The sequence below is a fragment of the Canis lupus genome, chromosome 23 (genome assembly GCF_011100685.1).
Source record: "Canis lupus familiaris isolate Mischka breed German Shepherd chromosome 23, alternate assembly UU_Cfam_GSD_1.0, whole genome shotgun sequence".
NCBI classification, from domain to species: domain Eukaryota; kingdom Metazoa; phylum Chordata; class Mammalia; order Carnivora; family Canidae; genus Canis; species Canis lupus.
In genome coordinates this window covers 815,151-1,103,508 of record NC_049244.1, presented here as the reverse complement: position 1 = coordinate 1,103,508, position 288,358 = coordinate 815,151, and the positions used below count along the sequence as shown (strand labels likewise).

The following is a 288,358-nucleotide window of genomic DNA, read 5'->3' as shown; positions in this document are numbered from 1 at the left end:
GTGATGAGTTTTGGGAATGAGAACACACAACTTACACATGCACACACACTCTCACACTTTCTCACTTGTACTCACATACACTCTTATACACACTCACACAGGCGTGTTAGATCGCATTCCTTATCTAATTATCCAAAGAACAACATTTCATTGGAGGTAAGGCAGTTATGGGGTAGAGGGGCCAGTGCCACGTGTCTCCACATCACTTTTCTTGGATCTGGCATCCTCAGGGGGCACATAGCTGCAGGTGGTTCTCCAGTCCTGGTAAGGTCTTGCCAGATCTGGATGGCCCAACTCTTTTTTTCTTTCATAGATTTAAGCTTGACCTAATTTCAAAATTACACAAAAGTTTCAGGTTTAGGATAATGAACTCCTATAAAATCCTTTACTGGACCCTTGGGTCAGTGGTTGAGCATCTGACTTTGGCTCAGGTCGTGATCCTAGAGTCCTGGGATTGAGTCCTGCATTGGGCTCCCCACAGGGAGCCTGCTTCTCTTTCTGCCTATGTGTCTGCCTCTCTCTCTCTGTATCACTCATGAATAAATAAATAAAATCTTTAAAAAACCCACAAAAACCCTTTACCCACATTCACCAATTGTTGACACTGGCCAAATCATCATTTTTTGTGTGCATATCTAATGTTATTTTTTTCTGACTCACTTGAGAGAAAGTTGGAATTGTGCTCTTTACCTCTAATATTTTCATATATTTTCCCAAGAGCAAGAGCATACACATTCTTACAGTATGATTATAAAGATCATGAATTAAAATTTTTTATTGAAGTAAAATTAACATATAGTGTTTTATTAGTCTCAGGTGTACAATATAATGATTCAACAGTTCTATACATTACTCAATGCTCATCAAGATAAGTGCACCTTAATTCACCCCACTGGGTGTTGTGCACTAACATGGCCCAGGAAGAGGAGCTGCTGAGGATTGTCAGAAAGCTGGAGGAGATGGTGGCCATAAAGAACATGGAAGGGGCCCTTGACCTTCTGAAGAAACTGAACAGCTGTCAGATGCCCATCCAGCTACTCCAGACAACCAGCATTGGAGTTGCCATTAATGGGGTCTGCAAGAGCTGTTCAGACAAAAAGGTGATGTCCTTGGCCAAAGTCCTCATCAAAAACTGGAAGCAGCTCCTTAATTCACCTGGACTCCCCTCACTTCCCCCCTCCAAGGGAGAAAAAGGAGAGGAAGGAGATAAAACAAAGAAGGAAAAAGAGCTAACTATTCCAACTGGATGGAAGCCAGAGGTAGGCCTTTTCCACTAAGGAAAAAATAAGGGAAGAATCCAAAGACAGGAGAGACTCGATGGACTCCAGCTCTTTAGCCACTTTCTTCCAAAAAGGCCACTGATGGAAAGATCAAACAGCAGCAAATCAACAGCAGGGACTCCCAAAACACCCAAGGGGCTCTTGACCCCATCTTTACCCCCTCTTCTTCTCCTGGTGACCTACTATCTCACATGGGACTCTGTGGGACAAGTATGTGGAGATATTCTTAGTAGCCTTGAAGGTGGATATGTTTACAAGGACTATAGAATCAACTTTGACAAGATGACTTCAGAAATCGAAGATCGTATTCACCAGGAGTTCAAGAGCATGGACATGAAGCACTGGAACTGGGTACATGCTGAATCAGCAATCTCAAGCGCCTAGGGACCCCAGCCTGAGGAGGAATGTGTTCAGTGGAGCCATCTCAGCTGGACTCATTGCCAAAATGATGGCAGAGGGAATGGCCAGGGATGAACTGAGGGAATTGAGGAATGCCATAACTCAGGAGGCTATCTATGAGCTCCAGATGTCTAAGACTGGTGGCACCACCACTGACCTCTTCCAGTGCAGCAAATGCAAGAACTGTACCTAAAACCAGTTGCAGTCACACAGTGCTGATGAGCCTATGACTACCCTTGTCTTATGTAATGAATGTGGCAATCACTGGAATTTCTGCTGATAGAACCACTGGCCAGGATTTCAGTGAACAAAGTGAAGGAGAACAAAGAGAAATCACTAAGGCATTATAGATGGAGAAAAAATTAAAATTAAAATGAAGAAAAAAATTCTCTGTATATTATCCATCCTCCCACCTCCCATCCACTTCCCCTTTGGCAACCACCAATTTGTTCTCTGTATTTAAGAGTCTGTTTTATTATTCATCTCTTTTTTTCTGTTTTCTTTCTTTCTTAAATTCCACATATGAGGGAAATCATGTGCTATTTGTCTTTCTCTGATTGACTTATCTCACTTATTAGTACTATAGCCTGTAGATCCCTCCACATTATTGCAAATGGCAAGATCTCATTCTTTTTATGCTGAATAATATTCCATAATATTTATGTATGCCACATCTTCTTTACCCATTTGTCAGTGGACACACAGGTTTCTTCCATATCTTGGCTATTGCAACTGATGTTAGAGTAAACATAGAGGTGCATATATCTTTTCAAATTAATGTTTTTGTTTTCTTTGAGAAAATGCCCAGTAGTATGGTAATCCTAATTTTAGTTTATAATTTTTTGAGGAACCTCCATATTGTTTTCCATAGTGGCTGCACTAGGTTGTTTCCTACCAAGTATAAGAGGTTTCCTCTTTCTCTACATCCTTGCCAACACTTCGTATTTTTTTGTCTTTTGATGATAGCCATTCTAGCAGGTGTGAAGTGATGTCTCATTGTAGTTTTCATTTGCATCTCCCTGATGATGAGTGATGTTGAGTATCTTTTCATGTGTCTGCTGACCATCCGTATGTCTTCTTGGAAAAATGTCTATTCAGATACTCCATCCATTTTTTTCTTCTGTCCATTTTTAATTGTATTATTTGTTTTTTGGTGTTGAGTTGTATACGTTTTTAAAATAACTTTTGGATATTAACTTCTTATATTGAAAATATAATTTGCATATATCTTCTTTCATGCTTTTTCTTGTTTTGTTGATGGTTTCTTTCTCTGTGCAAAAGCTTTTTATTTTGGTGTAGTCTCCATAGTTTAATTTTGCCTTTGTTTCCCTTGCCTGAGGAGACATATCTAGAAAAATGTTTCTACTGCCAATGTCAAAGAAATTATTGCCTATGTTTTCTTGTAGGAATTTTATGGTTTCCTGTCTCACATTTAGATCTTTAATCTTTTCTGAGTTTATTTTTGTGTCTGGTATAAGAAAATGGCCCAGTTTCATTCTTTTGTATAACTGTCCAGTTTTTTCAGCAATATTTGTTGAGGAGACTTTTTCCCTGTTGCATATTCTTGCCTCTTTTGCCATGGATTGATAGACTAATTGACCATATATGCATGGGTTTACTGACACAAAATAGACACATAGATCAAGGAAAAATAGAAAATTTAATACTATTATCTAGTAAATGTCAACATCTTAGACAATGGTCATTATTATTCTTTCTCCTCCATCTAGATCCAAGCATGAGGGAATATGTTGTGTTCATTTGTCATATTGCTGTCTCCTTTACTCTGGAGCAGTTTCTTAGTCTTTGTCTTTCATCACCATGACATTTTTGAGGGGGAGAGGCAGAGAGAGAGAGAGAGAGAGAGAGAGAGAGAGAGAAGCAGACTCCCTGCTGAACGTGAAGCCCAACTCAGGACTCGCAAACCTGAGATCATGACCTGAGCTGAAATCAAGAGTTAGATGTTTGGGACGTCAGTTATTTGCACAATGTCCCATACATTTAGATCAGGGATGACAAAGACATGATTGAGAAACTGAAGGAGAAGAAGCTGACTCCCATCACCTACCCACAGGGTCTGGCCATGGCTAAGGAGATCAGTGCTGTAAAATACCTGGAGTGCTCTGCTCTCACGCAGCAAGGCCTCAAGACAGTGTTTGATGAAGCTATTCGAGTGGTTCTCTGCCCCCCTCCCATCAAGAAGAGGAAGAGAAAATGCCTGCTGTTGTAAATGTTGGGTTCCCCTGTCCCATCCCCCTCAGAACCTTTGTACGCTTTGCTCAAAAATGGTGGAGCCTTCGCACTCAATGCCAAGGCTAGTTGGCATGATTAGTTTTTCCATAAAACCATTTTGAACCAATCAGTAATTTTTAGGTTTTGTTTAAAGTATAAGATTTCAAACTTTCACATTAAAATTTAGCCCTAAAATGGAAAAAAAAAAAAAAAGCAACTCAGCAAATCACAGAAGGACAGCCTGGGTGCAGCGCCCACCAGGAGACTCTATGCTATGTGGTTATGCATATAAGAGTCAGGAGTTGTTTACCAACTGCTCACCCTCACAGTTCTAGAACCACAGTCAACATCTGGAAGGTCGTATCCAGGGGGAGGGAGGCCTGGGGAGAAAGCATAGCCAGGACACAGGAACCCTGATGACTGTCTCTGCCTCTTGCCTTCCTGGCCCTGAACAAAGCCCATCCCCTCACATTCTACTCAACTCAGACTTCATCCCTCTTCTAAGCAATTCTGATACAGAATTTGCTCCAATCGCTGCCATGAAAATCTGTTCCCATGCATAATCATGGCTGCTCACTTGGGTCTGGTTGCTGCCCTGGGTCAGTCCTGACAAACCAAGAATCTCTTTTCCACCACTGTTCCTGGTTTAGACTGTAAAATGCTGAACCTTCTTCAGTGACCTGTAGAGTTCTAGCTATTCCCACTCCCATTTACTGTTGTGTAAATTCAGACGTGTAGAGACAAAGCTACACTCCATGAACTCTATGAAATCAATTCCCTTTGGAAGGTTAATGACCTTTGCTGGTCATTTCAAAACCTCTCTCTTCTTCATTTGATGTACACTTTTGTCATATCACGTCCTCTTAATGCCAGGGACACAGGAAGATTAAGACCAGGGCACTGCTACCTCAGCAGGTTTCCTGTTTGACCTCTTAATGCCTATTTGTGTTTCTGCCTTTCTTCCTCAAGTCTTGATTTTCTATATTCTAGCTCTGCTTTACTGACTATCTCATTGATACATCATTAGTTTTAAGTGACCTCATTCTTTTGGTAAGGTTGGTACATTTTATAATGTTTTTCACTCATTATGTGCATGGATTTCCTCAGTTCTCCAGTAGACAGATATTCTCACTCTTATTTTCTGGAGAGAAAACAGGTGGGAAAAGACAATATGAGCCCAGTTTTCACAGGGAAGGTTGAAGGGAGAACCAATATTATCCAAAAGTAGAGTTTTTTCCTCATGTAAGTTGTTATCAAGAATGAAGTTAAGAATCTAAGGAAGCAAATAGTAAATTACCTGTAAAGGTTTGATGGCTGGTGTGCTGACTGATCCCCTTTTTGCAGGCTTCCCACTTAGGTCACTGCATCTCAGGGAAACAGTTAGTGCTCCTATTTATTCTTCTGCAGGCCATGACCTTTCTGTCATGCTCACCACAGTATCCTGAGCGCATTACAGTCCAAGGCTGTCAAGTGATGGTACACAAATGTCTGTGATTAGCATTTGTGCTTAGTCACCTGAACTCTTGGCCAAAGATTCTCCATGACATAAACTTATCTATACTGGGGACACTGCCCAAGGCCAGGTGGAGTGGCTCTTTGGGGTCACATGCTTTTTTCTGAATCCATGCACTTCATCACTGTCTGCATTCTGTTGTGATGACCAAGAAACATCATTTTCATGGTACTTCACACATCAGAGTTATGCAAAGGTTCCCACTTGGTGGTGTCTCCTTGTGGTTGGGTCCATTATTAGAGCCTCATTCAAACTTCCAGTGGTTTTAGAACAGGAAGGGATCTGGAAAATCATTTCATCCTGGTTGGAAAATATCTCTCTCAGGTTTTTTTGTGGTGGCCTGGAATGCTAGAGTGTTGTTTGGGTGGTTGCGGCAATGAGTGCTGTGATTGATTAGTGATGTCTGCCCTGAGCAGAAGGAGAGTGGGGGTGGAACCATGACTGTAATATAATTGGCAGTCCTAACCCGATTGCAAACCATAATAAAAATTAGGGAGTTCTCACCTGGAGAAATGCCTTTTTTCCTTTCAGAAGTATTCAACAGACACCTATTGAATGCTAAAGAGACAGCATTGAATAAAGCAAAATCCCTCTTGTCATGATGCTTGCATTGTAGTGGGGTACCCCGTGGTGGTCAACCTCAGGTCTATCCAGGGTTTGTTCCCATGTAGGTATCTGGTCCACACTGCCCAGATATTCTGACCAAGACTGAGCTTGTCTTGGATATGTCCTACCATCTTCACTTTTGCAATAACCTCAGGTGTTCCTCAGACAGCCAGTGGGTCCACACTGTGAGAGGAAGTCTGAGGATTGAATGAGGCCACAGTTGTGGAGGCATTTTTTTTAAAATATTTTTTTTCTTTATTTATTTATGATAGTCACACAGAGAGAGAGAGAGAGAGGCAGAGACACAGGCAGAGGGAGAAGCAGGCTCTATGCCCCGGGAGCCCGACATGGGATTCGATCCAGTGTCTCCAGGATCGCGCCCTGGGCCAAAGGCAGGCGCCAAACCACTGCGCCACCCAGGGATCCTTGAGGCATTTGAGTTCCAGGATAAAGAGCACTGATCTTGCCCCTTGGACCCTGACTAGCAGACACTCTCATGAGGGTACCTCATCCACTCGCAGCCCAGGGATTGCTAATTTATCACTCTATTTCCTCTTACCACACAGCCTGCCCCAGAACCCTTCCCAATAGTGCTCCAGGAAGCTGCTTCCAGTTGGCTGGTATTGGTGTGGTAATGTCATCATGTGCCTGTCCTACTGTCACTCAGGGGGAGCCCTTGTTGGTTTCTCTGCTGAGAAAAAAAAAAAATAGAAAAAGCATCCATGAGCCAAAAATAGAAATTGAAGCCATTAAGCGAATGTCCAATTATCCTTCTTGATGGTGCCTAAATGTGCTGTTTGCCTGTTTATCTGCTGCCTTTCTGAGCAGCAGGCTGCCTGGCTTTGGAGGTTGACTATATGAGGATGGCCAGTACAGAGTACAGGAGGGCTTTGTTTTGCTGTCACGAGTCTTTGGTTTTTAGTAAGTTACAATGAATAAAGGGCACTTGTTCCATGTACAGCCAAATTATCAGGTATCTTTCTTTTCAGGGAAAAAGTCCCAGGAAAGTCCCCATGCTTCATTGCATCCCAGCCCCTCCAGGCTGAATGTCACTGTGACATGATCTGGCAGCAGAGCTGGGTAGAATTCTACCTGAAATGCCCAGAAACTGCCCAGTGACGCATCCTCTTCCAGCTGTGATGGCTACTTCACTCCTTTAGACACAGCCATTAAATGGACATTTTGCAATTTGAGGACAGTGTCTCTCAGGAAGATTGTCAGCAGAAATAGGCAGCATTATCCTCACTACATTTGGGAGATGAAAGATGATGGGACAGCATAGGCAGGTGCAGGCAAGAGGGAACAGCCTTGCAGGGACTCAGGGAAATCAGTGCATTTCATTAAATGACAAAGGCACTCAGGTCCTGGCCTGTGGCTGGCCTTGCAGCATCCATCAGTGACTTGGGTTTCAGTGTCCTCATTGTTAGGGTCATCCATGCTGGCTATGCAATGTCCTCACAAGCTCAGGCCTGCCTTGGCCTTCATACCACCGTGGCCATTGCCAGTGACAACAGATAGTCACCTGGCAGCACTGGCCACCTTGAGGAATGTGGATATTCTGCTGTGCTCCTTATGCAAACACTGGCACATATCCTACAGGGGAGTTTTATGTCATTTCAAGACAGTTCATAGGCCTTTCTGAAAGATGATATTTGGGTCTTAAAGTATTGGGTTAAAATTTCTGGGACAGCAGAAGGGAATATTTGATGTGCCGTACATTTTAAAAAGTCTGATCCGATTGCTGCTCTAGATGCATGATCCTTGTCAATTTTGTTGCTACAGACAATTGGTCAACTGAACAGCCAGTTCTTATGAGGCATGCATGGACCAGCCAGGGTCACATAACTGGCTAAGGTGACCTCATCTGGCTTCACCACGTGGCTCTCTGAGCAAAGTGTGTTACTCCTATTGCATAGATGGTGAGGCCAAGGCTCAGAGATATCAAGCTGTGATTCAAGTTCAAGCAGATGGAAGAGGACCACGTAGAATTGAAAGGTCTTTGGGGACACCAAGCTGGCTCAGTCAGTAGAGCACACAACTCTTGATTAAGCATTGTGAGTTCAAGTCCCACACTGAGTATGGTGGAGGCTACTTAAAAAAAGTTTGAAACAAGCTCAGGCTCCCATTCCTGACTCTTAGTCACAGCATTGTATAACTCCCCTTCCCTTGCAAGAGTTAACTGCCTACTAGCTTCTTTATCTCTGGCTTTTCCTTTTTTTTTTTTTTTTATTCAGTTTTAGAGCAAACAGAGCTTTGTTTTGCTTTGCATTTGTAAATAATTTGATTGAAAAATAACCAGTGCATGCCAGAGCCAGCTGTATCAATTCCTGAGGCTTGAAAGTTAAATTTTCAGGAATCTTGGGACTGGTTCTTAACACAGCCATTATTAAAAATTAAATTATCTAAAACTTACAATTAAATTTTATATTAAAAACAATGGTAATAAACACTCAAAACTTGTCACTTCCTGTTTTTTTTCACTTCTTTTTTTTTTTTTTACTACATTTCATAATATCTATGCTCTTAAGGGTATTTACATCTATTATATCTTTCTAATTGTGTTCATGGACATCCCATTGGGAACTTGAAAGTGGTCTTAGTTGGGAATACCACAGAATTTGGCAAATACTGAAGAGCAGAGCTTTTCTGCTCAGACAGCTAGTTGTTAAACATTTGCCAGCACACCATGGAGCATGACAAACATGAAGTGTGCAAAACTTGAGTGTTGTATCCCCATGTGACGACCAGCCAGCTCAAGGTATAGAATGTTTGCAGATCCCAGGAGAATCCCTCATGCCCCTTCCTGGCCTACTTCCCACAAGGCAGATCCTGCTCTGATGTTTCTCACCATTGTGTAGGTTTTCTGGCTTTGATCTTCATGTAAATAGCATAGTACAATAGATCTTTAGTGTACGACTTATTTTGCTCTACAAATATTGGTGAGATTCATCATGTTGCAGTGTGTACAGTGGCTTATTCCTTTTTAGTGATGGACAGTATTCCATTGCATAAATATCCCATAATGTGTTTGTCCAATCCCCTGTAGATGGACATTTGAGTTGGCTCCAGTTCATAGTGCTTACAACTACAACTTCTATGAAATTCTTGTCCATGACTTTTGGCAAGCAAAAGGCCCTCATTTCACATGGGCACACATTTAGGAGCAGGGTGGCCCAGGTTTTAGGGTGATGTACATTTATCTGCTACAGCGTGAGCAGGCAGTTCTTGAATGTCTACTATATTAAGGCCCTGGGATTGAGACTGCAGATGTTAGAAGAATAATTTAGAGACATACCATGTCCTCAAGGCCCACCCCTCTCTGGGAAGATAGATGTGTGTGTGTGTGTGTGTGTGTGTGTGCGCGCGCGTGCGCCCGTGTGTGTGTACATGATTCATAGCCTAATAGCATTTTGAGAGTTCAGTAAAGAAAGAAAATGCTTCTTTTAGGGGGCTGGAGGGTGGGAAGGGGAGGGGGGAAGATTGAGAAAGGGTACCAGAATAGAGATTACGAGGAGGTGCACTTGAGCAGGTCTTTGTATGATGAGACAGGCTACGATTGGAGAACATGGGGCCCCATGACTGAAGCTGCAGGGCCTGTGGGTGTGGCATCACAGTGAACTTTATATCTGGTCACACTTGGTATCTGTGTCTGTGCTAATGTGCTCTGGTCACTATCACTTAGAAAAGAAAGGAGATGATGTTTCTCAGGACAGTGGACAGCATGTTTTGATTGCTATGCAAGGGCCACCAACTGAAATTCTAATTCAAAAATTGCTTCACTGAAAGATTCTTTAGCCAAAGCTAATGCACAATTTGACAAACTTAAGTGACAACAAGCTAGACTTATTTCCCTAGTAAATCCTCCTCTCCTGATCCTCTAGTTGCCTCCCTAAATCCAGTTCCCTTTCTACCTCACATCCTTCTAATATCTGTCCCTCTGCATTTCCACTGCTGGTTCCTCTACTTCCTTTGCCCAGACTCCCTACTTCTTCTTGGCAACTCTCCTAAGACCTCAGAATGCCTATTGTTTCTAAATATCCATCTCTCCCATAAGCCAGGTATGCAGGCAACTTGGAGTTTAAAATTTGGACCCACGCTGAATTAAGAACTATAATTAAGGATTTCCATAAACCCAGGCAAGGCTAGTTTTTCATAGAAGAATTTAGGATTCTTTTGTGCGCATATGACCCAGGGTACTGTGATTTTATGTGTCAACCTGACTGGCTTGAGTTGTCCAGATATGTGGTTAAACATTATTCTGGATGTGTCTATGAGGGTGTTTATGGGTGAGATTAATATTTAAATTGGTGGACTTTGAATAAAAAGCTAGTTGCTGATTGCCTCTCATAATGAGCCTCGCACAATAGTTGAAGGCCTGACTAGAATGCAAAATCTACCCACTCCCAGTAAGAGGGAATGCTACAGCGGTGGCCTTGAAGTGCAACAGTGGTTCTTCTTGGGCTCTCCAGCTTACTGGCCCACCCTGCATATTTTTGGACTTGCCAGTCTCCGTTAGTGTATGAGCCAATTCCTTAAGATAAATTTCTTTACATACATGCACACACACACACACACACATACATGATGATTCTGTTTTCCTAAAAAACACTGATAAATACAGTTACTTGACTGATACAAATGTGTACACATATTAATCAGAACCTCAGACCCTAAACCCTGGATGACAAAAACTGATTGGATTAACCTGGAAAGAGACCCACAAAAATCCCTCTTTCCATAGTAAACCAGAAGGACAACAAAAAACTTATAAATTAGAGCAAATCCTCCTAAAGCCATGACTGAAACATTTTCAGTAAAAATCTATTGGATTATAACTGTATAATACAGAGAAAAATAAAAGTGCAAGAAATTTTAAGGATAGATTAGAAAACACATTGCATCAACATATGAGAGTTAAAGAAGGTGCCAATGTTTATGGGTGAATCTTTCACCTCATTTTTGTCAGAGGAGTAAAACTGAAAGTGGAGGCCTAATTCAAAAACAGAAAATAGAATAGGAAGCAGCCCTTTACCTGAACTCCAGCACCTGGCAGAGCTTGTAGGAAGGGCTTCAGAACAAACACAACAGAACCCAGAATAGTGTATGCCACTAGGACCTAACTAGCTGGCCCAGTTCCCAACCAACCACCTGCGGACGAGCACCCTCTAGACATTGTAAACAGAAGGTGCACTAGAATTAATGTTGTGCCCAAGATTGAGAATCCGAGAAACCACCGAGGAGCCGACACCGATGCAAACACAGGAGGGTTTATTTACAAGCTCAAGCTTGGGTCCAAGTGCACCTGACACAACGGAGCAGGGACTCGGACCCCGGAAGTGGGTTAAGGAATAGGTAAATAATACAAATTTGGGTTTGTAGGGGCCGGGTTTTTTATAGGCTGGTCTAGGGGATTTTCAGGAGGGGTGGAGGAATTTCTCAAGTTCTGTTTACATTTTGATATGGGGCTTAAGGGCATTGAGCTCTGTTCTTATTCTAATATGGGGCTTTCTAGGACATTAAGCTGTAAGCTGTTTTCTTCGTGTAACTGAAGTAAGGTAAAGTTCAGCTCTTATTCACAGGGGCCTGGGATGGCTGTACTTGTGCTAACGCTGAACTTAAAGTGGAATGGCCTTAATTTTCTCGGCCTCCACAGGAATGATTGTCCCTTTTTACAAAAGAAGTGCTGAGACAAAGAAAATCATAAAATTCAAAGCATCGATATCTTGCCACACCCTTAAATATGCAAGGTGAATAACTGCATGTAGATGGCCTACCTCATCCTTCCTGGTAGAATGCCATTCCTTCTGCATTCAACCCTGCCACCTTTGTTCACCCTCCTTCTCAGAGTAAACATAACACAAGGTAGTTACAGATCTTCCCCATTTCCCAGTCCTTAACTGTAACCCTTTGGCATCTGACTGACAAAGGTTTCTTCCCGCTCCATGGCAACTTTCACTCCTGGTAACTTAACAGGGAGAGACTTACTCTGCTACGGAATTGTAATATTAAATGCTTACCAGAGGGACTACTTCTTGTGGTCCCAGAGGAACCCTTTTATTCATAGTCAGGAGGTGTCTTCTCTGGATATGATGTTGCCTCCTCTATCGTGTTTGGTTCATGACCCTGGTAAAGATCTGGTCACTGTTCATGGTACTCTATGGGCTATAAGTTCCACTGACAGAGATAAATTGAGTAGCACCTATCAAAATTCAGATGTATTCTACAGAATGGTTACACAAATTTACCCAATATGACAGGAGTGTTAAGGGCCAGTCAGGGTATGAGAAGACTATGTATAAGGCTTTCAATATAGGTTTCAGCCTTTTCTTTGTTTCTTGCTTCATGTGGCATGTGACCAGGAAATAAACCAAATGGATTAGGATATCAATTTGTTCAAGATGTCAGGGCCATCAACAAAGCTGTTATCCTGGTTCCCCTGTGGTATCTAACCAAATAACCATCCTTCCATCAATTCCTCCTGAAGCCACTTGCTTCACTGAAGTGGATCTTTGCTCTACCTTTTTTAGTTGCTTCAAGGCTGGGCTGCAAAGGACAACAGTGCCCTATAGCCATGCCCCAGGGGCTCAGTGAAGCCCCTCTTGACTTCTTGAGGATCTGCCTCAATCAAGACTTGATCTAAATTTTCTTTGTAATTTAGTTCTGTTACAATATGTAGATGATATCCTGTTTTGTTCAGAGAAAGAAAAAGAAGAGAAGCCTATAAAATTTGATTTACTTGCTCTAGCCATGGCAGAAAAAGGCATAAAGTTCCAAAAGATAAATTACAATTTTGCCAGAACACAGTCCATTATTTAGGGCATGACCTATCTCAAGAAGGAAAAGCACTTTATGATAGACAAAAGGCTATCCAAACTTATCTGAGACCTGTCACAAAATGACAGTTGGGAGGATTTCTAGTTTAACTGGACATTACAGGCAATGGAAGACAAGTTGTTATGAGATAGTGACAATCCTTATCAATTGACTAAGTCCCCCATGAGAGACCCTCTGCTCAGGGACCCGAAACATGAACAGACTCTGGAACCTGAAGAGGGCTCCTCAACAGCCTCCTTCCCCAGGTATCCTCAACTACAAAACACCATTTTATCTGTTTGTGCATGAGCCATCTGGACAAACCCCTTGTGGCTGGCAATTCTGTGAGCTTCTTAGGTGGAATCTGAAACTGGCCCCCAAAGGGCAGGGAGAAGTGGACAAAAGAGGCAGGCAATTTGTGTTGGGAGTGTCTGCTCTAATAAACAAGAGAACTTACATATGAGGGTCATCTTGGGTGGTAGCAAGACAAGTAGACCTCTCCACCTTCCTACCATAATCTTAAAAGTTTATATTAAAACCTCATGTGGTTTAGTCATATATACTGTCCTGATGGTCTCAATACCACATTGCTATCTCAAGGCTATGTCCTTTAAACAGCCCCCCGTTGTGGAATAAAAACTGGTGCAGCCACTGTGGAAAGCAGCATGGAAGTTCTTCAACAAATTAAAAGTAGGGTTACCCTATGATCCAGTAATTCCACTACTCAGTATTTACCCAAAGAATTAAAAACACTAATTCAAAAAGATAAGCGCATCCATATGCTTACTACAGCATTATTTATAATAGCAAAGACATGGAAACAGCCCAAGTGTCCACTGATAGGTGAATGGATAAAGAAGTGGTGATATATGTGTGTGTGTGTGTGTGTGTGTATTGGAATATTAATCATAAGAAGAATGAAATTTTGCCATTTGCAACAACATGGATGGATTATCTAGAAGATATAATGCTAAGCAAAGTAAGTCAGAGAAAGACAGATACCATATGATTTCACTCATATGTGGAATTTAAGAAATAAAACAAATAGACTCTTAAATATAGGGAACAAACTGATTTTTTCAGAAGGTACGTGGATGGGAGGATGTGTGAAATATGTGAAGGGGATGGAACGCAGAACATATATTCCACAGACAGAAGAGGGGGTGGCTGGGGCCAGCTCTCAGGAAGAAGTCATGGAAGTCATGGCTTATGGTGACTCCTTTCAACATCCCACCCCTTATGACCTAATAATCTTTTTTTTTTTTTTTTAAATAGGATTTATTTGAATGTACGGGCTTCGTTTCTTCTTCTTCTTTTTATTTTTATAAATTTATTTTTTTATTGGTGTTCAATTTGCCAACATATAGAATAACACCCAGTGGTCATCCCGTCAAGTGCCCACCTCAGTGCCCATCACCCAGTCACCCTCACCCCCCGCCCACCTCCCCTTCCACCACCCCTAGTTCGTTTCCCAGAGTTAGGAGTCTAATAATCTTATATGACTTGCTCATCCCCACTGAGCCTGGAGTGGTCGGCAGGGGATTTCATGAACATGGAAGTGGCTCCTTTGGCAGCTATCCAGCTTCATCGAATACCACAGCAATAGTATAGGTATATGGAAAAGGAAAACAAAGATTTAGATAATGATCCCAAAATAATTAATAATTTTTTTCCCACCAAGAGCCCCATAATCCAAACCACTGATTTCCGACCTAGAGGTCAGATCACTCAGTGTATTCAATTGTGTCCTCATGTGATTTCATAAAGATGACACATTATCAGACTCATCAAGTATGAATACACAACATTTGATTGATAATGGCGCAGGTGCCTCTCTGTGAGTCAGTAATAATGTTAAAGTCCATTCTATTCTGGAGTATGACTTATCTCCTTAGAGGCATTTTAGTGTTCAATTAAGACACACTTTATCGGCTTATTGGCTTTAAGGCTTGCTGGGTGAACTGAGGAAGAGCTTTTCTTTGTGCTATACTGTCCTCCAAGCCAATGGAGTGGACAAACGTGGTGGTCAGATGACTGTACCAGTGGAAAACAGAACGTACCATCTGGTTTTGAGGAAAGGGAGGTTGTGACATCAGCAACCTAACCTGGTTGTAATGCCATGCATGTTGGCTGAGGAAGTTTGAGGAGTGGAGTGGAGGCAGGATATACTAGACCAGGATCTCCACTGTCTCCCCTCTTTCAGTGATGCAAGTTCCAATCCAAGAGTAGTGCCATTGCAGCAGGTTTGGCTTGCAGCAGGATGATGGGCTCTCTGGAGGTCGAGTAGTTCCCCTTCAGGGTGCAAAGTAACTTACCATCTGGGTGGGAAGTCCCATTGCAAATTCCAATAGATAATTAATTCCCCAGGTGGATGGGGCTCAGTGTTCTCAGCAGCTTAGCACACTGACCCCTAGTGAGAGTTGGGGCAATGGCTGTTTCCCATGATTTCCAAACCTTGTGCATTGGGTATTTCAGCAGGGGTCCCTAGCCTGGCATGTGGGGCTACATATCATTGAAATGTGTTATCATTGAATATCATTGATATGTTGTCGATCATTGAAATGTGTTAAAGCCTGGGACAGTTCTGTAGTCCACTGACTTAAGGTGCTTTTACCTGTTAGTAATTTAATCAGCTGCTTTAATCTTCCATTTTTCCTTTCCACTAATCCTGCTGATTGTGGATTAGAGAGGGGATGGGACCTCCATTAAACATCATGTTCTTTTGCTTAGTCTCACACATCATGACCCATGACATGTAACCTCCACTCACTATTTGGCTAGGATATCTGTACATAGTTCTCAGCTTCTCTACTCTAATTGTGGAGCTGTTTTGCTTGAAAAACTTGGTTTAGGACAGCTGCCATGTCCACACAAACCAAGACATATTTAGAATTCTCACTTGGAGGGAGGAGGCCAATATGAGCAATTTGCCAATCCCTCCTAATTGGGAACTCCAGTAGATGTGCCCAGATTTCTTTGGCAGAGTTCTTGAGCATTGTATAAAACGCACAGGACATGCTGTTACTGCATTCGCCGCGTCACTGTATTTCAAGAGCAATCCAGCATCCTTGTCAGTAGGCCATCCCACCTGGGAAGTCAATCTGCTGTCTCTACTGCTGGGTAAGTTACAAGGGCTTATACCTGAGCTGGAGCATTCAGCTTCTGATTGCCAGAGGGATGTCAGCACATTATGAACAATTATGTGGAAAACAGTGGGAATTTCCTCAGGCTTTTGCAGGTAAGCCCGAATGTCTTCCCACCTATCCTGACCCCATGAGGGTTTCTTTATGATTATCTACCCCTCAGTTTCTTATTATCTAAGTTGTCAGAACAAAGGGTTGATGGTCAAGGCTCATGAGTAGTCACCAACCAAACTTTCCCAAGTTCAGTCTACTAGCTGCTATGGTTCCTTCCTGTTTCCAGGCATCTGCATGCCATACACCAGTGAGAATTTCCTCTACTCTCTCCCTACAGGCCACTGGGGTCACCATGGGAATAGGGGCAGATATATTTGGAGGATCTATATGCTCTATAGGGTATAGTAGCACCTGCATTTCTAGAGACAGTGAGCTGGTAGACAGGATGCTTCTCTGCTACAAATAGGCATGCCACTTAATCAAAATGGGAAAACTGCACCAATAAGGGGCCTCTAACCAAAGATTCTCAGAGATTTTCCAGAAGCAGTTGAGTTTTGGAAGCAGGCAGCAGACCAGCTGATGACCTCAGATAATAGAAGGCTTCTGGCCAAGACATCAGACCAGGGCCATTGTCTAATTCCTTTTTTGTTTTTTTATCTTCTTGCTTATAATCATTCTCATTTTTTTAGATTCCTGGCTGTCAGCCATTGATAGTGGCCTCTTTTGATTTTCTTCCCTTCTTGTTACAATGTTAGGTCAGGACATACTCATTTTAATACCATTCTTAGGTTATTCTAAATAGTAGCACAGCTCCCAATCCTACCTGTTGTTGGATATGCCATCCATCACAGATCCCATGATGAAAACCTTTGGTGATTCTGGCCTCATTCAATAAGACTACAGGGAATACAGCCAGTTTTGCAACTTGTACCTATCTGGAAAAATGACCTTAACCAAATACACCTGTGAATTTGCTGGGATCCCTCTCTCCCTTACAATATATGGATGAGATTCTAGATAATCCTAAGTCTGAATTCAACAACCTTCAAGGGGTTATGGGCAAATTAATACTTGCCACTTGGAGAAGACTTATAGAAATCCAGATATGCAACCAGCTGCTGTGAATAATGGGCCTCTCTTTGGAACCAAAAGATACTGTTTTCTTTTTTGGCCAGGATGCCTATCCTGTTTGTCTCAGGCTTATACCTCATGTGCTTTAGGAGGAGCATTCTGAGACTTGTCTATATATGGAGATTTCATTTTGTAAATTCCCATGACTGGAAATTCCAACTCAGATAAAAGCTGCAAAATCAGGTCTCCTTATTTATTCAGGCACTCTACTCATTGCTTATGAAAAAATCAGAGCAAAGTTCCCAACAGTGGGGATTATACAAATAAAAAAGACTAAACCACTAACTCTGGCAGTTATAAATAGTGCCACCTCTACCTTAATGTGGAATACAGACAGATCAGTCTCAACTTGCAGGCGTGCACTCTAGTAGCAATCACAATCACATTGTTCTAGATTCTTGTTGGCTATAATGAGATGGTTGCTACTGCTAATACTTCTTTCTGTTCTTGAATCAGTAAACAAGCATGATGGAACAACTATATTGCTTTAAATAAAAAGCACTTGGCTTTGTAAAGTTGAACCTCATGTCCTATTATGGGATTTGTTTGTTTGGCCTGAGTTGGGCAGTTGGGGTGTATTGACACACAGTTTAGCTCCTGTAAACTTGATGCTTTAGCAACTGCCCTGCATGTATACACTGGGTACTTCTTGTTCTGAAAACCCCATGATTTACCTTAATCACCTTGTCTTGGCCTCCTGGTTGCTCCCCACCCCGACTCTGTGAGTATTTTCCTCTTAGGGGTATACTTTTCAAATACAAACCAACCAACACAGAGTCTACATGCTCCCCCCGCAACAACTAATAAAGGCCATTTCTCCTCTCCTACGCTACCTGCAGAAACCATAATGAAGGCTTGGGCCCACACGTCTTCTATCTCTGGCCCTCTGACTCTGTGGCCTCACACTTGGTAATCCCCTTTGTGGGTACTTGTGGTGTGATGTGTGTTTCATGTAATGGAAACTGAATATAATAAACATATTTTCAATAGCAGTCATCTTCTGGTCTGTGGCCTTGCCGTACCTAAATAATAATAGGATATTTTAAAATACCTGGTTCTTAAGCATTTTTACAGGGACTATTAATTGTTCTTGGTTTTGTATTAGTGGTCACAGTGCTGACTCATTGTTTTCTACTCTGAGTATTAAGAGCTTATGCAGAGTCCAGCTCTCATTAGACGATGGCCATTATTATACAGCAAACAAAAGGTCTTGAAATGTGATTTACTATGGAGATGACTGGACATCTCTGAGCAGCACAGCTCAGGATCCCCAGCATTCCAGAATTAGTCAAGCACTGGCAAGTGAGAGAATTGCCCAAGGGGGAGACTTAGGAGCTGATTATATAAATGGACAATGGCTAGACAATCCATGACAATGGAACCTGACTCATATTTTGTAGCAACCATCTGGGAAGCCAGTGCACAATCTGGGGCAGCAATCAGCCTGATTCTTCAGAGCTTGGTAAATGACTGCCAGCTTCTTTCTTGTACCTCCATCCTGCACTGCCTGCCTTTAAGTCTCTGCCAAATGTAAGTGATACCAAACTCCTGACATTAGAAAGGAGAGATATTATTTGAAGTGATTATTTCATGGAAACTATTGTCATAGGGGGAGAAGGACCATGGTAATAGGGGCAGGCAAAGGATGACTGCCATAGGGACAGTGCTATGACCTGAGGTCTGCAGGTGTCGAGAGTTAGCCACTAAAGGTCTTTCTTTCACAGGGAGGGTTGGACGAGGCTGAGAAGAACCAGTCGTGCAGGTGGAGGTGGCATACTGTGACCTGATGGAGAGCTGAGAATGCGTCACCCCAACATCCCTCTGTTCTTAGGAAGGGCCGTGCGCGGAGGGCTGTGTGCTGGCTCAGGCTGGGGGTAGGCCACGTTCAGGGCCCAAGGAAGGAGAGACTGCTAACTTGAGTTTGACTGAAGAGCATTTAGTTCAGATTGGTTAGTAGGTGTAACACAGTTTAGCTAACAAGTGAAGAGGCAAAGAATGGGGTCTGGAGGGCCTGTGCTGGCCTTGTCACAGGTACACAGGGGGCAGAAACTTACCAAAGTTGTACAGGGAAGTAGTCCTTTGTAGTAAGTCCATTCCACAAAGGGTGGGGGAATTTCTTACCTTCCCTGTTTTCCAGGAGCACTGGGCTCAGGTAAAGGTGAACACCATCAGTGCTACATAGCAAGTTCAGGGTAAATCACTTGCTTCTTCTCCTCTTCTTTTACTTCCACAGTTAGGAGAGTTCAGGACCCAGGACATGCCCTTGGTTTCTTCTTCACCTTTTGTTTGCTTCCTCTCAATGCTTCCTCTGTCTTGGTTCACCTACTCATTTTCCTGAAGGCTATGTTCCAGTAACCTCCTTAGAAACATCATCTAGGAAACTGGCATTTTGAGCCTTTGTATGTCACACGTGATTTTATTTTTCTTTGATAATTTTTAATGGTCTCCATGAGGTGGAATTCTAGATTAGATATAATTTCCCCTCTAGTTTCTCAGTCTTTGCTCCTGGTTTTCTCACCTTCTAGAGGAGGCTGCTGAGATTCTAATGACATTTGAGCATGGTCTTCTGTATGGACCTGGGATTTTTAAATTCCTCTTTGAAGCTGCTAAGATCTTTCTTTATACCTGAATTATGAAACATAATAAGTATTCATGAGACTCATGTAAAAGGTTATCCTTTACTCATTTAATTATTAGTCTCTGAGTTCATGTTGGTGGCTTTCCACCAATGTCTGGTGACCCTAGCTATGTTTTCATGATAAAACTTGAGGCAAAAGATCTAAAGAGAAGTGCTGTTGGCTTGTGTTAGCTTTGCATTGGTGGCCTCCTGAGGGCAGGTGGGGTAGGCAGAGGCCTTTGCCTGAGGTCCCAACTCTGCATCCACAAACTGCTTTCTTCAGCCAGCTTCCCCAGGGACTAAACCCATGTTTCTCCTATTAGTAGGGAGTTTATGTATATGCAGTCTCTTAATATCACTTACTGTACTTTGGGAAGAGAGTAGAGATAAACTCTGTATTCAGTTCATTATTTTTACTTGGATGATCAATTAGCAATTGAAAAAATGAGTATTCTGCTGTCCTGACCAAAGCATGCTTTAAAAAACCCACCTTCCATATGATGAACATTGGGGAAGGAAGGAAAAATAAAATAATAACAGATAGAAAAGCAAACCATAAGAGACTCTTAATATAGGGAACAAACTGAAGATTGCTGCAGGGAAGGTGGATGGGGGTAGGGAGTACCTGGGTGACAGGCATTAAGGAGGGCTCTTGATGTAATCAGCATGCAATTATGCAATTATGAATGTTACATGCAATTATGAATCACTAAATTGTGCCCCTAAAACTAATAAACACTGTATGTTAAGTAACTTGAATTTAAATTTAAATTTAAAAAAATTAAAAAAAATTTAAATTTAAAAAATTTAAATGTCAGAATCTTGGGAGGTAAAGCCCATAATCTGCAGTTAAATGAGAGCCCACTACATGAGGGAGGTGGTGAGTGTTTATTAAGTCTGGATGGATCTTTATCTTTGGGGTAAATCCCCAGCAGTGCAACTGCTGGGTCATAGGGCAGATCTATTTTTAACTCTTTGAGGAACCTCCACACAGTACAGATGCAGTGAAACGCCGGGACACCTGCACCCCAATGTTTATAGCAACAATGTACACAATAGCCAAACTGTGGAAGGAGCCTCAGTGTCCATCGAAAGATGATGGATAAAGAAGATGTGGTCTATGTATACAATGGAATATTACTCAGCCATTAGAAATGACAAATACCCACCATTTGCTTCGACGTGGATGGAACTGGAGGGTATTATGCTGAGTGAAGTAAGTCAATCGGAGAAGGACGAACATTATATGGTCTCATTCATTTGGGGAATATAAAAAATAGTGAAAGGGAATAAAGGGGAAAGGAGAAAAATGAGTGGGAAATATCAGAAAGGGAAACAGAACATGAGAGACTCCTAACTCTGGGAAACGAACTAGGGGTGGTGGAAGGGGAGGTGGGCGGGGAGTGGGGGTGACTGGGTGACGGGCACTAAGGGGGGCACTTGATGGGATGAGCACTGGGTGTTATTCTATATGTTGGCAAATTGAACACCAATAAAAAATAAATTTATAAAAAAAAGTCTGGATGCAGGGAGCAGGGCTGATACTGCCTTCTCTGAGACGGAGTCTTAGATCTAAGCAGCAGTCCTGAGAGGTGGGAACTCTTTGATTTAGTGTACAAGTTCATGCTTTAAGGCATGAAACAAATAGCACAATGTGGAACTAATTCATATAGAAGGCTTCAGGGCTTTTTGGTTCTTTTTTTTAAAATAATATATTTATTGTTTATTGGTGTTCAAATTACCAATATACAGAATAACACCCAGTGCTCATCCCGTCAAGTAACCCCCTCAGTGCCCGACACCCAGGCACCCCCACCCCCCGCCTTCCTCCCCTTCCACCACCCCTAGTTCGTTTCCCAGAGTTAGAGGTCTTTACGTTCTGTCTCCCTTTCTGGTATTTCCCACCCATTTCTTCTCCCTTCCCTTATATTCCCTTTCACTATTATTTATATTCCCCAAATGAATGAGAACATACAATGTTTGTCCTCCTCCGATTGACTTATTTCACTCAGCAAAATACCCTCCAGTTCCATCCATGTTGAAGCAAATGGTGGGTATTTGTCGTTTCTAATAGCTGAGTAATATTCCATTGTATACATAGACCACATCTTCTTTATCCATTCATCTTTCGAGGGACACCGAGGCTCCTTCCACAGTTTGGCTGTTGTGGACATTGCTGCTAGAAACATCGGGGTGCAGGTGTCCCGGCGTTTCATTGCATCTGTATCTTTGGGGTAAATCCCCAGCAGTGCAATTGCTGGGTCGTAGGGCAGGTCTATTTTTAACTCTTTGAGGAACCTCCACACAGTTTTCCAGAGTGGCTGCACCAGTTCACATTCCCACCAACAGTGTAAGAGGGTTCCCTTTTCTCCACATCCTCTCCAACATTTGTGGTTCCCTGCCTTGTTAATTTTCCCCATTTTCACTGGTGTGAGGTGGTATCTCATTGTGGTTTTGATTTGTATTTCCCTGATGGCAAGTGATGCAGAGCATTTTCTCATGTGCGTGTTGGCCATGTCTATGTCTTCCTCTGTGAGATTTCTCTTCATGTCTTTTGCCCATTTCATGATTGGATTGTTTGTTTCTTGGGTGTTGAGTTTAATAAGTTCTTTATAGATCTTGGAAACTAGCCCTTTATCTGATACCTCATTTGCAAATATCTTCTCCCATTCTGTAGGTTGTCTTTTAGTTTTGTTGACTGTATCCTTTGCTGTGCAAAAGCTTCTTATCTTGATGAAGTCCCAATAGTTCATTTTTGCATTTGTTTCTTTTGCCTTCGTGGATGTATCTTACAAGAAGTTACTGTGGCCGAGTTCAAAAAGGGTGTTGCCTGTGTTCTCCTCCAGGATTTTGATGGAATCTTGTCTCACATTTAGATCTTTCATCCATTTTGAGTTTATCTTTGTGTATGGTGCAAGAGAGTGGTCTAGTTTCATTCTTCTGCATGTGGATGTCCAATTTTCCCAGCACCATTTATTGAAGAGACTCTTTCTTCCAGTGGATAGTCTTTCCTCCTTATCGAATATTAGTTGACCATAAAGTTCAGGGTCCACTTCTGGGTTCTCTATTCTGTTCCACTGATCTATGTGTCTGTTTTTGTGCCAGTACCACACTGTCTTGATGACCACAGCTTTGTAGCACAACCTGAAATCTGGCATTGTGATGCCCCCAAATATGGTTTTCTTTTTTAAAATTCCCCTGGCTATTCGGGGTCTTTTCTGATTCCACACAAATCTTAAAATAATTTGTTCCAACTCTCTGAAGAAAGTCCATGGTATTTTGATAGGGATTGCATTAAACGTGTAAATTGCCCTGGGTAACATTGACATTTTCACAATATTAATTCTGCCAATCCATGGGCATGGAATATTTTTCCATCTCTTTGTGTCTTCCTCAATTTCTTTCAGAAGTGTTCTATAGTTTTTAGGGTACATATCCTTTACCTCTTTGGTTAGGTTTATTCCTAGGTATCATGCTTTTGGGTGCAATTGTAAATGGGACTGACTCCTTAATTTCTCTTTCTTCAGTCTCATTGTTAGTGTAGAGAAATGCCATTGATTACTGGGCATTGATTCTGATTCCTGCCATGCCACCAAATTGCTGTATGAGTTCAAGCAATCTTGGGGTGGAGGATTTTGGGTTTTCTAGGTAGAGTATCATGCCATCGGCGAAGAGGGAGAGTTTGACTTCTTCTTTGCCAATCTGAATGCCTTTTATGTCTTTTTGTTGTCTGATTGCTGAGGCTAGGACTTCCAGTACTATGTTGAATAGCAGTGGTGAGAGTGGACATCCCTGTCTTGTTCCTGATCTTAGGGGAAAGGCTCCTAGTGCCTCCCCATTGAGAATGATATTTGCTGTGGGCTTTTCCTAGATGGCTTTTAAGATGTCGAGGAATGTTCCCTCTAGCCCTAAACTCTCAAGAGTTTTGATCAGGAATGGATGCTGTATTCTGTCAAATGCTTTCTCTGCATATAATGAGAGGATCATATGGTTCTTGGTTTTTCTCTTGCTGATATGATGAATCACATTGATTGTTTTACGAGTGTTGAACCAGCCTTGTGTCCCGGGGATAAATCCTACTTGGTCATGGTGAATAATTTTCTTAATGTATTGTTTGATCCTATTGGCTAGTATCTTGTTGAGAATTTTTGCATCCATGTTCATCAGGGATATTGGTCTGGAATTCTCCTTTTTGGTGGGGTCTTTGTCTGGTTTTGGAATTAAGGTGATGCTGGCCTCATAAAATGAATTTGGAAGTACTCCATCTGTTTCTATCTTTCTGAACAGCTTTAGTAGGATAGGTATGGTTTCTTCTTTAAACGTTTGATAGAATTCCCCTGGGAAGCCATCTGGCCCTGGACTTTTGTGTCTTGGGAGGTTTTTGATTTGATGACTGCTTCAATTTCCTCCCTGGTTATTGGCCTGTTCAGGTTTTCTATTTCTTCCTGTTCCAGTTTTGGTAGTTTGTGGCTTTCCAGGAATGCGTCCATTTCTCCTAGATTGCCTAATTTATTGGCGTATAGCTGTTCATAATATGTTTTTAAAATCGCTTGTATTTCCTTGGTGTTGGTAGTGATCTCTCCTTTCTCATTCATGATTTTATTAATTTGAGTCTTCTCTCTCTTCTTTTTAATAATGCTGGCTAATGGTTTATCTATCTTATTAATTCTTTCAAAGAACCAACTCCTGGTTCTGTTGATCTGTTCCACAATTCTTCTGGTCTAGATTTCGTTGAGTTCTGCTTGAATCTTTATTAACTCTCTTCTTCTGCTGGATGTAGGATCTATTTGCTGTTTTTTCTCTAGCTCCTTTAGGTGTAAGGTTAGCTTTTGTATTTGAGTTCTTTCCATTTTTTGGATGGATGCTTGTATTGCGATGTATTTCCCCCTCAGGACTGCTTTTGCTGCATCCCAAGGATTTTGAACGGTTGTATCTTCATTCTCATTAGTTTCCATGAATCTTTTTAATTCTTCCTTAATTTCCTGGTTGACCCTTTCATCTTATAGCAGGATGGTCCTTAACCTCCACGTGTTTGAGGTCCTTCCAAACTTCTTGTTGTGATTTAGTTCTAATTTCAAGGCATTATGGTCTGAGAATGTGCAGGGGACGATCCCAATCTTTTGGTATCTGTTCAGACCTGATTTGTGACCCAGTATGTGGTCTATTCTGGAGAAAGTTCCATGTGCACTTGAGAAGAATGTGTATTCAGTTGAGTTTGGATGTAAAGTTCTGTAGATATCTTTGAAATCCATCTGGTCCAGTGTATCATTTAAAGCTCTTGTTTCTTTGGAGATGTTGTGCTTAGAAGACCTATCGAGTATAGAAAGAGCTAGATTGAAGTCACCAAGTATAAGTGTATTAATATCTAAGTATTTCTTCACTTTGGTTATTAATTGATTGATATATTTGGCAGCTCCCACATTCGGGGCATATATATTGAGGATTGTTAAGTCCTCTTGTTGGATAGATCCTTTAAGTATGATATAGTGTCCCTCTTCATCTCTCACTATAGTCTTCGGCGTAAATTTTAGTTTATCTGATATCAGGATGGCTACCCCTGCTTTCTTTTGAGGACCATTTGAATGGTAAATGGTTCTCCAACCTTTTATTTTCAGGCTGTAGGTGTCCTTCTGTCTAAAATGAGTCTCTTGTAGACAGCAAATAGATGGGTCCTGCTTTTTTATCCAGTCTGACACCCTGCACCTTTGATGGGGTCATTAAGCCCATTCATGTTCAGAGTTACTATTGAGAGATATGAGTTTAGTTTCACCATGATATCTATTCAGTCCTTGTTTTTGTGGATTGTTCCACTGAACTTCTTCTTAAAGGGGAATTTTAAGAGTCCCCCTTAAAATTTCTTGCAGAGCTGGTTTGGAGGTCACATATTTTTTCAGTTCCTGCCTGTCTTGGAAGCTCTTTATCTCTCCTTCCATTTTGAGTGAGAGCCTTGCTGGATAAATTATTCTTGGTTGCATGTTCTTCTCATTTAGGACCCTGAATATATCCTGCCAGCCCTTTCTGGCCTGCCAGGTCTCTGTGGAGAGGTCTGCTGTTACCCTCCTATTCCTCCCCATAAAAGTCAGGGATTTCTTGTCTCTTGCTGCTTTATGGATCTTCTCTTTATCTTTGGAATTTGCAAGCTTCACTATTAAATGTCAAGGTGTTGAACAGTTTTTATTGATTTTATGGGGGGATCTCTCTATTTCCTGGATCTGAATGACTGTTTCCCTTCCCAGATTAGGAAGGTTTTCAGCTAGGATTTGTTCAAATATATATTCTGGCCCTCTGTCCCTTTCGGTGCCCTCGGGAACCCCAATTAAACGTAGGTTTTCTTCTTCAGGCTGTCGTTTATTTCCCTTAATCTATCTTCATGGTCTTTTAATTGTTTGTCTCTTTTTTCCTCAGTTTCCCTCTTTGCCATCAACTTGTCTTCTATGTCACTCACCTGTTCTTCCATCTCGTTAAGCCTCGTCGTTAGGACTCCTAGATTGGATTGCATCTCATTCAATTGATTTTTAATTTCTGCCTGATTAGATCTAAATTCTGCAGTCATGAAGTCTCTTGAGTCCTTTATGCTTTTTTTCTAGAGCCACCAGTAGCTGTATAATAGTGCTTCTGAATTGACTTTCTGACATTGAATTGTAATCCAGATTTTGTAACTCTGTGGGAGAGAGGACTGTTTCTGATTCTTTCTTTTGAGGTGAGGTTTTCCTTCTAGTCATTTTGCTCAGTGCAGAGTGGCCAAAAGCAAGTTGTATTGGGAAAAGGAGAAAAAGAGAGAGAAAGAAGGAGAGAAAAGAGAAAAAGAAAAAAGAAAAAAGGAAGAAAATAGAAAAAAAGAGAAGAAAAAGAGAAAGAAAAAGAAAGGAAAAAAAAGGGTGGGGGAAGCCAACAGAAATCAAGAAGAAAAAAAAAGAAAAGAAAAGCAAAAACCACGGGGGAGTATCTTCTGATTCTGTATACTTTAAGTCCCTTGACTTTCCCTGGAACTTGTCCGTCTAGCTGGTCTCCTGGGGGAGGGGCCTGCTGTGCTGATTTTCAGGTGTGAGCACTTGGGGGAGCTGCTCTGCCCCTGCCTGGTGCAGGGCTCAGTGGGGTTGTTTACCCCGTGAGGCCCCAGGAGGAACAACCGCAGTGGCAGGGCCAGCTCTGGAGCCCTGGAGTCAGCTCCCGCAGTAATCACAGAGCTCTCCGTCTGCAGGGCCTGGAGGCTCCGGGCGGAGCTGCTGATCTGCTCATCTCGGGGCAGGAGCGTCCTCCCTGTCCTGGGCCCTCCCGGCTTCTGCCTGTCCCGGGGGAGGCCGGATCCTGGGCTGTGTCCCGGCACCTTGTGCCCCGGTCTGTGCTGTTGGATTCGCTCCCGCCCCGCAGCCCCCTCCGCGGAGCCGCCCCCGAGCCCCCCGAGCTGCTCCCGCCCCGCAGCCCCCTCCGCGGAGCCGCCCCCGGAGCCCCCCGAGCTGCTCCCGCCCCGCAGCCCCCTCCGCGGAGCCGCCCCCGAGCCCCCCGAGCTGCTCCCGCCCCGCAGCCCCCTCCGCGGAGCCGCCCCCGAGCCCCCCGAGCTGCTCCGGGTCCCGCCGTGCGCGCTGCAGCCCTTAGGGAGCTCGGCGCACTCTCCCGGGGCGCAGGTGTCTGTTAGTGTCCCCGGGAGCCCGAGGGCATCCCCGCCAGCCCGAGGGCATCCCCGCCCTCCTGGGTCCTGCTCCACCTCCCCGCGAGCCCCTTTCCGCCCGGGAAGGTCGGTGCAGCTCCTGCTCCTCCGGGACGGGGCTCTCCTGTCCTGGGGACACTCGCCCCGGCCTCAGTCCAGCTCCTCGCGGGCCCCTCCCCCTTGGAGGCCTTTTGCTTCTTTATTTCTTTTTCCCCGTCTTCCTACCTTGATAGAAGCGCGAACTCTTCTCACTGTAGCATTCCAGCTGGTCTCTCTTTAAATCTCAGGCCGAATTCGTAGATTTTCAGGATGATTTGAAGGTTATCTAGGTAATTTGGTGGGGACAGGTGACTTGGGGACCCTACTCTTCCGCCATCGTGCCCCTCCCCCAGCTTTTGTTCTTTTTTTTTTTTTTTTTTTCCAGCTTTTGTTCTTAAAGTTGGTCATCACCCCTCCACCGGCCTCACTCCCAACAGCATCCAGAGACCAGACAGCCTCTACAGTTGTCCCCACAGTCTTCCACACAGAAAAGCGGGCCCTGCTAGGACAAGGCTCTTCTAGGGCAGCTAATGGTACTCAGCCACTGGAGGCCTTTATCTGGTTTCTGATGTAATTAAATTATTTTTTTAATTTCTGAGTCATGATAAATACCATCATAGACCATTTAGAAAGCATCAAAAGTAGAAGACAGAACACCGAAAATCTTGCCACAAAGAAGATTCATCAGGCGTACTCTCTGCCTCTCCTATCCACAGTGAAATGTTTGCCTCCAAGATAGTACTCATCTCTGCTCTCATGCATCCTGCTCTGTATTAAAGACAGAAACCAAAACAAAAAACAAACTTTCAGAACTTGAAGTGGAAGTTTTATGAAGTCTAAATCATAAATGAACAGCTCAGAAAATGTTTATAAGCTGAACTTACCTTGTAAGCAGCATTTAGGTTGAGATGCAGAATGTTTCCAGCCTCCTGAAGCTCTAGCCTAGGAGAGCCACCGGGATGCAGGTCCGACAGCATCCCCGAGTCAGGGCAATGCATGGTGTTTCAGTTCTGCAGAAGCAGGGCAATTGGCCAAGTTACCCATGAAATTTTGTCCATTTTGTTTTTCTCTTTCTTTCCACTTTTTCTATTTGCACTTCTTTGTTGTTGTTCCAGATAAGGTGCTGTCAGCTGAACCTTCTTGATGGACAGAAACATGATTTAATGGGGTTGGGTATAGCTGCAGCCGGCAGGCTTGTGATTCTAGCCTCAGAGGACAGGCAGAGCATTGGTGCTGGCTGATTGCTGAAAGAGCTTTGAGGTCAGCTTTCGTGGTCAGAGCATCCTGATTCTGTTTCTCAGATGTTGCTGAATGCCTTGGCCACTAGCTGCGCTTGGCATTCCCTGCAGCCCAGCCTATGGCCAGGAAGCATCCTGGGGAGGGGGTCTCCAGGGGCACCTTCACTGCCCTCTGTGCATTCTGGCTCTGGCTACATGGCCCAAATCTCACGGGCAGCAGGCACAGTCCTCCCTGGAAGCTCTAGAGAGAGGGCAGTCGGGCAAGCCCAACGTTCCCTGGCCACCCTGAAACAACAGCGGAGAAATAGCACCTCTCAGCTTGGCATAGGCCGGGAGTGCATTCAGTTCTTTAAAACAACAGAAATGATTTCTGAGCAGCCTCAAGTCTCCTCAATGGTATCACAGTGACATAGTCTATCTGGCACACAGGTTCTTTCACAGGCATACTTGATCACAAACCCATAAACCTCAAAGGCTTTAGAAGCTATCCAGGCCCAAGCTCATTCTGAGGGGAACCAAACCCTGAGCACAGAGCAAGCTCCTTGGCTGATGGTGAGCAGAGCAGAGCATGGGAGCAGGTTGCAACCCAAACATCAGAGAACCTCATTCCTGCCACTAACTTAGGCACACTGGAGACACACTTGACCTTTTCCCACAGGTGCCCCAAGTGGTGCCAGTGCACTGGGTCTGTGGAAGTCAAGCGAAGGAGCAGTCTGCATGGGTCAGGCCTTTCAGGGAAGCCTGAGTATGAACTAGGGAGGGAGAGGTCCCAGGGCATATGAATGAGGTCTCCCTCCCAAGCAAGAACAGAAGGTGATGTGAACAAGCCATGCTGTCACTCTGTACCTTGAGGCTCTGTCTGCAGGTGGGACCTGGTGGCCCAGCATGAATGCTGTCAGCAACCCTAGTGACCAGGAGAGGACTTTACCCTGACAACACCTCTAGGACCGCTGGCTACCTCTCCGTGCACCCACCTACCTTTCAGTCTTTTCCCATGGATCAGAAGGCTGTGACACCCTGCTAGTGTCCTTTCAGTGCCCTCTGGAAGTGATCTGCACATTGTTGTTCTGAAAGCCAATGGCCCCTGGCCTATCTGCTTGAAAATGCTTTCTCTCTCCCTGGGTATGCACAAGTAGTCGGGGAGCAGGCAGGAGTAACTGCCATAGGAACTTGTGTATGTGCCTTACTTTACTTTCCGGCTATAGGCATAAAGTTGTGGTCTGCATTGGACCCATTTTCATGTCCCCCACAGTGGCGAGCATGCAGTCCCACATAAGGTAGGTCTTTAGTAAGTGCTAACACACATCAGTGTAGTTATGTGGGAAGTGCTCTCAAATCACCAAATCCCAAGACATCAATGCATTTCCTTATCTGCTTTTCCAGACCCTAGAAACATAGTAAAATTAGTCAGAGGGGCACAGTTCATGCTTCCCCAGCTGACAGGAGAATAACGTACAATTTAAGCATCTGATTCATAGCCAAAAATGTTAACCTCTAATTAACTTATATCCTCCTGACACCTATAATTTAGGATTATGCTAATGCATGAGGTTATTAATCATGTGTAATTATTCAATTAAGGAAGAGCAAATACCAGTGGAGATGTAAGCTTATGAGTGATTTACTAGAAAAGTCCAGTTTGACAAGCCTGGAGCCTGCTGCTTGGTCATAAGGAAGAGGATTTCCAGGGCACTGAGTGGCTTCCAGGGAGGAGTGAGGGATGTTACCATGCCTCCTCAGAGACCAGATTCCATTTGTGCCCTCAGAGTTTGCCCTGCGAGAAAGGGTATGTCTACCATTTTTCCTTAAGCTGAGGCAACTTCCAGCCTCCAGCCCAGACCTCTGCCCATGGCTTGGTGGGGCTGCCTTGGCCTCTTAGCAAGTGGCAACCTGTTGACTACGTATCAACTCAACATAGGTCTTGAGTGTTGGCCTCGTCGTGGGTAAGCTATTTGGACAGTTCTGCCCTGAAGAGATGGTCCTGTCCTGGAGAGAAATGTGGACTCTGCATTAACTTGGAAATAAGCAGGTGATGTGACTTTTCACCTGGGCACTTGAGCCCTGGGGTACATAGACTTCCCATCTGTTCTTGGCAAAGGGGGATAGTTCCAGATCCCCAGAGTCCAGGGGATCTCCTCCCTAAGTCAGATCAGGACACATGCATATTCTTTCTGTCATTCCCCATTAATGATGCCTGTAGATCCCTCATGTCTCCTATTCTGGAAAGTAGGACAATTGGAAGACTGCAGGTGAAGGTGTGATCCAAGCCTAGCAGAGTTTTTCCCCTCATCAAACCTTCACTGGTAGGGTGAAATGTTGGAATGCTTTGAATCCAGAAATATCATAGATTCAGCAGAAGGATTAGTAAATTTTTCATTTAATGTTGATTTAATGACCATGCCCTTTCCTTGCACGGAATGTAGCCAAAGCCTGGAATGCTCTTGATAGGGAGTCCTGTGGGAGCAAAGCAGAGAGAACATCAATAAAAAAAAACATTGAAATCACATTTTTTCCCCCATGAATTTAAAAGTAACAGCTTTCTTCCTAATCTTGGCAATGCTTGTCATCTGGCTATGTCATTTTGCTAGAAAGAAAAAGAGTGCCAAGAGCAGTGTTTCTTACAGTTTAATAAAAATTATGGTTTTAAAATGTAATTTGACTTTGGGAGGAATTTTCACCAATTTTTGTTTTCAAGATACACAAGCTAAAATTTGATTAGAATTTTGTGTGACTTATTGCAAAGGAAGTTAAAACCCATTTTATCAAATCGGAGAGTGAAATATTTATTCAAATTATAGTCGATCCTCATCTTTATCAAAATAAATATTTACTACTTTCTTATTTCCATTAACAAAAAATTATATGCAACCACCATACCCTTACGTTTTTAGCTCTTTTACCATATTTTGTCTAATATATAAGAGAAACTTTGGTCATTATGTCTCATAAACCTGATGAGGCCATTTGTGATTTTAACAGTAGATTTACTGCGTACGATATTACATTATAACAAGTTCAATAATGAGAAACAGCACTTAGAATTATTCTTGTAATCTGTTATAGCAAACTATGGAATTAACAGTATAAATTATAAGCATTCTTCATTTTTAATGTACTTTAAAGTATTATACATTACATTTTAAAATATGCATTCATTTTTTATTGTGGTAAGGTACACATAAAACAAAATGTACCATCTTAAACATTTTCAAAGTGTGCAGCTCAGCGGCATTAAATCCATTCACACTGTTGTACAGCCATCACCACTGTCCATCCCCTAACTTCTTTCATCTTATAAAACTGAAACTCTGTTAAACAATAACTCCCTATTGCCCCTCATCCCAGCCCCTGGAAACCAACCTTTTTATTTCTGTCTCTGTGAATTTGGCTATTTCAAGTGCCTCATAGAAGAAGAATCACACAATATTAATCTTTTTGTGATGGATGTATTTCACTTATGTTATGTCCTCATTAATGCTGTAGCATATCAGAGATTTTCCTTCCTTTTAAAGGCCAAGTGGTATTCCATTGTATGAATATTCCACAGTTTGCTTATGCATTCATCCATTGGTGGACACTTGGGTTGCTTCGACATTTTAGCTGCTGTGAATAATGCAGATTGAAACAGGGGTGTATAGATATCCTTTAGAAAGTCTGCTTTCAATTTGGGGGGGTATATATCCAGAAGGGGAGTTTCTGGATCATATGGTAATTCTATTTTCAATTTTTTGAGGACTGCTTATACTATTTTTCGACAGTGGATGTCCATTTGGCATTCTGACAAGCAGCAGCATTAATTCCCATTTCTCCACATCCTGGCCAAAACTTGTTTCTGCTTTTTGTTTTTTTTAAAGTAGTCATTTTTATGGGTGTGTGGTGGTATTTAATTGTAGTTTTGATATGCATTTCCCCGATGATTAGTGATGTTGAGCATCTTTTCATGTGCTTATTGGCCATTTGTATGTCTTTAGAGAAATATCTATTCAATGTCTTTTGCCCATTTTTGGATTGGGCTGTGTTTTGTGGTTGTTATTGCTGAATTTTAGGAGTTCTCTTTATATTTTGGATATTGATTTTTTATTAGATTAAGGGATTATATCCTTTATTAGATTAAGGTTATCATCATTTTAATCTTGATTGCTTTTAGTAATATTTTTAACAAGATACGTATCACAATTTATTTGTCAGTGATTTTTATACTGTTTCTTATAACACATCTACATGTTTGTTTGAGCTGAGAAATGACATATGCCTTCAATCCAGCAGGAAGTCCCACCTGGCAGTTGACTTGAGCCAGTCAAAGCTGTCATGCCCAGCTTTCTAAGCACACCATCATCAGTGGCTCTCCGTCATTTGGGCTGGCTAAGCCTTAGCCTCAAGGTCCTGAAGAAAATATGTTTAAAATATATGATAAAATAAGATATAATTCTCTCTTCATAGGTTGAACCCAGTGCCTCTGAATGAAATCAGACAGGCCTCTCTGATGCTCCTCTGTGAGTCATGTAATGGGGCCTTTGTGCAGATGTCCCAGACACTGAGTAGTAATTATTTTAATGACTTGGTAACAAAAACCTTTCTAAGGCAGGTGGTTTCTAATTGTTTGCTTTCAACAAAATCAAAAGGAGATCTAATTGCTATAACTGAGAAGGAGTTACGAGATCTGAGTAAGTTGTTGGCTAACAAAATCTTCACCTACTCTCAGATGTGAACAAAGTTTCTCTGTGTTTATAGGTATAAAACAAAAACACAAAACAAAAGAGGACAATAAAATTGATGCTAAATCTGTCTTGCTGAATTGTAGAAATAAGCAAAGTTCATCCATGGCAAGACCTTCATTAAATTTAACCAAAGACGTGTAAGGCTTGTATGCTGAAAACTACAAAAAATTATTGAAAAAAATGAAAAGAATACCTAAGTAAATGAAAAGATACCCCATATTCATGGATTGGATAAATTTGTTAAGATGGCAATACTCTTCAAGTTGATTTGCAGATTCTATGTCCTCCTTGTCAAAAATTTTTTCCCCCAAAATGGGCAAGCTGATCTAAAATATTTATGGAAATGGAACATTGAACAGTGAAAACAGTCTTGAAAAAGAACAAAATTAGAAGACTCACACTTTCTTGATTCAAAACTTACTACAAACCTTTAGTAATCAAGACAATGTGGTACTGTAGATCAGTGGAATAGAATTAAAAGTCCAGCAATAAAACTATGTCTCTATGATCACTTGGTTTTCAACAAAGGTGCCACAACCATTTAATGAAGAAAGAATAATCTTTACCACATCTTTACCACAGATGGTGCTGGCACCATTGGTTGGTTTTAGGCAAAAGAATAAACTTCAAACAATATAGAAAAATTCGCTCAAAATAGATTCAAGATCTTGATGTAAGAGCCAAATCTATAAAACCTTCAGAAGAAAATATAGAATAAATCTTTGTGACCTTAGATTAGATAATAGATATGACAGATAAAAATCATAAAAAACAAAGAAAAATAAATTTGACTTTATAAAAATTAAGAATTATGAGCATCAAGGGACTGTCTAGAAAGTGGAAAGACAACTCACAAAATGGGAGAAAATATTTGCAAATTGTATATCTGATAAGGATCTAGTATCTGAAATATGAAAAGAGCAAGTAAAAATACAACAATTTGAATAATGGACACAGAACCTAAATAGCTATTTCTCCAAAGAAGATCTGCAAATATCCAACAAGTACATGCAAAGATACTCAATAGTCACCAAGGAAATGCAAATCAAAACCACCATGAGATACCACTTCCTACACACTAGAATAACTATAATCAGAAAGACAGAAATAAGTATTGATAAAGATGTAGAGAAAATGGAACCCTTGTACACTGCTGATGGGAATGTAAAATGGTGCAACTGCTGTGGAAGACAGTTTGGCAGTCCCTGAAAAATTTATACATAGAGTTACCAATGAGCCAGGAGTTTTACTTGAAGGTGTCTATCCAAGAGATCTGAAAACACATATTCCCCAAAATACTTTGTAAACAAATGTTTATAACAGCATTATTCACAATATCAAAATGGAAGACAACCCGAATAATAATCAAATGATAATGGATAAACAGTAACAATGAAATATTATTTAGTTACAAAAAGGAAGAAAGTACTGATACATGCTACCATTGATAAACCTTGAAAATACTATGCTAAATTGCAAATGGCTGATACAAAAGGCCACTATTGCATACCCATGCCATTATGTAAAACCTTTGATATCTAAGGCATTTATATAAAATGTACATAATAGGTAGTTCCACAGAGACAGAAAGTAGATGAGTCGTAGCCAGAGACTGGGGGTAAGGGAGAAATAGAAGTGACTGGTAATGGGTAAGTGTTTTGGGAGGATAGGGGATGATGAAAATATTCTGGAATTGGATAGTGGTTATGGTTGCAAAATCTTGTGAATATACTGAAATGACCTGAATTTTACACTTTGAGTGAATTTTATGTGAATTCACATAAAATTTTATGTGAATTTTACCTCCAAAAGAAAATCTCTGCATGTTGTGATGATACCATTTTCCATATCCTGAGTTGCTTTTCCCAGTAAAGATCTTGGTTTGCCTAAGCTCCAGGAGGATATATAATAGACAAATTTATGATTACTTTCCTCTTTGACCATATGTCATTTTCTTCTTAAAGGGCTTTAAGCCCAATGCTGGGAAATCATCCTATGCCTCTGTGAGTAAAACACCTTGCCTAAGCCTGTGAGAATGTTCTTCATTGTGAACAAAGAGGATATGGCCATCTCTACTTCTCCTTCAGGCAGTACCCTGTGTGGTATTTGGCACAGAGTGGTGCTTAATTGCAGGTAACTTCCCAGATGTCTTCACAGCATTCATTCATTTACTTGTTTGCTCTATTCTTCTCTCATCCATACATTTCATGTCTTTAACACACATTATGTGTCAAGCACTGACATTTTAATTCAATTCAGCCAACATTTATTGAAGCACCTACTGTATACCAGATGCCATGTGTGGGGTGTTCAGGAAGTAGAGTGAAAGGAGAAATAAGACCCTCCAGTGGCTCATAAGCAAAGAAGGGTAGGCAGTTACAGACCCAACATAGTTTATACTAAAATTAAGGTGAATAAAGATAATGGTGGACATTAAAACTAGTGCCATGGGACCTGAGAAAGTCTAGCTCGGGCAATTGGGCCAATCGAAGAAGGGATTCCAGAAGAACCTCTGGAATCTCTCTGCTGTTGAAGTATACAAACCAACAGTTACCAATTGGTTACCGAGAACTCAAATCTCCTGAGTTCAATGCTCTGTTGGCTATGACCCCCAGGTAAGGTCTTTCTCTGCTATACATCGAGATGAAGTTTTACATTCAATTTTGAGCTCATGGGCAGGGGCAGGAATGGTGGCATTTTCTAACCTCAGCAAGGGACAGGAAATATATACAAGGACACATCTCCCCATAACATACTATGAGGAAGGTATCATTACTCATCCTCACTCTACAAGTGAGGGGTGGGAGACTCAGGATGACTTGCAGACCTTCACAAGACCATCCAGCCATAGGTTTCAGTCCTAGTGCAGCAAGTGGCACTGGCTAATCCTTGCCAAGCAGAGGAAGGGATGCAAACTGAAGCTCATCAATGTCACTTTCTCTAGCACCTGGCCCGGTTTTCCCCAAAATGCCTAAAACACCACTACTGAGAAACCTCCTAACTAACAATGGGGGACCCTCTTAGAAAAATGGAGCATTTATTCAAAGGCTGCAGCATGATATCCACATCTTAAGTAATTGATCCCATTGAATTTTAAAAATTATCACTTATATATTACCTACTTGCAGACAGGATTTCAAGTGGTTTATAGAAAGAGTTCAAGTAGGTATCTACATCATAAAAACATCAAAAGTAGCATTTTTGAGAGTGAATATAAAAACTAGAGTTACTAAAAAAACCCCTACAGTTACTAAAATTGGCCTTTAAATGTTGTTTTGAGCTTCTTAAAAGCTAAGGGAGTAAAAAGGAAACATAATGAGTTACAGAAGCACAGCAGCCTCTTCTTGTACTCAGATTCAAAGTATTTAATTACAATGGATCCTGAACAACTGTGATGGATAATTGGCTTCAGTACCAATTTAATTGTTTGCACTTGAAAATACCAATATAAAATTATTTTTATTCTATTACTTAGAATAAATGGAGAATGAAAAATGAAAATGAAAAAAAATGGAGAAGAAATCTCTATGTTCAACTAAACTAGAAAAAGAGCCACCAACTCAAACCACACACTGTGAAGAACAGCCATAAAATTGGGACCTAACAAAAATTAAAAAGCACAGAGTAATGATGACTACCCAGGTGGAGTAAAGTGAGAGCATACACAGCCACCAACACATCAGATTAGTTTAAATTAAGTAAAAGTGAAGTGACCACAACATGAAACTATGCTCCTGTGTTAGATTAAGTTTTACCAGCCCAGTTCATGTCCTTTCCCTCCTTGATCTCTATCCCTTCCTTCAGTGGGTAACACTCAGAAAGCACCAGCATCTAATGCAGTGATACTACTTCCAAAAGAGGAAAGAACTTAACAAACAAGGGTAATGAAGGGCACATGTCTGAAGACTTGAGCTATAAAATAGAAGGGAATTTTGGATAAACCCTTGTGAAGTATGTTGGCTACCAAGCTGTTTCCTCTTGGCTGTGTGTCCCTTGCCTTTCTATTGCCTTTTGATGCTAGGGCTGGGACTCTGCAGCCACATTCCTGATCCATCAGTGGCTCCCCATTGGGCTCTGCCAAGAAGGGGGTGTTAGGAAATTTTAAGGCTGTAGGAGGGACAAGGACCTACTCCTCCCCTCCTGGACACTTCCTGGTCTTGTCTGCATCACCCTAGCAAACTTTCTTCACTCCAGCAGTAGCAATTCCTTCCTATAGCAGCAGGTGAATCCTATTAACAGTTTTTTCACATTCACAGAACCAGTCACCTCCTGCCATAGAGATGCAGGTGGCACTCAGCTGACCCCCCTCCTTTGAGTCTGGACCATAGTGCCAGGAAGCCCCCTCCTGGTACCATGAGACCCTGATGTACAAGGACTAGCCAACCACTGTCTCTTCTCTGGTCTTTGGCCTCAGCTCATTGGGCATCTCCCTCTGAGGTTAAAGACATCAGCCTCAGACAGACAGCACCCACTCATCAGGATTCTTGGCCCCAGTACTCTCCTCTCAGTTCCTAATATACTAGCACTGGCCAACCCATCCCACCCAGAGATATCTGGGCCATAGGACCTTAGGAACCTTCCATGGGGCTTGGAGACGCCAGCATAACCAAGCAGCAATACCCCCCCAAAAGTAATCTGTACCCAAAAGATTTTAGGAGACATAGGGCATATGGTAAAGATCTAACATATGTTTAATTGGAGCCTGGAACAGAGAACAAAAAAATAGAGTAGAAATAATATTAAAGAGAATTGCAGAAAACTTTGCAGAAGTGGTTAGACATCCACCACGGATCCAAGAATTACAAACTATGTAAGATATATATGATAAAAACTACATCTAATAAAAAAGAACATTATAGAAAAACTACTGAAAAACAAAAACTAAAACAAAATCTTTAAAGTATTTAAAGAAAAAAGTTATACTTTAATATGACTTCCCAACAGACATAATGAGTCAGAAAACAATGCAACAATAAATGGTTAGGTGCTGAAAAATAATTTCCAATCTAGAGTCCTATGTTTAGTGAAGATATCATTTAATAATTAATATGAAATAAAGATACAATCAGAAACACGCACAATAAGAAAAAAAAGTCAAGTGCAGACCTACAATAAGAAAAATACTGAAGGGAAGAGAAAGATAATCCCTGGAGAACATTTGTAAATTTGGTGAGGAATGAACACAAACTAGGTAAATTTATGAAAATTTAAATAAATATTGACTGCATAAGAATGTCTTTTGGGGTTTAAAGTATATAGTGAATATATACAATGAATCTATTTAGAGGTTGGAGTAAATAGAATTAAAATGTCCAAGTTCCTAGAATTGTCTGGGAAGAAGTAAAAACAACAAAAATATGAGACTTTGATAATGATATGTAATGTAATTTCTATGGCAATCATTAAGCATAGTAAAAGCATGTATAATTATCAAAATAATAAAAATAGGATTGTGAAGTAATAAACATAATCTAAAAAAGGCATGAAATGAACAGAGAACAAATTAGAAATACAGAGACTAGAAATGTGGTAGATCACATCCAAACATATCAATTATTTCATTAAATATAAATGGAAAAAATTCTCCAATAGGCAAATGAATAATTTTAGGTTGCATAAGGAAAGTAAAGCATATGTTGCTTATAATAGACCAACCTTATATATAAAGAAAAATATTAAAAACAAAAGGATAGGAAATATATAAATTAAATCATAACCAGAAGAAATTTTATAGTTAATATTGGTCAATGTGCACTCTAAGGTACAAATTATTTATTAGAGAATCATTTCATAATAATAAGAGAATATGTAATTATTCTAAATTTATATATACCTAATAATAAAGCACCAAGATACAGGGCAAAATTGATAGGACTAAAAGGAGAAAATACAAATCCACAATTTGGTGGGGGAATTCAATATGCCTCTTTCAGTTGTTGATAGAAAAAAAAGACAAAAAGAAAATGCAGTAGGGAAATAGAAGATTTGGACAACATTGAGAACCTGGTTAGACTGATATATTCCAGTGCACGGAGAATATTAACATGGTTTGCTACTGAGGCACATAGATGTCTCCTAAGTTTGAAGGACTGAGATCATTCAAAGTATGTTTTAGCTGAATTAAGATAGAAAACAATAAACAATATGACTAGAGAATCCCCATATATATGGAAGTTAACTTCTAAAATACCCATAGGAACAAGAAGAAAACACAGCAAAAATTTGGATATATTTTGAAATAATTTAAAATGTATAACATATTAAAACTTGTGGAGTAAAGTTAAAATATGATTAGATGGAAATTTATAGCTTTAAGTACATACATTAGGAAAGAAGAAAGGCTAAAATTTGTGATATTAGTATCTACCTAAAGAAATTATTAAAAGAATTGCAAATTAAATTCAAAATAAGTGAAAGGATCAAAATAGTTAAGAAAGCAGCAACTACTAAATAGAAAACATGCATATAATAGAAATAATCAACAAAATCAAAATTGCTTTCTTGAAAGATGAATAAAATTTAATAATCCCAGAATGACTGGTCAAAAGTAAACCAAAATCAGAAATAGTAGAGAATGGAACTTTAGAAATGGCTTTAGAAACTTTATATACTAAAAACAGGTCTTTACTTTCAATTATTTGTGGAGTGCTTACAAAAATTGTCTTAGGAAAATTTAAACTCTTAGGACAAGCACTGTATATATCAAAAGTTCTATTTTTTTAACCTTTACTTTCTCTTCTTTAAAAAACTAACACCACATTCTTTGACCATAGTGCAATAATTTCAACTTTGATGACTATCTAGAAAATAGTAAAAATAATTTCATGTAGCTGAATCTGCCCAGATATATTTTTTTAGCCTTCAATATCTTGTTCCCAAGAGTGAAGAAACCCCCCCCAACAAATTTAGCCTTAGATAAGGCAAGGCAGTGAATTTAGTAGGCAGAGATTGATGAATTAAAAACAGAAAATGAGCAGTAGAAATAATCTCAAGTGCCTATTTGGAAATCATATGCATGCATATTCACAAGCTCCTACATGCACGTGTGGTATACATGGGCACATAAGCCCAGGCACACACAATCAGTGCAGCCAATTAAAATGAGGACAATTCGGGGGATCCCTGGGTGGCTCAGCGGTTTAGTGCCTGCCTTTGGCCCAGGGCACGATCCTGGAGTCCCAGGATCAAGTCCCACGTCGGGCTCCCGGCATGAAGCCTGCTTCTCCCTCTGCCTGTGTCTCTGCCTCTCTCTCTTTCTCTCTCTCTCTCTTTCTCTCTATCATAAATAAATCAATTAATCTTAAAAAAATAAAATAAAATGAGGACAATTCACAAGGAGAAAGTGGAGGAAACCACTTTCCTATATCCAGATACAGATACAAGGTTTCCAATTCCAATTCAAAGGAATACTTCGCTTACTCTACGTAAATAAATTTGAAAATTCATATGGACTGGATTGATTCCAGAAGACCCAAGAAACCTAAAGAGATCAATAGCCAATGGCTATGTCTACAGGTGAGAAATTGCTCAGATTATCTTCAAGAGGCATCATGCATGAAAGGAGAATATGATCAGGAAGAGGGAGTTATATGTGTCGATATGGGAAGGTCTCCAAAGTGTCCTGTCAATTTGAGCCTTCAAGGGCACACAAGTGCACCCCCACATTTAGGGTGGGCTGCCATAAGTGTAAATCGTGAACATTTGCACACAAACATGAGCATTGTTGTGTATGCATGTACATCTTCTGAGTCCTCAGGAACTTGCACTCAGGAATACTGGGGTCTGGCACACAGGCTTGTATGGTGAGAGGAAGCTGATTTTTCATTGCACTTCCTTTCCATTCATCTGGGTCATTTTTACCGTGCTCTTATTACTTTGTAATGAAAAAAATAGGGGCAAATAGAGTCTTACAGAAAATGCCAGAGGAATTTCCCCATGCCTATTCCTTAAAAACAACCCTGGGCACAACTGCAGGAGAACTTTGAAATGTGAGCTGGCAGGATAGTTTCTGAAATGAGGACAGTGATTAATACACACAGCTGTCAGTCTTTAGCAAAAATTTGTCATATTATACAAAGAATTAAATTCATCATCCATTAAAAAATATGACTAAAAGAATTAATTTTTTTGTTTTTTTAAGAATTAATTAATTTTCAATGTAATACCTTAAGCAAGCAAATCTTGCATGACAATGAGAGTTTTTGAACTTCTAATGAACTGTTTAAAACATTTAAATGAAGCTGAATTCAAAAAGCAGCTCTGATGATAATTGTTAAGATCCAATACTCTCCTAAATGAGCTATTTGGTGAGATAATTTCCAAGGGAATTGATTTTGAGATAAAGACTGATGAATAAGGACAAATGAAGAAGGGAATCAGAGTTTGGAGGTGATAGCAGACTATTGTATTTGTGGCCCATGAGCTACCCTTCCTGATGACCTTGCCCTTGTGTGGCCATGGGCTTGGGGCACATTATTTGTTCAGGATGGGTTATTAAGCAAATATGATGCCAGCAGAGGCTTGATAAATACTTGCACATGGGGTTTGTCTTCTTGGAATGCTCCTTCATGGAAGCCAGCTGCCATGTAAAAGGTTCAAGTGGTCTGAAGCCACCACGTTGTCAAGGAATCTAAACTAGTGGGAGGTAAGGTCACTTGGAGAGAGAGCTGTGGCTGATCCGCTCTGAGCTGTTCTAGCTCTCCTAAATGGAGTACCAGATAAGTGAATGTCGAGTGCCACAGCCCTAGCTGTGTCCTACCAGCACGGAGGAACCACCCAGACGAGGCCAGGTGAAATTCATTATTGTTACTTAAGCCGAAAAGTTTTGAGGTGTCTTGTTAAGCAGCAAGAGATGAGTGAAACAGAGAACTAGGGATCTGAGCTGGGACACCTTGAGGAAAAGGCAGCAGGCACCAGAAATTAATATATAAAGAGTGATAGTATGGTCCCCACACTAGCAGCATTGACATGCCCTGGGAGCTTGTTAATTTCAATGAATGAATGAATGAATGAATGAATAGTTCAGGCCCTGCCCCAGACCTGCCAAATCAGAACCTGATTTTTTGTAAGATTTCCAGATGTTTCATGTGCATGTTCAAGTCCGAGACACACCGGTCTGGATAAAAGAGTAGCAGTGTGGGTCTGGATCCCCATCTGAGAGCCCCCAGCGATGCCTAGCTCTGAGCAGCAGGCAGGTGGAAGCCCGCGCGCGCGCACACACACACACACACACACACACACACACACACGGATTTGACATGTCTGTCTCCTTTGGAGGCTTCTGAAAGGGAGTGAGTCATCCACCGAAGGTCTCACTGCCACCTACACATCAAACAATCAGCCTCTTACATTTTAAACTTATAACTGTAACTTACCAGGCCACTGTGGCTGTCCTTAGACATAGTCAGTAAACGGTGCTCTTTGTTAACTGTTTAAGCAGAGACACTATATTGAGCAAGAAAGGGAGGTGAAGGTGGAAGTGACCTCCACTTGAGCGGGGACTTGAGGAGAGTGGGAAGGACAATGGCTGAGGGTTCCACGGTCTCAGCCCCTGCAGGTGTGGGGTGAGACCTGAGAATCTATACGTTAATAGACACATAGTGACTAAAAGTCGATGCGGGTGACTCCAGGACTGTCCTTTCTAATTTAATTTCACAAGTAAAGAAATTTGACCAACCAGGCAGTGGTGTGCTAGTAAACCAGCAATCCAGAGGAGAATAATCCACAAAGAAACCCTGATCTGTAGTGTCTTCTGATCCATGTGGTGTAAACACTCCTACCAAGAGTTTAACAATTGGCTCCCCAAATGGCTGTGTAACAGGTGGCACTCACACTTACCCAATAAACCATGTGTAAGAGTGCTTTTTCTTGTTGCAATATTCATGCCGATAGTAACCCTCATGCTACCAGCCAAGAGTACGCCATAAGTTCACTGTGGGCAGGCAGCCTGCAGATCTCCCTTCCGCTCCCCTGGCCCTGATGACAGCCCACAGGGGGCAGGGAGAATGAAGGAGGTTCAGGCCTCACTCAGGCTCCCAGGATTGGTCCCCTACTAAGTGAAGGAGTCTGGGCCTTGGTTTTCCACTCGGCGGCACTGCTGACCGTCCAGAAGGATCACCTGGTCCTACCTCATCTTTGTAGGCCTCAGAGTGGAGGTCTCTGTCTGCAGCTCCATTGCCCCCTGGTGGCAGGGCTGCAGTGCCCAGTGCTCAGTAGAGGGCACAGATCTGTCTTGGGATTGGATCTGGTCTCCCTCGCAGCTGCCTGGGGCCTCACATCTCACAGATGGTGAAAGGTGGCTCTGATTAGTGGGAGACAGAAGCCAAAGGGTGATTTCTCCTTCTTCTTTCCTCTGTGTCTCTCCCACTTGCCCAAATTTTTCCAACACAGCAGACACATGCCTCCCTGCAGAAGTCAGGAGACCTAGGACTTGTGGCCAGCCCACTAAGGTAGCTCTTTGGTTCTAATTCTCCCTGCCTCACTGTCCACCCTGCTCATGCTGCTTCCCTCAGGTTGTATTTTCCAGGGAGATGTTAGCAGGGATGCCTTTGTCTCAGGTTCTGCTTTACAGGGCACCGAAATTAAGACCAGTCCCAATTCCAAATCAGGTGGTTTTATTGGGAGTATGAACGTGTGCCTGCTGTGCTGCCAGCCTCTCCTCTCCCTGGTAATGATGTGGGGACTTCACGGAGTTAGTGTCCCTGCTCTGGCCAGGCACCCCTTCTCCAGCTGCCAAACCCCACTTCTGGCAGGACTGACCTCAGGAGCCGAGAAAGGAACAGTCCTGCTCACTCCTAAAAGCCCCAGGGTTAGGAAACTGAATGAGGCAAAGAAGTCTTTCTTCCTAAAAGCCTTTTAATAATGTCTCAAAATCTCAACTAGTCAAATATATGTAACATATACATGCATGTAATCATATACAATGTCTAATTTTGTGACATATTAATGTATAATATATAACCTGTTATGTAGTCCCAGGTTCCCAAATATGTACATGAATAATTATACATATGTATTTGGGAAGCTGGAATTTTGAGAAGACATTAAAAGACTTTTAGGAAGAAAAACCTCCCTGCTTAGGGAGAAGAAGTTCCTAAGTTATAAGAAAAATGCTCTCTATAGTTTTGTCCGAGGAGAATCCCACTGGTGGTTCAGTGCATATTTTGCTACAGCTGTTCTCAAGTGATTTATGTATGCCTCTGTATGACAAGGTGCTATGACTTCTGCAGCCTCAGATTGCCTTAACCACCTGCGTCAGCGTGTTTCCAGAGGCACTTGAGCGCCAGCACCATCAAGGGCCCGTGATGTGCCCTTCAGCAAATGCCTGCAACACATTTCGGGTGTGTTTCATCAGCCCCTACTGGGAGGCCCCTGGCGCCACACTTCCCACCCGTACCTACTGTGCTGCTTCCTGAGCAAGCACGTCCCAAACTCAGAAGTCCTGATGGGGACTCAGTAGGAGACCCCAAGCCCCCAGGCTGGCTCCTTGGCACCTCCCAGGCCAGACTGGCATCCCTGACCCCTGGGCAAACCCCACCTTGAGAAGATTGTGAGGTGACATACCCGCGTGCAAGCTAGCTCCCGTTATCTGTTTTAAGCGAGAACACACTGCCATGCATTTCTTGTTCAGTTTTGCACGTCTGTCGTGCTGTTACTGGCCATGGAGGACTCAGTGACGCAAGGAGAAAGCCCCGTCACATTTGGACCCAGAGATACGAAGCAAGGACCAACAGAGCTGCCTGGGAGAGGAGCTGCCGCCCCCCGCCCCCCGGCCTTGTTAGAAGGGACTGTGTCCCCCACCTGGCTCACCACCAGTGCTTCCCCGCAGGCCCCGGGCCACGGGCCACGGGCCAGGGGAAGCTGTCCTCGGAGACACACACATTGCTGAGGAAGCTCTCTCCGCAGAATAGCCGGGGGGCAGCTCCACGCTGCAGCCTCTGCAGACCTCCATCCTCTAGTCCTCGTGTGCCCATCTCGCTGCAGTTATCTGTGGCTTCTTCTTGGGGTTTGGCTTTTCTTCCACCTTCTAGGATGTCACACGTCCTCTTGTGACTAGAAAGGACTCTGAAGCTTGGCACAGTTTGGGTTCAAACAAAGCCGCAACCCTTGCTCCTGATGTAGAAGAGGGAAGGTAGCACCCACATGAGCCTATCAGTGATAGCTTCGTGAGTGAAGTGGTCGGTGCTATGGGTAGAGGGGGCCGGTGGCTCACTGAGAAGGCGGGGTGGCAGCAAGCAGGGAGGCAGCAGCATGTCAACACAAGTGACTGAGAGCCTTGTGCCCCCAGCAGGCAGGAGCCTGGGGAGCAGAGCCAGGATGCTGCCTGCAGGCCCAGCCTCCAGCAACCAACAGCCTTGCCCAGAGCTGAGCCAAATGGTTGGATGGAGGCCCATGAAAGCCATGCCCCTGCCTGGAAGTGGAAATGTTTGTACTCTTAATTAATTTAGCTGTTCCTCAAATGGAGCTGCTGATGGAGTTGCCATGGCCACTGGGCTCTGGCGAGTGAAGAGCCCTTCGGGCTTTGATGCCATCTCTCCACACCCATGCAGAGTTTAGGCAGCTCATGCTTTGAGCACTGCCGCCTACAGCAGGTAGCGTGAGTTACCCAGCACCTGTTCCTTCTGACATCCAGAGAATCACCCTGGTGTCCCATGGCTGGGAATCAGGGACACCAGGGAGCTGTGGTGCATTTGTAGCCAGCTTCTGTGTATCCTATGTTCCTCACAGCACCACCACCAGGGATGGCAGGCCAGAGGCTCTTCTAGTCCCTGGCAGAAAAGAAAATGGAGGTTCATGGAAGATTGGTGACTCACCAAGCTCATTTCTGATTTGTCAAGGCCTCAGGCCTTGTGAGGATGCTGATGCTATGGGCAGGTCTATGGCATCAGGTGCTGAGCTGGAGCATACATTATCCCACCCAGTACCCCAGCAATATGTGAAATAAGTACAGATATCATGGTTGCCTTTCAGGTGAGAAGAGAGGCCTAGAAGTGGTGAGCAACTTGCAAGTGAATGGCGGAGCTGGGATTCCAAGGCTGCCAGTTCCCATGCTTGGGAGCAGAGATAGGGTTCAGGGTGTGTGGTTTCCTGTGTGTGGCCCAGTATTAAGAAATGGCCCTGGCAAGGATCACAGCAAGGATGCTAACCACCTGCATCCCCCACCTCCCATCCCCAGTGTGTTGCCAAGGGGGAAGGCACGGGAAGGGGGGATTTTGGGTACATCTGGGCTTGAGGCACAGCCTAGAGCATGTTTCAATCAGTTAAATACTCCAACTAGAACTCCCCTGGTTGAGAAGTGAATTCTGTTCAGAAGGCTGCTGTGTCTCCTTCCAAAGAGGGTGAGTCTTTGAGTCTTTCTGGCTTGTGCCAGTGCATGGGGACCACACAGGAGCCAGGCCAGATGTGTGGCAGGTCCTGCACCAGCTGTGGATGTGGTGAGGAACATGCGGGGGCCGGGGGGAGGGGAGTGGACAGTGAGCAGCCTGCAGCTGTCAGGAGTGGCACCAACAGCTGGGCCTGGGTCCCTGTAATGAATGCCGCTTGCCCTGCTCTTCTTGCCTCCTAATTAGAGCATTCTCCTGCCATTTCGTTCAGATTTTTTCTTCACCAGACTAAGTAGGGCTATTAGACCTAATCATAATCACATGGTCAGACATTTATTCTGGGAAGTTAGGTCTTCAGAGCAGGGAACGGTGGCTTAGTGCCCCACCTCTGAACCTGTCAGGTTTAAGGAAGGGCTGTGAGCCCTGGGCTGGGCTGAGCTGGCATGAGGTTTGTTCTCTTGCCTGAGGCATGTGCTTGTCTTGGACTTGACCAGATCATAGAGCACAGCCCTTTCTTCTCTTCTGAATCCCCTTGTTTCGTTCATACAGACAGATCTCCCTGGCACTACTCTCCTTGTAAGAAGTTCTACAGATAATTTGAGTCTGTCTCAGGGTATACTGGCTGCTGTAGCAAAACGACCCACAAATATCCAGTCTCAAAGACAGAGGTTTCTTGCTTATTCATTGAAATGTCCAGAGTGCTGACTTCCTGGCTGGCAGGTGGCTCACCTCTATCTGAAGGTTCCTGCCAGGCATCTGTCCTCCGTGTCCTCCATTCCCTAGGGCCTCATTGTCCACACCTGGATCCAACTGCAGAAGGGGAAGGAGCATGGGGGAGGCACAGCCACTTCTTAAATCCTGGACTAGAGATCGGCTCACCTCCCTCACCCACATCCCATTGGCAGGAACTCTGTGGTCAATTAGCTGCACTTGCCTGCAGGAAAGGCCGCTCTCAGTCTGCCGGACACTGAGGAGGAGGAGCAGGGAAGAAGGTGAGCAGGCCCTCCTCCTGGAGCACGTCACGGCACAGCTGTGAGTGAAGAAGAGTGGGAGGGTGGAAGGCAACTCATCAAGGCCTGCCGGAGACCAGCTGCTCTCAGCTCTTTGCCTTGTGTCTCTGCCTTTCTTCATGACCCACTAGGTGGGAACTCAGAATGCCTCTCAATACACAGAAAAACAAAAAGCTCAGAGAGCTGACCCAGATGACACAGCTAGAAGCAGCAGAGTGGGTTTGTATGTCCTCTTTCTGGAACATGACCACCGCTAGCTTCAGGGCACCTGTCCACCCATGGAGACAGGACAGTTCACTTGTTCAGCCTCTATCCCTTGTACAAGCAAAAGTCTGAATCACCGAAGTTACCACAAATCCATTTGGTTACTTTCTGGTGCCTACATAACTCAAGAGAGGCAAGTGGATCTCCCTTAGTGGCCCATCTGGAATAGGTGGGAAGCCCCTGAGGTCAGGATGTTGGAGGTGGGCCACGAGGCTGATTGTTCCAGTGGCTGCGCAGATGCGGCTCTCTCCCTGAACCCTGCAGGGCCCCCGTGGAGTGTCTCCGTGAGGCCACACAGCAGAGTCTGCAAAGACGAAGCCCACACAGCACTGCCTCTCCACAGTTCAGACCCTGGGCAGACAAGGAGCATCTTCCTGCCTGTTGGACTGCCCTCCCACCCCCAGACTCCTTCCTGCGCCCAAGGACCACCTTGCCCTTGTCACTCCGGCCATTGCTCCACACATGTCCCTCACTTTCTCGGGATCCGGCTCAGAGTCACTAGTAGTGCTCCAGGCCTTCCATCTTCCCTTCCCCCTCCACTGTGTCTTTGACTTCATCCCTGCATTTCCCCCATGCTTTTCCCTTTGTGGCAAGTACCCCAGCTTAATGACCCCCATCTCTCACCACTAATCAATTTTACTTCCTTCCGCCACTCCCCTGTGAAGCCTTCCCCATAGTTCTCCCCAGAAGGGCCTCCTGCCCCCAGCCCTGAGTACCTGCCTGCCCCCTTCCCATGGCCTTTATCACTTCTCTTGGCCAAGAGTGGAGTAGAACCACCTGCAGACTGCATGTTTGCCCCAACCCCATCACATGGACCACACCACGTGTTCAGCACACACAGGAGCCACTGCCTCTGATGTGCAGAATCAAATGAATGTGGGTTCCATTAAACCAGACCATAGGGTCCTGGTTCTAGCTATAGGACATTTGGAGGAGGACGAGGGGTTAATGGTTCAGGCTGAATTGAGAGGAGGTTACTGTTGGACTGTTTCCTGCCTTTGACCTCTGACTCCTCCCAGCTCTTCCCTTCGTCCTCCTTCTGGCAACCATGGAGCCCCACCATGGATGGTCAATCTGTGTTTGTCTTGGGGACTGCTCTGGAATACTAGAAGGCTTCAATTTCTCACAGAACATCCCATGCACATCTCTTAGGGCAACAGTCTCTTTTTGCTGAGTCATTCATGTTTGCTTCATTATATATGTATTGTATAATTCATACATAATCATGCCACACACAATCACTCATACGCACAAGACTGACCATTCCTCCTCTTTCCTCTCTCGAAGAATCCACCTAGTACAGTGTCTGGGACATGGCAGGTGCTCAGCTGTATTTGTTGAATGAAACAATACAAGAGTGAATGAATGAAAGAATTCACTTGCCAAGAATCAATGTATTTTTTTTTTTTTTTTTTTGTATTTTTAACTCTATTTTGATATCCAACTGCAACTCAGCAATCAGGGGTATATTTAACCTGTTATTCACTCTACATATTGTGCATTTTTCCTATGCCTGGCTTTAGAAGAAAACATGATTGAGTTGGCATCTGAATTAAATTACACTACAGCCAGCAGAGTCCCGTGTCTGATTGCATCAATGATCAGCTCTGCAGGATGTAGTGATTCCAGTGCTGGTTGGAAACTGAAGCAAGCCAGGCATGCAAGGAATTTTTATGGAAATCAAAGAGTAGAAACAGAGGTAAGAAGGTCAGGTCTTGAGAAGTCTTGTTATTAGGAAATGAAAGTTGCTTTAGGACAGCCCTGGTGGCTCAGTGGTTTAGCGCCGCCTCCAGCCCAGGTGTGATCCTGGAGACCCGGGATCGAGTCCCGCGTCAGGCTCCCTGCATGGAGCCTGCTTCTCCCTCTGCCTGTGTCTCCGCCTCTCTCTCTCTCTCTCTGTGCCTCTCATGAATAAATAAATAAAATCTTTAAAAAGAAAGAAAGAAAGTTGCTTTAGATATTGCTTAGTTTTCTTGTTTTGTCTCATCAACATTCATGTGAAGGAGTAAGAGGAGGATGCCATTTCTTCTTGCCTCCACTCCACCTCATTATCCTCATGATGAACGTTATTCTTGCAGTTGAGATGTCTGTGGCACAGACGGGTCGGCTGTGTAATGATGTTTACACATCAAACAAATGCCCATTGGGACCCATTGGGTCCCTCCTGGTGTCCTCACTGCCCAAGAAAGTCAAACAGGACACTTGCCTCTGGGAACAGATGTCTTGAAGTTCACTCATTTTTGCTTTAGTTGCAGTGAGCATACTTTTCTATTTCTTGAAGATTAAAGGAAGAAGTTTGTTATAGCAATGTCACAAAGCAGAGCACTTCCAAAGAGACTTTTTTTTTTTTAATTTTTAAGCAAAGTATTTTCCAAGTGAAGCTAGTGTCTCCAGTTTCTCTTTTAGGAAACTGAGGTTTCTGATGATGCTGGCAGGTTGGTTTTCATGTGAGTGGACAGCAATGCTGGACTTTGTTCCCCAATGTTTTGAATAGTTTTCTTTTTTTTTGAATAGTTTTCTTTTTAAGTTTGTGGTTGAATTCTCAGAGGCAGAGAAAATCCACACTCTTTCAAAAGTAGCCTTCCTATTTCTGCATTTTCCTCTGTCATAAGAGGAGCCACCTTGTCTGCTGAGAGGAGATTCCATTTGACCTCTCTGAACCTCAGTGTCCCCACTTGTGAACTGAAGAACAAATGTACCACCTGATTACTTCGCAAGGGCATTTCTTGAGAGGATTGAATTTAGTCAGATTCATAAATAATACCTTTTTTTCTCAAATGACCAATGCAGAGGGACACAAACAAATGCATAAAAATAACACATCTGTTCTAAAAAAAATGTTAAAAGACAGAGGAAGCTACTATAGTCATGTCAATAATCATGATGCAGGGCTGAGTTAGTAATCTTAATGACAACAGCAGCAGGATGGTGCTGGCTTTTCTTCTGCAGGCTGTTACCTGCCTCACCTCATCCTTTCCTTATGGCGCTTCTGTGGGAGGCAGGCAATGGGCCCTCCACCTTAATGATGAAATCGAGGCTCAGAGGTGTTCAAGAACATGCCATCTAGGACCCAGGCTCGTCTCACCAAGCCTGACGCCTGTGAACGGAACAGCTCTACTTCCCTAAAGTTCATAGCAGTGGCAGCAGAGAGCCTTTGAGCAGAGGGGCTCTCTCTTCTTCACCTCTTTATGCCTCCAACCCAGCAGTGTGCGTGGCACAAACCAGATCTTTGACTTTTTTTTTTTTTAAACCATGAACTGTGTCATATATCCAAGTAGTATGCATAAGGTAGAAGCTGAAGAGCAATCACCACGGAGCCCCAGCCAGCCTGCGAAGTGGATTGGGGGGGCTCCCTCTGCTGACCGCCCTCCACCACTGCCCCCATGGGATTAACCACTATTGTGAATTGTGATTTCTTTTTTTTTTTTTTTAATTTATTTTTTATTGGTGTTCAATTTACTAACATACAGAATAACCCCCAGTGCCCGTCACCCATTTCACGTTCCAGTTTTTCATTATAGTTTTAGCATGGAGGCATCTTTCATTATGGTTCAGTTTTTTTCCTTCTGAACCAGATCTAAATGGATCATAACATGTATCTTCTGTGACATGCGGTGTTTTGTTTTGTTTTTTTTTTTTTGCTTACTGCCATGCTAAGATTTGTTCAGTAGATATTCCCTTGTTTTCAGGGCCCTGGAGTCCCTCCAGGGTGGGATTAATGGCCATGAGTCTGTAATAAATGCTGTTGAGTAAATGAATGTATAAAGGTCTATATGTGCCCCAGCATGGAAGAAGGAGAGAGAAGTTCCGAGTCTGTAGGCAGCCTGAAGGCAAGGCTCGGTGGGTGTCTGCATTTACCTGGACCTCTGGGAGTGCACCTATCTCTGATGTGTATCTGTGCAGGCAGGGGATGATGTGGAGGGGATGGTGGGGGACATAGGCAGGACTGGGCAAGCCAGACTCAGGGATCAGCATGACCAAGGGCAGGGGCAGGGAAAAGAGCAGTGAGAGCAGCCTCCTAGGGGACAAAGTTAGGATTTCAGTTCCCTGTTCAGATGCTGCTCCCTACTCTCTTCCGAGGAGACTCCTAGATGTGCTTGTGAGGGGACAAAGGCCAGGCCCTGACACCTCCTGATTCTACAGTCTCTCTCATCCCAGAGCAGGAGGACTGAAGTGCATGCCTAAAGTTCACTGAGAAGGTTTGAGTCACCATTGCCAATATTTGTAGGTGGGTCATGGATGTAGCCATTCACAAGGTCTAGAGTGATTCATCCTACATGCTTTGTTTTTTCCTGTGCGTGCTGATGTTCCCAGCTTTGTGCCCATCTATGGCTTTCCTTAGAATATCTGTTCATGGACACTGACAAAAATCCTGGATGGTCCTGGTCAATGCCAGCAGTGAGGTCCTTTGGAGTACAGCCTCTAGGGCTGGTGTCCCCAACCCCTGTGGATCTCTGTGTTTTCCTGTGGGATGGTTTCTGCCTCGGACCCCACTCCAGCTTCATGTTTCCGAGGAGAGGACTGAGCCCCAGACCTTAGGGTTGGGTTGGATGGACCTGCCCCTCAGGCTGAGGAGATGAGACTCCATTCTGCAGGAACTGTAGAAGGTTTTTAAGCAGAACCGTGATATGCCATGTATGCACTCTGTGATCTTGTGAGTGTGCCTGTCAGGGAGAGAAAGAGACGCAGTTTGCTTCTGGGCCCCAGGGAAATATTCACTTTTAAGTCATTTATTGAGCAAAAATGAATTAACCTCAAACTTGAGAAAAGTTAAGGAGCAAATTGGTGGCTCAGCGAAGTGGCTGCAGGGGTGTATCAACGGAAAAGCCAGAGGGGATCACAGCCACTTCCCCTTTGTTCTCATTGTTCAAGCTGGGCAAACACTTGGAGAGAGTGGTGCAAAATTAGCCCCTGGGGGACGTGAGAAGCGGGAGGTGCGGGGGCAAGGTGAGGAGGCATGTCCAGGTGTTGGCATTGTCATCACCTGTTTCTGCGTGCACGTGGGGGGCAGGGAGGGCTGTAGTCACAGAAGTCCACACACCATGGCAGGAAACTAACCTCACTGGGTGTGGTCCCATCTTGTCCATCTTCCTCTATAATGAGGTTAAATGTCCTCTTCCCAGGGTGTGCATCTAAGAAGGAGAGATGGAAGGGAGCCACCCCTCTGCACTCATCCTCACCAGAACCCTGTTCCCTGAGTTCCTCAGCTGCTCAGGGCCACTTCCACATGCCCCGCTTTTGCCAACAAGCCACTCAGGTTGCTCAGAGGCTGCCTTGGGGAGTCTGAAATAGAAGTCTCTTCCCAATGTTTTAGCATAAGTTCATTTTATTTGGAATCAGGAGGCTTGGAAGGACCAGAATTCAAACTCTGAGAAATGCTGAGAAACCAGGGCTGAAGGCAGGACCGTAAGGTAACCCCAGAGCATGGAGTGCTCTCTACTCACCCTCCAGACTCCTGAATAGAGGATGCTGGCTGTTGTAACGAGGATGATGGGAAGGGCCACTGAGACAGTCCCCAAGAGTGATGATCCACTGACATTTCCTGTGATTCTTCATTCCTGAGACCTGTGACCTTCATTCTCCAACTTCCAGCTCTTACTCATTTTAAGATGGGGCCTATCGTTTTGGTTTGGACAAGCTTAGCATACCACTCAGCTGGAGAGGATGGGCTATGCATAAAATTGCAAATACAATTTAATTAAATTCAACAAACATTTAAGGGAAGCCTTCCCTCCACATCATTCTATACATTACAGCAGAGTTCCACCATCAAGGTATTTAACTGACCTGTACTCCATGAATGCAAAGAAATAGGGAGCTCGGGAGGTGGAGCAGAGGGAGGACACTCCTTAAATAGGTGTCCTCAGTCAATGAGCATTTATCCAGAGGACACAAATGCAACCAAGCCTGAAAAGAAATCAATGCATTTAAAGCCAACTGAGGGGAAGAATATGAGTGATTTTAAGGTTCTCTTGCCATAACGAGGGGGTAAAAGAGGTACTTGAGGGGATGGCCAGTGGGTGTGAGGTGAGGATTCAATATTATCAAGGAAGAATCAAAGAAGCGACTGGTGGCCTACAGAAGACTGGCCAAAGGATCAGAAAACCTGACTCATCATCTCCAGGTGAAGGGTGCTGACCACCAATAAGGGCTGGCCCATTGGAACCTCCCACACTTGCAGCATTATCCCTAGCAGCGAGACCCTGAGATGACCCTGTGATGAATGGGGTCCCCCCTGTGGTGAGATGAGCTGGGCTGTGTTGTGCACATGATGCTGGAGTGTTGCTGTGGGGAGCTGTGAGTCCAGCTCGTGATATCAGCTAAAATGATGTACATCTTTTACATTACACTCTGTTTATAGGATCCCCACATTGTACATTACAAAATTTCCAGGGTAATTTTAATCACATGAGGTGGTTAAAATAAAATTTTACTTTATGCTCTTTTAGAAACTATTTCAAGATGCACCTCCAAGGTATCACCTGAGATCTTGTTATACCCAAATACAGCCATCTTCTTCATCTACATCATCAGTGATTATTACCAGAGCTGGCATTTGTCACCACCGGGGCATGACAACCTGAACTCACCCCTCACCCCAGACCTCCTATCTCTTCTCTACAAGCCTCCCACATACTTTGCTGATGGTCACAGAAAAGGGAGCAGGGACAATGGGTTATGTCCATGACTTTGTTAGGAAGGGAAAGACACTAGCCAGGGGCAGAGGCTTTTTTTTTTTTTTTGAAGGCCACTGACTTTATTGATTTAAAAAACTTAACAAGGGCAGTGACTGTTCTGCCAAAAAAGGAGCCAAATAGCACAAAACAGACCAGACCAGTGGGGGCGGGGGTGAGGGAGGGGCCAGGAATCTACTCGGAAAAGCTGATAATTGTTGACATAAAACTGGCAGGGGAAGGAGAGGGGAGATGCATGCAAGAGTGAGAATTTTTAAAAAGTTGAAATGGTGAGGGGACGAGAACTCCCAAAGACCTTGAAGGGTCAGTGTTTCTCAGAGTTTGTACATCAGAAGTGAGTACAACAATAGCAATCTCTTCCTTTGTAGAGGAGAGGAGAGGAGAGAAGTCCCCAAGTGGCTGCAAATTTTGGAGCCTCAATGCTGGGGCTTGGGACTGGGGGCTCCCCAGAGAGCCTCATAAGAAGATGTTGCACCACCTCAAAGGAGTCCCAGGACTGCTTGGCGTTGGCACCACATGTGTCCTTCAGCCATTTCTGGAAGAGCTCTTCATCTTTAGCACCAGAAACTGGCCAAGGATCACATAGGCCTTGTCAAAGCCCCTTTCCTCCAGATTCTTGCCCAAGACTTCACCAATCCCAGCCAGGCTCCCCATTTGCTTTTCCCCGACAGGCTTGGCCATGAAGTCCTGGTGCTTTTGGGAGGTTGTCATTGTGATCAGCTTAATTAGCAGCTCTGGCTCCTGTAAGGGCTCCTTCCACACCTGTGTGTGATGCTTCAGCTGTCACAGAGGCCAGCATGCCTGGACCACCACCAGATACCTCCTAGTTGCTTACCTCTGGGGGAGGGGAGTGTGGGGAGAATTCTGAGTTGACCTTTGACATCCCAGGGCAGTGGTGCCCAGAGTGCTGTGTAGGCTGGTGCAAAACCTTGTCTTATGAAATATGAACCATGGCATGAGATCTCTACTGGAAGTTTGGGTCTGGAGGGCCCCTATTGGTTGCTAAGGGAAAGCCACAATTTGTGGGGGTAGAGTGGGCAGGGCTCAGGGGGCTCCTCATATCTGAAGTTTCTTGATTAGGGTGCAGAAAATGCTCAGGGGCTGCTGAGTAGGTGTGGGAAGCAGAGCCCAGTGCAGTCCACTTGCTCATGGCCTCTTTGCTGTAGCACATTCCTCAAGATCCATCCTTCAGGCTCTGTGGCTCAGCTGTGGCTGGGGGATCTGGTTCATTGTGCACGGAATCAAATTTGCTTTTGATTTTAAAGCAACTTTTGACTGACAAGCATATTTATATTTCTCTTTGACACACAACTCAGAAATGATGAGAGTTTTTCCGGCTGCACCACTGTAATCCAGTCCTGCTCCCAGGACAGCCGAGCTGGGTTTTAGTCCAGAGGGGGATCTCTTTTACATTGATAAGCCAGTGAAAATCGAGGAAGTTTAACTGCACGAGGAAACACAGAATGAAACATTCCATGGCTCTGCAAACCGTGGTTCAGCAAACATTACACTGAACAGTAGCTACACCTTTTCTTTGCTTCGCGCTAACAGTGGCTACTGCCTTTTGTGGATGGAGAGAAACAGAAGTTTGCACTGTGCTGTGGAGTCTGTGTGGACTTGCTCAGCCTGTCAGGTCTGTCTCACTCGGAATGAGGGCCGAACACTGCCAGCCCCTGGGGCAGAGCCCAGGGGAGGCGGGGCACCCTGTGGCTGTGAGTCCTGGAGCTGTCACCACGGGGGCCTGATCTCATCTGTGGGAAGAGGGGAGGTTGGGGTGCGTTGGGGATAGGAGGACACTTCACAGAGAGCCGTGTGGCTTATGAGTGTGATGGTGGGAAGAGGGAGGCACCAGTGATTAGTCTCTAATGGCTCATGAATTCTCGGTGTATCTTTTCACTTCTCTGGGCATCAACTTTGTACATCTGTGTTCTTGTTTCCCAGAATTCACCAGCAGGGACTGTTGCCAGCTAGGTTCTCCTGGAAGCAATCCTAAGATGGGGGGTAAAGATGTTTACTGGGGAGTGAATGTTTGTGTGTGAATGACAGAGGAGGCTGGACTGCACGGCCATTGGGCGCCCGTGGCCAAGTCAAATGCTCACTGGGGGCACGGGTGCCGGATGGAAATGGCCAGGCCCTGTCCCACCACCTGACTCAGCCCCTGGCTGGGGCTGTCTGGGGAATTCTGTGGCCACAGCTCTCATTCCCACAGCAGGCAGCCAGGGTCTTAGCAGAGCTGTTGAAGGAGGGTTGGCTCCTACCCTCAGGAGCTAAACCGAAAGTTTGGCCTGCCAAGTATTTCCGGGGATTCCTCAGAGCCACCTCCCTGTGTCAGCACTTGCAGGTAGCCATCCTTTCCAATTTCCCTTTCTGCCCCCCTTGGGGCGGGGACCCATGTCCAGGCTTCTTTCACTTGTGTCCTGGCGGGCCCCACTATTCCCACCTGACCCAAGGGGCTCCACACTGAGGCAAGAAGAGCCCCAGGCCGGGCCCTTGGAGTTTTCCTGGGAGCCCCCATCTGATGGGGCTCAGCAGTGGCTGGACAAAGGCAGGCCCAGTGAGAACTGTCTGTTTCCTTGGGAGCTTCATTGCTGTCATGAGTCAAACCTGGCTCCTTCTTGTCTCAGATGCTGATGCTTCCTCTGCCCGCAGGATCCCGGGGGGACCTGGCTCAGTCACACAGCCTCGTCAGGATCCCACGCAGGTCCAAGCTAGGTTTCCTGTTGTGGGGACAGCAGTGTCTGGGATACTGAGCACGTGGGAAGCTTGAGCCTGTTGGCCATCAAACACAGATTTGGTTGAGACCTACAGGTGCAGGTGGACAGAAGGGGAGACATGGCTGGGGCTGAGGCTGGGGTGGAGGGGCGGAGCAGTGAGGAGGCCGGGATGACTATGGGCAGTGTGTGGCCGCAGGGCGGCGGTCACAGGGATGGAAGGTGCACAGGCTTTGGTGGTGTATGGGCTCAACTGTGTCTCCCTCATGTCCATGTGCTGAAACCCTGGCCCCCATTACCTCAGAATGTGGCTAAGTGTGGAGATAAGGCCGTTAGGGAGGTAAATAAGTTAAAATGAGGTCCTTAGGGTGGGCTGGTGTCCTTATATGATTGGTGTCCTTATAAAAAGGGGAGATGAGGACACAGACACGTACAGGAGGCAGAGCAGATGGAGACCGAGGGAGAAGGCAGCCATCGGCAAGGCAAGGGCAGAGGTCTCAGAAGAAACAGCCCTGCTGGCTTCTTGATTCTGGACTTCACCCTCTAGATGTGTGAGGAGCAGTGTCTGCTTTGCTGCCATCCCGTGTGCGGGGCTTTGTGCCTGTGGTCCTAGCACACCAGTATAGGCTGTGACTCTTCAGGAATACAGTCGCTGTCCCAGGTGCAGGATTTCAGCCTGGTGCACACGTTCTCAGTGACGTCTTATTCCTCTAGGGCTTCCATGCCTTCTGTGGATCCTTACCTCCGCTCCTGCCCAGGCAGGGCCCCCAGAGGTGCCCAGGCTCTGTTCTCTAACTGATGAACTGATGCACAAGCAGAGATGTCACTGGGGAGGAAACAGGCCTCCCATCTGAACCCTGGCTCTGGCCTTCTGTGGATCAGCTCTGTTGTACAGGCAAGGTCCTGGTCCTCAGACCCCCTATTTCCCTATCTGTATGGTGGGAATGAAGAAACTGCAACCACCAGGAAGGGTTGAGATGGGATTTCAGAGAGAAGGAGCGCACGATGGTGTCTACTACCCATGGAACATGTGCTGGCCTTAAGGGCACAGCCTTCCTCCTTCCCTAGGGCCACTACATCTTACAGGGAAGTGGGGACATGGGTTTGATTTTCCCAGGCTCAAAAGAAAATAGGATCGATTCTATCCAAGGAAGGGGAAGGGACCAGAAATCTCAGGCCAGGGCAGTGAAGAGAGCATGCCAGACCTTCTTGGTCCTGGGACTTTGCATTCAACACTTGATACTGATGAAAAACTAGAAAGGCCACCCTCTGTTTCTCCTGAGCACCAGTGGCAAACAAACTGGATTAAACCGTAAAGCACTGTCTTGAGGCAGCGAAGGCCATGAACCTTGGATTCAGGTATAACTATAGCATAATTCAGGTTTTTGTTATTTGTGTGACTTGGGACAAATTCTTCCCTCTTTAAGTCTTGGTCTTCCTGCCAGGATATGGGGGTCACAACAGTATGCAGCACCTAGCCCCTGGCATGGACAGAAGGCATGTCCCGAGAGCGTGGTGACTGGCAGATGCCCTGCTCTCTTTAATCCCTTGTGTGTGCCAACCTCAGTGTGCCAGCTCCCTTGTGCTTGGACTGATGTGTTACTCTTGACTAGAGAGGGACAACCCAAACCAATTCTTCAGCCTCCAGATTATTCTTTGCAGGTGGCGTTCTTAGTCTGTAGGAAACAAGGCCTCAGCCTTTGGCCATGCCCACCACAAACAGATGTGCATCGTGACCATCTGATGAGCAGATGAGAATACCGTTAGGCTTGGAGAACGTCTCCATCTTGCGTACGAGGCTGGGCAGGAGCAGGGAAATCCAGCACTCCCATGGGCGTCAGTGACGGTGTGCTGTGGGCCAAGTGCTACCTTCATGAACAGTGTACGCTGCAGGTGCAGGAGCGAGCTGCCAGGAAGGCGGCACGAAAAGGTGGGTCTTCACTGAGGTTGCTGCCCCAGGCCTGAGAAGCACCCCCACTGCCACAGGCTTTTGGATTCAGGTGCTCTTCAGCCTGGACTTTGCCCCACCCCATCCTGTAGCCCATGTCCTTGGGCACTGGTACCCAGTCTTGGCTTCTGCTCCTGTGCGGCCTCTGTGAGGCGGTGTGCTTCCCCAGACATGATCCCTTTATGTCTTTGTCACCTGAGGGCCCATCACAGCCTTTGTACATAGTAGGGTGCTCAGCAAATGCCTGTGGCTCTGCCCTGACTTGAACGAGGCTTCCCCAAGGGATTGAACCTCTGGTTCTGCTCCAAAGCTGTGTCTAAGGGTTCTGAATGGGTGAATCCTCTGGATCATGAAGTTAAAGCCCACAGCTCCCCATGGCTCCTCTGAACTTCGTCCAACCTCCGTTTTCAAACTTGGTCCTCTCCTTCGTCACTGAGAACAGATGGCACCCTTTCTGTGACCAGCTCTAGCCATGTGGATCTGTGAGCTGAGCAGTGGAGGCATGTGGGTCCCTAATGGCACCTGGATCCGTGTCACAGAAATGACAGTATACCTGGTCTGCATGACTGCCTCCTGGCCCACACTGTGGCAGAGCAGCAGGGGAAGGAAGCTTGGCCACCAGTGAGGAGACCTGAGTTCTCTTTACCCCAAACTGACCATGCTGAATGGAGTCAAGTCCCCTCCATGTAGAACCCTGACCCCTTCTCCCCGCAATGGGCCCTCGGCCTCTTCAGAAGCAGAGGATGGCTATGGGACTCAGAGATTGAGTGGGCAGCAAAGCTTCCTTTGCCAACCCCAAGTCCTGTGAAGTGGGAGGGTGCTATCGTTGTCCTGTGACTGTTTCACTAGGGCTGACAGGGGCTGATAGAAGCAGGTGGGTGGGTGGCTGGGCAGCTGCTTTGAGGTTAGACTCAGGAGGCCCCTTCCAAGAAGCAGGGGCACCTGCCTATTTCTCCCCACCTGCCTTTCCTGTGTAAAAGTCCTAGTGTGACTCTGAGAAGGGGTTGCTAGTGAAGTGTGGCTGTTCAGTGAGGGATTCCAAGCTCACGTGGCTGGTCGGTGCTCCACCTGAGTGGTGGCTAACACAGACTTGGTTTTTCCAAATGTTTATGCTGCTGGTGACTGAAGGGAATAATGGAGTGCAGGGTTCTCAGCCCTGCTGATGCTTGGGGCTAGCTGACTCTATGCTGTGGGGACGGTCCTGTGCATTCCAAGATGTTTGCCGCACTCCTGGCCTCTACCCACTACATGGGCACTGGTGACAGTCAAAAATATCTTCAGACTTTACAGATGTCCCCATGGGGTGGGGGCAGGGGAACTGTCCTTGTTTTGTTCACTCACTTGCTGCCAGACCTGGACCAGCTCTGTGCCCATGGTAGGTGGTCAGGGTCCTGGCTTCACTTTCTTCAGCCTGTGTGTCTCTGGCCTCATCCACTGCCGTCCCTACTTCCCTGTGAATTGACCTCTGACAGCCCTGGGCCTCGGGTTAGGAGAGGTTCCCTCTCTGGTCTGAAAAGCCACACTGGCTCCAGCTTCCACTCTGCCTGGCTTTTCCAGCTTCTGGTAAGTGTATCAGATCCCCAGGCCAGGCACCTCCTTGCCCAGGCTCCAGGGAGGCTCTAGCAGAGCCCTGCAATCTCCCGGTTGTGGCAGGGAGGGTGTTGGGCCTGGCGCTGCTTGGCTGAGCCCAAGTCCAGGTTGTGTTCCTTTCTCGCCAGAGATGTTGGGGATGATAGCCTTCTGAGCTCAGTTTCTGCATCATGTCGGGCCTGGAACAGGGCTGCTTTGAATATGAAGCTGGATCCATTTGCAACACCCTCTCTGAATTTAAGGTCCGTGTTATTTTAAAAAGACCTATTATCTGAGAATGCACAAGATGCTAGATGGAGATTGATCCGGGTCACTTGAATTGCTGCATCTATTCGGGGATGATAAGGAGGGGAACGTCACCTGAGGACCTCCACACTTAATTCCACTGAGGACAGAAATGAAGGGTGAGGGATTCTGGAGTGGCCTGATTTCTGTTTCTAAATCAGACACCATTGCTGGACAGTGACCACCTCTTGCTTCCAATGCACAAGGACCTCTTGAGAAAGTAATTGAAATAGAAAGAACTGCTTCAAGGTACCCAGCAGAATGATAACTATTCCCCGTTTTATACAATCTACACATCTTGATTAGCTTAATAAAATAGTTTGAATCTATGTATGGATTCTCTGGTGTAGACAGACAACAGACCCACATCACTGTTTTTCAGCTGAGTCATAAACTGGATTAGGTGACATGAGGTGTCATAGCCAGCAGCCTGAGAGAATGAAGAGCTATATGTGGTGTGGCCCCATGATGTCTTGAGTCCTCCCTCTCTCGAAGATGTAGTAACATTTTATCTATCATCTATCTATCTATCTATCTATCTATCTATCTATCTATCTATCATCATCATCATCATCTATCTATCATCTACTATCTACCTTTCAAATTGGCCCCAAGTGATCTGATTTCAGTGGAAAACCAGGCACTGTCCCCTAGAATCCATAGGGATGCAGTGGATGCACTCCCTGGCACTTGACCAGCCACTCACAGAATGCCTTGCCTTCCATCAATTCCTCCTGGCCAGTCAGGCACATGACTGGGTGCTGAATTGAGACAGATGAGCCTGTCTCATTGGTCTGGGTAAGCACAGCTCTGAACTCACTGTGTGCTAGAAGAAAGGGTATCTGGGTGGCAGAGGGAAGTGATGGCTGTGCTTGGTTCAAGGGACAGTCATCTCCAAGTCCAGAGCCTGATCTGCCTCAGTGGCCCCTGCACGTTGGGGCCTGGTGGAGTGGCAGTGAGGACCATGGCCTGTAGACCAGAGCAGTCACAGGACTGATGTCATAGTCAGTGAAGGCAGATGAGCTGAAACGTGTCAGACCATGCCTTGTGCCTCTCAGCACTGCCTTTGGAAAGCCCTGGGAATGTCTCCGGTCTGGTGCTTCTCCCAGAGGCACCCACATTCTGCTCTATTGCCCCAATGATGAGCCAGCTGCCCTGTCTTTTCCACCTGGTGGATTTGGGCAAATTTCTTGGGCCCCCAAGCACCTACCCCTGACCTAGATGTACTCTCTACTACTCAGGCCCGTGTGGCGCTCTACTCCCCCTGGTCACCATGCCCTGCTGTGTCAGGCCGCTGTACTCACCACCCTTCTCATTTCCCTGGAGTGTGTTCAGAGGCTGCTGTGAGCCATGCCCCCTCTGTTATCCCTGCAGCACAGGGCAGCTGCTGGCCCACGGACGCCTGCTGTACCCTGAGCACAGGACGAACAGTTCCCGCCCTTCCCTCCTCACCCATGTGGAGCTTTGACCCTTGCTATGGGGCTCAACAAGACAACAAATTGATTATTCGTTTTACACGCTTGTCTGGCAGGGAGCCAGCAGTCTGCAGGCCCCAAGCATCTGTGGGTTTGGTGTCTACACTGCTTTGCTAGGTTGAGCAGAATCTTCAGATGAGAGCCCCAGGGGAATGAGGTCACCACTCCTTGGGCATTACAGCCCATCCTGAAGACCAGGGAAGGGCTTTCAAGAGGTCATGACAGAGGGGACATCACAGCCACAGTGTCTTTCCACTTGGGGTTCTATCTGAGGCTCCCAACATCAAAGGCAAAACACAGGTGTGAATGTGGCCTCTAGGGAAGAGATGGGACAGCTGCATTTTCCGAGAGGGCAGCCTCAGCTCAGGATCTGAATTTTACACTTAACGGTTTATTGGGTCACCAGAGGTCAACACCCATGACAACGAATACAGGTGAACTTTGAGGAGTATGAACCGTCCTCATAAGGGCTGGTGCTCAAGCCACTCCACAAGGGGCCCCTAAGAGACCCTATAAAACTTCAAAAGCAAGGACAGAGGCCCTGAAAAGCAGCATTGGCCTGGGACTCAGCTGCTGTAACCATTTGGCATCTGTATCCTGGAGTGATAGCAGCTATTGGCAAACAGGCTGATGCATTTTAAAGCCAGAGGCTGCTCTGAATGAGATTTCCTCTAACATCTCAAGAGGTACGTGGTGACTGGCTGGGTGTGAGGAATGTCCTGTCCCAGCTTCTGGAGTGTCTGGTCCTGTTTCCTAGTTAGAGCTGTGTGGCCTGACTGTGACATCTTGGGCAGCAGCTGAGGGCACAGTGATGGCCAGATGCAGCCTCTCCCGCCAAGTCCTCCTTGGGAGCTACCATCATTTCCTGGGGAAAGCTGGACAATCTGGTCAGGTAGGGACACCTGTTGAAGTGGAGATTGTTGGTGAAGCCAGGACACCTGATGAATACAGGGTTGCCCAGTGAAGCAGGGGCAGAGGGGGGCTTAAGGGAGGTGAGATAGGCAGTCTGGGGATGTCTCTAAGGATGCGGGAGGGAGATGTGTAGAGGAAGAGGACCTGCTCTAACCACCTGTACCAAGGTTTTCTTCTCCTGGGAAGTCACCTCAGTTCCTGTCACACCCCCACTCGATCCCACCACCCTCTGGCAAAGATGATGCTGTGAAACAAAAACCAAACTCCCTTTTAAGTTCCAAAGAGTCTCGGCTCACAAACAATGTGGTGTATGCCCAGATGAGATTGTTCTTGCTTGGTAGAGCCACAGCCGAGGCAGTGTGGTTTTTAAGAGGAAGCCGAGTGGGCTTCGGATGTGATGGTCAGGGTTGCATCTTGACTTTGCTATTTCCCCGGCATGTGATTTTTGGGGAGAATGACTTATAAGATTATTGTAGTAAAGAGTTTTTGCAAGATTGCAGGGAGTTGCTATGGGGGGAACTTCATCTGCAGCCAGGGGCGAGCTGGCAGGTCCTACCTGTGTGTGTGCGGGCGGTGCCAGGCTGGGCCTCCCATCTTTGCTCTACAGCTGCCACTTACATGGTGCTGGCTGAGCTCCCTTCTCCGAACCTCAGTTCTGCTGCCTGCCTGCCAGGGTTTGTGGGACTACGTGAGCTGCTGTGGGTCCAGTGCCCAGTGCAGGGCTTGGAGAGGACAGTGCCTCTTCTGTGGTGGCTACACCAACTAGGGAAATGTGAGTCTAGAAAGGTACTCACATTTCCCGCCACACCAAGAAGGTTGCAGTGCTAAGCAGCAGTCACCAATAGAGCCACCAAGGATGGCATGCAACCACTCCTGCAACACCAATGCCAAGCCCGTTGTAGGATGGGGCCACGGCGGGTCTCCCTGTCACAGGAGCTTCAAGGCCACACATGCTCATTCAGTTGTCCTCTGGCTGGTTTGGCCTTGATCCTAGCACCCTAACCCCAGGGCCATCTGCATTGTGTGGTCTTGTGCTGGTTCTTGGGGAAGACTTCACAGAAACTGAGGAAGTACAGGGAGGCCTGAGTCCTTTTAGCCTAAAGCTTTTCCATGTGGAAAGACAGGGGGCTAAGAGAAGATGGGAAGGTGGTCTAGTGGGAGGCAGAGCACCTGCGCACCCATGACGGTGGTGGGGAAGACATCCGGTGTGGACTCTACTTCTTAACCAAATGCAAAGATATGGAACTTTGGGCACTTCTTGAACTTAAAATGGACTGATTTAGGAGAAATACAAAGGCCATTTTGCATAAGGCCGCTCACAATGAATACACCCTGAGATACTGGGCAGAAAAGATGGGAGGATGCAAACAAGTGACAGAATGAGCTATTCAGGATACTGAGAACCACTATGGCCACCCCATCTCCAGTACACCAACCTGGGCCAGGCATTGGCCTATGCCCGTGAATTCACCAGCAGTCCTCAGAAGTGGGCTAGAGATGAGATTCAGAGATGTGCACTTGTATGGATCACACAGAGGGCTTGATCCCAATCCATGTGTTCTATCACCAGGTCACTCTGACTCTTACAGGGAGGTTTGGGCTTCTTCCATATATTCTTCATTGAGTTGAGTCTTAAAATATATTTCTGGAACATTCACTAGAGACATAATGCTAGATGGATCTTGGAATTGGCCCAGGAAGGCAGTGCTAAAAACTTTCAGAATATTAAGCATTTCAGGTCAAGGGGGAGAGGGACAGGTGCAGGAGACCAAGCATGAGTCCTTATTCCAGGACATCCCAGGACAGTGATTTCTGACTTATGCTGAGCACTGGAACCACCAGGCAGTAGCTCTGGTCAGTGACATCAGGATTTCTGAGGCCAGGATCCAGGTAGCAGGGAGCTATTGTCGTGGATGAATCACTGTCTCTGAATCCCTTAATATTATTAGTAGGATAAAGATACTAAGAATGTCCAAGGTGAAAACTTAAGCAACCAGGGGTGTCATGACCCTCATCTTAGGGGACCTGCCTACTCTTCCACCAGCTGAGTCCTGGGTAGCTCTGTGGTTATTTAAAATAAGTGAAAAAGAGAAATGAAACCCAAGAGTGGATATTCATCAGAAAAAAAAAGTCTTAAGCAAGAAAGCTAAAAGATAATTTTTGTTAAATAATGAACACTCATAAAACAGCAGTGTAATGGTATTAAAATGTCTGATTACTTATTTCTCAGCATTCGTCTGATAACTTAAGCAGCATGAAGCAGTAGTTGCACTTAAAAAAATGACAAGAAAATAGCTATTCATTTAGTTGACAGGGAAGGTTCATTTCCTTTTCAAGATCACTGGTGTCACTGCTTATTACCAGCGTGAGTGTCAACACAGGCATCTTTATGCTGAGACGGTGTCCACAGCTCCTTTGCCTACAGTTCTTGGAGTGAACCTCGGTCCTTTCAGGAGGGGTTTTGGGAGGGGCTGCGGCCTGCCCCCTGCCCTAGATCAAGTAGGCCCCAAGACTGCATATTGCTGCGTGATGGCTGCTGAGTTTGGACACGTTCCAAAGGAGGCCTGATGTTCCTAGGCTGGGGGCAGCATGGAGGGAGTGTCTGCTGGGCCTGGGGCAGGCCCAATGCTATCCTGGCATTGCATTCTCAGGGCTGGACCCTTCTGAAGACCAATGACAGCTGGGAATCCTGCCAGCAGTTTTTTCTCTCTTCCTGCCAGCCCCCTTTTCTTCCTGCAGGGAAGGTTCATGGACGGGGGAAATGCCGGAGGAGTCCAGCAGGGCCACAGACAGAAGTGACGTGTCCCCTGCCCTCTGCCTATTGCACCATATTTCATAAAAAATAAACACATTTGTACTGTTTATATATTGCTAATGCTATGGCATCCCAGGCACTGGCAGCTGCAGAGAGAGCTGCACTGTCATGAATCCACCAGAATCCATCCAGAGACAGCCTTGCAGGTCAGGATCTTTGGAGCTTCCCTTTGGACGGGTCAGCAGTGCTCATCTGCCTCGTGCTCTACACAGTGCTGTGAAAATGAAATTAAGGGATAAAAACAAAAGAAATCCATGGGTAGAAAATCCCAGGGCTTTATGGAGTTGTTTGGCAATAACTTATAGTGTACAGCATCGCACAGGTGTGTCTACCTGTGTGTCCACCCCTTGCCAGCCCTGCCTTCTCTGCATCTGTGTAGGACTGGCCCCAGGTTCTTTCCCTATGCGCCTGGATGAAGCTCATAGGTGGTTGTTCTTGGAGAGGTAGGCGATGAGGGCCACGGCCACGCCCACGTAGATGCCGGTCCCGATGGTGATGGACAGCACAGCCAGGAACAGGGCCCGCCGGGAGCTCGTGCTGGCTTGGTGGAAGTCCCCCTTGGCTACGGCTTTGTTGGTCTATTGGAGAGAAAGGAGGGAGGAGAGAAGGAAGTCAAAATGAGCAAGTGGAAGCAAATGCAGTGAGCGTAGTGCTCACCTCTGGCGCCCTGCCAGCCTCCAACTTAGCTGACACCAGAGAGGGAGGACTCATTAGGAGGTAACTGGGCATGCTCCCAGCTGTGGTGGCGGCGGTTCTGTAACTGGTGAAGAGGAAATGCGGGGGCTATTGCTCCCCTGCACTGCAAGGCAGTCAAAGCTTAAAAAAAGGAAAGGGGGCAGCCCGGGTGGCTTAGTGGTTTAGCGCTGCCTTCGGCCCAGGGCGGGATCCTGGGGACCCAGGATCGAGTCCCAGGTCGGGCTCCCTGCATGGAGCCTGCTTCTCGCTCTGCCCGTGTCTCTGCCTCTTTTTCTGTCTGTTACTCTCATGAATAAATAAATAAATGAATAAAATCTTTAAAAAATAAAAAAGGAAAGAGCCCCCAGGAATACCCGTGGCTGGCAGTGCTCCATCACCAATGTGGGGCCCAGGACCCTGGGCATCAGGATGTGAGGGACAGAACAGATATTACATTCTCATTTCTACCGAAGGATGATACTTTCTTTCATTTGAATAACACTGAATTAAAACAAAAATATGTTCACACTTACCTGATTTAATCTTTACATAGTAGGAGTGTGGGGAAGGAAAGTCTAGTTCTCACTTCCCAGAGAAGAAACTATGGCATAAGATCATTAAGTCGGTTGCAGGACACCTAACACTTCCACTGGATGGGATCATGCATTCCTAACTACGTCCTTCCTCACCATAGCTGGAGTGGATAGAAGTCAGCCATCAATAAAATATTTGAAATAAGACCAATACCCATATTTTTGTTCACTCAGTTGGTAGTTGCTTTGATAAGATTCATGTTTCTTGGGGTCACAAGGTGGATAGGCACATAGAGGTTTGGGACAAAGTGTCTGGTAGGGTATTTTGTAGCAGACCCCATATACCCACCCTCAATCCCTTCCTCTGTTGTCCTCCTCCACAAGTGAGACTCAAAATGTGACACAAGAGTGTAGGAACCACCAAGTGCTTCAGCTGTAACCATCCTGAAGAGATCAGCTGAGTAAAATGGAGAATTTGGCTGATGGGAGTGGAGGCTACCATGGACCCTAACCCCTGGGAGGGTCAAGTGAGGCTGTGGAGAGCTAACCCCAAGCTGGCTGGGGCTTCTTTATGGTCAGGATAAAGGCAGAACCCACTCCCCAGGTAGATAGCCTAACTCATTCTCTGGCCCATCTCCAGAAAGCCCGTTTTTCACCGGGTCGCATCTCCACATGTCATCAGTGGTATTTCTGCACTGTGAAGGCTGGTATGAGAGACAGTGTGTTGGTTACTCAAACTAAAATATGCCACCTCATCTGCAATGGATCACAACGGGTCAGACTCAGAGGTAACTCGTGAAATGAACTTCCACCCTCCACAGTCCTGGCCCTGATTGATGAGCTATGGAGCTCCGTGTCGGGCTGAGAAGGCACCTTGGTCTACTTGGTGGCCTCTCTTTCTCTACCTGCTGGATGCTGGAGGTCAATTTTTGCTTTCCTCTTCTAATTTTCTGGTTTGGAAGGGAGCTTGGGAGATCACTGCCGGCAGTTCTTGATGAAACAGAGCTCAGGGAATGCAGAATGGGAAGCCTCCTAGGACAATACCAATTAATTAATTAAGCCTTAATTAGCTGCATTTCGTTTTATCTAGCAGTACTCCCAAACACTCCGGTGTCCCATAACATCATTCACTGGAAATGCCCTTCCTTAGCCGGGTGGCCACCCTCCATCGGAATGGGTTTTGCTGCTCTCTGGCATTATCACCACCCTGGGCCCTGTTGCAGGAGAGGACACAGATGTGCAGAGAAGAAGTCAGGGCACATTGGGCACTCCTTCCCCCTGAACATGGGCCCCGCCCGGAGCGCCTTTGTCCCAACTGGCCTGTGCATTGGAGCTGACCCATTTCTATAACTATGTGAGTAGCTGCCTTCCTGGCTCAACTCCAGAGGCAGGTCCTTGTCTGCTTCATCCATGAGGTGTGCCTTGGAGCCTGGAGGAATGGAGGAACTCACTGAACACTTGATGAATGACCAGATGAGTGGGCTGTTCAAGATTAGCTCCCTTCAAATGCTCCCAGGTGCACGATCCTGGTTCTCTGGAGGCCTCTGTGAGGAAGGTAGTGGCAGGGGGCAGCCTTGACCTAAGCTGTGGCCCAACTCCACAGACCTCCCCTCTGGTGCCTTCTGAGCCCACAGTGCCAGCGCTCTCATCCTCAGGAGCCGGAAGTGTCTGCTGGGGAATCCACAGTTTACTCTCACGGTCCAAGCTGAGAGAACCCCATCAACGTTTTGTTTGGTTATAGGGCAACTGTTCCAGCAGGAAGTGTGTTGGGTTGGAGATGCTATCAACTGGAATATGTCAGAAACATCAAACAGACAGATCTCCATTGATAATCAGGCTGCTTTTCAGCAATGCTATTCAATGTCTGCATTTTGCAGAAGCTCCCGGAACTAGCCACGCTGTTTGCGCTCCACAGACTAGGCATCCTGGTCTAACAAAGGTGGTGTCCGGCACATCCTTTGTTGCAGACAATGGATCCTGTGGCTACAAGGCAGGTTGTACATCCTTCTGAGAGGCTGCAATCTTAGAGAAATATTTCCATCCTGAAAACTTCTGGGCTATGTGTCCAGGCTCTTCTTGCTATGCAGGAGGGCAGGGGTTGTTGTCCTGGGTCCAGAGACCTCAGACTGAAAGCAAGACTGTGTATGCATGTGCGTTTTTATGAGATGAGGGTCAGCCATGCTTGCTGGATTCCCAAAGCAGCCACGTTCTCAGCTGCTCTGACTGCTGCATTGGGGTGGGGGGCTGTGGCGAGGAGGAAAGGAGGTATCAAGGAACAGCCAAGCTGGCAACTCCTGGTAGGGACAGGAGGATGTCACAGATGATTCTTGGCTGGAATAAGCAGATGTTATTTGCTTGTCCCAATTTGGAATATAGACTTGTCTACACCCTGGTCTGCACATGCGGCCCATGGTTTGTAAGTGAGCATGCTGTAGGCATGCTGAGAGCCCTCACTCAGGATGGCCCGTGGGTATCGTTAGCTTAAACTGTGCCACATCAGACAGCTCTGCAACAGGAGTCCCCAAACCTGGTGCACATTCCAGCTGCCAGGGAGCTTTGTGAACTCCTGTGCCCTGGTGGCACCCCGGCCAGGGAAGTCAGAAGCTCTGGCTTGGGACCTGGCTTCTGTGCCTTTCATGCTCCCAGGTGATTCCAAAGTGCAGGCAAGATGGAGAGCAAGGTGGCCAACGGTCCTGGTTTGCTCAGGACTAAGAGGGTTCCTGGGACCTTCTGTACCAGAATAGGGACAGTTCAGGCAAACTGGGAGAGACTTTGCTTCGCAGGACGACAGCCCTGGATCTGGCATGGAGAGCATCCTCGAGACCCACATTTTTTCCAACAGAATCATTGTTTCATGTGAGCAGGCTCGTGGTAGAGAGAATGATATTGGGGGAGTTGAAGCTCAGGGGGTGAGCTCAGCCTCTTGCAGGGTACTGCCAACCTGAGGTCCACCCTCATGTTTGGTTGTGGGAGCTGTGTCCTGATGGCCTGTCTGACTGGTGTGCATGGCACTGTTTTGATTCCTACAACTGGACGCTTGCAGGAAGAGAAGCCACCCACACCCTGGGCCCTCATAGTTTTGTTTTTACCTTGGAGGGTGTTATTTCCAAACCTCATTTCCTCTTGACTGGTGTGTGGCTCCCAGGAGTTTATAATTTGCTGGTATTTTACCTCCTGATAGCCTCCTTTCTAATAATGGCAGCATCGGGCTCCCCCTGTTTTTGCAGGGCCATTAAGCCCTGCAGGTGGGGGCCGCATCCCTAATCCTAGTTTGTCCTCCTAGGAAAATGCCTTCTGCTGTGGCAGGTAATGAGTGCCAAAGGAAACAGAAGGCTGATCCACTTTATGCACTTTGTTCTTGGACATTGAAATGGCTTACTTGAGCAGTCTTGGGCTTGTTGGGGGATCCTGCCCTAGGTTTGCCTGTACCTCTCCCACTTTCTCCAAAATGCTGCCCATGGCAGACTTGCTCATGTGGTCTCTGGCGGTGCCTGCTGTCGGTCCCTATGGCCTGCAGCATGGCATGTGTGCTTTCTGACCCTGGATCATTTCCTGCCTAGCCTCATCTCCTCCCACAGTGGGGTGGCCTGCCACCAAGGCCCTCCCATCGTGGGGTCCAGGATACTACCAGTGTGTGACTTTACTTCAAATCAAATGCTCCACTGATTTTAAAAGGGGAAGAAGGGCTCTGAGACTCAGTGTTCCCATCTGTGCAGTGGGCCCATGGGACTGAGGCAGGCCTGGTCAGTGGGGGCTCCGATATTGCCTCCTGCCCTTCGCCCTCTGGACCCATGCTCCTTCCACGTGGCTTACCTGTGGCCAGGAAGCTGCCCTGGCTCCTTCTCTGGTCCCCAGCTTCTCCCTGAGTACTGTCCAGCAGCTCCATCAGACTAGAGGAGGGGATGGGCTCACCATTTATGAAGGCCCCAAAACTGATACCTCTTGTAGGTTCTAATGCTCTGTCCTACTCTCTCTGGGCCTCTGAGTGGTGGTGGCTCTGATGTACCTGCCCCAGTCACTGCACTGTCCCTTGAGGCCCCAGGCCAGCCACCTTTGTAAATCAATCCCCCCAAATGATCTAACTGGGGTGAACCATCTATTTCCCTGAAAGCAGCAGCTACAGCTACACTGCTGATAAGATGTTTGCATCAGCCATGATCTGGCTGTGAGGACCTGACCTGTAGGCTTTTTGTTGCCGATGAGATGCTTTCTGGCATCTGGGCACCCAACCAGCCTGCTCTCTCCTGATGGTTATGTTCATCATCCACTGCCGAGAAACACTTCATCCCCAACTTTGTGGCTTCAGACAAGAATAAACACTGATTTCTCTACCAGTTTCTGAAGGTCTGAAATTTGAGAACTGCTCAGTGGGGCAGCTCTGACCTGACCTCAGGTGGGCCTGGGCTGTATCTCCTCAACATCCTTACTGTGTTGTGGGCTGAGGCAGGCCACCAGGCTGGAGGGGAGGCAGTTCTCATGTGCTCATAGTGTCCTCCTGCTGAAACCTTCTGGGCTTCTTCCTCATGGCCCTGTTCACATCTGGTCTGTTCAGAGTCCCCTCCTAGGACAGAAGGCCTCCTTGGGGCATCTCGGGATCTGTTCCTGGGTGCCCCTCATGAAAGTGCAGCCACGGCTCATGCTGGCTCATGCTGGATCCTGCTTGCACAGGTGAATATAATCTCCCATGAGGCCATGGGATGCACCGATGATGTCATAGTCCGGGGCTCCTCCAGCCAGAACAGAATCCAACTGGTGCCATCTTTCAGGGCAGTGACGATTCTGGCTCCCGGGACTAGGCTAAGAGGTGCTTCTCTCCATTGAGCTCCAAGGGCAGGTGCCTACAGGCAGCTCTCTCTCAATGTCACCTCTGTCACTCCTGAAGGCCGAACTACAAGGGAGAAGGAAGTTTGGACACTGGACAGAAGGAAGTTTGACCCTGTGAGCTGGCCCCTCTGGCCTAGTCTGCAAACAGCCATTCCCATTCAGGCCCCTGCAGAAGACAGGATGTCCACCTGCTCCCACTTTGGGCTGGGAAACTTATCTCTTGGGACTGGCTTCTTCTCTTCCTCGCCCTTTCTCCCACAGGTCATGAATGAAGTTTGTTATTTTCTCTTTGGGCCTTTTGCTTAGAAAACAGGAAATGCAGGTGGCCAACAAGGTCCTAAGAAGTGCCCAGCTGTACCGTCTGTGGGGTCCAGACTTGCACCCTCTGGAAGGCAGCCAAGGGTAAAAGTCCCAGGGGAGTGGGAGCATAAGCATCTGCAATCAGAAGTCAAGAAGCCCTCAGGCCCCAAGGGACACCCTGGGGCACTTTCAGCCACAGCCCTGATGGGGAGGTGCCCTCCAAACCTGCACCCAGAGGTGCTGAGCTCTTCTACATGCTGCCGGACGTCGCACACTGAGACATTACATGTGCACTCTGGATCTCTAGTTACACAACTACCTTCACTTATCTGGTTGTGAAAATACACAGAAACCCGCACTTTTAAACCTAAGAGCACAAAGAACACATTAGTGCTACAAGTCAGGAAAACCACTGGCTTCCTTTCCTTCCCCTCGAGTGAAGGGATTTACACTGAATCAGTAAAAATCACATCACCAAAGACTGTGCAACCAGGACGAACCCACTTTGGCTCGGCATGAGGTCAGTCATGCCATTGGGTCACTCCTCCTGAGGTGGGGATAGGCACCGAGTCAGGCCACCATGTCAGGGCAACATGTCCTTCATCACAAGGCAGGAAGCTTCTTACATTCAGTTGAAGCTCATCCTGCTCAGGTTTTCACAAGAATGGGCAGCGCACAGAGGAATGGAGGCAAATCGACATTCCTTGGGGGGCACTTTCGAATGTTTATACCTATTTATCACTCTCTCTATTGCTGGTGACAGAACCTGCCCTGTGGTAACTTCTAGGAGTTTTAGCTGCAGGGACTGGCCTCTTCTTGGGGTCTCCAACTAGATTCGGGGCACTGCTTTCCTTGGATGCTTCCAGTGCATCCGGGTCCTGCTGGGGCCAGGGACCAGCCGGGCTGTCCCATTGTCTTCCACTTCCTGCTGTGGCTCCCTTCTTGTTGCTCAACCAGCTCTGGGATAACCTGAGATTGATCTTGGCATTGTTGGCATGCTGAAGCCCGTGACTTTATTGTACCCTGTTGCTTGCCTGCCTCTTTCTGGCAGTATTTCACTCACAATAGCTAGAAGTTCGGTCTGAGGCCCGACATCACAAGAGACATGGCCCACCATGGTTACACAGCTGCTCGTCAGCATTGCCAATTTTCAGAATGGGAGAGGAGAACCCAACTAGACGTCTGAAGCCCTGTGCCCCCATGGAGTTGGGTGTTTGGAGGCCAGGAAGGGAATCTGAAGGGACCTTTGAGCATGTGGTAAGACCCAGTCCTCTCCGTTAGGCGGGGAGCTGTTGGCCTTCCACCCTAGGAGAGGAGTCTAAATGGGGTACTGAGGGGCCTTGTCTGAGTCCCCTGCGCAGAGGGCACAGGGCCAATTCCTGCCTGGAGAATCTAAAAGGCAGAAGGGGGCTGGCCAGGGACTTCTGGGTCAGAGCTGAAAGGAGTGCTGTTCTGTGGGGACAGGCCAGGCCCTCCATTGAGGACCGCCAGGGTGAGCTGCCACGGGCACTGTCTTAGATCCTGTCCAACACAGACCACCTAAGAGGGAAGCAGACCTCCACAGAAAATGCTGACAGGAAATGCAGGGCTTGTCTCAAGCAAACAGTAACTGAGGATGCAGAATGTGCGTGGGGTCCACTAAGAACCCACCAAAACGCACAGATGGGAATGAAAGCCATCCACATCCTCCAGGCCTGGAGGGCACGAGGCCTCGCATGACAGGCTGAGTGGGGTAAGAGTGCTCTATCCCCTACCTGGGCACGCTCACCACACCTCACTTCAAGGGGGCAACAGCTTGGCTGGCAAGCTGGAAGAAGGGGAGGTGGAGGTAGAAACCACACTTGTCCTTCCTGCGCGTGCAGGCAGGGCCCAGCTGAGTGCATCTTGGAAGAACAGTGCTGCATACCAACTGCCAGGCTCAAATGGAAAAGAGACACAGTAGCAAGTATTGGCGAGAATGTGGAAAAACCAAATTCTCATACAGTCCTGGTAGGAGTGTAAATTCTTATCACTACTTTGGGAAATAATCAGTACTTCTTACAGCTGGACATATGGACACATTATCCAACAACAAATCTACTCTTAGTAAATATTTGAGATATTGTTTATATGCTTGCCAAAGCATATCTGCAAAAATGTTTGTAACAACAACTGTCATAATACCTCCAAACTGGGAGCCACCCAAAGGTCCAACAGCAATAAAAAAAGATAAACAATAATGGTATCCAGTAATGGTAAATATATAAATCTCAGAAACATAATGTGGAACAGAAGAAGTACAAAATAGGCTAAAGTAGTCTGTGCAGTTGGCACAGAAGTCAGGTTACTGGATATCTTTGGGGAGGGTCAATAACTGGAAGAAAGCATAATTAAAGAACTCTCCTCTTTCTCTCCAATGATTCAAATTAAGTGATCAGAAAAGAACTTTTCATAAAGAATAGAGAAACTCATTTTATGAAACTAGTAAAATCTTGATATCAAAACCAAAAAAGGGAAGTAAGAGAGAAGGAACGGAGATGCTCATTTCTCCATAAACACAGATGCCCATCAAGGGTCAAGTGTGCTCTGGCTTCCCTCTCCAGACTGCTCTTGGGCCTCTGTATTTGCAGTAGCTTCTTAAGCTCCTACCTCACCTACCATATTCTCATGGGAGCCTTACCTGCCCTGCTGGGAGAAGGGCTCCTGGGGGTCTGGTGCTCAGCACTCCGGCACCCCTAGAGCTGCACATTGCAGGATCCTGGACAAACTCAGCACACATTCGCTCAATGAATAAAGAACAGAGGATGGTGCAGCCTTTTCTCCCACTGTTCCTGAGTGCAAACATGCTTTGGTCAGAAACATTTCCACCTTATACAGAAACCCCCTGGAGGTATCCCCATGGCTGAGAATCCCTGGCCTTATACAATGTCTATAAGCTGATAAGGAAGATATAAATCAGGGGTATCCACAGAGGAAATATTTACAACCATGGCTCCTTGCTATGTAAGGTGAAGCCTACTTGGCTCCGGTGCTGAGCACCAGGCAGGACTTGGCTGTTTAACTTTGGGCATGATGACAGAGGGAGAGGGGTTTGCTGTTCCTCAGGGAATCCAGGAGAGGAGGGGGAAGAGAAGAGCCAGGAAGAGCGTCAGAGGCTGGGTCGAGAGTGACTATCTCAGTGTATGCCCTGCAGGAGAGTTTTCTCCTGAGGATGGAGGTATTCTATGTCTGTGCTGCTCAGTGTGGTGGCCATTAGAACATGTGCCTCGTGCAACTGTGGAATCTCTCATGGCCACATGTACTGGCCCTGCTAGGCCACCATCTCCCCTTCTGGAGATGATCTGGAATGTTCCAAAGGGCCTGGGATCTGGCCTTTCATGGATGGGCCAGGAACCTCGGGCCAATATTTCTCTTAGCTATGGGTTGGTTTTTTTAACAAGCTTTGTCAACACCTTCACTTCCTTTAGCTGGAAGTGTTTGGGTTTCTAGTACAATCACGATTTCCTCTGAGAGACACCTTGCTGGTTTGTTTCTCCTACACTTATTTTGTGGGTAAGATTGGATAAGGTCAGATGTTTCCACGTTCCATGTCACCCATGGACACATTCACTCCATTCCTGTTGAGGAGCAGGGTTTAGGCACAGCTAGGAGGACCTGAGCAGAAGATGCCAGCACCTGATACCAGCCTCCAAAAGTTGTGACAGGCTCCCAAAGACACCTGCTGTCTCCAGAAACATCTCTGGAAATTTTTAACACTTTGGATGCTTTATGGTTCATTTTTTCTCTAGTTACCAATGTCCATCTGGCTGGATTACATTTCTTTGCATTATTACAAAGGTTATCTCCTTTATTTATAACTGTTAACATTTGCTATGCACTGACAAGGTACTCAGAGCTAAATTCAAAGAGACAGTCTCTATGTAACATTTTGAATGAGAATAGCAAGATAATTTGGAGCTAGGCCACAAGGATGGAGAACCTCTCAGAGGCAGGCAGTCTCACACCAATCCTCAACACGCGTGTTCCTTTCCTCACATGTATGTAGTTCTGCATGTGTATTTATGATTTCCCCACTTTTAAGCAACTGTTCTATTTTAAGCCATTTAAGACCATGGATCTTCTGTTGCTAGTTAGGTCTGAACAGCAGAAAAGAGACTGGTTGTGAAACAAATGTACAACTGTATTAGTGTAAAACCTGGCTCAAACCTCAGTCACCTGGGTGTGGGAACGAGCATGGGCCTTCCCAGAGCCACCCCACTGTCCTTGATTTGGGCCACTGCACTTGGGGGCAGAACTCCTGCAAGGATGTCTGAGGGCCCCATCGTCAGAGTCATTTCTTCTTGGATCTCATCTCACAGAGAACACCACACACATCAACAGGAACAGCAATCACCCTGCTATGCTCGTGTAGGGCATGGGAGCTACTGTCATCTCGCATTCTCCATGGTGGATTAGAGAAGCTGTCAAACCCTGGAGAGCACCCAACTCCTAAGAGGCCTTCCCAAGGGGCCTTCCACCTTGCAGCCTCCAGCCAGCTGATGCTTTCTCCCCTACAGGCTGGCCTCCAGTCCCAACCTGAGAGAAGCTTGCTGTGGTTTCCCTTCACACTTGTTTTGTTTGCCTGTGAGAGGAGGGCTGGAAGGCTGAGACTCCTCCAATGTGATCCCAGGGAACCTGAGAGGGACCCAGGCAAAATGGGAGCCCCTGGGGAAGCTGAGGGGGGCCTTCTACTCTGCCCTGCCTCCTGATGCCTCCGACTGCCACCTCCCTGCCCAGGCTGCCGCTGTATGCTCCTACCCAGTGCCCTGGCTCCCCCTGCTTCTTCTGGGGTCACAGGTGCTCAGAGTGCAGATTATTAGGGAATGACAATGATCACAAGATCATCGAAGTTCTATTGTTAGTCAGAATTAGAGATGAAATCAGAAGGACTGAAAATTGTCACCTTCTCCATTCTCAGATTTGAACAGCAGTAAATGGCCATATATTTGCATATTTCCTTATTCTGTGTCTTTCATTCTTTTTAAAAATGTGTCTATATAATACATATGCATGTCTGTACATACACAGATACACATGCGCCATATATGTATTATATATACACACATTAATATATAATACATATACCTATACACACACATCCTCCCCAAATACAACATTTATAAGGAAAAGTGCGCAATTCATAAACATACAGCTTGGTGAATTTTCACAACATGCACACACCTGTGTAACCAGCACCTGGATGGAGAGCAGAACCGAGTCACTACCTGGAAGCTCCTCTGTCCCCTTGCTGTCACTCTCCCCAGCAGGAATCACTGCCCTGTCTTAAAATAGGCTATGTGAGCTTTGCTTTGGAACTTCTTATAATCGATCCTGTAGTGTAGATCCTAGTGTGCATGGCTCTCTTCACTGTCTGTGATTCATCCCTATAGGGGTACATAGATAGTTGATTCTCTAGTGTCCTACTGTATGAATATTCTGTAACTTCTTTGCCAATTATCCTATGCAAAGGTAGTGTCTAGTTTTCAGGTATTTATGAATAAGACCGCTATAAACATCATAGTACCTTATTTTTTTTCTTGTACCTTATTTTAATGAACATATATACTTATTTTTGTTGGCATACAGCCAGGAGTAGACTTGTTGCTAACAGAATATGCATATATTCATCATGTAAAATAATTTTTAGTCAGAGTAATGTGCACAGAGGGTTTTCTGATAAACCAATGTTAATACTTTATCATAAACTAAAGTCCATTTTTTAAGACTTACTGTCCACCTTCTGTCCTGGGACCCCATCCAAGATACCACATTGCATTCAGATGTCAGGTCTCCTTAGGCTCCTCTTGGTTGTGACAGCTTCCCAGACTTTCCTTGTTTTGGATGACCTTGACAGTGTTGAGGAAGACTGGTTAGATGTCTTGTAGGATGCCCCTCTACCGGGAGTTATCTAATGCATTTTTGGGAGGAAGACCACAGGGGCGAAGTGCCCTTCTAATCACTGTAGTCAGATGGATGGTGCTGTGTCAGCGCGGTTCTCTCCTGGGTGGTGGACTGACGGAGCCTCCTGTTAGAACAAGGAAGCCAAACCATCTTTTGAGCACCCTTGCTCATTATAGTTATCATTATTGTTTCAACTGAGAGATCTGCACCCTGTTGGATGTGGATCATCTGAATAGGAACGTGAGCCCATTTACCCCAAACACAGATGAACAGACCAAATAGCCGGCTTTCTGACCATGAGCCAGCTTTCCTACTCTGCCAGTCCGGATGCTGATGGCTGAAGAGGCACGGTCTGTTCCCGGGGCTGCAGCTCCCACTTTCAGTGGAAAGTGCAGCTCAGCAAGGAAAATCAGCCCTGGGCTCCAGAGAGAGGAGGGAGAGAGGATGAGGGAACAGGGATGGAAGGAAGCAGGAGGGAGAAAGGCCACCCCAGTATGTGAGGCAAGCCCTTAGCCTTGAGCAGGCTGTCTGGCAAATCAAATTTCTGCAAGCTGCAGATCTACACCTGAGCTCAGAAAAGTGGGGGCAGGGGAGAGAGAGAACCTCATACCATCAGTATATATTGCTACCACTGAATTTATCTTGTCTTTGCTGGGCTGAGAATTCTCAGCAAATCTTCATGTGATACCATCTCAACAGTCTTAGGAACCAAAATATTCAGATCCTGGTTCCCTCTGCCCTAACCCAGTAGGACATATGAGAATTCCTGGTGCTGGCCAGCTGTAGATGATAGGCTTTTTTCCTCTAACACTGGCTGGCAGGAATCAAATAACCCTCTCTCCACCTGGACAGAAGCCAAGCTTGAGACTCAGCTGGGGATGGATCTTAGCATATAACCTTGTTGCACACAGAGCTGCTTCCATCTGCCTTAGCCTCCGGGAAGCTCCCATGTCCACATCTGAGCTCTTTTCCAGTCAAATTCAATGTCAGAGTAGAGACCTGCCCTTTGAAATTCAATATCTCATTTTGAAGCCCCCAAATTCATGTCCAAATGCCATTCTAAGGAATCCATATGTCCCCCCTGAGGCTGGGAGGGCCTGTAGACAGACCAGGAAATGTGTATATACCCCTGAGCTCCACCACCTCTGTAAAAGGGTAGTTTTGAATTACTGGCATTAGGGGACTTTAAAAAAATTCCCCTATTCTTTTAAATCCAATAAAAGGAAATTTAAAAAAAAAAAAAAAAAAAAAGGAAATTTCTTGTCTTTGCTTTTTAATTAATTCCAACCAAGCAGTTTCTCAGTAGCTTGCATCCAACATCCGGCACTTCGTTAGAAGGTCTAATAAAGAAGTCAACATCAGCATATTTGTGATGATCTGCTCCCAGTCAGGGGGCCTGGAGGACCAAAGTGAGGAGTTGGTGCACACGTGGGCAAGGTGAAGGATACCCCATTCTCTACAGCTTGAAATCCATGCATCTGAGCTGAAACGGGGTGATGCAGTAGAATAAAGGGTGTGTGTGTGTCTGTCTGTTGTGCACACATATCTCGTCAAATCATGCCTCAGAGGCAAACATTCTCAAAATAGGGAAAGGAAAAACATAGAAACATCCTCTTTGAACCAAACATTTCCCAAAATGTGGCACAGGGGATGTGGCCCAACAGGCATTTGTGGGAAAGAAAGCTCAGCCCCTTTTTTCAGGTTGAAATATCCGGATTCTTCTTAAATGATAACTCTCAAGGACTCCGCAGGAGCAGGGGACATCTGGATTATTCAGAAAATAATCCCAGTTAGGACGGCTGGTCCAGCTGGAGCCTGATTTCCAAATGGAAATGCCCTTTTTCATTTGAGATTTAAAAAACAAACAAAACAAAATTTGGGAAATGAGTGATTTATGCTCATAATTAGGTACATACAGGAAGGCCTGTGGGAGTTTGGGGATGGACCGGAAAGTTTGTATCTTAGCTTAGGTTGCTGAGACACATTATCATAGATCTGGCACTCATCTTCCTCACAGTTCTGGAGTCTGGAAGCCTGAGATCAGGGCTCTGGTGAGGACTTTCTTCCTGGTTTACAGATGGCTGCCTTTTTGCTGTGTCCTTGCATGGAGGAGGCAGAGCACTCTGGTCCCTTTAGCTCCTTAGTAGGGCACTAATCCTATCATGGGGCTCCAACCCCATGGCCTCATCCTAACCTGATACCTCTGAAAGGCCCACCTCTGAATGCCATTGCACTGCGGGCAGGGATTCCACATTTGGATTTGGAGACACCAACACTCAGTCTTTGGCAGTCTAGTTCACAGGCATGTTTCTGGGGAACAAAAAGCAGTCAACTGAACCAAAGATCCTGTCTTGAAGTGGACAGAGGTGGTTTGTAGAGGCTCCTGTGTGATTTACAACTCTTATCCCTTAGGGTGTACTCCAGGGTCACGTCCAAGGGATGCCTGCCATGACCACCTCACTTTCATTCCACTTCACTCAAAAATAAATTCTGAGACTTGACTTCCTTTTTCCCACTAAGTCAGCAAACATTCAGGGGGGTGTTTTATGTCAGGAATTCTTGCAGCAGGAAAATAAAAACAAATTACAGGCCCCCGAGGAAACAGAATTGGAAAGTGCACATCCTCAGCTGGCAGGCCTTGCAGCAAAACCAGAAGGCAGCGAAGTTCCTCAAGAAAAGGCAAGACAGCCAGGAGTGAGACCCAAACAGGGACCAACACAGGCTACTCACTGGCAGTAGATGTGAAACAGTTTTAGCAAGTTCAAATCCAGCTCCTTGCTAAGCAAGCCGTCATAAGAGGACTGACTGAATGTTAGAAACAAGGGAGCAAGCCAAGTGCAGCCACACAGAGTCCCAGCCTTGGAGAGCCAGATGCAATCTCAGCAGTAAACACTGTGATGCTCACAGATTGGGGGGGGGGGCGGCATTTCTGCGGGACACATCATAGCTGTATTCACAAGTCAGCATGGTGTTTGAATTCAGGATGGAAAAAGGTACCGATTCACTCAAGTTTTGGGGATAGAACTGCAAAATCATTCCTTAAATTCCTTCACTCGTTAAAGGAATATTTTTTTAGTGTCATCCTCATGCAAGGTGCCGTGTTAACTCTGAAGGTAAAAGGGTGGGGAGTATGAAAATTAATGTCGTAAATAGTTCCATGACAGTGCAGTGTGGAGGAGTATGGCTGGACCCAGGGGCCAGAGAAGACTTCCCTGGAGACTCAGGGCTTGAATTTGGAGATGCCTTGTTGTGGGAATGGGCAGGGGATGCGGGTGGAATACAGGGAGAAAGGACTGGTGAGGCCAGAGAGGAGAGAACAGAATGGAGATGTAGAGAGGCCCAGACCGTGCAGGTCTGGTGCACCCTCTAACGATGGAGGCTAATGAGGGTGTGCTTGAAGAAGAGGGAAGGGAGTGTGGGTGGGAGAGCATGAGATGTGCATCTTTCAGATGTTCCCCATGCCTCTTCTGGGCCAGCCCAAGTGAGTGACAGGGACAGAAGACTGGCTAGTCAAAGGTGACACCAGTGAAACAGGGGGAAGTGTGTAGATTTGGGAGGCGGTCAGGGGCCGGCAGGGTGACCACAAATTTGACCTTGGGCTCTGGATATCCAAGTAAAGACACATATTTGTCTATATGCATCTGGGCTAGAGTTATGAAATCAGAAATTCACTATATGTGAATAGCAGTCAAAGCTGTGGGCAACAATGAGATGGTCAGGGGTAAAACAGTTAAATCAGGAGACGAGGGGCTTACTGCGAAGCTTTTTGTTGATTCTTCCAATCCAAGCTCTACAGCCCCACCATGATGTGTCCTTACATGTATTCAGCTTACTTTTTTCTGCTCAAGACTCAGTGAGCTACTTCAGTCTGATGATTATACTTGTTTCCACTTTGGACAACTTCCAGCCATTACCATCTAAAATATTATTGTTACCCCATTCTGTCCTCATTTCTCTCCTTCTGGAATTCCTATTGGCTGCACGTTGGAACTCTTCTTTCTGTGTGCTTGCTGTGTCTCCTTCCTGTTTTCCATTTCTTTTTCTGTGCTTACTTGGATGATTCCCATGTATCTATCCCCTGGTGTACAAAATTCTTTCTTCAGTTGCAACTAGTCAATCTGCAATCTGCAACCAGACCCACTCATTGGGTCTTTTATTACAGGTACTTTCTACTTTCCAATTCTAAAAATTCTAGCTATACATTTTCCAGGTTTGAGTTTTTAAAAAAATTTAAAAGTTTGAGTTATTTATTTATTTATTTATTTATTTTCATTATAGTTAATTTATTTATTTATTTATTTATTTATTTATTTATTTATTTATTTTTTATTTTTTTACCCTTTTTTTTTAAATTTTTATTTATTTATGATAGTCACACAGAGAGAGAGAGAGGCAGAGACACAGGCAGAAGGAGAGGCAGAGACACAGGCAGAGGGAGAAGCAGGCTCCATGCACCGGGAGCCTGACGTGGGATTCGATCCCGGGTCTCCAGGATCGCGCCCTGGGCCAAAGGCAGGCGCTAAACCACTGCGCCACCCAGGGATCCCTAATTTATTTTTTTAATTATTATTTTTTAATTGGAGTTCAATTTGCCAACATATAGCATAACACCCAGTGCTCATCCCATCAAGTTTGAGTTTTTAAAAAATTTTAAAATATGATCTCTTATTCTTTCATAAGGATTTTTATTCCTTCTTAATCACTTAAGTGATTTCAATTATTTTAATGTCACTTAGATTGTTGTAGAATTCTATAATAATCTCAAAGAGATTAAAAATTAATTGATTTGAGATAATTGAATTCTGGAAGTAATAATTCTGTTTTGAGAGGAAAATCTGCTGACAACCCTCTTGTATGACTTTGCCCCTTATGCAGATTAAAATGTTCTATTGTGGTTTTATCAAGAGCTAGGATTAATTTGTCTCCTTGCTGGTTTGCAAAACTGTCAGTCCTTAGAAATCATCTTTTTATTGTCTGTGGTGTAAATTCTGAATCTATGTGTACTTTAATTTCTCAGCACGGTGCTTGTACCATGCCTTTATGTAAATTCAGGCCCCACATCTAGGATTAGCCTGGCCCTGAGGTGCTGACTGTGTTCTGATGGTCCAAGACAGACACAGAGCTTACTGCCTAGTTTCTGAAGCCTAGGGGAGAAGTTCCTAACCCCTTTCATAGATGGCATGCTCTGAGGCTATGGATTTCTGCATGGTCCTCCCTGGCCAAACACCATATTCTCCCTTCCCTCAAAAGATTTAGAAACCCAAGCCACACCAGACTAATCTCCTGGAAATAAGTTACCCTTGATCTGCATGGTTTTGTGTCTTACCATGTTGGCCAGTTTTCCATCTTGCTGGAATGCAAGACATCTTGCCCTGCATAGATAAACATATGACAATAGCATGTGTTGCAGGGATAAGTACTCCTGAGAGCAGACCTGAGATTTAAGAAATAAAGCACAAAGGAATCCAAAGGAACCCCTAAGATGATGTTAAAGAGAGGGCATCAAAGAGCAGTCAATTTAAATCAGAGCAGGAAGACAGAAGACACTGGGAGTGAGGTCTCCAGGAAAATAAGGAATCCATAGTTTATCCGATAGATTTGGTCCTATTATGAGATACTGTAGTTAGAGGCTATTGGTGAGTATGGTAGAGAGAAAAACTAAGTCCATGAACTACAATAATTGAGGCTGAGAGGAAAGCAATAATCCCAGTACACTTGGCATCACATGGACTGGGTGTCTGGTGAAGATAATGAGTTCATGAGACACCGTGATAACCTTATAGGTGGCCACAGGGACAGAGGACTTTTGTATGAAAGGAGTCTTCACCCACCTCAATAACTGGCAAGTGACAAATAAATGGTAAACTGACAGATTAGGAAATAAAGAACTTTCGTAACTTCTTAAGAAATTACTAAATACCAGACAAATCCACTAATATGTTCTAAATGTATCTGTGAAAGGGGCCTTGGCTGTTGGGAAGTACTGTCAACATCACTATTGATGCTTAGCACTACAAACCTTTTGTGCAGTGTGTCTTATTTATTAGTTGTGACAAATGGACTATATCCTAAGATGTCAACAAGAGGAGAAATTGGATGAGGGGTAGATGGAAACTCTTTGTCCTGCCTTTGTAAATTTGCATAAATCTAAAACTGTTCTAAAGTAAAACATTTATTTATTTTTTTTAAAAAAGGCCAGGCTATGAGATGGGAGCAGGTGAGAGGCTGAGAGCAGTGACTACAGACACAGGTCTACCTTCCTGCACTCTGTCCTTGGGGATCTGGAAGGCAGAGCAGGGCTCTGGGAGAGACACTCCTGGCTCAAATCCAGGGCTGGCATGATCAAGCTCAGCCCTTGCACTACTCACTAGTTTTTGAGTATCCGATTTTATTTTTCTTCCTAAACAGAGTTATGATACCTATTTAGCTGGTTGTTGTGACAAATATTAGCAACAGTAACACACAGACTTACTGCTTTATGTGAGACACCATGTGGGCACTTGTCCCATCTCATTCCTTCTTTGCATTGCACCATAAAATATGTGCCATTATTATTTTTTTAATTTTTGTTTATTTATGATAGTCACACACACACACACACAGAGAGAGAGAGAGAGAGAGAGTCAGAGACACAGGCAGAGGGAGAAGCAGGCTCCATGCACCAGGAGCCTGACGTGGGACTCGATCCCAGGTCTCCAGGATCGCGCCCTGGGCCAAAGGCAGGCACCAAACCGCTGCGCCACCCAGGGATCCCTGTGCCATTATTAATACTGTTTTCCCTAACAATGTATTATGTAAATTGTCAAGCATGTGGAGAAGTTAAAAGAACCTACATCAAACACCCATATATCTACCACATCAGTTGGTCATTAGTATTTTGCTCTACTTATTAGATGTCTGTTCATCAATCTGTACAACTCTCTATCCATCCATCAGTCTATCTTTTATGGGGTGCATTTCAATGTAAGTTGCAGATACTTCCTGCTAAACATGTCTGCATGTGAATCCTTCCTTGCGACCCTGGATATGAGGAGTTAGGGTTCGCTGAAGGTGAACTTCATCTTCCAAGATCACACAGCTGGTGAACAACAGCTTCCACCCCAGGACCATAACACGTGGTCATCAATGGAAACTACTACCATCATTCTTGATCTCTAGCCAAAAGTCCCGCTTCTTTCCTGAAGATAAGTGGAGGGTGGGAGGCAGAGATCAAAGATTTAAAAGCTAGGAGATGAACAGATCTTTTTCTTAAATACTCAAAGGGGTATACAAAAATTCTCAGGAGCACAAACAAATGTTTGGGCACTTTGGAATGATCAGCCGTGTCTGGGTGCAGGCAGGCCAATGTCACCCTCTGCACCTGGGGGCTCCCGCTGTGTGTGGGGTGCCTCCCTGACACATGCAGCAGCTGCTTTGGCCTGTGAAAATCTATCATGGTGCCAGTTTAGTGCCTTCCAGAGCTGGGGGTCCACCCAGTGATGTCTACAAAAGAGATCCCTAAAACTCGAATTTGTGTGCACAACAAACTTTCTTGTAATTGCTATACTATGGGGGACATGTCAGGTCTTTAGCTCTCCTCTTAAATATTCTCCTTCCAGTGCATTTCACAGAAAACCTTTTGTGCAATGTGCCATGTGCAATGTACAATAAGCAAAACACATTTGTTTTAAAAAGTCTTCCCACAGCAGGGCCACTAGATAACCAGGAATTAAATTGCTTTAATTATCTTAAGAAAAATTTATTTTAAAAAAAGGAAAAGTTTTTTTCTTAAGAAGTGACAGTAAAAACTAGCAAAGATTTAAGTAAAAAAGGGAAAAAACCCCACAGTGTTATTTATTAGACTGTAAAGTTGAGGAACATCTAAATGCTTTAAAAGGTGAGTAATTAAATAATTATGTTATTTCTCTACGGTGAGGTATTAGGTAACAATTATGCTCACTGAGCATTGCTAATTATATGAAAAAATGTTCACAATATCAGTTACAAAATGGTAGACTTTAGGACTTAGTTTTACTTATATATAGAATAATGCGTAGGAAAAGGGACTAGAAGGAACAGACTAAATTCTTAACTGTAGTTGTTTTTAAAGTTCCCCCCGTTGTTTTCATAGTTAATGCATCATCTAAGATTTCAGTGTGAACAGAAAGCAGGGGCCATTTTCTCCCAGACATGCTCAGGTCAACCTCTGTCATCTGTGAAGTGTGTGCATTTGAGAGGTGTTAGTGTGGGTCCTTGGAGGGGGGGCGATTCAGGTGTAGCGACCCCCAGTGTTCCTCCAGCACTGTGGATGCTAGGACGCAGCACAGAACCCAGTGCCCTGGGATGCCCCGGAGGCTCAGTGGTTGAGCATCTGCCTTCAGATCCCAGGGTCCCAGGGGATCGAGTCCCACATCAGGCTCCCCACAGGGAGTCTGCTTCTCCCTCTGCCTGTGTCTCTGCCTCTCTCTCTGTGCCTCTCAAGAATAATAAATAAGAATCTTAAAAAAAAAAAAAGAACCCAGTGCCCTGTTGTCTGAGCATCTGATCCAACTATACTCTTCTTTTTTTTATGTATATATTTTTTATTGGAGTTTGATCCAACTATACTCTTCTGACTCTGCTACATAGCACCTGCCTGGATCCTGGGGTGTGCCTCCCCTGGGGATGTGGGCCCCTTGCTGGCCATCTGACAGCCCTCTCCTGAACCTGGTCACACTCTTCTTGGCCACCATTTACCTTGCAAAGACATACCTCTCCTGTCTCTACATTTCAGATGGTGGCGTGTGGCTCTGGTATAATCATGTGAGTGTCTCTGTCACTCTTGCCGTGAGAAGCACACCTTCCTCACCTTTGCTTCCTGGACCCCCTGTTCATCTTCCTGCACTGGCTTCCCCTGGAGAGAGGACACATATGTGAGGAGGAAAGCAGAGTGGCTTTCCAGGCCCATGTGGTCTGTTGATTCAGGACAAGGCCTTTAACCTTGGGCATTTGTGGGCTGTTGGGGGGATATTTCATAAATAACATAGTTTGTTCACTCTGTGCACTTGGAAGAGAAAAGAATACAGTCCCCGAGCTGAGAGTCATGGGAAGCCCAGGATTCTGGTTTCACATGTACTACGCCATTTATGTGCACAACTGCCCGGACTTTTTCTATGGGTCGGTTGGTTGGTTTTCAGTAGCAATCACATCTATATTCATCCAGGGGCACATCTACAAAACACACTAATTCTATTTTTACCTTTCACCATGTTGCTGTTATCAATAAAATTGTCACGTTTGTCAGTTTTTGTCCCTTTCTGTAAAAAATCCTATTTTGCATCTGCAGCAGAAAAACGAAGACTGGTGAAGAGGCTCCTGTGCTCCAGGGGGTGACCTCACCTTGCGTGCCAAGGTGAAGAGCTGTTCCGCAGCATCCTGGACCTTCTTCACCCACTGGGTATTTATTCCTTTCCCTGCAGCTCCTGTTCTTACCAAGATAGGGAGGGAGGGGTGTGTTACAAATAAGGTGTTGTCATGGCAACACGATGTCAAAGGGCCTTTGGCTCTGACTCCTGTGTCCTGTGAGGTGGAAGTGAGGTCAGCCTTTGCCTTCTGAGTCTTAGGGAGTCACCATCCCTGGAAGCCCTGCTCCTCCTGGCCCATAGTTGTATGCCAGGGGCCAGTTCGGGCTTCTGAGTCCAGGACCCAGCTCTTTGGCCAAGGCTTCACAGGGTGAACTGTGACCACACATCCACCAAGTTGGCCAGCACTGGAAAGTGGCATCCATCCCACTTTCTATGGGAACTAGCTTACTTGTCTCTGGGGTCTCTGTCACCATCTGTCCCTTTCAGCCTGTACTGTCACTGAGAGGCTCAGCTCCAATATGAGGTAGCAGTTCTGGGTTGTGCTGGTGGCTTTTCTTCTTTGCTTAGGGGACCTGTTTGCCTTCCTATTTTATGATCCTTGTGAGGTTATGAAATGTGATGTCTGTAGGGAGCACTCACTCTGACACTGGATAGGCAGGTAGTAGTCCTGGCTTGGCCATTAACCAGCTGTGGGCTTGGTCAAAGCATTTAACCTCACAGGGTCTCAGCGGGGTCTAAGATGTTTCCATGATGGCCCTGGATTATGTCCAGAGAGTTTTGATTGCAGAGTATCCACAGTAAGTGGAGACATTTTCTGGGAAATGGGATGGAGGAACTGCACAGTGAAGCAGGTAAATAGAGAATGCATCCAGCCTACTTGGTAGGTTAGAAAATGAAGCCTACCTGCCCTGTCTCTGTTCCTGCAGCCTTTCCTCCTGGTGAGACCTCTGCCTCTGGTGCTGGATCTCTGGATAGTGCTTGTTGGGGGAGCATTTGTTTTGCTCTTTCCTTGCTTGTTTTGTTTCTGGAACATCTGCCTTCTCCTGTCCTTAATTTGGAATTGAGGACTTTAATGACTTGGTATGTATCACATCGGGGGATATCAGCATTTGAGAAAGCTCTTCTCTGTGGCAAGAGGCTAGCAGAGCCCACATTTTTCTGGGTTTGTCCAGGTTAGTAAGAGGCTTCTGAAGATGATCTGATGGCCAGGTGGGACCTGAGGACATCCTCTCTGAACTCCGGGATTGTCACTGCAAGTCCACTTTCCCTCCCATCTTGACAGTGTCCTTACTTTTTGCTGTGGAGAGACTGTTCACGTGAGGGACGGGGACAGGGGGCAGAGGAAGGGTCTTACGGAAAACATTGCTCTGAGTGGAAGGGATTTTCAGTGACCACATGAAATACACACATGCATAGTGCATTTTGTTGCTCAGTCTTCATTCACTGGCCTGTTCACTATGTATCTGGCACCTCTGCTGTGTGTGGTAGATCCTGTGGGTGCTGTGCCCTTACCCCTGGACCCCTCCTCAAGGCTAATACACCCTCTTTGACTGCAGGAAGAATGGGTTGCTGATGGCTCCCAGGGCACTGCCTGCAGCTGTAGGGAACCGCCTTACTTAAAGTTCCCCTTCTGTGGAAGGTTGGCCAATGCCTGGCAGCTGTAGAGGGGGACATTCTCAAGAGAGTTCCCTGTAGGACTGACCAAGATCAGATTCCCTTACAACACTACATTAAAATTGCTTTCAAAATATGTATGATGAAAAGAAGTTCATTGTTTTCCTCAATAATGGAAGGATCCTACTTCCAGTTTAGTCTTATATATCGGTAAATAGAGATATAAACTTTCACCATTTCTTTGTGTCTTCCTCAGTTTCTTTCAGAAGTGTTCTATAGTTTTTAGAGTATAGATCCTTTACCTCTTTGGTTAGGTTTATGCCTAGGTATCTTATGCTTTTGGGTGCAATTGTAAATGGGATTGACTCCTTAATTTCTCTTTCTTCAGTCTCATTGTTAGTGTATAGAAATGCCACTGATTTGGGGGCATTGATTTTGTATCCTGCCACACTGCCAAATTGCTGTATGAGTTCTAGCAATCTTGGGGTGGAGGCTTTTGGGTTTTCTATGTAGAGTATCATGTCATCGGTGAAGAGGGAGAGTTTGACTTCTTCTTTGCCAATTTGAATGCCTTTTATTTCTTTTTGTTGTCTGATTACTGAGGCTAGGACTTCCAGTACTATGTTGAATAGCAGTGGTGAGAGTGGACATCCCTGTCTTGTTCCTGATCTTAGGGGAAAGGGCTCCCAGTGCTTCCATGCTCATGGATTGGCAGAATTAATATTGTGAAAATGTCAATGTTACCCAGGGCAATTTACACGTTTAATGCAATCCCTATCAAAATACCATGGACTTTCTTCAGAGAGTTAGAACAAATCATCTTAAGATTTGTGTGGAATCAGAAAAGACCCCAAATAGCCAGGGGAATTTTAAATAAGAAAACCATAGCTGGGGGCATCACAATGTCGGATTTCAGGTTGTACTACAAAGCTGTGGTCATCAAGACAGTGTGGTACTGGCACAAAAACAGACACAGAGATCAATAGAACAGAATAGAGAACCCAGAAGTGGACCCTGAACTTTATGGTCAATTAATATTCGATAAAGGAGGAAAGACTATCCATTGGAAGAAAGACAGTCTCTTCAATAAATGGTGCTGGGAAAATTGGACATCCATATACAGAAGAATGAAACTGGACCACTCTCTTTCACCAGACACAAAGATAAACTCAAAATGGATGAAAGATCTAAATGTGAGACAAGAGTCCATCAAAATCCTAGAGGACAACACAGGCAACACCCTTTTTGAACTCAGCCACAGTAACTTCTTGCAAGATACATCCACGAAGGCAAAAGAAACAAAATCAAAAATGAACTATTGGGACTTCATCAAGATAAGAAGCTTTTGCACAGCAAAGGATACAGTCAACAAAACTAAAAGACAACCTACAGAATGGGAGAAGATATTTGCAAAAGATGTATCAGATAAAGGGCTAGTTTCCAAGATCTATAAAGAACTTCTTAAACTCAACACCCAAGAAACAAACAATCCAATCATGAAATGGGCAAAAGACATGAACAGAAATCTCACAGAGGAAGACATAGACATGGCCAACACGCACATGAGAAAATGCTCCACATCACTTACCATCAGGGAAATACAAATCCAAACCACAATGAGATAACACCTCACACCAGTGAGAATGGGGAAAATTAACAAGGCAGGAAACAACAAATGTTGGAGAGGATGTGGAGAAAGGGGGACCCTCTTACACTGTTGGTGGGAATGTGAACTGGTGCAGCCACTCTGGAAAACTGTGTGGAGGTTCCTCAAAGAGTTAAAAATAGACCTGCCCTACAAGCCAGCAATTGCACTGCTGGGGATTTACCCCAAAGATTCAGATGCAGTGAGACGCTGGGACACCTGCCCCCCGATGTTTCTAGCAGCAATGTCCACAATAGCCAAACTGTGGAAGGAGCCTCGGTGTCCTTGAAAGATGAATGGATAAAGAAGATGTGGTTTATGTATACAATGGAATATTCCTCAGCCATTAGAAATGACAAATACCCACCATTTGCTTCAACATGGATGGAACTGTAGGGTATTATGCTGAGTGAAATAAGTCAATCGGAGAAGGACAAACATTGTATGTTCTCATTCATTTCGCAAATATAAATAATAGTGAAAGGGAATAGAAGGGAAGGGAGAAGAAATGTGTGGGAAATATCAGAAAGGGAGACAGAACATAAAGACTCCTAACTCTGGGAAACGAACTAGGGGTGATGGAAGGGGAGGAGGGCGGGGGGTGGGGGTGAATGGGTGACGGGCACTGAGCGGGGCACTTGACGGGATGAGCACTGGGTGTTATTCTGTATGTTGGCAAATTGAACAGCAATAAAAAATAAATTTATTAAAAAAAAGAAAAAAATAAATAAACTTTCACCAAAGGCTCATGCAACTGAAACTTTTTTCATAATCTTCCCCTCGCAAAAACAAAACAAAACAAAACAAAACAAAACAGAAAGAGGAGATGCACAGTGGTGGAAGACAGTTGAATACATTACCATTATCTTCCTGTAGATTTTTGCATGGATGTTAAAAAGAGTAATATGGGTTTAGTAATAAACTTTTAGTGTCGGGTAAGTGTTGTGAGAGAAAACACCGAGATGCAGTAAGTGTGTCAAATCTTGCCTAATTTGAAATAAATGATAGGACCCTCATACAGGTAGGCGTGCTTGGTGCCAAAGTGCGTAGATGGGCACATTACAAATGGCTGAAGATAGAGGGGCTATGGTGGGCAACTGAGATGGTTAACACAGATGCCTGGTGAGGGAATTAGTGTGGGGACCCAAAGATCACATGAAAAAATAAGGAATATATGTATATAATTGCATTGGTTCAATTTTCCAAAAATTATGTATGCTTTTTAAATGAATAAAGAAAGAAAATAGAGGCTATAAAAAGGCATTCCATTGGCATCCTCATCAAGATGTTTTTCTAATTTAGAAACACAAGTATTTAACAGGAGGCAGGAGTGCTGGGGGAAAGACGATGCAGCCCCCAGAAGATACAACATTGTCCATTTAGGAAAATGGGCAATGCCCACCAGCATCCCCAACTAGCCTTTGTCATGCCCATCACTTCCATTCTTCAGCAGCTCAGCTGGGAAAAACTATCAAAGACTACCAGAGAAGACTACCAGTCAGGAAAGTGGAAAGTTACAAAACCAGTGAATGATAAGAGAATGGTGCCTTAGTAGCAGGTTCTGTGAAGAAAACGCAGGACGTGAGTGTAGAAGTAAAATGTGAGCTAAGCAATGGCAGGATGACTGGGCTCTTCTATACAACTTTCTCCTTTTCTGCCCTCACGAGGGAATAAAATACACTCAATTCCACATGAGTTTATAATTCACCAATGTGAAAGAAGCCCAGCATGGAACCAGTGGCCCTCTTCACTACTTTTCTTCCCACATCCTGGAGGGCTTTCTACTGGTGGGGGTGGGCAGTAGGAAGCCCATGTTTTCCTCCCATCTGAGAAAAACAAGAGACTATGGAGTCATGAAGCCAGGGTGCCCTTGGGGCTGCTCTGTAGGAGATGTTCATTCAGATGGAATCTGTGAGATGCCAGTACAGCCTTCTGCTTTCTGCTAGGTTGTGGTGAGATGCTCAATAATCCGCCTACATCAGAGATGCTCTCTGAGTTTCCTTCCAATAAATACAGAGAGATCTCAGGACTTCTCTGTATGACAAACACCATCATTAATAAGTCTGCTGGGAGAAAATGTGATAAAGCTAATGGCCAACAGGCTAATAGCTATAATATGAAAAGAGTGTCTGCAAATAAATAAAATATAAAAACTCAATAAAACATAGGTAAGCATATGAACTAGCAATTCATAGAGGAAATGATTAAAACAGCAAAGATGTTTAACATTGTAGTAACTGATGAAATGCAAGTTGAAAAATGGTAAGATCTCTATTTTTATCTATCAGATGAGTGAAAACTGAACCTTGAACCCAGATGGGGAAGATAGCAGTCAAATCTTCTTAGTGGATAAAAATTGGCATAGACTCCTGGAGGTCAACTTATAGTATCTATTAGGTTTACATGTGCGTAATCTTTGATTCAACAGGATTTCACTTGTGGGTGTGCTTGCAAAAGAAGAAATTGAAACGCGTTGTAAGCTTATTTTTAGGGAAATGATTAGACCGTGCACATTCATATACAAGAACACCACAGAATCACTAGAAACACTGTTGCTTATCTCTACATATTGATAGCAAAGGTATTTACCTTATGCGGAAAAAACAAGTTGCAATGCTTGTCAGTCCTCTTTTATTTGTAAACCCAAACTGCATGCATGCTTATTATGAGCATAATGAGTACAAAGAGGTCCCCTTGGGGAGGCTTTGAGGAAGGGGCATGGAGAGGGAGATTCACTTTTATCCTTGCTCCTCTATTCACCTCCTCTTTGTGTTTACCGTAGGAGTGTGTTAGTCAGGTGTGATGACTGAATGGTGTCATATACTCATGGGCCTCCCTAATACTTAAAGGAAAATGAGGCAAAGAGTGGAAGGTTCTGGGGACTTAAAGAAGCGAGATCCGGAAAGTACCAGGTGACAGTGTGATGATGTGAGCCCTCTACCATGTCCCAAAACAGGGCATCTGGTGCAGGATATAAACCAGTCAGCTCCCTCTTCTCATTTCCTGCTGGTGAAATGGGGAAAGCAGAAGAATGCCACTCGAAGGCTCATTGACAACTCGAACTTTGGTTTTTACTTTTGTCATAAAGTTTCTTTTTTATTTTTTTTTATTTTTTTATTTTTTAAATTTTTTTAAAATTTTTATTTATTTATGATAGTCACAGAGAGAGAGAGAGAGAGAGAGAGAGAGGCAGAGACATAGGCAGAGGGAGAAGCAGGCTCCATGCACCGGGAGCCTGATGTGGGATTCGATCCCGGGTCTCCAGGATCATGCCCTGGGCCAAAGGCAGGCGCCAAACCGCTGCGCCACCCAGGGATCCCTAAAGTTTCTTTTTTTACACTTCTGGGCAGTATCTTCAGCAAGAAAGGAAAAAAAATAACATTACTTCCCCTCAGCATATAACTAATAAAACTGACTGTGAAAACTCATTTCTCCGACTCAATACTGAATTGAGTCCCAACCATGTACTGCTCCCAAGCCATGGGAGCAGATGACAGGACACCTGAGCATGGGAGCCCACTCCATCTCAGGTAGCCTAGAAGTGAGAGCAGAGAACCACATCCTGCATGATAGGGCTTTGACAGGAGCCTGTGCAGATCACCAGGAGCAGGTGTTGGGGACACCTGAATCAGATGGGGTAGAGGAGGTCAGAAGGCTGCCTGCAGGAGATGCTCTCTGAAACGAGTCCCACCATTCTCATAAGGGCCAACCTGGGGATGAAGGAGAGAAGGAATTCCAGAAGATAACCCAGCAAGAAAGTCTGGAGGTGAGGGGAAGTTTGGCCTTCCCCTTTTGCCTGACATCTAGCTGAGAAATGTCAGGGTAGGGTGCAAAGGGAATGCCAAGGGGTGATGTTGGGGAGGAAGGCAGATGCCAGTGATCCCATATTTGCATTTAAGGCTGTAACACCTGCTCTGTAAATTGGCAGGGGAAAGGTATTCTTGGTCTAGGGATGATCTTTGATCAGCGTGAGACAATTTCTGGACCTGCCTACTCACCAAGTATTTATAATGGCAGTAAACTTGCCACGGGTTACCAAACCACATTGTATCTATATTAAACACAATTCTTTCATCACTTCTGAGTGTCCTAGGGAGACAAGGACCAGAACAGAGCATGAGAGCCACTGGAAATGATGGAAAGATTACTCTGTGCAACAGAAGCTGACAGTAAATTTATTGGCCAAGAAAAAATAAACATCACATCATCCATGACAGTATGCTCCAGGGCTTTTGAAATGCAATGGTTTCTTTCACATTGTTTTAGCTTCTCACAGATTTATTCCAGCAGGGAGGAAACTGGTTATGAGACCTTGTCTCTAGAAGCCTGTGAGGTTCTCCCACTCCTCTCTCCTTTCTCAGTGCTCAGCTCCAGGAGACTGGCTTCCTCATAAAGGCACAACTCTTTGCTGCTCTCTTCCCCAAAACACTCACAAAATACCTGACAGTTTCCTGCTGCTTTTCCTGGCTCACCATAGCCAAATTACCCACTTGGTAGCTGGACTTTCAACAGAAGAGGAGGGGCCAGGGTCCCTGGACAGTTTTGATTAAAATCTCATTGAAATGATGCAATTAGCATTCTGTATATTTTCACTGGGGTTGTGGTGCTGTAATTAAATTAGGTGCTAAGTCTAGGTGGCAAGAATTCCATATGACTGGAAAGGTTTAAAATGAACTGATTTCTGAGCTCCTCACTGCCCAACCTCCTTCACCCCATGGCCAGCAGCCTGCACTTCAGCGGTATGTTTGGAGAATGAAGAACCATTCTGGTCTTGTCTGAGGGCAGAGAACATGACCAAAGGGACATATGAGGCAGACAGTGGTGACCTTTTGCCCACAATTTTCCAGAATCTTGGTTGGTGTAACTACCAGAAATCTAAACTGTCTTCCAAATTTTGGGTCCCTGGTTCCAGAAACCATCAACACTGCAAGTCCACTACCAAAACAAAAGTCAGGTAATGGTAGAAACAGCCAAGGAAGTTTATGTATGACCATTCTTTAAACGGTCATTGAAAAAAGGACTGGCTTAACAGGGTATGGTTTTGCATATTATCTACAGAGAGAGGTGCTGGAGGCAAGGGGAGTCAGTCATTAGGCTCTTTTCTGCAATTTTTATTTGTTTGTTTCCAGGTGAGACACTTAACGGTCCAGACATGCCAACAGATCTTACATCATGAAATTATGCTTTGAAATCCTTTCCAGTGTATTCCTGACAAACTAATATTATTTCACCGCATCCATAATGTAAAAAAGTCCCTCCTTTCTTTTTTCATATGTATACATTTTTACTGGAGTTAAATTTGCCAACATATAGTATAACACCCAGTGCTCATCCTGTCAAGTGCCCCCCTCAGTGCCCATCACCCAGTTACCCAATCCCCCCGTCCACCTCCCCTTCTACTACCTCTTGTTTGTTTCCCAGAGTTAGGAGTCTCTCATGTTCTGTAACCCTCTCTGATATTTCCCACTCATTTTCTCTCCTTCCACTATAATCCCTTTCACTATTTTTTATATTCCCTGTATGAGTGAAACCATATAATGATTGTCCTTCTCTGATTCACTTACTTCACTCAGCCTAATACCCTCCAGTTCCAACCATGTTGAAGCAAATAGTGGGTACTCATCCTTTCTGATGGCTGAGTAATATTTCATTGCATATACAGGTCACTTCTTTATCCAGTCATCTGGACACCGAGGCGCCTTCTACAGTTTGGCTATTGTGGACATTCCTGCTAGAAACATCGGGGTGCAGGTGTCCCGGTGTTTCATTGCATCTGCATCTTTGGGGTAAATCCCCAGCAGTGCAATTGCTGGGTCGTAGGGCAGGTCTATTTTTAACTCTTTGAGGAACCTCCACACAGTTTTCCAGAGTGGCTGCACCAGTTCACATTCCCACCGACAGTGTAAGAGGGTTCCCCTTTCTCCACATCCTCTCCAACATTGGTTGTTTCCTGTCTTGTTCATTTTCCCCATTCTCACTGGTGTGAGGTGGTATCTCATTGTGGTTTTGATTTGTATTTCCTTGATGGCAATGATGCAGAGCATTTTCTCATGTGCTTGTTGGCCATGTGTAGGTCTCCTTTGGCTAAATGTCTGTTCATGTATTTTGTCCATTTCATGATTGGATTGTTTGTTTCTTTGCTGTTGAGTGGTTTTTTTTTAAGATTTTATTTATTTATTTATTTATTTATTTATTTATTTATTTATTTATTTATTTATTTATGAGAGACACAGAGAAAGACAGAAAGAGGCAGAGACACAGGCAGAGGGAGAAGCAGGCTCCATTCAGGGAGCCCCAAGTGGGACTCAATCCCGGGTCTCCAGGATCACGCCCTGAGCTGAAGGTGGCACTAAACTGCTGAGCCACCCAGGCTGCCCTGCTGTTGAGTTTAATAAATTCTTTATAGAATTTGGAAACTAGCCCTTTATCTGATATGTCATTTGCAAATATCTTCTCCCATTCTATGGGTTGTCTTTTAGTTTTTTTTGACTTTTTTTTTTTACTGTGCAGAAGTTCTTATCTTGATGAAGTCCCAATAGTTCATTTTTGTTTTTATTTCCCTTCCCTGCATAGATGTATCTCTTGTAAGAAGTTGCTGTGGCCAAGTTCATAAAGGGTGTTGCCTGTGCTCTCCTCTAGGATTTTGATAGATTCTTGTCTCACATTTAGATCTTTCATCCATTTTGAATTTATCTTTATGGTGTAAGAGAATGGTCCAGTTTCATTCTTCTGCATGTGGATGTCCAATTCTCCCAGCACCATTTATTTAAGAGACTGTCCTTTTTCCAGTGGATAGTCTTGCCTTCTTTGTCAAATATTAGTTGACCATAGAGTTGAGGGCCCATTTCTGGGTTCAAATATTTTCTTTCTTTGAAAATAAAAGTTTTGGGAAATGCTTTCCAGAATGAGGAATGTTGTGTTGGAGGCTGAGTCCTGGGGAACTGTGGCCAATGGTGCTGTTTTCTTGATAAGACAATAAGACTACTGTGGCTTTGGGTGTGGGGCAGCTCTGGCTGTCAAGGCCTTTCATGGCCCTCCATGACCTTCTGCTGTCCTTCCACCCTCTGTAGCTCTCACAGCCATCCAGGGTGACTTCTGCTCTGCACCAGAGCCACTGAGCTGTGGCTGACATCATGGTGTGGTTTCAGCCTAACCTGGGCCCACAGCCTGGGCATTCAAGAGCCTGTTTTCTGATTTCCTCCACTGTCAATTAAAAGCCACCTGCACCATAGGCTCTGCCAGGTGTGCCAGTCCTGTGCCAGCACTTCCACAGCTTCCCTTGTACTTCACAGATAGGTAGAGGCTCACCAGGTGAGACTTTTAGGGGAAGTACTGAATTCTCAACATTATCCTAGAGACAGTAATGCCCTGTAGATGACGCAGGAATCTGTGACCTCACTAGTTAAAAATCTTTCCTACTTCATATTAGTGGCATAGCTAGTAAGTCTTTTGGGACCCTGTCATTGTTGGATCTGGCTATCCTCTAATCTTTATAGTGTTATTTTTGTCACGCTTGACAGCTTTTTCCTTAATTTTTATTTGTGTGGTATTAACATTGCTGCAATTGAATGCTTCAGAACCACCTACATACTAGAAAGGAACTCCGTGACTCAGGGATTCTTCTAGAAAAGCAATGGAAGGGAGGTAGACATCAGAGAATGGGTGGCCCAGAGTGGTTAACAACCAAGGTGCTGACGGATGAAGCCAGTGCCAACTCTGAAGGGTGGAGTACAAGAGCTTCCAGGAACCGGTGTCTCAGGAGCGTGGGCACTGCTGCATGTAGCCCAAGAAGGGATCCTGCTGTCTTTGAAACAGAAAGGCTCAGCAATCCCAAATAAACTGACCTGCTTGGTGAGCCTCTCTCTGGTCATGGGGGCTTTAGGTCAGGCCTCTGGATGATCATGGACCACCAGGTTGTTCCCAGTTTGGGTCTATGATGCATGAAGCTGCTAAGAGCAATCTTGTACAGGTCTTTCTGTGAGTCCTTGGGTCCATTTCTCTAGGGAAAATATCTGGTTGTGAAATATGGAGATTGATGTTTACATTTATAAGAAAATGTCAGAACATTTTCCATAGTGGTTGTAGCACTTACACTCCTGCCAGCAGTGGGTTTGGATCCCAGGGATCCACATCCTCACCAGTGATGTGATGTCAGCATTTAAATGTTAACCATTCCACTATGTGTGCAATGGTGGTTTTCATTTGTACTCCTCTGATGATAAGTAATGATGAGCACCTTCTCCTGTGCTACTTGGTCCTTCACATATTCTCCTCTGTGAATGAACTATAAAGGTCTCTATTGTTTTATCACTGAGTTGTCAGCATTCTGTCTATAGTTTCCATATTACTGTTTTTACATAGGCATCATCACTGCCAGCAGCATCTCCCATTTCATGGATGAGTACAATGAGGCATAGAGAAGTGAAGTATTCATACAACTGGTCCACGTGGCACTGGGCTTGTGATCCAGCTTATGACTGTGTGACTGTGCATGGCCCATCCTGACCACACAGCAGAATGTCTGGTGTGGAGCCAGGCAGAGGGATGGGTGTCCCTGAGCAGTTGCATTTTCTACCTTGGCTCCTGATGCTATGTCAGCTCCTGGAAGCTGCCTGTGCTCTTCACAGTCATCCACCTCCCCGGACATGGTGAGCTTCTTTTCTGTGGCATGGTTATACACTGTGGACTCTAGAAAGTTCTGGAACACTGGAGGAGCTAGGGTGCATGTCTTTTCTTTCTGCCTGATTTCTTCCTCCTCCCTACCTCCTTTCCTCTCCTTCCTATCCCTGTCTTTCTCTTTGTAACACTGTTATTTTAAAACTGCTATCACTCTTTGAAAAGCCCTGACATCAAAGGCATTGTTTTTGACTCCTGCCTAAGAACTTGGACATGGGACCTGTCTTCATCCCAGGACATGGCTCAGAAGTCTCGCCAAGGCAAGTAGAAGGCACCATCCATGGAATTTTAGAGAAATGCTTCCCTTGCTCTGGGGAGGTCTTTTAGGTTTTGGTGGGGAGATTTGTACCCATAGGTAAGTAACAAAGTGAGTCCTTGCCTACCCTGCCTTCAGAGTGGCTCACACGGAACAGGCTGGAACCCTTTTATCTCATCTAAGGGCAGTGTGCAGCTTCTCATCCAAATGTCTACTGCCGGGGCAGCCTGGGTGGCTCAGAGGTTTAGCACCTGCCTTTAGCCCAGGGCGTGATCCTGGGGACCCAGGATCGAGTCCCACATTAGGCTCCCTGCATGGGGCCTGTTTCTCCCTTTGCCTGTATCTCTGCCTCTCTCTCTCTCTCTCTCTCTCTGTGTGTCATGAATAAATCAAATCTTTTAAAAAAACAACAAAAGAAAAAAACAAATGTCTACTGACACCACAGCTCAAACACTGCTTTCATTCTGCCCCAACTGGGCCCTTTACGCGACATTCGATGAGGACAGATACAGAGCATGGTGGTGGGCACAGCTCTGTCCCTCAGGGTCCTATTAAATCTCTAAATCCCATCGTTGTTTTCTGAGTAATTGCAGAGGTTTCCTCACCAACCTGATTGGAGCTGTATTTCTAAGGAGTATTTCTATCTCCCTTTGGTATATGTACTGGCTCTATTTTAGGGAGGATGTTGGCCTTTGTGTGTAATGTCAGTCCAGCAGGTTCCTATGGGTCATTGCCAGCGTCCAAAGCTCTCTGAGAAGGAACAGCAGAGGCAGGGCAGAGCAGATGTGTCAGAGCACCTCTGGTCATGTGGCCTTGGGCAGTCACTGATAGCATCTGCTGGGATCTTCTTCCATATGATGGTTGTGGGCTCCACTTCACTCCCCAAGGGCTCTTCCAGCCAGTGTGTGAGTGGTTCTGGCTGGAGCAGGTCCCCAAGCTACAGAGCAGTGCTCCCTTGCTCACAATGACTACTACCCTCAGAAAATCACCATCCTTTATCTTTAGGGTCTAGATCTTGCAGTCCACATGGGGACTTTGAAGAGTGTACAGTATGTGCTTGACTTGTTTCCTGCCTGAGCTCTGACCGCTGAGGCTGGCTTTCACTTTTGGCTGGGATGACCAAGGGAAGACTGGAAATTCAGCTTCATAGAAATCTCAGTGAGCCATAGAGAGCCTTCTTTACTTGGAAATCTTTTCAACCTTTCCGCTATAAAGCAATGAGCCGTGGAGTGAGGTAGCCCCAAATGATGGCTCATATATTAATACACAAATATCAGGGTGCTAATCTTTCTGCTTTTTCTTTTTTATCCAAAGATTTTTTACATGCTGAGGACAGCCCAGTGGAGAGTTGTGCTGAGAGTTTGCCCGCTGGCCTCTATATGCAGTTTTCTTGTTCTTGGTTGGCGACCACCCCCTCTCATCTAAGTGCCCTAAATACAAATGATTAAAAATGATTTCACATCCACATTGTACACCCACGACATGAATAAAAGATCTGAAGATACTGCCACAGCCACGAGCAGGTACTCTTCAATTTTTAATCACCAACTTTGCTCTTGGGACCCCAGAGACCCTGTGCTAAGCAACTGTGAACACTTTATTCCATAATGCAATGTTTATACACATCTGGGTGAGGAGGTCTTGCTCATAGGAAGTCCTGAGAAGGTGTTCCCTTCATGGTTCCTTTGCCCCTGTGCTCAGTATAGGGGTGAGACCATAGAATAAAACACAAGTTCACAAAGGGCTTCCTTTTTAGTTTGGCAGCAAAGCATTTTGCTGAGAATGGATTATTTCTCATTTCCAAGGCTAGTGATAAAAATCAACTCTAATCACTGGAATTTGGGAGACTTCATATTTTTAACTAGTGAAGATTCACTAAGAGAAAAGCTCCTGAAGAGCAGGAAACATCACTTTGCTCAAAGGACACAGGAATGTTGGAGACACAGGAAGTAGTAGTTTGGTTGGGCATTTCTATTACACAGGAAGTCCCCAGCCCAGGCCCCATTCCAGCCCCTGTCCCCAGCCACATAAAGATTGCCAGGAGTGGGACCTAGGCATCAGTACATTTTCTAGTTTCTCAGGTGGTTCCAACATGCAGCCAGGCCTGAGAATCGTGGCTTTTGTAGCGGTAGGGCAATTCAAGTTCTCTATCCATCCTTCAGTTAGTTTTAGCAGTTTGTTTTCAAGGAATTGGTCCCTTTCATCTAAGTTATTGAATTTATGAGCATAAAGTGGCCCACCATTGGTTGAATTCTCTTGTTCTCCAAGGCATCAGTAGTAGCAGCTGTTTTTCACTCTTGATACAGATCATTTGCTTTCTCTCTCTCACTCTATTTTATTGGTTAGTTAGGATACAGCTTTATTAATTTTATCAATCTTTTAAAATTGTACTGGTTTTTCTTTTCAAATCCTTTCAAAGAAGTGACTTTTAATTTTGTTGATTTTTTCCTACTGTTTGCCTGTTTTCAATGTTATTTTTCTCTTCTCTAATTTTAATTATATTCTTCATTCTTTTTGCCTTAATTCATTCTTATTTCTTGAATTTTCTAAGGTCAAAGTTTAGGTTATGAATTTTAGATCTATTTTCTTTGCTTATATAAGCATTTAATGCTATAAATTTCCCTTCTAAGCACTACTTTAACTACAGCCCACAGATTTTGTTAAGTTCTATTTTCATTTCTATTTAGTCAGAATCTTTTAAGATTTTTCTTGAAACTTCTTCTTTGACCCATGGGTTCTTGAGAAGTGTATATTTTTAAGTTCTAAACATCTGGGAAATCCCTAGCTATCTTTCTCTTCTTGGTTTCTATCTTGGTTTCTGGGTGGTCTAGGATGTACTTTGAATTTTTTGTATTCTTCAAAAATTTTGAAGAGTTGTTCTGTGGCCCAGAATGTGGTCTATCTTATTGAATGCTCTTGTGCCCTTGAGAGCAGGTACATTCTGCTTTTGTTGGATGGGGTGTTCTTTTAATGTCACTTGGGTGAGGTTGGTTGATAGTGTTCAGGTCATCTTTGTCTTTACTGATCTTCTGTCTGGTGGGTCTATCAAGTAATGACAATGGTGCTGAAGTCTTCTACTGTAATTGTATCCAATTCTCCTTTCAGTTCTAACAATTTTGCCTCAGATTTTCGCTCTGTGCTTAAGTGCACACATATTTAGGGTTGTGATACTTTCCTGGAGAGTTGACCCTTTTATCATTAAGCAATGTATCTCTTTATCCCTGAAAATCTTCCTTGTTCTGAAGTAAACCTTGTCTGAAACTCATACAGATATTTCTGCTTTATCTTGATTTGTGTTAGGATAGTATGTTTTAATTTTAACATTTATTTTAATATATCTGGGTCTTTACATTTATGGTAGGTTTCTTTAAATACAGACCATACATACTTTATACTATAGATAGCATATCGTTGGGTCTCTCTTTTTTTAACAAGTCTGACAATCTCTGTTTTTCAACTGGTGTGTTTAAACCACTCATATCTAAGTGATCAGTAATATAATTGGATTATAGCTGCTATTTTGCATATTTATTGTATCTGTTGATTCTGTTTTCCTCTTTGTATTTAGCCTTCGTGATTTTAATGGACCATTTTATATGATTCCATTTGATATCCTCCTGACTTATGATTTACACTCAGAAGTCCTAGTCTCAGCAATCAGACAACAAAAAGAAATAAAATGCATTCAAATTGGAAAAGAAGTCAAACTCTCCCTCTTCAAAGATGACATGATACTGTATATAGAAAACCCAAAAGACTCCACCTTAAGATTGCTAGAGCTCATACAGCAATTCAGCAAAGTGGTAGGATACAAAATCAATGCACAGAAATCAGCTGCATTTCTATACACTAACATTGAGACTGGAGAAAGAGAAATTAAGGAGTCAATCCCATTTATAATTGCACCAAAAACCATAAGATACCTAGAAATAAACCTAACCAAAGAGGTAAAGAATCTATACTCTAAAAACCACAGGACAATTGTGAAAGAAATTGAGGAAGATGTAAAGAGACGGAAAAACATTCCATGCTCATGGATTGTAAAATAAATATTGTGAAAATGTCTATGCTACTCAGGGAAATTGACACATTCAATGCAATCCTTATCAAAATACCATGGGCTTTCTTCACAGAGTTGGAACAAATAATCTTAAGACTTGTATGGAACCAGGAAAGACCGCGAATAGCCAGAGGAATGTTGAAAAAGAAAACCAAAGCTGGGGGCATCACAGTGCCTGACTTCAAGCTGTATTACAAAGCTGTGATCATCAAGACAGTGTGTTACTGGCACAAAAACAGACACACAGATCAATGGAACAGAATAGAGAACCCAGAAATGGGCCCTCAACTCTATGGTCAACTCATCTTTGACAAAGCAGGCAAGAATATCCAATGGAAAAAGGACAGTCTCTTCAATAAATGGCGCTGGGAAAAATTGGACATCCATATACAGAAGAATGAAACTGAACCAATTTCTTACACCATACACAAAGGTAAACTCAAAATGGTTGAAAGACCTAAATGTGAGAACAAGAATCCATTAAAATCCTAGAGGAGAGCACAGGCAACACTCTTTTTGAACTTGGCCACAGTAACTTCTCGCAGGACACATCTATGAAGGCAAAGGAAACAAAAGCAAAAATGAACTATTGGGACCTTATCAAGATAAAAAGCTTCTGCACAGCAAAAGAAACAGTCAACAAAACTAAAAGACAACCTACAGAATGGGAGAATATATGTACAAATGACATATCAGATAAAGGACTAGTATCCAAGATCTATAAAGATCTTATTAAACTCAACACCCAAGAAACAAACAATCCAGTCATGAAATGGGCAGAAGACATTAACAGACATTTCTCCAAAGAAGATCTACATGTGGCCAACAAGCACATGAGAAAATGCTCCACACACCTTGCCATCAGGGAAATACAAATCAAAACCACAATGAGATACCACCTCACACCTCAGTGAGTATGGTGAAAATTAACAAGACAGGAAATAACAAATGTTGGAGAGAATGTGGAGAAAGGTGAACCCTCTTGCACTGTTGGTGGGAATGTGGACTGGTACAACTACTCTGGAAAATAGTGTGGAGGTTCCTCAAGAAGGTAAAAATAGAGCTACCCTATGACCCAGCAATTGTACTACTCAGTATTTACGCCAAAGGTACAGATGTAATGAAACACCAGGACACCTACACCCCAATGTTCATAGCAGCAATGTCCACAATAGCCAACTATGGAAGGAGCCACGATGTCCTTTGACAGACAAATGGATAAAGAAGATGTGATCTATATACACAATGGAACATTACTCAGCCATCAGAAAAGATGAATACCCACCATTTGCTTCGACTTGCATGGAACTGGAGGGTATTATGTTGAGTGAAGTAAGTTAATTGGAGAAGGACAATCATCATATGGTTTCACTCATACAGGGAATATAACAAATACTGAAAGGAATTATAAGGGAAAGGAGTGAAAATGAGTGGGAAAAATTAGAGAGGGTGACAAAACATAAGAGACTCTTAACTCTGGGAAACGAACAAGGGGTTGCAGAAGGGGAGGTGGGTGGGGGGATGGGGTGACTGGGTGACGGGCATTGAGGAAGGCACTTGACGGGATGAGCACTGGGTGTTATACTATATGTTGGCGAATTGAATTTAAATAAAAAATTAAAAAATATATAGGTGATCCCTGGGTGGCTCAGCGGTTTAGCACCTGCCTTTGGCCCAGGGTGTGATCCTGGAGACCCAGGATCAAGTCCCACATCCGGCTCCCTGCATGGAGCCTGCTTCTCCCTCTGAATCTCTTATGAATGAATGAATGAATGAATAAAATCTTAAAATATATATATATATCAGTGGTTGTCTCAAGGGTTATAGTATCAGTTTAAATCAACCCAAGTCTACTTGCAAATAATAACACACTGTCCCATGTGCAGTGCAGGTATCTTATGAGAAAATCTTCTCACATCCTTCCTCTCTTAGCTCGTGACAAGCTGTTGCTTTCACATTCATTTATGCTATAATCACCTGATTTACTGTTATTATTCTTGCTTCAAACAGTAAACTTTGAGATAAATTTAAAAAATAGGGATCCCTGGGTGGCGCAGCGGTTTGGCGCCTGCCTTTGGCCCAGGGCGCGATCCTGGAGACCCGGTATCGAATCCCACATCGGGCTCCCGGTGCATGGAGCCTGCTTCTCCCTCTGCCTGTGTCTCTGCCTCTCTCTCTTTCTCTCTCTGTGACTATCATAAATAAATAAAAATTTTAAAAAATTTAAAAAAAAATTAAAAAAATAAAGACATTTAACTTTTATTTATTCTTTTTTTTGCTGTTCCTTTTTTTATATGCAGATCTGATTTTCTAGCCTGTATCATCTTCCTGTTGCCTGAAGAACTTTAATATTTCCTGTAGACTGTCAACAAATTCCTTCAGTTGTTTCCCTGAAGCAGTTTTTCTTTATTCTTGACTTTTGAAGGAGATTTTCACAGATCTCTTTTTTGTTGAAGGAAATACAATTCTAGGTTTGCAGGATCTTTTTATCCTTTAACACTTTAAAAGATTGCACTCAACTATATTCTTAATTGCATGGTTACTGATGAGGAATCTGCTCCAATTTTTATCCTTGTTTCTCTAGAGTGTGGGTGTTTTTATTCACCTTCAGGAATGTTTAAGATTTTTTCTCTTTGTTTTCAAATTTTTACAGTTTAAATATGTCATATCTACTTCTTGGGTTTTTTTGTTTGGTTGGTTTTTGTTCAGTTCTGCTTGGTCATCTCTGTAGTTCTTGGAACAGTGGTTTGGTTTCGGTTACTAATACTGGTAAAACTCCTGGCCATTATTTCCTTAAATATGTCTTGTTTCTTCTTCTTTTGGTATTTCAATTACATTACACATTGCATCATTTTCTACAGTTCTTTAGTTCTTTGATGTTCAGTTCTTTCTTTCCCCCATTCTTTTTTCCCTTTGTGTTTTAGTTTGGGTGACCTCCTATCTTCAAGTTCACTTATTCTTTCCTTGACTGTGTTAAATCAACCAACAAAAACATTCTTCATTTCTGTTACTGTTTTTAACTTCTACCATTCTTTCTTTACAGTTTTCCTCTTGTGTGCTCATTACCTGTCTGTTCTTGCATGTTGTCTACCTTTTTCATTACAGCTTTAACACATTGATCACAGTTTTAAATTCTCTGATAATTCCAACTGACATCTGAGTCATATTTGAGTTTGGTTTTTATGATTAGTTTATCTTTTCAATCTTTTCTTGATGTCCAGCATGCTTTGCAATATTTTGTTATATAGGGCAGTAGATATTGAGGTAAGTAAGCCTTTAGTGTGAAAGTTTTTGTTAATTTGGCCAGGAGTGGAGCATCTTTGATATTTGTTGTAGTTTTAGGTATGAAAAATGCTTCAAAGTCCTCTAATGTCCTTATTTTCATCCCCCCTCTTAGCTTTGGAGTTTCTCTATATACTACTCTTCAAATAGAGTTTGTCATTCATCTTTTCCCACTCAAATACATGGTTATTATACTGGAGTCTTATGCAGCAGGGGCAGGATGTGGTGGGACGGGGTGTTCTCTGATCTTCTAAGTCTGTTTTGCGAGTGCACAGTGGGCCTGCGGTACACTGCACAAAGAGTGATAAACTCTTTCTGGCACACTTCCAAGGTAGAGATATCCCCCCTATCAAAAAAATGACAGAGATAACCTTGTAGCAGATATGAATACAGAGGAAGCAACGAGACCATCACAGTCACATCATCAAAGAGGCTTGGGCCTAAATAGCAGGAGTTATTTAAAAATATGAATAAGCAGAGTGTTGACTTAGAAATGCAGTATTTCAGCAAATCTGAGAGAATGCATTTTGTAAATGGTCACTTAAAACAAGAGAGTGTGCCAAATTGGTGTTAACTTTGTGCTAAGCCAAGCTCAAATCTTTGAAGCAAAATGCACTTATGACGTGATAAATTATTTACTTAGGTAGCAAAAGCAAATAGGATAGGTTTTCCTGGCACTTTGATTTTAGAATAATAAATGAAATTCATGTTGAAGATGAACAAATGCTTAAGGTGGCTCTTTTGTTGACACAATTTGTTTTTCTTTTCTTTACATACACATAGCATCAGGTGGCAGATATTTAAAGAAATATGCCAACTTGGCTTATTTTTTATTTTATTTTATTTTTTTTTTTATTTTTATTTTTTTTTTTTAAAGATTTTTTTGTTTTTTTTTTTTTATTTTTTTTTATTTTTTAAATCATTTAAAATACTTAATGACATTATTTAGCCTTACCAATATACTGCTATTTGCCTTGCTTGCTGATCAAAGATTCACAAGACTCTCAGCCCTTCTATCTTCATTAGGCAATATGTTTATCATCATTGTTATGCATGACAACATGCACTGATAAGTATAATTGCTTCTGAATAAAGATGCCTGTAATAATGCCATGACCTCAGAAAATAGAAGGCATTTTAGGTCTCAGAAGTGTTGTTAATTTGACATATTCTCTTTGAATATAATATTTAGGAAAGAAAGTCATTCTGTCAATATTCATTTTCTTATAAACATAATATAAATATGTTGTGTGTCTAATTTTTTCATCTTTACAAAGCATCTCTGACAGACTATATTTTCCCCCAAATAGCTGCTGCAATATTTCCCATCCTTCATATTCTTCTAGAGCCTTGATGTCTATGTTTTCTTCCATGAGTCTGGATAATGATGTACAAGTTCTACCCATGAAGCCACCACATGGTTTTGGAGGCTGGATCATACAAGCCTTATGCTCCACCTTAATGGCTTGAGATACTTGCTTTGGAAACCTACCTGCCATGCTATGAAGGAGCTCAAAGTAGTCCATGTGGAGAGACCTCATGGAAAGGCCATGCAATGGGCACTCCTGTGGGCAATCTGCTTAAAGTCCCAGCTGACAGCCAGCATCAACTACCAGACTTGGGGTGAAGACACCAGAGGTGTCTGGTGTTGCAAAACCAGCCCAAGCTGGGAAGCCTTCTCAGCCTCAAGCCTTCTCAGACATTTAGTAGCAGAGACAAACCATTCAAATGGTGCCTCCCAAGCTCCCAACACACATAAACCACGAACATAGTGAAATGGTCATTTTCTGCTTTTAGGAGTAGGGTGGTTTGTTTTCCAGAAATAATTGAATCAGCAGCTGAAATAAAATGTAGAGGTTTATCAGAAAACTGGGAGCAGTTGTTGCATGTAAAACTCAATTTTCACTGTAAAACCAGGAAGAATTAGATGGTGGAAGTTTGCAGGAAATGATATAAGGTCCCTGAGGTAGAAGAATTCATCTCTTCCTGTAGAAGTCCTAGGGAAATTCTCCTCTTATTAGCTGCTGGCTTTTGAGTCCATTTTTAACTTGCCTGGCTCTCGGCTGCCTCACATGCAGAACCTGACAGAGTACCAAGCTCATGCGGGCTTCATGAATGCAAGGGTTACATCCATTCCTTCTCTTCCACCCCAATGATGCTCTGAACCAGAGAATACTGAACTGTGTGAGTTTAGACAAGAAATCTGGGTTGGGTCACACCATGTGAGGTCAGGGATATGGAATGTTCTGGTTGCTATCTAGGAGATGCCCTCCCTTTTATCCCTGGAGATTTATTGTCTGGTTAGCTAATGAAAATATTATAGCCAGTAAGGGTACACTATTATGTGATCACAATGTTGCATTTATTTGACTTACAAACATTAAAAATATATACAATGTATGGTAAGATTCTAAACTGTGTGTGTGTGCATGGTTGTGTGTGTGCTCATGTGCAAATGCACATTCCTTTATAGATACCAGCTTCTATCTAGGAACAGGAACACCTGGATGGCAGGTGGAGGGAGAAGGAGCTGAAAAGAGGATTTTGAGGGGTGTCTGGGACCCATGAAGCTTCCTTCTTGCTCTTCCTTTGTTGTGTGGTTGCCCCTTTCAGAAGCCTCAACATCTTTGCCACCCTCTTTCCCATTGTAAGAAACAAGAAGAATCTCCAGAAGAAAAGGCCTTGCTTGCTTGGAGAATTAATAGAGAGAGAATACTTTAACCTTTGCCCCTTCCTACTTCCCACTCCCTTAGAGATCATTCTTTTTGGTAAGTCCCATGCCAGGGCCAGATATAAAAAGGCCGACCTCTGTCTTGTTTCTCTCATCACCTCCTGGATGCTGAGGAATGAAGGAGACATGATTAATGCTGTACAGGTGACTTGCTGCCTCCAATTCCCTTAATAATGGCACCATTAAAAGAATAGATTTAACCATGACAAGTGACTGTTGAGCATGAAGTGGCCGAGGTGCCTGCTCCTCAGAGGAGGCACAGTCCAGGCAGCTGCCCACGAGGGTGTGTAAGGATATGCTTCCTCTGCCCAGTCTAGGTTCTTCCTACCCAACCTGGTTAAGGAGCCTTGGAACCCAATGACGGTTAGGTTCAGCTGGGGTTCCAGTAAGTCAGACTTCCAGGCTGAACACCAACTTTCACACTGTTCCAGCATTCAAACAAAGTGATACATTATATATGTGAAATACGTCAATTTTATTTATTAATTTTGCCTCAATAAAGCTGGAAAGAAAAAAAATGATAAAGCCAAGACCACAGCCTCCCTCTACACCTTTTGGCAGATCTAAATTACAGGAGGCTGATTGAAACAAAAGCCCCCCAACCTGGGGTGTGAACTGCACTCCCAGCTGCTCCCCAAGGTCTGAATCTTCTCATACAAGAGCCTGATACTTTGCAGAGGCCATAACTGGAGGAAATGAGTGCTTTTGTTGCCCTTTATATTATCTGATGGTTTTCTCTGTTGTTGTTGTTGCTTCAACTGAGGAAATACTAATTCCAGAAAAGGCCCTGGTTGCTTGGCTATAGGGGACTGACATCCAAAATGAACAAAACAAAACAAAACAAAAAGCAAGGTGGAAGGAAGGGAGTGAGAGAGAAAAGAAATAAGAGACTCTTCCAGAAAGAAGAAAAGGTCACTGTGTCTATTTTCAGTGTGTAAAATATTCCATTAGCTTTATTATGTGGAGGACATTAGCATTATGCACTGCGGGAAGGAACATTTTAATACAGAACATCTTTTCCTAGCTTCGAAAGACAAGAGTAAAATATAAAGGTAATGAAAGTGCTGTTGGGATGATGTCTTTCTCCTTGGGGGCTTTGTATGTTGGCAGAGTAACAGGCTAGCAGGAGCATAATTTGCCAGATCAGGAATAAGCTTGGCAAGAGAAGGAGAGGCAGGCGGGGCCCTCCGTGCCAGTGAGACCCGGGGCTCTGACTTGCAGAGATGCGGCAGGACCACACTCTGGGGCTCTCCTTTGCCCTCGGACAGAAGGAACCCAATAGCTTTCCCGGGAAAGGCTGGGGACTCTGATCCTCTCCTGTTCCCTTATGATAAATGGGCTTTCCCCTGGGCTTTTAAATTCACAAAATAAAATGTATAAGGTTATAATAGGAACCAAATACACTGAAATAAATCTGTGAAAAAGTCATAACTGTGATTATATTAACAAATTTGCTACTTTATGAAGGCACTAAATAGTAACTAGTACTTGGGTTTTCAAAATAGTTATAAGCATAAATAACATTTTAGGATGTGGAGACATTGTGGTTTCTACTGATGATGTAGCTACAACAATGTGGTTTGCTGCCTACATTCATAATTGAAGGAAATGCCATATTTTTTAGATGTTGGTAAAAATCATGATGTACTTCATTTCCAATCCAAGCTCATAGATGCTCTGAATAATATCCACCAACTTCTTAGGAGTCCAGGGACCTCCTCTCTAAGACAAGAGGAGAAGGGGAACTAGCCTCTGCTCTCTGTGTTAAGAGGAGGACACTCAGCATTCTGGGGAGCAGCATGCTGGATGGATGATGGAGAAGAGAAAGACCCGCTGATCCTCTGTCCAGGGACAGCCAGTTGGGGGTAAACTGAGGGCCTGTGTCTTGTTTGCAAAGGTGCCTGTGCGGAGAGACCAACAGAAGGGGGGTCCAGGTGTGTTCTGGACAGGGAGGAAGCCCGCTGAGCCCTGGGCCACAGGGAGGACGGAGTGGGTGGAGCAGCATCTGGGTGCTCCCAGGCCCCCTGCAGGGTGTCCAGAAATTCAGAAGTGGCCTCTCACAGTGGGGTAGGAGTCCGGTTCAGGGAGAGGAAGGGGCTGCAGAGCAGACCCTCAAAGGAGGCAGGACCTAGGGTAAGAAGACCTGGCCTGAGTTACCACCTAGGGACTCCAAATGGGTCTTGGAGTCTTTGATTTTCAAAGTTGTGTCCCCTGCCACACTGGAGAGACTCTTGTCCCCTGGCTCATTTCAGATGGCTGTTAGGGTACCTGCAGCTTTGTGAGAGTAGCAGAGGGGAGGGGCAGCTTTATTAGGAGAAACAAAAACCTATGAGGACCAATAAAATGGATGTTAAAATATCAGCAAGGACGTGGCCTTACTACTTCACACTAATGTATGTAAGAATTTGATAAACATGTACAAATTGTTTGTTAATTTTGATGATTAGCTTTCATTTACTAAAGTAGGCCACTGAAAAAAACTCCTTTGAAATATAAACTGTTTAATTGCCAGGTGCTAGAAGTCCTTGAAAGTAATAGCACTGCATTTAAAATACCTCACCATTCATATTTTTTGAAGCTTTTCCTGACACATCGCCCAAACTCTAAGCTATTGTTACATTCTGTTCATTTTCCTCAACACGTCCGTGTTGAAAAAGAGGGCTTCTGTGTTTGAGTTACATTGATTTACACATGATAAATATTCTAAATATATTCCGAGCATTTAAACAGGCGAAGCAGGACTTCTCTTTGATGACAATTTGTCAATTAGTACTTTAATCATATTTATGTCTTATTTATACCCTGGCAACCTCCAAAAAAAGATCCCAGTGGAGGATTAGCTCATTTCCTGTGTGTAGGTGATCCTTTCTCACTGCATTTTGCTAGCCTCAATTTCTAAGGTCTAATTGAATATATTGCCTTGATCACTCCAGAATTTTAAATTAGGGACCTTAAAATTAATCCCCCCAAGTTGCTTTTTTCAGCCAATGAGAATGGAAGGCTTTTGGGAAAAGCGCTCTTACATGCCAAGTCCCTCATAGATGCTGCCTCCATGTTTTAGTGTTTACCCCAACCAGTCAGACACACAGAGGAGTATTTACTACACTCCTTTGCCAGGGCACGGGTCCCTTGAATACTAAACACTCTAGTGATGTATGTTAAGGTTGTAAAGGGATGCATAACTCCCTCAATCACCCGTGTGTTTTCCTTTGTCAACTTTAATCAGCACTGTGAGCAGCCCTCACCCCATTTGGGAGGCAGCATCCCCTTTCCACCAAGCCACCCCCAAGCCTCATAAGCCCATCCTCTCCTGCCTCCAGATGCTAAGAATGCAGATTCCAACCTTATTTATATTCTTGTCATCTAGGGATCATGGGCCCTTTATCTAACTAGAGAAGAGCTTCCTGTCCAAGGAGCTACACGGCAAGGCAGATAGCAGAACTCAGCACTCAGGGTCTTTGGAAAGATGTTAGCAGGGAGGTGATGCTCACTCTCATATAAGCAGGTGTTCTTGCATGATGACAGGAAGGGAGAGCCTCTGGGTGGGGCCTCCGAGATGGGGTGGGGCAGGTGGCTTTGGCAATTGCAATAAGTGGGAGCATGAAGCTGGGTGAAGGCAAGACATCAGGGGCAGGCTGTAGACATGTCCTTACCTTGGCAAGCTGAGGAGTCTGTTCTATCCTGCTAGCCCTGCAGAGCCCCAGTGTTTCTCAGCAGGGATCCCACGGGCAGGCAGGTATCTTAGGAAGCTGACCAAGGGGCCAGCCAGCAGATTGCATGGGGTTGGGGGATGCCCTTCTGTTCAGAGACCTGTTCATATTAGGCAGATATGGACATGGAGAGGCTGTCCAGGTATGAGATGGCACCATTCCACTGACTATGCAGAGCATGATCACCTTCTTTCTTCCAGGCATACAACAGTTCTGTCTGTGGTGCTGGGATGGCACCACTGCCTTATCTGATCTGATCTTCTCTTATCTTAAAGGCCACAGAAAGGTAACTATCTCTGGGTCACACAGCTGAGATGGTCTTCTAAATCCCAACCTCAAACACCTAGACCCTTCATCTGCACAGCATAGAGCTATGGTATCTTCCAGTTTGCTTTGCAAAGAGTTGGGTTACAGACATGTTGAAAGTGTCTGCTCTGACACAGGTCTCCCAGCCCAGGTCTGGGTCCTGCTCATTGGCTTTTATGGACTGGGGCCTCAGACCAGTTACTAAAGCTCCTTGAATCTCAGTTTCCTCATCTGTAAAGCACTTTTCTCCATCAACTAAGAATTGTCAGGGGACATGTGTGATAATGCTCATGAAATGTCTAGCCTGTGCCTAGCACATGCAAATGCTTGGGAAACAATGGCCACTGCCACTATTACTGTCCTTGCCATGGTGCTGGGTGACACGCCCTGTCCCTGAGTGGCAAACAGCGATGTTTCTGGATCAGGGAACCTTCCCAGGCCCTGAATGCCTGACTCATATAATCATCTGTTTGTCGACCCCCATGAACTAAAACCCTTAATTCACGCTTTTTGATAGTGACAGACTACTATTAAAATTCTCTGCTGGGAGCTGAGGGGGACTTGTTATGAGTTAAGATATATTTAGAAGCACACCTAAGGTTGATTCTGCTTTAAGCCTTTCCCCCTAAGTTTGGAGTTCTGTTAAGTTCCTGAGACATAACATCAGTCATTTTGCAAGGTGATGAGAAATTGTGCCAAGATCATTTGCAAGCCCAGCTCTCAGAGCCTTCTTTGGTTTTCTGGCTTGTGATGCTCCATGTCACACAGGATGGGTGAGCACTTCTTTCCTCCTTTGCTCTAAGATAGAAGCACCAGAAGATCTATGTCAGAGGGCTAATCATCATCTTCCCAATCAGAGGGGGGCTGGTGTTTTGGGTGCACTTAATTTCTGTCCTGGCCGTATAGGGTTAAAACCTAAATCAAAGCCACTACCTCTCCATTACCTTCACCTGCAATCAGATTGCCCTTCTCTAGTGAAAAAGCAGAACTTATCTGGGGAAGAGCTCACTCGCAGGTGAGATATACTGTGTCACTTTGGGGCTTCCCTGTTCCTGAAATGATGAGGAATGATGAAGAATTTTTGGAAAGAATTGGTCTTTCTTATGAGAAGCTGTTATGCCCAGAACGGAGGCAAGCAGAACTCACCTGCACATAACCAATCATATCATGCGCTTAGAGAACTTGTCAGATAAATTAACATAATATTCACCAGGGCAATAATTTTTTGCCACTGTCATGAAGAGGTTATGTAAGCAGCACAGTCATGCAATGGACTTGGATAAAACAGGAACACTCCCACGAAGAGGTAGGATTACAGGGCAGCAGTGAGGGTTCCGTGTACTCTCTGTATTTTACGTTAGAACTCCTGAATTACACGTATATCTCCTCCTGGGGATCACGTCTGACATCCACAAGAAGATGGGTCTGGCCCAATTCCCTGTAAGTCTGGAGCCAAGCTGTTCCCCTCACCCATGTGAGATGGGCACCAGGGAGCGGAAACACCTAGAAAGGCCCAGGGCGTTTCCCTGGAGGGGCTACACTACATGAGAGCCTAGTCACACAAGATGGGGATGAGAGAGCACCCAGGATGGATTTCTGCAGACCATGTGGGCAGACCGCAGGGTAGGAGGAATGAAAGCTCCTGTGGGAAGTGGCACAAGGGCCATGAGCAGGTCTTAGGGCTGATGGGAAGATGGGCTGTTGGAGGTAGAGACCCGAGTCCAGGCAGAGAGGCTCTAGTCTGCTCTACAGACCAGCGGGAGCCCTGCAGTCTGTGAGCTAGAGCCGGGCACGGGCTTTACTGACTCAGGAATATTGACTTGGAGCCTTGGTAGATATATTAGAAAGGGAGGCTCTGGAACAGGGTCATGAGCTGGAACATGTTTCACATATCAGAAAACAGGTCATGAGGCACTAGAATCAGGCAGAGGGACTGAGGGAGACACTAGGACAAGAGCTTGGGATAGAGAGGAACTGAGGATTTCCAGAGGATGTGGTGGGCAGAGGTGAGGGAGCTTTGTATGTGGGCAAATGCAAATTGGAATTCTGTCCAATTTCTAATTGAACAGAAATCAAGAGAACACTCAGGTAGCACCCAGAATATCCTAGGCATCTCAAGATTCATGCGTGGGAGCAGATTTCTAGATAGTCCTCCAGGATTTGTGCCTGAGCACCCACCGTGGACAGAAAATGTCCCTCTACCCCAAGAATTGAGATGCCAGCCCCTGTTCCTCCTGTAATGGGGTGGAAGGGCCCTCAGGGAAGCGACAAACCTTCTTCAGAAGGCCAAATTGCCTGGAGCGACTTCCTTTCATCTGTGGGCACATCACCCACTCCCTGGGAAGTGATAAACACCCCTCCAAAGGTCAAACATTATATGGTCTCATTCATTTGGGGAATATAAATAATAGTGAAAGGGAATAGAGGGGAAGGGAAAAGAAATGGGTAGGAAATATCAGAAAGGGAGACAGAACATGGAAGACTCCTAACTCTGGGAAACGAACTAGGGGTGATGGAAGGGGAGGTAGGCGGGGTGTGGGGGTGAATGGGTGGCAGGCACTGAGGGGGGCACCTGACGGGATGAGCACTGGGTGTTATTCTGTATGTTGGCAAATTGAACACCAATAAAAAATAAATTTATTATTAAAAAAAAACACAGGGATCCCTGGGTGGCGCAGCGGTTTAGCGCCTGCCTTTGGCCTAGGGCGTGATCCTGGAGACCCAGGATCGAATCCCACGTCGGGCTCCCGGTGCATGGAGCCTGCTTCTCCCTCTGCCTATGTCTCTGCCTCTCTCGCTCTCTCTCTGTGACTATCATAAATAAATAAAAATTTAAAAAAAATAAAAAAAAATAAAATAAATAAAAAAAAACACCCCTCCAGCAAAGAACACCCATGGCTACCGGGTACCTGAGCACCCACAGGAGAGGCCAGGCAGCTGCATTCAGGGCTCTGGTCTCCTCCAGACTTGAGCATGTCAGCTGAACTTTGAGTAACTCCATTTGTCATGATTCAACATTCATGCATAATAAATCATGCCATGCTGTGAGTGTTCCTTGCGAGATATCTTGCCAATTACCTAAAAACCAGCTTAAGGGCTGGAGCAATCAGGTGCTGCATAAATCTGAGCTTCTTTGGTGGGTGGTGTGTGTGACTCAGGCACCCTGCTGTGGAATCGGAGATGGTGCTATTACCCAAGGTCTGGCTGATTAGTGCTTGGCTCCTTCGTGTGCAATGCTACATGCATAAACATGCACCCAAGTGCCTCTGTCAGGGTGACTCCAAATTGTTGTGTGGACACAGATGGCTCTGGAAGGAAGATATGTCACTTACAAGATTCATTTGGCTTTCAAATTTTGCGTGCCATTTCCAAAGAAATGCAAGGCACTATAAGAACCAAGAAAAATATTAAAAATCATTGCAGGAATGCAGAGAATTATTTTATTTTATTTTAATTATTTTTAAAAAGATTTTTATTTTATTTATTTGAGGGAGAGAGGCAGTGTGAGAGACCATGAGTGAGGGGGAGGGGCAGAGGAAGAGGGAGAAGCAGACTCCCCACTAAGCAGGGAGCCCAACATGGGACTCAATCCCAGGACCCCAGGATCATAACCTGAGTTGAATGAAGGCAGATGCCCAACCGACTGAGCTGCCCAGATGCCCTGAGAATTATTTTATTTATTTTTTACTTTTATTTTTTTTGAGAATTATTTTAAATTGAGCTCTAGGGACAGTCTCAAGATGCCTCATCTCTCTCTCTCTCTCTTTTTTTTAAAGATTTTATTTATTTATTCATGATAGACAGAGAGAGAAAGAGGCAGAGACACAGGCAGAGGGAGAAGCAGGCTCCATGCAGGGAGCCTGACGTGGGACTTGATCCAGGGTCTCCAGGATCACGCCCTGGGCTGAAGGCGGAGCTAAACCACTGGGCCACCGGGGCTGCCCAAGATGCCTCGTCTCTTCACCAACCTATTGTGTCTCCACTGCATTTAGAAGGATTTCTGCAATGACCACAAGGTACTGCCATTTGTTTTTGCTGCTTTCTATGCCCGTAAACCATCCCAGGACAGCCTGGAAGCTTCTGTGGCTCTCTTGTTGATAAAGAGACCACCAAGACCCCATGTGGTGGTGATAGACAATGTGGACCTAGGAGGGGGCAGGTGGCCTTGGAGGGTAGCAACTTAGTAGGATTCTGGGCAATAATGGCAGAATAAGAGTAATGGGGAAGCCATGGGGTTCATCTTTGCTTTGAAAATGCCCAGTGACTGAATTAAAGGGATAGTATGAAGGAGACTCCTGTAGGGTTATACTGTCCACATGGATGTTGGGCCTTGTAAGGGGAGTTCAGATAGGAAGGCTAAAGGGGTCCCGAGTGATGGAGCTGGCTGGAGAGCCACAGTTTTGCTGAGATGAAGGATGGCAAAGGTCCAAGGCATGGCCAAAGGAGGTGACTGGCCCCAACGGCAGCTGACTCATATTCATTAATTCACCTTTACATTTTACTATGCCCCAGTGCACAGCCAGTTCTAGAAGATACCTCTCTCTGCCTGCATATCGTATTATTGCCTATTCCCAAAAGCTAACTGCCATCATGTCATTCAAGAACTCATTGCTTCATCATTTATCTTTAAATGATTTCTGGGACAACCAGCCCCACAGTTCTTCCCTACCAGCTCACGAGCATTGCACATGGGGCTCTCTGTTCTTATGTGGGCTTGCATGGCACAGTGGATGGAGATGCAGACCAATGTAAACACATTCTGCAGTCGTGCTTCAAAGACTCCTTACTATTTTATATACAATCCAGATAGGTTAAGAATATAGAGGGCTCCATGTAAAAAGAAGAGGGAAAATCAAGGCAATCAGTATAACACTCAAGCTCTGTAGGTCATAGTACATGCTGTGCTCAGGGTCATATTTTCAGATCTAAATCCAGCATCTGCTAAGCTCTATGTTGGGGATTCATGTGATTCTCAAAGTTTCAGAAAATGCTAAAGCTCATCAAGGAGGTAAGACAAGAAGGAGGTTGCCAAGAATAGCCACTTCCAGTCATTAAGCAGGGTCCTATCCTCTTTCTGTACTACTTTTTTATGCAGAGGTGCCGATGGTAATGTTATAAGTACCTTTAAAACACGCGCAGATCATTGGCCTCATGAATGAGGTAGCCTGGTGAGAGGTTCTCTGTCAGTGGGAGAGACTGACTTCTACAGATGTCAAAATGGAAACATCAGAGACGTACCAAAAATGGCCCTAGATTCCCATGAGAATGTATAATGCGATCATCAACCCATGATGTACCACAACCCTTGCTGAATTGGTATGCTCGGCATGCGTCAATATACATGTAAGCTGAAAAATATGAAATTGCTGCTCTCTGTGCAAACTGGCACTTAATGCTATAAGTAGCAAGGTGGATCAGTAGCCTTGGCCTTTAACCTAGTTCAGGAGGGGCAGGGGCATCTCACTGACCATTCCTGACACACGTGGTACCCCAAAGCCTGACGTGAGGCCATATGAGGCTAACAGATACTGTCCTTTTAGCTGCCTCCTGAGACACTTGTGGTGACCCTTCATTGCCCTTCTCATGGACCAGTGCAGGCCTGGCTAGGCCAGACCCCGCATTCCCGCACCATGGCCAACGGCCACTGCACAAAACCAGGAGCCCCTGGCACTGCACTTCTGTTTTAGTTCTCAGGAGGTCACAGGACCTGTGTAGGGGCCTTAATCTTAAAAGAGATGCAAAAGAAAAGGAGAGGGGCCAAGATGACGGAGGGGTAGGATCCTCAAATCACCTGGTCCCACCAACTCACCTGGATAACTTTCAAACCATCCTGAACACCTACGAATTTGACCTGAGATTTAAAGAGAGAACAGCCGGAATGCTACAGAAAGAAGGGTTTTCACTTCTAACAAGGCAGGAAGGAGGAAAAATACAAATAAAATAAAAAAGAATCAAGTGGGGAAGGGGCCCCATGAGGAGCCGGGTGAAGGCCAGGTGGGCAAGAGCCTCTGGGACAGGAAAGTCCCGCCCGGAGACGCAGGAACTTTACAAATCCGCACTGGATTGATTCTTCCGGATGGAAAGGCGCTCAGCAGGGAAATTGGGCAGAACCCCAGGAGGGGCAGGGGAGCCTCCAGTTTCCCGGAGTCACTAATAGAGGAGGTGCGCCCCCGGGAAAGCGCACCGCACAGCGCGGGCCGATCTCGGTAAAGGCGGGGCCTCAGGGAGAAGCTGGTCCGTCAGGCAGGGGCTGGGGCAGAGGGGGCTGAGCCCTGCTGCTTTTGGGAGCCCTGCCCTGGGAGCACAATTCCAGTAGTGCAGGCCCCAGATCCCAGGGCGCCGAGTGGATGCAGCCCATGATCCCGCGTTCCCCTGGGACAGGTGGAGATGGAGGGAACAGGACAGTGAGGACTCTCCTGCCGCCGGACGCCCCCAGGCTGTGCAGGTCCCACCCCAGGAGCACCTTGGCCAGTGCGGACTGGGAGACGTGGTAGTTACTGTGGGGGAGCTGACTCCAGAGCTGGAGACCTGGCCGCCATCAGTGCTGTTGTTCCTCCTGGTGTCATGCATCCCTGGGAGAGGCGGGGCCCCAGGAAACAGAGGCCTCATAGGGTAAACAGCTCCCACTGAGCCTGGCAGGGGGCGAGACATCTCCCCCAGGTACACACACCTGAGAATCAACATAGCAGGTCCCTCCCCCAGAAGACCAGCTGGAAGGACATAGGAAGAGCAAGTTCCTGACCAAGCAGCCCTGGAAAGCTCCAGGGGAAGTTGATGGATTTATAGTATACAGAACCAGAGGGTACCCCTCCTATTTTTTTTCTTCCTTTTTCCAGTACAACTTGTTTTTATATCAGACTGTAAATTTACAATTTTTTTTCTCTTTTCCCACCTTAACTACAATATTTTACCAGCTCTTCATTTTTTAAATTTCTTCCTTTTGGACTTTCATATTTCTATAATCGAAGGTCTTCTAGATTCCCTTCAACATACTCAATTTAATTGTGGGATAAATACAAGATGTGTTTTTTGTTTTGCGTTTTTTTGTTTTCTCTGCCTCATTTTGTTCTACAATGGCGGAAGTTAATACCTTCTAAAAATTACCAGCATGCACCCAGAACCAAGTGGTATACTGTGCTGGTTCATTCTGTGAGATTCCTAATTCCTATTCTGCCCCTCTCTCTAATCTTGTTTATATTTTGGTGGTCAATCTTGCAGCTCTCTACAAGTATTTCTGGTTTATATAAATTTGGGACTGAGCATCTTCTAACATACAGAACTTAATACACTGAGAACCAAGAGGAGCACCCTCTAGGACCCCTCAGGTACACTACATTGTCCCTCCACTACAACTTCATCACCACCACCATCTCTCAGTACCCCCTCTTTTTTCTTTTTTTCCCCTTTTTTCTTTTTCCTCTTTACCTTTTTTTTTTCTTTGTTTCTTTTTCTTTTTTCCTTCTGCTTTGGGATTTTTGGTCTTTTATTTTTTACTACATTGTTTTAAAATTTGTTTTTCACTTTAGTGGTCCTTTTGTTTTATTTTGCTCTAATCTTTGTTTTCATTTTCTAGTCTCTGACCTCGTCAAAATCATCTAGGCTGAAATTTACTTAGGTTGTGGTTGATATTCTTGACTCAGACCATTCATACAGCTACTCTGTACTGAACAAAATGACTAGAAAGAAGAATTCGCTACAAAAGAAAGAATAGAAAACAGTACTCTTACCACAGACTTACAAAAGATGGATTTGATGTTAGAAAGCGAATTCAGAAGCACAATTATAAAGCTATTGGTGGGCTCTGGAAAAAAGCATAAAGTCTAGAGACTTTGATAATGCAGAATTGAGATCTAATCAGGCCAAAATTAAAAATAGATTAAATGAGATGTAATCCAAACTGGAGGTCCTAATGACAAGGGTTAATGGGGTGGAAGAGAGAGTGAGTGACATAGAAGACAAGTTGATGGAATGGAAGGAAGCTGAGGAAAAAAAGAGAAAAGCAATTAAAAGACCATGAGAAAAGATTAAGGGAAATAAATGATAGCCTCAGAAGGAAAAATCTACGTATACTTGGGGTTCCAGAGAGCGCTGAGAGGGCCAGAGGGCCAGAAAGCATATTTGAAAAAAATCATAGCTGAGAACTTCCCTAATTTGGAAACAGGAATTCAGATCCAGGATATAGAGAGGTCCCCCCCCCCCAAAAAATCAATAAAAGCCATTCAACACCTCAAAATTTAATAGTGAAACTTGCAAATTCCAAAGATAGAGAGAAAATCCTTAAAGCAGCAAGAGACGAGACATCCCTAACTTATATGGGGAGAAATATCAGATTAACAGCAGCCCTGGCAGGCCAGAAAAGACTGGCAAGATATATTCAGGGCACTAAATGAGAAGAACACTCAGCCAAGAATATCCAGCAAGGCTGTCATTAAGAATAGAAGGAGAGATAAGGAGCTTCCAGGATAGGCAGAAACTAAATGAATATGTTACCACCAAACCGGCTCTGCAAGAAATATTAAGGGGGACCCTGTAAAAGAAGAGGGAGCACAAAGAAACAATTTACAAAAACAGGGACTGAATAGGTATTATGAAGACACTAAATTCGTATCCTTCAATAGTAACTCTGAATGTGAATAGGCTAAATGATCCCATCAAAAGACGCAGGGTTTCAGACTGGATAAAAAAGCAAGACCCATCTATTTGCTGTCTACAAGAGACTCATTTGAAACCTAAGGACACCTACAGCCTGAAAATGAAGGGTTGGAGAACCATTTGCCATTCAATGGTCATCAAAAGAAAGCAGGGGTAGCCATCCTCATATCAGATAAATTAAAGTTTACCCCACAGACTATAGTAAGAGATGAAGAGGGACACTATATCATATCTAAAGGGTCTATCCATCAAGAAGACCTAACAATAATGAATATTTATGCCCCTAATGTGGGAGCTGCCAAGTATATCAATCAATTAATAACCAAAGTAAAGACATACTTAGATAATAAAACATTATTAGTAAGAGACTTCAACATGGCACTTTCTGCAAATGACAGATATTCTAAGTACAGTATCACCAAAGAAACAAGGGCTTTAAATGATACACTGGACCAGATGGATTTCACAGATATATACAGAACTTTGCATCTGAACGCAACCGAATACACATTCTTCTCAAGTGTACATGGAACCTTCCCCAGAATAGACCACAATACTGGGTCACAAATCAGGTCTCAACCAATACCAAAAGATTGGGATTGTCTCCTGCATATTTTCAGACCACAATGCTTTGAAACTAGAACTCAATCACAAGAAATTTGGAAGAAATTCAAACAAGGGGAAGTTAAAGAGCATCCTAGTAAAAGATGAATGAGTCAACCAGAAAATTAGAGAAGAATTAAAAAGATTCATGGAAACTAATGAAAATGAAGATACAACCATTCAAAATCTTTGAGATACAGCCAAGGCAGAGGGAAATACATCACAATACAAACCTCCCTCAAAAAATTGGAAAAAACTCAAATATACGAGCTAGCCTCGAACCTAAAGGAACCAGAGAATGAACAGCAAATAAAACCTACACCAAGCTGAATAAGGGAGATAATAAAGAGTTGCACAGAACTCAAGAAATAGAGACCACAAGAACTGTAGAACAGATCAACAAAACCAGGAGTTGGTACTTTGAAAGAATTAATAAGATAGATAAACCCCTAATCAGCCTTATTAAAAACAAAGAGAAAAGACTCAAATTAATAAAATTACTAATGAAAGTGGAGAGATCATAACCAATACAAAGAAATACAAATAATTTTAAAAACGTATTATGAGCAGGTATATGCCAACAAGTTAGGCAATCTAGAAGAAATGGATGCATTTCTGGAAAACCACAAATTACCAAACCAGGAACAGGAAGAAATAGTAAACCTGAACAGGTCAATAACTAATGAGGAAATTGAAGCAGTCATCAAAAACCTCCCAAGACACAAAAGTCCAGGGCCAGAAGGCTTCCCAGGGGAATTTTATCAAACGTTTAAAGAAGAAACAATACCTATTCTACTAAAGCTGTTCCAAAGAATAGAAAGAGATGGAATGCTTCCAAACTTGTTTTATGAGGCCAGTATCACCTTGATTCCAAAACCAAAGACCCCACCAAAAAGGAGAATTATAGACCAATATCCCTGAAGAACACAGATGCCAAAATTCTAGACAAGATACTAGCCAATAGGATCCAACAATACATTAAGAAGATTATTCACCATGACCAAGAAGTGCGATTTATCCCCGGAATGCAAGGTTGGTTCAACACTCATAAAACAGTCAACGTGATAGGTCACATCAACAAGAGAAAAAACAAGAACTATATGATCCTCTCAAGAGAAGCAGAGAAAGCATTTGACACAATACAGCATCCATTCCTGATCAAAACTCTTCAGAGTGTAGGGATAGAGGGAACATTCCTCAGCACCTTAAAAGCAATTTATGAAAAGCCCACAGCAAATATCATTCTCAATGGGGAAAACCTGAGAGCCTTTCTCCTAAGAGTAGGAACACAACAGGAATGTCCACTCTCAGCACTGCTATTCAACATAGTACTAGAAGTCCTAGCCTCAGCAATCAGACAGAAAAAGAAATCAAAGACATTCAAATTGGCCCAGAAGTCAAACTCCCTCTCTTTGCAGATGACATGATACTGTGCATAGAAAACCCAAAAGACTCCACCCCAAGATTGTTAGAACTCATAGAGCAATTCAGCAGTGTGGCAGGATACAAAATCAGTCCCCAGAAATCAGTGGCATTTCCACACACTAACAATGTGACTGAAAAGAGAGAAATTAAGGAGTCAATCCCATTTATAATTGCACTGAAAAGCATAAGATACCTAGGAATAAACCTAACCAAAGAGGTAAAGGATCTGTACCCTAAAAACTACAAAACACTTCAAAAGAATTTGAGGAAGACACAAAGAGATGGATATTCCATGCTCATGGATTGGAAGAATTAATATTGTGAAAATGTCAATGTTACCCAGAGCAATTTACACGTTCAATGCAATCTCTATCAAAATAACATGGACTTTCTTAAGCGAGTTGGAGCAAATCATCTTAAGATTTGTGTGGAATCAGAGAAGACCCCAAATAGCCAGGGGAATAATGAAAAAGAAAACCAGGGGATCCCTGGGTGGCGCAGCGGTTTGGCGCCTGCCTTTGGCCCAGGGCGCGATCCTGGAGACCCGGGATCGAATCCCACATCAGGCTCCCGGTGCATGGAGCCTGCTTCTCCCTCTGCCTGTGTCTCTGCCTCTCTCTCTCTCTCTGTGACTATCATAAATAAATAAAAATTTAAAAAAAAAAAAAAAAAAGAAAAAGAAAACCAGAGCCGGGGATATCACAATGCCAGATTTCATGTTGTACTACAAGCTGTGATCATCAAGACAGTGTGGTACTGGCACAAAAACAGACACATAGATCAATGGAACAGAATAGAGAACCCAGAAATGGGCCCTCAACTCTATGGTCAACTAATATTCGACAAAGCAGGAAAGACTATCCACTGGACAAAGGACAGTCTCTTCAATAAATGGTGCTGGGAAAATTGGACAGCCACGTGCAGAAGAATGAAACTAGACCATTCTCTTATACCAGACAGAAAGATAAACTCAAAAATGGATCTAAATGTGAGACAAGAATCCATCAAAATCCTAGAGGAGAGCACAGGCAACACCTTTTTTTTTTTTTTTTCCAAAACCCTTTTTGAACTTGGTCACAGCAACTTCTTGCAGGACACATGTATGAAGGCAAAGGAAACAGAAGCAAAATGAACTATTGGGACTTCATCAAGATAAAAAGCTTCTGCACAGCAAAAGAAACAGTCAACTAAACTAAAAGACAACCTACAGAGTTGGAGAAGATATTTTTAAATGACATATCAAATAAAGGGCTAGTATCTAAGATCTATAAAGATAAGATCTATAAAGAACTTATTAAACTCAACGGCAAAGAAACAAACAATCCAATCATAAAATGGGTAGAAGACATGAACAGAAATTTCACCAAAGAAGACATAGACTTGGCCAACAAGCACAAGAGAAAATGCTCCGCATCACTTGCCATCAGGGAAATACAAATCAAAACCATAATGAGATCCCACCTTGCACCAGTGAGAATGGGGAAAATTAACAAGACAGGAAACAACAGATGTTGGAGAGGATGTGGAGAAAGGGGAACCCTCCTGCACTGTTGGTGCGAATGTGAACTGGTGCAGCCACTCTGGAAAACTGTGTGGAGGTACCTCAAAGAGTTAAAAATAGAGCTACCCTATGATGCAGTAATTGCACTGCTGGGGATGTACCCCAAAGATACAGATGCAGTGAAACGCTGAGACACCTGCACCTCCATGTTCATAGCAGCAATGTCCACAATAGTCAAACTTGGAATGAGCCTCGGTGTCCATCGAAAGATGAATGGATAAAGAAGATGTGGTTTATGTATACAATGGAATGTTACTCAGCCATTAGAAATGACGAACACCCACCATTTGTTTCGACGTGGATAGAACTGGAAGGTATTATGCTGAGTGAAGTAAGTTAATTGGAGAAGGACAATCATCATATGGTCTCACTCATACAGGGGGAAAAATAGTGAAAGGGACTATCAGGGAAAGGAGGGGAACAAGTGGGGAAAATTAGAGAAGAAGACAAACCATAAGAGACTCCTAACTCTGGGAAACAAGCAAAGGGTTTCAGAAGGGAAGGTGGGGAGGGGGTTGGGGTGACTGGGAGATGGGCCCTAAGGGGGGCCATTGATGGGATGAGCACTGGGTGTTTTACTATATGCTGGCATGTCGAACTTCAATAAAAAATATTTGAAAAATATGCAAAAGAAGCATGAGTAACCCTGCTTTTAGAGGTATGCTCTATCCTCAAATCTTTATATACATCACCTAAAAAGAAAAAGTTTACACATTTGGAAATGTAATTTTAATACTAGGTTCATAATCTGCATACTTGCTTCAGCTCTGTCCTTGGACAATCAACCTATAGGTTTCTCTGCTGCCGAGAAATAATCACAAAATCAAGATACTAATTACTGAGACAATGCATCTTCTATATCTGAAGAAATGCATATAATACAGTGTAGGGAACAAAACAGACATGATGTATTTGTTCATTTATACACCAAAACTAGATAAAAATCAGTAATTTGTATCCAGCATTAGATTCAAGGCAGAAAAAAAAAACAAGAGCTCAGGAATCTGATTTGTCTTGCTGCTCCAGATTATTAATATTTATAAGGAATTGTTTAAAGTTGAAAAACAACTCTCAGAAGCTACAATCAGCATATTATATGTACATATGGAGATAGAGATATCCACGGGGCAGGGGATAAGGAGAGAGGAAAAGAAAGAGGGAGAGAGAGAGGAAGGGAGAGTGAGATAGAGTGGGAAAGAGGGAGAGAGGGAGAGAGGGAGAGAGAGGGAGAGGTCTTTGGATGGCCATCAAGCTGCCATGCACATTTTCCTAAAAGAAGTTGAAAGGTATCCATCTGATATAGTGATCCCATCCCTCAGTCATGTTTTTAAATCATTTGTCTGCAAAGTCAACTCTATTTTTGTGCCTTCCTGGGCTCTTGCAGCCTTAGAGCTCCCTCCTCATAACTTAACTGACATGGCACTCACCTTGGGAGGCCGAAGTGGACCTGTTCCACAGTCCTTCCCATTCTTTCTGTCCCTTGGTAGCACTTTCCTTCCCATGTGGCCCCTTCACTCCTGTTTCTCTGCACCTCTCAGGCTGTTACATGCTTTGCCAGGTCTTTTGCCCAGACTCTAGCACAGGTTTTGTGCTTTAGTAGTTAACCCGCTGAACCAGAAAATCTCGAACATTTTGCTTATTACCTTGGATGAATGGTGACTCTCAAGTGGAAAGTTGGATCCTGGGCTAATTTAGAATCTGCTAGTGCCCACAGATGCATTCACTGCGTGGTATTCAGTTTACTATGAATCAGGGGACATTTGAGAATGAACTAGAGGACAAAAGAGGGGATGGGGAAGTACATAAAACATGGACTCCAAGATGTGCTGATGATTATGAATAGCATCACTAAGTGTGGAATATGCAAGCATCCAGTTTTATGTAAATGCAACTGTTCTAAACACACAACTTTGGAGCATAAAGAGTAACAATCATTCAGAAGTCTGTCCTTGTGACAAGGAGATGGGAGAACATGAAAATGCTGGTTTGTTTTGATAAGAGAAGTGGTTAGAAGATGGACATGTGACAGCTTCTGAAAACACCCAGAGCATTTTTCTTCAAATGTTTGAAAAGGTCCCAGTTCATTTTCACACCAGTCAAAGGTTTATTGTGACTCTATTTCTGGCTGACGGGAGGGTGGAGGGAGGTGAATGGCCCCGGGTCTTCCTCCATCTATCTCCAGTGACCCCAAGGGTGTACAGGAGACACCCACAGAGACCTCCAGTGCCTGACAAATGTGTCTTCTCACATCCTTGTGAAATGATTTTTTTTAATCTAAAGATGAGTCTATTTTAGAACCTACTGCTTCCATACTGTGCTTCCCAACTATCCTTCATGGTGTTGTACTTCCAACCTGTTATTCTCTGACTTAAAATGCCCTGTCAACAGACAGTCTTCTCGGCATTCAGGGCTCTCTGGTCCTTCCTGCCTTCTCAGCCCTATGTCTGTCGACTTCCTTCTGCTGCTTAAAGTTTATGTCAGTGTGATTTTCTCCTTCCCTGACCTTCAGTCATCTCTGTCCTTATCATTTCCAGCTCTGATGCAGAAACAAGCTAGATGGGCCAGAGAATTAACACTCCCTAATAATAGGCCTCATTCCATGACTGATGCCCCACCCCCTGTCGGTGGAGCACCTTAGAGGAGCGAGATGGGCTCTGTCTCCCAGGGCTTCCATAGTCCCTCATGGGGCATGTCCCCAGAGTATAGTTTGGAGGCCTGATTTGATCTCAGTCATGGCCAACTCCTTCCAGCTCTGTCTGGATACTCTTCAGGAGATACTACATTTATAAGCTACATGACTCATCTTTAGGAAATGACCAAGCAGTACATGGGTGTGCACATCTCTGCATCAGCACAAAGGCAACCAGGACTTAGTGAGCATCTAAGAAATGCCAGACCCTGTGCTTGGTTTCATTTACACAGGGATGCTACCTCCTCTGAGTGTGAATGAGGCACCCAATCCTGTGAATGGGCTTTGTCCCATTTTCTCACACACTTGTCAACCTCAGTACTGTTGTACTTGGTCACTCATGCAGAGCAAAGAGCCAGTTCAACTTTCTGTGGGCACCAGAAGGAGTGGGAATTCAAGCAACAGAAAATCTAAGTTTTCAATGGAGCTGTCAATTTTCTAATTAAAAAATTCCTGTGATGAAATAAATATATTCTCTATATAAACAATTAATGAAAGAGAGAAATGCATACCTCTGTTTCTGGTTAGGTCTCTAGTAAGTGCTCTGCAGTAGACAGCTAAAAACCCTAGAGCACATATTGAAAAAATTTTTTTAAAGCATCAAAAAGATAAGGAAATGAAGGGTTATTAGGCTAAGGCCACGGGGAAGGCAAGAATCTGCAGGGGTAGGCCAGGCACAGGGAGACACTTCTGCCCTGGTGATGTTTGCTGACCCAAAAGAAGTGCCTGAGAGGGAGTGTTTTGGGTTACTTTTGGGGCTCAGAGCCCACCAAAGAGGGAGATCCTGGAAAACCAGTCCCCACCATAGGATAGAGCACCAAAGATCTATCATTGACGAAACAATGAAGTAAAAGTATACCCACCCTCTTATGAATTATAACCTGGCTTTGCATCCACTCAAAACTTGAGCTTGAGGGTACTTGGGGGGCTCAGTTGGTTAAGCGTGAGCTTCTTGGTTTCAGCTCAGATCATGATCTCAAGGTTGTGAGACTGAGCCCAATGACAGGCTCCATATTGAGCTCTCCATACTGAGGTGAGGGTAGAGTCTAATTGAGCTTCTCTCTTTCTCTGACCCTCCCTTGATCATGTACACATTTTCTCTCAAAATAAAATAAATAAATCTTAAAACAAAAACAGAACAAAACAAAAGTTTGGACTAAGGTGACCCTGAATTCTTTGTGCCCCACGTCCTAGTAAAAGCAAAGAAATACTTATCCAAAGGAAGGAGGCATCACTCTAATCCTCAAAATATTCCATGATGCTTTTTTTTCTGAAAATAATGACCAGAATGCAACAACAAAAATTTAAGAAAGTATGTCATGAGTGAGAACAAAGAGAAATAAAAAAAATAGACTCACAGGAGTCCCTGATATCATAATCATCAGGTATAGACTATAAAACAGCTCTGCTTAGTATGTTCAAGAAAATAAGGGGTTTCAAATTTAACAAGTAACTGCTATAAAAAAGTGTTATAGCAGATCTGAAAAAGAAGAACAAATTCTAGAGCTGATACATTAAAACGAAAAAAGTATTATAACTTGGTGAATGGGTTTATCAGAAGTTTCAACACAACTGAAGATGATATTGCCACCCAGAATTCTATACCTAGTGAAAACACCTGTAAAAATATAAAGTAATAAAACAATATTTTCAATGACACAAAACAGCATTTCACCAGCAGACCCATATTAAAGGAAATTCTAAAGGATGTTCTCCAGATAAAAGGAACACTATTCAAGCTGAAAGGTCAAAGATTTAGGAAGGAATAAGGAATGAAGTAAGTGGAGTATGTGGATACATGCAAATAAATACTGACAATATAAAACAGTAACAGTAATATCTTCTTGGAGGTATCTGTATCTGTCTATCTATCTATGTATATCTAAAAAAGGAAATAAGAAAGGCCCAAATTCATACTTTGAAAAGATTAATAAGTTTGATCATGTAGATGAAACTGACAAAATACTAGAAAAATACAACTTTCATTTATTTATCAATATTAAATACATTAAATCAGTAATTAAAAGTTTTCCTACAAAGAAAACTCCAGGCCCAGATAGTCCACCAGTGAGTGCCATGAAAGAGACAACAAATAAACCATTTCAGTTTTATATAAACTTTCAGAGAACAGAAAAACGGGGTAATGAATGCAGGGTCAGTTTAACATTTTCCAATCAGCCAGTGCAGTTTAACCTCATTGTAATCGAAGGAAAACACTCACATATTTTTTTCATTTGACAAAAAGCTTTTGATAAATTAAACATCCTTTCATGATTAAAAAATAAGGTATCTGAAAGATTCTACATTACTATTGAGGTTGGAAATCTTCCTGTAGACACCCAAGACAGGATGAGGATGTCACTTAAATTCAACAAAACTTTTGCAAGTACAGTCTGCAAAGATAAAGCAATGAGGGCTTGGGGATATGAACTTAGGTGATAAATAACAAAGATATGCAAAGAAGTAAGTCTTATGACAGTCACCCCAGTGCTCACTGGTGGGGGCGGGGCCAAGATCGGGAAGAATGTGGCAGGGAGGACACTGGGGATAGTTTATTTCTTGACCCAGGTCGATGGTTACTTGGCCATGTGCTTTACAATAATTTGTAAAGCTATAAAATTATGTACGTGTACTATTTCAAGTGTTATTTTCAAACTAAGAATGTTTTGAAAATCATCTTCACATTAATGGTGTTAAAACAAACACACAAATAGGGGCACCTGGCTGGCTCAGTGGGTAAAGTATGTAATTCTCAGGGTTGTGAGTTCAAGTCCCATGTTGGGGGTAAAAACCACTTAAAAATAAAATCTTTAAAAAAAACCCATAAAACCCCCCCAAAAACAAACACAAACACACTCGTATGAAGGAGGAGAGAAAATCAATTCGTTGCTCGCATTTGGGGCTACTTTCTGTGTAGTCCTTTTCCATTTTTCTGACTTTCAGAAATGTATAACAATATGTCCCACACCTGGAGAGCTCAACATTATAATAAATGAAGACATAAAAAAGAAATTATTCGGCTGATTCTTCCAACAAACAACCTGGGATAATTTTTAAAGCCACAAACTGGGTCTTGTTGGAAGGATAAATGGGGACTGATAAGAAAGTTAGTAAAAAATAATTTTTACATGGGAACCCAAATCTATCAGCATTAAATCGAAAAAAAAAAAAAAAAGGGAGCATGGTTGAGGTTGAATTAGAATGCCTAGGCACCAAATGTGGGCACAGCACAGAAGAATTCTCTTGGCATCGCAGTGTTTCCTTAGGACCTCTCCCCCAGGAGCCCCTTCTGGTGTGCAGTTAACCTGCTGCTGTGATCCTGAAAAATTTAAACAAACGTGCTGAGCTTCAGCTTCCTCACTTGCTGGGCCAGAGAGAACCTACCTGGCTGTTGGCCAGTGGTCCTTGCAAGGATGAAATGTGATCGACTGAAACTTATTCTGAAGTGGTTCTGAGTGTATCTGAAGGATTCATAAATAGCACAGACCCTGATGTGAACAGGGTCTACCCACCTTTTTCATCTGTGAAATGGTGATAATACTGGTACCTGGTTTCATAGGGCCTTTGTGATAATGAGGTGCCCATAAAGCATTTTGCACACTGCCCAGCTCAACTGAAGTCAATGCCCTTACTGTCTTCCTGGTTCCATGGAAGGGTGCTGCTCTCGTCCAGTAAAGAAGAAAGACTGGATGTCAGCTTATTATATCACCTACTATACTTCTGGAGTCAGGTCTGGTTCAGACCACAGGGAGTCTTCAATGCTCCTGAGTCCTTGGAGGAAGGGTAGTCCTTGGGGATAACAGGGGATAAATTCTCAGGTTGCTGGATGCCCAGGTGACTAGCTCAGTACCTGTGCTTCCCAGAGGAGGGATACAAGACACATCTGTTGCACGTCAGAGTCCCTTAGCCTCCTGCCTCAGGCTGCTCACCTCCTGCTCTGCCCCAGGCCTTTCCCCCCACTACAGCCCAGGCAGCCACCTCACTCTACCTGTGTGTGGCCATGGGAGTGGGGCAAATTCCCTCTTCAGTGGCCCCTGCCAGAAAGGTCCTGTGCTGAGAGGTGGTGGCCAGCATGCTAAGGCACTTGCATTTCTCTCCTTCCTTCTGTGCATTGTTTCCATTCTCCCTCACTTTCATTGGCCTGGGATTGTAGCTCTAAACCTCAACTTTGCTGAGGTTCCATGTCTAGAGAGCCTGGGGCAAGTCCAGGAGGCTGGCAGACCCCTCTGATTGGTGCCCATCAACCTGTGCAATGGTGTCAGGCATCTTCTGGGGCCCCACAGGGGAAGCAATGCCTGCGTACAAGCCCCCACGGGCCAAGCCAGGGCCTCACTCGGCCACCGCAGCAAGGGCTTGCCCCCTTGCAGCCCAGCATCTCCTAGAGAATGAGGCCAAATTGATATACTGAGGAATAACTGTAGTTCTTTCAGAATCAGACATAACATGGAACGGTGCAGTCCCCAAGGAGGTTAAAGTATGTCCTGAAATATTAGAACAGAACCAAGGAAAAGCACATGCAGCCAGCCTTTCCCATAACATAAAACCAGAATCTCTTCTGTGTACACTATTTCTTCCCTCCTGGCTTGCATGTTCAGCTGCAGACAAATGCACAGTGGACATCCATCCTCCATCTTCTGAGCAGTGCTGCCAAGACGGCTCCTCCAAATGCATTCTGGAACACCATGAGTAGACCTTGGGTGAAAAGCTGGGGGTAATGAAGGAAGGAGGAGGAAATTCAGGAGCAATCTCTTCCCTGATCTCCCACGGTGGAAACAATGCCATTGCCTCAGCATGCCCCAGATACCCTGAAGCTCCCTGCATCCCTGGAACAAGAGCTGGTGCCCCTTCACTGACTGCCTGAACCACGTGTGTGGCCAGGGAGTGACATCCCTGTGCTCTGCAGCTGGCACAGAGACTAAAACATGAAGGTGTCCAGCTAATGGTCATTGATATCTGCAGGTGCCTGGAGGGGGGAAGGGCAAGGACCCAGAAGCCACTTGTAGGAAACCACCTGTGTGGGTGCTGTGGAGAAGCAATGTTACAAAGAAAAAGATGTCTTCACATTTAATCATCTCTCCATGTCCCTCTGGTAAAATAAACACACACACAGCATGGGAATCATTTCAGCTGCAAGAGGTCAGAAGTCTAGGCAATGAGCACAAGTTTCCTGCTTCATGTTTTTAAATCATCTGACCAATGTCATTTTTCAAAGGGCAGATCAGTTTGTTCTTTCGGTATCAATAAAGTGGAAGATGGGGCAAGTTATCCAAGTCCCGGTGGTCCCGCGGGGTGGTTCTCTCAGCTCCAAGAGAGAAGTGGCTCAAGAGCCACTTGGACGTTGGATGAAAGCAAATCCAACAAATAGCATTATTTGGCTGCCTGCAGGGAAGCCATGTCTTCACTCTCTTTGAGAGGCATGATGTCTTGAGAGTGATGATAGAAAAGTTTGGGGTGTTGCTGGGAAATGGGGTGAAAACATTGACAAGAAGCCTATGAATCAGCCATAATCAATTAGTATTAATGTCCAAGGTGGAGATTCAGGAGGGAAGCATTCCAGTCCCGTTGGACAGTGATCGCGTCTTCTGCCAGGGCCGATCTGAGTGGCAGGTTTTCACACCCCAGATGCCATGATCGTTTCCCTCCAGCTTTGCAGAATTCGTACAGTCACTTATTCAGAGGGAAAAAGTCTACAATGTACTTGACTTGTGTTTCCACTCTGCTAGGCAATTCAAGTTCAGGAAAAATAATAAGTACCTTTAGGGAATATTGTTACTCACAATTGCCTGGTTCTCTCCCATGATTTAATATTATCCAGTCCTCACAGAGTCAGAAGGGGGAATGGCAGACATATCCCTAGGAGCTATAATCAGGGCTGTTATTTCACTAAGAAAACAAGAGGAGAGGATTCTAGACTTACCTATTTCTTTCCTATATGAGTATTTATAATGTCTAAAGCAAGGCTCATGGTTTCTTCTAACACCCGAGCCCTATTTGGGGGTAATCAGTCACCAAGCATATAGTTACTGAGCACAACCTGGAGATAGGCAGTGATGCTGGGTGGGGAGCTAGGAGCTGACTCTGGCTCTGCCCCTGGACATGTGACTGGGACTGGCTACTTGGCTCCTCCAGACCTATTTCCTCACTTGAGGATGGGGATAGGAGGACCCTCCTCAGATGCCTACCATAGGGAGGAGTGAAGGGCACGGTGCCTGAGCCCAGCAGACACATGGTGCTGCAGCACTTCCTGCTGCCCCCTCCCCCTTGCCCTCACACCCTCCCTTCCCTTCTTATTTTGTCAAGATTCCGTACCCTGTCCTCACACCTGCTTCTCTGCCTACATACTGAGTCCCTACAGCTCTTGCTCTGTGGTCTTCCTCAGGCCTGGTGCATCCCCTCTGCCTGGGCCCTGGAAGGGGAGCCCTGCACAGGGCCTGGCTGCCAAGGCATGTGCATGGGATCAGGCACCACAATCCTGCCATGCTCTACCTCGCCTCCAGGTCCCCAGACATCAACCCCTGCTCCTGTATTAGCTTCCTGTGCTGCTGAAGGCCCTGGGGCCCCCATCCACCTCCTGTGGCTCTGCAGGAGCCCATGCACTCCTAAGGATGACAACTGCTTCTGCTTCTCATCCTGTGCCCCACCCCACTTGAGATCATTTCCCCAGAAATTCTTTCCCCCCTCTGTTGGATCATGTTCATTAGCATACAAATATGCTACCATGTCTTCCACTTAAAAGGATTTTTCTTAACATCACCTCTACTATTAACTACTCCCCCTTTCTGTTCCTGTTTACAGCAAAACTCTTCAAAAGAGGTGACTTGATACACCATACCCAATGGCTATCTCCCCATAATCCTTTTAAAACAGATTTATTTATTTATTTGAGAGAAAGAGAAAGAGAGAGAGACAGAGAAACACAGAGACAGAGAGAAAGAACGAGTGGGAGGGACAGAGGGAGACAGAGAGAGAGTCCCAAGCGGACTCTGTGCTGAGTGCAGAGCCAACAGGAGGTTCCATCTCATGTCCTTGAGATCATGACCTGAGCTGAAACCAAGAGTTGGGCTCCTAACTGACTGCACCCAGGTGCCCCCTCCAAAATCTTCTTCCAAAATCCAAAATCCAAAAATCTCTTTAAAAACTCTTTGGTTAAAGTATAACATATCTAAAGAAAAGTGCACAAATCAGTAAATGTGATGCTCAATAAGTGAGTCGCTCTTCACTTACTGAGTGTTACACTCGTGGGGATGCTGGCATGTGTGTAACCTGCACGCAGATCAAGAAGCAGAGCATTCCCAGCACCACAAGCTCCTCTCATGCCCCCTACACAGTGCCTGCTGTCCTGGTTTCCAGAAGCACATATCAGCATTCCTGGATGGTTCTCTCTGTTTTCTCCTGAGCCCACCGGCATGGCCTTTTGCTGCTAGCACCCTTGAAACTGCTCTTGCCAATGCTGTCACCAGCCTCCTCATCGCTGGAAGCTTAATGCTTAGACCTCATCTTACATTCCTGTCCTCCCTCAAACACCAAATGTGCACAACCAGGTGCCTGCTAAATGTCTCCATTTGGAGGCTAACAGGCATTGCAAACCTGCCAGTGTCAAAGCCCAGCTCCACCTGCTCCCTTAGAACACAGTATACCCCTCCAGCCAGCAGAACCCATCTTCCAGAGGCTCCTTCCCTTATCTCTGCCTCACGCCCACAACTGAAATCTGTTGGCCATTCTTCCAAAAGCCATCCTGGTCTCTCTCCCTCTCACTGAATTCCCAACCATGACTGTGGTCCAGACTGCCCTGGATGATCCACTCCTGGATGATCATACCAGCCTCCAGCACGGTGTCCCTGCTTCTACCCTTGCCCTCCACATGCTCCCCTGATAGAGTGTAGACAGGTGGTGTCTTTCCTCTGCTCAAACACTTCCATGGCTTCCCAAAGAAAAAGCCAAAGAAAAAGCCTGAATCACTGTGATAACCTAAAAGGCCCTGTGAGTTCGGTCCCCACCTGCTCCTCTTGGCTCATTTCCTCCTCCACACCCAAAGGGCACCTGCTGAAGCCACACCGGCTTCCACATTATTCCCTGTATGCACCAGGCAGGTTCCCCACACAGGGCCACACTGGCTGTCCCTTTGTCCAGGATGCTCTTCCTCAAGAGGTCTGCATGGGTCAGCCTGTAGTTTCATTATGAGATGTCACAGCCTCAGCAAGCCTTTCCATGGCCACCCTATTTAAAAATGTATGCTCCGTATCTGTTTCCAACTTAACTTTTCTTCTGTATAATGTATCATTATTGGACACTCTATAAATTTACTTTTGCATGTTCTCTACTTCTCATCATGAGAATGTCAGCTCTGTGAAGCTGCTTCGTTCACTGCTTCGTTCTGCACCAGAGCACACAGTAGGTGCTCAATAAATATCACATGAATCACTGGATTTTAAGGACACTATTACAGGCCAGGTTGGACTCTTGTTCTTCTAGGTTTTATACGATAGAGAGATTCCCCCCCTCCCCAATTTGTCCAATTCCCTTTGCTAGTGCTATTCATAAAATTCATAATCTGATTCTTAATACCCTTTTCTCGTTTAATTACTGTTATAATATTGCAGTTAGTAAAAGAAAGAAACATTTTATAAAATGAAATGAAATCAAGACATAATAAATACCGGGATGTAGGCAACCTTCGCAGCAGATGCAGCACATGCAACCCTCTGGCCTGCGCAGGTCCTGACCCAAGGCCTCCTCGGGGATGGTCCCTAGCCTCTGTCTCACTAGTATCTGCCCTGTGGAGGTGATTGAGGATGCTGAGGGCAAGCACCACAATCCTGTCTAGAATGGACCTTTCTCATTGCAACCCTCTGCAAGCAGGGTGGGGATGGTGGATTTAGAAGCAAGTACTGCACTTCTATTTTTGTTTGCAAACAGATAATTGTCAAAATTATACTGCAGAAGATTGGACTTTAAGGATTAGAACTATCAATATTTGTATCATGTACCCATAGTTGCTACCTCTCCAATTTCTATACATCATTTAATCCTTTGAAACTTCAGTTTTCTCATCCACAAAATGAGGATAATAACGGCCCACTTTTCAAACTCATTGCAAAAATTAAATAGAAAAAAGTGTGTGTAATAACCAGCCCACAGCACTCACTCAGCAAATTAGGGATTCATTTCTATCCTCCACATTATTCAGAAGCATCAGTTCCTAGATGGATCTCCCCAAACTGCACACAACACTTTGCCCTCTATAAATTGGTTTATAAAACCTGCTTGCACTGAGAACTGGATTGAACAATTAATGCAGCTGGAGAAAAATAAGGTTGGAGATGACTGCCATGCCCATTCCCCCACGGGTCTCCATGTCAAGTCCTCCATCCTGACGGCCCAGCCAGCCACCTCATCCAGAGGTGGTTCCGCACCAGGCCCTACTGGGAATCCCAGATCGCTGCCAGCCATTCTAGCCTTAGGACACCATCTGACCTCACTGCCTCCAATTTCATGCTTATAGAGTTATATGATGGTAGTGTTGAGTCACAGATTTCTTATGTTCAAATGCAGATTACCCGGCCCCACCCCCAGATGCTCTGATGGAACAGGCCTGCGGTGAGGCCAGACAATGCGCATTTTAAACTGTGCTGGCTATGTTGATGCTGCTGGTCAAGACCATGCCCTGAGAAAGCAGGTGCACAGTACTTAACATGGGACCAGCACCCATGTTATGTGCTCAGCAGTTAGTTTACTAGCACTTTCAGTACTATTGTTACTTTTACTTAACCTTTTTGAATTATAAAATCTGTTGGAGAAAATATCCTCTGTCTTCTTCCAGGTGTCCCTTCACATGTGCAGATAGACAGCTGGGATGTGCAGTAAAGCATGGTCACAGTACCTGCTGCTTTGCAGGAACCTTGTGAGGACTCTCTCTAACGTCACTTCCCTGACCTCGCTGGCTACATGCCATAGGTTATTTTGATACCATTTTATGGATCTGGAAAGTGAGGTGTGGTAAAACTGCCTGCTGACCTGGACCCAGCTGGAATAAGGCAGAATAAAAAATAAGCTGGATTTTGTAAGTCCAGGGAACCTCTTAATTCTCCTCCCCGCTGCCCCATGTCATCTAATCACTGAGATTTGCTTTGTTTTGTTTGCCTGGAATGGATGCACATGTTCCTGAGTGGTTGGCTGAGTGGTTGTTTTGACAATGCACAGACATGATCTAATTGTCAGTAACTACACCGAGATAGGATCTATGATAAAAGGGAAAAAAAATCACCCAAAGTCACACTTGGATGTCAAAGATTTCCTTGTGAATGGTGTATGGAACTTCAGGGGTCCTGCCCTCACAGACAGGCAGTTTGCTCCACCCTGGCAGCACTGGCCAGCAGCCCACACCTGAGGGCAGGAGGCACTGCAAGCAACCCATGAAGATCACAGAGAGACTGGCTCCAGGCTCTCCTCTGCGGTGACGGCGGGGACTCCCAGCTGGCCTTGTTCGGGAGATCACTGATTTAATTCCATGTAATGACTCTCAGAATGTGTCTGTTCTATGTGTGCCCCACACCCTCCCCTTGGCTGCTGAGTGCTCTCCTCAGATGCCTGTTGCAGACTTTCTGTCTGCAGTTGGACTGAAGAGGCACAATGGTTTGCCTGGTCGCCTGACGGTGGGACTGGGAGTGAGGTGTGTCCAGGGCTGGTTGCCCGCCCCCGGGCCTGCGGGAAAGCCCAGAACTGCCAAACCTGGGGGCTGGAAAGCAGCGAGCACTGTGGGTGTGGGTCTCAGCCTAGGGAGAAGGATCTGGACACGGGCCATGTGAAGGGCATGCACCCACACAGAGCTCTCTATGAAACGTGATACTTCTTCTTGGCTGGGGTTCCACTGAAGGAAACCCGTGCTCATAGCACTGTGAAAGGAGGCACTGGGAGCCAGAGGGACCCCAGAGCCCCTCTTCTAATTCCTCTGCTGCAGACAACCCCTGAACTTCTCAAAAGTACTTCTCACTCAGAGCATTGTGATCCAAGGCCTCCATAGACACTGTTTTGCACATTCAACATTAAACAAATAATCAGAATGGTCTTTACCACTGAAGGTGTTAAATGTCATGATATATCAGCCCCAAGTAAGAGGTTCTTAAGTTGTGAAGAATAAAATTACTTTCTGAGAAAGAATCTAAATGCCAGTCTTGGCAATTGGGCCTCAGTTTTTATTAAGTGAACAATCCTTCGAAGACTGTGCACAGCTTGCAGATAGTACTCCCCCGCTCCTGCCTTCCAGCCTGGGTGGGTAAAGAGCTTTCTCAGCAGGGTTGGCCCAGGAGGTGGGGAGTGACCCTCTGTACCTCACCACTCCAGATGGCAGGACCAGGATGCAGGGGAGTGGGCTGATGTCACACGTGCAGCTCATGGGAAAAGCCGGAATTGCCTGTGATGTGTGATGTGTAATAAGCTGATTTTCTTTGCTCCACACCCCTGTCCTTCTCTTTCTTAGTGAAACTAGCCTGGCCTATGTGCAGCATGCTCACCAAGGTTCAGAGTACAGTTTACACAGGAGCGGGCAGGCCCCGGGCCTTGGGGGTCTTCCTCAGAGCATGTTCCACACACTGGGGGCATCTGTGCACATACCTCTTTCCAGATCTTACTGTATTCCCAATCCTCACTCATGCAGTAGGGCTCATGTCCCCCTCTTGGGGACAAGGTACACCTAGGCCTGACTCTGCCCCACAGCCAGCCACCCCTACAGTCTTGCTTCTTGGCCCATGCTCATTCCCCCCAGACAAGGGAGTCTTTGGCATTTATGGGACAAATTCACAAAAGTGAAGTTCAGCTGGAGCCTCCAGACCAAGCAGGATATGGAGCTAGGGTTCAGCCCAACCCCAGCAGTGCAGGACCATTCCCCTCCTCCATCCTACCCACCGCCTTCTAGAATCAGGACAACAGAACACCGCTGGGCAGAGCCCTGCTTCATCCCTCCTGGAAGGGCCTCTCCAGAGTCCCTGCTAAGAAGCACCTGCTCTCCCCTGATCCTCTGTGACATCATGGAAGGTGGAGGAGAGAAAGAAAAATGTATCAAGGGACTCTGCTCTCACCAAACAAAACCAGGGCTTGGCCATGGGACCTGTTTTCAAGCCAGGAGAAATAAATGTTTCAAACACAAGACCTGCCAGAGTTGGCTGTTTGCAGCCGGACCCCAAAACCCTAGAAGCTGGAGATGGAGCCCCGGTCACTGAGGGATGCTGGGCATGCCCCAAGGACACACATGAGTGTGGGTGCCACACTCACCCCACTGACCCAGGGAGCTGCCTTTCCACTGGTCTGGTTGGGATGACCAGGTGGGTGTGGTGATGTCAAAACACTGTGACTGGCAGCCTCAAATGTGTCCTTTTGATGAATAAAAACCAGCACAGGGCCAGTGTCTGCATGAATACTCTTCATTTGCTAGAGAACATTTTTCAAAGCCTGGCTTCCAAGAAGAAACAACAGGGAGGATGCTTTGCATGAAAAAGCCCCCCCCCCATGACCTTCAGGAGCCCTCACACTGGAGGAAGGAGAGCAGGACTCAAGGTAGGATGCGCCACTTCCTCTAACAGAGCTTTAGCTATGGAGGAGTAGGCACAGGCTGCTGGAAACTAGAACCTATTTTATATGAATGAGGCTGTCCACAGAGAACCACCCATACTCACACCTCCTTTCCTGGTAAGTTGGAAGTCTTTGCCCTGGGCATAGCGCCTCTCAGCCCTGGGTCAGTCCTGCAGGCATAACCCAGGTGCCTCCTCCAAGGCAGAACTCCCAGCACATGTCTGGCAGGAAGCCCTCTTCCTGAAGGCTGCCTGTCTTGCTCTGGGGAACCTGGGGCAGTCCCAGCACTCTGTGTTGAGGCCTCCTGGCCTCTGTCAGCCTGTCCTCTGACCATAAAGTGTCCCGCGATAGCATGGGCTACAAAGGCTTCTTGGGTTCTCCTTCTCAGCAGCCTGGGTGTGCTGCGTGTGGGACCGACCGAGACAGGCTTACCTCATGAGACAAGTAGAAGGCCGCGATACCCAAAGGCCAGAAGCAGCAGAGCATGGAGAAGACACTGAGGCCCAAGTGGTCCCTTGGGGGCATCATGAGAAAGTTGTCCTCGCTCTCTGTGTCACTTGAGTAGTCGCTCTGCAAGAGAGAAAGGGTAGGTATGGGACAGGAGAAGACAGCATTAATAACAGGGTCCCTGTACAATGCCCTGGACATGGGTGTTGACCCTGGCACAGAGCAAACCCTCCTGGAAAAGGTCACTGTTGTTATCACCTGCAAGTATACTTCCCCCTAGAAAGGAAGCCCTTATTAGGAGATCCTTATCAAGAACAAGAGGAGAAAAATACCAAGTACTTGGTTCTTGGATTGTTCCATAGAAGACCAAATCCTATGGAAGTCCAGTATTTCACAGATCTTTGGGATCCAGTGACACATAGTCGGAGTAGAGGATTAATCTATGCAAAGATGGGATGGGCACTCTCAGAGTCCAGCATGTGGACTCCTCCCTTTATTCTAAGACTTCAAACCGGTTCACAGGGCTAGGCAGGGCTGGTGTGGGGCAAGGAGGCACTCTCTGAACCCCTTTCCTTTCCTTAGACTCTGATCTGAGTTAGGACACTGCTGAGCCTAGTGTCAGCCCTGGGTGTTCATGCTCCTCTGGAAGCATGAACTGCTTCTGTGAGAAAGCTCCTCCAGGACAAGGCCGCTTGGTGGGCCTGTGGGTTCAGATAGCCTCCCAGAGAGTCTGGTGCAGGAGTTGGCAACTGGCGCAGGGATTTGTAAAAAACAGCTCAGAAGACTTCAGCACTCATCAGCAATGGGAATCATGGACCCAACATCCCCGGGGAAAGCTCACCAGCTCCAGGATGCTAGATGGCTGCTGTCCTGCCAGCACCCCCACCTCTAGATGCCATGCCTAAAGGACGCTTTTTGCCTCATGGATTATTCCATTTTCTGGGCCCCCATAATGAATTTTCTCTCCTCATCACAACATGGCACACTCACGCTGACTCATCCAAAACCAGGGCCAGCCTATCTATGTGCTTATTTTATGCAAAGATGGAACTGCATTTTACTCCAGATTTTCTTTCCTAAAAAAGAAGTGGAGCATTTCTTCCTGAAAGAGGGTCATTAGCTTCCTCACTCCCTTTGCCAGCGCCAGTGGTTGTTAAACATGCAGCCTGAGGATGCAGGGCAGAGGCATTTGGTGCATACTGCAGGCACACTGCCCACTTCCTCAGGTGGCATCAGGGGCAGGTGGTGACCTGAGGCACCAAACACTCAGGCGGACACCATGTGTGAACACTAAGCTGCACAGAGGGAGGCTGTTGCTGCCAGGACCACCCCAGCAGTGCCTCCATGTGCCTCCCCTGACATTCCCACACACAGATGGACAGACAAAGCCCCCACGTGATCATGGGTCCCTCCCTATTTTGGTTAAGTAAATGCATGTATCACTGCCACTCAGAGCCTCCAAGCAGTGTGCAGACAGCCGTGGAGCTGCAGGGAATTAATAGAAACTTCCCGCTAGGGCTATTTCTGTGTAGTTATGGAGAGCAGGCAAATTCTGAAGGTCTCATTCAAATTACAAACAAGGACCTTCCCCAGAGGGCTCATGCTTGAAGTGGATGATGCACTCTCTATGCAGCCCCCCTCCACCCATCATACATGCACACATGCACACATACTGTAGGGACAGTGGGTCGGGGAGCCAGGAGGCATCCCTTGTCACAAGGTCTGGCTCCTTCCTGCCAGGGAGGCCTTTTGACCCGGGGAGTCACCGGCCACTGGGGTCACATCCCCTCTGTGAGTCTCGAGCCACATGGCTTCCCTTCCATAGAGCCTCAACTGTGAAATTACTCTTCTTTTCACTCTTGTAGCACTGCTTTCCATGTGGTTCCCCAAACAATGAAGGGAAATGAAAATTATGGTCCTTATGTCTGTCCTGGAAGGGTACTAGGCAGCCCCAGGAATGCACAACTCACAAGTGAGACCTGGGACAGGAGGGCTGGTGAGAGAGAAATGCACATGTGCCAACCTGCTGGGAAGCCACAATCTTTGATCTGAATGGAGGAGTGCAGTGCTCCAGGCTGAGCCTGAGCATCCTCACGGCTGTGGTCTCCTGTCAACACCTTGGCCTCTAGACTCTCACTCTGGATGTAGGACTTGGCATTTCAGAGCTGTGGGGGTGGCTTTGCGGCCACACAGAAGGTCCTCTGTCTGAGGAGCTGGTGAGGGCTGGGAAGGGAGCCTACAGTGACAACGGCAGGGCAGGCCATAGCCACGGAGCCCCTGAAAGGGGTGGAAGACCAAGTATAAAGGGGCAGCACTTCTCCCAGTCCTAGATTCAGACACTGAGCTCCTGAACTTCCCACTCACAGATCAGGATGCTGCCGGTGGATGTGCTTGCACACAGCCAACAACCCATAGACTATGGATATTTTAGTTTCTTGGCTTATATGGGCCTTTCTGTTTTAGTTTACTAAGAGTTTTAATATCTTTGTTGGCTGGATTCTCACAGCAACTCTAGAAATAGGTATTGTTACTATTTTTATTGTTATTTCTATTTTATGAAGGACAAAGCTGGGCCCTGAGAGCTAAAAGTCTTACTGAATCACAGAACTATATAGTCAGTGGCCACTCTTTCCAGAATTCCGTACTGTAGGCCGTGCTGGGCAGCAACCGCTTGGCAAAAAGCAAACCCTGCATGGGCTCAATTGCCCCTTGCCCAAAGGTAAGGTGCCCCTCTGCCCCGCCCACCGCAGGGATTCCAATAACTGAATCCAGACTGGCTGTTCCACAGTGATGAGAGGGGGGCCAGTGGCAGCAGTCAGCAGAGAGAGCTTTCCTTGTCACATGGCCAGTGCCTTGTGAACTGTTGCCACAGACCACCTAGGTGCGCTGAGCTCCGACTTCCATTTTCGGAATCTGCTTAGAATTACACCACTAACCCCAGGAAGCAAAGAATTAGATTTCAGGGCACTCCCCCAAAATCTTCACAGATTTTTATTTAGAAGCAGAAGGGAATCACACTCTGTAAATTGCAAAGTTGTGGCTACATGGTACCAAAATAATTAGTCAATTTTGATTAAAATAGATTTTAAAAATTCAGACAAATTACAGGGCAGAAAGAAACAGCCCAGTTCATTTTATGTTCTGTCTTCTGTCGGTGGTTGTTCTGTGGGTATAAGCAGCCATGGGCATCTTGCCACCATATGGGGAGGGGAGGGGAGGGGAGGGGAGGAGAGAGGAGGGGAGAGGAGGGATGGGGAGGAGAGGGGAGGGGAGGGGAGGAGAGGGGAGGAGGCCAGCCTAGGTGAGGCTACATAGATACCAATAAACCAAACAGGGAATACATTTTCTAAAAATCCTCTTCACAGGTCATCAGATCAGAGAATTGCAAGGTATACTGAGAGCATTCCCCAAGGGGGTTTACAGCTCTTGCGGAGGCCCCATTCTGAGGGCACGGGCAGAGGAAGCAGGCTGCCAGGTCCCTCAGCTGTGCCTGTTGCTCCACCGGCACCCAAAAAATGGCCCATTCTCTGCCTATGTCCATCACCTCCACTCAGACTGGCAGCTCTTGTCCACTTGGGGTTCCCTTCCTTTCCCCTCCACTTGGGGTATTTTAATAAAACAGTCATAATGCAAAGCATGATGCCCCGGGGTTGACACATCTGCCAACCCCTTGATGCTGCTTACTCATCTGGAGAGCGGCTCTATGTGGCCCCAAGGGAGAGTGTGGAGGCACACAGAGCAGGATGGGACTGCTGTGGGCCTTGGGCCGGCAGCTTGAATTCAGGGCTCCCCACGGAGGTTCCCTTTCCAGGCATGTAGGGGTGTTTGTGCTGGAGTATTCTTGACAGCACTGTTTAAAAACAGCAAAATCACAAAAGAATTCTACAATGAAGTCTATATATTTATGGAAAATCATGATATTAACATTTATTTGTTGTCCCAGAAAGTTTGTAAAAACTCAGGTGAAAAACTAGAGTAGAAAGTGGAATAAGTTATATTTCGTGCAGAATGTCAGAAATTAGATGCTTCTGGATGATGAGGATATTGGTGATTTTTTTTCTTTCTGCATTTCTGGGTTTTAGCATTTTTCTACAACAAGCAAGGTCATTTGACAATGAAAATTATAGAGGTACAGATGTGTCAACAGGTGCGGGGGCCTCTGCCATTCCTTCATTCTCACATAGATCCCCGTGGAGAGGGATAGAGAAATCACATAACGTGGGCACCTCGCCCAAAGAGCAGGTGGCAGAGCAGGATAGGAACACCTGAGCTTGCTTGCGAAGACGCTGACCTCGCCACTGGTCCCTCAGCCCCGCCTCACTGAGGGTCAAGACCAGAGGCCTCAGAACAGCTAAGACACACATCTGTGTTGACTAGCATGGCAGCCATAGCCATATGGATCTATTTAAACTTAAATTACCTAAAATCAAATACACCAAACAATTAGTTCCTCAGTCAAATTACCACATGCCAAGTGCTCAGCTGCCACAGGAGGCTAACGCCCATCACACTGGACAGCACAGATGTACAACATTTGCAACATCTCAGCAAATTCTACTGGACAGCACTGTCTTAGAGGATCTGACCACTATTAACTCTAACCTCACTGTCTTCTACCCACAGGGAACTCTCTGCGATTCCTGCAACATGCTCAGCGTGTACCTGCTTCAGGGCTTTAGCACTTGCTATTCCCTCAGCCTGGAACTCTCTACCTCAGAGACACACATGACCAGCTTCCTCACTTCATCTGGGGCTTCATTCAAAGGCCACTTCTCATCATCACCTTCCCTAGATACCCTGTAAGACTGTTCTGCGATCCCCTTACCTACCTGCTGTGTCTCCTTTGCAGGTGGCACTGGCTCCTTTACTTTGACTCCCCTCCTTGAAGCATAAGAAGGGCAGAAAATTTTGTATGTTTTGCTCATGACTATCCTAAGAGCCCAGAACATTGCCTGGCACATAATAGGCACCCAAAGCACATGTGTTGAATGAAAGAAGAATTCGCATGTGCATGTAGCTGACATGGACAGTATGAACTGAAGCAGCGAAGCTCCCAGAGTTGGCCCAGATGCGCTGGAGCAACCAGGAGATTCTCTCCATTTGGGCTATTGGTGCGCATGGATATGCTGCCTCCAGCCCTGCTGCCCTCCTTGGCTCCTCTTCCTTCCCACTTGGAGTGCCTTCCCTGTGCACAGCAGAGTGCACATCCTAACTATCCATTCAGGCGAGACTGCAGGGATGGTGGGGAGAATGATGACTTGGTCAGGTTCAAGGCTGACTTAGGGCAACTAATGAGCAGAGCGGAGGAGAAGCCACCATGAGCATGCAGGCCGGGGGATGCAGCTCCTCTGTGTGTCTGTCAGATGCATACCCAATATTCTATGGACTAGCAGCTGCAAGCAGTGTGAGATCCCATCAATTCAAATTATTAACTAATTATTTTGGACGTATAATTGAATTTCTCCTACTAGGTAGGAATTGTTTTATAGACACAGATTATTTCCTACACGCATTGGGGGTAAGTATAAACCAACAAAATCTTCTACTCCAATAGTGAAACAGCCTCTTTGGGCCACTTTGGAAGAGTTTGTTCGCTGAACGTGTTGTTGCGTTTGGATGGCCCAGTGGAGAATGGGGCAAGGGGCTGGGAAGAGCTTTTGGCTTTTGGGCTCCCTTGGGAAGCCTGGGTGGGGGGAGTGGAAGGGGGACAGGAAGGGAGGAGCAAGAGGTCAGGGGTGTCACAGGCCTGGGGTACCACTGATGGAGGGCAGCAGGGCCTGGCAGTTGTATTCATCATCATGTGGGTAGAGACTATCCCAGAAAGAATCTCAAGTTCATGTCTGTCACTCCTTTTCCAGTGTTTGGCAAGGGCCAAGGAATTTGTGAGCTCAGAATTTGGGAATCAGCCCAGACATGGAGCAAAGCAGATTACGAAGACAGAACCCTAGCCTTTGCCCCAGTCTCTTTCAAGTATGTGATGCTTGGAGCACATGCTTCATGGAGTAGCTCCCTACTGCTCTGCATGGAAACAGTTCAAGGCAGAGACAACCAGATTTTCCCCAGCAACACTCACCAGTCATTGCCCCAAACTCACACCCTGGGCTCATCATTGGAAGATGAAACTATGTGCTGTGCCAGTAAAGTATCACACGTACTTCACTCTATTCTAATCCCTAAAACCTGGGAATTCCATTACTTTTTGTTCAACTCCCCACTGATCAAGGCAGTTCAAAGAACAGAAACACAAGACTTTCTAGTAGATACATATGCTTCATTGCAACATGTCTGATTTTGCTCCAGTAATGACAGTCTGTATTTGTTTTTTGGGGGAACATCACTGTGTGCATGACAATGCCAGTGGTGCATCATTTTTCACTTAATAAGGGGGGTGTTTCCCATGCTGCAGTTCATGCAGTGGGCTGGGGGCTTCCTGATGGGGCAGGGGAGGGGTGAGGACAGCCCTCAGACACCTAACCCACCTTTGCCTAAACAGCTCTACCTCTTTCTGTATGCATGTTGGGTTCCCAAGTAAACTTTAGAAAACAAATGGCTCTCAGCTAAAGAGAGGAAGGAAGGAAGGAAGGAAGGAAGGAAGGAAGGAAGGAAGGAAGGAAGGAGGAGGGAGGGAGGGAGGGAGGAAAGATGGAAAATGAGTGAATTGATGCATCACTCAGAATTTTTTTTTTTTACCTCCTGGTAGTATCTGTCACAATATTCTCTACATAATTTCACATTCCTTGAGGAGGGAGGTATTTTTAGAAGGCAATAATCCAATTAAGAGCACAAAAATATGAAATTTTTCTGAAGACAGAGGGAAAATAAAGTTAACTCAGGAGGGATAGTAAATACCACAGCGCTGTCTGGGGTGTTCTAGAATGAACAAGACCCACTTCCCATGATGCATAGTCCAGGGTACCTCTGTGAAAACAGGTGCACATAGTGCTGGGTCAGCCACCCCTCAGTGCTCACCTCCCACCTTGCCTGTCTCTTCAGGAAGCTCCCACTTTGATTCCAGGGTTAGAGCAGACGACCATAAATAATGTAAGGAGATTATTTGCAGGAGAGTGTGTGGAATAGAGTGGCCCTGTGTGCAAGCATGGGATGGTGGAAACTAAAGAGACACCCCTTGCTCGGGCACCTCTAAGAACCATGCTCTTTGTTCTATTTCTTCCAAGTTTGTGTTCTCCTTTGTGGTAGGGGTTTCGGCTCTTAGCTCCTACTATAGTCCCATGAAGGCTATGTTCCCAAGACCAATAGATTTGATTTCCTTGAGACTGCAATTCCCTTTAAAAAGGTTCAGCCTTTGGAGGCGGGCTTCAGGTGTCCAGAGGGCAACTCCTGGAGGAACTCCTGCCAGGCTGCATCTGGCATTCATTACCTTCAGACAGCAAACTCAGTGAGAGCGACCAACAAATGAGGCCGTGAACACCCTGGCAAGGTTTCCAGCCAGGTCTGAAGCACCTGGGGAGACGGGCATTCCTCCACACAGAGCAGTTATTGAGAGAGAAACTTCTGCTGATGGTTACTTGTCTTGGACAAAGTGCTCAAACTCATCTCTCTGTCTCTTTTTTTAAAGATTTTGCTTATTAATTCGTGAGAGATGCACAGAGAGAAGCAGAGACATAGGCAGAGGGAGAAGCAGACTCCCTATGGGGAGCCCGAAGTAGAACTTGATCCCAGGACTCCAGGATCATGACCAACCACTGTGCCACCCAGGTGTCCCACAAACTCATCTCTGGTCTGGGAAGTGTCTAACTATCATCTAAGGGTGGTTGAAGCCTTAAGATCTGTAATGTTCTGGAAATAGGAGCTGAATTAAATAAGGTTCATTAAGATTTAAGTCTGGGTATTGCTCCTGGTTTGTCCAAAAGTGGGGTGTATTGGTAAGACATGATCACACTACAGGGGTATTCAACATGCCAATTTCATTTTTATTAATTTAAATCCTTGTTTTCTAACTAGATACAGGTACTTTTTCCAGTGGTTAGGATAGGAGGACCAGCTCCCTCTATGACTTCCCCCACCAGGTTAGGTCTTCTTGAGGTCTGGAAGTACTCAGGGGCCCTGGGAAACAGCTTATAGCAAAATGCTTTCTTGAGACACATTGTAGTGTGGCTCCCTTAGAAGTAGATTTTGAGTAAAGGATTGAGGTGCATTGTTTTCCTGGGAGATGACTGCAGGAGATAATGGCAGGGAGGAGAAGTAGGACACATCTGGGAACACAGCTGATAAATGGTGTGTCATTGAGGCAGGCACCTGTATGACCTGGAGCCTGGTTCTGCTGGGACCTCAGGAGGCCAGAGTGAGACCATTCCCAAAGTTAGCCCACCAAGAGGAACCATCTCCTGGTGGTTATCAGGTGAGGGGACCTGGGGGCAGATGGTCCCCCAGTCCCCAGAGAAAGTCCTCAGGCAGAGGCCAGGCCAGGGGGTTTCTTGGTCCTCTTCTCCTGAGGAGCTATGGAGAGGGAGCACCTGTTACGGAGGCCATGGAGAAAATGAGGATGTTAGTAGATACCCTAAAAGTCTGAATGAGGGCAATACCAGATGGAGCAAGATTACCACACTCAGTGAACACCTGGGACGAGATGGGGGCCTATAAGAAATGTGGGTATCCAGGATGATAAACCCCACCCTTCCACACAAGTAATCACAAAGCACAAATGTGCATCATGCACGTAAGACCCGGTGTCCAAGAACACCACACGAATCAGGTAAAACTGATCTGGGCACAGCAAGCAACCACTGTGTTGGTAATTAGGTTACTTTTTCACTTTCATGTTTTTGTGTTTTATCCACAGTATAGATATAACTGAGTTGTACACTGGACTTCAGATTTTGTGAAGAATTCGAGGTTCCTGTCTGAAGGCCCCTTGCTCAGTAAAGGACTTGGGTGCAGCGTGTGAAAAGGCCCTGGGTCAGGAGCACTGTACATGCACAAGACTCTAGACAGTGAGGGAAAAGTGGGAGAGAGAGGTGCTCACAGCCAGATCATGCAGAGTGCTGGCCACTTTCCATTGCTTGAGAAAACCAGGGCTTATCCCACATCAGACAAGTGACCGGGAAATAAACAGGAACCTAATCTTTAATGGCTAACCCAGAGGGCTGGTTTACAACTGCAAACCAGCCTTAGCATGTCAAATTATCATTAACTGCTGAACCAGGTTCTGAAGGCGCATCCCTGCTTCTAATTTGTGCTATTCGCATGTGTGATTTTCTGCACAGAAGAGCTACATACATTATTGCATAAGGTGATGATTGTCCTTTTTAGATCTCCTTGCTTCCTGTCTACATTACATTTGTCTGAGGAACTCCAAACATAATCCACTGACTTCCTTACTGTTTTCAAATGACAAGTTCAAATAGCCAATTTGACTGGTTTGAAGGTCAAGAGGGGACCTAGGACTGAACTCCTAGCCCAGCCTCCTTGGCACCGTGCTGGTCCTCATTGTCAGAGTCCCTCATGAGCACGGCCAGCATCTGGGATGGAGTGCCTCCTGAACTTCATGGCCTGGGCACTCTGCCTGCCTCACCCTAGTCCAGGTGGAATCATGCTCAACCTCACTCACAGAAAGGACAAGGAAAGCTTACAGCAAGACACTATTTTTTACCTTTCGAGTTGTCAAAAATTAAAAAGCACAATCAACTGTATTATTAGTTAGGCTGTGGGTAAACAGGCTGATTGGGATGCAAATTGGTGCAACCTTAGAAAGCACATTTGTCAATATAGCACAATTAAATATGAATTGATTTTTGGCCCTGTAATCTCACTTCTAGGAATTTATCCTGAAGATTCACCTCCAATAATATGAAAATACGTATGCATGAAGTTATTTGCTGCAGCATTGTATGTAATTGCAAACTACTGGAAATGACTTACATGCTCATTCAAAGGAGAGAGCTCACGTAAACATATACACCCACACCATGGAATACAATGCAGCTTAAAGCAGCATGAAGGGCACCATGAGAGCTGAGTGAACTGGAACTGAGGTTATCAGTTTCCATCTGCTCATAAATAAACCAAAGGTGTGTATATGTGGATGTACACAGTTATATAGATACGTTTATGGAATATATGCATCAAATATTTCCCAGCTTGTTCTGACAAGAGTGCCTGGAAACATTGATCCTCCTCCCCACAGGCAGTGAGCAGACTTAGCACCCAGATGTTGGTTTCTAAATACCATTCTCCAATAAAAGCAGTCAGAGTTCTTTGGAGAAATGGCTAATTTCAGGGCTAGGGTTGCCAACATGTAAGATACATCTAGAACAGCTTGTTGCACCAGGAAATGATGATGAAGATGATTAAGGAATGTTGATATGCATCAAAAAGGCACAGAAGCAAAACTGAAAGGGCTTTTGAGTACATAACAAAGTAAGCATCACAATAAATACATAATAAAGTGTAATAAATGGAATAGTCCCCCACTGAATAAAAGAAGAATCAATGACCCAGCCTGAAATAAGATTCTAAATGAGGGAAACAATAACTATGGGGGAAGGGAAAACCATTTCACAGTGGAATGCCAACCAAGAAACACAGAAGGAGTTATGGGATTACTAGTCATGCTAAAACCAGTAGGTGTGTGGGACACCAGTGGGACACAGGATTTCCCTATAGTCTCATTGTACCTCCCTGCAAGATACTGATTGATTGCAAAGGAACACCATCCCTGGCCAGTGAGAAACTTGGCCAGTACCACAGTCAACAGGTGACCAAAGTTACAGGTCATCCTGACACCACGGGCCTCCTGATGTCCTGCGCTGGGAAGGGCATGGTCTCACTTCTGTGGCGGTCTTGCCAAAAACACAGGTCAAAAACTACCTGGGTCAAAGAGGTGGATTTTTTTTCAATAAATACAGTGCTGTAAATGTATTTTCTCATGATTTTCTTAATAAGGTTTTCTCTGGCTTATATTATTGTAAGAATACAGTATATATCACATACAACAAACAAAATAATTGTTTATGTTATCAGTGTTATGTAATTGGTGAGGCTTCTGGTCAACAGCAGGCTACTAGTAGTTAAGTTTCGGGGCGGGGGTGTCAAAACCTATATATAAATTTGATGGTGTGGGTCAGTTCCCCTCCCCCCGGTGTTGTTCAAGGGTCACCTGTATAGGGATAGAGAGAATTAGAAAGCAAGCATAGTGGACTATTGAGAACAAAGAAAACAGGGTGACAACATACAGAGTTCTTCATATCGGTCTTGCAGCTTTTCCATATGTCTAAAATTACTTCAAAAATAAAAAGTAAAAAAAGAAAATCCTTCCTAAATATGCCATTTTAGAAGGTGAAAAGTATATTTTAAACTAATTTTTTTTTCCTGTGGGGATTAAGCATTGCATACATTGTTTTCTTTCTTTGGTTGTGCTTTAATGGAAACACTGCAAGCATTATGGGAAAAAAATGAAGAAATATTGAATTTGCTTTTTTTATGAAACGTGAATAATTCATTTTACATTGCAATTTGGTATTCCATCAAGCTTGTCCTTTTTATGTTTCCACAGAGAAGCTACTTGCTGGTGTCTCGGTATCACACACCTGCCCACAGGAGCACAGCATGTTGAACACCTCATAGAGGTCTGGCTGAGCTAAACAAGCCCAAGAGGGCTTCCAGAATAAAGCATGGGCACTATGCACAGTCAGAGGTATCATCTCACAGGACAGGTCAACTGAGGGCCACTGCTAGGGGCCATGGTGGCAAAAGGCTCCTGGGGGAATCTGGCAGAGGATGGCTCATTAGTGCCCAGGATGCCCCACTTCAGGAGCTCAGGGAAAAACAATGGATGAAATTTCAGGCTGAGGAAGGTGAGGAGGGACAGCCTAGGAGCCAGAGGAGCTTGGCAGTATGTGAGGCCTCTTGGGCACAATGAGCAAGCTCGGGGGAATGTGACATCATCCATCCAACTATTCATCTACCCAGCAAATAGTCTACGTGTCTCTAATAAGGCATTTCTCTAGACTCTGCGGGAAGAGTGTGGGTGAACACCACAGTACCCCTTCTTTTAAGAGATCACTGGTCATCTCTGCTCCTCCTACCCTGCCCAGCCCTGTCCTCCACCCCAGGGTACCAGAAACCTCCTTTGCTTGAGTGAGAGGCATGTCCATCTTACTCCAGAATGGGTGGAATGTGGATCACCCACCTCACTTATTCAATGTCTCTTCTGTCCTCTCAGAGTTTCAGGCACTGGTTAAAGTCACCAGCCCTGATGTGCTGTGAGACCCTGAACCTACATCTTCCATCACTATAATGAGGAAATCCAACTTCCTGAAACATGGGATCAGAGAGACTTAACCCCCTGCCTGGTCTCTCTTAGCTCACTGAGGGCCTGTGGACCATAGCCTCACACATCTGGGAGCACCTGTAGCCCAAGTAGGCTCCATAGTTTGTAAGAATTAGAACATTTCCCAAACCAAAGACTGTTTCTGCACAAAATCCAATTATAGTAAACCTCTGGCTACATATCAAGGGACTGACTGGGATGTTCTAGGTAATCACATATCAGTCCTTTAAAAAAACCAATAATTTCCCCATTTTCTCTAGTGTTCTAAAATATTCTGCTTTACTGAAAGGAAAGCATGTTTATAAGTTGTATTTTTAGCTAGTTTTTGAGACCTATAGGGAGAATGTGGAAATTCATTAAAAATGACCTCATATAATATGTAATATGTGTATATATGTGTATATATGTATAAACTATTTCAGTGTGTGTGCAATGGAAACAATTTTAGACTCACATAAAAGTTTCAGAAATAGAACAGAGTTCCTGTAGAAATTGCAAAGATAGAACAGAGAGTCCCCACATACCCTACAGTGCCTCTTACATAAGTGTGGCACATTATCAAAACCAGGACATTGACGCTGGAACGAGGCTAAACCACAGACCTAAATCGGATCTCACAGCTTAGCCATGCCCTCTTTGGTTGGCTTGGTTGTTTGTTGTCTACAGGGCTATCAGTTTGTTGCATGTGATATTATGTAACCACTACAATAATCAGGATGTAAGGAAGGTCCCATCGCCTCCAAAAAACTCCTTCTTATTATTGCTACCTTTTTATAGTTACCTGCCTTCCCCCAACCTCAACCCCTGGCAACCACAGAGCTGCTGCCTTAGCTACACTTTTGTCTTTTGGAGAATGTCAGAGCAATAGAATCAGACAGTATGCCACCTTAGAGACTGGCCCTTTCTACTCAGCACAATAACCAGCCCAATACCTGAGTGTAAAAGCAAGGCATTCCTTTTATTCCTGAGTAATATTGAGTGGCAAGGAAGTGCCCCCATCCATGAATGAAGCTCATCCATTCATCCACTGGAGGTCATTTGTTTTGAGGTTTTGTTTACTACAAATAAATGCTATGATACCATTTTCTTTGTGGATGCATGTTTTTATTTCTTTAGAGCAAAATATCCAGGAGTAGATTATTATACCATATGATATTTGTGTAACTTTATAAGATAATGACAGACTTTTCCAGCGTGGCTGTAGCCTTCTGCATTCCTACCAGCATGAAGGAGGAGGGTTCACTGCTTCATCCTCACCAGTGCTGGATAGTGTCTGTGGCTTCTATGTCAGCCATTCTAAGAGGTGTGCCCTGCCATCTCATTAGGGGTTGAGGCCCTGGTGTCCCTGAGGGCTAACGAAGCTGAACGTTTCCCTGTGCTTACCTACCACCTGCACACCTCTATTTGGTAAAGTGTCTGTTCTTTTGCCGTTTTATTTTATGTTATTTTATTTTATTTATTATTTTATTTTATTTTATTTATTATTTTTTTTTCTTTTGCCGTTTTAGAAGTTAGATTGTTTGACTGCCTACTTTTGAGTTTAGGGAGTTTTTAAGTATACTCTGGATACACATTATTTGTCAAACATGTTATTTGCAAATATTTTTCCTGCAGTTTTCAGCTCATCATTTTAAGTGTCTTTTTCAGAGTAAATTTCTAATTTTGATGAAGTCAAATTTATGTATCCTTTCTCTTAGGGATTGTGCTTCTAATTTCACATCTAAAAGCTCTTAACCTAACTCTAGGTTATAAAGATTTCCTGTTTTCCTCTAAGCATGTTATAGTTATACACTTTACGTTTAAACGTAAATGTGACAGCCTGTTTCTTTTTCAGAGTAATGTTGCTACCATTTGTGCAGTAAGTTAACTCAACCACAAAAACACACTGGCCTGTCAGTCAATAAAAACTCCAGAAATGAAATGAAATTAAACACTGGGATTGTTGTATGATAACTGTGAAACAGATGGTTAAAAGTGGATTAGTCAATAAATGGTACGGGGACAACAGCTTTCTTATCCTTGCATCAACATGCACTCTAGCAGATAAAGCGTATATGACAGTGAAAGTAAGTATATAGTGAACGCACACATATCCTTCACTCAGATTCTACTATTAGCATCATTGCTATATTGGCTCTGATACGTTTACCAATCTGTTCATCCTTCTATCCATCCATTGTTTATTAGAACCTTTGTGGGATGCATTTCAAAGTAAGCTGCAGACATCAGTACATGCCCCCTAAACATTGCAGCGTGCATGTCACCAACTGAGGTTCAGTATTTGTTTTCCAGGGTAAAACTGACAAAAATAGATTTACTAGAAAGCTGAGGTTTCTGCTTCTGACTTAGATAATTTAATCAGCATGACCCAAAGATACAAGTGAGTTATTATGGTAGAATGGAGAAAGTATGGGATTTGGAGTTCAAGTTTGGTCTGTGTCTCCTAGCTGTGTCACCAATGTCCTGGAGGTTCCCTTGGGGGCTTCAAGATTCCCGATGCTTGGGTCCTTTGATGCTCTATGCATCAGGGATTCTATATGCATTTTATACATGATTATAAGTTTATATGTGATTCTAATATGTAGCCCAAATGGAAAAGCACTGTCTGGAACCTCAAGTTCATGATCTGTAAAGTAGGGCTGCCCACATCTTCCTGACCAAGCTAGTGAAATCACTAGGGATGGAGGCACACAGGATGTGACTCACTTTTTCTGCCATATACCACCTCCTACCTGAGGTGTTGAATCATTTCTTCTTGCCTGTTCTGCCCCATATAGAAATTCTTCTCATAGGTCCAAACATAAATACCCTTAAAAAGTTGAGGGCAAGGAGGGGGGGCGCAACTGTCAGTTTGCAGACATTCCAGCATCAGACCTTCCAGCATTTATATTTCTGATACCAAGAAACACCCATTTCTCTTTCAACAGGTTGGCTCTTGTAGGGTGCACTCTGTTTCCTGATGGGGTGAGACAGTTTCTATGAGTAGATTTTGTGATGAACTACAGATATTAATCGTGCCATGCACCCTCCCCACCACTGCCACACTTTCTTGGGTCTTTACAATGAGTTATGCACTTACATTATCTCAGAGAACTCCAGTTTATCATGTAGTGGACTTGGTGACTCCTGACACTTCCAAGGAGAAGTGTGACCAGTGGGTCCAGGACTGTACCATCTGTTCAAATGAACCAGTTTAAGCTGCAGTGAATATTCTGAAAGAGGATTACAAAAATGCACTAGCGACTTTCTTGTTTTGTCCCCAGCCTAGAAACTAGCCCTCACTGATTGAACAAATACTATGACTACCTTTTACTTTCTGATAGTACATTTTGAGTGTTTATGGAAATACAGGAATTGTTTTTCAAGATTTATTTAGAGAGAGAGAGCAGGAGGGAAGGCAGGAGGGAGGAGCAGAGGGAGATGGAGAGAGTCTTAAGCAGACTCCCTAGTGAGCACAGAGCCCAACATGGGGCTTGATCTCAAGACTCTGGGATCACAACCCGAGCTGAAACCAAGCTGGGTACTTAACTGACTGAGCCACTCAAGCTCCCCAATACAAGAATTTATTTACTTTCTCATGTTTTGAAAATCCTCTCTGTTGCTTCCAGATCCATAGAGATGACTGGGATAACATGTGCCTCTCATTTGTTTGACAGCTGTTTTTTTCAAAGCCTTCCTCACAGTCCATATCCCTTTATTGTGGGACTTCCGAATCCTGAAGTCCTGCCAGTCAGGGTGATTCCAGGCGCTGTGAGAAGGACATCAGAATAGGGAAGTCAGAAGTCGGCCTGCTAAAAAGACAGCCTCCAGGGGTACCCAGTTCTAGGAGCCTGATAGTCATACCTCTTCCCCAGTGTATGCTAACAGACAGATGGGGCTATTAAAGGACAATTTCAGCTAGAATAATATGGCCCAATCTGCTAGCAAAGCAGAGAGACGTATCAGTCCCTTTTATGAGCTCATTTATTTCCTCCAGGCCTGAAGTAAAGATAAAGTTCAAGCCTCTACGAGCTACTGTGCAAAGATCTCATCTACTTCTTCCATAAAACTGGACCAGTGGCCGGCATTTTTAGAAGCACGAGAGGAGATGGTATAGAGAATCCAACCCCAGTTCCACCCACTACATCAACATGTAGGCTGAGTGTTAAGCAGTGTGAGGGGCCGACCCCCATTGTAGGAAGAGCAGCAGTGGCAGGCAGAGTGTGGCAGTGAGGGAGCAGATCCCGCCCGGATGGGCACAAGGCCCTGGCACAGCTCACCAGCCGCAGACTGTGGACTTGTCCCAAGGAGGAAACATTCAGAAGGAGAGGCAGGGGGCTCCAGTTGGCTTCACGCAGGTCAGGACACATCTGGATTATCCAATTCTCAGTTTCTCTCCTTCAAAAGGGATCCCAGTGACCTAGATGGCCAGATGTGGATGGCCAATGTCCTATGAGGAAATGTGGAGACACTGGGGTGTTCCATCAGGGCCTGGCGCCTTGGCCAGGGAGGTGAAGGGTGTGGGGGCCATCTGAGAAGAAGGCAGACATGGATCCCCAGGCTTCCAGAAAGGGCTAAAAGGGGTAGGTCCACTCTAAACACGGAAAATGCTTCCAGTAAAGGTCGATCTTGAGCCTTCTCTGATCAGCTCTGGGGATTAGCTGTGTGGAGCACTGATTAGGGAAGCTGTCTGCCCTTGCTGCTGAGTGTGCTGCTGCTGGAGAACTTGTCCCCAGTGACTTCATCCTGCGATGTGATGCAGGTCCTCATGACAGGGCGTGGCACAACTGTCATCAGGCCTCTTGCTGCCACCAGCTCACCTGGCGCACACCAATTGGCTAGGGAAGAGCCAGGCGTGTGTGCCGTGGCACACTGGTGTAGGAGGTCAAAATAAATGGTGTTTTGAAAACCAAAAGGCTCAGGGTCTCATTAGCCCCAGAATCACTGTGTTCAAGTCAGCCACATGAATTTCGGCTAAGACAAAGCTGACTTGTAGGACTTGCGGACTGTAACTTTATAGGACTATCAGGAATTTCCAAGCATTGCCAAACCTCTTCTGTTCTCGCAGCTGAGCATTCCATGCAACACACCTTAGGGAATCTGTGCCAGGGTTGGTGCCTGCCTCCAAATCCACTTGAACAGGCCCACAGTTCACAGGGTAAGACATCCGAGAACGGCTGGCCTGGTTGATTGTGGCACAAACAACATATGGACACTGTATCACACTGCGGGGAGGGCCCTAAACTAGAGCCACCTGCGGCCTTTTACAAACATTAATTGGTTTGGGGTGTGACCTCTGATTTAATTTTTTTTCTTTTTTTTTTTAATTTATGATAGTCACAGAGAGAGAGAGAGAGAGAGAGAGAGGCAGAGACACAGGCAGAGGGAGAGGCAGGCTCCATGCACCAGGAGCCTGATGTGGGATTCGATCCCGGGTCTCCAGGATCGCGCCCTGGGCCAAAGGCAGGCGCTAACCCGCTGCGCCACCCAGGGATCCCTGACCTCTGATTTAAAAGCTGGGGAGGACATGGGTGCCAGCAGGGGTAGGGCTCTGGACTGAGCCCAGGTCCAGGAACGGTTTGGGGGCGTAGCATGTCTGGGCCCCCATTGCCTTTTGGTTCCTCTGGTTTTTCTGTTGCTTCTTCCTACTCTGTCGCCCACAGAGTAAGTCTACCCGGGTAAGATCACCGTGGGGTTTCTCCTTTCAATGAAACACCAATGGTGTGTCATTTATAATATTCTTCATGTCGTGCTTCCTCCATACTTCTTATTTGGAGCCTGTCTTTGTTTTTGTGGTTTGTGAAAAACACAATCTGCTCTTGTGTCGTAACCCAGTGCCGAACACTGCTTGGGAGCAGTTTACCATGTGCCGCTAACCAGCAGTCCCCGAGACAGGAAGATTCGCTAATGCTCCTGCAGATAGCCCACCATGGGCCAGGAGGCCCGTTCTAGTTCTGCTTCTTGTGCTTGACAAGAAGCAGAAATTGGTTTGGGGTGTGACCACCAAAGGTAGTCAAACCAAAGGTGACTTTGTAAAGAACGTACTGAGGTCAACGTTGCATAAAATTCTTGTCAGGAAAATTCTTAAGGAGCTTGGGTGCTGAAACAGTCTGGCTTCATTTTTATTAAAAAAAAGTCTTATGAGGGGCACCTGGGTGGCTCAGTCAGTTAAACATCTGCCTTTGGCTCATGCCATGATCCCAGGGTGCTGGGATTGGGTCCCTTATTAGGCTTTCTACTCGGTGGGGAGTCTGCTTCTCACTCGGCCTCTGCTTGTGCACGCTCTTTCAAATAAATAAAATCTTTAAAAAAATCTTATGAAAATGATCTTAGTTTTCCTCCCTATGATAGATTCATTTTTTCATTAATAACTTAATGAGCACAAATACTAACTACGTGCCTACCCCGTAGAAGCTGTGGGCTAAAGCACTGGAGACTTGCAGGAGTTTATGCCTCTGTTCCTCACCCTGGAGGATGCAAACCACTCACTTACAGCCCCTGTGAGAGAAGTGGTCCTCGGACCCCTGGAACACAACTCACACGCAGGCCTCCCAGGGCCATGCTGGGACCCCCTCAGTGGCACTTAGCTTAAAACCCCACCTCCTGGCTGCCGCCCCCCCCCCCCCATCTTGGCTGGCTTGTCGTCCCTGAGGCCATTTCCTTAGCCAATCACTTGTTCTTGAATCCTCACGTTGCTGTCTGCTTCTGGTCAGCTCACCCTAAGACAGCTGTGGCAAAGAAGACAAAATAAAGTAGTAGGTAAAGAGATGATGAATCGAAGCTGCAACCTGGATCCTAAGAAGAAGCCAGCCCAGTGACCGGTGAGGGAAAGAGCACTTCTAGGGCATCAGAAATGGCTGCAAAAGCCCATGTGACGGTTGAGAGATTGAAGGAGGAGGCCCCCACGGCTGGAAGTGGTGAGGAGGAAGCGAGGTGTGTGAAGGCCCTGGGAAAGAGTGCTGCCCATGTCTCCCTGAAGGCCCACAGGGAGTCTGTATTTTATTGAACTCTGTTTGGGTGATCTGCTACCTAGTGATAGTTTAAAAGCGATAAAAGCAAAAGTCCTAGAAGAGGAGATTCAGTGAGGGATGAATCTATCCAAAGGCTTGATTTTTCCTCTATTTTCTAGAAGCAGCTTCAGAGTAAAATTCCCTGCCAGCTACCATATTGAAACCCATATAGACTGTACCCAGCCAGCACGACATGGACAGGTTGCTAGAAAGAGGGCTATCCCCTAGGATTTGACTTTGGTTTAGAGATGACCCGCCCCTTCTTGTCCTGGTCCCTCCATCAGGAAGCCTCCCTGAAACACCTCTCTGCCAACTACTCTTATATCTATATTTCACAGTCTAGACCTCAATGGGTAATATCTTCTATAAGGACATAAGATTCCAAGCAATGTATTCTGTTTGTAAATATATTTCTCTTCACTGTGAGGAATGTTCCCGGACTCCACACATTCTATCGGCTTTACGATCGCACAGACTTCCACCATATCCCCTGGTAGTTCTCGACTTTCCAAGCATGAGGTTTCTAGTTACTTGTCATCTGACATGTGACATCACTGTAGACTGGCTGTGAGTTCTGCTCACAGGTACTTTACTTTTGAGGCTCAGTGTGAGAACTTACTGAAGACTTAGATGAACCATATGAAGGGGATGTTTTCAATTAGCATCACTGTACAACAGTATATACCTCTTATTTTGTAGATTCACTTGTTAAAAACTGGATAGAGGCTATTTATCCTAATGTAACCTAGCATTTCTCTGGTGACAGGTTCATAGTGCACAATGTGATTTTTATCACCTAGGAGAAACATCTTTTCTTCTGAGATCTTCAGCCAGCTCCAACTTTCAGGACAGCCAAGGTGGCATTCTTTTGCTTCCTTACAATCACAAATGAGAATACAGGCCTTATGAAAGCTGAGCCTGGCCAGAACCACCCAGAATACTTTCCACAGTCAAGGCTTCCTTCTTCCTTCCTTCCCCCTCTGTCTCCTCCACGTGCATAAGGCTCAGGCCATGTGCACCACTGTAACTGGTTCCATGGAAGAAAGTTGTACTTGTTCTTCCTCCGTGAGGACAGAGCCTTCTTCAGCCTTGTAATGACTGAACAGGAACACATCCTTGAACCACAAAATGCCTCTTGTCACATAAATCCACACTGAAAAAATCCCAGCACACTGAGAGGTAGCAGATGTGCCACATTACAGTTTTCTTTCTACACAGGAATGTTGCTGATGCACTCTAGACCATCTATGTTTTGTGTGTGTGTTTTTTTTCCTTCTATTTTTAGGAAGCACTGGAATGGTTTGTTGGAAAAAAAAGTGAAAAATATTGATTCAAATAAAAGTTGGGCTCATCTCGGATGTTAATGCTGTATCTTTCATGGCTTCCTGGTAGCATGATTCATGGATGCTGCGCTGTACGTATGTAAAGACCCTGCTTCTCAGCACATCCTCATCACCAACACTTCAACCGCAAGGGATATGTCTCTTCTAACAAACTTTAATGCTTGTCATTACCTTCTTTTTCTTATGGCATTATGATATGGTAAGAAGGGGATAATGTTTTTATCAGCATTGGTCAGGGTTAAACAGTACTCCCAAGGTCTCAAGGCTAATCATGGTTTTACACACTTATTAAAGAGTCACCCAAACACTGAGGTTAGTGAAGCCTGGAGAAGAAATGTTTTTATAAAGTATTGTGCAAATCTATATTACACAGATCTCTAAAGGATCCCATCTGTACTGGGTTTCATTCAAATGACTATTAATAGAGATAAGTGGTCCTTCAGCTAAGCTTGGGGAAACTTTATTAAAATGCAGTTGGGTTTAGAAAAAACATTTTGCTGGTATTTGTTGAAAACGGAGTATAGCAGAGATTAATCAGAAGCTTGAGTCCTCTCTTTGCTGGTATTCAGACTACGTTTACATCATTTAGCTCACAGCTACACATAAATATATCAAAGCTAATTTCATAAAGTACAGTCTTACAATGACAGATGATTCCAGTTCTCTGGCACTGATTCCCGTCATTAAGGCAGCTGTAGATAAGACAGGCCCCTACTCAGCCACAATTGCGACCTAGGCTCAGAAGGCTCACTCAAGAAATCTGGTCAGCACAAATTGGAATAATTAAAAAGTCTTTTATTTATTTGACATATGAATTGGGTTTGATACCCCTACCCTTTTATGTGTTGAAAAGTATTTCAGAGGAATATGAAAAATGATCAGCTTGTATTATTATGACAGATGGATTTATTATCTTGGAAGATTCTTTTTCCATCTAATGGCTATAATTACACACTCCAGTGCCTTTTACTGATATATAAGATGAGAGTATGTTAGACGAGAATATAAGAGATTGATTTTTATTTTTTAAGAAACATGCCTTGAATTCCACATTTAAATGACATATACTTGATACAGAAAATTAAAACAAGAAATGGCATACTATTATGCCAATCACGTTTATATTTCACAAATATTTTTGAACTTTTCTTTGGAATGGTGAATTTTCTTTGAAATGGTGGCAAATATTTCATGAAAGTAAATTTAATTTCTAGATGAGTCAAACTTACTCCTACAGCTCCACTTTGCCGAAAAAGGTGGTTGTTGCAGTTTGGGCAACACAAAATGACTTATGACTGTAAAGAAATAAAACTATTCCCTTGTGTAAATGATCCACAAGGTGTATACAAAAGAAACTAGAATATCTACATATATTTAATTACAGACTGTCACAAAGGAGGGAAGTTATAATTTAATTTTTTAATGCTTAAAGCAAATATGACATATTATTTAAAGATAATTAATTTGTTTTTTTATTTTTTTATTTTTTTATTTTTTTATTTTTTAATTTTTATTTATTTATGATAGTCACAGAGAGAGAGGCAGAGACATAGGCAGAGGGAGAAGCAGGCTCCATGCACCGGAAGCCCAACGTGGGATTCGATCCCGGGTCTCCAGGATCGCGCCCTGGGCCAAAGGCAGGCGCTAAACCGCTGCGCCACCCAGGGATCCCAAAGATTATTAATTTGATTAAAATTCTTAACCTAATTGCAAGCCATCTGTGGACTTTTTTTTTTTTTTTTTTTTTTCATCTGTGGACTTTTGAACACATTCTTTGTTTGAATCTAGTGATGCTAGAAAATGTGTGTCTAGCACTTCAGGCAATATCCTGGCAAAATTTCTCATATGACAGTGTCAGGAGGTAGGCCTATCTTGTCTTCTAGAAATAACTGGAAAAAACTGTCATTACAGCCTTAGAAAGGCTCTCAACACTAACCAAAGGCCAATAATATTTGAAAAGTATTTATCTACCAACCACTGCTGAAATCTAAGTAAGAATAGTGGTGGTCTGTGCTTGGCCTCCATGCTTGGCCCATGAAGTATTTCTGATAAGGTGGGGCTGCCATGGGAACTAGTCACTTCATTGTGGGAAGGGGCTTAATTGATTGGAAGTAGAGTGGGAACCATTCCCACTTATGAATGGGTAAAGCCTGAAGCTCTCCCAACCTATGGTTATAGTCCTGGTTGGGTCAAATGGTAGGTTGGAGCACAACCCAAGAATTTAACAGAGAGCTCCTAGAAATGAGGGAGTCACAGAGGGGCTTAGGAAGTTCTCCTTACATCCCTGGCTGACATGGTGGCTAATACTACCAAGGCAGGAAGAGGAATAAAGTAAACAACAACAATACCAAGAAACAGGTAGAAAATAAAAATCAAAATGGCAGACAGAAATCCAATCATATAAGTTACATTTTGTGCAAATGGACTAAACATTCCAATCAAATGACAGACTTTAAGACAATAAAAAAGAAGAAAAACCCCAAGATCAACCACATGCTTCTTATAAGAGACATACTTTAAATTCTGAGACAAAAATAACTTCTAAGCAAAGAGATGGAAGAAGATGTATCACACAAACAAACAGTAAATAAAAAGAAAGTGGGAGTGGCTATATTAATATTACACAAATTGACCTGAAGACAAGAAATATTATTATACATAAAGAGGAACATTTTATTTTATTTTATTATTTTATTTTATTTTATTTTATAGGAACATTTTATGATGATAAAATGGTAAATGCCTCAGCAAGATATAATAACAATAATAATAATGTCACTTGGGTGGCTTAGTTGGTTAAGTGTCTCTTAGTTTCAGCTGAGGTCGTGATCTCATGGGTCATGAGATTGAGCCCCGTGTTGCACTCCACACTCAGCAGGGAGTCTGTTTGAAGATTCTCTCCTTCTGCCCTTCCCTTTGCTCTCTTTCTCTTTCTAAAATAAATTAATAAATCTTTAAAAAAAGTTAATGTGCATGCACCTACCAATGGAGCCCCAAAATACATAAAGCACAAACTGACAAAATTAATGGATTAATTAGGCAGATAAACATCAAGGACAAAAGACATAAACAACACCATCAGCTAACTTGACCTAACAAACATTTATAGAATACCTCACACAATGACAAAATACACATTCTCTCACAAATGTGCATGGCACATTTCCCAGAACACATTATCAAGCCTCAATAAATTTAAGGGAGAAATTATACAAGCTATGTTCTTCAACCATGTGAAATTAAATGAGGAGTAAATAATTAAAAACATTGGGACACTTATGAATATTTGAAAAATTAAACACTTTTATTAATAACCCTTAGTAAAAAAATAAATCAAAATGGATATTAGAAAATCTTTTGAACTAAATTAAAAAGGAAAACAACATATCAAAATTTGTATTTAAAACACTGGGAGAAAGTTATAGCTTTAAACATATATACTACAAAGGAAAAAAATCTCAAATCAGTAACTAAGCCTCAGGTAAAGGAACTATAGAAGGGCAAATTTAATGCAAAGAAAACAGAGACAAGGGTATCATAAATATCTGAGTGAAAAATCAATGAAATAGAAAAAAACTGAAGAGCAAGAGAAAAATCAATGCAACCGGAAGTCAACTACTTGCAAAGATCAACAAAATTTATAAACCTTCAGCTACACTGGCTAGAGAAGAAGCAAAAAACCTTGAATTTCCAAAACTTGTCGTGAAAGAGGAGAGAACACCAACCATACAGAAAGTAAAAAGATTTAAATTTAATATTATGAACAACTGTATGCCATCAAAGTACAGAATTTGGATAAAATGGACAAATTTCTAGAAAGACACAGATTAATAAACCTGAGTCAAGAAGAAAAAAAAACTTAAGATTTTCTTTAAAACAATAGATTTAAAATAATAAAGAAATCGGATTACATTTGTAATCAAAACTTTTCCCACAAAGAACAGTCAAGGCCTAGATGTCTTCACTGATGACTTCTAATAAATATTAAAAACAAAAACAAAAAAAATACTATGCAGAATCTTTCAGAAGCCAGAAGAGGGAACACTTTATAATTCATTCTATAAGGCCAGTATTAACTGATATCAAAGCCAGGAAGAAATATCACATGAAAAGAACAACAGACTAATATTCCTCATGGACACAAACATAAAAATTCTTAGCAAATTGTTAGTAAATCAAATCAAGCAATATTTAAAGAGGAGTATATGCCATGACCAAGAGGGATTTATCCCCCAAAGGAGACTAATATCTGAAATCAGTTGATGTAATAGATCATATTAATATAATAAAGGACAAAAGCAAAAACCTACACATGATAATCTAGATAGAGAAAAAGCATTTGACAAAATTAAACACCTATTTTTTATTTAATAAAAAAGACCAAATTGTTCAACAAAGTTGTGATGGAAGGGAACTTCCTATCCTTGATTAAGAGCAAGGCAAGAATCCTTCCTGCTCACCATCTCTCTCTTCAACATAATATTTGAAGTTCTAGCCAGTGCAATGAGGAAAGCAAAGAAAATCAAATCCCAAATTCCCTGCTGCAAATCTCTCAAGGGAGATTAAAAATATTTTTTATAATATTGTCAATTATTTTCTGAATTATTTCCATTTCCTCTGGGTCAACATCTCTATTGCTGTTCTGTCTCATTCATGCTTTTGAATTTTCTTCAAGTATTTGTTGAGTCCTCCCTCTTTGTTCATATTTAGGAAAGGGGCACATGTCAATGTGATATTGCAGTTGTGAAATTCTGTCTCTCCTGACAGGCTTCAAGTGTGTAAATGGGAGGGCAGACACCTGGTCTTGGGAAGATCCAGCTTCAGGCTTATGGCAATGAGGATGTGGTTTGTGACCCCTCTAGCTTTACCTTCTCATGCTTTACCTGTGGACTCTGAAACAGCAGTTCACTGTAACACACTTTTTTTCTAATGTAGGAGGTACAGCAGCATCATAGGAGGCAAGAGTCTGAAGTCAGCACATCTCATATCCAAGAGCTGCCATCACAGCCAACTGTGTGACCTTGACACCTCTGAAGTCTCAGTGTCCTAGTGTGCAGGGTGAGCCAAGACCAGCACCTGTGGCCCAGTGCTGCCTCGGGATTATGTGACAGAGGGTGCATGAAGGGCCTGGCATAGACAGATGCTCCATCAGTGATGCCTGCCTTTCCCTTCCTTCCTGTGGTGAAGAAAAGGCTCCCCGCATCACCTTGAGCACTGTTTCTAAGTGATGACATTCCATGTATTCTAGGATCCCGAAGGGGTTGCACTGTCACAAATAAATGGGTAATAATCGGCCTTTCCACATTTGATAAGCACCTCTAACAGCAGGGGACTGTTAGGCCTCTCTAGCCATTAACTTCACCTATTTTATTTCAAAGCTTTAAACTCAAATTTGCTATTTCATAGAACTGCTTTAATCCCCGTGCCTGAAATCTGTTTGAGTTTCTCTGTGTGAAAAGAAGTGGTTTCCTATTGGTTTTCCTGAAAGCTGTGGTCTGGAAAGTGCCAACAAATTGGGTGTGGACTGGATGAAGTTACGGACAAACACCAGGGAGGAGGCCCTAGGGCTGTAGAGCACCAGGTCCCAACTCATGCACCCAGAGTGGCCTGAGGCTCCCCCATGGAGGCCTGTCTGGTTACACTGAGTGCAGTGCCGCCGTATGATGAGCAGCCACCTCTGCATTCCTGTGATCCCTCAGAGGCTCCCTGAGATCTCCCTATCTGATTTAGAGCCCCCAAAACTCACTATGACTAGCAGCTCTCTCTTGGATAGAGCGGGACAAATCTCAATTTCTGAGGCCTTTCCATAAAGATCCTTGAAATTAGCTATAGAACTTATTCACATTAATATGATCTTGAAGGCTCACTGGAAACTCCACATATTCTTGCAGAAATGCATGTCAGGTGAGCAAACCTCTCTGGATCAGGATGTCTCCAGGATAAATGGCAGGGATGAACCTCTCTAGATAGGGTGATAAGGGGACAGGTAAGAGGCAGGTTGCCTGGTACACAGGAACTCCAGCAACAAGGACCCCTGCTCTTCATCAGTGTAATGGCTTTCTGAAAACTGCAATTTTGGGGAAATAATAAATAAATTTATTATTAAAAAAAGTCACAACATAACTATGTTGTCACCATGTTCAATTAGATGATCTTAAAAAAATACAGGTCAGAGAGGCCAAACTTTTTTGCTCTGTGGTAGACTACAGGCTACAATAATCAGTACCCAATCTGTTGGCACGTTCCTATATTGTCATGCTAAAAAGTCCCTCCCACGCTTACTTTGGACTTAGCTGTGTATCTTTCTTTGACCAATAAGACAATAATATGTGTAACACAGGAAGACCCGGAGAGGCCTCGTATGCTGGGACTCACTCTCTCTTGATGCTTTTGGAATCTCTACCGTAACTACCATGTGATGGAATGACCCGCTGGATGATTAGAGACATGTGATCCAGACACTTCTGTCACCCCTACCAAGGGCCAGCCAGCATTGTCAAGTACAGCTGTGCAGCTGAGCCCAGTGAGGGGACCTAGCTGAGGGGTTCTAGCTAAGAACCACCCAGCTGAGACCCATTCTAGTCGTTGACCCTGAGAATCATGACCTAAATAAATAGTTGTGTTAAGCCATGAAGTTTTAGGGTATTTGTTATGCAAGAAATGCTAAGTGACACATGCCTCTTTATTATTTTATGGAATGGAGAAACAATAAACCTTAGAACAGTTGCTGCATGCATGCTGACACTTTTAACTACTCATTAGTTTTTCTTTATAAATAAAGACCACCATGGCTACACCATAAGAATGTTGCTGAGAGAATACTTTGTTTCTAAGAATTCCTCATGGACCAAGCCAACCACTCTGGAGCCCCCCTGGAATCCTCCATGGCTGGACTAAACAGAACTGAAGGAGGGACACAGCCACACTGTCTTGATCCTTTCCCCTCAAAACCTGTGAGAAGAGCCACTTCTTGGTCTGGGTTTGCCAACCAGAAAGTCTCCTATGCAGCAGCCCAACTTCTAAACAACTGGTTCCACAGATGTCACTGGGTATGCCCTTTCTGGCTCAGGCATAAATGCCCATATGCTCCATCTTACCACTACAGTCAGAGGTGACTCCTTTTCCATCATTTCTGAACGATGGCAAACTTCACTTTTTAAGTATTTCTTCACTTCTGCTGTCCTGATTCTCCCTCTCACCATCTCTTATGGCAGGTCCCAACAGTCTCTGTGCATCCAGTTTGGTCCTAGAACCACACTCCTCCCTTCTCCCCATCACCTCTCCGTTCTGTCCCATTGTCCCACTCTACAGCCATAGCAGCTTCCAAAAAATGAAATCGGACCCCAGCTCTCCTTCCTAAAACCCCTCACCATGGTTTCCACACTCATGATCCCCATCCAGGTGCCTAGCAGTGTGGCCTATGAGGTGCAGCAAGCACACCCCTATAGCTAGGAGGGCCAAAGCTATAGATGGGTAAGCTGGACTCTCCAGTCTCAAGCTACTCCCCAACATAGGACTCCTTGATGTTACCTGTCCTTCCTTCTTATAGGCATCTGAGTTTGTGACCTCGCCTAAATTGCAGTCTCCCTTAGAAGGCTGATATGGTCCTAAGTTAAGGGACCTCACTTCTGCTTGGTCCTGTCTCCCTAATTTCACCATGATCCATAGGTTTTAGCATTGGTAATCAGTTACTGTTTCCTGCAGATCTAAGTTAGATGCCTTTTTGTTTTATCTGCTCATGATGTTCCCTTGGACCAGAGTTCTCTTGCCACCTCCCCATGAGCCTTCTTGCTCATAGTCTGGTTCTCCTCCTCAAGATGCAGTGCAGGGGTGTTGCCTCTGCAATGATCCCTGACCCCCCACATTATGCTGAGTCCTATCTCCTCCCCCTTTGGATGCTCTCAGAGCAGACTGGGTACTCTACCATCATAAATCCTGTGCTATGTGAAAATTGCACTCTTGCATATTTGCTTCCTTAAAGCATGCAGGTTAAGTTGCATTTATACTTTCGCATTTAGTAATACCCTCAGGCTTGGAAAAGAGTGGACACATGACAGAGGCTTGTGAATGAAAATCAATGTACTTCTCACAGCTTTCTCAAAATGTTGGCACTGTCAGAGCTGACACCATCTTCTTCCTCTTAACAAGTGTCACCAAAGGGTATGAAGGTCTGCTCCAATGGCCTTGCCTACAACTTGACTTCTTTGAACTCCCTGCCAGTTGGTTTTCATGGGCTCCATTCACAGGAATTGCTACAGAACATTTCTCATTTCTGAATTTCCTTTCTGATCAAAACCACCTCTTTCCAGTTGCTTCTGGTTTTCATTTAACCTCCAGGCCTGATGCTTCTGGTCTCCTTGGCTGCTGTGCTGTGTTATACTGTGTCCAACATGTATGTTTCAAAGCAGGTAATCCAAATGCCCTTACTTGTTCTCCAGTCTACCGAAGAAGTAACTCTTATAACTACTGACCTCATCTTCCCTTTAGGCTAGCATTCCTATTATTTTTTCCAGCAGGTTTAGCAATACCAAGGATCCCTTAATAGAAACTTTGGAATGCCAAATTAAGGAAACTGAATATGGCAGTGAAAACACTTCTCAAATTGTCCCCATGCACACCTTTCCAGCCTCATGTGGCCCTAGGACCATGTGCATCCCTCTCACCTTGATCACTGTTGCCAATGACCCTTCTCTCCCAAATAGGCAGTGTTAGCTGGAATCCCCAACTGGCTTCTCATCTTGACAATCCTTTAGTCCACCAGTAGCCCCATTCTCATGGCCATCACCTTGGGATGGGCTGAAACCCCTACCTATTGCTTCAGGTTCTCTGCATTTTTGCACCCTAGTGCATTTTGCACCCTCACGAGTCCCCACCCAATCCCCAGGCCCCGTTCCCAAAGGCTGATGACAAACACATCCTCTGACCTCCAGCTCCTGGAATTCCTCCTCCTCCTCCACGTCATAGGAGAGGGTGTGGATTTTGATATCATCAGCCGAGAGGTCGATGAACTTCCCATCGGGGTACTCCAGACTCTCTTTGGTGGGTGACCGGTCCTCAATGAAGGTGGTCTCGCAACAGTCGGTAGCCACACCATCCCCCCAGGAGCGCAGCACACCCTCCGAGTAGAGGATGATGTTGGGCCGAAAATGGGACTCCACAGACTGCTGAAGTGTGTTGGGGTCCAGCAGCTGCTGGACCGGCTCATTCCTGCTGCCATCCAGGCTGGCTGGTGCTGCGCTGCCCACCACCCGGCAGCTCTGGTACTGTGGTGCTGAGTAAACAGACACCAGGCCATCTCTGCTCTCAGCCATGAAGTTTCTTGTGTTAATTAAGCCATTTCTCTTGCCAGCATCACTGATTTTACTGTGCACCAGCATGCTCTTCTGTTCAATTATGCCATCCATGGTGTTCCTTCTCCCTGACTGGGCGTCAAGCTGGCGGCCACACTCCAGGGTCACACTTGCCTCATGGGACCCATTTTTCCTGGAGGAGGAGGAAACAGAGATGAGACAAGAAAATCACACCCGTAAAAAAGCAAAACACCCAGATCCTTGCTGTTTCAGTTTGTACTAGTCAGCCGATATGCACAGAAGCTGGGGGAGCCAGATGATATTCTAGTTCTATCTATTCTACCAATTTTTAAAAGGCTCTATCAGGGCAGCCAGTCAAAAAAACCCATAAATTGATTACTCAAATCCCTGTGAAGTTTTTCTTCCAAATAAAGGAGACTGCAGAAATTGGACCACTGCAGCTCTAGAGAAACCTGTGATCACCAGCAGACATCTTGAAACCCTCTGGTAAATCCAAACACATTAGCTTTGGGTCAGTCCAAAGGCAAAATAAGGCTGTAAATCTGTAATGGGGATCAACTCTTCCCATGCCCATGGCCATTCATTCAAACAGAAAACACACCCCCAAGAAGAAAGGGTTTAAAATAACGTCCCACACAGATTTAGAAGATAAATGACAGGAAAACCCACACCTCTAGTTCTATAGATAGACCAAATTCCCAAACTGAGGAAACACTCACATGTACATTCTAATGTATGTATGAGAATTAGCTCAATGCTCACATATGCCTCCTGGCCTTCCAACACAGCCCCAGGTATTGAATTAGAAGTTCCCCTGCCTTAATGGTATACAGCTTAGAGAAACATCTACATATATAAGATACAATTAAGAGGCCCTCTAAATTGTTTCTCCCTAGATTATGTTATTTTCTAGGGTTTTGAATGTTCCAAAAAAAAAAAAAAGGGAGAAGGAAAAAGAAAAAGATACCAAAGATTTTGGAGATAATGCATTTACTTTCACAGCCAAGGAAATCACCAACAAACAAAAAGACAATCTACCACATAGGAGAAGATATTTGTAAGTGATATATCTGATAAGAGGTTCATGTCCAAAATATATGCAGAACTTACACAGCTCAACACCAAACAAAACAAAACACACAGGAATATGATTTAAAAATGGGCAGAGGACCTAAACAGGCATTTTTTTCAAAGAAGACATACAGATGGTAAACAGACACATGAAAGATGATCGACATCACTCATTATCACAGAAATGCAAATCAAAACAATGGTGACATATCACCTCATACCAGCCAAAACAGCTAGGATCAAAAAGACAAGTAATAATAAGTGTTAGTGAGGATGTGAAGAAAAAGGGACCCTCATGCACTGTTCATGGGAATGTACATTGGTGTAGCCACTGTGGAAAACAGTATGGAGGTTCCTCAAAAAAATTAAAGATAAAAATGCCATATGATCCAGTAATTCCACTACTGGTTATTTACCCGAAGGAAATGAAAACGCTAATTCAAAAAGGTATATGCAGTCCTATGTCCATTGAAGCATTATTTACAATAGGCAAGATATGGAAGCAATCCAAGTATCCATCAATAGATGAGTGGATAAAGAAGAATGTGGTATGTGTGCGCATGTGTGTGTATATATGTATATATAAGTGTATATATATATATATATATATATATATATATATAATGGAATATGACTCAGCCATAAAAAAGAATGAGATCTTGCCATTTATGACAACATGGATGGACCTGGGGATTAGGCGGTACAATTTTCCAGTTATAAAATACACAAGTCACAGGGAAGAAAAGTACAGTAATAACACTGTATGGTGACAGATGGTGACTCCACTCATCATGGGGAGCACTGAGTAATGCACAGATTTGTCAAATCACTATGAAACCAACATGGTATGTCAACTATAATAAAGTGAGAAATAAAAAATATTTAAAATTTTTAAAAATTTTTAAATAAAATAATTTAAAAGCACTTGAATAAGTTTCCTATAAGGAAAAAACCTAATGATGATTTAAGGACAACTTGTACCTTTTCTCAAGATTTATAAATGTTTAGACTTTCCCTAACAACAAAAAGAATGAATTTCCTCAAGTATTTCCTCTCTGTAAGTTAGTAGCTATTATGTAAAAACATTCCATCTAAGGGACTTTGAGTACCCTGGCTTTCTATGAGATTTCAATTTTTTTTTCTGATATCATAACTGCTTTATTTGGTGATAGCTACAAGAATTTAAAATTTCAGACCAATCAAGACATAGAGAGGTCACGTTTGCAACTAACTGGAAAATAACATTTTAGTAGAATTGACAAATGATTAAACTACAGCATATGTTCGGAGAGATGGTGGGTGTTATTTATGTGATACTGTGTCAGATTTAAGAGAGGTCAAAAAACACACTGCCACCTCTGCTGATGTGGCACTAAGAAATACTTAGCTCCAGGGGCACATTTACAATCTGAGAGCTAAACCATTAATTAAACTATTTGGGTAAGATCTTTTGAGTTCCTGTAACATGCAAGGCACAACGTTGTGTCTGAACATCATCTCTGGGACTGCTCATCTTCCAAGCTAGACAATATGCTCACTGAAGTGTTTCTGGTCCAAACCCTCAACTTCTCTAATCTTCTCCTTCCACAGAGAAGCCACGGGGTTGATCTCAGAATTGGGCCCCTCATATGGTTTGTGATTGCCATATGTACTACCAAACCTAACATAATCTTCTTGACACATAGTTTGGTTTCTCAGATTGAGCTCCTTCTCTTCAAATCTGTTTTAAGTATCTTACAGAAGACATGTGATTGCATCTGTTGAAACCCCATCTCTTCAATGGAGTAGGAGGCTCTTGCCCAGCCAGAAGGACTTCCCCCTTTTCTGGTGTGTCTCAGCCGCTGTGTTACAGTTTCTGTTATGGCTCCTATTGCGTCCTTCTCTGAAAACATGACAGCTGTTAATGTCAACATCCTCCTCCAGCCCTTGCCCCTGTTCCTGTCCTGGAGCTCCTTGAGACTAAAGGACCAGTATTATCTCTGGTATGCAGCAAGTACACAATGAACTGTTGAAATAAAGTTTCAAGTGTTATGTAATTAGAATAATCCCTACTTAGCGATCTCCTTGAGCTGTACAAGCCCCAAGTGAGAATCTGATATTATAGCATCTTGAGGCAGGCACAGCTTAGGTCTCTGAGGGGCTGTCCACAAATTTGACACCTAAAGTAGCTGAGTACTGGCAGCATCAGCACCACCTGGAAGTTTGTTAGAAAGGTGGAACCTTCAATACACTTGGAATAACTGAATCAGAATCTGCATTTTAACACCATAGCAAGTGATTATTCTGAACATAAAGTTGAGGGTCTTTGTTCTATAGCATATAGTGAAAGTTTTGTCCTGTTGTAGAAGTTAGCTCAATTGTATGATGGATTATTTGATATCCTTTAAAAAAGTTATCAAATATATTTAAAGAACTTAGTTTTCTTCATGGCGTGAACTATCCAACTTTGAGCATCATAAATTATGATTACATTTGAATGAAAGAAGCTGAAATCAGACAACAAAAAGAAATAAAAGGCATTCAAATTGGAAAAGAAGAAGTCAAACTCTCCCTCTTCACATATGACATGGTACTGTACATAGAAAAACCAAAAGACTCCCTCCAAGATTGCTAGAACTCCTACAGCAATTCGGCAGTGTGACAGGATACAAAACCAATGCCCAGAAATCAGTGGCATTTCTATACACTAACAATGAGACTGAAGAAAGAAAAATTAAGGAGTCAATCCCATTTCCAATTGCACCCAAAAGCATAAGATACCTAGGAATAAACTTAACCAAAGAGGTAAAGAATCTATACCTGAAAAACTACAAAACACTTCTGAAAGAATTTGAGGAAGACACAAAGAGATGGAAAAATATTCCATGCTCATGGATTGGAAGAATTAATATTGTGAACATGTCTATGCTACCCAGGGCAATTTACACGTTCAATGCAATCCCTATCAAAATATCATGGACATTCTTCAGAGAGTTGGAACAAATCATCTTAAGATTTGTGTAGAATCAGAAAAGACCCCAAATAGCCAGGGGAATATTGAAAAAGAAAACCAGAGCTGGGGAAATCACAATGCTAGATTTCAAGCTGTATTACAAAGCTGTGATCATCAAGACAGTGTGGTCCTGGCACAAAAGCAGACAAATAGATCAATGGAACAGAATAGAGAACCCAGAAATGGGTTCTCAACTCTATGGTCAACTAATATTCGACAAGGCAGGAAAGACTATCCACTGGAAAAAAGACAGTCTCTTCAATAAATGGTGCTGGGCAAATTGGACATCCACGTGCAGAAGAGTGAAACTAGACCATTCTCTTACACCATACACAAAGATAAACTCAAAAATGGTGAAAGATCTAAATGTGAGACAAGAGTTCATCAAAATCCTAGAGGAGAACACAGGCAACACCCTTTTTGAAGTTGGCCATATCTTCTTGCAAGATACATCTATGAAGGCAAAGGAAACAAAAGCAAACTGAACTATTGAGACTTACTCGATAAAAAGCTTCTGCACAGCAAAAGAAACAGTCAACAAAACTAAAAGACAACCTACAGAATGGGAGAAGACATTTGCAAATGACCTATCAGATAAAGGGCTAGTATCCAAGACCTATAAAGAACTTATTCAACTCAACACCCAAGAAAAACCGTCCAATCATGAAATGGGCAAAAGACATGAACAGACATTTCTCCAAAGAAGACATACACAGAGCCAACAAGCACGTGAGAAAATGCTTGCATCACTTGCCATTAGGGAAATACAAACTAAAACCACAATGAGAGGGTGACTGGGTGGTGGACACTGAGGGGGACACTTGGCGGGATGAGCACTGGGTGTTATGCTATATATTGGCAATTTGAACTCCAATAAAATTTCTTTAAATAAAAAAGCAAAAAAAAAATAATAATAAACCCACAATGAGATACCACCTCACACCAGTGAGAATGGTGAAAATTAACAAGACAGGAAATAACAAATGTTGGAAAGGATGTGGAGAAGGGGGAACCCTCTTGCAGTGTTGGTGGAAATGTGGACTGGTACACCTACTCTGGAAAACTATGTGGAGTTCCTCAAAGAGTTAAAAATAGAGCTACCCTAGTACAATTGTACTACTGGGTATTTACCTGAAAGGTACAGATGCAGTGAAACGCCAGGACACCTGTACCCCAATGTCTATAACAGCAATGTCCACAATAGCCCAACTGTGGAAGGAGCCACAATGTCCTTCAACAAATGAATGGATAAAGAAGGTGTGGTCTATATACACAATGGAATATTACTCAGGCATCAGAAGGGACCAATACCCACCACTTGCTTCGATGTGGATAGAACTGGAGGGTATTATGCTGAGTGAAGTAAGTCAATCAGAGAAGGACAATCATCATATGGTTTTATTCAGATGGAGAATATAAGAAATAGGGAAAGGGATTATAGGGGAAAGGAGGGGAACTGAGTGGGAATAATCAGAGAGGGAGACAAACCATGAGAGGCTCCTAACTCTGGGAAACAAACAAAGGGTAGTGGAAGGAAAAGTGGGTGGGGGGATGGGGTGACTGGGTGACAGGCACTGAATAGGGCACATGATTGGATGGGCATTGGGTGTTATACTATATGTTGGCAAATTGAACTCCAATAAAAAAAAAAAGAATGAAAGAGGCTGAAATCAGTGGAATCTTATTTTTATCACTTGCAGCATCCTTCAATATCCCTTTAAATACAGACCAGCTTATTATATATATTGTATTTCACTTCATAATTCCTATTAGCTCATTTCCTCTGTGTTTACTTCCACCCTCTTTTACCTGATAACAGATTTATGCCAGCTGGAGCTGAGTAGCTCAGAGAGAAAATGCTGCTACTCATTGGGGTAATCTACCAGCATCCTTGCCACTGCTTTCTGGAGTCGTACCCAGTGACGGCTGTTCTACCCAGGCTTTTTACAACGGATATATATTTATATAATAAAACTGTTTATATTGTATGGCAAATAATACTTGTCCCCGCCCCCCTTTTTTTGGTCCAGATCCAGTGGCTGCCTCTCACTTGACCCTTTATCTTGCTTAAACAGCCTCGACTATATCTTGGATGCTGCCTCCTATTGACAAAACTCTTTCTGGAGTGCATTAATGGCCAAGCTCCCAATTTCACTCCCTGGGTAAAGTCTTGGAGGCTGTTTCTATGAGTTCAGCACTGGAAGCTGGTTGAAGGGCATCACCAGTTATGCTGCACCTGCTGCTTTGATAATTGCTGGCAGGTGGAGGGAGGAGGAGCCTCCATGTGTCTGCCTATTATACCCAGCTACTCTTCCCTTGTACTTGCTAATGTACCACTGCTTAAAGAACCCTCCTGTCCACAAATTTGGATGAATACCAGGCAGATGAGAAAACGGATATGATGCAGCAATTGCACTACTAGCTAGGTATTTATCCAAAGGATACAAACATAGTGATGTGAAGGGGCACATACACCCCAATGTTTATAGCAGCCATGTCAACAATAGCCAAAATATGGAAAAATCCCAGATGTCCATCAATAGATGGATAAAGAAGATGTGGTATGTATTACAATGGAATATTACTCAGCCTCAAAACAAACGAAATCTTGCCATTTAAAATAATGTGGTTAAGACTAGAGGGTATTATGCTAAGTGAAATAAATCAGTTAGAGAAAGACAAATACCACATGATTTCACTCATATGTGAAATTTAAGAAACAAAACAGGGGAAAGAAAATAGGGGAAAGGAAGGAAAAATAAAATAAGATGAAAGTTGAGAAGGAGGCAAACCATAAGAGATGCTGAACTCCAGGAAGCAAACTGAGGGTTGCTGGAGGAGAGGTGAATGAGGGGTGGGGTACTGGTGAGGGACATTAAAGATGGCACATGATGTAATGAGCATACCAGAAAGTCATGCCAATGTTAAACTGGAATCTGATATTTCAAAATAAGCTAAAAGCAACTGAGAAAAGGATAGATTCTATGAGAGAACAACATATATCAGAACTGGGGAAAAATCAGAAGCAATGTAATTTGAGAATAGAAAGAGATACAAAAGGAACTTGGGAAAGAATTAGAAAGAAAGAAATTTCAAAAATTAAGGCTAAACCAGAAGGGACACAGTGGGTCACACCTCAAGAGAAACATAACATGTAAAATATAAGAGCATGTTAAATTAAAAATGCATGAATATGTCAATTTAAATGAAATTCAAGAGCAAACAAAGTATTGTCAAGGCAAAGGAAATCTTGTTTGGCTCAGGGTGGGAAGGGCTCTGCCATGGAGAGGGCAAGGGAAAAGTCCTTAGGTAATCCGTACGCTCTGTATCTTGGGGGAGCAGAGATTCCAAAGTGAATCAAACCATAACACTAAAGATTTTCATTTCACTGTTTGCATCTGAAGTGCTGAAAACATTCTGAAAGAAAGTAACAAATATAGACTAAAGAAAAAGAAACCAGGACATGTAAATAAAAGGACACTTTAGAGAAGAAAATAAGCAATATATAAGAGTAAGTACTAAAACTATGATTTAAGAAAATTTTCCTGTAATTAATGTTGAAAGGGTACACCAAGTACCTGGGAAAATTGACCCAAATGACCAAATCCAATATAAATTATAGAAATCTACTAAACTTTAAAGGAAAACAAACAAATAGAAAAGCACCTTTGGTTATTCAGGAATTAAAACAAAACAAAACAAAACAACCTGAATCCTAAAAAGAATAAGAAAACCAGATTATCATTAGACTTGTCAATAAAAATGCTTAACACAGAAGCAAGTGGAGTGAGGTCCTGAAGATACTCAAGGCACTAAAACATGAATTGAGGATTTTACACCTAGTCACTGACCTCCAAGTTACCAAAGTCAAAATGACTTGGCAAAACCTCAAAGCATGGGCTCTGTTTCTGTCCTGAGCACACATTGTACATCTGCATCATTTAAAAAAATAACCAAAAAGGAGTATTTCAAACACAGAAATAAGAAAAACAAAAAAAAAAAACTTTCCTGGTTCCATAAGATTAGAATCCTACATCCATGCACATAATAAAAACATATAATTTTCTGGAATGTCCTTCATCATGATAGCTTGTAACTCTTTATATATATCTATATAAACAAACAAATATATACAGCCCTGCGCCAAATGTTCCTTCCCTGGTGCACTCTTTTCTTTGGGAAGATTATGTATCCCAGGCAGCTGTCCTCACTTGGGTATCAATAAAACTCCTTAACTCTCTCTTTAAAAATTTTAAAAAGGTTTGTTCATTTTGTGTCAACACCCACAAAAGTCTTCTTGCCAAACAAAGCAAAATGAAACAAAGCACAGCCTTATTTTAATCAAGTCACTATATCTAACTACCAATTATAGGAAATTCAGAGGACAAGGGAACATGTCAAATGACTTCATTGTTGTATGCAATCAGTAAAATCTAGAATGTGGACAGCTCTACAGGAAGAATGATCAGAAAATGTTAAGAATTAAGAAACAGAGAGAGAGAGTGCAGTGGATATTCTATAAATTAAAGAGACTTAGAAGACATAGCAACTAATTGTATATATTAATCTTATTTGGATCTAAACAAATGAACTGACATGTTTTTATATGTAAATATGTATACAAACATATTTGTACATAAATGTCTCTCAATATTTATACAAATATTCACATACATTTCTATATCAGACATTGAAGGAATGAGAGCACTGGCTAGATATTTGATGACACTAAGGAGTTCTTGTCATTTTTTTAGGCATTGTTAATTTTTGAAAGCATATGATGAGGATTTTTAAAAGCTACCTAAAAAAAAGCTATCTACTTGTAGAGGTTCATATTGAAATATTTGCAGACTTAATAAATGATGTGATGTTTGGGGCTTGTTTAAAAGCCATCTGTTTTGGGAGGAGGAGTGAGCAGCGTACAGAGAAAACAAGATTGGCCATGGGCTGATCATGAGAGAAGTTGGTTGATGGGTACATGGGGTCCATTTTCCACTTCTTTTTACTTTCACATAGGTTTAAAGTTTTCCATAATAAAGAGTCTTTAAGAAACCAACAGGTGAAGATGTATAAGAAAGATGTAGCCAGAGGGAAGAGCATGAGGCCAGGCAAAGGGGCAGGACGCATGCAGGTAGCATTGGAGCAATTCTGGCAGAGGAGAACCAGGAGATTAAGTTGAAGGTGGATGAGGGGCTTTATTATGAGGATTTTGAATGTCAATATACAGATAAACTTCACTTTGGCAATGGGCATTGTGTAAGAAAGGCCCTTGAATAGAATGTGATAATAGGGAGGCAGCTGGGTCTGTGGACAGCATGGAGGATGGGTACAGGATAAAGGGCACCAGCACTGGTGGTCTGGCTCTGATGCACAGCGCACTCACTCTACGCATGTTCAGCAGGCCTCAGGGCAATGGGGAGGGGCCAGTGTCCTGCAGAAACCCTCAGGGTGGCATGAATCTGGATATCACTGATTATGATTCCTGGGTTTTGCGTTATTTCATCCCCTTGACAAACTGATCATAAAGAGGCAATAGGAGTAGTGACATCAGTGGCCTGAGGATTCTTAACCCCCAGCTCCTGTGCTGCTGCTGTCAGAGCAGATAATGAGGCCTCCCTGAGGGGCCCAGAGACCTTGCCGAAAGCATTCACTTCTCATAGTGAGTCCTTCCTATTTTCTTTGAAGATTTTATTTATTTATTTGAGAGAGAGAAAAAAAAAGCACAGAGGGAGAGAGAGAAACAGACTCCCCACTGAGCAGAGAGCACAAGGCAGGGCTCAATCCCAAGACCTGAGATCATGAACTGACTTGAAGGCAGATGCTTAACTGACTGAGCCACCCAAGTGCTCCGTGTGTCTTTCCTATTTAACTGAAGAGTTCCTGCTTGGTGGTTTCTGCACAACACAGGTGTGCTGAACCCCTCTCATTCATCACAGGTAGAAGTATGACCATTCTCCCAGCTGTGGGTGGTTTTCCACTTTTCAAAAGACTGTGTTCAGCTAGGTTTGCAAATAACATACAGGGTTTCTACACTGAGGTGGCTGTGTGGCCTGGGGCTGTCTCCCTGAAGTCCTGGGAGAGCTCCAGGGCCAGGGGCACAGTGCTCACTGCACAGTCCCCATGACCCAGGAGCACTGAGCTGGATCCCTGGGTCGCCCCCACTCCCAACAGACAGGGCAGCCAGCAGCCTTTTTTGCTAAGGGAGGTCTCTGAGGATCACAAGCTGAGTACTGACTGCAGCTCATTCACTTGTCTGGAGGCAGACTGGGGCTCACTGAGTGAGCCGGTGAAGGCAACAAAGCTGGTCCCAACTCCTATTGCTACTCAGGTCAAAAAGACAAGGATTTGCCCAAAACTGTTTCTGAATAATTCATGGAAAAATAGTTGTGAATACCCTCCCAGATAGAGGAGCCACCTAGGAAGAAAGAACAGCCAAAATGGGTAATAATGAGGAAGAGAGGTGGGACACAAAAATTGGGAGCACTGCTCAGGGTAGAGTTCTTGATCCCCCTGGACCATTTTGTTGCTGTTTTTTGTCTGTTTGCTTGATGTTTGATTCTGTTGCCAATAAACCGACTTTCAAAATCACTCTCCACAGAGCTCATCCCTCCAAGTTTAGAAGACACTCTCAACTGTTTACTCCTCCCTCTGCTGCCTGCAGTCACTAGTTCTGTGGTCAGACCTCAGAGATACCCCTCAGATGCAGGCTGCCTAGAAAACTGTCCTCAGCTGGTGGCCAGACCAAGGTCTCCCAGGCCAGGCAGGAAATGCTGTCTGTCTCAGGACAGCTGCAGGCTCCTGATACCTGCTGTCTCTGTCTCTGCCAACGTGTGTTTCTATGCTACCACTTCTAATTTTTCAAAAGACACTGTGAGTGGAGATGTTTATGAAAAATCTCCCAAATGTGTTTATATTGGCTCATCTTTGTACACACATTGTGAATGGTGCTCTCTGTGTTGACAAATACTATTGCTCACTAAGTCCTTCCCCACTGTTGGTGGGAGGGCTGGGATTGCACTGGGACCTGTGATGATGGCTCCTCTTCTGGGAGGCTCATGTGGATCTACTATCCATACACCAGGCTTCAGAGTAGACTGTGAGGCCTGATGTCCCATGTCTCACTTTCCTGAAGGCAGATTTATGCTCTGACCTGGCCTCTGTAGGTGTTAAGCCCACTGGGCCTGTCACCCCCTCCAGTCCCTGCTCTCCTCTCCCTGCATTCCTGCTAACTCCACAAGTGGTCTTTGCCACACATCACCTCCCCAACGGGGCATTGTCCAGGTCAGACCTCTGTGAGATCGCCCACAATGCCCACCCTGTGATTCACCTTGGACAGGGCCTTGCCTCAGCTGTTCTGTGAGCTCTTCCAGGTCAGAGATTCACAGTCCCACCATCCTTGCAATCCTGAAGATGAGTCCGGGACCATCCATCCGGTCCACAAGGGCTTGACAAATAACTAATGATGTTTTGCCAAAGGAGGCTGCAACAGAGCCCTCAAATACATGTGACAAGAACTTCACTGATGGAAACAAAATGTTTCTCCATTGAGAGAAATTACCTGTAGAGCAGCTAACCTAAGAGGTGGGTATTTTAAGAACTCATCTGTCTTAACACTCAGTTATGGAATGCTATGGCTTTTCTTGATTTATATATAATCTTTTCACTTAAGCAGTTATTGCAGCCAGAAATTCTATATCGTATAGGGGAAAGCATATTTCCACACATTTGGTGATGAGGGTTCAATTTTCATCACATGTTTTCCTAGAACTTCCCTTGGCACAGAGAGCAAGCATTCTGTTCTCCTCTAGAAAGTTTTGGCACATAAGTCAGCAATAAACCAGCAAACTACATGAATCCTTCTCCCAAGCAGGTAATGATTCCCATCCCATCCCTATTTTAATTAAAGATAAATGATCCCTACAGATAATAGAAGCACTGTTTTCCTATGAGTCTGGATGCTGAAGGCTTTCTAAGCTGGACCAGCAAACACTTGCCATCCGAAGCAACAATGATCTCTCAGTGTCTGAGGTTGGAGAATCAGGCTCTGGGGGTGGGGTGGACAGAGGCCAGCTGTCCAGAGCAGATGATATCCTGAGCATAGGTGGCCTTGAAAAGCTTCAAAATGGAATTTGAATTCCCTCCCCCAAAACCAGTGAAGAAGGAGGTCAGCATGTATTTAGCACCTAGCATATGGTGAGCATGTACCAGGCATTTCCATGCATCCACCTGACAGGCATTTAGTGGGCACAGGAGAAAGACTGTCTGTGAATAAGCATTAAACTGTACCCAGTGCTCTAGGCAAGGACAAGCCTGCCTTTAGAGAATACACAAGAAACTGGGTGCAGTAACCCAGGCTGAGGATTTAGAAAAAGACTCCTGTGGAGCTGTCATTAAAGGTTAAGACCTGAATGGTGAGGAGGAGTTAGGGGGTCAAGGCAGAGAGAAAAGGGAGATGTGTTCCTGATGTCAAATGCTTTGGGGCCAGAGGCAAGGAACCAGCAGGACAGAAGGCAGTGCAACTGAATGGAGCAAGGGTTGGAAGAGACAAGAGGGTGAGGATGGTGGCAGGAGCACTGGAACCTATCCTGACAACCTTAGGCAGCTAGTGAGATGTGGGATGGAGACGGAAGCCCTGGAGGTGTATCTGGGCTGGCTGGAAGCAGGAATCCCAGCTGAGGGGCTGGTGACCTCAGAAAGGGCCATGAATGGAGAGATATATGCAGTTCTGGAAGTATGTAGGAGGCAGAGTCAACAGGCCTGACTGCTTCCTTGGATATGTACAATGAGGCAAGGGAGTGGGGAATGTGGGGATGAAGCACCCCTCCCTCTGGCCCAAACCCCTGGTGGACTGAGAGGCTATTGCCAAAGTAGGAAACAATGGGTGAAGGATGGATTTGGGAATATAGGTGGGATGATGATGAGTTCACATTTACTAGATGAGCTAAATCCATGGGTTCCCCTCCCCATGCCCTGGTTCCCATCATTCCAGAGCTGATGACCCCATTTTGGCTATCATAGGCCACGTCAGAGGAATTAAGGCCTGTGGTGCAGTGTCAACTGATGACAGATGGGAAGTTGATGGATGAATGCTCAGCATCTTTGTCTCTTGGTGGGACAGTCTGAGGCAGGTGTCCTGCACACTCTCTCAAGGCCCTAGCAGGCCTGTTCGCCCAGTAGCCGAGGGGTTATCTTGATGTCCAATGCACCATTTTTTGGCACTTTCCATTCCTGTCTCACTTCCACTCTCCTCTACTGGTCCTCTTGAATTCTTATCTTGGGGCCTATTTCTTGGGGAGGAAATCTAAGGCATCAGAGTATTGTCCAACAAGCCTTTGAGGTGCTGCCATCACTTCTGTAGAGACAAGAGAACCAAATGAGCCACTTTGTATTCTACAAGCTCACAAGTCTATGATACTATTGAATGGCTGAGCTCATTTCTCTTGTCAGGACTTGCAGAAGAGGTACCTATTTGCCTTTACATACCCAAACTGAAGCCACCTAAAGAGATGGAAGCCCTCCTAGGCCAGCCAGAGCAAAGGGCACCATGCTGGTTTGGATGAACATGTTTTAAAACCAAAATTAAAAATAGACTTATGAAAGTCAATTCTCTTTGAAAAATCAGAAGCCGCCTTATTACAGGGATGGGGAGTGTGTGATCATTCCCACAGGCTTCGTGTTCTTGGTCCCCAAGAGAGGGATACCTCACTGCTAATTGATAAATTTGCAGTCTGGCTACTGAGAACAGTCTCAGGTAGGATATTGTAAGCCTGACCTCTAAAAGATGGATTCTCTCATGAGTTGGGAATCAATTAGGTTTTCTGGCCTCTAACACACAAGGTTAAGACTGATTCGTCAACTCTTTGACAAGAAGATGAATGCCCCCCCCCCAAAATTTAAAAAATAAAAAATAAAAAATAAAATAAAAAAAAGAAGATGAATGCCCCCAATGGCCTCTGGGATTCAGAGACCGTGTCTCTGGTGGTATCCTTCATATTCTACAAGGTCATCAATCCTCACAGTGAATGATCTAAATACAACCAGAGAGGATATGTCAGTGAAGGAGAGGAATGGGTGGAATTTGAACCCAGGTGTATTGGTCTCCTCACTCAGCTAGAGTCACAGTGACACATCACCTGAGAAGCTGGGAAGACTGCAGACTGAAGGCCCTCACCATCTGCTCTCACATCTGAAAGGTATGCAGTATTTCAGGAGGATTACAATTCTGCTGCTCTCTTTTGTTATCACTAGTATTTTATTCATTTTAAAAAAAAATAGCAGCATTATTCAGATATATCACACACTATAAAAACTCACCTAATTTTTGAAGTGCACAATTCTGAGAGTTGTAGGATATTCGCAGAATTGTGCAACCCTCACTGTTATCTAATTCCAGAACATTTTCATCATTTCATATCCAGTAAGTAGTCACTCCCATTCCTCCCTCCCACAGCCCCTGCCAACCACTGATCTACCTTCTGCCTCTATGGATTTGATTATTATGGACATTTCATATAAACGGAATCATACAACACATGGTATTTATGTCTTCCTTCTTCCACTTCACATAATGCTTTTCATGTTGTTGTATGTATCAGAACTTCACTCCTTTTTATGGCTGAATAATAATCCATTTGAGGGATATACTGCATTTTGTTTACTACTTCCACTGAGGGATGGTTGTTACCACTAGAGTCCTGCGTTACAGGGAGCTAACTATGATTGATCTCTTTTGTTGAATGGTTGATAAAAGAGTACATTCTTCTTCCAGCAAATATATCATGAGATTGAAAGTGTCTCAAAAACAAAACAAAGCAAAACAAACCCTCAGCCTGCACCTCTGGAGTGAGGAAAAGGCATTTCACATATGGCTGGGAACACAGAGTGACAGACAACATAGATGTTTGGAAGCAGAGGCGGGGTCTCTCAAACATTAGCTGGACCAGAGAAACCTCACTGGCAGGCAGGCCACGTGACCTACTGATGGAGAAGACACTGCAGACTGAGCCTGCCTCCTCCCTGTGAAATAGAACATGCAGACACTCGAATATAGAAGATGCTTTTGTAGATCTGAGTTTCAAGTCAGAATAAGGCAGCCCATGCTGCAGCCAAAGCCGCCACTATGAACAGGATCTGAGCAATTTTATGTTCTATCTGCTTCTACCCCTTACAACATACATCATTTTTAAAGAATCCTAGCATGCTCCACGAGGAATTATACATTATGAATACGGTAGAATTACACATGGAGAAATTGGGATTATACATTACAGGTTGCATTTTTCTCAAACTTGTCTCTAATGTTTAATTGATGCTTTGCTCTTAGGAAATAACTAGAAAAAATAAAATGTAAGTTTTGAGAACCAATGTTGTAAGTACAGTGATTTCCAAACAAAGGCATGGACACAGAGGACAAATGGAAGTACTCTGTCTCACTTTTTTTTTTTCCTGAGTCTGTAACAATTCTAGAATAATTCTGTCTCCTGCCCCCTCCCCCCTCCACTTTCCCCTCCCACAGGAAGATTTAAAGATCTGTACTGTTGAGCTTAGGATTTGCTTAGTGTGGAGTGTTTTTACAAAGTAGGATCTAATATCTGTACCTCTGCAGCTGATTAACAACCTCATATGCCAAAGATTTTGTGTAGTAACAGTTACATTTAATACATAAAACAACTTTTAGGAGCAGCATCTCCAAGTAGAAACAGAGCAAACTATGCAACTGATGTGGAAAATTAACTAATTAGCAGATTAAGCCAGGATGCTTTGGATGTCTGACAGGAATGGATTGCTTCTAACACTTTTAATCCCTTCTCATACAGCTCAATTAAGGAAACCATTAGGGCACCAGGTGCTGGGTCTTCCCTACACCCCAACACTGTTAGATACCTTTTGTGTAAACAGAAATACTTCCCTCCTGCTAAGCAAATGATGTATGTGTTTCTGCCAGTGCCCAAGTGTTGAGAGAAAAGAGCTGCTTGCAAATCCTCATTAAAACAATTAAAATTTGCCTTTGGCAGAACACATAGAAAAGCCTGTGATTTGGCAGTGGAAACAGTTAATGAAGCATTCAGAGCCAGATCAGTTATTGTTATTTAACATTTAAATGGCACATTACAATTGCAGAATGCTGTACCATGGAACTTATCACTTTTGGTGACCTGGGACTTCCTGTACACAAGGCCAATCCAAATGTCTACTAGTAAGTAAGGCCTTGTCACAGTACCGCCAAGGAAGAGTCTGCAAGAATTCTAAATCTGGTTCATTAATGATCAGGGAAGTGCAGAAGAAATGCTGTGATACTGGAAATGAGAAAACCTGCGTATTAGGGTTCTTGTTGCCTATAAAAGCTATGCCAACTTGCTTTAGCTTTGTGAGTCTCCATCTCAGTTTTAAGGAATATGTTAAAGGAAGGTGGCTTCCTCACCAATAGCACCTACATGTCCACCTCTACCAGTTCTATTACACTCATCACCTTTAGTAATGTCATCATCCTACAATCACTACCACTGCCTTCACCACCACCACCACCACCACCACCATCACCACCACCACCTCCATTACTACTGTCAACACCACCACCATTATCATCATCACCATCACCATTACCACCACCATCATCTCCATCACCACCACTACAATCATGACCCCTACCATCACCATCATCACTGCCACCACCATCACCACCACCATCATCTCCATCACTACCATCACCACCACCACTACCACCATCATCATCATCATGACCATCACCACCACCATTTTGACCACCATCATCTCCATCACTGCCATGACCATCTCTACCTTCCTCACCTTCACTAAGACTTCACCATCTTTATCACCACCACTATCATCATAACCACCATCACCACCATCATCATCATCATCCTCAACACTAATACTACCACCAAGAATTGGCAAACTGTAGCCCACAGGACACATCCAGCACACACGTTTGTATAGTTCACAGGCTAAGACTGCTTTTTACATTTTTAAGTGGTTGAAGAAAAGAAGTATATTCCAAGACACATGAAAACCATAAGAAATTAAAATGTCAGTGTCCACAAATAAAATTTCACTGAACCACACCTACATCCATTCGTTCATATATGCCTATGGCTATTCTGCACTAGAAAGGCAAAGTTGAGTAGTTGTGCAGAGGCCATATGGTTTGCAAAGCCTAAAATATTTATCTGGCATTTCACAGAAAAAGTCGACTAATTCCATAACCCCTCCCATACCACCATTACCACTACCACCACCAACAATCACTGCCATTACAATCAAAAGCAGTGACATCCCCTTCGCCAACACACACACACCACTCTATGGTTTGGAGATATAGAGGCTACACATGTGGTGTTGAAGAATTCAGTGAGAAGACTGTGAACGTGGATACATGCTCAAGCAAGAAGTCTTCCTTCCCACCAGTGAGTGAGAGAGACAGAAAGCCTTGAAGTTATTCTTGTCTCTAAAATTCTTGTGGGTAACCCATTATTTCTGGAGGGTGCTACGGTGACTTCACCTCTGAGAATTTCTAACCACAAGCCTGCAGTCACACTTGGATTTCACACTCTAAATGCGCCTTGAAAAATGCAGTTGAACACTTCATTTGGAATGTTTGGGACAGAAAGTTTTGCACCCTACTTGGTAGAGGCAAATACAAATCCTTTCTGGAAGAATGTGTTAAAGACAGGCCTCAGAAAATGTCCATAGACACTGTTAAAAAAAATCTCAGTTTGAAATTAAATATTTAAGAAATAAGCCACAATTAACAAGAGAGAGAAAAAATATCACCAAATTATATCTCCATGACTGCAGCTATTGATACTATCAGATAAAGGTTCATAATATGTTTAGAAACAAAGGACTGAGAACCCTAGAAATAAAAAATACATTTGTCAAATTAAAACCTCAATGAACAGAGTGTTACTTGTAGCATTATAGCTGACTAGATGCTCTGAGGGCTCCCTTACTACAAAATGAAACCCTGGATTAGAACACACTTTGAGATACCACTGGTTGAGAAAGAAACAAGATTACCACCATCCCATAAAACATTACTACAAGGGGCAGAATTGCATTGATTTAAAATGCCAATGGTAACAAGGATAGTAAATTATATAGTCTTGGTAAAGACACAAGACCAAGATGTTGAGACTGAATCCCCATGCTCAGCTAAGATTCTTTAATGGAAGTTCTCAAATTCAAGCATGCCTTAGAATAACCTGGAGGGCTTGTTAACCATAAAGGTTGCTAGGCTTCACCAGCAGAGTTTCTTAATCACTGTGGAATGGTAACAAAATTTTTTGCTGCTAAGAAGTTCTGGGTAATTCTGATGCTGCTGATCCAAGGTCCAGACTTTTAGAATCCTAATTCTGAAGGTTCTGACATAGTGTTAAGTAGCCCCTGGCTATCACAGAAATAGAATCAAACCTCTGTGGTGAAAACTCCCCAAATTTAATCACATAATAAAATCAAGCAAAGAGCTGACAATTAAAGATCAGTATGCACAAAAGACTGCATGGCACTGTGAGTGAGAATCAGTAGAAAAAGCATAGCTTTGAGCAATCAAGGATTTAATGTATTGGAATAGTAAGAATGTAGAACAAATAATTTATAAAATATTTATAGAAATAGGTAGAGATACTTAAAGGTGAGCGAATAACAAGAGACTATCAGTAATAAGAAAAAAATGAAAATGGATTGAATTTTAAAAACAGAAACATTTTCAGTTGAAATAAAAACATAAAAGAATAACTAAAATTTAAAGAGCAAAATAGAGATAGTTGGAGAAAAAATATAACCTAGAAGTTAGATTTATGAAAAATGTAGGCAGATCTCCGAGATATTGTGGGTTTGGTTCCAGACCACTACAGAAAAGCAGACATGCAAAAAAGTGAGTCAAGTCAATTGTTTGGTTTCCCAGTACATACAAAAGTTATACTGTGTTATAGCCTATTAATTAGGTGATAGCATTGTTCTAAGCAAAAAACAATGTATATACTCTAAAAATATGTTATTACTAAAAAAATGATAACCATCATCTGAGCTCTCAGCAAGTCTTCCTGATGGTGAAAAGTCTTGCCTCGATGTTGGTGGCTGCTGACTGCTCAGGGCGGTGGTCACTAAAGGCTGGGGTGGTTGTGGAAATTTCTTTTTTTTTTTTTTTTTTTGAGAAATTTTTTTTTTAAATTTTTTATTGGTGTTCAATTTACTAACATACAGAATAACCCCCAGTGCCCGTCACCCATTCACTCCCACGCCCCGCCCTCCTCCCCTTCTACCACCCCTAGTTCGTTTCCCAGAGTTAGCAGTCTTTACGTTCTGTCTCCCTTTCTGATATTTCCCACACATTTCTTCTCCCTTCCCTTATATTCCCTTTCACTATTATTTATATTCCCCAAATGATAGCCAAACTGTGGAAGGAGCCTCGGTGTCCAAGGAAATTTCTTAAAGTAAGACAACAGTGAAATGTGTCACATCGATTAACTTTCTTTCATGAGTGATTTCTCTGTACCAGGTGATGCCGTTTGATAGCATTTTACCCACAGAAGAGTTTCTTTCACAAATGGAGTCTCCTCTCAAATCTAACTGCTGCTTTATCAACTAAGTTTACATAATATTTTAAATCCTTTATTGTCATTTCAATAATCTTCACAGCCTCTTCATCAGGAGTAGATTCTACCCCAAGGCAGAACTTTCTTTGTTCATCCAAAAGAAGCAACTCTTTATCTCTTCAAGTTTTATGAGATGGCATCAATTCAGCTCCATCTTCAGTCTTCACTTGTGATTCTAGCTCTCTTGCTGTTTACACCATGTCTGTAGTGACCTCCTCAACTGAAGTCTCAGAACCCTCAAAGTCATCCATGAGGGCTAGAATCAACTTCTTCCAACTCCTAATAATGTTGATATTTCCATAAATCACAAATGTTCTTAGTGGCACCTAGAGCAGTCAAGGCTTTCTAGGTTTTCTATTTATTTTGTCCAGATACATCAGAAGGATCACTATCTATGGCAGCTAGAGCCTAATGAAGTATTTCTTAAATTAGAAAACTTAAAAGTTGAAATTACTCCTTGATCCAAGGATGTTGTCTTAGCAGGCATGAAAACATTAGTCTTGTTGTTCTTTTTAATAAGTCTTGAGTGGTTAGGTGCATTGTCAATGAGCAATAATATTTTGAGATGAATTTTTGTTTCTGAACAGTAGGTCTCAATGGCATGCTTAAAATAAATCATGTTGTAAATAGATGCGATGTCATCAAGCTTTGTTGTTTTATTTAGACAGTCCAGGCAGAGTAGACATAGCATAATTCTTAAGGGCCCTAGGATTTTTGGAATGGCAAATGATCACTGGCTTCAACTTAAGTTACCAGCTACCAGCTGCATTAGCCCTAACAAGATGGTCAGCCTGTGCTTTGAAGCTTTGAAGCCTAGGCATTGACCTCTCTTCTCTAGCTATGAAAGTCCTAGATGGCATCATCTTCCAATAAAAGATTGTTTTAATCTGCATTGAAAATATATTATTAGTGTACCCATATTTTTAATTATCTTCATGAGATCTTCTGGATAACTTGCTGCAGCTTCTACAGCAACACTTGCTGCTTTACCTTGCAGTGTCATGTCATGGAGACAACTTCTTTCCTTAAACCTCATAAGCTCAACCTCTATGAGCTTCAAACTTTTCTTCTGCAGCTTCCTCATCTTTCTCAGCCTTCACAGAATTAAAGAGAATTAGGGCCTTGTTCTGTATTAGGCTTTGGCTCAAAGGAAGAAGTAATAAAGAAAAAGTTTGGAATAGTATGAGAATTAGCAAAATGTGACACAGAGACATGAAGTGAACAAATGATGTTGGAAAAATGGTGCCCATAGATTTGCTTTACACAGGGTTGCCACAAGCTATCAATTTGTAAAAAAAAAAAAAAAAAAAGCAATATCCATGAAGAGCAATAAAATGAGATATGTCTGTATCCATAATGCATCATTAAGCCAAAAAGAATTAGGTAATATAAATAGGTTGTTAAGAGTATGGAGTTTAGAATAAGAAAGTTCAAGCTACATCTATGAGGAGTCCCAGAAACAAAGAAGAATCTTGGGGAAAAGAGAAGTAATACTTGAAGGAATGTCACCTGTGAAATTTTCAGAACTGAGGAGAAACACAAAATTACTGATAAACTCCACACTGACATGCTGTCTTTAAACTGATGAACACAATATTGAAAGGTGATTCTAAATGCAGTCAAAAGTAAAGGGCAGATAATTTACACAGCAATGACAGACATCCAGCAATTATAGAAGCCAGGCCACAATGGACTAGGATCTTTACTATATTGAGAGAAATTACCTGTTAGCTCAAAACAGTATACAATAAAATTATCTTTCACAAAATGAAATAAGACATTTAAATATAGACTTAAAAAAATCCCAAGAGACTTAAGCCAAAGGAATTTTAAAGGATGCACTGCAGATAGAAGAAAAATAATGCTGGCCCACTGCTTAAGATGGAAAGACTGATGAGCAAATAAACCAATAATGTCTTTGTGAATTCAAACAAATAATGACTATATATGCCCCTTCCAATAGTGAGGTTTATTTAAAAAGTTAAACTAAAAATAAATAAATAAATAAATAAATAAATAAATAAATAAATAGTTAAACTATGTAAAAAAAATAGTATCTCCATCAGCACATGGGTGATTCTAAGGTCATTTAAATGTTTCAGAAGTATGTTAAAATATTCATGTTTCGACTTAGATCAAATATAAGAATAAATTTCAAGGATAAGTGCAAAATGAATTGAAATAGTTATGTACATTTCAAACCAGGAGAGAGAAAAAAATCACTAAGAGTGAAAACAAAAAGCACAACAAAAGTGAATAAAAACAAGGTAACAACAAGTAAAATATATTTGGATTCACACTAGGCAAATACTAATTAAAATCACCAGTTAAAATAAATTTTTAGTCTGGATTTAAAATGATATCCAGAAATATGTTATTTATAAGAGACATGCCCAAAGCATAAGTGCACTGAAGCACTGAAAGGAAAAGGATGGAAAATACATGTACAAGAACAACAAAAAAAATCCTAAGCAAAAGATAAGGAACCCAGCAGAGTTTAATGATTCTAAAACAAAGCAGATATTAAGTAGAAAATGTTACTACATAGTTGCTACATAGTAAGAGGTTCAATTCATTAGGTTGAATTCTCAACTTCCATGCACATCATCCATTAGGATCATAGTATATACATAACAAAACAAAATTGACAGAATTATGTGATATCTTCACCAGCAGAACAAGAGACTTCAAAACACTCTCTCAATTATATTAGGAAATAAAGAGACCAAAAATAATAAAGACATAGAATATTTTTAAAAAACAAGCAGTAATAATTTTCAGCAAATGAACTCCTATAAAACTCTGGATCTAACAATTAGAGACTAGAGATTCTTCTAGGCACCTGGTTTCTTTCTTTTTTTCTCTCTCTGTTTCTCTTTATCTTTCTTTCCATCCCTTCTTCTGTCCAACCAACCCTTCCTCCCTTCCTTCCAAAAACTGATCAAGTAGTAGGCCATGAAGTGCCAATAAATTTCAAATAATTACTATCTTATAGACCACTTTCTCTAATCACAACACAGTTAATATACAAGTCAATACATTTCATAAAAATCATATCCATTTGCAATTGAAAAACAAATGCTTTCTTAATACTGGACAAAAAAAAAACCAAAAAAAATGTAAAATTATTTGGAATCATACTGCAAAACTACGTATTAAAACAAAATACAGCGGTTTGGCGCCTGCCTTTGGCGCGATCCTGGAGACCCGGGAGGAATCCCACCTCGGGCTCCCGGTGCATGGAGCCTGCTTCTCCCTCTGCCTGTGTCTCTGCCTCTCTCTCTGTGTGACTATCATAAATAAATAAAAAAATTAAAAAAAAAAACAAAATACATATCAAAACCAATAGATGCAGCTGAAGCAGTACAAGAGAGAAACGTAGGCTTAAATGAATATATGAGGGAAATAAAGGCTAAAAAGGAGTGGATATCCAAATATATAAATTAGATAAAAGGGAAAGAATATATATGACAGATGGTAATAAAGATAAGAGCAGAAACTAGTGAAATACTAAGCAAATATACAACACAGAGAATCAACAAAGTCAGAAGTTTTTTCTATAACACCAAGCCTCCAATGAAACTAACCAGAGAGACAAAACCATATCCATAAAGGAGCCGTGATTCTTTGCAAGAGGGAGCACTGAGCACACATCATTTTTCTCCCTTCTCTTAAAGACCTCAATAAGATGTTCATAAAAGATTTTAATAGAAAGGAAAACAGTAATAAATACTTAACAAAATAAAGAATTTTAAAAAGCCACAGTAGATGTTGAGTTGCACCAACTGCTGAAGAAGGAAAGTCAGTGGAAACCCGAAGAGGCAGCTACAGCCCAGACTGCAAGGAGGTGGCTAGTGGCTGAGGGCATAGAGGCATATAGGCTGACATTGGACTTTCCATTACAACAACCCATGCTGGAAAGACAACCCAATAATTTCTTGTGAGCTGTCAGAAAAATCTGTTAAGTTATGCACTCAACCAAACAATCATCCAACTGTGAACAAAATTAAAAAAGGAAACAAAACATCAACGACAAATATTTTCAGCACTCAGAAAATTCATTTCACACATTCTCCATAAATAAGTAACTTACAAATTTACTCCAGAGAAAAATACATAGTGGACACCAAGGAAGTGGAAAATCAGGGATAAAATACACAGTGAATAACTCCAGAAACGAATAAAAAGAAACCTCTGTATGGCAGGTGTCTATCAACAGTCTGTCCAATTTAGGACAAATCTGTAGACTTTCCAAAGGCCATCTTCTGAGTAGGAAAGACCAAATAGGTGCAAAACTGGAAGATACAGTTATGCTGGGAAGAAGGTGCAAGTTTCTTCCCTCAATGTTGAAAGAAAGTAATTTAGAAACTCCAGAAAACACATACACACACGCACACACACACACACACACACACACACACATATACACTCACATTCGGAAAAATTGTTTAAGAGTTCCATAGATCCAAATACAAAGTAAAAGCAAAAGACATCCACTTGACCTAGACACGAAAAATATCTTTTTTCTTCTGGTACAGGAGGGTCATAATACCAGAAATCAGAATCAAAGAAATATAATTTCATCACTATGACTTGGGTTTACAATCCTAGTACTCATAGAATCATGATGATAACTGTTTAATAATTTAAGATTTGGAATCTACATAACTAAAAAACAGATTTTAAAAGTTACGAGTTCCAACAAAGTCACCATCATCATCATCATTTTGACCAGACACCTAAGTGCTAAACACCGTGCATCTTTATGAAGATTACCTTGTTTAATTTTCAAAATAACCCTGAAAAGTTATTTATTGCTGTTCTGTTCATTTCACTGATGTGCAAACTGAGGCACCAGGAAGCTACGTAACTTGCTCAGTGTCTTCCCCCTGTAAGCAGCAGAGTCAGATTTATTTCCAGGAAGACTGATTTTAGGGTTTGACTCATAGCCACTAAGCTAGACTCATTCATCCTAATGTAAAAGTGAGGACACAGCCAACCTTAATGGTAAGGCAAACAGAAACAAAGGAGGCAGAGTTAACAAGCCTGCCACCCCACCCTCATCCTGTCTGGTAGGAAGACAGGAGATGGAAGTTTAATGATGTTCACTTAAACATATAATAGAACCTATGGGAGAACTCACAATTATACAACACCGAAATGTCAGAGGAGATGGGCAGTGGTGTTAGTGAACCACATACTAATGTTTCCTATCCTGTCAAAGTAGGAAACCCATTGGACAGAATCCAAAGTCAACAGATCAAGAAGTAACTGGATGAACACGGCAGTCAAGATATGGCAGTAACTGTCAAAAGAAAAAGGTGAACAGGAGTTGCCTCTGGGAAGTAGGTTGGGGATATGGAAGAGTATGTTAGAGTCAAGGTGAGAGGTTTAGAATTTTCATTATTCTTTTTTGCATAATACTTCATATTTTATATGCCTTTCTTATCCTAGCCAAAATAGCCACACACAAAAATACAAAGCAAATAATTTTTTAAATCATTTCATCATGGAGAAATGAAGTGTATTGCTGGTATATAAATGTAAATGTAAAATGGCACAGATCCTGTGGAAAATAGTCTGGCAAGTCCTCAAAAATTAGGCATAAAATTTCCTTAAGATCCAGGAATTCTATTTCTGGGTATATACCCCAAATAACAGAAAGCAGGGTCTCAAAGAGATACTTATAGACCTTGTTCATAGCAACATTATTCATAAGAGTCACATGATGGAAGCTACCCAACTTCCTATCAACAGATAAATGAATAAACAAAATGAGAGATATCCATACAATGGAATATTATTTAGCTTTAAAAAGGAAGGACCCTAAGACACATGCTACAATATGGATGAACCTTGAAAACATTATGCTAAGTGAAATGAGCCAGACACAAAACAAATACTACATGATTCCACTTACATGAGGTATTCAGAATAATCAAATTTATAGAACAGAAAACAGAATGGTGGTCATCAGGAAATGGAGCAAGGGAGAAATGGGGAGTTATTATTTAATGAGGACACAATTTCAGTTTGAAATGATGAAAAAGTTCAAGAGATGGTCAGTGGTGATGGTTGTACAATGATGTGAATGCACATGTGTCACTGAACTGTACACTTTAAAATGGCTAAAATGGTCAATTTTATGTTACATATATTTTACCACAATAAAAAAATCACTTTCTTCAAAAGCCAATAAAATATGGTACCTTTGAACTTATTTGAATTTAATATAAATAAATTGGCTCTTTTGCCATTTTCTGGAAAATACAAGAAGCTTTGAACATGTTAATTCTTTTTTTTTTGAACATGTTAATTCTTATCACAATCTTCCAACTTAGCACTACTATCCTTATTTTAAATTATATATAATATAGAAAATATTGTTAGTTATAATTATACTAAATACATATAATTAAACCCTGTAATAACTTATTATTGCTTCATACAGCCAATATTAATTTAGACTTACCCATACGCATAAAAGCATGCTCAAGGAAAACCTTGTCATATTTCATAAAGTCTCAGTAGCTGTAGATGGTAAGATACATCTCTATTTCAGAATTTCAGAAATATTAAAATGTGAAAGGAATGTACATGTTAAAATTGGAGAAATATGATATTAAAGAGAAAATAAGCTAAAAGAGAGAAACTCAGACTGTAACATTTACTTAGAAAGTGAGTTAGTCACTAAATAGGGGTCATCTGTAGCAATTATATTCCGTGTTTTGTGTGGTGGCAGGTGTATGTGTGTTTGTGTGTGCAGGAAAAAGAGAGGAAGAGGGACAGGGGAGAGGGAGAGAGGAATCCACTATGTACCAAGGGTTCCTCATAGATCAGAGTTTCATGAGGAATATAAACTATCAAAGGATCAAAGAAACCACTTGGCCATCTCTCTGTGTCAATAGTTAAGACACAGCACAGAACTGGGATAGGGAATGGTTGTTGCTAGGATCTATTCCATGGGAAAGGGTAAAAAAGGAAATCGCAAGAATAATATGCTTCTTATCTTCCCAAGTTCACATAAGTGAATCTCAACGTGAAGACATGACCATCCCATCATTCACATCAAAAATCATCTACTAAGATACGTAGGATGCAGCTTGAGATTCCAAGAACCCACAAAAAGCAAAATGGTAGAATGATTTGCTATTTCCCATGTGCCAGTTTTACTAAACCTCAGATATGCTAAAATAAACTAAAAGCAGAAAAACTAAAAATGATATCACCTTGCAGTGTTCTAATAACTAAGTGCTTCTTTAATATAGAAACACAATTCCTTTATTACAAAGATTCAGAAATAAATGCACAATCTCATAGGTGGCATCCACGGTCTATCTTCCAATTAATTAGCATAATAAACTCTCAGGCTGCTTCCTGAAATTTCATGCCAAACAGAGGGCGAGCTCAGCCTGAGAAACACATACGAAAAATCAGTAGCTGAAATTAATTCATCAGAGTTCTGACACAAAAAATGAGTCACATTTCAACCAAGTGCTCCTATGCTAATATTTCAAGTTTATGCCCATGGCCATTTACTCTTCAGTTATTCTCTGCCTGTCAGTGATGGCTTTCACAAACCTAGTGAAGGTCAAGGAACACAAATTGGAATGAGGCACATGCTCCAGAGAACCTGCTGGGCCAGGCTTGGTTCATACTGGGGTGTTTGGACCCTGGAAGGGTAAATAAAGGCTTTAGGAGAAAGGGGTGGAGATGGCCCTCACCACAGGTCCCCTGGCTGCTTCGATGATTTCATTGCATTATCAACAGATAGGAGCTGGTCTTTTCATAGGTGAATTCCTTAATGTTCTCTGGACTAGGCCTTAAAGAGGGAAAACATAGTGTTAAGAGATATATTCAAGCAGTGAATATGTTGAGTCATATATATGACAGCTTTATGGCCCTTATGAATCAGAGCTCGGCAGGAAATCAGAGACTGGGACATGGGCAGGGACAAGCAGCTAGTTGTTCCTGCTGAAGGAGCTTTAGAAGAACTGAGGAATTTGGAATGAGGGATTTCTCTTTGACAGAAATTGTTCACCCCCAAGAGGTAAGAATACTGAAGATCAGCCCTGTTGATTGCCGATGCTCTATTTCCAAGAGAACATGGAGAACCCCCCCAAACCATGTTTCTGCGCAAGAAGCCTACTGCAGTTACAAAAGTCTTTACTTCTGAGCAAGTGCTCATCTTACCAGTGGTGGTCTCAGCTCTGCTTGGTTCCTTTGCCTCCTGCACACAGGTTACTGAGATATCCAATTATTGAACTCCATGTGTTTCTCCGCAATATCACACCCATGGCTGCTCCCTCCCCAATTGCTCCCGAGAATTATTTAGCACAGCCTCAATCCTTTAAGAACTTTCTCCTTCCTACAGAGGATGCTCCCAAGATTCTATGTTGTCCATCTGACTTGCTGCAGTAGCTCAATATAAGCAATTTCATTTGACTATAGGTGCTCCTGTTCGTCTTCAGCTGGTAAGCCTTGACAGAAGTGAACCTCAAAGTTAGAAAAAGGAGGCACCATATAATGCTGGATTATAAATGCTAACACAGGGATGAGAATAATATTGCAAGCGCCAACTTAGAGACTGAACACAGAACACACTCCCCCGCCGAAGGTTCTAGCCTATTTCAGTCCTGCTGAAACAGACCTGTTGTTGCCAGATCTTTGGATTTCTCAGGAGAAATCTGCTCTAATCATGGCGGCTTACTATACAATGTGAAACCCTCCTGCGACACAGTATCTAAGCATGTTATGTAACACAGCAAAGATTCCTTTAAAGGCATAGATGAGCTCACAAGAAAGGTAGGGAAATATTCAGGGGCAAAAATTAAAGAGAAGTGAAATCGAGAGCCTGAAATGCAAACTGATGCTTCTGCATCCTTGGGGGGAGAGAGGTCAGTCTTGGTTAAAAAACAAAACAGCAACAAACCCAAGAAACCAAAACAAAACAAAATGCATTGGGTTTTAGCGATCATGTAGACAGAGGAGACAGTCTTTAGATTTCCTCAGAGAGAGAGTAGGACCTGAGACCCCACATAAAAATGGGAACTCCAAAGGACAACCATATCCAGTAAAAGTGCTCACTTTGTCCCATCAGTGCAATGAGGAAGAAAATAGAGCTTGGTCCACTTGGCCTGAGACTGGAAAAGTTCTCTGCTAGAAACTCAATATCACGTGGCATTGGGGTTTGGAATTTTACTGTGCATGATAAGGAAACCATAAGCTGAGAAACTACCATGAAATAGTGGTCTCAAGTCAGTGATCTCCAGGGGGCACCTGTGCCACAATACCTGCACCTCAGGGAATCCTCAAGCAGAATTTTCTGCTTGAGTTCCGGTGAAGATGGTCACAATTTGGAAATCTAAAGTTTACTAAGAAATAGTCCATGATGAGCCTGAGTCAGCAGATAGAGCAGTCGCCCAAGAACTTCAAATAATAAACACTAAGATGGAGGTAACAATAAATCTCTTTGAATATATTCAAGAAATACAGGAAGGAACTAAATCCACATAGGAAAAAACCCTACATGATCAAGAGGCAAGGGTAATTTGGAATGTCCTGAAATAAAAATATATATTTAATTTAAAAGATGATGGGCAAGCAAATGAGCAAATAGGTACTATCTGGTGAGGGAATTAATGAACTGGAATGTGGAATTAATGATAACTGGAATTTAGCATAAGATGGAAAACATGAAAGACAGATTAAAAGGTAGGAAGAGGGATCCCTGGGTGGCGCAGCGGTTTAGAACCTGCCTTTGGCCTAGGGCGCGATCCTGGAGACCCGGGATCGAATCCCATGTCGGGCTCCTGGTGCATGGAGTCTCCTTCTCCCTTTGCCTATGTCTCTGCCTCTCTCTCTCTCTCTCTCACTGTGTGCCTTTCATAAATAAATAAAATAAAATAAATTAAAAGGTAGGAAGATAAAAATGGCAATGTCCCTCAGTCAACTGGTAGAAACTCTAGAATAGACTGGAGATTCCAGAATGAGAGAATACTAAGATTGGGGAAGAGGCAATGTCTAAAGAGATTTGAGAATTTATCAGAACCAATGAAAGATGTGAATTTGCAGGTCCAGAAACACAAAATACAAATTAAGTAAAAGGTATTCCACACCTATAGATCTCATAGTAAAATTATATAAAAATATGATCTTATCTGGGGAAAAAATATATAGTTTTCCTACAGGAAAAAAGCAAACCAAGAGTAGATTTCTCAACAACAGCCCTATGAATTACACAAAAATCAAAAATAGTTTCAAAGTTCTGGAGAGAAAAAACATTTTCAACCTAGAATTCTCTACCTAGTTAAACTATTAATTCACCAATAAGAATAGTCTTTGGCCAAAGACTGAGAGAATAAACCACTGAGAGATCTCCACTAAAAGGACGACTAAAATGTGTCCTCTGGACCAGAGGAGATCCAACACAGAAGGCAGAAATTAGATGCAAATATAAGGCAATTGAGGAATAGGAGTAATCTTTAATAAGCACTTATAGAAAATAATAGCAACAAGAGCGACAATAATAATGATGAATTTTAGCACTGACAAAAGTGATGAGGAACTAAAATGGTAAACAGTAATGTAACATGGAGGGATGCCTGGGTGGCTCAGTGGTTGAGTGTCTGCCTTTGGCTCAGGTCATGATCCCGGGGTCCTGGGATCAAGTCCCACATTGGGCTCCCTGCATGGAGCCTGCTTCTCCCTTTGCCTGTGTCTCTGCCTCTCTCTGTGTGTCTCTCATGAATGAATGAATAAATAAATAAATAAATAAATAAATAAATAAATAAATAAATAAATAAATCTAACATGGAAAGTGGATTCTAGGATCCTTATACTCTCAAGGAGAAGGATGTTGATCGCATTAACTCTGGAATTTGTACATTAAGGAATGCATATTAAAATTTTAAGAGTAGTATCTAATGATATAAAAAGTATACATTTTAAATAAGTTGAGGAAGAAGAGGGGAGCCTGGGTGGCTCAGTTGGTTAAGCTGACTCTTGGTTTCAGCTCAGGTCATGATCTCCGGTTCTGAGATCAAGCCTTGAGTCAGGCTCTGTGCTCAACCAAGGTATCTGCTTGCGGATTTGATCTCTCTCTCCCTTTGCCCCTCCCCCTGCTCTCTCTCACTCTCCCTCTATCTCACTTTCTCTCTCTCTCTCTAAAATAAATAAATGAATACATCTTTAATAAGTTGAGGGAGAAGAAAAGAATAGAGTTCAAGAGAAACTAGGATCTATATTTTAAAATGACAATTGAAGTGTGTGTGTGTGTGTGTGTACACGTGCACATGTGTGTGCACACATCCCTTGAATCTGTCTAGGAAATAAATAAAATATACCTATAGAACATCAGGTTGTAAACTCTAAATGACAGATGTCTGTACCAGGGTTTCTGCAAAAATTATGGGGACCCAAGGACATCATACAGGAAACATACTCCAAAGAGATTTACACATCAAGCCAATGAAACCCTTCATATATTTTATTTATGGTCTTTTTACACTCTGTTAGTTTCTTAAATCACTATGAATTCATTCTGTTGCAGGACTTGGCATCTGGACAATTGAGTTTTTATTTCTTATTGACCTGATAGCAATAATCTTAATTTAATCTTTGGGCTCCTTACTTCTTCATCTATTTACTTCTTCCCTCCTTCAATTCTCACAATTATTCCACTGTGTGCCTGTGGGGCAGGTGGGCTGGGAGCCGGAGCAACTATACCTTTTTTACTATTTTGAAGAACTATATGTATTTAGTTCCTAATTCTTAGTCTTGTTTTAACATTTACTTCCTCATTTGGTTTTTGCTTTTACTTTATTTTTTTAAGATTTTATTTATTTATTTATTTAGTTATTGATTGATAAATTTATTTTTTATTGGTGTTCAATTTGCCAACATACAGAATAACACCCAGTGCTCATCCCGTCTACAATCTTTAACTTCTGGGTTTTCCCTTTTGTTGGTTCAATGGATTTTTTTTAACATTTATTTTAAATCTCTTTTATTTCATAAACCTTTTCCTTCATTAGAGCTTTTAAATTATCTGACATTTAAATATTATCCCCCTTAATTTTAACTTTCTACTCACCCATTGTTACTATTGTGTTAATGTCTTCACTTTCTCCCACCTTTCTTTATCCCCTCCTCCTCTCCCGCAGTTTTTTCCTTTTTTGCTGTTTTTTTTAAGCACACATTAAGTGCCCTGAGGAGATCCAGATCCTTCCCTCTACTTGTGCCCAAGTGGCTCCTTGGTGCTGAGGTCCTTATGAGGGAGCACAGCTGCCTGCTGACTTACCTCCTGCTTAGCGGTTCTTGGATCTGTGGGAACAGTGCACCTTCTAACCATCGACCTGGACTTTCTTGGCAACGAGCTCCTTGTGTGGGATCCACATTCTGGGCAAACTGCCCACAGCATATCTTGGACAAGGAGGAGCGAGACGGCCAAAAGAGGCCAGCGCACACTGCTTCTCTCCTGTTAGGATGGTGGAGAAGGCTTGGCCAGGCTGCAGGTAACCTGCTCACACCTGCTAATGTTTCTCTCTCTCTTTTCTCCATTGGAGAAGTCCTCAGAAGCCATAGGAGGAATCCACAGCCTCACTCACACCTCTCTTGTGTGTTGAATAGGCACTTCCTTGTGGGCCTGGAGGTGCATCCCTCTGGGCCCCTATGCCCCCATGCTCACACCAGTCCAACCATGGCAAGGTTTGGATTCCTGCTGGTGCCCAGAGATGGGCTAGGAATAGGCCTTCATGCAAAGGAAGAGCTTAAGCAGTGAGCTCCAACAGCATCTCCCAGAAAAGCCTGGGCTTTCACCATCCAGGAGTAAAGTGATACTATTATTCATTCGCTCCTCCCTCGAGAACCACTCGGGAATATAAATGATGAATTGAAAAAAGTTGAGGCATTTCTGGTGTTGTAGATGCTGATGGTCCCTGCCTGTACACTCTCAGCACACCCCCCACAGCATTGCCCTGATGTACCCTACTGCAGGCAATGTAAGGTACTGGTCTTGGTCCACATGCTTGGTGAACTCGGGAGGAAGTCCGTACCCCTAGGAGCAGCCTCAGCCACTGTGGACGAAGAGGTGGAGAATAAATATACCATGCCTGGACTGTAGGTGTCAGAACTCTGAAGAGGTCCTATTCCATCTCCTAGAACTCACCCAGCAAGACTGACCCCAGCTACCACTCACCTGTGCCGGTGGTGACTCTGGACATAGAGCTATCAATTGCTCTCCCTTTCTTGCTGACTTTTCCACTCTCTGCTGAGTCATTTCTCAAGAAAGCCACATACACACAAACTCTTGTCCTAGGGTCTATTAGCCCAATTTCTCCTCTGGACTGGATGAGGGGCCACGCTGCAGGCTGCCTCGCCCCCTACCCAGCTGTTCTCCTTGCTTGGTAGACTTGCATCTGCCCCTCCCATGAGACCTGGGTGACAATGTACAATCTCTGTCAGTTCTGGGAACTGTGTGGTCTGCTGTGGGCCATGCTCATTTGGCTCAGTAAGTTGAGGAAGAGCCACTGCCCTGAAAATCACAGCATAGCCGACTTTAAACAAGCCAGAATGAAAAAGCAGGCATTTTGGTTTAGGTGAGGAAAGTTTCTGGATTGCTGGACACAGATCCTCTGCAGCAATAAGGCCAGACTGAGACTGCAGCTTCCAGATGAAGGCCTTTCCTGGTGCGTATTCATATTATGTGACTTCCAGAGACTTGGATTTTGGAAAGTTTATAGTTTGAGACCTCGTTTCTCTAGCTTTCAAGGAGAAAAAGGGTGACTATATACCAGGACATTGGCCACTCTAGTGGCATCAGGAGGACAGCTGTCACATTCTCCAGGTCTTCAAAGAGATTTCTTTCTTTCAAAGCTGGCTTGGTTTGCTGATGACTTGGATGTACCACTTCACTTGCATTTTTTCTTTCTGGGTATGAGAGTGTGCTGTTTGGACACATGGCATGTTTTGGGTAAAGGTTTCACTTTACCTTATTCCATGTATCCTTGGTCTCAAAACCTGATAAAGATAGGGATGTCTAGAAGACAGACCTCTCACTAGGTGTGCTTCCAGCCACAGCTGCATCAACCTAGATGGAAAACTCCTCCTGGAGGTTACTGATGAATGGAACTAGGTGGTGGCAAATTGAAACAATGGGATAAATTGAGGGTATGGAGGGACTAAATTATACCCCAGGCTTCATGGTCAGCATTAAGATTATATCATAGGTCTCTTTTATTTCTGCCATGCTGGGGCACTTATTCTGGACTGGTTAAAAAAATAATCTCCCTGTAGCAATGTTGTTCTGAAGCTGGCTTCTGGCTGGGCCATGACATTCAGCAGGATATAGAGAGGGAAGCCATTGAGAAATGGTGAAACTTTTAATTATATGTTACTATCCACACACTTAAAAACTTGCTTCAAGTGCTACAGGGTAAGGTCTAGCCTCTTAGGTCCTGTGTTGGGATTTCGATCACCTCAATAAGCCCTGGCCTCACTATGCTGTGGTGTCTATTTCTGGTGTCCTCAGGAGGATGCTTTATTCTGCCATCAGCAGACACACCTTAACCTGGTGGATAGAATACTGTATGAAACCACAAATGTGCATGGAGGCCACTTGGGATTCTACTAAATTTAAGTTTTATTAAAAATGTTGCAGTGTCACTGAAAAATCAATCCCATGGTATAAGAAACTAATTTGGATACCTCAAATCTACCTAATTTAGCTTCAAGGTTAAGTGAAGAGGGCAGATCTGGGGCAGGAGTGTATAGGAACCAATATGGTTCCCTCCCCACCATTCCACTGAGAGAACCCATGGCCTAAATGTCAGTGAGTCAAGAAGATACATTCACACCTCACAATGCTTGACTTTCAGAAACACATGACCCCTTGGCAACTTCCTTCTCCAGATAATTTTGCCCATGGCTTCTCTAGCTGCCCTGTCTCCTGTGTTTCCTGCTCCCTCTTCAGGTCTTCCAACATAGTCTCTACCAGGTAATTCTTCTCTGTCCAGCATTCAAATGTTGGATTTAAATCTTGTCTCACTCATCAGTATCCTTGTCATCCACGGTGCCAAATACCACCTGTGTGCCAATAACCACCAGATCCCTAGAATCCCCACTGGAACCTTTCAAAAGCATCAGACTGAGAGCACCAAACCCTTGGCTGGTCCTTCACCTCACCCTGTGTCTGTGAATCACTACCTGTCCGAGTCCCAAACCTTGAAGCTCTTTGTTATCACTACCTCCTCAAAATCATGCCATGGACAAGTCTTGCTGATTCTTCCACTCATCTCCCTTGTCATCCTGTATCAAACTATTACCATCTTTCACCCAGACCATCTCAACATATCCTAGATCTTCCCTGACAGCCATTGCTATGCAACAGCATAGGGGTCTTTCAGCTATGTGATCAATTTTGTGACACCCCTATATACATTCCTTCAGTGACACTGCTCCTATGGTGTGCCCCAAAGACCTTAGTGTACCTTAGGAGACCCAGCATAAACCAACCCCTGCCTTTCTACCTCCATCCCCACCTTGGCTCCACTTCCATCCCCAACTTTCTGTTGGCCCCCACTGCCTTTCTTTTACTACTTTGAAGTGAAAGTTAGTCTTTATGAACTATAGACTTCAAGTTTAGAGCTTGATCTACCCTTAAGAAAACTGAAAGCTAAGAATTTCCATGCAATAAACCCTAGGACCCAGCTCACCAGGAGCCTTACAGCCGTAGACAGAGACCCACAGCCAAGGTTAGGGCTGGCCAGCACACAGGTTGGCTGATTGTTGCCCAGCCCAGCTTGCGGGGGTCTCTTCCATTTGTCTCAATCTCCACTATCCCCCATTTTCTTTCAATTGGCTTCTTTAAACATTTTTTTGTTATTAATGGTCTATTACATATGTCATCTATTTGATCCTTGGATGAGATACACCACAATGTACAGTGCACTGAAACAAGCCATCAGAGACCCACACACCATGAATGTCTGCAGAGCATAGAACTGCCCTCATTCAATCCCACGGATCCACTTTGTAAGGAAAAATCCTGATGACATGAAATTTCTTCAATCCAATTATTCAACAAATACACACTGACCACTTGCCCTGTAACAGATGCTGTATCCATGTCGGGGGTACGTCAGGGAGCCAGCCAGGGCCCTTTGTCCTTGCCAAGCTTATGGTATACCTAAGAATGGGATACAGACCATGAATTTAATTATCTATGTAGATAAGGGTCATGAAAAAGCTAAAGCAGGGTAAGTGAGACTGGAGAATTGGGGGAGGTATTCCCAGTGGGGTATTTTGGGGGATGCTGCTTATTGCAGTGCAGTGTTGCTTCAATGAGAACTTCACATCTCATCTCGGGAACAGAAATAGATGAGCTTCTCATGAGTCCTTGATCTATTTTTACCACTTGGACACTGTGAGTCATGTTGCTGATTGTGTCTCCCTCTTTGCATTGCTGCTGGTGAGCTTACAGCCAGTTCTGGACATCAAAATATATATTTAGAGTACTGACCTCTCCCCTGGTTTTATTTAATTTTACCCCTAATCTTTCCCTTCACCTTGTTAGCATCACCTATGTATTTAGTTGGCTGGTTACCCCATCTTGTTATATTGCCACATGTCTTTGTCATGCCCTGGGTGATAAATACCATTTGTTAGCAACCCACTCCTGATGTAGATTTCCATATATCAGCAGCCCTTTTTCTAGCAGGAGAAGCCAGCCTTCTCCCACCATTCTCAGAAAGGAGCCAGTGAGAGGAAGGGAAGAGGCCCTGGCTTGCTCACCAGCCTCACTTGACCACAGCTTCTGAGACCTGACCATGAATCTGGGGCAAAGGACCATTCACATATCTGGGATGAAGGACCTTTGAAATTTGGAAAACAAGTGTAATATGCTTAATGCTATGACTTCCAAATGAGCATTGAGCATAATTTTGTATAAGTCCATATCCAATGAAGTTCTTAACTAGTCAGAATTTAAAGTAGAATAAATATAATTACAGATAAAACTCTTTTTTAATTAAAGATTTTATTTATTTATTCATGAGAGACACAGAGAGAAAGAGAGGCAGAGACACAGGCAGAGCGAGAAGCAGGCTCCATGCAGGGAGCCTGACATGGGACTCGATCCTAGGTCTCCAGAATCACACCCTGGGCTGACGGCAGTGCTAAACCGCTGAGCCACCTGGGCTGCCCACAGATAAAACTCTCTTGAAGATGCTTTCTAGATACATCAGAAACATAGGTCTGATGACACTTTATAACATGGTTGCTAGTATGCTACCTTACTTCAATGATCTTTTATATTACCTTTATGGCCAGAAGACAGACCTACAGGCCTTCACACCTTTCTGATCAGAAGCCAGATGGCAATGCACTGTGGTGGATATGCATTTGATCTGGGAAAGCAAATTAGTATGTTCTCTTTTTTTTTAAAGATTTTATTTATTTATTCATGAGAGATACAGAGAAAGAGAGAGAGAGGCAGAGACATAGGCAGAGGGAGAAGCAGGCCCCATGCAGGGAGCCCCACGTGGGACTCGATTCCACAATCTCCAGGATCAGGCCTTGGGCTGAAGGTGGCGCTAAACCACTGAGCCACCCAGGCTGCCCATCAAATTAGTCTGTTTTTAAGAGATTTTCGATGATACATCCATGGAAGAGGGAATGACCCTCTTAAAAGTCATTAAGATAGCTACCAAGTTCAAATGAATGTTTCAAAGTCACATTCTTTCCTATTAGATTCTACAAAGGAACATTAATTTTGAGGATCCAGAGAGATTCTCTCTCCCTGAGATTCACTCTTGTGTGTGCCTGGGTTGTGACTCACCCTGAAGAGGTTGTGAATTGGAGCAGCACCAATGCATGAGCAAAGTCACGTGACACTGTCTCCCAGGGTGACACATCAGTCCCTGCTTCCTGCTGGTCCTGGGACAGAACTCATTTGGTAAGCAGAAAGGAAGCACATATACAGAACAACTGATCATTTCAATAAAGCTATACGATTCCTATGTCCACAGTGGTGCCCAATACATGCTATTAGCAGCCCTGGAAGGACTGGAATAAAAATCATTTATTTTGGGGGTGGTTCCAGGAAGCGCTGGACAGGTAGTGGTGAGTAAGGCAGGGAACAGAGAGAAGCCAAGAAAGTGTGTGCTATTATAAAGCCAGTTTCTGCTGCAGGCAGCTAGGGCTCAATCTTTCTGGGAAGTCTGAGAGACTATGTCAAACATTGCATTCAGAATAGTCTGATGTGAGGGGCAAGGGAACTGGGGCATATGTACACCAACTCCCTGTCCATCACTGGTCAAGAGCTGATTCCAGGGCATTCACTCTCTAGCCCTTGCAGCTTGCCCTGGGATAGGCTGAATGATCTTCCACTCACTATTAGGAAACTGGTAGAAAGTTGGAGGTGTTAGCCTGTAAGGAGTTTTGGGCCTGTAGAGGTAAGTGTGCAGAAGGTACACCTGGATGAGACACGATGAGTGAAATTCTCTTTAGCTTCATAAGGTACAGTCTATAGTGTGAGGGATGGATAATATCAGAAGCAACATGGACCAAGCATCCCCTAGTTCCGTATGTCACAACTGTATCCTGTAAAATGGTCCTTATTATTACTACCACCATTTCCAGAAGAGGATGCTGAGGTACAGAGAGGTAAAGTCAGGTCTGACGGCCACACAGATAACAAGTGGCAAAACTAGGATTTGAACCCAGCCAGACTGGCCTCCAAACCCCTACCCCAGCCTCTGCTCCATACTACCTCCCATCAGAAACAGTAGGCCATGCAGCAGCTTAGCTGTGCACAGCTTAGCTTAGGGCCCAAATAAATGGGATCCAGCAAATGGGTGGGAAAAGCCTCCATGAGTTGCTACTTCTCAGCAGTGTCACATATATGACACCTTAGCTACAACCCAGGGCCAGTGTACTGTAGGTATTGGAAAGTCCTCTTGGGCTACCATCAAAAAACACAGATTAACAGCTTAAACAGCAGACATTTATTTTCTTACAGTTCTGAAGCCTGGGAAGTCCAAGGTCAAGGTGCTGGATGATTTGCTTTCTGGCGTGGGTCTTCTTCCTGACTAGCAGAAGGCCTCTTTCTCCCTCTGTCCTCATGTAGCCTTTCCCAGGTGCGTACCCATGGGGAAACAACAACAGTTCTCTCCCTTACTCTTGTTATAAGGTACTGATCCCCTCATAAGGACCCCACACTCATGAACTCAACTAATCTTACCTCCCAAAGGCTCCATCTCAAAATACATTGAGGGCTAGGGCTTCAACACAGGAATTCTGGGGGGACAAAAAACATTCACCCATAGGGCAATGGGATAAGGACTTTCAAGGGTCTTAATATAGCATCTGTAGAAGTACAGTTTTCAGAGCAAAGCACATACCGTTATATAAAGTACAAAACAGAATTTACAACATAATCAAATATATGAAATATGCAAATATGTTACATACCTAGATTAGTAAATAAATAGATATATTTCTTTTCCTAAAAGCTTCAAATTATTTCAGATTCTTGCTAGTTTGAGGAAATCCCATTTTTTCCATTTTTAAAAAATGTTTATAGAGGTGGTAAGCAACCTGCTTCCATTGTTTTCAATTTACCTTCAATAATTAGAAAATCCTCCCTTGGCTCCCCCCAGCTCCCACTTGGGTCTGGAGACGGGTTCTAACTGTCAGCATCAAATCATGAGCCATGATTCATTTTGCTTTATGGGCAACAGATCTCCCACGGCACAGACTTCTGAGTAGAGACCCCATATTCTTTGTCACGTGGTCCTCTGGGTCAGTGCTGATGCTCTGACAGACAGGTCTGATATGATCAGCATTTTAAAAGCTGTGCTTTAAGTAAGCATGTGTTAGAGCTGGACATCAAAGCACTATAAATAATAGGAAGGGGACACATTGCCTCAATCAAGACAGAGACAAAAAGAAGAGTATTTGCTTTTTTTTTTGCCAACTAGAAACATCAGATTCTCTAAATTGACACAGAAATGCCCAAATAGCCCAACATTCCATGAAAATTCACAGAAAAGGGATTAAGAACTTGGAGGAAAGGAAGGTGCTGGCTCTCCCTTTTTTGTAGCATATGAGGTATTTCTAGTTTTTCTGGCATTTTATTCTAATTGTATTTATTATAGTTGCATTAAGATCTTCAAGCAGTATTTGTTCATTTCTAACAAAACATTACAGTCACCATTTGGCATCTTTTAAAATGCCATTTGTGGGGCACCTGAGTGACTCAGTTAAGCATCTGCCTTGGGCTCAGATGCTCCTGGGGTCCAGGGATTGAGCCCAGCATCCAGCTCCCTGCTCAGTGGGGAGTCTGCTTCTCCTTCTCCCTCTGCCCCTCCCCCCTGCTCAGCAGGAAGTCTGCTTCTCCTTCTCCTTCTGCCCCCCCCCACTCTTGCTCTCTCAAATAAATGAATAAAATCTTTAAAAAAAATTAAACATAAGGCCATTTGTGAGCTCTAATGGGCAAGCTGAAATACTCCTGGAGGTCAGGGATGACACGCAGCCCGAGCTCATCTTCTGTCTGCCCAGAGATGAGCTCCTCCACTGGCTCCTCAGTCCAGACGGTGAAAGGAGGGCTTGCTGGTCCTTGTGGTCTTCCTTTCCTGATACATGCTGGCCATCTGACTTCCTGCCTGACCTCAGGAGAGGACTGGGCATGCAGTGGGAGTGACAGTGGCATTTCTAATGGCAGCTATTTGTATTAGGAACATGCTTTGCTCAGAATCATTAAAATTAATGGCACAATTCATGAGGCATCTATTATCCCTGTTCCCTCAGCTGATTATCAGAAATCAGCTTTTAATATATTTTCAACCATATGTAAAGATTTGCACCTTGTTCTAGAGATTTTCTTAAATGACAGGAGAGGGGTCACTCTTGGCTCTATCAGAAACGCTTCTTTCCCTTGTTTCTCTCTCATCAGTGAGCAACCCCTGCCTGTACACACACTACTGTTTGCATGGTTAAGATTCTCTGCAAAGCTCATAAATCTGGACCAGTACCAATCCGTCCTTTACATGTGATTTCTAATAACACCAAGTGGAATAAAGGTTTATGCCACGCCAGGTCATTTTACATGGGCAGTTCTCACGTGCTCATATGGCCTCTCACTGCGGCCTTGCTCAGGGCAGCAGAGGTGGGCACTGGAAGTGAGCCCATTAACCTTCACTTCCACCTGAAAATAAACCTGAGTCCCCATGTGAGAAAACTCATTCCTTTGTTCCTATTCAGACCATGCATGCCTATGAATCAGATCAGGAAGGCCTTCCATCTTTCCCTAACAGGGTAATGCTCATGCCCATCAACGCACTCCTTCAGGATCTAGGTTGTGATGTCACCACAGTGAACAGCACCTCGCAAGGAGGCAGTGAGAGCATTAGCTGCTTTAGTTTTTTAGATTTTTTAAATTAATTAATTAATTATTTATTTATTTTTAATGAATTTATTTTTTATTGGTGTTCAATTTACCAACATACAGAATAACACCCAGTGCTCATCCTCTCAAGTGCCCCCCCAGTACCCATCAATCATTCACCCCCACCCCCCCCATCCTTCCCTTCCACCACCCCTAGTTCGTTTCCCAGAGTTAGGAGTCTTCATGTTCTGTTGCCCTTTCTGATATTTCCTACCCATTTTTCTCCCTTCCCTTCTATTTCCTTTCACTATTATTTATATTCCCCAAATGACTGAAAACATTTAATATTTGTCCTTCTCTGATTGACTTATTTCACTCAGCATAATACCCTCCAGTTCCATTTGTTCTAACTCTCTGAAGAAAGTCCATGGTATTTTGATAGGGATTGCATTAAACGTGTACATTGCCCTGGGTAACATTGACATTTTCACAATATTAATTCTGCCAATCCATGAGCATGGAATATTTTTCCATCTCTTTGTGTCTTCCTCAATTTCTTTCAGAAGTGTTCTGTAGCGTTTAGGGTATAGATCCTTTACCTCTTTGGTTAGGTTTATTCCTAGGTATCTTATGCTTTTGGATGCAATTGTAAATGGGATTGACTCCTTAATTTCTCTTTCTTCAGTCTCGTTGTTAGTGTATAGAAATGCCACTGACTTCTGGGCATTGATTTTGTATCCTGCCACGCTACCAAATTGCTGTATGAGTTCTAGCAATCTTGGGGTGGAGACTTTTGGGTTTTCTATGTAGAGTATCATGTCATCTGCAAAGAGGGAGAGTTTGACTTCTTCTTTGCCAATTTGAATGCCTTTAATGTCTTTTTGTTGTCTGATTGCTGAGGCTAGGACTTCCAGTACTATGTTGAATAGCAGTGGTGAGAGTGGACATCCCTGTCTTGTTCCTGATCTTAGGGGAAAGGCTCCCAGTGCTTCCCCATTGAGAATGATATTTGCTGTGGGCTTTTCGTAGATGGCTTTTAAGATGTCGAGGAATGTTCCCTCTATCCCTACACTCTGAAGAGTTTTAATCAGGAATGGATGCTGTATTTTGTCAAATGCTTTCTCTGCATATAATGAGAGGATCATATGGTTCTTGGTTTTTCTCTTGCTGATAGAATCACACTGATTGTTTTACAAGTGTTGAACCACCCTTGTGTCCCGGGGATAAATCGTACTTGGTCATGGTGAATAATTTTCTTAATGTACTCTTGGATCCTATTGGCTAGTATCTTGCTGAGAATTTTTGCATCCATGTTCATCAGGGATATTGGTCTGTAATTCTCCTTTTTGGTGGGGTCTTTGTCTGGTTTTGGAATTAAGGTGATGCTGGCCTCATAGAACGAATTTGGAAGGACTCCATCTCTTTCTATCTTTCCAACAGCTTTAGTAGGATAGGTATGGTTTCTTCTTTAAACGTTGGATAGAATTCCCCAGGGAAGCCATCTGGCCCTGGACTTTTGTGTCTTGGGAGGTTTTTGATGACTGCTTCAATTTCCTCCCTGGTTATTGGCCTGTTCAGGTTTTCTATTTCTTCCTGTTCCAGTTTTGGTAGTTTGTGGCTTTCCAGGAATGCGTCCATTTCTTCTAGATTGCCTAATTTATTGGTGTATAGCTGTTCATAATGTTTTTAAAATTGCTTGTATTTCCTGGGTGTTGGTAGTGATCTCTCCTTTCTCATTCATGATTTTATTAATTTGAGTCTTCTCTCTCTTCTTTTTAATAAGGCTGGCTAATGGTTTACCTATCTTATTAATTCTTTCAAAGAACCAACTCCTGGTTCTGTTGATCTGTTCCACAGTTCTTCTGGTCTCGATTTCGTTGAGTTCTGCTCGAATCTTTATTAACTCTCTTCTTCTCCTGGGTGTAGGATCTATTTGCTGGTTTTTCTCTAGCTCCTTTATGTGTAAGGTTAGCTTTTGTATTTGAGTTCTTTCCAGTTTTTGAATGGATGCTTGTATGGTGATGTATTTCCCCCTCAGGACTGCTTTTGCTGCATCGTAAAGATTTTGAATTGTTGTATCTTCATTCTCATTAGTTTTCATGCATCTTTTTAATTCTTCCTTAATTTCCTGGTTGACCCTTTCATCTTTTAGCAGGATGGTCCTTAACCTCCATGTGTTTGAGGTCCTTCCAAACTTCTTGTTGTGATTTAGTTCTAATTTCAAGGCATTATGGTCTGAGAATATGCAGGGACGATCCCAATCTTTTGGTATCGGTTCAGACCCGATTTGTGACCCAGTATGTGGTCTATTCTGGAGAAAGTTCCAGGTGCACTTGAGAAGAATGTGTATTCAGTTGAGTTTGGATGTAAAGTTCTGTAGATATCTGTGAAATCCATCTGGTCCAGTGTATCACTTAAAGCTCTCGTTTCTTTGGAGATGTTGTGCTTAGAAGACCTATTGAGTGTAGAAAGAGCTAGATTGAAGTCACCAAGAATAAGTGTATTATTATCTAAGTATTTCTTCACTTTGGTTATTAATTGATTTAAATATTTGGCAGCTCCCATATTCGGGGCATATATATTGAGGATTGTTAAGTCCTCTTGTTGAATAGATCCTTTAAGTATGATATAGTGTCCCTCTTCATCTCTCACTACAGTCTTCGGGGTAAATTTTAGTTTATCTGATATAAGGATACCCCTGCTTTCTTTTGAGGACCATTTGAATGGTAAATGGTTCTCCAACCTTTTATTTTCAGGCTGTAGATATCCTTCTGTCTAAAATGAGTTTTTTGTAGACAGCAAATAGATGGGTCCTGCTTTTTTATCCAGTCTTACACCCTGCACCTTTTGATGGGGTCATTAAGCCCGTTCACGTTCAGAGTTACTATTGAAAGGTATGAGTTTAGTGTCATCATGATATCTATTCAGTCCTTGTTTTTGTGGATTGTTCCACTGAACTTCTTCTTAAAGCGGAATTTTAAGAGTCCCCCTTAAAATTTCTTGCAGAGCTGGTTTGGAGGTCACATATTCTTTCAGTTGCTGCCTGTCTTGGAAGCTCTTTATCTCTCCTTCCATTCTGAATGAGAGCCTTGCTGGATAAAGTAATCTTGGTCGCATGTTCTTCTCATTTAGGACCCTGAATATATCCTGCCAGCCCTTTCTGGCCTGCCAGGTCTCTGTGGAGAGGTCTGCTGTCACCCTAGTACTCCTCCCCATAAAAGTCAGGGATTTCTTGTCTCTTGCTGCTTTAAGGATCTTCTCTTTATCTTTGGAATTTGCAAGCTTCACTATTAAATGTCGAGGGGTTGAATGGTTTTTATTGATTTTAGGGGGGGATCTCTCTATTTCCTGGATCTGAATGCCTGTTTCCCTTCCCAGATTAGAAAAATTTTCAGCTAGGATTTGTTCAAATACATATTCTGGCCCTCTGTCCCTTTCAGCGCCCTTGGGAACCCCAATTAAACGTAGGTTTTTCTTCCTCAGGCTGTCGTTTATTTCCCTTAATCTGTCTTCATGGTCTTTTAATTGTCTGTCTCTTTTTTCCTCAGTTTCCCTCTTTGCCATCAACTTGTCTTCTATGTCACTCACTCGTTCTTCCACCTCGTTAACCCTCGTCGTTAGGACTTCTAGTTTGGATTGCATCTTATTCAATTGATTTTTACTTTCTGCCTGATTGGATCTAAATTCTGCAGTCATGAAGTCTCTTGAGTCCTTTACGCTTTTTTCTAGAGCCACCAGTAGCTGTATAATAGTGCTTCTGAATTGGCTTTCTGACATTGAATGGTAATCCAGATTTTGTAACTCTGTGGGAGAGAGGACTGTTTCTGATTCTTTCTTTTGAGGTGAGTTTTTCCTTCTAGTCATTTTGCTCAGTGTAGAGTGGCCAAAAACAAGTTGTATTGGGAAACGGAGAAAAAGAGAGGAGAGAAAGAAGGAAAGAAAAGAGAAAAAGAAGAAAGTAAAAAGGAAGAAAAACAAGAGAAGAAAAAGAGAAAGAAAAAGAAAGGGAAAAAAGGGGGTGGGGGAAGCAAACAAATAAAAAAAAAACAAAAGAAAAATAAACACAGGGGAGTATCATCTGATTCTGTATACTTTAAGTCCCTTGGCTTCCCCTGGAACTTGTCCTTCTAGCTGGTCTTCTGGGGGAGGGGCCTGTTGTGATTTTCAGGTGTTAGTACTTGGGGGAGCTGCTCAGCCCCTGCCTGGTGCAGGGCTCGCTTAGTAATGTTTAAGCTGCTTATCTGGTGAGGCCACTGTGAGGCTCAGTGGGGGCTGTTTACCCCGTGAGGCCCCAGGAGGAACCACCGCAGTGGCGGGGCCAGCTCTGGAGCCCTGGAGTCAGCCCCTGCAGTAGCTCCGGAGCTCTCCGTCTGCAGGGCCTGGAGGCTCCGGGGCGGGGTCGCTGATCTGCTCAGCTCGGGGCAGGAGCGTCCTCGCTGTCCTGGGCCCTCCCGGCCTCTGCCTGTCCCGGGGGAGGCCGGATCTGGGCTGTATCCCGGTGCCCTGTGCTCCGGGGCCTGCGCTGTTGGATTCGCGCTCCCGCCCCGCAGCCCCTTCCGCGGAGCCGCCCCCGAGCCCCCCCGAGCTGCTCCCGTCCCGCAGCCCCCTCCGCGGAGCCGCCCCCGAGCCCCCGAGCTGCTCCGGTCCCGCAGCCCCCTCCGCGGAGCCGCCCCCGAGCCCCCCGAGCTGCTCCCGCCCCGCAGCCCCCTCCGCGGAGCCGCCCCCGAGCCCCCCCGAGCTGCTCCGGGTCCCCCGTGCGCGCTGCAGCCCTTAGGGAGCTCGGCGCGCTCTCCCGGGGCGCAGGTGTCTGTTAGTGTCCCCGGGAGCCCGAGGGCATCCCCACGCTCCTGGGTCCTGCTCCAACCCCCTGCGAGCCCCTTTCTGCCCGGGAAGGTCGGTGCAGCTCCTGCTCCTCCGGGACGGGGCTCTCCTGTCCTGGGGACACTCGCCCCGGCCTCAGTCCAGCTCCTCGCAGGCCCCTCCCCCTTGGAGGCCTTTTGCTTCTTTATTTCTTCTTTCCCCGTTTTCCTACCTTGATAGAAGCGCGAACTCTTCTCACTGTAGCATTCCAGCTGGTCTCTCTTTAAATCTCTTTAAATCTCTTTAAATCTAATTCGTAGATTTTCAGGATAATTTGAAGGTTTTCTAGGTAATTTGGTGGGGACAGGTGATTTGGGGACCCTACTCTTCCACCATCATGCCCCTCCTCCAGATTTTATTTATTTATTTATGAGAGAGAGATAGAGGAGAAACAGGCCCCATGCAGGGAACCCAACATGGGACCCGATCCCACGTCTCCAGGATCTGTACCGGACTTAAGGCGGCACTAAACCGCTGAGCCACCTGGGCTGCCAGGTGCATTAGCTGTTTATTTCAATAACCTGTTAGGGCATCAGGCTGAGGACAAATTCCACCCCATACAACAGCGTGTACTCTTTCCAATGAAAAAACAGATTTCGACAGTGCAGGTTGGGAGAGCCGTTTCTGATAGTACTTAGCCATCATTTTACCTGTAGCAGAAGTGAATGCACATGTCACATTTAAAATCAGCATGGCATATGATCTTAAAATTCTCCATAGAGTTGTTAGCCAAACACGGCATGTCTGCTCCTGCTGCTGACATTCTTCACTAGCTCATGGGTTTTCTGTCTAACAGCAACAGTCCCCAGTGTTGATTAAAAGCCCCAGTTTCTATTTAACTTTGGAAAAGAGACCCAAAGTTCCTAAGGAGGTTTTGCTTTTCCAAACCATCCAACTGAGTGCCAGTGGAGCACACACCTCACTGTGGTGTGTGCAGTGTGGTGCACATGGGAAGACAGCGTGTCTTTGCAAGGCCAGGTGGTCAATCCTTGCACAAGAGAAAGACTAAATTAAAAGAAGGGGAAGAAAGCTTGCTTGATTTACAGGGGCTGGGCATCAATCACTTCACATATTAAATATGATAAAATATATTTAAATATAGAAGAAAAGAAGAATTCTGATAAAATTCCATGCTTCTAAGAACATATGGGCTGGTAATGAGACATTAAATGAAGTGAATTGCATTAGTGCGACTTTGGAAAGATAGAACTCTTTAATAAGCCCACAAAAGCTGGATATAGGTCAAAGAAACTCAAGGGGATTTTTTTTTGAGAGGGAGAAATAAAGAATTAGAAATAGGTAAAAATTATAACACTGAAGAAAAAGAAGGGTGAAAAACATTTTTAAATGTCTAACATACAAAAGTAGGCAGGTGTTTGTCCCCTAACCATGCTGGCAGTATTTTGATACAGCACACGTAAACAAGATGTCACATGTGGAACAATAACAGGCCTTACTGCAGATTTAATAAAGGAAGAAATACAACTAATATTTGCTAGCACTGTGCTGTGTGCCTTACCTGAGGTGATCAGCTTGCCTGCCCCAGCAAGAATGAACTGGGACACCTGCTTTGCAGATGAGGAAACAGATGTTCAGAGGACATTGGTATCTTGCCCAAGGTGCAACACTAGTCAGTTAACAGAGCCAGAATTTACACCCAGGTCTGTTGGGTGCCAACACTCACTCCATTATTGAAAACGTCACACTTTCAGAATCCAGAAGAATAAAATTCTCAGGAATACAAAAGACATGTAAACTTCCACACCAAAAGCTATAAGATGTCTTGAAAGAAAAGACATATAAGAGTTAAATAAACAGAAAGGTGTCCTGTGTTTGTGAACTGGAAAACAACATTGCTAAAATGGCAATAATCCTCAAACTGACCTACAGATTCAACAAAGTCCCATCACATTCCAGCTGGCATTTGGGCAGAAATTGACAAGCTTACCTTAAAATTCACAAATGGAGGAGACAGGATTCCTGTCATGCTGCTCCTGCAACATGCAGTTAAACCTAACAGCTTTTTAATATAAAAATAGTAACAATCCCCTTTGCCAGGCAGTTACCATCAGCCTGGGGAGTTCGCACACTACCAATGTGTTCTTGACTGAATCCCTCATCCTCAGTATTACATTATTCATTTTATGTTTAAAGCAAGTGTGGCTCAAGTCCCTGGATTTGGTTCTAGTTTTGTCCAAATAAACTCCCACTGGCATTGTAACAGAGGGGCATTCTCTAGTGTTTACTCCAACTGTGACCAGCACCATTTAAGGTTTGCATGGTCAGTCTGGTATGTCTTAGAGGAAAGCAGTGTATCTTATCCTGCTCCTGGGAACACACGCAACCTCACTGTCATTACTCCACAGGGAATCAGTCAGCGTAGGGAATGGAAAGACATGTACTGCAGCCCAATCCTACCCCACCCATCCCCAGCATCCCTAGCATCCTGCTCACCCACAGCTGTTCCCTATTTGGACCAGGTCAGTCACCCTCTACCAGAGTCCCCTTGCGGCTTTATGTCCAGTGCTCTCTGAGCACAGCAAGATGGCCCTAGAAATGCTAACCAGCCCATCTCCTTCCTCTGCTTATAGCCTACAAGGGCCTCCATGTGTATTTATTTATTTAAAGATTTTATTTATTTAAAGATTTTATTTATTTATTTATTTATTTATTTATTTATTTATTTATTTGAAAGAGAGTGAGGGTGCCCATGAGCAGGCAGGAGGGGAAGAGGAAGAAGCAGATTCCCCACTGAGCAGGGATACCAATGCGTGACTTGGGATCCTAGGATCATGACTTGAGCTGAAGCTTAACCAACTGAGCCACCAAGGGGCTCTCCCAGTATGTATTTAGAATAAAATCCAAACCTGTCAGCCTGACCTGAAATCCTGCACAATCCAGCCTCTGCCAGTTGCCCCTGGCCCATTTCTTATTTCTTTACTCCTTGCTCTTGGAGATTCTCCAACAGCAGCACCCATACCACTGGCCCCTTGGCACCTACTCTCATTATACTTGTTTGCTTCTGGTTGGGTCCAATGCCACAGCCTTTGCATTGGTGCCTGGATCCTTTGCACATACCTTGGCATAGTTGGATCCTTCTTATTTCATGATCTTAGCTCCAAAACCATTTTCTTAAAGATGCTGCCCCTGACTACTGGACAATGGTCCAGTCTCCCCAGTCAACCTGTCACTTGAACTTCTATTCTTCAGATCACTTACCACAGTCTAAAACGTGTTTGTTTTCTGCACCTACTTGTTTTTTGTACCTGATTCTCTACCTGCTCCAAGGGAGTGTGCACTCCATGATAGCTGAGACCTTGTCTGACCTACTGTATCCTATGTACCCAGAACAGAGCTCGGCACATAAAAATGCTCAACAGTTGATGAAAAAAAAAAAAAAAAAGCTAAGTCTTTCTGAGAGGTACAAGCCCACACTTTTTGAGATGCCTCTTCTTCTACTTTTACTTCATACCCTGAGCATTTGCTTGACTCTGGTATGTTCATGATTTATCATCCAGACTGGCCACTTCTGGGCATGGGAAGGGCAGTGACCAGAGGGACACTAGGCATACTAGGTCATGAGGTCACCCATTTGGGCCTGCTCTCAACCAGTCTAGTTAGGAGCATGAGTGTTCATCAGGTCCGTGATGACAGCAGCACTGGCTTTACTTCTTCACGATTCTCCTGGGCTCAGCATGCCATCAGGATGGAGTGGGAGCTCACAGCCCCTTTTCCAGCAGAGGAGGAGAGTAAATTACAGACCAAAGTAGCCCTGTGTGTGAGACTTTTATGAAAGATGGTCTGAAAATCTCCAGGAACCTATGTTAATATGAGAGGTTATTTTTCCAAAGAATATTTGATGTTGAGGGAAAATCCAGTTAAAATAAATTCACTTAACCCAGGAACCAAACTTCGCAATAGTGTGCATGTGCACACGTGGGATTTATGCCAAAAAAGGAAACCCAAAGCTATGTGAGTTCATTTCATTTTTAACAAGATTTAGATCATAATTACAAATGTGTGCTAATTTTCAGAGCAAAAAATGATAGAGCGTTGTTTAGGGTTACTGGTGTAATTAATTCTTCAGGTGAAACTGACTTTGATAATAATTAGGAAGAGAATGATTCCTGGGAAAGGCTTCCCTAACTTCTGTGAAGATATCTCAATCCTTGGATAGCTTTGTATTGCAAAGTGCCTAACCTGTCCAAAGGTTGTCACTTCTGTTAATGGGTTAGCACAGTGGGACTATCATAATCACTGCTTTGTATGAAGCCAGCACTCAGTCATCCACATTGATGCCATAAACTCCTGCCACTGTGCAAGTTATGTGGTTTCCTGGTTTCTGTTTGCTCAGAGGATCTGGCTGGCAGCAAGAAGCTCCTGCCGGATGGCAGGGAGAGGTGCTGGCACAGGAAGGGCAGGGCTGCCTGAGGGTGCTCATAGGCAGTGAGCTGGTCAGTGAGCCCTTCTCCGTGCAACCCTGTGACCAGGGAGAATTTTCAGACTTCAAGGAGGTGGGGAAGCCACTATCTAGCCATCCTACCTGCCACTGTTTTTATACTATCTGTGCTCTGGGGTACAGAACAGGGGACTGTGTGAAACCTGACTCAGCCCATTTTGTGAAGAAAACAGAAGGGCACTGAGGGGGGCACTTGATGGGATGAGCACTGGGTGTTATGCTATGTTGGCAAATTGAACTCCAATAAAAAATAAATAAAATAAAATAAATAAAAAAAACAGAAGGCAAAAAAAAAATAAAAAAAGAAAGAAAGAGAAAACAGAAGGCATTCCTATCCTTTATCCTGCAAGGGGGTGATGGTTACATTTTATTGTTTGTTTTTCCTTTGGGACTTGGAGGTTTACCAAAGTCTCCAAAGCCAGGATGGAAATACACATGTCCCCTGGGGTGGCCAGCAGCAGATCTCAGACCAGACAATGAACAGGCATCTGGGCCAAAGCTATAGCTTAGCTAAGCTGAACCTGCCTTTCTTCTCGCTCACCTGCCCTGCCTCTCTTGTCTAGTGATTGCCCACCTTTGACTTCTCTCTCAAGGCAGAGCTGGGGGGGCAGCTTCCTGGGTTCAGTGTCACTCTTGGCAGGGCCCTGACACTGACAGAAAACCATAATGCCTGCCAGGAACTAGCAAAAGGAGTTAACACATTCTGAGAGGCATGGATGCAGAAGCCGCTACTCAGTGTTTGTGCAGGAGCCTGGAAATTCACCACCAGCACAAAGGCAGGAAGCATGGTGGTCAACAGATTAGCTCTAGCTGGTCCCCCTGCTACCTGGATCTCCTGAGCAGACCTGTGCCTTGCTGAGCATCAGGCACCCCATCTGCTAAACAGAAGTACAGTATCTCGTACCACACCCATAATGGAGTATCTACTGAAGCCCTGTTTTTGTTCCTTTTATCCATCCTTGGCATTTCTTATTCTTATTTTTTTATACTTTTCTAGGGGGGGTTGTTTTTTGTTTTGATTTCTTTTGATATATTTGCATCAAAGAAAACTATCTACTTCCTGAGGGAAGGTACCACATCTTCTATTTTATGTAGTAGGTACCCAATGATGGGGCTCAGTGAGCAAATGAACTGAACCATCCTCATTCATAACCATACTTCTAATTCTCTTGAAATACTCCCAATGTTGTGAGGTTGCTGTCCTTTGCCAACATTTGATTAGGTTTTCTGCTCTATCATTTGATCTTACAGTAAATGTTAACATGGGGAGCCCACCTGGGAGCCAGTCCTGGCAAGCACCTCACATGTGTCTTCAGGAATCCTTGATGGTCTGTGCCTGGGTCTAACATGGGAACAATGTTAAAAGCACCTTCACGGGGATCCCTGGGTGGCTCAGCGGTTTGGCGCCTGCCTTTGGCCCAGGGCGTGATCCTGGAGTCCCGGGATCGAGTCCCACGTCGGGCTCCCGGCATGGAGCCTGCTTCTCCCTCCTCCTGTGTCTCTGCCTCTCTCTCTCTCTCTCTATCATAAATAAATAAATAAATCTTTAAAAAAAAAATCACCTTCACATGCAGTGAGCCTTGTGGCTGCACCACCCTTCTGTGGGCCCACCTCTGCGATCACTGTCTCTGTCAGAATCAGGTGCTGATAACCAGGCATTAGCACCTGAGATGTCCCCGCTTTAATCCACCGTACCTGTCAGCCTGTCAACCTGCGGAGAGCACGTGTGCATTGTTCCGACATGACCTTTACTTTGCTTTATTTAGTATTCCACTCGTCATCATTTGCACATTCAAAGAACTCCCAGAACTGATTGTAACTGACCTCACATTCACTTGGCCAATAGGCTGGCATCTTAAGGACTAAATCCACAGGGCTGTTAAACGAAACACATTTGGCCTATTGAAACCTTATTTTCTGTAAGTTGTATGATCTTGGCCCATGAATGGCTTCACCTGCCCTCACTTGCTGCAGCAGTCAGTCCCACAAGACAGTGAAGGGCCATGACCCAGTGGCACCCCACCATGGGGCCCAGCCCTCTCTGCAGGGCTCGGGAAGGTTGATCTGGGTGGTATTTGCTTCCTTCCTGGCTCTGCTCCCACTCAGATGGTTTGAGTTTATGGAATCGAAGTGTGGCGTCTCCCTCCTCACCCTCTGTGTTCACCCGGAACCTGGCCTCCCAAGCCCCAGCATCACCTCGTCCACCATAGTAAAGTTTCTGACCCGTCCATCCTCTGGAGCTGGCCGCTGTAAGGCCCCAGATAAGCAATTACTAGTGACAACTATGCCATGCTGGCCCCAAGCTGGCAGACTCTGCCAAGGGCTGCTTATTTCTCACCTTCTGTTATCTCCATGACAACACATGCCCAGGCACCTGATGCCTCCTCTTTATTCACAGGGAAACTGAGGTACAGACAGGCTGAATGATTTCCAAGAAAGCAAGGGATAAGCCAGATTCATACCTGAGCAGATTGAGTACAGAGGCCCCAGGCACAGACCCACTTCCTCCCCAACCTATTTTCCTCTCCTCTGAACCCAGACCCCCCTTCCCCAAGCCACTGTGACTTGGTTCCCCTCCTCTCAGATTCTTTCCATTTCCCAAATGTTGCAAGCAATCCCATCCTTTTAGGCCCATGGACAAAGCATAACTAGTATTTTAGGTGAAACACTCTCTGTAAATAAAAATCAAGAAGCCACAAAGATAAGCTCTTCATAAAGTATTTGGGGAACTGTAATCTCTGTGCTTTTTATTCAGAATAGAAGCAAATGGATCTCCCCAAAAGAACCAAACACAACAGAAGAATTCCCCTTTGCCCCCTACTCCAGTCATTATGAGGAGCAAAATGTAAAGAATCCACTTACACACAAAAGCCCAGAGCCCCCAATTTACCCTATGGTCCTTACCTGACAGCTTATGCTCTCAGGCTCCTAATGCTCTCCCTCCCTCCCTGCCACCCCTCTGCAGTTATTTCTCAGCAGGGATGTACTGGACCCATCTCTGGGGACTGTGTTTAAATCCTGCCAGCTATACATGAACCAGAGGCTCAGATGCACCCTGGGCAAGGGGTGCTGCTTGGTGAATATGTGAAACACGACATGAGGCTTCTTAACACAGTCCAAAGACTGTGGCCAAAAGGCTTATCCTCGAATAAGTATATATCTCTGTCCCCAAGTGCTGTCCACTGGCTTGCTGCCTGCCAGGCTCCCCAGGAGCAGCTCATGCAGCATTGATGTTCATGGCAGCTGGGTTTACTGCTCAGGGTGTTTGTGAGCATGTCTGTGTGCATCTGTGTATTAATGTGTATATGTGTGTGTGTGTGTGTGTGTGTGTGAGATGTACCTGTGTATGTGTGTTGGTATGTGAGTATGAAAGCCCATCTAAGAGACCCTCTGCAAACTTCACATTCTTTGAGGTGTGTGCATACGTGTGTCTGTCTGAAGGAATGAGAATAGGAAGGTGAGTTCCATATGTTGAGGATATTGTCTCATAAAAGAAGCTGCACATCCAGTTCTAGGTCAAGGCACCTGCAGGAATCTCGGCCTCCACAGGCAACTTAGACTTGCCACGACCATGAACAGGGCTGAGTCACTGCAGGGAAAATGAGGATTAACACAGAAAAGGCTTTTTATGTACTAAGGGGGGTCATCCTGACCCAAGTATCAATGTCCCATTCTAGAACAGCAGAGCAATGTCAACCGTTTCATCCCAGAGCCCAGTAATAACCTGACACAGATTTGGTGTTAAGGGCCAGGGGCATATCCACAGTGATGTCTCTAGCTAAGAATCCTGGCAGAGGGTCTTATTCCATATTTACCTCCTATTCTGCAAAACACTCACACCTTGGTCTCACTTAGCTCACTGATAAGGGATAAGACCTGCCCGAGAAATAGAGAGTTCTCAGCAAAGGCTGAATAAATGGACTCCTGGCACCCTCGTCTACAGGTCCCAGAACAAGGGAAGCCTGCCCCTCATCAACTTGCTGCTGGAGTGTGGAAATGGTCTGGAGAAGGGCTCAAGGTGGCTGATTTGTATCACTCTGTTCAAGTGCTTGTCTGTCTGGTCTACCTTGTTCTCAAACACACCACCAGGCAATGCAAACCACACCTAGGTGACAGTGGACATCAAGTGTGGATGAGAAGGACAATGACTCCACAAGGCATCGTTTTAAGCACTTGGTATGTAGGAAGGATGAGAAATGTCTGCTTGGCTTTCTAGGGACTGCTTCAGTGGGAAGGCAGCAGTTTGCATGGTTCCAGCTTGGACTCCTTCACAAGCCAGTGGATGAGGTCCAAACGAGTAAGTTCAAGTTGTGAAGCCTTCACAAATCCTGGACTCAAAACCGATGCACTGCTACTCCTACTTCATTGTGTTGGTCAAAGTCAGACATCGAGCCACACAGACATTCAAGAGGGAGGGGGGAATGGATTCTCCTTGAGGGGAGGTGTGAGCATGTTACAGTGCAAAGCAGGGTATGTGGGGAAATAAGAGGACTCACTGCAATCCATGTTTGCAGACAATTTACCATGCCTCACAGGAGCAAAATATTATGGAGGGAAGGAGAGGGTAGGGGACATTGGCATACATATATTCATACATGTACTCACACGTGTATGCACACACACGTGCAGATACATGCATAAACATACTTCTATAGGCAGATATATATTCATTTATTCATTTAGCCTCATGCATACCAAGAAGTGTACTAGACCCTCTGCAAACTTCACATTCTTTGAGATAACAGCACTTGTCTCCAATTTAGAAGTGGAAAAACCAGAGCATAGAGATTAATACCTCAGAAGAGTCCTGGACTGGTCCCTTCTGAGCCTGGGCTCTGACCATGTCTCCTTGCAACACTCGCCCTAATAAACCCAAAGACACAGTAGTCGCCAACTCTTGCATCTGTTTTGTACCTCTGAAGATTTTAATAAGAGGGATGCTGAAAATTTGTTTTTAATTATATAATACATAAGACAAACTTCAAGCATATTATATTTGTTGACCCCATCCAGGTTATGTAAGTTTACTTAAGACAAGTGATACCATATGTAACATCCCTCAGCAAGCCTACGCTGCTGGCATCTCCAGCTGAACAGCTGCTACACTCTCTTAGACCAGAGACAATAGAGGTAGCCTACTCTTTTGTGCCCCACATATCTCCCATCTCCTCCCCGTATCCAGTCCCCTCACCTTAGCCCTTTACTACCTGGCTGCTTAAAGTGAGTGTGAGTCAGGAACCAGGAGCATTATCATCACCTGACACTTGCTAGAAATGCAGGGTCTCAGGCTCCAGCCCAGACCTGCTGAACCAGAATCTGTGTCTGCAAATCCCCACATGTTTTGTGCATGCTTCAGAGTTTGAGGAACACAGCTTTTTAAAAAAGCTTTTTTATTTACTCATTTGAGAGAGAGAGAGTGAGAGAGAGAGAGCCAGTGAGAGCATGAGCAGGGGGAAGGTCAGAGGGAGAGGGAGAAGCAGACTCCCCCTGAGCAGGGAGCCTGATGCAGGGCTTGATCCCAAGACCCCAGGATCATGACTCCAGCTGAACGTAGAGGCTTAACTGACTGAGCCATCCAGGTGCCCCAGGAACACAGCTGTAACAGATGTCTCAGTAAGCAAAAGTGATTCAGCTGCTCCTTTAATATTACTGACCCAACTCAATTTATATCCTTTACATTATTTGTGTGCAGATCAATTTTTCAATATCCCCAGCTGAATCTACAGTGCAGTCAAGTCAGCACCACCTGGACCTGGGCTACTCAGGTGAGGCAACAGCATAAGCCAGGGGTGTGGTGAAGGTGCAGGACACCCCCCAACCCCTTCATCAGAACCTGCACTTTACCCGTGCCCCAGATGTGCTCACTTAACCTGAGTAGTTCTGCTTGGCCTCAGTCCAGGTCCTCTGCTTGGCTTCCCCAGCCCAAGCTCAAGGTTTGCCATCTCTCTTTTATCCATCTGGCTTCCGTCCCTCCCACACAGACTATGTACAACGTCAGTGTCACCAGCACCCCACTGACTGTTCTTTTGTGTTCACAAACATCCACATTCTGGACTTCCCTTCCCACGTCTATCCCATAATGTGCCTTGGGATGGGTAACAGTCATGGTCGGAGTAGAGAACCCACCCTAGGATATCACCTTTGCCTACCTTCACCTGGAAGCAGGAGAGTTAAATCCTCATCCTGATCCCAGGCATTCTTATAACCAAGAGTGGCTGCAGACACAGCGCTAGCCAAAAAAAAAAAAAAAAAAAAAAAAAAAAAACTGTGGACAAATGTCTTTGGGGGACTCTGTCAACCTCTCCCACTTCTTGCCTTCATTTCAGACCTGAAGTCTTGGGTTGCAGCAGCCTTCTGGGGCCCAGGAGGATGGTAGATCTGCAGCCCTGACTGTACCAAGCTGCTGAGCCTGCACCATCCACCTCCAGCATCTTTAGCTGAACAACTGCTATCCTCTCGTAGCTCGCACAGGGACAGCTAATGCAGTCCTCCTCTCATAGGCTGGCATCACGTCAGAATAATAAACCCCTGTTCCCTGGTTTTCTGTTATTGTTGCTGTTTCAGTTTGTGAAACTGAATAAAAGAACCCTCATTTAAAATAGAGCTGAGAGAAAGGCAACTTACCGAATGGGAGAAGATATTTGCAAATGACATATCCAATAAAGGATTAGTATTCAAAATCTATAAAAAAAAAACTGATACAACATAGCACCCCCAAAACAAATAATCCAATTTAAAAATGGGAAGAAGATATGAACAAATGTTTCTCTAAAAAAGACATCCAGATGGCCAACAGTTACATGAAAAGATGCCTGACATCACTCATCATCAAAGAAACATTAAATCAAAACCAAAATGAGATACTGTCTCACATCTGTCAGAATGGTTAAAGCAAAAGACACAAGAAACAAATGTTGGCAAGGATGTGGAGAAAAAGGAAGCCTCTTACACTGTTGGTGGGAATGCAAACTGTGGAAAATAGTATGGAGGTTCCTCAAAAAGTTAAAAATAAACCACACTACAATCCAGTCATTTACATTACTTGCTATCTACCCCAAAAACACAAAAACACGAATTCAAAGGGAAACATGCACCCTTATGTTTACTGCAGCATTATCTACAATAGCCAAACTATGCAGGCAGCCCAAATACCCATCAACTGATAAATGGATAAAGATGTGGTATGTATATATGTATGTATATACCGCATTGTGTGTGTGTATATACACACACACACACATATATATACATAAATGTGTGTATATATATATATATATAGTGGAATATTCCTCAGCCATAAAAGGAATGAAATCTTGCCATTTGCAACAACATTGATAGAGCTAGAGAGTATTATGCTAAGTGAAATAAATTAGAGAAAGACAAACACCATGTGATTTTACTCAGATGTGGAATTTAAGAAACAAATGAGCAAAAGAAGAAAAAAGGAAAGAGACAAACTAAGAAACATTCCTAACAACAGAGAAAAAACTGAGGGTTACCAGAGGGGGAGGGGGGATGGATGAAATAGGTGATGTGGATTAAATAGTACACTTATCCAAAAAAAACTAAATTAAATTAAATTTTAAAAGAAAAAAATATTGGAGACTGGCCATATTTTTTTAATAAATTTATTTTTTATTGGTGTTCAATTTACCAACATACAGAATAATACCCAGGGCTCATCCCGTCAAGTGCCCCCCTCAGTGCCCGACACCCATTCACCCCCACCCCCCCCTCCTCCCCTTCCATCACCCCTAGTTCGTTTCCCAGAGTTAGGAGTCTTGATGTTCTGTCTCCCTTTCTGGTATTTCCCACCCATTTCTTCTCCCTTCCCTTATATTCCCTTTCACTATTATTTATATTCCCCAAATGAATGAGAACATATACTGTCCTTCTCCAATTGACTTATTTCACTCAGCATAACACCCTCCAGTTCCATCCATGATGAAGCAAATGGTGGGTATCTGTCGTTTCTAATGGTTGAGGAATATTCCATTGTATACATAAACCACATCTTCTTTATCCATTCATCTTTCGATGGACACCGAGGCTCCTTCCACAGTTTGGCTATTGTGGACATTGCTGCTATAAACATCGGGGTGCAGGTGTCCCGGGGTTTCAATGAAATCTGTATCTTTGGGGTAAATCCCCAACAGTGCAATTGCTGGATCATAGGGCAGGTCTATTTTTAACTCTTTGAGGAACCTCCACACAGTTTTCCAGAGTGGCTGTACCAGTTCACATTCCCACCAACAGTGGAAGAGGGTTCCCCCTTCTCCACATCCTCTCCAACATTTGTGGTTTCCTGCCTTGTTAACTTTCCCCATTCTCACTGGTGTGAGGTGTTATCTCATTGTGGTTTTGATTTGTATTTCCCTGATGGCAAGTGATGTGGAGCATTTTCTCATGTGCTTGTTGGCCATGTCTATGTCTTCCTCTGTCAGATTTCTCTTCATTTCTTTTGCCCATTTCATGATTGGATTGTTTGTTTCTTGGGTGTTGAGTTTAATAAGTTCTTTATAGATCTTGGAAACTAGCCCTTTATCTGATATGTCATTTGCAAATATCTTCTCCCATTCTGTAGGTTGTCTTTTAGTTTTGTTGACTGTATCCTTTGCTGTGCAGAAGCTTCTTATCTTGATGAAGTCCCAATAGTTCATTTTTGCTTTTGTTTCTTTTGCCTTCGTGGATGTATCTTGCAAGAAGTTACTGTGGCCGAGTTCAAAAAGGGTGTTGCCTGTGTTCTCCACCAGGATTTTGATGGATTCTTGTCTCACATTTATATCTTTCATCCATTTTGAGTTTATCTTTGTGTCTGGTGAAAGAGAGTGGTCTAGTTTCATTCTTCTGCATGTGGATGTCCAATTTTCTCAGCACCATTTATTGAAGAAACTGGCTTTCTTCCAATGGATAGTCTTTCCTCCTTTATCGAATATTAGTTGACCATAGAGTTGAGGGTCCACTTCTGGATTCTCTATTCTGTTCCATTGATCTATGTGTCTGTTTTTATGCCAGTACAACACTGTCTTGATGACCACAGCTTTGTAGTACAACCTGAAATCTGGCATTGTGATGCCCCCAGATATGGTTTTCTTCTTTAAAATTCCCCTGGCTATTCGGGGTCTTTTCTGATTCCACACAAATCTTAAAATAATTTGTTCTAACTCTCTGAAGAAAAGTCCATGGTATTTTGATAGGGATTGCATTAAACGTGTAGATTGCCCTGGGTAACACTGACATTTTCACAATATTAATTCTGCTAATCCATGAGCATGAAATATTTTTCCATCTGTGTCTTCCTCAATTTCTTTCAGAAGTGTTCTATAGTTTTTAGGGTATACATCCTTTACCTTTTTGGTTAGGTTTATTCCTAGGTATCTTATGCTTTTGGGTGCAATTGTAAATGGGATTGACTCCATAATTTCTCTTTCTTCAGTCTCATTGTTAGTGTATAGAAATGCCACTGATTTCTGGGCAATGATTTTGATTGCCACACTACCAAATTATAAGAGTTCTAGCAATCTTGTGGTGGAGGCTTTTGGGTTTTCTATGTACAGTATCATGTCATCTGCAAAGAGGGAGAGTTTGACTTCTTCTTTGCCAATTTGAGTGCCTTTTATGTCTTTTTGTTGTCTGATTGCTGAGGCTAGGACTTCCAGTATTATGTTGAATAGCAGTGGTAAGAGTGGACATCCCTGTCTTGTTCCTGTTCTTAGGGGAAAGGCTCCCAGTGCTTCCCCATCGAGAATGATATTTGCAGTGGGCATTTCGTAGATGGCTTTGAAGATGTTGAGGAATGTTCCCTCTATCCCTGGACTCTGAAGAGCTTTGATCAGGAATGGATGCTGTATTTTGTCAAATGGTTTCTCTGCATCTAATGAGAGGATCATATGGTTCTTGGTTTTTCTCTTGCTGATATGATGAATCACATTGATTGTTTACGAGTGTTGAACCAGCCTTGCGTCCTGGGGATAAATCCTACTTGGTCATGGTGAATAATTTTCTTAATGTACTATTGGCTAGTATCTTGCTGAGAATTTTTGCATCCATGTTCATCAGGGATATTGGTCTGTAATTCTCCTTTTTGGTGGGGTCTTTGTCTGGTTTTGGAATTAAGGTGATGCTGGCCTCATAGAACCAATTTGGAAGTACTCCATCTCTTTCTATCTTTCCAAACAGCTTTAGGAGAATAGGTATGGTTTCTTCTTTAAACGTTGGATAGAATTCCCCTGGGAAGCCATCTGGCCCTGGACTCTTGTGTCTTGGGAGGTTTTTGATGACTGCTTCAATTTCCTCCCTGGTTATTGGCCTGTTCAGGTTTTCTATTTCTTTTGTTCCAGTTTTGGTAATTTCTGGCTTTCCTGGAATGCGTCCATTTCTTCTAGATTGCTTAATCTATTGGCGTATAGCTGTTTATAATATGTTTTTAAAATTGCTTGTATTTCCTGGGTGTTGGTAGTGATCTCCTCTTTCTCATTCATGATTTTATTAATTTGAGTCTTCTCTCTCTTCTTCTTTAATAAAGCTGGCTAATGGTTTATCTATCTTATTAATTCTTTCAAAGAACCAACTCCTGGTTCTGTTGATCCGTTCCACAGTTCTTCTGGTCTCAATTTCGTTGAGTTCTGCTCGAATCTTTATTAACTCTCTTCTTCTCCTGGGTGTAGGATCTATTCGCTGTTTTTTCTCTAGCTCCTTTATGTGTAAGGTTAGCTTTTGTATTTGAGTTCTTTCCAGTTTTTGAATGGATGCTTGTATTGCAATGTATTTCCCCCTCAGGACTGCTTTTGCTGCATCCCAAAGTTTTGAATGGTTGTATCTTCATTCTCATTAGTTTCCATGAATGTTTTTAATTCTTCCTTAATTTCCTGGTTGACCCTTTCATCTTTAGGCAGGATGGTCCTTAACCTCCATGTGTTTGAGGTCCTTCCAAACTTCTTGTTGTGATTTAGTTCTAATTTCAAGGCGTTATTGTCTGAGAATATGCAGGGGACGATCTCAATCTTTTGGTATCGGTTCAGACCCGATTTGTGACCCAGTATGTGGTCTATTCTGGAGAAAGTTCCAGGTGCAATTGAGAAGAATGTTTATTCAGTTGATTTGGATGTAAAGTTCTGTAGATATCTGTGAAATCCATCTGGTCCAGTGTATCATTTAAAGCTCTCGTTTCTTTGGAGATGTTGTGCTTAGAAGACCTATCGAGTGTAGAAAGAGCTAGATTGAAGTCACCAAGAATAAGTGTATTATTATCTAAGTATTTCTTCACTTTGGTTATTAATTGATTAAATATTTGGCAGCTCCCATATTCGGGGCATATATATTGAGGATTGTTAAGTCCTCTTGTTGGATAGATCCTTTAAGTATGATATAGTGTCCCTCTTCATCTCTCACTACAGTCTTCGGGGTAAATTTTAGTTTATCTGATATAAGGATGGCTACCCCTGCTTTCTTTTGAGGACCATTCGAATGGTAAATGGTTCTCCAACCTTTTATTTTCAGGCTGTAGGTGTCCTTCTGTCTAAAATGAGTCTCTTGTAGACAGCAAATAGATGGGTCCTGCTTATTTATCCAGTCTGAAACCCTGCGCCTTTGTTGGGGTCATTGAGCCCGTTCACGTTCAGAGTTACTACTGAAAGGTATGAGTTTAGTGTCATCATGATATCTATTCAGTCCTTGTTTTTGTGGATTGTTCCACTGAACTTCTTCTTAAAGGGGAATTTTAAGAGTCCCCTTAAAATTTCTTGCAGAGCTGGTTTGGAGGTCACATATTCTTTCAGTTCCTGCCTGTCTTGGAAGCTCTTTATCTATCCTTCCATTTTGAATGAGAGCCTTGCTGGATAAAGTATTCTTGGTTGCATGCTCTTTTCATTTAGGACCCTGAATATATCCTGCCAGCCCTTTCTGGCCTGCCAGGTCTCTGTGGAGAGGTCTGCTGTCACCCTAATACTCCTCCCCATAAAAGTCAGGGATTTCTTGTCTCTTGCTGCTTTAAGGTCTTCTCTTCATCTTTGGAATTTGCAAGCTTCACTATTAAAAGTCGAGGTGTTGAACGGTTTTTATTGATTTTATGGGGGGATCTCTCTATTTCCTGGATCTGAATGCCTGTTTCCCTTCCCAGATTAGGAAAGTTTTCAGCTAGGATTTGTTCAAATACATATTCTGGCCCTCTGGCCCTTTTGGCGCCGTCTGGAATCCCAATTAAACGTAGGTTTTTCTTCCTCAGGCTGTCGTTTATTTGCCTTAATCTATCTTCATGGTCTTTTAATTGTTTGTCTCTTTTTTTCCTCAATTTCCCTCTTTGCCATCAACTTGTCTTCTATGTCCCTCACTCGTTCTTCCACCTCGTAACCCTTGTCGTTAGGATTTCTAGTTTGGATTGCATCTCATTCAATTGATTTTAATTTCTGCCTGATTGGATCTAAATTCTGCTGTCATGAAGTCTCTTGAGTCCTTTATGCTTTTTTCTGGAGCCACCAGTAACTGTATAATAGTGCTTCTGAATTGGCTTTCTGACATTGAATGGTAATCCAGATTTTGTAACTCTGTGGGAGAGAAGACTGTTTCTGATTGTTTCTTTGGAGGTGAGGTTTTCCTTCTAGTCATTTTGCTCAGTGCAGTGTGGCCAAAAGCAAGTTGTATTGGGAAAAGGAGAAAAAGAGAGGAGGGAAAGACGGAAAGAAAAGAGAAAAAGAAAGAAAAAGGAAGAAAAAAGAGAAGAAAAAGAGAAAGAAAAAGAAAGGGGAAAAAGGGGGTGGTGGAAGCAAACAAATCAAAAAGAAAAAAACAAATACGGGGGAGTATCTTCTGATTCTGTATACTTTTAGTCCCTTGACTTCCCCTGGAACTTGTCCGTCTAGCTGGTCTTCTGGGGGAGGGGCCTGTTGTGCTGATTTGAAGGTGTTAGCACTTGGGAGAGCTGCTCTGCCCCCTTCCTGGTGCAGGGCTCAGTGGGGGTTGTTTACCCCGTGAGGTCCCAGGAGGAACAACCGCAGTGGTGGGGCCAGCTCTGCAGCCCTGGAGTCAGCTCCCGCAGTAGCTCCAGAGCTCTCCGTCTGCAGGGCCTGGAGGCTCCGGGGCGGGGCCGCTGATCTGCTCAGCTCGGGGCAGGAGCGTCCTTGCTGTCCTGGGCCCTCCCGGCCTCTGCCTGTCCCGGGGGGAGGCCGATCTGGGCTGTGTCCCGGCGCCCTGTGCTCCGGGGCCTGCGCTGTTGGATTCGCTCCCGCCCCGCAGCCCCCTCTGGGGAGTCGCCGCCCGAGCCCCCCCGAGCTGCTCCGGCCCCGCAGCCCCCTCTGCAGAGCCGCCCCTGAGCCCCCCCGTGCCCCCCCCGAGCTGCTCCCTCCCCCGAGCCCCCCGAGCTGCTCCCGCCCCGCAGCCCGCGTAGCCGCCCCCGAGGCCCCCCGAGCTGCTCCCGCCCCGCAGCCCCCTCCGCGGAGCCGCCCCCGACCCCCCGAGCTGCTCCCCCCCCGCAGCCCCCTCCGCGGAGCCGCCCTCGAGCCCCCCGAGCTGCTCCGGGTCCCCCGTGCGCGCTGCAGCCCTTAGGGAGCTCGGCGCACTCTCCCGGGGCGCAGGTGTCTGTTAGTGTCCCCAGGAGCCGGAGGGCATCCCCGCCCTCCTGGGGTCCTGCTCCAACTCCCTGCGAGCCCCTTTCCGTCCAGGAAGGTTGGTGCAGCTCCTGCTTCTCCGGGACGGGGCTCTCCTGTCCTGGGGACACTCGCCCTGTCCTTAGTCTGGCTCCTTGCAGTTGCCCTTCCCTTTGGATGCCTTTTGTTTCTTTATTTCTTTTCCCCGTCTTCCTACCTTGATAGAAGTGTGAACTCTTCTCACTGTAGCATTCCAGCTGGTCTCTCTTTAAATCTCTGGCCGAATTCGTACATTTTCAGGACAATTTGAAGGTTATCTAGGTAATTTGGTGGGGACAGGTGATTTGGGGACCCTACTCTTCTGCCGTCATGCCCCTCCTCCGACTGGCCATATTTTTAAATAAAGGTTAGCATAATCATCATTTGATCTTAACTTGCAAAGAAATGACCATTTGTATAATATTTTATTTTTTATGAAAAATTCACACAATTGCAACTAAACTGACAATTACATGTTTTCCTAGGCAAATTATGGGGTAAGTTAGAGAATCACAGTGTGATAGTGACCCCTCGTATCCTACACCTTCCAGAGCCTCCATGCTGTAAGTGATAATGTCTATCATTACAAACTAAACATAGTGTGAGACAGTCTATGCTTTCTATATTGCCACTATATTAGGAATCATCTTAGTTTAGCTGTATTTAGTTGTTTTCTAATGGTCATAAACCAGATTCCAGATAAATTAATACTTGTTTGCTGTATGGACGTTTAGAGATCTACTTTATAATTCTAATGAGTAGAATACTACTTCCAAGGTAAGTGACAACCTATAGCCCAACTCTCAGAATGCATGTCATCATAAAAAAGAAAAAAAGACAAAATGGAGCCAAGAGGCCAGAAGGGTGCACTCAGGCTCTCACACTCCTAAACTTCAGACCTGAGGAGGAAGGCACCTTGCATTTTCCATCAGTAAGAAGTCTATTTTACTAGACGCAGGAGTGGGGAAGATTTTCTCCTTGCCGGGGAACAGTCCAGCCAATGAGAAACCGCCACAACTCAGCCAATGAGAAATCATCACCACTGTAAAGTCTCATCCTCCTTCAAAGGACTTTGATAAAAGCAGCCCCTCTCAACTTCTTCTTTTTCTCTATAAAGTAATGGTTTCTCTCCTTTGTCTTTCAGACTTGCCTTTAGTTTGGCCTTAGCCTGCAAGTCTCAAATTGCAATCCTTCTGCCATTCTCAAATAAATCTATTTTGCTGGTCAAGTAACTCCCTGTTATTTTTTTTAAGATTTTATTTATTTATTCATGATAGACACAGAGGGAGAGGCAGAGACATAGGCAGAGGGAGAAGCAGGCTTCCAATGTGGGACTCGATCCTGAGACTGCGGGATCATGCGCTGAGCCAAAGGCAGACACACTCAAGGATTAAGCCACCCAGGAGTCCCTAACTTACTGTGTTTTGTCAAGCTTGGCCATTTCTAACCTATATACTCACACAATTGCATAAAGAGGTCTTTGGATTTTGCATGTCAATTAAAAAAAAAAAAGGTTAAAAGGAAAAAAAAAAAAAAAACTAGATCCAAATCAACTTTGCCACTGATTTCTGTGTAAATCTGGAGAAGTTATTACACATACAAGTGCATATAACATCCAATTTTTTTCTTACCTTTCCTTTCTATCTTTTCAGTAAAAATATTGGAGAATGATGGAATAGAACCAAATTTCTAAGACCTGCAATTCACTTATGTAATAACAAACCCATACAGTGGACAATACTGGTGCTATTAAAGCTATGCCCCAGTTTCTGACTGTGGACCGAACAGAGCATAACACTCTAGAATATAATTTTGATTTATTTATTTATGTTTTTTAAAGATTTTATTCATTTATTCATGAAAGACAGAGAGTGGCAGAGACAAGGAAGAGGGAAAAGCAGGCTCCATGCAGGAAGCCTGATGTGGGACTCAATCCCCAGACTCCAGGATCACGCCCTGAGCTAGAGGCAGATGCTCAACCACTGAGCCACCCAGGCATCCCTAAAATATACTTTTGAGATGTAATTTAACACACTAAGAATTTATATTGATATTGGGAAATAAGTAAGGAGCTATGGAAGAACCCACATACTAAAAAGATGGATCATTTGATGTTGAGAAAGGGTTCTACTTTCCATCTATTTGTGATCTAAAGACCTACAATATAGAAAGCACATCCTTTGAGTATTTTACTTTTCAGTATTTGTGTCAGATCATATTTTGCAAAAGTGAACATAACAGTATTTCCCATACCACAATTATTTCACAATATGTCCTTAGTGCTCCTGTCATTGGGAGGTAGGGGCCTTGTCTCCTTTCCTGAATCTAGGCAGGCTTGTGATTCACATGTAATTGATGAATATGGCAGGAATGCCATTACGTGATTCCTGAGGCTATGTCAGAAAAATTTTGTGTGACTTGTGTCTTCTGCTGAAAGACTCACACTGGAGTCCTGAGCAGTCATGAGGAAGTCCAACACCTCAAGCCTTCCATGCTGCAAGGAAGTCCAATGCAGCCCACAAGGAGAGTTCCTGAGGTTTAATAGAGCTTCCCAGTTGATGCCTGGCTGTCCAAGTTTCCTAATCTTCTACCTCTAGAGACCCTCTAACTGCATCCTAACAACATACCAGAGTTGCACGTACCCAGTTGTCTTCTTCTAAATTGCCTACCCTCAGAAACCGTGAGCATTTTCTACTAGTAAGTTTGGGGGCAATCTGCACGCAGCATTAGGAAGTCACAGTTATCTGTGGCTTAATCTGACTCTGCTGTTTTCCATCCAGTATTCTAGACTCCAGTAAACACCACTGGTACAGATCAGGTTCTGAGGCTATACAGAAATACCAAATCTGACTTCTGATCCTTATCTTGAAGTCTCTGCCTAGAAGATCCCTTCTTTCTAATTCTCCTCTGTTCTAACCCTTCCATCTTTTGAGTTTTGGCTGAACCTTGCCAGAGCACCCCTACCTCTTGCTCTGACTGAGGAGTCTTCAAGCCCCACAGTCCCTGTACTCATCTGTATCATCAAGCTTGCATGCATGCATGTACAGTAAGTGAAGTCTTATCCAATCAGACAAGCCCTTGAGGGTACAGTGAAGGTCCCCAGATTTTCTTCTCTTATCTCTGACATCTAACACAAGATACAACACATGGTAGGCACTTGAGATATGTTGAACGAATTAATTCTAAAGAGTCTCCACTGTTGTGGGCTGTATAGCCACGGGAGAGGGCTTGCTAGAGCATGTGTAGAGGAGAGGGTGGGAACTCACTCAAGCTGAGGATGCTGGGCAGGAGCACAGAAAAGATTTTTCCAGAGGAGGGCATGGGGCTGAGAGGAAGTCAATGAAGGGCAAACATTAGCTGAGGTTCTCCTACTATGTACCAGGCTCCTACTGTGTGCCAGTTTCTCCTACTGGGTGCATAGGATATAGGAATACAGAAGGAACAAAATAACATCTCTTCTAAACTTAGTTTGCTCTAGCCCAAATGGTAATAACTCATCAATTAGAGCATTAGAAGTACATATGAGAAGAATAAAAATCTGCATACAAGGTCGGGATTTCTTCTCTAGTCTTTTCCAAACACGCATTTTTCTCCCTCTACATTTAAGTACATGCAGTTTTGAGTCTTGCTTCATCACTGCAACTTGAACATGCACCACTTACTTTGCACAAACACCCTTCACCCCACTTTTGAAGGCCCCTGGTTTCCCACTTCCCCCAAAGCATGTATGAGCATGAATCCAAAAAACTTTATCCAGACTTCTAATTATTTCCATGGGATAGATTTTTAATTTTTTTATTGCAAAAGCAATACATGTTTATTTTTATAAATTTACTTTTTCCCAACTATTTATTTGCTTTTTTCAGAGTTAGATATCATGAGACTCACATTTCTAGTGTCTTTAAACTTTTGGATGCTTGTCCCCCAGTGCTTGCACAGAGAAGAAGGTGGAGGGAGGGTCTAGATCCATGGGCACTCCTTGGGCTGCTGCTATGGCCCTCCCTCCAGGGGCTTCTTCTGCTGTGTCCTTTCTTACGGCTGTTCTTGTCCCTAACATCTTGGCTCTCCTAAATATCTATCTTTTTGAAGGTAGGAAGTTAGTTTATTCTCATGACCAGAGTCCAAAGAGATTTCTACATTCCACTTTTCCTTTCTTTGCAGTTCCCTGTGTAAAATCATACAGAAAATAGTATCTACACAAAATATAAATTCAAACCATACCAATGTGTATAAAGTAAAACAAAACAAAACAAAAAACCACGAAAGTTTCTCCTCCTGCTCTATTCCTCATAGCTATGTCCTATTGATAATTTGGGGAATAGCCTTCCAACATGTTTTGAATGGATTATGAACTATACTCACATATATTAACACATTCACACAATTTTTTAACATATTTCTCTCTAGATTTCCATCTTTAATTAGCTTGTCACAGACATGCGTCCATATAAATACATACCAGGCACAGCCCTGGTCAATGTACCACGTATTGAGTCTATCATACTATTTATCGGAAGGACTTCATTATTTTACATGTTTATTCCCTTCATGACAGGCATTTAGGGTTTTTCGCAATATCTCATTACTTCAAGTCTAGATGCATGTATTTTGCAGTATTTAGAATTGCTGCTTAGTGGATTCATGTGTGGGATCCAGGAGGTAACAGAAGGACCTGGATGAAGGGCTAACTCAACTCTCCCACACAGAGAACTAGAGCTCACATCTTCTTCAGGTGTCCTTACTGACCTGAGCAGCACCATCTTTGACTCTATGAAATTGTTTTGGAAACAAGATGTATCTTCTCAAACTAAATTTCATATTTTCACAAGTGAGGATAAATGCTTTTGCGTATAATTACATGTTAGTCATTTCCATTTCTTCTCAACTTATTCTCCATGGCCTGTGCTCAGTTTTCGATGAGGTTGTTTGGGTTCTTATTGCTTGCTCTACAAGGATGAAACATTTATTACATTTGTCACAAATGTTTATTTCCGGGTTATTTTATGCTTTTTAATTTTGCTCACAGTGTTTGTTGCACAGAATGAATAACATATATTTGGTTAATCTTTATCATTATTCTCATTTAGAAATGCTGCTAAGATATTCAACTGCAGGCTGAATTTATGCTTTTTATTATTTATTTATCAATGCTTTTCTTTTTATATTCATTCAGAAATTTTATGATATGGAGAGATATAATTCAATTTTATACCCAAACAGCCAACTTCCTAAATCTAGCTATTGGCCTATTTGGCTCTTTCTCTGCTTGCCATTCTGCCTTCACCAATACAATAAGCTCTGGAGGTCAGAATCTATTCCAGAGATCTCTATCTTACCTATCATGGCAGACTGAACGTGGTAACAAATTCTTTGACATGTGTCCCTTTAGGAAGTTGAGTCTAATTTTTGTCTCCTTCAATATGGGCTTGAGACTTGTCTCTAACTGACAAAATGGGGTTGGGCTGAATAAGCTTATACACTGTGCATCACTCATGATCACTCTTGGAGTACTGGTCAAGGCACATGCAATCTGTCTACCTTGAGTCCACCAGCTGTGAGGAAGCCCCATGGAGACGCCAAGTGTAGGCACTCGAGGTGAGGTGACGGTCCTAGCTGGGTCCAGCCTTCTAGTGAACCCAGCCCAGGAAGGTAAGGTATGGAGCAAAGAAGCCCCCAGTGACTCCTGCCCCAGCCATTGGAGTCTTCAGAGCCGAAACCCCAAACATTATGGAGCACAGGCAAGGCATCTCTGCTGTGCCTTCTCTGAATTTCTAACCCACATATCTATGAGCACTAAGTCTGGGGGTAGTTTATTATGAACAGTAGATAACTAGAACAATCTGTCAATTATTTGCTAGTAATTAGAACCTTAGAGCTCTAATGAATGTGAGATTGTCTTTATTGTGATAAAAAGACACAACAAAATTTACCATCTTAACCATTTTCATGTACAAAGGTCAGTAGTGTTAAGCTATATTCACATTGTGAATTAGATCTCTGCTATGTTGAATCAAAGTGGTGAGAATGGGCATCCCTGTCTTATTCTTGGGAGGAAGAATCTTAGAGGAAAAGCTTTCAGCTTTTCACTGTTGAGTGTGATGTTAGCTGTGGGCTCATCATATATGGTTTTTCTTATGTTGAAATATATTCTCCTTATACTCACTTTGTTGAGTTTTTATCATAAATTGACATTGAGGGGTGCCTGGTTGGCTCAGTTGTTTAAGTGTTGCCTTTGGCTCAGGTCATGATCCTGGGATCCTGGGACTGAGCCCCACATTGGGCTCCCCACTCAGCAGAGAGTCTCCTTCTCCCTCTGACCCACTCACCCCACCTTTCTGTTGTGCTCTGCTCTCTCTCTTTAATAAATAAACAAAATATTTTAAATAAATAAATAAATGTTGAATTTTGCCACATACATCTGTATTTTTCTGCTTCTTTTGAGATGATCTCTATTTTTTTTACAATTTTTCTCTATTTTGTTAATGTGATGCATCACATTGATTTGCAGATACTGAACCATCCTTGCATCCAGGGACAAATCCCACCTAATCATGGTGTGGGATCCTTTTAATGTATTGTTGATTCTGGTTTGCTAATATTCTGTTAAGGATTTTTACCTATAAGTTCATCAAGGATTTTGTGATTTTCTTTTCCTGTGGCATCCTTGTATAGTTCTGGCATCATTGTAGTGCTTGCATTATGCAATGAGTTTGGAAGTGTTCCCTCCTCCTCCTCCTCCTCCCCCTCCTCCTCCTCTTCTTCTTCTACTTTTTTGGAAGAGTTTGGGAAGGACTGACATTAATTCTTCCTTAAATCTGGTAGAATTATCAGTGAAGTCATCTGGTCTTGGACTTCTGCTTGCTGGGAAATTCTAGAATTTTTTCATTTTGCAAATCTGAAATTCCATACCCATTAAACAATTCCTCCTTTTCCTTATCTCCCATCTCCTAGTAACCACTGATCTATATTTTGTATCTATGTATTTAACTTCTCTGAGAACCTCATATAAGTAGAATCATACAGTACTCTTCTTATAACTGGCTTATTTCACTTAATAAAATTATTCAAGGTTCATTCATGTTGTAGTATGGGCCAGAATTTTCTTCCTTCTTAAGGCTGAATAATATTCCATTGTATGTCTATACCACATCCTTTTAAATCAATTCATCCATCAATGGACACTTGGGCTGCATCCTTGGGTTCTACCTTTTGGTTCTCTGCTATTAACATGAGTGTGCAAGTATCTCTTCAAGATTCCACTTCCAATTCTTTTGGATATATACTCAGAAATGGGATTGCTGAATCATATAGTAATTCTGTTTATTTTTTTTGAGGAACCTCCATGCTATTTTCAGTAACAATTGCACCTTTTTAAAGTCCCACCAACAGTGCACAAGAGTTTCAATTTCTTCACATGCTGGCCACCATTTACTTTTTAAAATTTTATTTTATAGTAGCCATCCTAATGGGTGTAGTTTTGATGCTTAGTTTCATTATCTGGGAGGACAAGTCCTCCTTCATTCTTCTTCATTAAAAAAAATGGTATCACAGATTATTCTTTCATGAAGTTTTGAATAATTGTGTCAAGTTCAAAAGGCAATTATAACATATGGATTCTGACTTAAATGGTATTAAACTTATAAATTAACTTGGTGAAATAATGTCACCTTATTACTATTGAGTGTTCTTATCCAACAGCATGGTATTTTTTTCTATTTATTCAAGTTCTCTTTTTCCTTGAGTAAAATTCTATATATTGTACAGCTCCTATATATTTCTTGCCAAAATTATTTCTAGATATCTCTTACTTTGATTGTTTTGCTAATGCCACACCAGAACGAGGTGAGCCCAGGTAACAGGGAAGGCCCAGGGGCAGGGACACTGAACTTCAAAGGAAGGGGTCCAATAATGGCCAAGCTGAGCCTTGAAGGAGATTAGCAGGAGGTGCCAACCAATATAGAGAGGGGCATGAAAGCATGTAGTGTGCACGTGCCTGTGTGTGTGTGTGTGTGTGTGTGTGTGTGTGTGTGTGTGTGTTGGGGGCAGGAATGGCCCAGTGTTCTGGGAACCCAGAGAGGTGAATCTGGAATGAATCTGGAAGGTGGACAGGACTGTCATTGACAGCCTGCTATCTTCTCCAGGCAGCCTATCCTATTTTACTGGAGAGGAAAAGCCAATGAAAGGCTTTGAGATGAGGACCACTGAGGCAGAGGTGTGCTTTAGAAATCTGTCTTCAATAGTCCTAGAGGATGGAAGTGAGAAGCACATGGAAGCAGACTTTGCAGGAAGCTGCTGAGAGAACACGGAAGGAAGTGAGTGTCTAGACAGGGCTAATGGTGAAAGAGATGCAAGGGAGAGGTAAAAAAAAATACCGAGAAGAAAAGAAATCTGCTGACAAGGAAAAGGTAGGAGCCTAAGAAGCAAACAGTTTTGTGGCATGGCTCTCTGGGTCACCATGTGTCATCACCAGGAACAGCAAGGCCAGGGAACTAGAGGGCCTGGAAGAGACCAACAGGGTGTTCCCTGAGGCTGATACTTACAATGGAGATGCTAACAGGCACAGGATAGACAAAGCTGAGCCTTGGGAAGTCTTAGGGATAGAGCAAGAAATCTGGGAGCCAACTGCATATATAAATCACAGTTTGGTTAGTTCAGATATGGGGAGTATGAAAAACAGTGGGCTCCTGCTAAGGTTCAGTCCATTCTCAGTCAGAAAAGGCCTCGTAAGTGAAATCAAGGAGAATCAAGGAGGGGAAGAAAGAGTCAGAGAAGAGAGAAGTGCATGGTCAGGACTGTGCTCCCAAGACATCCTCCTGGCTAAGTCACAGCACAGTGGAGACAGAGTCCATTTGATTTGTGCCCCAAGAAACAATGAAGTTCACCTGCATTTCACTCTCTAAGAAAAGCACCAAGTTACGTCTTAAGAGAGACAGAATCCAACTCTCTGGAATATATTTTTGAAATATATAAAGTTCTGAATACAAATTCCAGGAAGACCAGCATTTCTGGGCAGCATTGAAGGAGACAAGACATTTGCATCTTCTGGGAAAAGCGTCATGCTGAGAGCAACAAAAGAGCAAAGTGCCCACAAGGTCTCTCTGGGTCACCTGCTGTCCTATTTAGTTTATTTTGATGCTCTCTATAAATGTCTGGGGCCTATGGCATTTAGTGGAAACAGATTTTCTCCTCTGATCACTCTATGTTCTGCAGGAGATTTCTGTTCTGGACTTTTCTAGGCACACAACTCCCTGGCCTGGCCTAAGCCTGTTTTCCCTTCCCCTACACCATGGGTCACAGATTGCTGACTTGCTGTAGGCACTATCCTCCAAGGAAACCACCAAAACGCACAGATGGAGAAATGACCTAATTACATTTTGTACTCCTTGGGGTTTGTTCCAAAGTGGAAGTGTCTGCATCTGTTTGTCTGTCCCACTATTGCACAGAATGTATTATTGTCCTAAGCATTATGCTAGGTACTAGCAATGCCAGGAAAACTGAGTGTCGTGTGTAGCAAAGCAAGAACTTTAGACACAACCACAGAAACAAACAAACCCTATGCATGTGCAGAGGCCCTGCAACTAGCAGTAAAAGATCACAGAGCAGGTTGTGTATCTCCTTTAGGTCTCAGCCCACCAAATATATAACGGGGGCATCGCAAGAGGTTGCTAAGGAAATGAAATGGAACAATACACACATTTCAAATCTTCACCCCTCCTCTCCCTTGTTCTTCCTTTCCCCTGCTTTCCTGGGAGAGAGATATGGATAATATAGTAAGATATAAGCAGTAGAAGGCATCCATTGGTTATACTAGTAACATTCATGACAAGCTACAAAAAAAGCTCTACAAGCTTTATTCTGGCCTCCAGACTTGAGCTCACTCTGCTTCTCCAAATTCGTTCACTCCCCTTCACTTCATCCAGAAACCAGAACTGTGAGGCTGCCCCCTCAATGCAGCCAACCTGGCTTTGCTGTGAGGTGCCAGTGGGTACAATTCCTCACCTCAGAGAGAGTGAAAAGTGAAGGTCTACCATACGTGGAGTGGTGTCCATGTCCAGCCCTGAGAGCCAAATCCTGAGGTCAGGAAGGCTAGAAGACTCATTGGTGTCATAGGTCCAGTCGGGCCAGTGGCTGGCGTCTGAAATATCTGCAGTCCTGCAGAAGTGAGGTCATCCCTCAGCCTGGGTATGGGCCTGGGCTTGGCTCTCCATGGACCCCTGTATCACTCACCCCTTACTGCCCAGCCCCCAGCCCCAATTTCCACTAAAGTGCTAATGCCTCCAGAGCCCATGGCTACCTCTAACCCACTTCTCTGGTACTCACATTCACTGTAGCCAAGGGAAAGTGGGGCACCATGTGCCCCATCAAGATTCACTGTTCCCTGCTCTCCCAGCTGGTCAGGTCTCTGCCACCTGCCACATCCACAGTCTGGAAATTCATGGTCATCAGTGAGCACTTCTGCTCCTAAAGTAGGCTGATCTCACCTTGACACTGCCACTCCTCAGTCCTTGCATGCAGAGAGCACACAAGCATTCAAGGCCTCTGGGCCCTTGCTTAGAAGATGGAGAGACCCTTTCTTGGTCTAACGATGTTCCAGAGAGGTCACACAACTTTTTCTCTGGAGTGCACAGGACAAGCCCAGGAGCATGAAGCCTGAGTTTGGGGTGGCTTGTCAGGAGTCGAAGCTGAGCTCCCAATCTGCAGAAGCACAGAAACTCAAGGCTGTGGGGCCTGGGGCAAGAGTCAGGAACTGTGCTGTGGGAAGGCCTTCAGATGCCATCAGAAGAATCTACTGGGTCACCTGGATGCCTAAGGGCCTGGGGTCCCTCCCACCAGGCTGTTTCTCCAGCCCTAGAAATAAGCCTAAAATCAGACATATCTTGCAATTCTAGGTTGGACTGGCAATTTCTGAGGGTCATCAGAAACTGTAGGTACCAAGGTACATTGGAATAGGTAGAGCACAAGATATGGGGAGGCAAGACAGTTCTAGACGGGTTACAGATTGGCTAACTCATCCCTTATCAAGGGGTCACCGGGAAACCCTTTGCTCGTACCATCTGTGAGTTTGGTAACTATAGTCCTGGGTGCACAGAGCAGCTGGAGACAGGCAGTGCTGAACTATGAGTGGAACAGAATGGCAGTGGACCATTGATGGGAGGTAGTCTTTTCCTGCAGAGGAGCTCCCAACCGAAGGAATGCAAAAAACTGTATAGAAAGGGAGGAGGGAGGCACCAGCCAGGTGTGGCATTCCAAAGCATGAACTTTCCAAAATAGAATGCTGGTGTTATGAAGTTCTTGAACACAGGGAAATACCTCTGCTCTGGCAAAGAAACAGGGTGTTTGAGGCTGGACCATGGTCAAACTCCAATGGAAAGAGGGTGCCCCCATGCTGGTCACACTTTGCGCTAGAGCCACTTACTGAGCTGACATGTGCTGTAAGGCCCTGTCGGCCTGCAGTAATTACCACAGAGTAATTACTGGATCTGGAATGGAAGTACATGCTTGGGACTCAGAAACCTGAAGTATGTTTTTTTTCCTGGAAGGGTACTTGGCAAATCAGCTATTCAAGGTCTCCTATCAAGAAAGGAAACTGCATTATTCTGCACATTTTGAGTCAACAAATATACTTTTCCTTTTGCTTTAGAATAGACTATGATGTTCCAAAAACATTCAACGTTCCTATTCATAACTAATATAGCTACACCAAGAAATATTCAGATTAACCATCGCGCCAATGAACATCATGCAAGAGGATCCCAACAAGAAAGGTCAAAGGGAATGACAGGAGGATGAAGACTGTCAAATCAGCAGCTCCCCTTATTCTGAATCACTGAGTGGAACACGGTTGCATGGCCTTTGCCCCTCCCAGAGGCAGTAGGAAGAGAATTTCAAGAGCCTTGATGATCTCATTCAATAAAGAACAACAATGTGGTTGCCCGATGTATAAAGGGGGGATACTTATGTTCATGGCTTTAAAAAATTATCAATATAAAAATAAAAGGCAGAGAATGAACTTAGAAATAGCAACACAGATGATTCCCCTTTACTTACAATCGGGTTTCAACCAGAAGTCCACGTTTGGGAGGGAGTTTAGTGCACTGTACTACACTGGAGTGCTGATAATAAATGTGCTGTGTCTCTGGGTTTAGTGTAGAAAGAAAAGCTATGAAATAGTATGCATATTAATTAATCTACTCATAGCTCTTTGTGGAGGAACTGCTTGTACCAAAGGACACTATGGGAAAGGAAAGGGATTGGGGGAGAAACGTGAAAATAAGTTGCATGCAGGCAAGAGACACTGGGACACATTTCAGAACTGAGCTGGGAGTGCTGGGCCCAGCCAGTGCAGGGCTCCGTCCACCATCTGTGTGCACACAGGGGCTACAGGAGATCTGGAGCAGCTGAGTGGCTCTTAAAACACATCTAAGGATGTCTGAGTTACCTGCACAGGCCAGGCCCTATGCACACTCTCAACTTTCCTGACTGCCCTCCAGGACGTGGCCCCATTATTCCAACTGGTAAGCTCCAGGTCCCTTCTAAAGGAAACACATAGGGGAAGGTGCCAAGGCTGAGATTTCTAATAGAAGGCTGCCCACACAAATGCGCCCCCTTATCTGCGGTTTCACTTTCTGCAGTTTTAGTTACACACTACCAGCTGAGGCCTGGAAGCAGGTCATCCTTCTGACACACAGTAAGAAGGTCCACAGCAGCCTACATCACAATGCCTACCCCATTCAGCCCACCTCACCTCGCCTCATCACATGGGCATTTTATCATTTCACAGCATCACAGGAAGGGTGAGTATAGTCTCGTAAGATATTTAGAGAGAGACCACATCCACATAACTATTACTACAGTATACTGCTATAATTATTTTATTTTATTATTAACCATTGTTGTTAATCTCTTACTGTGCCTAACTGATAGACTAAACTTTAACATAGATACGTATATATAGGAAAAAAGCAAAATTTATACAGGGTTTGGTACTATCCAGTGTTTCAAGCATCTGGGTGCTGTGAACACATCCCCTGCAGCTAAGGAGGAACTACTGTACTTTATTTATTTTTTTAAGATTTTATTTATTTATTCATGAGAGACACACAGAGAGAGAGGCAGAGACACAGACAGAGGGAGAAGCAGGCTCCATGCAGGGAGCCCCATGTGGGACTTGGCCCCGGAACTCCAGGATCACACCCTGGGCCGAAGGCAGGCGCTAGACCGCTAAGCCACCCAGGCATCCCAGTACGTTATTTAAAGGCAATTTTGACACTGCAAATAATAAAATAATTGGTAAAAATCTATGGCAGGTGGTGTTGGACATCCTCAGGGTCTCCTCTAATGCTACTGGCTTTCCTAGCCCTGTTCCAGAACTTAAGCCCACTAGGACCCCCAAAATAGAACTTCTTATTTCAAACACCTACACCAACTGAGAGCCTGTATCACCAAGTCTGAGGATAATGTCATATCAATAAGTTAAAAACTGCATATTGTAGGTGCCCCTGGGTGGCTCCGTGGGTTAAGTGTTTGACTCTTGATTTCACTTCAGGTCACGATCTCAGGGCCATGAGATCCAGCCTCAAGTTGGGCTCCGTGCTGGGTGCAGAGCCTGTTTGAGATTATTCTGTCTCTCCCTCTCTCCCCTTCCTTCCTTGCTCACATTCGCTGTCCCTCTCTCTCTCTCAAAAAGAAAGAAGAAAGAAAGAAGAAAGAGAAAGAAAGAAAGAAAGAAAGAAGAAAGAAAGAAAGAGAGAGAGAGAGAGAGAGAGAGAGAGAGAGAGAAAGAGAGAAAGAGAGAAAGAAGAAAGAAAGAAAGAAAGAAAGAAAGAAAGAAAGAAAGAAAGAAAGAAAGAAAGAAAGAAAGAAAAAGAGAAATCCTGCATATTGTACACATGGCAGAAAGGGGAGTTTATGTAACATTTTTTTCTTTGCTTCCCTATGCAGAAGTGAAGCTCCAGGATATTTGAGTAAAATATTTTTTCTCCTTCAGAAGCATCTTTAAAGTTCAGGCAATGGAATAAAACATTTGTAGTTCTAATTGTCTGAAATGTTTGTTTGCTTTTTTGTTTTGTTTTGGACACTGACATTCCTCAATCAAGAAGATTAAAGAAGAAACAGAAGGGAGGCACATTTGAAAGTGGTTAACCAATGAGTCTGAAGGTTTAAGAAGCAATAATTTTTTATGATATGAATCTAAACTAAACTGGCCCTTTCTGAAAGACTGACCTTGTATTCAGGAACTACCTTCATTCCCTCTTCCATGGGGTTACACCCCTAAATGCCACCACATTATAGAATTATAAAGACCTAAGTTTCAAATGACTGTGAATAATACAAGAATCGATTAAGAACCAAAACCTCAAAATGTTTCGCATCGACTAAACATTGATTTGAACCTCCAGGGCAAAACTTCCCATCTCTCTGGAATAATGTTAACTGAATTCCTAGATAAATTTTTCTCATGCGAGTAAATATCTAAAGCTGTCCACTGGGCTGGTCCGAAGTATGCTTCCAGAAGCAGCTTCTACCTTCTGTATTTTCTGTGCATGTGTATTGTTTCCTGTTTGTGTTATGCTTGGTTCTGTATCTTGGATCTCAGAGTTCATTTGTTGCTCTTGGGCTTCAGTATTTTATGTAATGCAACTTAACAGATTATTTATCATAAAACAATTTAAGATGACTAGGATTTTTGATCTAAGCAACATTTGTACCTTAAATCACCATGTGCTTTGGTGCTTTGTGGCTTGTTGATAACCGATATTAAAATATTTTCTCCTAGAGAACATGCATCATGTAATTTTTATAATGTGATAGGAGTCAAAACTGAGTCGTGTTACGGATATATTTCTGCTCACAGTCTTTCCTGTATATTCCCTCTAAACCCCACCTGACATGAACATCTATACCACTCAGGCACATTCCTACAGGAGGACGCAGGCCCGCGTGGAGGAACACACGCTGTCCTCACTCTGGCTCTTGCTGAGGATGTAGGTGCAGAGCAGGGCCTGGTCCGGAGCTCTCCGAGGGCCATGGGGATGCAAATGCACCACAAGAGACTTGCAACTAAGATACTCAAATGTTCTCAACTCCAAGTCCTCCCTGTTTAAAAAACTGTGCCAACCATAACCATTTTGTTTTCAAAATCCTGGATAAAACAGGATGAAAAGAAAGAGACAGTCAGAAAAGGTAAGTGAGCAGACTAAGATCACCCAAGAAGCAAGTGGCAGAACCCAGAGTTTGAAACCTAAGTCTCCTCACAGGCCCTCCAGAAAAGGCAGTGGGGAGGGCAGCCACAGACACAGCAAAATCCCAAATGTGTATCCTCATTCTCTCCCCCTGCATCCTCAGCTAAAATCCAGTACACTGGCTGGCCAATAAAATGTAGGCATCAATTGTGGCCCAGTGCCTAAAAGAGTTCCCCAGCCCTTTCCTAAAACATACTTATGAACTTCAGGAATAACTGGAAATGTCTTAGTATCTTGCACAGTGCATGTTGAAAAATCACATTTGTTAAAACCACCTGCTACTACCTTCATTCTTCTAACCCTGGTGACATCGGTAGGAACCCGGTCAGCCTACCTTTAAAATTTGGAATTTTTAATGTATGCATATCTTCAATGTTTTGCTTTTTTAACACGTTGGCCTAATGTCTCCAGTGTAGTGATGCCAGGCCAAGAACTATGGCTCAAATACCACCTCATTTCAGCCTGTTTTCGGCAAAACAGCCTCAGGACTTCTCATTGAATGAACAAGTTGCCTTGCTACTCAGCCCTGCTGCTTTGCTGATGCTGACAAAGGAACACCCTACCCTTCAATCCTTGCCACCTTCATCCACTCATTCCAAGAATCTTGCTGGTAATGTCAAGTCTGCTCAAGCTAGAGGTCAGTATTGCAATTGGCCCGTGTTGGTCATGAACATCTCCAGTGCACAATGGGGGCCCTGCAAAGGCCAAAATGAGGGGCTCAAGGCCATGTTGGTACCATGGAAAGACAAGGTGTTATTTAAACCTGCTCACTTACAGGATGGTTATTCATATTGCAAAAGGTTAACTAAGGATGCCTTTAAATAATGCACTTTTTAAAGGTATTCAAAAGTCTGAATCCTCCAAGAACGCTGACAATTTTTAGGAGCAGCTTTTATAAAAAGGAAGGCACAGAGGTGGCAGGGTGGGAGGGAGCCATGTAGGAATGGGGGCAGCGGGAGCACCTTTCCATTGTCTCTGGAGGCCTCACCATGCTATTTCTCTCCAGCCAACAGAAACCACATTTTGACTCAAATCTGAGCAAGCAAGAATATCTCCCTAGAGGGTGTATCAGATGTGACTGGTGTGATGACCAAACATTTTCTAATTGAGAGATGAAATATTCAGTACTGCTCATAAACCCCAGAATAGCACCGACTAGTGTCTTAGATAGAAAACTTACATAAGAAAATACCTTTTTATTCTCTTATGATAGAAATAACTCCCTAGAAAATACGGGTCAGAGTTAATGAGAAAGATGAGTCAAGTCCAGTGTGTAACACTTTTAATTTATGCCATGCTAAATGTGGAATAAATTAATTGCTTATGATTTATGGATTGAGTTTAAAGTTTTTGCCAAAAATAAAATAATTATTTTGCCTCTCCTGGTTCAGCATGAATGAATCCAGTTCATTCCCTGCACATCAACTGGTATGAGCCAAATCCAATGGTTTCAAATGTTTCTTTTTCTCAGGATCTGGATTTCTCCTCCCTCCTTCAATCCCCCCCTATGTCTCAAGGAATGTCAGTAGGTTTTCTTTTATTACCACAAAATGGAAATGGGAGTGCCTTCATTTCTACTTTATCATCATCTAGGTTCTCATAGAATCATTTAAAGCAGTCTTTTCTGATGATAGGTGAAAATGGGACAAAACGTCATTAGCTGGAGCTACATGAGAATGCGTTTAGAGGTGAGGTGGGCTTGGAAGGGGTCTTTAAATACTTCATCAAACACGGCCTCCAAAGCCCTGAGGAGGGGTGACTAAAAGAGATCAGGGTCAGTGAGTGTGGTGCTGGATGGAGGGTACATTGGGGGTTCAGTATATTATTCTCAACTCTGGCGTACCATTGAAATTTTCCATGATAAAAAAAAACAAAAACAAAAACAAAAAACTTTACAAACAGATTTTTCCATTTTCTGCCTTTTCTTTAACAAGGCCCTCTCGGTTCCGGCGATTCCATTCTCACGCAGCAGGCGGGGGTGGGGTGGGAGAGGGCCCCGGAGCAGCTGCAGGCCAACATTTGCTCCTTGCAAAGGGGCCGGGGTTTTGGAGAGAGGAGGGCTCTTCGTCACAGCCTCTCACAGGCTTGGCACCTGTGGTCTGATCTCCAAAAAGCCACTCCACACAACCACCAGGCACCCACGGTGTGCGATAATTCATTCGCTGATTTGGCTCTGGTTGCTTCCTGCCCTAGCCAGGGGGGACATCGGGCTGCTGGGGGCACCGAGAGGATCCCGGAGTCGGACCCTCCCCTCCCAGAGGACCGCAGCCAGCTCCAGCGCGGGCTGTCCTGGCGACCGCACCGCAGCCAGGAAAAGTTGGCTCGCGCGGGGTTTGTTGCCAGGCTGAGGTCTGCGCACCCGCCTCCCGCTCTGCCTCCCGCCAGACCCTCGGGCCAGTGCGAGGGACGCGGAAAGGGACAGACACGAGCACGCACCGGCGCCCGAGCCCGATTCCAACGAGAAACCCGAGCCGCCCGGCCTCTGCCCCTCAATCGCTTAAGCCCTCGGCGGCGTCTGCTGTGCTGCGCCCCGGGACCGGGACCGGGACCGGGACCGGGACCGGCCGGGGGCCGCGCGCACACCGAGCCCGGCCCCCAGCCCCCCGCCCCCAGCCCCGCGGCGCCGGCGCATCTGACGCCGCAGAAGGGCTGCGCTCGCTGAAGTCTGGCCGCCGGAGCCCGGCTCTGCGGGCAGGGGAACCTGCCTCCGCCCCCCCCCCCCCCCACTAAGGGAAAGAAGGCGACCCGGTGACGCCTTCCTCTGGCCTCTCCGAAAAGCCGGGCGGCCGCACTGGCAGCCTCCCCGAAGCAAGGCTGCGAGCGCCCACTCGGTCGGAGCCGCGCAGAGAACGCACGAGCGACCGAAGCCCCTTCCCTCGGACAAGTGCCCAACTCCGCAGCCCGGAGAGCGCTCGCCCCGGGGCAGGAATCCTGCCTGGCGGAATCGGGACTAGAGCTTGATCCCCCAAGCGCCCCCCTCGGTCCCCTGTGGACCAAAGGCCCAGGCAGTCGCGGACGCAGGGGCTCCGGGAGTCCCCGCCTGCGTCCCGGCCCGGGGCTGGGAGTCCCCATCCCGGCGCGCTCGCGCCCTCGCCCTCCTTTTCCCCTTCGCTCGGCGACGGCAAGCCCAGCCGGTTTACCTTCCCGGTCCCGTCCGGACCTCGGTGCCCAGCTCCGCGGCTGCCCCGTCACCAGCACCAGCCTCTTCTGGGTCGCTCCGGGGGGTCGCCCGAAGCCGCGGAGCCTCCGCCCGCCGCGCGCCCCCACGGCCTGGGCGGTCCCGCCCCGCCGCGCCCCCGGGCCCGGGTCTCACTAGCGCCCACCGACTTTGCACAACAGCCCCTCCGCGCCGCCAGGCTGCAGCCCGGGCTCACGGCACCCGGCCCCTTCCTCCGCATCTTCCGCGCCTGCCCTGCTCTCCCCGGCTCCCGGCGACCCCGCGCCTCCCAGGTCGCGCCGCCGCGACCCCCCGACTCACCGCGGGCCCCGCGCCGCCGCCGGGTCTGCGCGCGCCGAGGCGGAGCCAGGGCGCCCCCCCCCCGCGCGAGCGCCGCCCCCCGCGCCCCCCGCGCCCCCCGCGCCCCCGCGGCCCCCGCCCACGCCTTCTGGCCCCTCGGCCCGCCCGCGCTGCGGGGGCGGTCGGGACTCACCTCCCGGACAAGGTGACCCGGCCGGTGCGCCCCGGCGGCCGCCCGCGCGTCTCCGGAGCCAGCGAGCCTGCGGGGCGCGGGGCGGTGCGGCGCCCGCCTCTGCTCGGCTCCCGGCTCTCCCCTCCTGCGCCCCGCCCCCGCCTCCCAGCGCCGCTCCCCGCCCCGAGCTCGCCGCCGGCGCCCCCGCTGCCCCGCGCGCGCCAGAGGGGGCCGCGGAGAGCTCGCGCCGAGGCGACGGGGCGGGGCCCGGCCCTCCAGCCCCAGGCGACCGAGCGGGTGCGGGGAGACTCCCGCGGCGCGCACGGGGCTGGGGGGGGCGGGGGCCCGGCCCGGCTCGGCTCGGCTCGGCTCGCCCAGCCTGGTGACCGGCGCGCCGGCCGCGGTGGCCGCGGGCTCCGGGGGAGGGTGACAGCGAGGGCGAGGACGGCCCCGTGCGGAGGCAGCCGCCGACTTTGCCCCCGGCCGACAGGCCCCCCGGGGGTGTCACGTCCGTGGGTGGCCCGGGGCCAGGGTCTGGGACTGTGCGGGCTACAGAGACTGGGGGTGGGAGGAGCCCCTGGGTACTCCGAGGACGAGGTAGCAGCCTGGCTCCGAGAGGAGATGATTCCCCTCGGTCCTAAAGGCCTCCCCAAGGCTCCTGCAAGGTTTTGAGGTTCAAAGGACCCACTTTACAGGTCTGGCATCTGTTCGAGTACTGACCAGCCAGCTCTCCAGGTGAAACCAGGTGCGGCCCGGATTCTGAGACACCCTGCCCAGCCCCAAACAGTGTTTTCTTCCACTGGCTGCCCCTTGGCAGTTGGAGACTACAGCTGTGGGGGAGGGCGGGTTGGGGGGCATAATTCTGGTTAGGAGAGTGGGTCTAGGGGAGCAGAGCTGAGGAGGGCCACTGCATTTGAAGTGTTGGGGGAAGGGAGTATAGTGTTTTTAGTTTGAATTCCATAGAGAAAGAACCCCGAATGAAAGATCTATCCGAAAAGGAGTTAAAGTGACTTAGGAAAATAATCTGTGAGCCCATTTCTACCCCGGGTGCAGACCTGCTGTAGACTCCAGCCTTGCTAGCCAAGGCCCTGTTAGTCAAGCCCCCAGGAGACCCTCCCCCTTGCCCTGGTAACCAACCCTTTGTCCCCCCCCACCCCCCCTCCCAGAAGGCACTGCTTCCACTAACAGTACCTCTGGTAGAATTTCCAAAGGGCAGGAGTTAGAGGTGGTGCGGGAAGGATGGGTCCCTCACTGTGTTCCCTTGGGGGGCAGTGTGTGTGTATGTGTGTGGGGGGAGTCTGGCACCTATGGGACATCAGCAACCCAAAGAGAATGCTGAAGTCAGAATGGTACTGTAAAAGACTTTCAAGTGGAGGAACAGGTCAGCAGAACCAGCACTATCTATGCTTTGCCTTCATCATTCGAATTGCAATCCAATCTCCATCTCCGCAGCATGGCAAAGCAAAACTGGAGGTTCTTCCTCTAGATCCTCAGAGCTACAAGCTCGTGGTTTGGTACATCTCTCCCATCTAGGAGAAGTTCTCAGATGGGAGGGAGATGCCCCCCACCCTTACCTTAGTAAAGTTGCTAGTCCTTTCCTGAACAGAAAATTCTCTCATCTGAACCATGAACCACTGGGTTAAGAAGGTGTTGTTACACTCATCTGAGGTGAGCAGAGAATCATTCCCATTTATCAGATGAAAAAGCTGAGGTTTTTCTTTACAAAGGCTAATTGAGGTAGTTGTAGCTACAGAATACACAGAAGTAGCCTGGAGCACAGTTTGTTGCCTTTCTGCCAATGCCGCTTTTGCTTATCTGGGCTTTGGGTTGAATTTTGGAGGGCAGTTTTGTTTTGCCAAGAGAGCACTTTGACTCTAGGTACTATCTGAATTTTAAATTGGATTTTTCCTAATAGGACAGGAGGCACCTTCCTTCGTGCAGTATAAAACATGATCAACCTGAAATCTGGCATTGTGATGCCCCCAGATATGGTTTTCTTTTTTAAAATTCCCCTGGCTATTCGGGGTCTTTTCTAATTCCACACAAATCTTAAAATAATTTGTTCTAACTCTCTGAAGAAAGTCCATGGTATTTTGATAGGGATTGCATTAAACGTGTATATTGCCCTGGGTAACATTGACATTTTCACAATATTAATTCTGCCAATCCATGAGCATGGAATATTTTTCCATCTCTTTGTGTCTTCCTCAATTTCTTTCAGAAGTGTTCTATAGTTTTGAGGGTATAGATCCTTTACATCTTTGGTTAGGTTTATTCCTCGGTATCTTATGCATTTGGGTGCAATTGTAAATGGGATTGACTCCTTAATTTCTCTTTCTTCTGAATGGATAAAGAAGATGTGGTTTATGTATACAATGGAATATTACTCAGCTATTAGAAATGACAAATACCCACCATTTGCTTCAACGTGGATGGAACTGGAGGGTATTATGCTGAGTGAAGTAAGTCATTCGGAGAAGGACAAACATTATATGTTCTCATTCATTTGGGGAATATAAATAATAGTGAAAGGGAATGTAAGGGAAGGGAGAAGAAATGTGTGGGAAATATCAGAAAGGGAGACAGAACGTAAAGACTGCTAACTCTGGGAAACGAACTAGGGGTGGTAGAAGGGGAAGAGGGCGGGGGGTGGGAGTGAATGGGTGACGGGCACTGGGGGTTATTCTGTATGTTAGTAAATTGAACACCAATAAAAAATAAATTAAAAAAAATAAAAAATAAAAAAAATAAAACATGATCACTGATTGCCTGTGGAGTGTTCCCTCCAGAAGTGAGGATTGCAGAAGTTAAAGGAAGAAAACACCATTGAATTTTGTGGACTATCTGTATATCCTAGGTACTTTGAAACTTTTCAGGTTGATACTCTGGAACTGTATACCCTACCCTGGCTCATCTTGGTGATGTGTTGAGCATGGATATATTTGTAGGGAGTGTGGGTGGTATGGAATTGCATTTCCTAATATTTTCTAAGAGTCGGTTTCCATAATGTGCCTCAATCAATTTAGCATCTAAATATTCACAATTTTCTTTTGTTGTGGAATGAATATGAAACTTCTTCTGACAGTTTTATGGGTGAACTCCCTTAAGTCACTATGTTCTATGTTTGTAAAGCTCTTTACTTTGGATGCTTTGCAGGTACTGAAGAAATACTCAGTGATTCATAATTGTTGAAAAAACCACATTGGACTGTGAGATCAAAAAACAGATGTCTCTGAAGAAAGAGGGTAATTTGAAAGAAATGGAACAATTCATAATGTGGTATGAACATTCCTCTTCCTCATCTTCTTCTTATTAATTTCTTGCATGCCACTAACATAGCTTCAAGATCCCCAGATACATATTGTCTTTTCTTGACACTACCCCATATGCGCATACACACACACATATACACACACAAACACACTCCTTTTAGTGTTTCTGCAATCCTAATGGGCCTTACTCTTCACTGCAAAAGAAACTTGCCAGGATCAGGAGTCTAAAACCCTGAGAGGGGTTGTCACCTGCTCCCAGCAAATGTGGCAGCTCTGGGAGGAATCCAGGGCTCCTGGGGGCACCTCAGTTGATTTGGAATGTTAACTGTGCACATAGAGCAGTTTGTCTTAAGTGTGGTTCCCTGCTTGTGATTGGAGTGTTAGCATAACTGATATAGGTGATGAAACACTGAAATGAAAAAGCAAATGAAGGGCTGCCACATATTGGGCAGTGGGACACAGTAGAAATCATAAAATCTCCTAGAAACTGGGTAACCTTCTCAATGATTCTTATCTCTTACAAGAGATTATAGAACTTTTCAGAGCTATGGACAGTTGGTGGGGCCAATTCAATTCACATGTTGTTGCTGTCAGTCTTCTCAGTGATTTTCAGGAGAAGCTGTTACCTGCCCAGAGGTAGGTGGACTTGATGAGAGGAAATACAGATTCAAGTTTTTAAAAATAAGAAATATTCCTTAAAATGTCTTAAACTGAAAGGCTTTAGATCAAGGGCTATATAGTACTATGTGTAGTGTCTGGGGGTCAACAGAGCTCATTCAGAAACCCATCTTTAGATCAAACATGTAAAGTGCTCTGTCCCAAATGTTGATTGTAGTATTAAAGATGAAGAATAGGTATATGCAATTTTAAAGCATTTTAATTAATATAATGCAGGGTTTCTTTTTTCTTTTCGCTCCCCAAAATCTATTACTAAATTGTTTGTCTTAAGTTGATGACATCCAGGAATTGAAAAGCTGCAATGTCTTATGACAGTGGAATCCTTTTTGACTTAGAAGGACAGGTAAATGAGCATTCAGATGTTCAATATAGACATGAAAGGCAAGGTTCTAAGAAAAAAAAACATGAATGAATCAGAAATAAAGGGAGAAAAAGCTAAAACCTAGGGAGATTTCTGAGGCCACGTCGAATGAGAGTTTAGAACATGAAAAAACTTGCCAAAGAATGTCATAAAGTTGGAGCTGGAGGAATTCTTGATGACCACCCTCTGATTTTCCCCATGAGAAGACAGTTCTAGAAGGGCTGTGTGGAAGGGCAGTCAAGCCACATTGGGTTACTGATTTCCAAATTAGCTGTTCTGCCTCTGCATCTATTACATCGCTTTGGAAAGAATCAAAGAAGAGAGAAAGTGAATGTGTTCTAGGCAATTTCTATAGTGCCAGAGTATCTCTTATCTATTGTTTCCCCCAAACTCAGTAGCTTAAAATGATAATCGCTCACAATTCTGAGGGTTGGCCAAGAGGGCTAAGCCCACTGGGATGGATTGCCTCTGTTTCACTTGGTGCTGCCTGGGCTCACTCAGACCTATCTGTGGTCAGCTGGCAGTCAAAAGCCTGACTCACCTATCTGGGGGTTGATTGGTGATGGGCCGACAGGCCAGGCCGTAAGTCTGCCACCCAGATGGCTGTCCCAGCATTCCTTACAAAGTGGTGGCTGTAGGGTGCCCAATGGCAACAGCTTCAGTGCACACAGATTTCCAGCAGACTTGACACTAGCTATAGTCTCATTAACCAAAGCAGGTCAGGTGCCCTGTTCCAAGGCAGGAGATGGGGAAATAGCTGTCATGTTTTGATGGATGGATGGAGCCATAAAATCACATTGGCAATGAGCATGTATATACTAAAGGGTGGAAGGAATTGAGGGTCATTTTTGTTATCTGCTGCACCTAGAAATAAGGTAGGTTCTTTATATACATAACCTCTCTGAATTCTGATCTCAGCTCAGTGGGGCTGGGAGTGATCCCAGGAGCTGAAGAGGCTGAGAATCAGGGACTGAATAGCTCACATAGTTACTGAGAGGAGAGGTAAGGTGCAGATCCAGGCTGTCTGCTTCTTCTTCCTTTTTTTTTTTTTCTGGAGCAACATTTTTTTTAATAATAAATTTATTTTTTATTGGTGTTCAATTTGCCAACATACAGAATAACACCCAGTGCTCATCCCGTCAAGTGCCTCCCTCAGTGCCTGTCACCCATTCACCCCCACCCTCCGCCCTCCTCCCCTTCCACCACCCCTAGTTCCTTTCCCAGAGTTAGGAGTCTTCATGTTCTGTCTCCCTTTCTGATATTTCCTACCCATTTCTTCTCCCTTCCCTTCTATTCCCTTTCACTATTATTTATATTCCCCAAATGAATGAGAACATATAATGTTTGTCCTTCTCCTATTGACTTACTTCACTCAGCATAATACCCTCCAGTTCCATCCATGTCGAAGCAAATGGTGGGTTTATAATGGCTGAGGAATATTCCATTGTATACATAAACCACATCTTCTTTATCCATTCATCTTTCGATGGACACCGAGGCTCCTTCCACAGTTTGGCTATTGTGGACATTGCTGCTAGAAACATTGGGATGCAGGTGTCCTGGCGTTTCATTGCATCTGTATCTTTGGGGTAAATCCCCAGCAGGCCAATTGCTGGGTCATAGAGCAGGTTTATTTTTAACTCTTTGAGGAACCTCCACACAGTTTTCCAGAGTGGCTGCACCAGGTCACATTCCCACCAGCAGTGTAAGAGGGTTCCCCTTTCTCCACCTCCTCTCCAACATTTGTGGTTTCCTGCCTTGTTAATTTTCCCCATTCTCACTGGTGTGAGGTGGGATCTCATTGTGGTTTTGATTTGTATTTCCCTGATGGCAAGTGATGCAGAGCATTTTCTCATGTGCATGTTGGCCATGGCTAGGTCTTCCTCTGTGAGATTTCTCTTCATGTCTTTTGCCCATTTCATGATTGGATTGTTTGTTTCTTTGGTGTTGAGTTTAATAAGTTCTTCATAGATCTTGGAAACTAGCCCTTTATCTGATACGTCATTTGCAAATATCTTCTCCCATTCTGTAGGTTGTCTTTGAGTTTTGTTGACTGTGTCCTTTGCTGTGCAAAAGCTTCCAGATTTTAGGTTGTACTACAAAGCTGTGGTCATCAAGACAGTGTGGTACTGGCACAAAAACAGACACATAGATCAATGGAACAGAATAGAGAATCCAGAAGTGGACCCTCAACTCTATGGTCAACTAATATTCGATAAAGGAGGAAAGACTATCCACTGGAAGAAAGACAGTCTCTTCAATAGATGGTGCTGGGAAAATTGGACATCCACCTTCAGAAGAATGAAACTAGACCATTCTCTTGCACCATACACAAAGATAAACTCAAAATGGATGAAAGATCTAAATGTGAGACAAGAGTCCATCAAAATCCTAGAGGAGAACACAGGCAACACCCTTTTTGAACTCGGCCACAGTAACTTCTTGCAAGATACATCCACGAAGGCAAAAGAAACAAAAGCAAAAATGAACTATTGGGACTTCATCAAGATAAGAAGCTTTTGCACAGCACTGGCTGTCTTCTACTTCCTCAGTAGCCAACATTAACAGAGGGAGTCTGTTAGGAGTCAGCGGAATGCTTACCATCAAGGTTGGGAACTCAGATGTTTACCTGAGCTCCAAGTAAGCATCTGCTGCTTCCTATCACTTCTGGATTTCTGCATATCTAAAATGGCATTGTGTGAGGCGTGAATGTGTTCAATACACTCAGCATGTTTTCCTGACCAGAGTTGGCTCGTTATTGTTCTTAAAGACAGTTGGTGAGACAAGGTTGTTGGGTACTTTTTCCAACAAAGTGGCCAATTCTGGATTTTTGGCACAAAACAGATGCTGGTGCTTGGAAGGCCCCCAGAATACTATATAAGAGGAGTGATTGATGTTATCTCTCTCATTCAAGGTACTTGTTTTGAGGGGGCAGAGGCTGGGTGTGGCCAACACCCTTGCATCCCTTCAGATCCCCCTAGATCCCTTTGGCTGATTCCATCTGCCCACTCTCCAGTTTCTGCAGAACTTGCTGCTTATGACTCATACCGACATATTTCTTTGACATTATGCTAATTCCTGGGACAGCCTTAATTTCTCTTGTAAGAGCATGAAAACATGAGTTTTCTGTTCCACTCTTCCCCAGGCCTTGAAAGCCAGAGACTGAGAGACATCTGAGCACATCTAGGACCATGGGGTGCAACCATGGTCATAGGCATTCAGCCACCTCCTTAACCTCTTGAAATATCAGTTTTTCCATCTACAAAGTGGATATAACAACATTTGCCATAGATTGCTAGCACTTATAGCAGTGGAGATGCTAAGGAAGATCTGTGGTTGTTAGGGGTTTTGGGAAGATGTGCCAGCAAGGCATGCTCCAGAGTTCTCCCTGCTTCCTCTAAGACCCACTAAAGCCAAATAATAGGTTTTGCTACTTATTCTTGTGGTGTCCTGATGCCCATCCTTTTTGTTGGCATAGTTTTCCTCAGCAGAATTCATGATTTTGCATACCTGAATTAGAGAAGCTGGGCCACCTCAGTAAACACAAGTGCTACCTAATCCAGAATGGTAGCTTGGCCTGGGTCTCCTTTTCTGAAACCAGAGCCTAAGGGTGCAGTCAGACCTTTATTGGGGGGAACTAATCCCAGGGACAAGATGTGAAGACCACCTATATGGTCCATGGGGAGGAAGAGGGAGCCAGTCTAAGGGAGAAACTCCTGAGGCGGTCACAGTAGGTGACAACCAGCTTTCCATCCCCTGGGACCATCTGATGAATGAGAAGTGTTTCTCAAAATCAACCAGGAGAGGGATGAAGAGGATATGCATATCCCTGAGCCTCCATCCTCCATGGGCCCAGGAGGCATTGGCACCCACTTTTCTAGGTGGTGTCTGAATGTGTGTCAAACAAGCTTCCTTTTGCACAAGAGAGGACTCTAAGTAGGATCCTGGAAAATTTTGCTGCATGATTTACTGTGTGAAATTCCTGTACCATTCATGTCTACTTTAAGGATCTGCCTTTTACTTCAAGATGTTAGGTGTCAAATTGCTTTTTCTTTGAATGTGGCCCTGTGTTGAGACTCAGCCACAAGCTGCTCATTTTTGTGGGTTACATCAGATAAACACAGAGGTAGGTTTGGTTATGCCATCCAGTTGAGATAGATCCTGTCTACCTTTCCCAGCAACCAGGCCCATATACATCATGCAGCCAGAGGTCAGTCAGGAAAGAAAGGTCAAGTTCAGGGGCTCCCTTTGTGCTCAGTGCAAATATTGTGGATCCTTTCTGCTGTTATCTGCTTGTCTCCCACCCTGAATTTATTCCATCTCCCAACTTTGACAATTCACTTCTTCTTCCTATACTGTCACATACTGTCTTGGGCATTTTTGGAGATGTCAGGTAACAACCCAGCCTGTTCACACCAGAGCCTCCAGCCCCTGCTCCCTGTGTCCCCAATGTGGCTGGTCCTCGTATCCCTCAATACCACTTCACCCCTGTCCTGCCTTGGCAGATGGCTTCTACTTGAATTTTATCTAGTTACTAATTTCCTTGATCTAGTTAATGATCCATAACACAAATCTATTATTATGACAGAGTGCAGTATCAGAATAAATCAGTATCTTTGAGAAAATGCATTTGCCAAACGTTGGAAAAAATGGCTGTTTCCAAGACTGTTAAAGAGGAGAAAAATTAGAAGAAGCTTACCTTTACAAAACCTTGCTATCAGGATTGACTGTGAAGCCAGAATTTGCGGCATGTGCTCTAAACGCTAGTCTCAAAAAATAGATTCAGATGTCCACTTCAATCTACGTGCTGAAGTGGACAGGTCAATGTACCGTCTTCACTGAAATGGAAGGAGAGCATGTTTTCCTTGCTGCACAAGGGAACTACATGTACTAATGTAGCTCTAACATAATGACAAAATAAGAGGTCGGGATCATTGAAAACATTGCTTGTGCAGAACTAAGCATTTAAACATGTCATTAATTATTAGAATGATTTCTAGCATTTTCTAAAAGGCCTAAGAACTTGTTTTTGGCACAAGAAAATATATTTTTTGCTGCATGTGCTTTTTTTTCTTGGAAAAAAAGAGATTCTATTATAAAAATAACTACTTCTGTAATTTTGCAGGATGTGGAAGTGGAGGGGAACAGCACAAAGGTAAGCAATTTCCCTTTCGTGATTCCCAGTTTATCACTCATATTTCAAAAAAAGAGTGTCTCTTAAACAAAGAACCTGTCTCAGGCACATGCCAAAACCAACCCGCCTGGCCTTCTGTGCTCTGCAGGCACATTCACTGAGTGATTGTCATGCACATAAGCAGGGGCCTAGAGAAGCAGGACTTGGCAGTGCCACAACTGTCCCAGCAGCCAGTCCTGCCCAGTGTCACTGAAACATGGTTTGCTTGATATCAGGGCACCGGGATGCCATGAAGATCTCCTCCTATAGCAGGGGTTGAGCATGGCCACACAGAATCTCTACAGCTTGGGGATGCAGGACTAATAAACTCTGACTGGTGGCATGAAGGAAAGTACTCCCTTGGTCCCAGGGTCCACCTGACAATCCAAAATATACTCAAAAGGGTTTTGTCACCTATGGTATAGCTTGTCAAATGTACTTAAATTATGTCCCCACAGACATGGAAGGAATAGCAAAATGAAATGTTTAACAAGTAATGGAAAGCAGGAATATTACAATAGTAGACTGCTTTGGGCAGTCGACTGGATGGGTCCTTCCTGGCCTGCGACCTTGTCATTGGTTCAGCAATGTCTGCTTGTGTCTACTACTGGGCAGGTATGAGCAATGACGGTGGAGAACCTGATAGGAGAGGAGGGGGGCTTTTCCCTTAAGGACAATGAACAGTAGCTCTGTAGATCCATAGTAGCTCTGATGGAGAGGGGGGGCAGCCCAAGGAAACTGGAAGTAATCAGAACAGCTGAGACCTGAGTGTGGAGCAGGAGTTAAGGGCTTCTATATGGGGGCTTGTGCACACTGGGGATGGGGCAAGGGGTCCTCCAGGCACTGAGATGCTTTTGCAAGTTTTTAGGTCAGAAGAAGCATGGAGCCCCAAGTGTAAGGTGGGTGAGGTCAGGGGATCAGTCTGGGGAGGAAGGCAGTGGCCTGATCACTAAAGGCCTCACACAAGGTTTAAGGAGGTTAGACTTCATCTTGCGGCCATAAGCAGCATTCAACCAGAAGAATGACAGAATCAAATTTGTATAGGTAAGCTGTGAGTAGATCTTTCACAGGTAGCAAAGGAGGAAGTCAGCTTCTAAGATTCTTCAGGTGGCTTTGAAATCATCACATATGATCCTACACTTTTTGCCATGTGTGCCACTTTTAGAAAATTATCTGAAGGTAAATGTCGTGACTCCCTTGTTCAAGGTCATAGCAGGAATTCTGTCACTTTGTTTGGACTCCTGGCCAGGCATGCATCTCCACCTGCCCCCTCAACTGCCTTACCACCGGCTGCGTGGCCATGCCACCCACAGGCAGGTTTGTCTCCAACATCTCCACTCCCAGAACACAAAATCGGGGCCATGACCTTCTTTTAAGAAGGGAATCTCCTTGGTTTTAGATGCGGGGCGGGGGGGGGGGGGGGGGGGGGAGTGTGGGGGGTGGGTGAGAGAATAAGTGCTACAAGGAGAACGGGTCCAGTTCACATGAAGATTTGTCCTTAATAAATAACTTCATAAACTGTAGCCTTCTTATCTCCAGAGCCAGTGACAATGTATTTGTCATCCACAGAGATGTCACAGCTAAGCACCGATGAGGAGGATTCTTTGGACTGGAATATACTGGCCCCATAAGGTGTTCTCCAGGCATTCAGAAGGTTGTCTTTCCCAGTGCTTACGAACCATTTGCCACAATGGGCAAACTTGAGCGACAGTACACAGCTCTCATGGAGATGCAGCTGATATTTATCTGGCTTGGTGACATGTAGCATTTCCACGTTACTGTCCTCCCTTCCCACTGCCAGCCACTCTCCGGTTGGGCAGAAGCCCAGAGAGAAGATCTGTGTGTGAGGTGTCCTTGCTGTTGAATTGTGAATACTCGGTAAGAACCTGTGATACCAAATCTTCAGCTCTCTACTTGGAAGAACATGGAATAACCATACTTAACAGTGACGAATTCTTTAATTAAGTATTATATCTGTAATATATTTATTTTGTTTAAAGAAGGCTTTTTAACTTTGAATAAAGCTGTCTGCTCCTGCACTGATAATGAAGATGCATTGTATCTGATACCCCTCCCCCCCCCTTTGTTGGCAAAGGAGGGGAAAGGAAAGTTTAAAATAATTGATGAAAAATGTCACTAAATGTAGACTAAGGACTGTATAGAGATGTGAAATGTATAATTACATATGGAAACAATATGTTGCTGTGTTGTTAGATTTTTTTGTTTTCTACTTATTTTAAATGTTTGAAGATTTGAACAATTAGAACATGACAGGCCACATCATATTCATTTGAGTCTATTTGGAGAACTTTAACCAATATATCTATAGCTTTAGATTCTATTTGATAAAAGTAATTGGACTTTTTTCTTTTTTCTTTTTTGACTGGTCGACAAGTGTCTTTGTAATAAGTTTTTAATTCCTTTTTTTATTGTATTATAGACAGATGAACAAATTAAATTTGGCCTAAAGAGAGAACTTAATCCCTTCTGGATATTTTTGCCATGTTTCTTTGCAAAGGGAGATGTATACCTTTGGGCAGTTTTGTCATTACGAGAAATTACAGGCTATTTTTTGGCATGTTCTTTGGGAACTGCACAGATTCAGGGGAGGATTCCTCCTGCTGTGCAAGTCAAGTCTTTTACAAAACAAGGACAGCAGAGGAGATTTGCAAGGACCTCCCTCTGAAACCAGAAAGAATGGACTCTCACCTGAGATGAGGACTTGCTTTCTTTACCTCCGGTTCTTTCCCTGTCTTAGTTGGATGTCCCCAAAATGGACACAGGCTGTGCCATTGTGCCAGAAACATTGTGTTATCTTTTATGTTGTTGTTGCTGTTCAACTATGATATGTGACTCCTTTTTTTTATTATTATTTTTTGTTTGAATGCTTTAAAAATCTTTTAAGTCTGTGGATCTGCTGATGTACAGTGCCTTTGCTGCTATGGATCAAAATCAAGAGAACTATGTAGATAAACTTTATTGTATAAGTAGAAAATTACTTAATTTCATACTAGAAACGGATGGATGCTGCAAGTTGAAATGGACTGTCCATTGACATTCTTAATGTGGTAGCAGAAAAAAATGGTGTCTTAAGTGCTTAGTGTTTGATGTCATTAACAGTTTTGTAAAACTCTACAGTGTAGAAAGATTTTGATACTAAACTATGCATTGTACATAGTTCTAATGCTTCGTATTGACCACCAGTACTTCTATAATGGTAGACTGTGCATTCAGACTTTTAAGCATTAAACATAAATAACTTCTAAAAAAAAAAAAAGAAGAAGAAGAAGGGAATCTCCTCTTTCTGTCTCTGTTGGCTGGACCACTTCCTGCCTGGAGCACTGTTCTTTATTTGCCTTACTTATTACACTTACTGGACAGGAAGCTCTTAGCAGGTAAGGATTGCATTTGAGTGTGCACACATGTGTGCATGGACCTGTGTGGAGGTGAACATGGGTGGGGGGAGTTATTCTGCACCTTCTGTGTAGTGCATCTGCACATTCCCAGCAGCAGCCACCCTGAATGCTGTTTATGGGAAAAGCTGATAAGCATTAGAGAACTGAGTGCATACTATTTGAAAACTATGAGACCTTCTGGTTGCAAACAAACAAATTTACTTATTTCCTAGAATTTATATGTATTATGTGGCTTTTTTTTTCTGCACAAATATATTTGATAACTCAACACTTGCATTACCTGTAACAACACTTCTAAAAATTTTTTTTGTCGAGATTTTCATTGCTGTGGGCTTTCAGCAGGGGTAACTGGGTCTCCCACTAACCAGGCAAAACAAGTTGTGCACTGGAATCTTCAGCAGGGTCTGCTGGAGTCAGGCCTGCCCCCTCTAACTCACACTAGCAGACTAGCTGTGTCCACAAAAATGTATTTTATCTTGTGAAAAAGTCTTGTGTAGGCACCAAAGATGTCAACAGCTAGAAAAATACATTTTATTGCTTCACCAAAGGCACTGAAAACATACTTTTCAATAGAAATATGTCTTTTACCTGCTAATCAACTGTTCCCTAATTATCAAGACAAAGGCAAATTCTGGAGGAGCAACAGGGATGCCAGGGTTGCATGGGAGTGGCACCTGTAAGCCTGCATCCCCTGGCTGCCCTCTCCTTTGGTCTCTTCTCAGACAATGTGCTGATGGAGGGGACATGTAGGGTGGAGGCTGCAGGTTGGCCCCTCGTGGCCCACGTGATGGCCTCGTGGTACAGAAACTACAGTATAACATGGCGTGGCTAGAGGCCAGGATGGCATTATGCAGAGAGGAAGCAGCTGTGACACTTCTGATGCTGGCAGGCCTCTCCACTCCTTCCAAAACTAGCAGCTTAGACAGGGTGTGCTTAGACAGGGTGTTCTAATCTTTGTCTTCCTCTGGAATCTAGTCCGATTTTTTCTCCTCTGTTGCTCTCTTGCTCCAGCCTCTCGGTATCACCTCACTGCCACCCACTGCCCTTCTGACGAGTTCAAGGGGAAAGGGAAAGGAAAAGTCAGGATATGTCAAGTGGATTCCATGCACGCCCCCTCCCACTGCCCCGGGTGGCACAATAGGCTAAATCTCCCAGTTGAGTGGATGGGAGTTTGAAAGAAGCAAAACAGACAGTGCTTGTTTGCCTGAGAAGCAAAGGATGTCTGTGTCTTTCCTTGACACAGTCTTCAGATCCTTGAGCTCTCACTGTCACAAGAAGAGCTACTATAGCCAAAACTAAAATAGTAGCAGGAGAGTCGGCCAGTGTCTTCACACTCAAATGCCCATGATAACCTCCACTGTAGTTTAAGCACCAGGCTCTGATGTGGGATCTCCTTGCAGCTTGGCCACATCCTCCTTGCAGGGGGCAGGAAGGGTCATGGAGGGGTGAGCTGCCTGGTGCCCAGAGTAGGGATGCCTGCTGCAGAGTGGCCTTGAACAAGCCACCTCCTCCCCTCCCCACATTCAGCGTTGTTGCGAAGAGTGAGGGGAGTCCACAGATGTAAGAAAAGTAGAAGAGCCCACATCAAGCACTTGAGAACATCTGCAGTTTATGGGAGTAGCTGGGAAGTAACAGGGAGTCTCTGCCTTCTCCAAGGCACTTAGCAGAGGCTCCTCACACCTGTTCTCTCCACTTCTCTGGGACGGCCCCTTTCACAGGTGCCATTAGCCCTGTTGGCAGAAGAGGTCCTGGAGGCTGCTCTGCTGTGATAGGGGCTTTGCTCAGAAACATGCTCCACAGCTTGTTTTTGCCCGACTCCCCTTGGCTTTTACTTCCCCAGCTACTGGCCTACCTATTTATTTCCATTCCCCTCCCTGGGAAGTCTTTGGACTCATAACCATTTTTCCTGTCTCAGACCCCAGCTTCTCCAGCTGAAGTCCTGATGCTGGACCCTGGCTGCCCTGACCAGCCTCTCTCACTTGGTAACAGGAACCCCATTCTCCCCAGTCCGTGTGAGCAGGGGAGGAGGCAGCACTCAGACCTTGCCCCAGCCATGACCCAGGGACCCAGAGCTGGGGATGCCAAATGTTGCATTTGGAAAGTGGCAGGGATGGTATTTGCATTTGCCAAACTGTAGGTTTTCTCCCATCTCAGCCTGCACCTCTACTTCCTTACCTTGGAGGGCTGTGCTTAAGACTGAGAAGTCCCTTCAGCTGACACCTAGGCTTGCGCCCAGTGAGCTAGCTGACTGGGTGGGTGATAATGTGCCTGACCTGCTCTAGGCCATTTGTTTCCTGCTCATGGGACAGTGCCTGGGGTATACATCAGATTCTTTTTTTTTTTTTAAGTATTTTATTTAAATTCAATTTGCCAACATATAGTATAACACCCAGTGCTCATCCCATCAAGTGCCCTCCTTAGTTCCCGTCACGCACTCACCCCATCTCCCCCCCACTCCCCTTCCACGACCCTTTGTTCTTTTTCCCAGAGTTAGGAGTCTTTCATGGTTTATTTTCCTCTCTAATTTTTCCCCACTCAGTCTCCCTCCTTTCCCTTATGGTCCCTTTCATATTTCTTATATTCCACATATGAGTGAAACCATGTGATGATTGTCTTTCTCCAATTGACAGTGTCAGATTCTGTACGCCAGAACCCCAGCCTGAGTTCTGAGATTTCTGTGCCTCTCCCCTGTGCTCATTTGTCACTCCTTTCAAAGAAAGATCTACTCATTTTTATGAAAACATGAAAAAAGAAAAAATACCTATGAAAACAGGCTGAGGGATGAAGTGCCTTGCAGGCTTGGCTCACAGAGTAGAAACTGGAGATTCAAGGAAGGAAACCAGCAGCAAAGTCTGCTTTTGCTCCACATTCAGAAAGTGGACACTTGATCCATTTCTCAGTTTCCGTATCTGCAAAATGAAGGTGCTAATTGACCAATTTTAGCTTATACCCAAGGACTCTGGGAGAATGAATGAGCTTGCATTTCCACATGGCACTGATGTGATGGAAGGTGCTCTATGTCAATAGCTGGAAGAAATAGAGTATGAAGTGGATATTCAGGATGCTTGGGTGTCTCTTGATGATACTGTGTTGAATTAAAATAAATTCTGCTGCAACAGATGAATGGTTTAAGCAGCAAACGCCACCTTTTCACCAAGCATGGGCATGCATTCACGTTTAAAGAGCTCTCCTAGTTATTGTGTCATTTGTTCCCAGCTCTGAACATGTCTGTACCCACCGATGGTACCTGGCAGCAGCCGGAAGAGGCAGGGACCAGAGCTGCTGCCATTGTTTACATGAGAAAGGGAGTCGAGGTCCACAGAGGTTGAGGAATGTCCTGAAGTCATTTAGCTGGCAAGGGTGGTGACCTGGAGCATCCTGATGCCAGGCCCATGCTTGCAAAGATGAAACTACTTCCGTTCCCCTCACCTGGGGCAGAGGGGAGGTAGAATGTCTACTTTTCCGGGCTTTGTCACATCCTTGTCTTCATGTACCTCTGCTCCCAAACATGCATCCTTTGGAGAAGCTCAGAAATGTTATTTGCCGTCATGCTTTGTACGTCCAATCAACTCAGGAGGGAGCCCATGCAACACTGCCCAACAGATCCCAGGTGTGATGAATGCCCCTGTCTGTAGTGCCTTCTGAGGCTGATGGTTCTCACATCACACATTTTCTTATGCGTCCTGTTATGCATCCTGGTGGCTGTTACTCTCCTTGTGGTAAGCCTGTTTACCTCAATGTCACTGGATCACTATTAGTCTGCTCTTGAGGCTATTAAATATTCAAGTTCTGTCAATCTTTTTTTCAAAATCTATTTCTAATGTTCTTAATCAGTTTCTCTGCATGCGTTTGGGCGCCCTTCCAGTCCCCCCCACTCCCTCGTGAAGCCATGGGGCTGTGTGGTATCGGGACCTGCTTCTGGCTTTATGTGAAAGCACTGTACTATTATTCATCAGGGACCCAGTGCTGGGCATCCTGGCAGTCTCCACTTGGACCCCGCCTGACTCCTTTATCTGATCTGTGCACCCACCCTGCAGTTTCTGTATGCTTTTCTCCTAACTCCAGCACATTCATTGTCTTCAGAGGACTTGGGTCCCTGGAGCTGGTTGCCCTTCAAGCTCAGAGAGCAGGGATGCCTGTGGGCTGAGGTCCTCTCTGGTGTCAAGTAAACACGGACAGACTGGTATTGGTGTGAAAGTCCAGCTCCCTTGCTTCCAGGCAGGACAGACTCTGAGGTGTTGCTTACCCTCCATAGCCCTCTGTGGGGTCAGGCTGAAGTTCCCCTCTGAGATTTCCCTGATGTGCTGCACAGGCTTGCTTTCCTCCCTTCCCATCCTCCCCTCCTGCTCCCTTCCTGCCTCCTCCAACCCCCAGGAGCAATTATTCTATAATCGGTTACTGGTCCATGGATCCTCACCTTGGAGTCTGATTCTGGGAGAACCCAGATAAGACACTTGGGTTTCAAGACTGGCTGGAGGTTCAAGAAAGCTGTCTGGATCACCTCATCCATTTAATGCCAGCATGCTATTCAGTGCCGCTGTGCTCAGATATCTCACATGAACTTGAGTCTGCCAGTTCTAACTTGCTGAGACTCCACACCTAAGGTCGATAAAGGGAGGCTGCTTTTAGGAGGCATCATAACATCCTGCTCTGGAGGTAGATCTCCAGGACAAAAGGCTGCCCTGCCACTTACTAATGCTGTATATGCATGCCTGTACACATGTGTACCTATATTTGTGCATCTGTGAGAGCAAGAGAGAGACCTTGGGCAAGCTGCTTAATCTCTTCAGGGCTCTGGTCTACACTGTACAATGGGGAAAATAATAGAGTTTTCATCATATAGGAGGATTATGTGGCATCACCCATGTAATGTGTGTGTGGCATGGAGCCTCATGCTTGTGTGAAAATGCATTAAACACTCTATCCTTTACACTTTTCCCATTGAAGTCACAGCTCTGGGCATCTGGGAATATTTCTAGAGGAACTATCTCCCAATCATGGATCTCAGAGGCCCTCTCCTGTTCATTGGGGTTGGAACAGGTGGAGAGACTCATACATTAAGAGGATGCTGTTCTTGGCATTCTTCAAAGGCACACAGAGAGCAGGGAGATGCACAGTTTCCAGGGTAAAGGAGGCAGACACCCCAACTCACAGACTGTGGGGCGAGCACAAGCATCTGGCATCCACCTTTGCAAACAGTCAGCAGAAGGATGGCTTCAGCTCTGAAAGTCACAAGAAGACATTTGTCTCCAGGACCAACAATTTTACAAAAAGTGCCGCGGGGGGTGGGGAGGGGGGGCGAGCAATTTACCCCTGCCTTTGGCTCACGCAGTGAGCACTGCTTTATAATTAGAGGATTTTGCCAGGGAAGGAATGTCAGAAATTTATGGCACTAGTGCCTACTCATTGGATGCCCACATATAAGAGAAAAAAGGACAAAACACTTAGGGAAATTAGAAGCCATTTAGAAAATAAATCCCTGGGGAATCTATCGAATTTCAATTGGTATAGGACAACAGCTAATTTTCTACTATACTTTTCTGTCTCATTCCTTTGCCCTCATCAGGCCACACTTTTAAAGGGAAGGCTGAGTCCTTGGCTATTGATCAGCAGGAACTCCTGAGCTGTCATAAAACCCTGCCTTGAAAAAATAGATTCTCAATCCACAGAAGGTTTCATGCTTTCAGATCAGTAGATAGGCAAGAGACTCAGTTCACTCATTTAATGAGTGCGAGATGTCTTAGGTGTTACAGAGGACATAAAGATGATTACAACAGAGCCTCTGCCTGTAAGGGTTTATAATCTGGGAGTGGGAAGAGGAGACAAAACTCAAAACATCCAAAGCAAAGAGAGAAAGTGCTGTGAAGGAATTGCAAAGTGGGAGACTGAGGTCAAAGAAAGGAAATTGTGTCTGACCTAAGGGCTGGGGCTGTGCACAGTCTCTGCCTCACCACTCCTTCCCCACCACCCCCAACACTTGGCCCACCAGCTGGTTTCCAGGTGGCTAGAAGGGGCTCCTAGAGCCATACTGCTTATCTCCCCACAGAACTTTTTAATTATACATGTGGCCTGAAAACTTTAAAAATATGCATACTTGCAGAGATGGTGTTTTATTTATTTTATTTTATTTTATTTATTTTATTTTATTTTATTTTATTTTATTTTCAGGTAGCTTTGTGATCAATTTAAATATTTTCATGATATAAATGTTCTTCCATTCTTCCCAGAATGAAGATTCCATTTCATTGCATCATGAATACAGAAAGTAATCTAAATCAAGATGATTTGATTTGGAGCCCCATCCAACGAGGTGGCTAGTTAGCTGTTGTTGTAGCTCAATTTGGACTAAGCATTCACCAGGAATTTCCCAATCAGCCTCTGAGCTACAGCATCACATGCTGGTCTTTCCAGATATAGTACAGGTGGCTGGTGGTGCTTCTTTCCTCAGGTTCACCTCTGCATGTGTACTCCCTTGGCAGAACATGAGGCAAGTAACTGCGTATTCTCCTAGCCCCACCACCTTCTGCATATTTTAACAAAATCATATATATATATATATATATATATATATATATATTTAATATTTATTTATTTATTCATGAGGGAGGGGGAGAGAGAGAGAGAGAGAGGCAGAGACACAGGCAGAGGGAGAAGCAGGCTGTATGCAGGGAGCCTGACATGGGACTCAATCCCCGGTCTCCAGGATCAGGCCTTGGGCTGAAGGCGGCGCTAAACCGCTGAGCCACCCAGGCTGCCCAAAATCATATATTTTTATGATTTTCTCTAATCAATTTCCTGATTTCAATTTCTAATTGGATGCAGCATCATTATGTTGCATAATTTAGAACCAATCATTGGCTTCACTAATACATTCACATTCTTAATATGTTTCATTGCAAAAAAACATTATATTGATTCATTAAACTATGCTTGAAAGGTGGAGTTATATCATTAATCATGTAATGTTCTAACATTAAAATAAAAATTAGTAGCTAACCCAGAGAAGCAGGAAGGCTTTCACGTTTGCTCCCCTGAGGACTGTGGAGTTGTGAGACCGCATCTGCTGAATCTCCAAAACTTTCTTTCCATTTACTCTTTTCTGAATAGACTTCTTTTCCACCCATGCAAACTTGCCTTCCTTGTGATTAATGCTGAAAACTGAAACCTACATGATTTCCAGTCCCTGTGTTAGAGTGCTGGGGACACTCCAGCAAATGTGCAGATGTGGTGACAGCAAGGATGTGTACTCCAGGAAACCCCTCCTCCTGGAAGGTAAGGCCTCATAAAGATTCTGCTCATCTGCCTTTCAACAACCTCCATTTGCTAAACCCACAATCCAAGGGTATTGTTTTGCCACCTCTACCCAAATCCAGTCAATTCCTCACTTTTCACTTTTCAAGACTTGCCAAAGAATCACTGGGCTCTGAAAACCAATACGGATTGTCCTCCACTTTACCCTTCTGAGCACTGCCGACACCATGCAGGTGTCCTTACTGTGGTAGATCCTCTCTTGGAATCCCTTTGAGAAGTTGGGAATGGACAGTATTGGGACACAGGGCTGAAACCTCCATTCAAGGTGATTCTCAGACTTGGATGCACAATTGATTCACATTTATAGTTTTAACAGATTCTAATGCCCCGGCCCTTTCCTGAAACAAATCAGCAATTTTGAATATGGAGCCCTGGTGTTCATATTTTTTTTAAAGCTCCTATTTGATTCTTTTCTGCCTCCAGGGTTGAAAAACACAGATACAGAAGGTTAACATTTATCACTCAATTATTTAACCATTCATGTAACAGAAAATATCGGCTGCCTTATACATGCCTGGTCACTTTCTGGCCACGGGAAATAAAGTATACACAAAACCAACTTGGTCCCTGCATGTAAGGAACTTATTATATTCCATTGAGGGAAGAAAGAACACAATCCCATGATTAAGCATTAGGGGGCCTGGGTAACTCAGTCAGTTAAGTGTCTGCCTTTGGCTCAGATCATGACCCCAGGGTCCTGAGATCAACCACCACATCAAGCTCCCTGCTCAGGGGGAGCCTGTTTCTTCCTCTCCCTCTGCCTCTCTACCCCCTGGCTCGTGCACATGCTCTCTCTCTCTCTCTCTCTCTCTCATAAATAAATAAAATCTTAAATAAAAAAGATAGGTGCCTACATAAATGTTAAAGGGTGATGATGGATAAGGGGTGACCAGGGTAAACAGTGAGAAACTTCTATGAGGTGACACCCTGGGAGCTGAGGCCTCTCATTAGAAGCAGCAGCCATATGAACATTTGAGGAGAACATTCAGGCAGAAGGAAGGGCAGGAGCACAAACGCTAAATCAGGTGTGAGCCTGGATTGTTTAAAGAACAGGTGAACAAAAGTACAGCTGTACTGCATCGGACCAGGAAGAGAATGGCCCATGACAGATTCATAGGCCATAGAAAGAATCTTGCATGTTACTGCAAGTCCAGTGGAGGTCTTTGCAGAGATGTGGGGTCAAGGAGAGCTCTCAACAGGGCCATGCCCTGATCTGACTTTTCTAACACAATCACACAGGTTGCTGCTCAGAGGGTGGATGGGAGGGATCGGGGAGGATGTTGGAAAAATAGCCATGAGGCTACTATAAAGGTCCAGAGGGGGATGATGGGAACACTGACCAAGATGGGGCAGTGGAAGTGGTAGGGATACTGGACCTGTCCGACATGTTACATGCAGGCAGAGCCATGAGGTGTCCTTGATGGTGAGAGCAGGGCCTGAGGGAAGGAGAGTGATCAGGAGTGATTCTTTGGTTTGTGGATACAACAACCTGATGCTGATGCTGCCCATCACTATGACTGTCAGCACTGAGGGCAGGTAGAAGACATCGGGGCTGACTTCCAAGTCCTTTCCACATTTAGGTGGGGTGTTAGGGAGGCAAATGTTCATCAGAGAACGCAGGTGGCATTCTGAACCAGTGACTGAAATTTGGGAGGTATGAGAATCTTCTCAATGCATCGACATCCGTATCACTTGATGATATCACCTCGGTTAAGAACAGAGATGTGGGATAGGGGCAGGCCCAGGTCCAAGAGCAAGAACATACAGGCACATCAATGGAAGGACGGTGAAGAAGAGATCCACAAAAGAGATGGAGGGTGAGTGATCCCAGGGTTGTGGAGGAGGCAAGGGTAGGTCATCCTTACGACCAAGAGGACAGAGGATTTCTGCGTGCAGGAAATGAATAACCTAAGCAGAACGGAGACCCCTGGACTAAGCAGGATGCAGCCTGCCAGTCCCTTGTTTTGCCCGACTCCATGGGGAACCAATACACCTCTCAGTGACACTCCAGAGTGCAGTGTGTGAGATGCTCCCTGAACAAGAGAAGCTCTGATTTGGTCTCACAGAGGTCTCTGTGGCCTGGATGACAGTAGGGTCAGGGCAGGGGCAGAGCCGGAACATTAGTGCAGTGGAGTGACAGACAGTGGCCTCTATCTAAAACAAGGGCATCTCCCGAGGGCAACCAGAGCCATGTCCTATATAAAAGCAATTATTTCCACCTAAATCTGCCCTTGGAAAGTGGGTTATGTGTTGGACTCTTTTCGAGACAAATCTGGAGTGAGGCTGACAGAGGATCTGGAGCAGCAGACAAAGCAGAGGTGACAGCAAGAATTAAAGAGTGAATGTCTCCAAGAGGGGCACACGGTGTGTATGGGCAGACAGTGCCCAGAGTGAAGCAGTGGGGGCGTGAATGAGTGTTTATGGGAGTGTGGATGGCCATGGGCAATAGCCACAGTGGCAGGGAGGAGGTCTTTGGCTTCATGCCGCAGGCTCAGTCCTTGGTCTGTCCAGTCTACCGTCTTTACAAACAACTGGCATAAGGCTAACTTACCATATTTAGACACAAATACAAATTCTGGGCATGGAGGGATAGAAATGCATTGCTGATTTTCTCTACTAACTTGAAGGATTCAAAATGGCCTTGAAAAGCCAGAAGTTGGCCCTATATTGAAAAGAACAAATTTAAGAGGATAATCCCGGCTGCCCCACGTATAGAGAGGCACTGGTAAATCAGACTCTGCTACAGAGTAGTCATGTGTGGGAAGGATGCATAAATGTGTGCTCTAGGGTGGGAGGATGGGAGGACAAGGCCTGGGTGTTTAGCCCACCAGAGACACGGTAAAGAGAGCAGGACAGCAGTGTCCACATGTGTGCTGGGCTCAGGAACTGGACCTTCTCTGCCTCCAGCAGGGTTAGAAGTGCCAGTGACTGCAGGGAAGAAGCCAGCCACAGTAGTGTTGGTAGCTCCCGAGGGAAGGGCTGGTTGTGCCAGCATATCTGATTCTGAACAAGCCACAGAGGCAGTCCCTGTGCTGAGGGGCTGAGAGCTCTCAGGCCTTTTCAACTCAAAGATTTTATTGTTTCAAAAATCCAGTGAGAAAGCCAGAATTCTGTAAATGGGGCAAGAAGACAAAACCTTATACCAGAGGCAGTAGAAGACTTGTGTTCAGATCCAAAGCCGTGTGACTCTAGACAAGTCGCTTAACGGCTTTGCAACTCCATTTTTTCGTGTCTTTATTGGGCGGGGCGTGGGGAGGGAGGGCGGGAGGGAGGGCGTGAGGAGCGTGGGGGCGGGGGAGGAGGAGGAATTTGTAGGCGGGGGGGGGGGCGTGCGGGATGAGGGGAGTTGTGGATGTATTCTGCGGGTTTAGGTAGTTCTAGGTTCTGGGTCTTTCTTCTTTCGTCTTTCTTTCTGTTCTGCTCTTGTCGTTCTTTCTTCTTTCTTCTTTCTTTCTTTCTTTCTTCTCTCTCTCTCTCTCTCTCTCTTTCTCTCTTTCTTTTAAAGATTTTATTTATTTATTCATGAGAGACACAGAGAGAGAGGCAGAGAGAGAAGCAGGCTCCATGCAGGGAGCCCAATGTGGGACTCGAACCCGGAACTCCAGGATCACACCCTGGGCCAAAGGCAGGCGCTAAACTACTGAGCCACCCAGGGATCAAAACGACTCCATTTTCTCATCTGTGGTGTGATTCTAAGGATTCCAATGATTTCCAACACCTAAGGAAGTGCTTGCAGGGGAATGGTGAAGGGCAGAAGAGCAGTGCAAGGAAAGAAGCAAAAGCTCGGTAGCAGCCAGGCACTCTGACATGCACACAGTGCACAGTGGGGGCTCATTTACTCACAGAGCACAGTGCTGTGAGCAAGTGAAAGAGTGAACAGAGCCTATGTCACATCTCTCCTTTTGGCAATTAAGGTTTTCTTGATGGCCTTCCAGCTTGCCTAACCCTGTTTCATATTGCTGGTTGGAAGACCAATGTTGGTGAGGAGACCCAGTCTTTTGGATTCTGGACCATCTGACAGACACCCCGCAGGGCTCAGGTGGATAGCAATATTTCATTTTTTGTTGGTAAAAGCTAATCCAGAAAACATGGGTTGAAGTTGAGGCCAAAGCAAGGCTTCATATGTCTTGCCCACAAAAAGGAACTTATGCCCAAGCAGGGAAAACGAGCTGGAGCCCTCATGCTCAGGCCACTTTTATAAGAAATAACACCCATCTGCTCTTCCAAAATGAAACACAAGTAATATAACTTACATGTATAAATCATTTCAAATAATTTCAAAATTGAAGTCCATTTAATGTGCTAATTGTAATATGGAGGAGAGGTGAAAGAGAGTAAGTTGTGGTGATCTCCTATCATATAAATATAAATTCACAAACATACATAGTAGGGAAATGAAAGTCCACTGATGTGGTGAACATAAGATTAAAAACCAGTCTCTGGGTAAAGCAATTATAGGCCAGAATTGTTTGTATTTGCGAGGGAATAAGGGGGTCCCACCTTCACTGATGGGAAGAGAACAGGGTGGAAGGAAGTGAGGCAGTGTGGCACCCTCTGAATGTGCTGGGTCTATGCACAAGCATAGAGTCAATGGGATTCTGCACACCATGGGTAGTGTGGACATGAGTCCCTATGGTATGACCTTGGAGAGGGATGAGGAGGATATGGGGCCAAGAGAACATATCTCTGTTCTTAAAACCCCACACCTCTAAGCCTTTATTCAATCTCCAGTAATTAGAGACCCTGTATACCATATTCCTTCACAGCTGGCAAAAATACAAATTAGGTGTTTTCAACTAGACCTATAATAAAACAACTATGGCCCTAGAAGAAAGAAATACATTTAATATGCTATCCTCACAACCTAGATTTCCTTGCTGTGCTTACATGCATGCTCACTTGCACATATACACACACACATTTTATGGCAATAACATAAACATTAAAAAAAAACTTATTGATGAAATCAAGCAAGATCTCTGCATTTCATTTGTCTCTGGCAACATGAAAGTACCTGCCTGAGTGAAGGGTCTTTAGGTTCCTCCATTCACAGTGGCCACCAAGACCCCATAGGTCCAACATGAATGTCCCAGCCTATAGTGTAGGGCAAGGAACGGAAAGGAGGAAGGGCAGGAGTGGGATGTGTACTTAAACATTTATTAGCCACATTTCTGATACAAAAATCAATGCATATCCTTTTTAATTTTCTTTAGAAATATGGAAAATTACAAAAGATAAAGATTCCAATGACCCAACAACATTTAGCATCTTTACAATTCTTTTTGTGTTTGTATTGCTCCTTTAATGATAATGGATTCATACTCTATAGTTTAGAATTTTCACAAAACATTATATTATCACAATTTGGCCACATTACCATTCCTGTATACTTTCTTCTTAGACTATATCATATTGTGTCATCTGATCATACCATATGTTTCACCTTCCACCCTCCTTTTTTGGACACTTCTGTCTCACATAGTGCACAAAGCTTATTTAAAAAAATACCCTTTATAAGAACTTTCAAGAAGAACATCCTTTGAAGAATATCATCTCTTTTGCTGCAGCAGAGCTACCTGGACTTGGTACGTCATCTGGAGCTCCAGGGTGACATTTTTCAGTAGCTGACTAGCTGGACTGCCCCATTTTATTGTAAGGAATACAAGCCTCATAGCACTTCAATTAACATTTTTTCTATCTTGATTCCAATTAAAAGCATCACAAAGCACAATAAAAATAAACAAAAGTATCAATTTTTCCAACCAGAGACATCTCAGTAAAAACACAATTAGATCTGGGTGTACCTCCCAGGAAGTGACACAGAGAAATTTGAAAATTTGCTCATACTTCTTAGAGACATCCCACTGCTGGGAGGGCAAATATGTAACAAGAATAAAGTTACATGACTAAGAAATGCTAAAAATTAGAACTAAACTAGATGGTTAAGAAAGTCCAAAGGCCTAAGTATGTGTGCTGTAGACACAAAAGGTGGAGCAGGGCTGTCCCAACCCCTTTAACAGGCATAGAAATGCAACTAGACTCCAAGGCTTTAAAATGCAGAGGCGATATAACACCAAAAAAAAGGACGGGCAACTAAAGAAAAAACAAGTAAATTTGATCTCATCAAAATTAAATACTTTTGTGCATCCAATGACATTATCAAAAAAAATGAAAAGATGACCAATTCACTGAAGGACAGAAAATATTTGTAAATCAAAGATCTGATGAGAGGTTGATATTTGGAATATAAAATGAGTTTCTACAAATCAACAACAAAACAACCCAATTTAAAAATGAATAAAGAAAGGCATTTCTCCAAAAAAGATAAATGGCCAATAAGCATGTCTTCAACAGCACTAGTCATTAAGGAAATACAAATAAATACAACTTTTCACCTATCAGAGTGGCTACTAAAACAAAGTTAAACCCAAAACCAGAAAATAATAAGTGTAGAGAAGGATGTGAGAAATTGAAATTGGAACCCTTGTACAATGTTGTTGGGAATCTAAAACAATACAGCTGCTATGGAACAATATAGAAATTCCTCAAAAATTAAATATTATCATATGAGAAAGCCGCTCTATTTCTGTTGTACATACTCAAAAGAATTTAAAGCTGAAACTTGATCAGTTATTTGTATATCCATATTCATAGCATCATTATTAACAATAGCAAATGGACAGAATCCAAGTGTCTATTGATAGATGAAAGGATCAATAAAATGCAGTACTGCATATGAAGGAATATTGTTCAGTCATAAAAGGGAGGAAAGTATTATGCATACTACAGCATGGATGGACCTTGAAGACATTACAGTAAGTGGAAGAAGTCATAAAGAGACAAATACTGTATGATTCCTCCCATATGAGATTCCTAGAGTAGTCATATTCGTAGAAACAGAAAGTTAGAATGGGGGACACCTGGGTGGCTCAGCAGTTGAGTGTCTGCCTTTGGCTCAATTTGTGATCCTAGGGTCCTGGGATCGAGTCCTACATCAGGCCCCCTGCACGGAGCCTGCTTCTCCCTCTGCTTATGTCTCTGCTTCTCTCTGTGTCTCTCATGAATAAATAAACAAAATCTTTAAAAAAGAAAGTTAGAATGGTGGTTCCAGGGACTGGGAGGAGGGGTTACCAGGAGTTGTTATTTAATGGGGACAGAGTCTCAATTTGAGATGTTGAAAAGTTCTGGAGATGGGTGACAGTGATGGTTGTATAATAATGTGAATGTTATTGAACTGTCCACTTAAAATGGGTAAAATGTTAAATTTTGTGCTTATGTATATTTTACCACAATAAAAACTTCGTGCAGGGTGGTGGGGGGTGTGATGTGCTGTTTCAGTGGTACAACAGAGACACAGGTGGGCAGGCAGTGGGGCAGGGGTGTGTGGATGCAGTCTCCAATAGGGGGTCTCTAAGCCACATCTTCCAGGGAACCACAGTCTGGGAGAAAGGGATGTACAGAAGCTGACATTTAATCTGGAGGAAAGTTGCTCAACCAGTGGGTTTGGGATAAGAAATGAGAATGAGAGCTGGTGCCACAGGCAACAACTTGAGTAAGGGAGATGGGAGGCTATTGTGCGGCTGCTGAGACAAGGCCAGGGGTGTCACAGGATGGCAGAGGATCCAGACAGAGGACAACCCACCTCCACCTCAGCTTGGCGGAGGTCACCTTGCCCTGTGGGAATCCTGCCAGAAACTTAGGTTTGCCCTGCAGCACTGGAGACTCATTTTTCTCAAAGTCTGTACTGACCTTCTACAAGGTCATTCCTATCACAGGGGTACAGTTCTATTGGAAAGGGGATTAATTGCATGATTTAACATGCTTTCTTTTTAATCCTTCCAGATAGAATAAAGTAAAAAATAAAAAAGATAATCATTATATGTAACAGAAATTCACTTTTGAGATTCATGGTCTGTGGAAATCCACATGAAAACGCATGGCTGAACAGCAATCATCTTTCCTAGGCTTTAGTCATTTTAAGACAATTTTGCTGAATTCCCTACTGGAATTTCTTTCTTTTTTCATTGCAACTGAAAACAATAACATGGCAATCTGCTGTGACTCCAAGAGCAGTTCATATTTACTTTCAACAAGTGTTTTGGCTTCCTCCTTGCACTCTGAAGCTTGCTGATGTGTGTGTGTTTCTTCGGTATGTGTATTACAGAGGTTGTTAATGGCATGTGAGAGTTCATGGCAAGATAGGGCTCCCTGAGCCCCACCCTTGCTTCAAGAGGCTTGAGATGAAAACAGAGTAAAGGATGGGAGATGTGTGGGAGCTTGAGTTGGGATGAAGGTTCCCTGGCAGCTGAGGGCCTCCTCTTCCTTTCATGCTTTGTTGGTACTGATGTCCAGAGGTTTTACTTCTTAAAGACCATGAGGACTGTGGAGCCACAAAATGGTTGCTTTAGCCAAATTTGTTGTCATAACAGGACATGAGCCTGACAGAAAGGTCACCCAGAGTAATTCTAGCCTTAGCACTGAAGTTGAACTTGGTGGGTGTCACCAAGTTTCAGAAGATGACTTGGTCCTTAGTGAAGCCAGAATGGCCTATTGGGGTCCCTCTGACATTCTCTTTACCACCTTGTCAATGTCATTGTTTTTGGCATATTTCTGTAAATAAGCAAATCAGCTCAATGGCAGACCCACTGGGCGCAGAGGCAAGAAAGGGTGTGCAGTGAGTGCTCCTTTCAGCTCAGGGATGGCCTTGGCATGCTAGTGGCTTCTGGGATGGTATTTGAGCAGCTTCAAATCCACCTTGACACAGTCATCCATAGTCTTTTGGGTGATAGGATGATGTTGACCCTCGTATTGATCATCTTCATGATGCTAAAGTTGCCTGAGGGAAGGGAGGGCGAGGGTTCATGGTGCAAGAGGTGTTGCTGAGTCTGGAGGGAGTTGTGCACGTATTTGTGGACCTCCATCACAAGGAAGGGCATCTGCAGAAGGGGTTGAGGTGATGAGCCTTTGGCTTCATCTTTTAAGTGAGCCCCACCTTCTCTAAGGAAGTGATGGTACAAGTGGACTCCATAGTACTTCCCTCACCCATTGCATGTCAGTAGGATCCTACTCATGCAAGATGAGGACCACAGGCTTCCTTCCTGTCCTTTACTTTGAAGGTTCCTCTGAACTTGTCATGGATAGAATTTAACTGGAGCATGTACACTATGCAGTTAGAGTCAACACAGAAGTCATCAAAAGCAGCTGTCAGCTCTCTGTCAGTGTTGGAAGTAGGCCTGGTAGGCCTGGTAACTGAGTGCCCAGTGAGCCTCACAAACCACGATAATGTTTCCAGCTCCAAACATCTCTCTGAGCTGGTCTCTTGCACACAGGGCACTGGCCCAAAAAACAAAAGGGAATGGTGGCAGTCTTTTGGGTGCCTGGTGACTACTGTTTCAGCTCAGTAATGGAAATCTTCCCCTTTTTGCGCTTCCCCCCAGATGAAGAACACAAAGTTCGGCTACCCTCTTAGGAGAGGGGAGGGTGAAGGCAGGGGTCACTAGCAATGAGAACAAAACATTTACTATTTCAATACAATTGTGGTTGCACTGAGTCTTTATCAAGTCTTATGAGTGGGCAGAATTATTGGTGGTGACCTTACTTTACCCAGCCACAGGAAGCCTTACCTTTAATAATATCTAGGTATGGTTCAGCCCCACAGGGGGTCCCAGGCATGGGCCACAGGGTTGACACTGCTGGCCGAAATGTTGGCTGCCCAATAAGTACATGGCCTGTCCAGGCTGACATGGGTGGAGAAGTGGGAAACTGGGCTTCAAACACAACCTTGCCCGTACAGCCTTCCAGGTTCTCTGACCACAGCAAGACCACGCCCTGCCTCAGCGCTTTGTGCACACAGCTATTTTTATAGATAATTGTCCATACTTGTGAGTGAGATGTAAGAGTCAGTTTTCTTCTGGTTGACTTTCTAATTTCCACATTCCTCTTCCTGGACCCCAGGACTTGTGTTGTTTTCTTGGCAGCCTCCTCCATCCATGGCAAGTTATGAGCCCAGGTTGCCCTGCTGTGTGGTCCCTGGATTTCTCCCAAAAGGACCTCCTTGGTGAATGTTCTTTTCTTGCCTACCTGGCAAATTTCCTAGTTGTAATAACTGATTCGAGTCATTTTCAGATGAGGCCTAGAGGAGAAAAGTATTCCAAGTTGCTTTCCCTGAGGACTACACACCAGAATCCCCAGAGGAGGAGCTCTTAGAAGGCAGATGGACCACACTCCATCCCAGAGCACCCACATCAGGAATCCAGGGCTAGGAGAGGGGCCAACTGGTAATGGGGGAGCCAGACCTGGGCTAGAGTACATCTGTAAACCTGGGTCTCTGACAGAGACACACTGTGGCAATTTGTTTCACTTGGATAAAAATATGACTTCATCCTGTTCAGTCTTGTTATAAATATTTGTTGAACTGGTTTTGGGTGACACGGCAGGCAGAATTCCAGGATGGTGCCATGGCACCTGCTCCCAGGACCACCGTGTCCCACTTAGCAAAACGCGACTCTAAAGAGTGCTGAGAAGGAATCTCACAGATGTCATTAGGGCATCACAGCTGTTCACGTTAAGATGGGAAGATAGCCAGCAAGCCTGATCTAGAGTCAAGAAGTCAGCAGGAGAGGGTCTCCACTGAGGACTGAGTGGCCATGTGGCAGGCACCTGAGCATGGCCTTTACAAGCTGAGTGTGGTTCCTGAGACCAGCCAGAAAACAGGACCCAGGCCCGTGGCCCAAGGAACCCAAATGAGCCTGGGAGCAGTTTCCTCTATCCACAGCCTCAGATGAGAAATCAGGACGTCTGGATGCCACCTTGGCTTCAGCCCTGCGAGACTCTGAGCAGAGAATCCCACCACCCTGTGGCTGGGCTCCAACCTACAGAACAATAAATGGGTGGCAATAAATGGGTATTGCTTTAGTGCCTCAGTCTGTGATAATTTGTCATGCAGAAAGAGAAAATCAGTACATGCACCACTCACTGGGTTCCCTCCCCCAGGTGCACAGAGAAAAGAACAACTCATCCTGAATGGGAAACCTGGAAAACCTAGGGGAACAGAGAGACCAATAACACACAATCCCACTATGTTGGAAGCTGCTGTAACAGAAATGAGTGCCATGTGCAGGAGAAGCCAGGTAGAGCACTTAGAAAATTGAGTCAGGAAGAGGCTGTACAAACATTTCAGGTCACTGGTAACCTTTGTAGATTAGTACAGCATTCAGGCATCCCATTTGGTATGGTTCTTATGGCTGGGTGGGGCTTGGGGGAGTACAGGTCTCTGGACGTGCTCTCTCCTGCCATAACCTTTAGTGTTTAGTGAAGGAAGGAGATGGGCCTTTCCAGGAAAGTCGGTCACATCCAAGTCTGGCTCTCTAGGAAAACTGCTTTCCATTGAGCAAGTACAACTTTGCTCCACTAAGGAAAGAGGAGGCTCACCGGCCATGCAACTTTTAAGATGGCTTTGCCAAATGTGCCTGGATAGTAAAGCTGAGAGCAGCCATTAGTGATGTCATGTTTATGTCACTCACAGTCACAGTCAGTTTCCCGAAGCAGGCCTCACACACATGATCCTGTTCACACTTACAGATGCCCCAGGGAAGGTCATTATTGAAGCTGCATTTGTAGTTGAGGAACTGAGGCTTAGAGAGGTCTTCACCCATCCATGTCTGCAGAGCTGTTGTGATGGAAAGTGACCCTCCTGTCACGTCCTGGTGCTCTTTCCTCTCCAGTCAGCTCTTCCTGAGTAATACCCCTCCTCCCGTCCTCCGGCAGGGCTGGGCCAGGTTGGGAGCTGAGAGCTTCCCTTTGCTGCTGCCCATGCCTGTGCCCAGATAGGACAGATTATTTCGTCACTAACATGACATGGCACACAGCACATGGGCAGAGAGGAAGCAGTTGTTGCCAAGCCTCTAACAGATGGGAAGGGCCCACAGCCTTCCCACATGGAGCTGAGACAACCACCCAGATGCACTCTGATGCGTGCCCTGATTATGAGGAAGCAGCCACCATATGTTTACCTGCCACTGAAGCTTGCTCTGCAGTAAGTGTCTGATTGCAGCCCTTGGAGGAGCTGCACCTGCCAGCTGCATTCAGAGAGGCTGCTCTGTGACGGGCCCAGCAGTGGCAGCAGGCAAAGAGGAGATAAGGAAGGTGCTGTTCTGATTCACAGGTGCCAACTCTGACCTAAACTCCATGTAGGTGGAGGGTGGCTAGATGGGAGGAGGAGAGGCCAGGACACGGATACCTCAACAACAGGAAGATTAAAGTATTTCAGAAATTACTTTCCTTATAGTCTTCCTTTTTATTTTTAAATAATAAATTTATTTTTTATTGGTGTTCAATTTGCCAACATACAGAATAACACCCAGTGCTCATCCCCTCAAGTGCCCCCCTCAGTGCCTGTCACCCAGTCACCCCCACCCCCCGCCCTCCTCCCCTTCCACCACCCCTAGTTCGTTTCCCAGAGTTAGGAGTCTCTCATGTTCTGTCTCCCTTTCTGATATTTCCCATTTATTTTTTCTCCTTTCCCCTTTATTCCCTTTCACTATTTTTTATATTCCCCAAATGAATGAGACAATATAATTTTTGTCCTTCTCTGATTGACTTATTTCACTCAGCATAATACCCTCCAGTTCCATCCACGTCGAAGCAAATGGTGGGTATTTGTCGTTTCTAATGGCTGAGGAATATTCCATTGTATACATAGACCACAGCTTCTTTATCCATTCATCTTTCGAGGGACACCGAGGCTCCTTCCACAGTTTGGCTATTGTGGACATTGTTGCTAGAAACATCGGGGTGCAGGTGTCCTGGCGTGTCATTGCATCTGTATCTTTGGGGTAAATCCCCAACAGTGCAATTGCTGGGTCGTAGGGCAGGTCTACTTTTAACTCTTTGAGGAACCTCCACACAGTTTTCCAGAGTGGCTGCACCAGTTCACATTCCCACCAACAGTGCAAGAGGGTTCCCTTTTCTCCGCATCCTCTCCAACATTTGTGGTTTCCTGCCTTGTTAATGTTCCCCATTCTCACTGGTGTGAGGTGGGATCTCATTGTGGTTTTTGGCTAAAATCAAGTGTAGTATCTGTTCTTATCAGCCTTATAGTCTTCCTTATGCTTATTCCTTTACTCACACTCAGGTGTCTCTGCTACCCAGAT

General features: G+C 44.1%; 1 protein-coding gene, 2 long non-coding RNA genes and 1 pseudogene across 14 annotated transcripts; 3 read left to right on the top strand and 1 right to left on the bottom strand.

The window, feature by feature from the left end:
• The first annotated feature begins 911 nt into the window (after positions 1 to 911).
• On the top strand, positions 912 to 1,959 carry LOC100688361 (annotated as a pseudogene).
• Positions 1,960 to 65,723: 63,764 nt separating this feature from the next.
• Positions 65,724 to 255,111, bottom strand: SYNDIG1 (synapse differentiation inducing 1). Of its 5 annotated transcripts, XR_005376756.1 has the most exons (5): positions 255,018 to 255,111; positions 171,739 to 172,297; positions 142,179 to 142,316; positions 78,479 to 78,773; positions 66,839 to 66,976 (listed from the first exon to the last, which is right to left on the bottom strand). XR_005376756.1 is itself a non-coding variant. In XM_038570215.1 (4 exons), the coding sequence occupies exons 2-4, from the start codon at positions 172,216 to 172,218 to the stop codon at positions 66,818 to 66,820; spliced, it is 777 nt and encodes a 258-aa protein (XP_038426143.1). In that variant the 5' UTR covers positions 172,219 to 172,297; positions 255,018 to 255,111; the 3' UTR covers positions 65,724 to 66,817. The 5 variants fall into 5 exon arrangements, 4 of the variants coding, with proteins under 4 accessions (XP_038426143.1, XP_038426142.1, XP_038426141.1 ...); XM_038570215.1 differs by lacking the exon at positions 78,479 to 78,773 and having other exon boundaries at positions 65,724 to 66,976; XM_038570214.1 differs by lacking the exons at positions 78,479 to 78,773; positions 255,018 to 255,111 and adding an exon at positions 254,846 to 254,879 and having other exon boundaries at positions 66,818 to 66,976.
• LOC111091916 lies at positions 183,532 to 229,152 on the top strand. 5 transcript variants are annotated; one of them, XR_005376762.1, is made up of 9 exons: positions 183,532 to 183,769; positions 186,299 to 186,381; positions 197,030 to 197,184; positions 203,967 to 204,317; positions 209,551 to 209,755; positions 210,821 to 210,938; positions 226,450 to 226,682; positions 228,199 to 228,271; positions 228,833 to 229,152. It is a non-coding gene; the product is annotated as an uncharacterized LOC111091916 (long non-coding RNA). The 5 variants fall into 5 exon arrangements; XR_005376761.1 differs by lacking the exon at positions 203,967 to 204,317; XR_005376763.1 differs by lacking the exon at positions 203,967 to 204,317 and having other exon boundaries at positions 197,027 to 197,184.
• On the top strand, positions 248,846 to 274,388 carry LOC106557595. 4 transcript variants are annotated; one of them, XR_005376758.1, is made up of 8 exons: positions 248,846 to 248,919; positions 251,779 to 252,004; positions 258,153 to 258,275; positions 264,433 to 264,462; positions 264,939 to 265,095; positions 265,687 to 265,797; positions 266,050 to 266,358; positions 274,124 to 274,388. It is a non-coding gene; the product is annotated as an uncharacterized LOC106557595 (long non-coding RNA). The 4 variants fall into 4 exon arrangements; XR_005376760.1 differs by lacking the exon at positions 274,124 to 274,388 and having other exon boundaries at positions 265,646 to 265,797; positions 266,050 to 268,042; XR_005376757.1 differs by lacking the exon at positions 274,124 to 274,388 and having other exon boundaries at positions 266,050 to 268,039.
• The last annotated feature ends 13,970 nt before the right edge of the window (positions 274,389 to 288,358 follow it).

Bases quoted from the DNA above. Each gene is read 5' to 3' on its own strand.
- SYNDIG1 (XM_038570215.1), bottom strand. From the start codon at position 172,218: ATGGATGGCATAATTGAACAGAAGAGCATGCTGGTGCACAGTAAAATC. The intron at 142,317-171,738 runs GTCAGAGGATGT...TCTCTCTTGCAG, and splicing joins AGGAATTCCAGGAGCTGGAG to AGCGACTACTCAAGTGACAC. The intron at 66,977-142,178 runs GTAAGCCTGTCT...TCTCTCCAATAG, and splicing joins CCTTCTACTTGTCTCATGAG to ACCAACAAAGCCGTAGCCAA.